The 241,109-nt window shown below is 53.8% G+C and overlaps 4 protein-coding genes, 1 long non-coding RNA gene and 1 other non-coding gene across 8 annotated transcripts; 4 read left to right on the top strand and 2 right to left on the bottom strand.

The window, feature by feature from the left end:
- Positions 1 to 59,937: 59,937 nt before the first annotated feature.
- Positions 59,938 to 132,510, bottom strand: KLF8 (KLF transcription factor 8). 2 transcript variants are annotated; one of them, XM_075007423.1, is made up of 5 exons: positions 132,290 to 132,510; positions 67,545 to 68,094; positions 64,603 to 64,705; positions 64,101 to 64,237; positions 59,938 to 61,101 (listed from the first exon to the last, which is right to left on the bottom strand). In XM_075007423.1, the coding sequence occupies exons 1-5, from the start codon at positions 132,308 to 132,310 to the stop codon at positions 60,920 to 60,922; spliced, it is 993 nt and encodes a 330-aa protein (XP_074863524.1). In that variant the 5' UTR covers positions 132,311 to 132,510; the 3' UTR covers positions 59,938 to 60,919. The 2 variants fall into 2 exon arrangements, with proteins under 2 accessions (XP_074863524.1, XP_074863523.1); XM_075007422.1 differs by lacking the exon at positions 132,290 to 132,510 and adding an exon at positions 80,801 to 81,156.
- On the top strand, positions 106,988 to 124,415 carry LOC142020231 (uncharacterized). The gene is made up of 3 exons (XR_012647315.1): positions 106,988 to 107,022; positions 121,132 to 121,337; positions 122,303 to 124,415. It is a non-coding gene; the product is annotated as an uncharacterized LOC142020231 (long non-coding RNA).
- Positions 132,511 to 157,205: 24,695 nt separating the features above from the next.
- Positions 157,206 to 179,028, top strand: LOC142020141 (uncharacterized). The gene is made up of 7 exons (XM_075007778.1): positions 157,206 to 157,518; positions 171,831 to 171,993; positions 172,961 to 173,104; positions 174,148 to 174,270; positions 176,446 to 176,685; positions 176,938 to 177,063; positions 177,998 to 179,028. The coding sequence occupies exons 1-7, from the start codon at positions 157,385 to 157,387 to the stop codon at positions 178,283 to 178,285; spliced, it is 1,218 nt and encodes a 405-aa protein (XP_074863879.1). The 5' UTR covers positions 157,206 to 157,384; the 3' UTR covers positions 178,286 to 179,028.
- Positions 179,029 to 185,205: 6,177 nt separating this feature from the next.
- Positions 185,206 to 205,990, bottom strand: LOC142020007 (ras-related GTP-binding protein A). Of its 2 annotated transcripts, none has more exons than XM_075007511.1 (10): positions 205,911 to 205,990; positions 204,627 to 204,660; positions 201,843 to 201,942; positions 200,348 to 200,414; positions 199,400 to 199,622; positions 196,071 to 196,166; positions 194,196 to 194,318; positions 189,576 to 189,667; positions 187,853 to 187,968; positions 185,206 to 186,583 (listed from the first exon to the last, which is right to left on the bottom strand). In XM_075007511.1, exons 2-10 carry the CDS (start codon positions 204,651 to 204,653, stop codon positions 186,486 to 186,488), a joined length of 942 nt encoding a protein of 313 aa, XP_074863612.1. In that variant the 5' UTR covers positions 204,654 to 204,660; positions 205,911 to 205,990; the 3' UTR covers positions 185,206 to 186,485. The 2 variants fall into 2 exon arrangements, with proteins under 2 accessions (XP_074863612.1, XP_074863611.1); XM_075007510.1 differs by lacking the exon at positions 205,911 to 205,990 and adding an exon at positions 205,735 to 205,865.
- Positions 205,991 to 208,087: 2,097 nt separating this feature from the next.
- TRNAE-UUC (transfer RNA glutamic acid (anticodon UUC)) lies at positions 208,088 to 208,159 on the top strand. The gene has a single exon. It is a non-coding gene; the product is annotated as a tRNA-Glu (tRNA).
- A 308-nt stretch (positions 208,160 to 208,467) lies between these two features.
- Positions 208,468 to 231,439, top strand: LOC142020008 (regulator of cell cycle RGCC-like). Its single transcript, XM_075007512.1, has 6 exons — positions 208,468 to 208,696; positions 220,919 to 221,161; positions 227,005 to 227,160; positions 227,632 to 227,712; positions 229,155 to 229,217; positions 230,939 to 231,439. The coding sequence occupies exons 2-6, from the start codon at positions 221,134 to 221,136 to the stop codon at positions 230,944 to 230,946; spliced, it is 336 nt and encodes a 111-aa protein (XP_074863613.1). The 5' UTR covers positions 208,468 to 208,696; positions 220,919 to 221,133; the 3' UTR covers positions 230,947 to 231,439.
- Positions 231,440 to 241,109: the final 9,670 nt, after the last annotated feature.

The raw sequence follows: 241,109 nt of genomic DNA, 5'->3' as shown, positions 1-241,109 counted from the left end.
GCTCACTCTGGTTTAACCCATCATCGGCCACAATTCCTCCAAACCAGATGCCCCCCTCTTCCCACAAAGTCCACTGGGGCTTGAGGCAACGTTTTCAAAAGGCCTTAATTGATTATGGCCCAGATCCTGTGAGCTATTTAGGTACCTAACACCCACGGAACTCAAAGGCACCTAAACACCTTTGGGATCCGAACCTAAGACCCTTAGTCCCATTTTTCAAAGTGATATGGGTGTGTAGGAGCCATGGTGAGACTGAAAGATGAAAGCCCACATCAAGTCTGGAGCAGAAACCCCTGTGCTCGAGCAGCGTCAGGGAACTCAGTACAGAGAAGGAATGTGAAGGTGTAAAGAGGGGATGTGATTCACAGCCAGCCAGGGATGGCTACAGAACCCAGGTGCCCTGATCCCTGGGCCCCTGCTCCAACCCCTAGATTGAGCTTCCAAAAAACTCCTTACCCATGAGAGTCAGAAGCACACCTGAGAGCAGAGATCTGGGGCCCTGCCTCCCACACGTGCGCTCTGGCCTCTAGGCAATGACCTTCTCCAGCTAAGCTGACATCCTTACGCGGTCGGGTCAATGCCAGAGGAGTTTGGGTCAGCATCTGAACTCTTCACAAGAGCAACTGGGTACGTGACAGCCAAAAGCAGCAAGTGTGTTCTGGGTGTCTGGGCACGGCAGGAAAAATACAAGGACATGCCTAGGCAAGCATCAATGGGGAGAAACCAGCAGCCAACCAAGAGAATGAGAGAAACCTCTGCGTTGCGCAATAACAGTTCCCCAGCGTGAGAACGGTTAATTCCAAATGTGTGTCATGTCATTGGAATGTGCTGGTTACTTCTTTCACCATTGCCTCCTGCGTGAGGTGTAGCCGCCCAGCTGGTTTCTCATGGAAACAATTCTTTAAAAGCAGTGAAGCTGCAAAACAGCTACATGACATTTCACTCGGCTAGCCAGCCCATTCATCACGGGCAGCCTGAGCTGCCCTGAACCCAGCTGGTCCCAGCCACTCCTGGGCAAGCAAAACCCAAGCCAAAAGTCTCAGCCTCACCACCTTCCCACTTCTCCCTCTTCGCATTCTTCCTGCAGGTCTTCTGCCAGCCCTCCCGCTATCGGCCAGGCTTCTTACCTGTCCTAGCTGTAATCTGTATGTTTTCCATTGTGTCCCACCACACCCCCCTGCTACAGTTGTGTGAAACGGAAAGGGATTAAGCTATAAAAGTATGCCAGTATACCCGGTCGGGTGACTGTAAAACTGTCATCAGACAAGTTTACGTAAAAAACTTCTCACACCCTTATCTCAAATAGTTCTACCAGCACAAAACCTGTCTGTAGGCGAGGCCTGAAGAACTGGACGGTAAGGGCGAGTTTGGGTTTATTTTTTAAATCTAACCTAAAATGTAAATTTAACCTACTATACGGAGGCTGCGTGTGCGTAACCACCAACAGGGAGAGGTCAACCTGGGGTGTCTGGCACTTATGCATGTGCCTCTACAGTTTGAGCTAAAAGCCAGCAGGCTGCTCAGCAAAGGCTGTAGAAGAATCTGATTCTCTCTCCCTGTAAGTGGTCTAATCATCATCAACAACCACCGTGGGTTCAGTGCCTATTGGTGTCCGATGCCTCCCTCACTATTTCCTTCCACCTTTCCCTGTCCAGTGCAGAGGGGCTTAGTTTCTGTAGACTAGCTCTGCACCAATCTACTATATCATTTACCCAGTCTTTGTGGGGGCTGCGTCTCCTGTTCAAACCGTCCATTACACTGAACACCAGGGTCTTGATTTTTCGTTTGTTGTTCATTCTGCAGATAGGCCCGAACAGCTGTAACTTCCGTTTTATAACCTTCCGCAGTAGGTTCTCTTTCGGCTGTATCTTCCTATACAGTTCCTCATTGGTGACCTTCTGCATCCATCCTATTCTCAGAATCTTTCTATAACAACTCCTCTCAAAGGCCAATATCCTTCTCTTCAAATCTTTCGTTACCACCCATGTCTCACATCCGTACAACATGCTGCTGCATATGCATGTTTTGAAGACACTCAGCTTCCTTCCTAAGCAAATCACTTTGCTTTTCCAGAGCTTATCCATTGCCTTCAAACTCGCTCTTGCTTTCACTCTTCTAGCCACTATTTCCTTCCTACAGTCTAGATCCTATGTTATGTTGCTCCCCAGACACATGGACTTCTCTAAGTTCTCTAATTTGATCCTGTCTACACTGATCTTCCTTTCTATTTCCAAATACCATTGTTTTTGTTTCATTGATGTTCGTATCAGTCCGTACCACTTCCCTTCCTCATTTGGCACCTGCACCGTTTTCTCTAACTTCTCCTCATCTTCCTCTATGATAACTATATCCTTCGCGAACCTCAAGTTGTTAATTCTTTTCCCATGCACAGATATCCCTTCTACCTTTTCCTTGACCTTGTCCATCGCTCTTTCTAGATGTGTGCTGAAGATACTCGGAGATATCAGAGCTCCTTGAGAAAGATCTAGATAAGTGGTCAAAGGGTGACTACATAGGCCACCTGCATCTGACAAAGTGGGTCTTTCCCCACGGAAGCTTATGCTCCAAAATATCTGTTAGTCTATAAGGTGCCACAGGACTTCTTGTTGTCTTTGAAGATACAGACTAACACGGCTCCCTCTCTGATACATAGGGCAGTGAGCCACACCCTGTAGGTGTGTGATTACACGTGCGGGTGGCACATGACTCTTGCCATGTGGATTAAAGCTTATTAATCTTGCGGGGAGAGAAGGGGACATTTCCATGAAATTTTTCTTCCCTCCCCTCCAGCCCAGCTTCTCAAAATACCACCTGAATGCCACAATTTGACGAGGCCATGGTTGGAACCCCGATTAAGCAGCAGGAAAATTACGTTTCATTTTTTTCTAGCTCCTGTAATGGATTTCTGCCCTGGCACGCAACAGCGGCAGGTCTGAGGTACAACAGCCTGGTGGCAGACGTCCCCGACTGGCACAACAGTGAGCGTTCTATTACCGGTCAGCCCCTGACATGCATGCGTGGGATCTAGAAAGGGTCTGGAGGGTGCAGATTTTGATTGCATGTCAGGAGTGGGGAGCACAGGCAGAACCACACGGGGGAAGCTTCCTGAGCAACAGTCTGAAATAACAATGGCAAAAGCCGGGCGTATTAGCCACTTGCCTCGGTGAGCGTAATGTTCACCTTTACCCCACCCACAATCAGTCTTCTCCGTGCCCTTCAGACAGACTGAGTGCTTGCAGTTAGCCACGTTCTTGGGCGACGCAGCATGAGTCAGCATCCCGTCGGCAAACTGTAGGTATGAACTGGACCTGTTCACCGGAAACGACTGTACTTGCACCAGCTACAAGTGAGACGGAGCTGTTCACTTCAGTTTAAGCCCCTTGCTTCTTGTCCTATCCTCAGACATTAACAAGAACAAAATTTCAGTCTCCTCCTTCTAACAACCTGATATGCCTTTGAGAACTGTTCTGTCTTCCCTCAGCCCTCTCAAGACTAAGCAAACTCCATTATTTTGAGCTTTCCTGCTAGGATGAGGTCATCCTTTCTAGGTCTTTGAACACCGGCTGTTGCTCTTCTCTGGACTTTCCCCAATTTGTCCACATCTCTTCTCCAATGTGGCATCCCGACTGGATACACTACTCCATTTGAGAGCTAATCGACGCAGAGCAGAAGTCCTCCTTGTGTCCCGCCGACAATACTCCTGCTAATACATCTCAGAATGATATTCCGTTTGTAGGGGGGTACTGTTGAGTCATTAGCTTGGGAGCCGCTAAGATCCCTGTTCTCTTTCCTCCGTTCTCCTAGTTTGTCTAGATCGTTTCGAAGGTTCATCCTATCCTCCAGAGCACACGCAACCCCGCCCAGCTTGCCACCATCTGCAAACTTTATAAGCAGCTATGCCATTATCTAAATAAATTCTGGAGATGATGAAGAGAAGTAGACCCAGGGCCAATGCCTACAGACCATTCTCAATGGGCCTTCCCAGCAAGGAGAGCCACGAGTTAGAAAACCATTCCCAGAGAGTAGTTATTGACTCATCTTGGCTGTATATCCGTAGTTAGTTTATGAGTAAATCATGCAATGTGGCATCAACAGGCTTACTAAAGTCAAGCTAAGCTACATCTACCACTTCCACCCAGCCACAAGGCCAGCCACATCGCGGGCCTGGAGCAAGATGGGAGGGAGCCCAGTTCTCCATCTGGAAGGGGTGGGGCCAGAGGAAGGCGGGGTCAAAGGAGGAAGGGGCGTGGCTTGGAGCAGTCAGCTTTCTCTGCTCCGCTTGTGTAACGGCACGCAGTGCTCTGGGGCATTTCAAAGGGGCCAGAAGTTTTGGCCGCAGCAGTGATTCAAAGGGGCAACCGCCCCCTTTACACCTTCGCTCAGCAGGCCTGCACAAGGCTACTTACCCTGCATTGGTTTGACATGAAGTGTCCTGGACAGATCCATGCTGTCACTTATCGCCTTCGTGCTGTTTGCTAATGGACTGCTTGATTATTTGCTCCATTAACTTTCTGGGGTCTGAAGTTAAGTTGCCCTAGGTTGTCCTAACTCCCCTTTCTACAGACTGGCACCACGTTTGCCATCTTTTGGCCCTCTGGAATCTTCCTTCTTGCAGATCACTGCTAACGGCTCAGATCTCCTCAGTCAGCCGCAGTCTCTGGCCTTGCCGACACTTGGCCAAAACTGCAAAATGGCCATGCTAACGGCCAAATCGGATAATACTAATGAGGCGCTGAGATGAATACTCAGCACCTCGTTAGCATGCTGCCGGCTGCAGCACTCCAACAGTGCCACGTTTTGCTCGCGCTCGGTTCGTCTACACGGGGGTCCTTTCCGAAAGGACCCTGCAGACGTCAAAATCCCTTTATTTCTATCAGCTGATTCCTTCCCCCCCGCCACTCCTTATTTCAGCTGATAGGAATGAGGGGATTTCGACGTCTGCAGGGTCCTTTCGAAAAGGACCCCCGTGTAGACGAACCGAGCGCAAGCAAAACGTGGCACTTTCGAAGTGCCGCGAACAGCCGCATGCTAACGAGGCCCTGAATATTCATTTCAGCGCCTCACTAGTATTCTCCAATTTGGCCATGAGCGTAGCCTCTATGGCGAACTGAATCGGGCTTGGGGCTTGTATGAGGAACTTTTTAACTTGGCCCTTCTCTGTTCTAGCCTCAGATCCTCTCTCCTTGTCACTGGCATTCACTGTGTGACATGGCTGCCTGCTGATAATCATTTTAGTGAAAACAAACAAAGCAATCGTATAGGGACTCTTGATTCCTGACTTGCTACATTATCCTGGGTCTTCCTCTTGCTTCTGCTGCAGTTGCAGAATGATTTCTTGTTATCCTGTACGGTACTAGCTTGTTTTATCCTGTTTCGTGCTTCGACTTTTCTAATGTTGTCCCTACATGCCTGTGTTGTTTTATATATTCATCCGTCCTAATCTGATCTCGTTTGAACTTATTGTAGGACTCTTTTTGAGTTTCCTGTTGTTGACTATCTCCAGGTTAAGCCAGTGGTCTCTTGCCATAATTCTCAGCTTTCCTGTGCGCATGGGCCCTTAAGAATTTCTCTCTGAAAAGCTCCCTGAGTTTGCTGAAGTCTGCCTCCTTGAAATCCTTTATTAGGAGGTGAGCTTTCGCGGGATCTGTCCCACGAAAGTTCACCTAATAAGTTACTTTGTTAGCCTTTGAAGTGCTACTTGTCTGCTTTTTTACTTTATTTTGCTGTTTCCTTCCTGCCGTACCTTGCAGTCAGGAACTCTCTCATTACACAATCACCTTCACCCAAACTGCCTTTCACTTTCAAATTCTACCAGTTCCTATGGAGGAAAAAAAAAAAAAAAAGCAATCCTGTGGCACCTTAAAGACTAAATTTTATTTATTAGGTGATGAGCTTTTCTGGTGCAGACCGCTTTATCAGAGCTCACTGACAAAAGCTCGCTACCTAACAAATAAAATTGTTAGTCTTAAAGGTGCTATAGGGCTGCTTATTTTTTGTTTTGTTTTTTTTTTAAATGAGGCTACTGACTAACATGGCTACTCCTCTCTGAGACCAGGTCCTAGCACCATTTGTCAAAATCCAATCTAGAGCAACAATCCCTGTGTTACTTCCTCTGCCTTCTGAACTTAAAAAAAAAAAAAAAAAGCCTCTGATGCATTCCAAGAACTTGTCGGATAATCTGTCGCTGCTGCATTTATTTTTCCGACAGATGCCAGAGTCATTGAAACCCCGGATCCTGTGTCCCTGTCCCCTGCGCTAACCACTAGGCACTTGTCACGCTAATGCTGGAACCAACGAGACTCCCAGCTCCAGTGCATAGTGAAAGCAGGGCCCTGGCGGCAGAAGGCTGGAGGGGTTGGTTGGCAGCAGTACAGCGACTTGTTACACTGTTTGCTTTCTGTAAGAAAGAAAGCGCAGGCCAGGCAGATTTCTTCCTCAGGACCTCTTGCTCATAAGGAATTCAGGGAGAGATAAGTTAATAAAGGTAAAGGTAATAAAGGTAAAGTGGTGCTGGAACATGTTGCATAGTGGGGGAGTTGCACCCTCCCGTATCCCTGTCCCCACCCTCTAAAGCTGGGGCTGGGAGCAGGGCTGTGCCTCTGGGAAGGGGAGAACACGGATGGGGTAAAGGAGCCAAAACCGGGGCTCATCTGGGGGACAGGCGTGGAGTCCCAGGCGCAGGGCTGACAGCTGGAACCCTGGCTGCGAAGCCAGGAACGGAGCCTAGCGTAAAACCCAGGGGTGCTCCAGCACCCATCTCCCACAGCCGGGGTGGCAGTCCCTCCCGGAGAGGTGCAACGGGGGTGGTCACAAGGAGAGGACAGTTAGGGCTGCACAGCCGTTGTCTATGTAATACTGGCGAGGTTAAAGGGACGTCGGAATTCCTTAATGGACTTTAAGCAACATCTATTATTATTACTCCGATTTATTGCTGAAGTGCCCTCAGCCAGCCCGCAATGGGCCGAGGACGCCAGGTGTCAGACAGCCAGCATCACTAAGAGCTTAAAGTCTAAGCAACCAGGACAGGCACAGGGCGGGGGAGAGGAACCCATCTGTCCATCCCCACACACGCTCCTCTCAGGATAGCCATCTAGCTCTCCCTCTGCACAGAGACATACACGCACATTCTGCCATCTACCCCCACACGCCCCCATCCCTCAGGCCTGGAGTCTGGGACCTGAGGTGCTACTTTTTGGGCTGCACGCACCTTGCAGAGATCTTCACACTTGGCCAGAGGCAGCATGCACTCACCGATCTGGGTAAAAGAGACGGCCAACCGCAGGCGGAAGGAAGCCCAGGAAGAATCAGATGCTATCAACTCTATTTAATGCAGGGGCTTGGGGGCCTGAAGACAACACGGAGCCAGAATCGCTCTCAAGAATTGAAAGGTAGAAATGATAATCTCTGGCTCCCTTCCTCCCTCGCTCTCCAGCCTGCAGGAGGAAAAGCCTAAGTCATTAACAGGCTATTGAAAACGGTGCATTTACGGTGCCGTTGCAGGCCAGAGTTGGTTAAGAGATAGTCGTGTCAAGGGACGAGCCTTCCATCTGGTCCCACGGCAGCTTGGTCTGGTGGACAGAGCACAAGCTCTGGAGCCAGGCATGCTCGACTTCCAAGCTGGCCACAGGTTTCCTAGGTGCTGTCAGCCTGCCCAGGGCCCAGTAGGAAGGGGCTCTCGTGCTAATTACATCAAGGTGCAAAGCCGCTGGGGGAAGGTGATACAGTGTTTTCTGCAGAGGTGGTGGAGCCCTGGTGGTCCCCACACTTAGAGAGATGAAATGAGTGAGGTCATCTCGTCCGTCCGTCCAGCTGGTGGCGGTGAGAGAGACGACTGCGTCAATGCAGTAAACCCTCGATTTTGCGGACCGCCATTTAGCAGGGTTTGGGAACAATGGGCATCCCCACCCTTGCTCCCCAAGTCTGCTGGGGCCTGTAAAATTATGCCCCCTCAAGAAAAGCAAAGAGACTTCATGCTGCCGCAGCCTGGAGGAGCAGCCGCCTCCTGCTCTCCCACTGGGGTGGGGCGCATAACGGGCAGACTGGGACTCACACCCGCACCCCACCCCGGTGGGAGGGGTGCATGGTGGCTCCAGCCGCGGCTCCTTCAGGCCGATCGGTGGCCCCTCCAGCCATGCCGGCTGGGTCGGGGGCCCTCCAGCGTCGGTGGCTCCAGTGAGTGGCAGGGTTTTGGTTTGGTTTCACTTGGGGTGGGGGGCAGTAAACCCACTTTTGGGAACAGCAGAGCCCCTCCCCCCTCTGACTCCATTAAAGTGACTGTCTGTCTGTCACCTAGCATCCTGTCTGTCTGTCTGACACCTAGCATCCTGGGCCCCTTGCAGGCTGGCTGAAGGCACTTCAACAATTAGGTTAGGCAGAACAAAAATGTTAGGCAGAACATTTCCTGTGCTCAGCTTTCAAGAGGCTGATTGAACAGGTTGAGTGCAGCCCAACGTGGAGCTAAAGGGCCCAGCTAGCGCTTCCGGACTTTGCAGATACATCCCGGCATTCCCTTCGGAAATCACTGGGCGTCCCATGGCCCTGCCTCACCCCAGAGCAACTGGAAGGGGTAAATCCCCTGTATACTCCCTGACAAAGTGCTGCAGAATTCCCAGGCTCTGCCCATAACACCCAGTCCCCACCCCGGCCCGCTGCCTTCATCCCAGTTGGAAGTAGGCAAACCACAATTTCTTCTCGGGTAGCTGGAAGTTAATTCCAAACTGGGGAGGGGACGGAATGTGTATTGAGTCGAACAAAGGAGAAAATGTTTCAGCCTATTTAGAGAATTCAAAATTGGTGGCAGGGTCCCTCTATCGTTCAGCCATGCACCAAGTAAATTTTGTTATGTGCACCAAGACACGGGTGAATGTGCACCGCCATTCAAAACCTCGCTGCCGGCTGTGGGTGCTCTTTTAATGAACTGGACAGCATTCGAATCTTTCCTGGGCGGCGGCCTGAGTGCTCAGCTTACAGGGAACCCTGGTAGGGGGAAGAAAATTATTTTAATTTAAGGGGTTTTTTAAACACTAGTTAAAAGTTTAGTTTAGTTAAAAGTTCACTTCAAACCACAGAGGCGTCTCATATCAAAAGAGCAAAATGTTTCCTTTTTTTTTTTTTTTTTACGTTTTTTTTCCCAACCAAAACAATGTGGCAAAGTTACCACAAATTCCTTCCGTGTTTTGGTGAGCCAAGTTTTAGTAGAAAAATTGCACCCCGCTAGTCCCAGGTTCTGCACTGTCCCCTCCCGGGACACGGGCTTTGGGATAAGCCTGTGTGGTAAGGGAGGCCCAGACTGGAGGTCGGGTTAGGTGGTGTTTGTGTGCAAAGGGAGGGCGGGGGTAACTATAGACCCCATTCCTCCCAGCCCCAGGAAATAAACCCTAATTCTCTTCACTCCTGCTTGTTGCATGGCTCCTTGACTTCAACAGGGGAGATCAACATGAGATTAACCCACGAGATCTGTGTGCCCTCCCTGCCCGCTGTCCTTTTACTGTTAACCAGATGTCCAGTGTACACAGCTTCCTTAGCACTGCTGGATTAGATATCCTGCTCTGCATCTCTCCCTGGCACATAGGCCGGCCCATCACAAAAGAAAATCAAAAGGACATGAGCAAAGCACACCTCAGCCACACAGACACACACAGAGTGCCGTCTCCGCTCAGGTTAGAGGAGTTAACTCTGCCACGAGCGAACCGTATCAGCCAAGAGAGTTGCTCACTCCACATCTCAAACTGGCCGGCAGAGAGATATGGGGCTTCCACATGTAAAATATATCATCTGTGCTGCAGCCACAACCGTCCCGTCAGCCACCTGTGGGCTCAAGGGACCCCAAGGCTCAGGGTCAGGGGCTGGCTTTGTCGCCGTTGTCCTGTCATTCTGATTGTCCGCTTTTGTGATTCAGAATCTCCACTTCACTTTGAGCCAGTGACTGGAAGCAACTGGCAGGCTGACCGCCCGACGATGGGTTTTGCGAGCTACAATTTTAAAACCCAACCCAACTTCAGCTTTTAAGCCTTACGCTCTGAGGCCTCATCTACACTACTTCGGGTCGTCCACCTCAATTAGACAACGTCAGCCACGTGAACAACACACGGTCTTGCTGACCATGGCGTCTTCACAGTGATGAGCCGACAGCCAACGCCCTCCCAGCAACGCCGCGTACTCTTCTAGTTTTGGTGGAGTACTGGAGTTGACAGGACAGCACTTGGCAGTCAAATCGCTGCCCGTCACTCTAGCGCAGAGCTCAGCAACCCCTGGCATACGTCCCAAGAGCGGCACAGGAGCCGATTTTCATTGACACACAAAGCGATAACTTTTTGCGGGTTCATGAAAGACCAGCTAACACAACCGACTCAACAGTGAAGCTCTGCATCTTCACCTATGAATGAAGCTGTTGTAAGTAGGACAATTAGTGACTTTAAAAAGTATCACCGGCACTCTGGCAGCATTCAGCACTCCGCCTGGGAAGGGTTGCTGATCCCGACCTCGCCGGCAGTGGAGACGCGCCCTTTGAGTGCGTTTCTAGAGGAGAAATTGACCAGCATAACTACTCCAGAACCTGACATATCACTCTAGCTGCCGCAGAATAACTCGCTGTGCAAAAATGAAAGCAGACTTTCTTCTGCGATAAACTGTTTCTATTCCAGAACTGAGAATCCACGTGGGGGGTGGATATTGCAGAATGCCACGGAATACTTATGCCAGTCAACCTCCCCACCCCCAGGAAGATAAAGCCTAAGAATGAGAAACCAGAATGCCTCTTGCTTTGCATTTCCGGTCGGCCCGTTATCCCGTGGTTGATAAAGTGAGCTGGCTCCAGGGTCTGCCAAGGAATGAGTGTACAATAGATTGTGGTTTCCCCGCCCTCTATTGGTTAGCGTAAAAGGAGCTAAGTCCCTTCCCAAGAACAACTCAAGTAATGACTAACGAACGAAAAGTGCTATAAACAAACAGGTCGCTCACAGAATGACGCACGGGGGCACAGATACTCATGCGTCCGAGTCAGCAAACATCCGCTTAAGAGGATGCCATCTCCTGGGAAGGAAAGCTGTACCAGGTGATCTGAAACCCTGATAATCAGCACCTGAGGGGCCTGTCCTGCCACTCTATTGTATTGTGCTTCAGTTTCCCCACATGCAAAGGGGGGATAGAGGAGTCTTGCATTTTCAAAAGCACCTTAGTGACTTGGGAGGTTAAGAACCAAACCCCACGAATTCTCATTAGCTCACAGATGAATACCTTTAAAACTCTGTCCCTCAGCCCCTTAACGAAAAAAGGCAGTTAGTGAATTAGGAGCCATAAGCACTTTTGAAAATTTGACCCAGGGCTCGTCTGCACGGTTTGTCCATGCGCAGCACAGGCCTGTGAACTGCAGAGCGCTCAAAAAGGTTTGTGTCGTACCGTTCCCAGAGGGACTGCATCGCCACCCATTAGGAACCCGTCAGAGCAAAGTTTCCTAAGCTTTTTGTGACCACGGAACACCAAACAACAATATTTTTCTTTTTTCTTTAAAAAAAACTGTTGTGAGACCAACACAAAACCCAAAAAACCGAAAAACAACAACAACCCCAAAAAACAAAAGACAAAACAAAAAACCAAAAATCAAAGAGCAAAAACAAGTGACGTAATTTAATCAGGTATCCGACCAATGGAGTAGTAACAGTGTATCTGGTTTTAATAACAGAAAATATAGACCAGCAGTGTATTTTTCCAAACACTTGTGGCACACCTGTGAGTTATCCACAGAGCACAGTTTAAGAAACGTTGTTTTGGAGCACCCTGGAGTCAATATGGGACAGGTAGAGTGCAACATTTTAGAGAAACGTACGCTCTTCTAGAACAACGAGAAGTCTTGTGGCACCTTATAGACTAACAGATATTTTGGAGCATAAGCTTTCGTGAGCAAAGACCGGCTTCGTCAGATCCATGAGTGGGGGGGGGGGTGTGACTTCAGAGGGGTATTTAAAGAATGGGGTCCCAGAAAGAGGGAGGGCCAGAGCTGACACAGTCTATTCAGCAAGGCAGTGTCAACAGTACTTATCAAAAGAGGAAAGAACAAGTCAGATCAGACAGGGGGACGTGAGCCTTTGTCAGAGGCTAATGGGGACTCTTCTGACATCCACTGCTGCTCTGAGGAGACAAACCGTCAGTAACACTCCCCTACATCACAGAGAAATAAATTCACTGATGTTAGCAAAGGGCTTTGAGATCATCACCTGGCAAATGCGAAGAGGACGGTATATTGTAACAGCAACAAAGGGTCCTGTGGCATCTTATAGACTAACAGGAAAGTTCTGAGCACGAGCTCTCGTGAGCACAGACTCACTTCATCAGATTCTCTTGGCCACCGTTGAAAAGATCTGACTCTCAGAGGCTGATATGCACAAAACAAACCAGCAGTCAGGTAGTTCTTTAAAGACTAACAAAATGATTTCTTAGGCGATGAGCTTTCGTGGGACAGACCCACTTCTTCAGACCATAGCCACACCAGAACAGACTCAATATGTAAAGCACAGAGGTCCAAAAATCGTTATCAAGGTTGACAAATCAGAAAAATAGTTATCACAGTTGGCAAATCAGAAGAGCAGAGGGCCGGTGGTGGGGGGTGCAGTGGGGGAGTTAAAAGTTGGATAAAAACTCTTTAAAACAGTCTTTATAATGGGTCAAGTAATTGCTGTCCCTGTTCAAACCACGTATTCATGCGTCAAATTTGAATGTGAATGTTAGTTCTGAGCACCCCCTCTGTAGATGGTAGTTAAAAGTCCCTTTTCAGCAGAACACAAAGTCTCAGGTCTTTAACAGAATGGCCCACTCCATTAAAGTGCTGGCTGACAGGTTTGCATATCTGGAGATTTTTCATGTCTGTTCTATGGCCAGCGGGACAAGAGTTAAAAGGTGAGGAGGTTTTCAGCTAAGTCTCAGGAAATCAGGATTCAATTTGCCTATAGCCAGTTCTCCCAAGAGGTCTGTGCTGTACTTCCAGGGACTCCCTTGGAAACATCTTCCACAATGGCACGTTTAAAACACACAAAAAATTTCAGCCACCTCTTGTGCCTCAATAAAACCCTTTCGTTCCACCCTCAGGAAAACATCAGGTTTAGATTCTGCCAGAACCTTTCTTGATCTTTTAAAAAATAAAACCAAAGTGAAGTTCTAAAAGGCCTCGCACCTACAGACAATCCGTCTCTTCTACTGCACCCCTGACTGTACCCCGCAGCATCTCCAATCTGGGCGCTGAATGAGGCCGGGGACCGGTGAGAAGAACAGTATGTAATCGTGGGATTGCAAATCGCTTCCTAATTTGCAAAGGCCTCCCTCACAGCCGACGCACGCGGGACCGCACCAGAGACTTCAGAGCTAAAAGCAGGAACTACTGCAGCTGGGGCTCTAAGACCTCATAGCCTACAGGGCCATGTGCTTGCCAGGCAGGTGTGAATGCAGCTCCTAGCAGTGCTCCCTGCAAGCTGAGCACTCAGGCAGCTGCCCAGGAGGGTTCCAGGAGTCACCAGCTGATTAGCAGAGCACCCGCAGTGCCCAAAGCCAGCAGCATGTGTTTCTATTGGTGGTGCACATTCCCGTATGCCTGGGTGCACACAACTTTGTTCCGCACACAGATGGAAAAGAAGGCGAGAACCCTTGCCTCCTAGTGTAGGAATTCCTTACGAGGCTCAATATTTGCATTTAATTCTCAGACACGGCTGAGCCTTTCTCGCTGATGCTTACCCAACAAAACCAGCCCGAGGCCGGAAAGGGGCAGCAAAGTGATTCAAGTCCAGCAAAGTTCTAGTCTAATAATGGGACATGTCGGGTGACCTTAACAATAGAGGTGCTGATAATTCCACCTGTAATCACTGGTGGGGGCTGGGCTGAACCCACATAGCCTGGAGAAGCTCCATGATTGAGCACCTGTGCCTCATTCCCTTCTCTAGATGGTTGGTTTGTACCCGGATCTCTGCCTTGCACGGTGGGCCGCTGGCACTCGTTATAAGCCACAGGGGCCACAGCTGGCCTGCGAGCTGGCTTTTGGCCCCTGCAGTAGAGCACATGGCTTTAGCCCTCAAAGTGGCCGGTTCAGTCTCTCATACAGAGGGAGAACCCGGGGTCCACCCGGCTTAGAAGAATATTTGTCACCTTTTGAAAAACCTATCCTGGATCAAAGTTGTCTGGCTCCTGCCTCAGTATTCATCACAGCCTCTGGGAAGCGCTGCCCACGCCAATTTCTAGTGCTGAGTAAGAATTACAGGCTCTGTGCACACAGAGCAGCCTAGGTGTCTTTCACTAGGGATGCAAGGAAAACAGCACCCACGAAATAACAAAGCGAACACGTCTTGTAGGAAGGGCCAGAGCAGAGCATGCCAACGGGCAGCCAATCTGATCCAATACCTGGGGCAAAAACCCTTCAAAGGATAACTACGAAGAAGCCTGTCCAGAGAGGCCATTTTTCCCCACCCCAAGCAGCAGATAGTAAATCTAGGTCCTAAAACAGCAGGGCTGTTACCCTGTCTGATTTAATAGCATCCACCATTATCCATTAAAACATCCCCTCTTTGAGGCCTGCTAAGCGCTGATCTGAGAGACAGCCCTTCCCTGGGAGATGACAGTTCATTTGCACCCGTCCACAAGCAGCTGAAATTATTCTCTGCCCGGTGCATCATTCGCACTCATCTGCACGTTTCGCCTGCCCTCACCCCTTCTGCTTTGCACGGGAAGGTCAAACTTGAAGACCCCCAAAAGGGGCAGGCTGAGCATCCAGGCTGGCCTCCCACATGTCACACGACATTTGGAGGCTTGAACTGAGCCCCAGGAACTCAGGTTAGACCGAAGCATCCACAGCTCACAAGACAGTTCTATGCTACAGCAAGAGAACAGAAGGGCCCCGGGTGTGCTGTCTGCAACTCTGAATAGAAGTATAATCCACATTCCCCTGGCCCGGATCCTCTGCTAATCTCTTCCCATGAAAGATTCTCAAACAAACCTGCCTAGGAAGGAGCACTGCAGAAAGGGCCCTAGGGGTCAGAGTGGACCACAAGCTAAATATGAGACGACAGGGTGACGTTGCAAAAAAAAAACACGCCCCTCTAGGATGCCCGAGAGCTGTTAGCAAGACAGGAGAAGTCAGTCTCCCACTCTGCTCCGCCCTGATTAGGCCTCCGCTGGGATACTGGGTCCAGTTCGAGGCCCCATCTTTCAGAGAAGATGTGGAGAAGGCCCAGAGAAGTGCAATTAAACTGACGGAAGGTCTAGAAAACGTGGCCCATGAGAGAAGATGGAAAGAACTGGGCTTATTCAGTTTGGAAAAGAGAAGGCTGAAAGGGGATGTGAGGTTTCAAGTACGTAAAAGGGTGTTATGAGGAGGAGGGGGAAAAGTTATTCTCCTTGGCCTGTGAGGATAGGAGAAGGAAGAATGGAATTAACCTGCAGCAAGGGAGGGTTAGGCTGGACATTAGCAAGAACTCCCTAACTGTCCGGGTGGGTGAACACTGGAATAAATTGCTTAGGGTGGTGGTGGAATCTACGTAACTGGAAACAGGTAAGAGCAGTCAGCAAAACGGCTCTCGATGGTACCAGCGTGGCCCTGCCGGGAAGACAGGGGACTGGACTCTCGAGGTCCCTCCCCGTTCTAGAGTTCTATGATTCTACGACAATGGCCGCTGCCTATACAGAGAAAGTCATAAGGCCACTTACACAGCACCGTGTCCTCCAGCGCTCTAGGACAGCCGCTCAGGCCTCCCAGACGCATGCCAGACCAGCCCTTCCTGCACTGACCAGAGCCCCAAGGAGGTACAGGTGCAGGGCACAGCCCTGCGCCAGGGCCCCAGCTGAACGCTCACCACCTGCTGGCTTTGGGTCCCAGGTGCTTTTAAGCGTCCGTCAGCCTCAGTAGGGCAGAGCGCTGTCTCTCCGCGGGGTCCCTCTGGCGCACTTCTGGGCTCAGGATCTCTGGCTGTTACCCCGTCATGGACAAGGGCCCCACTGCCCAGCTGCACTACCCTGCCCCCCAGCAGTGCAAACACACCCATTTCCACGCACTGACCCCACGGGTGCTCTGGCTTCACACACAGAAGGGGGAGCAAACAGAGGCTCCAGCGTCGCGCCCCAGACATTATTACTCTTTCTTTCAATATATTACAGCTCTAACCCTACACGCCATTCCCTGCCTCAGTTTCCTCACCACACTGGTGCATTCTTTGCACTCAGGGCAAAGTCCTCTAGGACACCCAGGATCCTCCTCCTGCAGCTCAGAGCTTCCCCACCATGTCAGAGAGTCCCTGCTCCCGCCCTGCCTTTTATGGCCTTGGCTGGTCCCACAGTCAAAACCGTCCCCACTGCTACAAAGCTTGCTTTTCTGTTCCTCTCTTGCGTCCTTGGAGTCCCTGGTTATAAGCCCTTCTGCAAACGGCTGGGTCCCTTTGCTCTGCCACTGTGGAAATCACACTGCTCAAAACCCCCTCGCCTCCCTTCAGCAATCCCATTGTTTGGCCCAGTCAAGCACATTTGGGCTGAGAGCCCAGAAGGGCTGTCAGTTGGGCACCACTTCCCCGCTCCTTGGCACGAGGCGCACGAGGCAGCGCACAGCAGATTACAGCCCTAGGGAGGCGGCCAGTGGAAGGAGGTTGTGGGCAGCAGCTGTCCAGGGGTGCAGAATGAGCCGCCCCTGTTTGAGGAGGCAGAGTGAAGGCTAGCAGAAGGGCTCCGGTCAGGCAACACTTGCAAACCTTCCAGTGAGACAATTAGATTACAAACAGTAGGGAGGGAGGTTTTTTATTACATGTCTGCGCAGCGATGTTCCCTCTAATCTTGTCCGTCCATGTGCAGAATAAATTTTCTACCTGCACTGAGGCATGGGAGACTGTGCACCACCAGGAGAAACAAAAAATCCCGGCTCTGGGTGCTCTGCAGCATTTGATTCTCTGCTGACCAGCCGCACAAGCACAAAATGCACTGCACCTCCTAACACGGTGGGGCCCCGATCTCTTCTTGGGGGGCTCTAGGACCCCCTATTTCCAATGTCTCCCCTTCTCGCCCTCCAGCCATGTTTCCACCCCACCTTTCCACGGATTCAGTAAAACACAACCGCACAGGATCTCTGCATCTGCTCAGGCTGTAAGGTCTCGGTCTTGCCAGATACTTCAGTGCCTGGTGCCCACTGAGGTCCTTTGGCCAGGGACCTGGTGTTTGGGACTAGCACGCTGGGGACATGCCGCAGAGTGATAATAATAATGAAGCTGATGAGGCACCTCTCTCTGTAGGCAACGCTTTTCAGCACTGATCTTTATCCACCTGGTATATGGCCTTGCGCCCTTGTATGAGCCGTACATCCGGCACAATCTATTTTGGTTCGTATGCAGTCCCCACCATCCTCCCCTACTCCTCTCCCGGGGGCTCCTGACTTTTGGGGTGCATCAGCTGTACAAAGACGTTGCATTTTCCCCACGTCTGCAAGTCCGTATTGCCTCCTGCAGGCCAGTGGCGTGAAGGCCAGTTGAACCAGCGCACTTAAATACCTATTCCCCTACGAAGACTCGTTGATCTCAAATTTCCCTGTTGCACCTACAAGCTAACAACTGGAACGTGTTTGTTTTCCTAGGGAGAAGCTGCTCCTATTGCATTCCTGGCACTTAGCATTGCTTGTAACCACAGTTCAACTGCAACCTGGTTACCCTCTCCTCCTCCACATAACCCTGTCCTTGCCAGCGAAATGCTGAGATCAGTGGGAACAACAGAGCTGGGAGCCACAGGGCAGGCCTAACCTAACCACAGCCCAGGAGAGGCTTTTGATATGATTGGCTGCCAGGCTGCTGTCCAGTACTCCAGCCCTGCTTGTCTTAGCCATAGGCACTCTCTGATCTCCCGGCACTAAGCTGCACAAGTAGGGGACAAATTGCTTTTTTGGTCCTGTGACCAAACTGAAAAGTCTCCTCTCTCCTCTGGCCAAAATAATCTTTTCAGGCAACCCAAAAGGCAAAGGATTTGGGTTCTTCTCAGCAAAACATAAACCTAAAAACCAAGAAATCGGTTCATATCAAACAAAACAATGCATAAGAACATAAGAATACCTGTACCGGACCAGATCAAAAGTCCATCTAGTCCAGCCTCCTGTCCCCAGACAGTGGCCAGTGACAGGTGTGTCAGAGGGAACAATCAGAAGGTCCGCACAGCAAGCTTATTTTGAAATAACAATCCTAGTTACTACACAACGCAACTGCTATTTCGAAACAGCAGTTGGCTTATTTCGAAATGGGTAAACCTCATTCTATTCCTAAGGGTTCTTTCAAACCCAGGGTTTATTTGCAAAAGAGCCACCTCTACACTTCTTTTTTTCTTTCGAAAGAATCTCTTTTGAAAAGAAATTATGCAGATGAAATGCAAGATATGTAAATCAGCGCTTCATTTGCATTTCCAATCTCCTTCATTTGCATTCCTCTTTCGAAAGGAAGTGCAGATGTAGCCTATGTGTGTAGACGCTGCATTTCGAAATAGCTAAATGCATTTTGGCTGTGGCCACGCTAGCCCCCTCCTTTCAGAGGGGGCGTGGTAATGAGCCACTTTGGCAGATGCTAATGAAGTGATGATATGAATATGCAGCGCCTGATTAGCATAACTGCGTCCACACACATTTCGAAACTGCTGCTTTCAAAATGCATACCGCCTGTGTAGCTGGGAGCCTTTCGAAAGGAGCCCCCTGATTTTGAAAGCCTCTTCTTTCCATTTAGTTTCAGGAAAAAGGGGCTTTCAAAGTCCGGGGGTCCTTTTGAAATACACACAGCTACACAGGCAGCATGCATTTCGAAAGCAGCAGTTTCAAAACGCATGTGGCTGCCATTATGCTAATCAGGTGCTGCATATTCATGTCAGCATCTGCCAAAGTGGCTTATTACCATGCCCCTTCCAAAAGGAGGAGACCAGTGTACCCACGGCCTTAGTGTGTAGCTGTGTTATTACGAAATAAGCTATTTCAGAATAGCTCTTCTGGAACAGACTTTCGAAATAAGGCTGCTGTGCAGACAGATCCCAAAGTGATCCAGTCCGTTCCCAGCTCTTGACAGAGGCCAGGGGGCCTCATTTGACCCAAACAAAACTGCTTTAGTTTTGGGTGGTATTTACACTTTTCTGGGGCAGGGATAGCAAAATTCAGCTAAATTTTGAAATAAAAATATTGTTTCAAAATAAAAAGGCCAGAAGTTTTGAGCTTTTCAGAATTTGCTCCTTACCCCGTCCCCCGCCCCACATTTTTATCCAGCCAAAACTAATCATCAAAGGTGACCCTAATTCAGGAATAGTTTTAGATACCCAGATAATGCATTTTGTGGGCAAAAAAACCCCCCGTCTTTGCTGAAAAACGATCACCCAGCTCTGTGAAACAGCAGCGTGGGTTTGCCGGTACATGGGATAACGTGCAATTGATTTGGGCCCAGAAGGCAGGGTTTGGGAAATGCAGAACCTATTAAAGTTATTCTGGGTCCAGTAAAACCAGGTTTTGGTTTGGCTTCCCCTGCAAAGCTGGTTGCCACCCTAAATCCTCCAGCCCTTTGTTAGATCCAGAAAATGAAACAGACTAGAATCAAATAGGAAACTGATCAGCTTCACGTCAGTGTCTGAAGCCAGCAATAATCCACAAAGAAATGGTGGGAATGGGTTTTTTTTCTTAATCCAGTTCCTCCGTTGACTTCAGCTAATTTTGGCCCAGGCCTGAATGAGTCACGGGCAGTGCAAAGAATGGCATCTGATTTTCAGCAATAGATACCTCTCTTTCTGTCTCCCTGTTGACTCTTTGCAATGGCGGTGCAGGGGAAGCTGCGCACCACAGAATGGGAGGTGTTCTCTGCTCCTGGTGAGTCATTGACTAATATCCCAAACCCCCAGAGCCTTCAGCGGATGCTTTTGAACTGCCTTTGAGCCCCTTAATGAGCCTTTTACAAGCTAATCAATCAGGAAGGCACTTTCCCTTCAGGGCTCTGCTGGAAACTCTGTGGGTTATGATCAAGACTCAAGAGGGAAGGTGTTTACACTGCCCCCAGCCTGTTTACTTTCCCTGGATAATGACACCCAGCTAATTGCACTTGAACCAAGGATCAGCCCAAGTCAAATTCAAAACCTGCCAGAGGGTGACAGGCTTCTGCAAGAAGGAGGTGAAAAGGGCCTTTTTGTTTGCTGTTTGTCATTATGGTAACACCTCTTGCCCTGAGCCTCTGTGTGTTAGGTGCTGTACCCACAGAGAACAAACACAGCTCATGGGACAGCCCTGTGAACCTCTACAATTTCAACTCCAGCCCTTTTGTAAAATCACAGAGTAAATGAAACAGCAACACAGGGTCCTGTGGCACCTTATAGACTAACAGAATGAACTGACATTGCAAAAGGCAAAGTCATTTCCAACTCAAAAGTGAAGCACTTCATTTTGAAAAACGTCAAAATGTCCCATTTGGAGAATTTCGAACCAGGGGCTCCCCAAAACCCAGAACTTTCTGATGCCAAAAATATTCTCAGTGCAGCCAGAGCTCAGTGGATGCTGTCAGGAGATCTCTCTCACAACCGCTGGACATGCACTTCCGAAATATCTCCAAAGCCACCAGCACTGCGTGTTTATTTTAGCTGCGTGCTCTGTGCACCGTCCGGTTATAACAGCCCCATGTTGTAGGGAAACCAGGAGGCTCTGGAGAATGCTCACAGGCCTTTCACTGACTTCCAGAAGAGCTCTGTGCATTGGCTCTGAACCCTTTTGAGAGCCTAGCCCCAAATCACCTGGCTAAGCCCCACCAAATCAGTCATGACCAAAGCTCAAAGGTGGATAGTCTCCAAACCTCCCATGAAAACAATGGTGGTTAGGTGCTGACGAGGATGATTGCTTGGTTGGCCGCCCGGGAGAGATTCAGGTACTGCCCAGCTGATTAGCAGAGCACCCACAGCCGGCAGCCTGTGTTTCTACTGGTGGTGCATGCCTGCACATGCCTTGGGGCACATAACAAAATTTATTCCGCCTATGAATGGAGAAAAGAGAAGGCGCATTGATTGGGCCCAAGACTTCGACAGAAATGGAGCTGCAGAATTCGGTTCAAAGGCCAGGTGTTTGAATCTGCGATTCAGCGGTAGGTCTAATCATCACCGCCCCGCGAGGGAAAGAAACAGCCCCCCCGGCTCTGCACAGTGCCACGAGACGGCAGGCACCACCATCTCAGGGACTGGCACTATGTTCCTACCCCACCAGCAGCCTCCACAGAGAGGCCATGGACCAGAGGGCTCTGCCCCTGAGCTGTTCTTCCCAGTCAGCGCTGAGGCCCACTGGCTGTGGGGCTGGCGTCGGGGTGGGGGAAAGTTGCCTTGCCACTGCTTGTGTTGTAGTTGCTGGACAGCAGGTAGACGTGGGCCTGCGCTATCCTGGGCTGTCATTTCCGCACCTTTCACCAGCCCGGCCTCCACCAGGAGCTCCCACCGACCCAGGCATTTGCTGCACTGTCTGGCTGCATGTTTAACCCGTGTCTTTGTTCTCCTAAGACCTAGGCAGCTCCACCGCCGCTGGTATCGTCACGGAACGAGCTGTGGGTTCACCGGGGTGCGGGGCCAGCTGACCTGCTAACGAAGCAGAGACCTGCTGCAACCCCGGGCCGGGGCAGCCGTGACAGCTGAAATACGAAAGGTCGGCTCAGGGTGCCACCGCCGCAGCCAAGTTAGATACAGCCAAATCCTTGCAAACGTTGTAACGGGCAACTCACACACCCAGGCAATGAGCGGCTACCTCCTACGCCTCTAACTCCTGCACCCAGCCCTGCCACCGCGTGGGGAAGCTGATCCCCGGGGATGCACAGAGCAGCCGGCTTTGCTGCTGCCTCCTCCGCTGGACAGCTGCGCCTTCACCCCAAGCAGCCCTGGGGCTACACAAAGGAAGAGGCGGGGAACACAGCTGCTGAGGTCTCAGCACAGCCCAGGCAGGCAAGCGACCTGCGTGTAGGGAGCCCTTGGGGCAGAGGGGGACAGACTCTTCCCAGGCCATGTGTAGTTTTAAAAATATATAATAACTTACAGGCAGGGAGAGGAGACTTGGAAGCATTCTGGGCACCCCTGGCTCAGGACCCCAGGCTGCAGCCCTTAAGGCCCCTTGCTTAATCTGGCCCTGGCCCCCAGCTCCAATGTTTCAATATACTTCCTTGCTGCCGCCTCGGCCCCCTTCTGGCGATGCCCAGAGCCCCACAGAGAACTCTGCAGAGCACCCCGGTGTCGCCAGAGCTCCCGGTCACCCCCAAGCCATGTTGGCCGCCGCCGTGGATTCCTGGAGGCCAAGGGGGGTGTGGCTGGCTGGGCCTCTCGTCTCTCATGTCACTGGGCAGCTCTCGCCCCCAGAGCCCCCATGAAAACTCAGCTCCTCTGCGGCCTCTCTGGGCGGAGGCCCGCCTGGGATTTGCATTGTTTTATGGGCCTGCCTGGTGAGTGTCATAAACCTTTTACAGCTCCCAGTAGCTCCCTTGCAATAGGCAAATTCCTGGGTGCTGAGGAGCCATTAATCCTGCCCATGGAAAGGTGCCCTGTGGAGCTGCAGCAGGGAGAGGGGGAGGGATTTTAACAGCTCCAGGCCTGCGCTGGCACGAGCGGTTGATGCAATAGGCTGGGAACCGTAGCGAGACCTGAGCTGTGCATCGTAAAATGGAGCCAACTAATCACAGCCATAAACCCTGTGGTCAGGAACACCAACCCCACCGCCTGACTCCCCAAAGGCTCCTAACTCCCATCACCGCCAATAGGAATTGGGTGTCTAAATACCTCTGAGAACCCAGGCCTACCTGCTTTTCCAGGGCACGGCAGCATTCTCAGGAGATCTTGGCTCTGTTCCAGGATTTGGATGATCTTGAGCAAGTCCCCTTGCAGCAGAAATATGCCTCAGTTTCCTTCTTCCGTAACACAGCATAATATCCCTGCCCTGCCTGGTGGGCATCCTTGGACAGAAGGTGGTGACGGACAACAGAGCATTGGGATTACTTTCTGAGAGGGGACAGGTCATTCCCCGACCCCCCCACCTCCCATGCAAGGAAGAGCCATTCGGTGGCTTCTCCTGCAGTGCAGAGAAATGGGACTGGTTATTCACTGCACACACTCCCCCGGCACCACAATCCCCCTCCCCACAGGGTAACCCACCACTGCCAGTTTCCTGGGTGCCAGGCTCAAGCGTTGGGCGTCCTGCTTGGGTTTAACGGGCTATTTAAAGAGCTCTGAAAGCCGCAAAGGCCCTGAGCCCCGGAGCTGGGAAGAGAGGGCTGCACATCAGTTTGCCGGCTGCACCCCGGGGACCAGGTGGAGCAGTGGGGCTCCGCTGGCTGACTTTCCCAGGGGACCCCCAAGCAGAGGCAGGCAGAGCTGGGCAGCACAGCACCGGCTGGCTTTCTGGGGGGGCCACACTTGCTTGCATGCTGTAGCTACCTGAGGGCTGGTCTGAATCCAGGGCCTGATTCAGTCACAAAGGGGGCACTTTTCAGCAATGTTCTCTCTAACTTTTGCCATCAGTGGGCAGAATAAAGTTTGTTGTGTGCACCCAGGCATGTGCGGAGGTGCACCACCCATAGAAACACAGACTGCCCACTGGGGGCGCCCTGCTAATCAGCCGAGTGGCCCCTGAATCTCTCCTGGATGGCCGCCCAAGCGCTGAGCTTACAGGGAACCCTGGTTGTCATCCACAGGCCTCAGAAAACGCCTTAACCCCCTTTTAAAGATGGGCAAGCTGAGGCACAGGGCTGAGAAGATGGACTCAGCCAGGCAGGAGGCCCATGGCAGAGCTGTAAATAGTTCCCAAGTCCTGGCCAGTGGTCTGTGCTCTGGGTCAAAAGGGCTTCAAGCCTCCAGCCAACTGCTCGAGTTTCGGATCCTTCCCCGCAGCGCCACATTTGCACAAAGAGGGGGGACCTGGCAGATTACTGGAGCTGGCCAGAACACCAGCACCAGGGAAGAGAGACGGCTCTGCCTGTAGAAACACGCCACCTATTTCCTCACCGTTACTGGGGTAAATATTTACACCTGGTTGCCAGGCCCTGGTTGCTGGTTCCTCTTGCAGGCCCCAAGCAGGGATGTTGCAAGACAGGGTCACGTGGAAATTGAGCCAGCAGGGCATCCTTCGCTCTGCCCCGGCCGGGCCAGGAGAACAGCTGGAGCAAAGGTCATCCTGGGACAAGAGGGAGAACCACAGAGTCCCCAGAGGGAAGGAAAGTGAGAGGGACAAAAGCTGCAATAAAGGCGGGTGGAAAGAGGGAACAGGAAACAGGAGGAAAGAACCAAATGGTAAAGGACAATAAACTGGGCGGGGGAGGGACTAAGCGGCCCCGCCTGAGCTGGGGTCCTGTCTGGTGTAACTCAGGAATCAAATCCGTGTAGAAGCCCAGCCTGTTTCGTCACTCACCCTGGCCCGGCACGGCACTGCGGAGACAGGCTGGGATCACAAGAGCCCTGGCAGGGGCTACAGCTAGCCAGGACCAAGGTGTGTAAGGAGAGTCTCAAGGCTCTACCTCCCGCCGCCTGGTGCAGAAGTCAGTCAGTAGCTCTGCAACTTCCTATTTGAGTTCTGAACTCTTGGGTGAATGTCACCTGGGCCCAGTGACTCATCACTCTTTAATTTATCCATTTGCTCCAAAGCCGCCTCTAGTGACATCTCAACCTGGGACAGGTCTGGAGATGTGGCACCTAAAAAGAATTGCTCCTTGGCCAGCAAAAACGTGACGTCTTACAACAGCTAGAGGGGAAGGATGTGGGAAGCTTCCCAGAGTTGCTTGTACAGGCTCTTCTTTCTCGGTGGTCACTCTATAACGAGTGGGACGTCTTCATGGCACCCTCGTATTTGTGAGTCCGTTGAGGGCTGTTCAGCCCAACTCTGGAGCCTGAGGTCTTATCACAGAAGGGGAAGGTGTGGGTAGCTGTTGGAGGGGCGAGGGGCAGTTTTTGCTGCTCTTTTCTCTTTCACCATCTCTCTTCATCTGCACTGTGGCAGGACCTCTCAAACTGCGCCACCCCCTCAGGGGTTACCGCTCTCCCCTGGGAACGGTCCTGAGCAAGGTCCTCCCAAGTGTCAACACCGATGCTGCGCTTCTTCATGAGTGCCTTCAGCATGTCCTTATATCGCTTCTGCCGGCCCCCAACGCTCCTCTGTCCTGCCCCCAACTCGGAGAACAGAATCTGTTTTGGGAGGCGCTGGTCAGACATCCCAATGATATAACCAGCCCAACGAAGTTGTCAGTGAATGATAATGGCTTCAGTGCTGGTCGTGTTCAACCCTTCCAGGACGCTAGTGTTCATGTGCCTTTCCTCCGAAGAGATATTAAGGATTCTCCAAAGGCAGCATTGATGATGCTCTTCAAGTGCCTTCAAATGACGCTTGTATGATGGCCAGGTTTAAAACAACAGGTGGGATTAGAAAACTGAAGGGAATGGGAGGTTGTCGGGCCCAACCTCCTGGAGGGTGAAGAACCTTTATACCCCAGATTGAGCCTGGGAGGGTTTGATGACCTCCCCATGGGCTCTGCAGAACAACTTCCCAGATGCCCAGAGCCTCATTAACTGCAAAGGACCTTGAAATTAATGAGAAGAAATTGATTGTTCTTTCCTCTGTAAACAATTTAGAGCCTGGTGCTGATCTTTGGTTTCATAATCATTAACATTAATGTCCCAGGCCCTGGGGAGACACAGGGTGCGTCTATATCCCTGGAGCTGCTGTTAGCAATTACTCCTAATGACGCTTGGTGGATGAGTTCTTCCCAGGCAATCAGACGTCCCACGGCTGGTTGTCCATCCTCCATCTTTATTGTTTTTTTACCGGGCTGAGCAGGCCTCTCAGAGGTCCAGAGAGACGCTGGGCCATTTGAGTTCTGGAGGCCCCTCGCCATAATAGAGCGAGACACAGTCTGAATGTTTTTTCTTAGTCAGCAAACGCTTTTCTAGTCCTTTGCTGAGCAAAGGAGATAATTATTGAAGGATGCTCATGAACACACGTTATGAAACTTGGCAAACTTCAAAAAAAAGTCAACAATCAGCTACATTTGAAGTCCCTTTCAGCTCGAGGCCAAGGGCAAATGGCCTCGGCGTTCAGTGTAAAATAGGTTGTTTATTATAATCTGTATTCTAGTGGTACATAGAGGTGCCAAGGATCCAGCAGCCCAAGAGGACCCCGAAGCAGGCTCCCTGCTTGCCACAGTTCAAAATGGCTGCAGTCTTCCTCCATTAACCGCTCTGCATTGCACACCTCTTGCTGGAGGGTGGAAACTTTTCATGCTGCCCCCGCCCCCAACCCAGGCAGTGCACCTCCCATTGGCCGGTTTCCTGGCCTGGCCTGCCCTCGGGAGACTTCAGTGGGCTCTGCAGTGGTTTGGCACTCCCACCAGCTCATACTGCCCAGAGGTCTACACTGCAATAAAACCCTGCAGCTGGCCTGGGTCAACTGATTCAGGCTCCTGAGGCTCAGGGCTACAATGGTGCAAGACAGACATACAGGCTCAGCTGAAGCCCGGCTCTGGGACCCTTGGAAGAAGGCGGGTCCCAGCCCCCAAGCCCAGACAGAAATCTCAGACTCCCCATCACAGTATGGTATGTCTACACTGCCAAGGATGCTGGGTGTGTTCTAGGGCTGCTAGCCTGGGCCACCACATTGACACTACGCTTGTTACCTGTGCTAGCTATAACCTCACCTGCATCATGGATGTACCCTAAGCAGCTTCTGCTGGGCCAGAGCCCAGCTCCCAGATCCTTCCGAGAAATCGGCTCCGTGATCCTTCCAGCCGTTGGCTCACCACCGTCATCCGTACCCTGTCCCCTTGGTGTCATCCAGTGCTCCAGCCTTCTCTTCCATAAGAGGCCTTTGCCCTGGTTCCTGTGGGAACTGGCAAGATGGGTACCAGCGATGGAGCAAATGTGCCAGGATGGCAGACCTGAGTCAGGAACTAAGGATGACTTAGTGAACATAAGAACAGCTGTTCTGGGTCGGACCAAAGGTCCACCTAGATCAGTATCTGTCTTCCAACGGTGGCCAATTCCAGATGCCCCAGAGGGAGGGAGGAGAGCAGGTAATCAAATGATTCCTCCCCTGTCACCCATTTTCCCCGAGGACCATGACCCAGCGGGAGAGAGATCTGTCTCTGCCCTCCCTGAGGGTGACTCTGCCTTGCCAGCCAGGCCAGGGCAGGATCTGCTGCTGGATCAGCGGTCACCCAGGAGCGGGACCGGCTCTGCCTTCCCAGCAGAGTCTGAGCCTCTCCTCCTCGCGGGCGGCTGCTGCTCTTACAAGTGGGAATTGTATGGGCTTTGCAAAGGTGCAGGGCCTCGCAAGGGAATGAGGGGAGAGGAGGTCGCAAACAAATAGAACCTGAAGGCACAGTCTAAGCACACAGCTTCCAGGGACCACTGGCATAGACCCCCCCTCACGGGCTGTGTCGATCACGCAAACCCTAAAGTGGGCCTGATCCTGGCTTCAGCTAGATTCTCGCTTGCAGGACAGGCAGCAGGATCAGGCCCTTCAGTTTGTAGGTAGAAAAGAGCTGATCAAATAAGTTATAACCTAAGCTGAGGCATGCTCTTAAAAAGCCTGCAAGTTCCAGGGGCTTGGCTCCAGCATTCCCTGCTGCAGAGGTGACGGCTGGATTCAGAGCCCAAGGCTCACAAAACTCTAGTGCTACGGTCAGCAAGCAATGTCGCAAGAAGAACCATTTTTTCAAACTCGGTTAAAAAAAAAATAACAACCAGAATGCAAAAGCCACGGCGCCCAGGAATGCGATACGGGTTTACTGCGGGAGGCTTACAAATGTTTGACGTATTCTATCTCCTCACCCTTTGTGTGTGTGTTTGTACCACTGTCCTTCCCGACTTTGACTCCCAAACCTATCTTAACGATGCCAGCTTTACTTCACATTTAATTTCAGGTTTCTTTCTTTAAAGGCGCGTTGCCCGTCGCAGCAGGAACGCCGCCAGCTTCCTTTTCCTTTTCAAAATCAAGTCTTTATTAGAAACACGCTCTAACCACAGACAGTATCACATCCCACAATGCACTGCACATATTAAAGGGGAAGCTAGCCCACCTTCCGAGATCACGTGAGCTATGAAAGACCAACGAAAAGTCAAGACCCTGGTATTTGGCGTAATGGACGGTTCGAACGGGAGAGGCAGACCCCCAGAGAATGGATTAATGATATGGTTGATTGGGGTGGAGCTGGTCTACAGAAACTCAGCCACTCTGCACTGGATAGGGAAAGATGGAACGAGATAGCGAAGGAGGCATCGGACACCAATGGGGGCTGAGCCCACGGTTGTTGATGGCGCTGTTCATTGTTGGGGTTTGAGAAGTACACGCAGGAGGATTTTTTTATACTTTGCAACGACAGCAGGTGGAGCCGCGAAGAAGCCCTTGCAGAGCTGCTCCAGAGCTGCAGGGGTGCAGACCCCTTGCTCAGCGGTTCAGCTGACCCGCCTGGTCCACAGCTTTGTTGCTAACCCCAAAAAGGGTCCTGCACTGACCTGCACTTTTCTCAGCGGCTGGGCTGAACCAAACCCTGCTGGCCAGAACTGTTTAAGGACCGTGCACTGAACCAGGTTGAATCCTCATCAGCCCCCTGCAAAGTTCTGCAGCTCAGGCAGAATACTTCTCCTCTTGGGGTTAAACCAGCGCAAAGGGAACCGCCCTCCTGACCTCCCTATGGGCGAGCCCAGCCCAGCCTGGCAGAGCTGAAAGGCTTGAGGCTAAACCCTCTGCAGCACAAGACAATGAAGGAAACTTGCCAGGCTCCCGTATTTACTGATTATTACAGATACGGGCATGAGATCACTGCCAGCCAATCCCAGCAGCCCGCTTGGGGCAGAGGGCTGGAGTGGAAATCTGAAACCCGGTGTCCTGAGCGAGACCGGCTAAGCTCCCGGGCCGAGGGCACTGTGAAGGCAGCTTGGGGCGTGCCAACCGCCGGGGCAAAGATCCAACCTGCCCTGCTTTGCCTGCGCTTCCGGCATGCGCCTTGGGCATGACTGCACAGCCCGGCTTGTGAAACACACCAGAGAAGGGGAATAAATCTGCCCCCACCCCCGACCGTAAGACTGAACAGAGGCGCCCCCGCTCACCCAGGCCCCAGCCCCACAACACCTTCCCCCAAGGCCCCATCAGAGGAGGGACATTCTGGAGCCATCTTCTAGAGCAGGAGTGTGCAAAGCTGGTGCGGGGGGTGGTACGTGAAATTTTGTAAGGGGGGTAACTGCACAATCAGCTGCTGGCTCTCAGGCTCATCCACCTCCTTAAAAATGTTGAAATCTGTGACTGGCTCTGTGTCTGTGGTCACATTTCTGTACCCATTACTCAAGCTTTACACGCGCCAGACCTGTTTGCTTACGCGGGCCGAAAGGGGTTGTTTTTCCATATGACCATCAGCAGAATTCCCGTCGGGTTGGATGATGTTAGAGGGGTGGGAGAGACCCCTGCTAATTGCAGGGACAAAAAGTGGGGCCCAGCATAAAAAGTTTGCTCAGCCCTGACTTAGGGCGTTCACCAAATAGCGCAGCCTTAGCCCAAAATAGAGCCTAAACCTTTAAGCAAGAAGTGCCTGGATTGTTATGAAATGGAAGGCCCAGCCATCTTGCTGTATTAACATGCATTTAATTGCCCAACTTGTTTTGTGTCAAATTGCAATCAGAACTTAATTGTTTTGAGAGTATATAGACTAGCACGGCTTTCTCTCTGTTAATTGCCCAAATGTACCATCCTGCTTCACAAATTCAACAGTCTAATGGGGACGCCGCACCCGGGTGAAATCTGCTGGCTGTTATGAGACTTGCAGTAGAGTCGAAGGGGCCTTCTCATTACTGAGGGCGCTAGGTGCTCTACAATCACAGAACAAAGGGAATGTCCCTAGCCCAAGAGACACGCTGAAAATTCGAGAACCAATGGATGGAAGCGGACAGCTGGGGAACACAAGGAACCGGTGTGCCTACCGTCTCCCCAGACAACACTTCTCACCAGCTGCTTGTCACTCTCTGGGCTCCCCTGCGGCCATCAGTCCTGCTCTGTGATTTCAAATGGTTTCCTGTCCCACCTACGTGGGAAGCAAACAAGCAGTGGCTGGGGTTATTGTGATCAGAGCAAAGGGTGCAAGAACAATTAGCCTGATATGGGAGCGGCTTCTTATTGGCCTTGGCTTGTGCAATGAGTAGCATCATCATCATCGATAACCGTGGGCTCAGCGCCTGTTGGTGTCTGATGTCTCTGTCACTATTTCCTTCAACTTTCCCTGTCCAGTCCAGAGGGGCTCAGTTTCTGTAGACTAGCTCCGCACCAATCTACTATATCATCTATCCAGTCTCTGTGGGGTCTGCCTCTCCTATTTGAGCCGTCCATTACGCTGAATACCAGGGTCTTGATTTTTCGTTCGTCGTTCATTCTGCAAATATGTCCAAATCGTTGTAGCTTCCGTTTTATAACCTTCTGCAGCGGGTTCTCTTTCGGCAGTATCTTCCTATAGAATTCCTCATTGGTGACCTTCTGCATCCATCCTATTCTCAGAATCTTTCTATAACAACTCCTTTCGAATGCCAATAGTCTTCTCTTCGAATCGTTTGTTATCACGCATGTCTCACATCCGTACAACATGCTGCTGAATACACACGTTTTCAAGACGCTCAGCTTCGTTCTTAAGCTAATTGTTTTGCTTTCCAGATCTTATCCATCCCCTTCAGACTTGCTCTTGCTTTCGCTATTCTAGTTGCTATTTCCTTCTTCCAGTCTAGATCATACGTTATGTTGCTCCCCAGATATGTGAACTTCTCTACATTTTCTAGTTCAACACCTTCAACGCTGATCTTCCTTCCTATTTCCTTATCTCCAAGCAATGAGTAGCCACTGCTACCAAATGAATGGCCAAGGGATTCTTACCTAGGTGCTAATGATGCGATAGGAGTGAGATCTGCTAAAGACAAACACACTTTTTCATGGATGATTCTATTGTCTAATTACTCCTGGTGAATCTGCCAGGACCTGTCTTTCAGACACACCCAAGGGCACTACAGACATTACCTAATTAAACCTCTCCAGACCCCAGTAAGGGAAATATTACTTACCCCAGTTTACCTATGAGAAAACTGAGGCTTCAGTTATTACAGGACCTTCCCCAAGGGCACAGCAGCCCACAAATGGCAAAATTCGACTAGAACCGAGGAGTCCCAGCGGGTGAGGCCGTGTGGCTCCCCTTAGAGGTACAACACCGAAATCACAGCTCAAGGAGAAGTGCTGGAGATGGGGACTTGCAGCCAGGCTGTGCGCTGCTCCAAGCCTGGGATGTCATTTACAACCCTTGCAGCCTGCCTCAGTTTCCAGACTTCCTGAACTTCCCTGTTGGCTGCAGGACTTCCCAGAATGTTGCCACCATCGCACGTCTGGTCTAACCGCACCCCCGACCAGCACAACCCCTACATCTGGGCTACAGCCCCCTCTCCATGTGGCTCCAGCCCCAGCACAAAGGAGCAGGGGGAGCTGCTTCCCCTGGAGTCCCTGTTTGCTGCTCTAACCAGGTCTGAAATTTTTCCAGGGCATTTTGAAAAAATGGAAATTTTTGTAGGGAAAGAAAGTTTTTGTTGAACACTTTGTTGTTTTTTTTTCTGGTTTGGCTTGGTTTGTTTTTTTTAAAGAAAAGGCAGATTGTTTAGCTTGCAATTGCCACAAACCTGAATATTTTCAAAGACAAAAAATGGACAGCAAACAGAGTTCCCTGTAAGCTGAGCACTTGGGCAGCTGCCCAGGAGAGATTCAGGTGCAACCTGGTGGATTAGTCACGTTCCCGCAGCTGGCAAGCGTGTCGGTCTATAGGTGGTACACATCTGCACATTCCTTGGTGCACATAACAAAATTTCTTCCACCTCTTGTGGGAAAAAGTGGCAGAAACACTGACAACAACAAAACAGTCTCATTTTCCTCTCACCTTTGCATGGGGCAAAAACAATGTCTTCCCTGACCCGCTCTATAAATCTCCTGCTCAAGCCCTGCCCTTGTTAGATGACTGCAGCTGCTATTCTTAGCCCTGGCTGTCACAATGTCAGTGAAGCCACGATGTTATCAAACAGCAACACCTTTCAGGACAAGCAGCAGGTGCCTCAGGGCTGCAGCAATCTGTTTAACTTCCTTATTGGTAAAAAAGCAGCTATGATTTGGGAATTCGGCCATCCAGCGTGTCTAACGCCTGTAGGTTCCTAAAGACCTTAGGCTCTGGAGCAAACATTCCCAACAATTCCAGTTACCTTTCAAGAGGGGAAAATATGTGTCTAGGCCTCATCATTCCTTGTTTCCCTAAGATGTAGATGGGAGGGTTGCCGGTTTTCTTTTGTTTATGCAACAGAGAAGCGCTGGGTCTTGCCCCAGCTGGTTGAGTTGGAGGCCTCTGGAGAGGGCTGTGATCAGGTCAGGACATCACAGGCCCGAGGCACTGAGAGCTGAGCCAGAAAGTGATTGCTGGCACCTGTTTAAAATTCTTTCTCTTTGTTAACACCGATTCCCGACCAACACTTTGGAGAAAATATTTCTCTGTGAAAGATTCAGATACGCCCCCTGACCCACCCCTTCGGCAGAGAGTTGGAAAAAACTCCCAGCCCTGGATGGTCCTTATATTGCTAAGCAGCTAAAAATACACACACAAAACATAACAGTGTCAAGCTGCTTAAGGCATCAGAAGGCAGCAACATCCACCACCCTCAGCCAAAGGCACGCTTGGCTCCCTGGGTAGCTTTCCTGGTGGGGCAGGGTGCGGGCGTATGCAGAGATGTCTGCCGCAGTGACCTCAGCAGGCTATCGCTAGGGCAAAGCGCAGAGGTGACGACAGCAGACTGGGTTCTCAAAAACTTGGGAGAATTGGCTGTGCATGCCGGTCCCCCACGTCGTGTGACTGGGAATTCAGAGTATGAAGGAGACAGCGTCCCACCCCCCAGCAGTGGTGACAGCATGGCCTCAGGGCTCCGGCGCTACACAGCCAGGTTGACTGCGGGGCAGTCCTTGTTCTCTCTGCACATTTGACCCAGCACTCTGCAGCCAAGTTCCCCAGGGAGAGATGGCCGAAGCCTCTCAAGTCACCGGCCCCTGGTGAAGGAGGCAGAGATGCCCCGTCCCAGCAGGAGCCCCCAGAGGGATTCAACCTGGAGAGTGGACCCAGATGTGTGCAGCCAAACACCCTGAGCTTTGGGATCATGAGGCCGAGCCAAACACCACGCACAGGCCCATCTCTGGCTTCCTCGTTGCTTCTTCTCTTCGCTTTCCATACGGCCTGACCTGAGTTCTCGTGTCAGGCTGGCTTTTCCTCTCGGCTGCGGAGGAGAGGCCAGGCATGCAAACCACATCGGAACGGCAGCCAAACATTTGATGCTTGCAAAACATCGGTATTTCCTTGTTCTCGGTCGCTGCTTGGCCAGGCTCCAGATCTATTTTTGAACAGGGCTGCAGAAGAGAGACAGACGCGGGCAGGTGTGACTGAACGGGGGTGCGTTTGCATGGATTTGTGAGTGCCTTCCAGTGAGTGTGTATGTTAGTGCAAGTACAGTTGGGAGTGGGGGGGGCACAGATGCACGCACGCAGTGGGACGGCTTTTAGGGCTGCATGACCCACCACACACCAGGTTTTATTTCTCCAACATCCGTTTGTTCACGAGCAGGTTTAATCTTTGCAAACCGTTTGAGTCACTTGGGGGTGGAATCGTGCTTCCCCAGGCTTTGCGCTGCACGCACTGTGCGACTCACTAACACAATGGGTGGACTCCAGCTTGCACAAGTACAACTTGCTAAATCTGGGTTCATCGAGAAACTCCTGAAAGCTCGCTCCTCCCCCCTCCCCGCCCCACTGCTCGGCTCTTGTTGGCGAATTCGCTCCTGACCGACTTCCCCAGCCTCCTGCCGGCTTTGTGTGAACCGGTGAGTTGCACGCCCACAAGAGCAGATAACGATGGAGGGACCCTGCGTGAGCTTGCTCTGGTAGGCCATGGGCCCCTGCCTGCTGGGGACAGCAAAGAGCTCAGCGGGCTGGACTGCCCGGCTAGCACCTGTCGCCAGCCTCCAACTGGAAGAAAACACTGTTTCGATTTGTAGTTAATTACAATAGATAAATGAGTTACTTAATGTTCTTTGGCCTTTCTCCAGCGCCCACAGATCTCGGAGGACTTTGCAACCACTAATGGTCATCCTGAGAGGCATATCTAGTATCATTACCCCGTTTCCGCAGCTCCTCTACTTAGTCTCCCCAGGGAGATGTTAGTTGCCGTTGCTGTGAACTTGGCTACCCAAGTTTATAAAGTACGAACAAGCTACAGCGACAGCTGTTGATGGGAAGAGGTGCGAAAATGAGACCAAAAGGCTGAACTAATCCAAACAAACGGCTCAGTGATCGCATGTGGGACGCAAGGAAAGCATGGGACTGGAAATCAGCCAACCCAAATCGGTGTGCTGGAAACGAGGCCAAACTAAGGGCTCACTCCCTTTTAGGGTTGTCGTCTTTTACTTTCTGTTTACTAAGTGTCCAGCCCAGCCAGCCAAGTCACAGAATGCTAGAAGTAGAAGGGACCTCGAGAAGCCATCAAGTCCAGTCCCCTGGCCTCAAGGCAGCACCAAACAAGGTCTTCCTGACGGATGTCTGTCTAACCTGCTCTTAAATATCTCCAGTGCTGGAGATTCCACACCCTCCACAGGCAATTTATTCCATTGCTTAACCACCCTGATCGTTAGGTGGCTTTTCCTAATGTCCTATCTAAGCCTCCCTGAGACCACTGCTTCTTGTCCGAGAAGTCCAACGCTTCAGCTGGTTTTTAGCTGTAGCAAATGGTTAAACAGCTGCTTCCGAGGGGGTTTGCCATCGCATTAAGCAGGCTCAGCTTTCTGCATACCACACCCGAAGGCTTGTGTCTGGGTGTTTAATGTTGACCGCAGCAGGGTCATGTTAACACTTTGAGTCTTGGGCCGTTTATTCCATCTACATTAATATAAACAGTCTGTTGCCACTGCAAAGGATTTGATCCGTATTTTGCAATCACAGTCCTCACCTGCCTTTCTCCCAGCCCCTCCATCTCCCAGCCACACCTTAAAAACAAACCAATGTTCTTGGGTTTCCCTGCTGCAAATGCATCCGTATTAAAACCTGTGCTGCAGAGTAATGGACTTCCCAAGCAGTACTTTGATCCAGGGTCTCTGCATAGTTTGTACATACACCATCGAGCCTTCAGAAAGGAACTGGAGCAGCTGGTTTCAATATCTTCCTAACAGAGGCCATTTCGGTGTGACCACGTAGAAAGATCATCTCCAGGGACTCGGAAGGGGTTGTGCTTTCACCGGCCATACTTGCTGTGAGGGGCCTGTATACGTAGAGGAAAGAAGAAAGCCCCGTGTCTCTCCCTCTCTCTCTCTCTCTCTAATTTCATGCTCCAGCACTGAATCCGGTGGGAGGACTGGGCTCACCAGCTCCGTGATGTGCTTGACGGGTGCGCCATTTTCCAGTAACCATGTCCACACTGGAGCTGGGTGATTTTTTTCCCCTCTGCAGTTTTTCTAGGCACCAGAATTACTTGCACACATCTGAAATCAGGTGGAGTCTGGAGAATCGTTTTGCCTAGAGAGAGGTGGGAAAGGAGAGGAACAAAAAACATGCAGATGTGTCAAACCATTTTGTTCTGGTATTTTCTGAGCAGTTGAGGCATTTTTAAAATGACAGTCGGCACTGGCATTCCAAGTCTTTTCTTTGACCCAAATAGTTATTCAGACTTCTGCATTGGTGAGCAAACCCCAAAGCTATTGAATTGGCTTCGGTTCTAAATGGATTCTCTCCCTCCGCACTCCTCTGATTTTTTTGGAGTGAGGCCGTTGAAACCAAGAATTTAATTATTTGCTCCACTCTGCGCTGTAACTGACTCTTGTCCAGTAACTGCTGGGGGTGGGGGTGGGGGTGGTTTGGACGCTGATGGACCTGTTTCAGAATTTGAAAGTCTGACAAAATTTTGTCTTCTAGCAACAACAATAACAAAAACCATGGGGAAAATGTTTGACGTAACAAAAAGGGTTTTCCTCGCCAGTTTCAACCAGTGCTAGTGGTTAGGGCAGGGGTGGGCAACAATTTTTAATGGGGGAGCCACCCTGAGATCTTGGCGAGTGGTCCAGGGCTGTACTTTTCTGTGGTGAGGATGCGGGATATGGGATGGACGCAGGGTGCAGAAGGAAGATCAGAGTAGGCCGCTTTGGTGTACGACGGAGCACAGGGACTCGGAGGGAGTTTGAGTGAAGGAGGAGGGATGTGACGTAGGGCAGGGACTGGGGTCCAGGACCCGGGATGGGATGTGGGTGCAGGAGAGGATTCTGGTCTGGGAGAGAGGTGGAGGAGTGAGGGCAGAGGCTGGGAGGGCGTTGGAGTGTGGTGCAAGCGAGGCCCTCACCTAAGCAGCTCCCGCCAGCAGCAATCTTAGGCAGCCCCCTCTGCCTGCCAGCAGCCCCTGCCCACTGTTCTATATGGTTCTCCATACCATGGGAGGGAGGGCGTCCCAAGCCGCCCCTGCACCCCAGGAAGATCTCTCAGCTCCCGTTGGCTGGTTTCCAGCCAATAGGAGCTGTAAGATTTTGCATGGAGGAGGACCGGCATCCGAGGCTCTCCCACCTCCCTAGCCAGAGGGCCAGCTGCGGACCAGATGAAAAGGGTTGGTTGCCAGATCTCTTGCCCACCTCTGAGTTAAAGCCTTGAGGTTAGGTGATAGATCACTATAACAGAGCAAAACCAAAAGCAGTCAAGTAGCACTTTAAAGACTAGCAAAATAGTTTATTAGGTGAGCTTTCGTGGGACAGACCCACTTCTTCAGATCATAGCCAGACCAGAACAGACTCAAAAATATGTCTCCAAGTCCCATCGTGCATCTATATTTCAAGGGCGCCTTATTTTATATGATATTGGCATACACAAAAATTCCTTTCTAAACCTCACAGCTTGTTCTGCATTATAAACACGCCCCCCCTCAGTTGAGTCCCTCATCTTTAAAAAATACAGAGGGAAGAAGGTTGCAATGTTTAACACTGTCTGGCCAGTTAGCTTCACGGCAACTCATTAGGGGCTTTCAGGCATTTTCACTCGTGTAAATTATCCCCTGCAGCTGAAATATGAATTATGCCAGGCTCATAGCAAAAAAAAATCAGCTAGTGACATAAAATATTTGTTAAGAGCTAGTACAACCATTAAGCTGTAGATTAGATACTAGCAGAACCTGCCCCTGCTTGCACCAGAAGATTAGATACGGAGCCTCAAAACTATTCAGGTTCGTAGCTCACAAAACCCCACAACAGCCCCACTGAAGGCAAAGCACTGCATGGGCCGGGTGTAGTTAGGGATTAGTTTCAAAGCCACCAGGCTGTGTGCTGCCATTATTTCTGTTGGACCACAGGAGCGGCACATGGTCATCTCTGCCATCCCTCTGCTCCACCAGAGCCGGCCACCGCAGATGTGCGCGGAGCAGGGGAGAATTGCTCCTGTGTGGCACTAACACCGCCTCAGCCTCCCCCTCCACCCCCAGGCCGTTAGTCACCCCGTCCCACCCCTTCACACGACAGCACGGAATGTGCATCCCAAGGAGAACTTAAAAACAGGTTCAGCTCAAATGCCCTCTGAGCCCCCTGCTAGGGTCTGCTGCCTGCCAGGCCTGCCCACGTGGTCGGCTGAGTTGATTAATGGCAATTAAATACCAGGCTTTGTGTTGCCTTCTGTTTTGAAAGCAACAGAAATGCCTCTTCAGAGAAAAAGGGACAGGTCTTGCTGGTGTCTGGGCCTGAGCGGACATGCCTACGTTGGGCACTGTATCCTGCAGGGACGCGGTTACCTCCAGTCACAGCTTGTGCGGCCAGACCCGAGCTAGCATTAATCCTGCCTGCTCAGTACCGGCGTGGCCAAGGGACAGGACTACTGGAGGCCCATGCCTCAACCTAGGCCCAGCCTGGCAGCAGAGCTAGCTCAGGTACGTCTCTCCAGCTGCAGTCGGCCCCATGACTGCGGTGCAGACAAACCCTTCAAGGGTCGTCCCTATACTTTATGGGGCCTTGCACAACTTAGCCACCACTGCCCCACCTGCTGTGTGGCTTCTGCTGGAAACCTGAGTCTCCCGCGACCCCTAGACTCCATGCACAGCTTCTCTCTGGGGCTCAGGGTTCCCCTTCCCACATTCCACCCTGCACAGCTTCTGCCAGGGGCCTGGACCTCCAGGCTTTACCCCTGCCCCCAAACAGTTTCTACCTGGGCTTGGGGGCTTCCTGGGGCGAGAGCCCGCTCTAATGGCTGGCCGCCGGCCGAGCTGAGCCTGCGCAGGGCAGAGAGAAGGCTGCCAACCGGAGAGGTAGCAGGGAACGGAACAAGGCAAGCTGCAGCACAGGCCAACAGGGCCCATGCAAGAAGGTGCAGCCATGTAGAGGCACCTGGAAATTTGCTGACCCAGCCTTCCGGTGCCCTATGCAGCCGAGTATTTCACATAGGCCTGGAGACGGCCCTGGAGACCCAGCATCAGTGAACTAGCCCAGCTGGGGAGCTGAGACACAGCCTTCACCTGCTGTCCATCCTGAGCATTCAGCAGACCTAGGGCATCTTTATGGGCAGGGCCCTTACCCGGCCTGTATTGCACCCACTGGCTGGTAACAGCCTCCTACAGTCCCACCATCTTTATTCCCGCAATGACTTGCCCCCTCCACCTCCTGTCGCTCAGGCGGCTAGTTATGTGGACAGTGGGGGTGGGGGTAACCCACCAGCAGTGTTTCCTTTCCCCCACCCCCTTCCACTGATTTGGCGTTAGTAGGCACAGCCTCACCCAGGCAGTGATGGAAAGCTTCTTGCTTCAGACTCCCAGCAGCTGGAGCAACACGCTGGAAAAAGGGCAGGAGGGGACGATGTGGCACTAGCTGAACAGAGCACAGGGCAGGGCTTCACTAACACCCGCCGGGTGGGGGAGAAGCAGTGAGGGTTTGTGCTGGTGTCAGTGAACAGAGATTTGTTGAGCTCTGTGTTTGTCCCAGGACTGGAATGGAGCCCCGGTGTGCTGTGACCACTAAGGGCAAGTGTCTTCTGGCGGTTGTTCCCCCTCCCACCCTGCGACTGTCTTGTCTAGTTAAATGCTAAACGTTCTGGAGCAGGGATTGTCTTATGGGATGGAACGGGGCCTGATCGCACAGGTGGCTTCGTGGGGCGGCAGGAACGCATGCGTTTTGAAATGGTTCCCCACCTTACCCTGGCCTTCCTTCTTCACTTACCACAGCCTTGTTCCGGGTCAGCACACACACTCCAACCAGCGCAGCCCTAGGGACCATCTTTTCCTGGTGCAAAATGAAGAACAGGTCAGGACACCCGTGTTTTTGTGTAGGTCCTACACAAAACACTGAGCACAGGGAAAGAACGGGGGATGTTTTTTCTTGTGATTAAAATATTTCTACTATGCAAGAGGTCGCACAACTGCCTCTTCATAGGAACTTTCATTCCATAGCAAATTGAGGCACTTATGGCTTTGTTTTGAGTAGCGGCAGTATAAAACCGTGACCAAAGATCAGTACCTCTGGCTCAGAACCAAACCCGTGCTAATATAATATTAGCTCTCTCCTTATTTCTTAGCCTTTGCCAAATACGGCGCATTAGGGTTTATGAACCAAAGACAAGGCAGATTTAGCTTGCAACTTGATTGGGAAAAACATCGCTTCTCTTCCAGCAAGGGTCTTTCTATTACACGTGCAGTAGATTGCTGCACAAGCATTTTGGTGCTGTGTTGGTTCCTAAACCATCTATTTTGGGGGCCGTGATGGTGTTTAGGGCAGAGCCTGCTTGCTAAAATGAGCCATCCTCGGGAAGATCAAGCAATAACCTAATTGGGCAAAAGGCTCCCTGGGTGGCGGACCAGGCTGAAGCTTGTTCCTCTGGCAGTAAAGAATAAGGGAGGTGGACAGAGTTGTAGGAGATAGATTTTGAGTGAGAAAAGTGACATGCCAGGGTTGAGGCTCTGTTTGATAACAACACAGCCCCGATCACCGCCGTCAGCATCTGGTACCGGCCCAGTGTAGGTCCCTCCAGAAAACTGCCCCCTTCCCTCCCACAAGAGAGGAAAGTTTCTCCAAAGCTTTGCACCGACTCTCCGCTGGGGTGAATTTCAGGCTGTGCGAGGGACGCAGTCCAAGACCACAAAATGAGGTGCCCCCTCGTGGGATGGCTTTTCAGAGGCACAGAACGCTTCCCGCCACTGACAGCTGTTGCTGGAGTCAGTCTCTGCACCGGTTACACCTGCTTTACCCCGTGCAGGACAGCAAAGGATTTCTACATGGGCGCCGAGGTCTCACCATAACCAGCTGCCTGGGAGCCAGGCCCCTAGACCAAGGGTTCCCAATCTTTTCACTAGTGCAGGCCACCAGTCACTCCCCCAAAGCGTTCCTGGATGCCCATAAAGCCGATTCTAGCAGCTGTGTACACATCATTAAACGAAGAGCAAAGCACAACACAGCTTTTCAGACTGCGATTAATGGCCTTACTGGAAGATACCTAATCTCAAAGTAATGATTGATTGGAAAATTGCAATTTATTTAGAACTTATTTTCTACGATCATCTTTTTTTCTCCCCCCCCCAGACCCACCGTAATACCCTTGCTGGCCCCCAGGGGTCTGCACCCCAGGTTGGGAACCGCTGCCCCAGACCTGCATTGGGAGCCACACCCTTCTCCGCTCCCTTACCCGCTCAGGCAGGCGGTGGGTGATGCTAGAATCCGGTTTTAAAGCTTTGCCTGGGGCTGCGTTCTGGGAACAGGGGCTGTGACCTCAAGATTGGCCAGTCACCATTCCCCCTGGTTTTCCAGCTCCCCCTACAGCTGGGCACAACAGTACCGGTGCTCTGCCTCAGGTCGGGTGGAACTGCTCCTTTCTGCCTTCACACATCCCACACCTGAGACTGTCCTGTCCCCCAGGTGCGCCCCAGTCCTGTACAGTCCCAGGCAAACTGGGGACCCTTTTGCTTGCCAGGTTCAGGGCCTCCTCGGCACACAGGCAGGGCAGGGCTGGAAGATTGCAGTGGGCTGGGATAGAGAGGCCAACAAGCCCCAGGGGAGGGTAAACAGCCCCTCTGCCCCCAAGGCTGTGGGTGAGGCGGGTTTTACAGGCCCTGGGGGCCAGGGAAGGCGAGCGGATTCCTCTGCGGTGGGCCGGCTCGCTGACAGGTGTTCAAACACAAGGGCGTGCCAGGTGTGAATGGAAAAAACCTGACACGACACAGACGAGCCCTGCGGCTGTTCTTGTTCCCGTTTGTGTGTGTGCGCGAGAGGCTGAACTCACCTGCTCGCGAGCGTGCACCGCCTCAGCCCAGGCCTCGTGCGCTCACCTCCGGCGTGCAGAGTGGCTGGAGTGGGACAGCTCCGTCCTGCTCGACGCTGCTCACTGGACTGGCACACCGGGTCAGCAAGCGGCGCCGGGGCAGCCGGCTAATGAACGACACCACACGCCTCTGATGCAGGCCTGAGGTAGCCACGTCAGCCCTGGTCCTAGCCCCCAGCTGTGGGTTAACCCTTTGTGACCCTCAGCCATGACTCAGATCCTTGCTGCCACCCCTTTCGGTAATAAACCCTCCTTTACCGCTCGCACACCACCTCCCTCTGAGCCTTGCCACCACCCCCTTCCTCTGCAGGTTACAGCTCCCTCCTAACCGCACCCCTGCCCCCTGGCCCCCACCCAAGTGTCTGCTCACTCAACACAGGGGGTGCTGCCTTCTGGCCATCCTGGGGATTAGCGTGTGCGTTCCTGCAGCAGCATCCTGCCAGGGTCGTCTCGCCTCATGGCCCCTCTCACTGCAGGAACTGCAGCCTCCTCCCCAAAATCCTTCCACTCACACTGGCTCAGGCCGTCTGTTCCAGCACTGCCCTGAGGGTGCCGCGTCGGCCAGGGCCAGATGGGGGGGGGGGGGGGGCCCAGGCCTGCCCCTGACTCCAGGTTTGAGTCCAGAGACCCTCAACCCAGCTGTTCAGAGCTCTCCCCTCCCAGCCCCCTCTGCTCCTTCCCACAGCTGTTTCCTTCAGCTCCTGGGTCCTCTCCTCGCTGTGAGAGTTACACACACACACACACACACACATATCTCCTAGAGCTGGAAGGGACCTCAGGAGGTTACCTAGTCCAGTCCCCTGCCCTCTTGGCAGGACCAAGTACCATCCCTGACCTCTATTTGCCCCAGTCCCTAAATGGCCTCCTCAAGAATTGAGCTCACACCCCTGGGTTTAGTAGGCCAATGCTCAAACCACTGAGCTATCCCTCCCCTTACAGCTGCCCTCTCTCTGGTGCCAGCTTCCTGGCTTAGATAGACCCCAGAGGTTCTGGCTCAGCTCTCCCTGGCTTCTCCTCCAGATGCAGCAACCTACTGCACCTATCTGATCACCTTAAACCAGGCCAGTGGGGGGGTGTTCACCCCATTCACTGGTCCATTTAGATTGTAAGCCCTTTGAAAAAATACTGTTATCACTTGTACTGCTCCAAGCACAACAGAGTCCATCCTTGGTTAGCACTTAAGCACAAATTACCAAATAAATCATTTTGTTAGCCTTTAAAGTGCTGCATTTCTGCAGCTTTGTTTTGTTGGAGTGCAGACTAACACAGCCACTTCTCTGTTACATCTTGAAGGTGATTAATTGTAAGAGTTTCCTGGCTTTGCCCCATGGGGATGAGGTAATGTTGGCTCTGATTCTGCCAATAAACTAAGCCCCCTGTAAGGATGCACTGCCTCAGTGACCAAGTGATTAAGGTACAAGGCGCAGGGGAAAAATGCATCCGGGATAAAAAAGGAAAAGGTAAATGTTGTGACTAAGCTGATGTGCCTAGTGACTGGAAGATGGATAATCACAGAATTATAGAATCATAGAACACTAGGACTGGAAGGGACCTCGAGAGGCCATCGAGTCCAGCCCCCTGCCCCAATGGCAGGACCAAGTACTGTCTAAACCATCTCTGATAGACATCTATCTAACCTGTTCTTAAATATCTCCAGCGATGGAGATTCCACAACCTCCCTTGGCAATTTATTCCACTGTTTGACCACCCTGACAGTTAGGAACTTTTTCCTAATGTCCACCCTAAACCTCCCTTGCTGCAGTTTAAGCCCATTGCGTCTTGTTCTGTCCTCAGAGGCCAAAAAGAACAAGTTTTCTCCCTTGTCCTTATGACACCCTTTTAGATACCTGAAAACCGCTATCATGTCTCCCTTCAATCTTCTCTTTTCCAAACTAAACAAGCCCAGTTCTTTCAGCCTTCCTTCATAGGTCACATTCTCTAGACCTTTCATCATTCTTGTCGCTCTTTTCTGGACCCTCTCTAATTTCTCCACATCTTTCTTGAACTGCGGTGCCCAGAACTGGACACAATACTCCAGCTGAGGCCTAACCAGCGCAGGATAGAGCGGAAGAATGACTTCTGGTGTCTTGTTCACAACACACCTGTTAATGCATCCCAGAATCATGTTTGCTCTTTTTGCAACAGCATCACACTGTTGACTCATATTTAGCTTGTGGTCCACTATAACCCCCAGATCCCTTTCTGCTGTAGTCATTCCTAGACAGTCTCTCCCCATTCTGTATGTGTGAAACTGATTGTTCCTTTCCAAGTGGAGCACTTTGCATTTGTCCTTATAAAACTTCATCCTGTTTACCGCAGACCTTTCCTCCAATTTATCCAGATCATTTTGAATTATGACCCTACCCTCCAAAGCAGGAGGATGCCTATATATATATATATATATATATATATATATAATGTGACGTCTATATTTACAAAGGGGTCCAGAAGCGATCCTGGCAATTACAGACCAGTAAGTCTACCATCAGCACCGAGCAAATTAGTTTAAACTATAGTAAAGAATAGAATAGTCAGACACATAGATGAACATATGAAATCACGCCTAACTAGAGTTCTTTGAGGGGTCAACAAGCATATGGACAAGGGAAATCCGATGACTATAGTGTACTTAAATCTCCAGAAAGCCTTTGAACTCCTTGCCAGAGGATGTTGTGGAGGTCAGGACTTCAACAGTATTCAAAAAAGAGCGAGGTAAATACATAGAGGTTAGATCCATCAATGACTAGTTAGCCAGGATGTGCAGGGCTGGTGTCCCCAGCCTCATTTTTGTCAGAAGCTGGGAACTGGTTACAAGAGCTGGATCACTTGTTGATTACCTGTACTGTTCACGCCCTGTGGGACCCCTGGTATCAGCCACTGCTGGAAAACAGGATACCGGGCTAGATGGACCTTAGGTCTGACCCAGCAAGGTCATTCTGATGTCACCATTCACCCAGCTGCCCTGCAAGAGAGAAATCTTTGTTTACTGTTGCCTTGGGGCAGCCCATTCTTAAGGTGATGTGCCGGTGTTACAGCCGGAGGCAGGCTGCGGTGAATCTGCCATGAACATTCCCCCATCTAGCAAATCTGATCTACCACCCGCCTCGCAGTACCGTAATCACTTCCCAAGAATTCTAAAATAACCATAGTCCTCTGGCTTGCTTCCCTCCCTGTGGGGGAACCGCCTGCCCAGGACTCCTCTTTGCACATGCATGTGTGCACATACGTACATATGGATTGCATGGGTCTATATACACGTGACTGGGTGTGTGCACTGCACAGCCGGGCGTGTTTGTGCACGTGAATGGGTGTGTTTGTGTCTTTGCACGCACGTGAGAAGCGTTGAGAAGCCACGCCGGAGACATGGGGCCTGTATTTAGTTCTTCACCCGAAGAAGGCCACGATCATTCGTCTTCCTTGTGGTCCTGAGTTCCATTGTTAAACAAAGCCTCCTCGTGGCCTCTCATCACCAGCATGCGCTGAGGGGGGCAGCTCCCTTGCAACCTTCATGTGCAGGCATGACACAGCTGGGGTAGACCCGGTACAGGGTGAGGTAGCTGCACCTATCTCCCTTGAAGACCACGCATACGATTCCCTGGTTTGTCTCCCTAACACTGGTCTACATATCTGGCCTGTAGCTGTGTGATGTACTGTCCCCAGTCCGTCTAATCTCCCCGATCAGCAGGGCAGTGTGGCCTAATGGGCAGAGTCCGTCCCATTCAGAATCGCCTCAAGCTGAAGGGCAGTGCAGCCTAACGACACAGTTGCTAGATGGAGGGGACTGGGCAACAGCCTGGTGGGTGGGCCCAAGCCCACCAGTTCCACCAGGCCCCAACCCAGGTCCCTGTCATTGGTGGACTGGTGCACCACTGACTCAGTGAGGCTTCCCACTAAAACACACTAAGCTCACTGGGGTGGCAGGTGCCACTCTGACCCCACCCCGGTTCACCTGCTGCTGGATCGGGCAGCAGGGCGACCCACAGGATTTCAGGGTCCTCGGGTTCCACGATGCCCGTTTCTCCCCAGCGCTCCAGCAGTTCTCAAGGCTCATCTCGGTTTCCAGCTCCCACCATCTGGCTCTGCCGCTGACCCTTCCTCACCAATGTCCCTCCCAGACTGAGCTGAGCTGCTCCCTTTTATACGAGCCCTGCCGGTGGAGCATGCTCAGTAGGGGGAAGGGGTGTGGCTTTCTCAGCCCGTAGGGCAGGGTTAATTCTCTCATGCCCAGGGCGGGGTGAGGGCACCCTGTCGCAGTAGGCCATAGGAATAGACTGGACACAGGAAACAGGATTTCAAGCCAAGACTGTAGCCTCTAGTCCCAGCTCAGTCAAAGAGCCAGGTGCTTTTCTAATAGAGGTTGTGTTTGGACTGAGGTAGGAAAACTTATCTCCACGCTGGTGGGTTGTTGTGGCTCATTGGATTCCAAGGTCAGCAAAGACCACTGCGATCATCTGTCTGCCCTCCACCAGAATACCCTACCCCCGAAATAACTTCTGTTTGAACTACAGCAGAGGGTTAAACTTCCAGCGGTCACCCTGGAGAAGCCACCATAACCCCCTGTTAATTGTTCAATGAGCCGTTCCCCTTTCTAAAGGTCTACTTAGCCCACTCTCAGCCTGGCTAGCTTCCATTGCCAACCATTAAATCCTGTTATACCTCTGACTGCTCCTCTGAAAGCACAGTAGAAGGCAGGTGCCCTAGTAACAAATGAAGCAGAGGAGGGAAGGAAAAGAACTATACTGGGACGGGAGTGTTACCTAAAAGAAGATTTCCTTCCAAACTTTTTTGGACCCAAGGGAACATTTTCCTGAAAAGTGTCCCGCATTTGGGGTGAACGTTGCTGTATTTTCTCACTAAAGCATTTTAAAACTTTGCAGAAAAGAAACGATTTCAGTGCAAGGAATAAAAACCAGGGTCGCTTTTTAAAAAGGAAACAGGCGCTTCTTTCTCCTGGCGCAGAAGGGGAGACAAGTTAAAAAGCAAAGGAGAGTTGGGACAAAGTCCCTTTGAACGTTTTCGCTGAAAAAGAAAATTTCATACGAAACAAAAAAAAAAATAGTAATTTGTTTTACAAACGTTTCCCCTTTTCTCGACCAGCTCCAGTAGCTGTATTACACTGTGCTCCATACTAACAGAGAGACAGCTGTGCGAGGCTATATAGTAGTAGTAGGCATCCTTCACTCTGCATAGACTATGGATCGCGCCCTTTAAAGTTTCAACGGAGGACTTCATTTACAGCATCTGTTGTGACTATGAAGACCCACACGAGAGTGACAGTCCTGGCTGCATCTCTTGCAGATGTAGTGGGTGTCTGGCAAGTCCTTATTGTGCTTTCTGTGCGCTCGCTTCTCCTCTACTAGCTGTCTGATCTTCAACTCGCCCTTCTGAAGGCCCTTGTGGAACCCCTGCCTCCATCTGCTGCGGTCGTCTGCTAGATCTTCCCAGTTGTCCAGCTCGATGTCTACCTCTCTGAGGTCTCTCTTGCAGACATCTTTGTAGCGCAACTGGGGGCGTCCGGGAGGTCTTTTGCCAGAGGCTAGCTCACCATACAGGATGTCTTTTGGAATCCTTCCATCGTTCATCCTGTGGACGTGGCCAAGCCAGCGGAGTCGACGCTGCTAGGCTATATACTATCAAAACAAAAAAGCAGTCCAGTAGCACTTTAAAGACTAACAAAATAATTTATTAGGTGATGAGCTTCCGTGGGACAGACCCACTTCTTCAGATCATACGGCATCTGCTCTGGTGTGGCTATGGTCTGAAGAAGTAGGTCTGTCCCACGGAAGCTCATCACCTAATAAATTATTTTGTTGGTCTTTAAAGTGCTACTGGACTGCTTTTTGGTTGTGCTGTAAACTGTATAGCTAGGACCACAGGACAGTTAACGAGTGCCACCTGCTGGTACATCGAGAATGACAAGGAATCTTGTGGCACCTTATAGACTAACAGATATTTTGGAGCATCAGCTTTCATGGGCAAAGACCCGCTTCGTCAGATGCATGAGTGGGGAGTGGTTTCAGAGGGCTATTTAAAGAACGGGGTCCCAGTAAAAGGGAGGGTCAGAGCTGACGAGGTCTATTCAGCAAGGTGGAAATGGCCCAGTATCAACGGGGCTTATCAAAAGAGTCAAAAACAAGTCAGATCAGACAGGGGGATGTGAGCCTTTGTCAGAGTCTAATGGGGAGATCTCAACAACGAAGGCAGAGAAGCTGCGTCTGTAATCTCCGAGCCGCTCCCAGGCTCTGTTTAATCCATAGTTAATGGAGTCAAATTTGCAAATAAATTGCAGCTCAGAGATTTCTCTCTCCATTTGATTTCCGAAATTTCTTTGGTTCAGGACTGTCACCCTTAAATCTGCGACTGAGTGTCCAGGGCGACTGAAATGTTCCCCCACAGGCGTCTGTACATTACCGCTCCTGATGCCTGATTTATGTCCATTTATTCCTTTACGGAGAAACTGTCCAGTTTGGCCAATGTGAGTTGCAGAGGGGCATGGCTGGCCCATGCTGGCGTATATTATATTAGTAGATGTGCAGGTAAAGGAGCCCCTGTTGGTATGGTTGATGTTAAGTCCTGTGATGATGTCCCTGGTATAGATACGGGAGCAGAGTTGGCAGCGAGGACCGTTGCAGGGGCTGGTTCCAGGCCTAGAGCCACCGGTTGGCGACTTGTAGCGGCTGGTGAGGATTCGTTTAAGGCGGGCAGGCTGCACAGCGTTCATAAACCTGCAGGCTCGGCAAAGTTGCTCTGCAAAGGCAAATGGGTGTCCCAGTCCCCCAGCTCAGAAGAGATGGCAAAGGGCTTTGAGGGACATGATGGGAAAGCTGGTCCGGAGGGACACCAAGGAGAGAGCCTGGATCGCTGGAAGGCAGTGTGTGTTAGGCCCGGCCTGCTGCCAGCCAGCTGCGCCGCTGACTGCATGGGGTGGGAGTGGCTTTTCGTGTCCGCTAGCCCAGTTCTGTTCCATGCTGTCAACCGGTAGCAATGCTAGACCCACCGAACCTGTTTCCAGGGAAACAGACCCCCAGAGGAGGTCGTGGACGTCTACCCCCAGGAAGAGGAGTCATCTCTGCCTATCAACTGGATCAGCCATCCAGGACCCCACCCGGTATCTCTGAGGAAAGAGTAATTATTATTGTCGCCGACTGGCACTGGTTGCTCCAGCACCTTGGCGCCTGCCCGTACTTGTATTCCACTGCCTGGCATCCATCCGTGACTGTCCTGCCGGCATGCACAGTCAAACCCTCCTCTAGCTAGTTCAGCAGAGCTGGAGGAATTACAGCATGGCCTTAGAACAAGCCAGGAGTCACCACATGGGAACCAATTGGTGGCTATTCAAAGGAAGAGTGGAGAGCATAGTTCCCGCTAATATTTTCCATCCACAGGCAGAATAAATTTTATTACCTGCACCAAGGCATGTGCACCACCCATAGAAACACACGCTGCTCTGCTCACCACCTGGGAGGCACCTCAATCTCTCCTGGGCAGCCGCCCACACGCTCAGCTCACAGGGAACACCAGCAGAATTTTGTACCGGGGTCTGCTCACTCTGGCTCCCAACAGAGCTCTGAACTGTAACATAGCCTGCCTGCGATACATGATGAATTCAAAAGCCGGGAGCAGCACAGCCTGTGGGGCAGAGTTTGTTTACAGACAGAGGCAGCAGGATTAAGATAACAAAAAGCACATCATTAAAGTAAACTATAGAGTATTAGAAAAAAAGCAATCCAGTAGCACTTTAAAGTCTAACGAAATAATTTATTAGGTGATGAGCTTTCGTGGGACAGACCCACTTCTTCAGACCATAGTTGTACCAGAACAGATTCAATATTTAAGGAAAAGAGAACCAAAAATAGTAATCAAGGTTGACAAATCAGAAAAAATATTATCAAAGTGAGCAAATCGTATTTTTCTGATTTGTCAACCTTGAGTACTATTTTTGGTTCTCTGTGCCTTAAGCATTGAGTCTGTTCTGGTATGTCTATGGTCTAAAGAAGTGGGTCTGTCCCACGAAAGCTCATCACCTAATAAATTATTTCGTTAGTCTTTAAAGTGCTACGGGATTGCTTTTTTGTTTTGATCATCTATGGAGTCGCATGGCTTTCTCTCTGTCACTGTAGATTATTAGATGATCCCAAAAGCATTGTCTTGTACTAGTCAAAAGATAGGGACCAAAGGAGAGAAGTAATTAGTGGTGTCCCCCAAGGGTGTGTTCTGGGACCAGGGCTGTTCAACGCATTCGCAACTGATCTGCAAAAAAAAGTGCAAAAGAGTGAACTGGCAACCTTGGCAGCTGACACGGGATTTATTCCAGATGGGTGAATGCAAAGCAGACTGCAAAGAGTCCAGAGAACTTTCACAATGCTGAGTGACTGGGCAGCACAATGGCAGATGAAATCCCGTGAGGATAAATGTCCAGTAATCTACATGGCAAAATAGAATGCCAAATATACATACAAAATGATGGGGTCTAAATCAGCTGAACTCATCAAGAGATGTTGGAGTCATTGTGGATAGTTGTCTGAAAAGATCTGCTCCATGTCTAGGGCAATCAAAAAAATAACACATATGGGAACTCGTTAGGAAAGGGATCAATAATAATCATAGAATCCCAGGGCTGGAAGGGACCTCAGGAGGTCATCAAATCCAGCTCCCTGCCCAAAGCAGGATCAACCCCCGCTAAATCATCCCACCCGGGACTACGTCAAGCCGGGACTTAAAATCTTCTAGGGATGGAGATTCCAGCACCTTTCTCGGCAACACATTCCAGTGCTTCACCGCCCTCCTGGGGAAATAGTTTCTCCTAATATCCAACCTACTCCTCTCCTTCTGTAACTTGAGGCCATTGCTCCTTGTTCTGCCATCTGTCACCGCTGAGAACAGCCTCTCTCCATCCTCTTTAGAGCTCCCCTTCAGGAAGTTGAAGGCTGTTATAAAACAGCCCCTCAGCCTTCTCTTCTGCAAACTAAATGAGCCCAAATCCCTCAGCCTCTCCTCACAGGCCACGTGCTCCAGCCCCTTCATCATTTTCCATTGCCCTCTGCTGAACCTGCTCCAGCACATCCACATCCTTTCTATACTGGGGGGGCCCAGAACCGGACACAGTTCTCCAGATGTGGCCTCACCTTGCTGAGTAGATGGGAATAACAGTAATAATAAAGACAGAGAATATCCTATTGCCTCTGTGTAAATCCCTGGTACACCCGCATATTGAATACTGTGTGTGGATCTGATCACCTCCATCTCAGAAGGCTATATTGGACTTGGAAAAGGTAGAGAAAGTCAGCAGAAATGCTTAGGAGCGCTGAATACATTCCTTAGGAGGAGCGATTGAAAATACTTGGCCTTTCAGTTTGGAAAAGAGATGGCTCAGGGGGAAGATATGCCAGAGGACGGTAAAATCACGAATGACATGGAAAGAATTGAATGAATCAGAAGGTCTTACTTTCTCCTTCACATCACACAAGAACTAGGAGTCTCTCAGTGCGATGAATTGGCAGCAGACTTTAAACAAAAAGAAAATATTTCTTCACTGCCGCCCTGGGGAGCTCTTTGCCGCAGGGTGCTTTGAAGACTGAGATTATAGCAGGGTTTGAAAACAAAACAAATCCCAGCTAAGTTCCTGGAGAATAGGGCTCTCAATGGCTAGTGGCCAGCGCGGGCAGAGATCCGACGCCACGTTCTGAGGATTGCATCGATTGCCCATTGGGTGTGTTTCCCTCTGAGGGCACCTAGCATTGGCCACGGCTGGAAGACGGGACGCTAGGCTAGCCGGACCTTTGATCCGATCTGATCCCGCCATTCTGATGCTCTTCCATAGCACCCAGAGGTATCTGTCCCCTGCTGTAACCCGCTAGATCCCTATTCCCCTGCCAGCACATCAGAGGAAGCGGCTCTCCGCGGCGGCTGCTCACCGCACATCCATCATCCAGCACCATGTTTTGTTGGGAATTCTCTGCTTTGCACTTGTGGGTTGGTGGCCAGCTGGGAGCACTCTGCTCCAGAGCCCAGCCCAACAGACCCATTCCTGCCATGCCTGACAAAGGGCTCTGTTTCCATCGCTTGGTGGCCTGGAATGCTCAAGCTCAGTGCCAGGCAGTTGAGAGCCTGCCCATTTCGTAGGGTATTTATGGCAATAACTTCAGCAACATTCCCACCGTTGGGTTCTTCCTGCGCTGAACCAGAGCCGCGGGAGCAGGAGGGGGGCTGCAGACAATTCTTCTTCCCAAAGCCAGAGCCCATGGGACTGAATTGTTTAGGATCACATAGACTTGCAGGGCAGAAGGGACCATCAGCTCAAACCCTCTGACTTGCATGTTGCAGGCCACAGAACCTCACCCATGCCTGTAACAGACCCCAGACTCCTGGCTGAGTTACTGGCGTCCACAGATCACGGTTCAGAAACTCAACATTACAGAGAATTCACAATTTATTCTAATATAAACCTGCGCGTGACCTGTGCCCCATGTTGTAGGGGAAGGCAACTTCCCCTCCCCCCGACTCTCGGGTCTCTGCCAAACTGAGCCATGGGAAAATTCCTGCCTGACCCCAAATATGGTGATTGGTTAGGTCCTCAGCACATGGGCAAGTTGAACCTCTCTAATCCGGCACTCTCTCATCCAGAAACATCCATGATCTGGCATGAGTTTAATTAGCTGGATGACCAAGTTTCTCACAGTCCCATAAGTTTGTTTACAGCCCCCAGCCCTGGCTCTCGGTGTTCTGTGCTGTTACTTAGCTGCAATTTACCCGTAAATATCTTCTAAGAGCCCAGTGAGCAATGGAAGTGTTGGTAACGTGCTCGATAATATTGACCTCCTGGGGTCCGGCAAATCCTCTGGTTCGGCACCAGACAGGTCCAGAGGGTGCCAGATTAGAGAGGTTCAACCTGCAATTCAGAGCCTGGTCCAGGGGCCCATCACCAGCTGCTGGAGATACGTGATTCAGACACAGACGGTCTATGCGTCAGTGTTGGCCGTCCAGTCCTATCAGCTCCTCCAGGTATCGAGCTCCGTCCTGAAGCCAGTGAGGGATTTTACTGTCCCCTCTTCTCTCCCCCGCACTCCACACGGTTTCACACAAAGCTTTGACGGGGTTGGCCTAACCCTTACTTCCCCACAGAGGGGCTCTTGAATGCCAAGAGGGCGACTTGAAAGAACCCACAGCCTTCGATCCAGGCTTTGGTGGTTAGGTCTGCCTCCACTTCTCAGCTAAGTCTGCCAATCGGGGATTCATCCCCAGGCCACACGGGCTGGGACAAGCTAGAGAGTGGGGATGCCCTGAACTCGGGGCTTGGCCGCAAGGAAGAGAGAACTCTATCTGCCCAGCTTGGCGGTAAATGGCCAGACGTGGCCGTATTGTTTTTGCAAGGCTGCCTATTGCTTCTCTCAAGATCCAGCCTCTCTGACTTGGTTCACAGGAGAGGGGGTTGGAAAAACACTGGCTCCATCTCGGTTGAAGACAATGGTGTCCCCTGCCGCTTTCCATGGCATGGAGAGAGTAATAACCCTGTCCTCACACAACGAACTAGCTGAAGTTCAAGGATGCTTTGGCCTAGCCCCATTCCCCGCTCCTCCTGCCCCCCAAAGTGGACCCTTGCAGCTCAGCACCACTCAGGGCTGGAAGGGTGGAAAGTTCATGAGCCTTCCAGCTGCCACCGTAGCAGCATGGCGTGCCACAGGTGGGAGCACTGCTGAAACTGCCCTACAAGTCGCAAGAGGGCCATGTTCCGGCATCTGGAGCAGGCCCAATGCTCCAGTGTCGGAAGCAGGACCAGTGACACCATGCTGGGACCTGGTATCCAGCCAGAGCTGGCTGTGATCAGTGTTCTTTGGAAGATGAGCCTTTGGGCAGCTGCCCAGGAGAGATTCGGGTGCCGCCCAGCTGATGAACAGAGCGCCCACAGCCGGCAGCGTGTTTTTCTACAGGTGGTGCACGTCCAAACAGGCCTTGGTGCACACAGCAAAATTTATTCCACCCCATGGATGGAGTATTAGCAGGAATCCTGGCTGTAATGCCAACAGACCACTGGCGTCCCCAGTGTCTTGGCCCTGCAAAGAGGAATAAGGTGCGGCTGGAAGGGGATTTTTCTTCCCTAGCAACAGGAATGAAGATGCTGCCAGGGTAGATGCCAAGCCTGCCTCAGGAGCAGCCCTGGACCCAGCAGCATGCCCTGCCTTAGGCCACATGGCCCTGCTCCGGCACAGTCGGCCTTGCCTGCCCGAGGAGAAAACTGGGGTTGTGCAGAAGCCGTGGGAGCATGTGGGAGCCTTACGCTCCAGGGTGGAGGGCCTCCCCACCTGCTGGGTGCTGGAATGTCCCAGCCGGAGCAGGGGAAGGAGGAATCAGGCAGTCAGGTGGGACGTGGAGCAGGCAGGGTGTTACAAGCAGTGCCTAGGTCTAGTGCTTGAGCTTGGCCTAGAATCATCCCCAAAGGGGAAGCCGCCAAATCCCTGCTCAGGCTGCATACTCTTGCGCATCCCAGGGAGCTGCAGGTGGTCAGTCCCAGGGCTGCTCTAATGAGCCGATGTCCATGCACCAGCATCAGTACGTCCGAGCCTTGTCCAGCAGGCAGTGCCCTCAGCTTCCATTGACGCTGCTTGGAAAGGCAGCTGGGTAGAGTACTGGGCGCCGCCGCTGACCTGCTTCCCTGCCCCGTGCCTCAGTTTCCCTTCCTCACCCACCCATCTTGTCTAGTTAGCCTGTAAGCCCTTTGAGACAGGGACTCATCCGCCAGCACCCACCACAATGCTCCTGGAGGTGGGGGTAGGGGAAGCCTCCAGCCACTGTTGTATGATAACAAAGGGGCCTTCGGGACATCTCAGGTTCAAGGCCTGAGGCAAGAACAGCCTTTGGGAATGAAATTCCTGCATCAGCCTGCAGTAGGGGAAGGATTCCACCAGCCCTGGAAACCATCCAAGAGACGGGCAGCTCCCAGGGCCTCTTTCCTGGCATTGCACTGCGCCCATGGCTTGCTAGGACAGGACGTGGGGAGCCGAGTCCCCGCTGGGTGGATGCTCGGCTGCACCCTGAACCACAGAGATCCCAGTACTTCCTTTCCAGCAGATCGCCTCTGCCGGGGGCAGAACGGGGCTACGATCCCCCAGGAAGGAAGCATAAAACCCACGTTCTCAAGTTTAAAATACCATTTTATTAATAAAAAAAGAACAGTACAACAATCAAACTGGGTAAGCTCACTCGATACACAGGGTCACAACCACCGTCCCATCCAAACCATTTCATCTTCTCCAGGCTGCGGCAGGGCAGTGCCAAAGCAGCGGGTCAGACAGCGACAAGGGCTTCGAAAGGCCCTAGAAGCGGTTGGGGGCTGGAGGAGAGAGTAATTGCTTGGCCCTACTGCCTGCCGCCTTTTGCTTTTCAATCAATCGGTCTCTCGGCAGAGCTAGGATCTGCCTCAGAGCCATTTCTGACCTTACCATTTGCAGAGTGGGCTTAGGTTCCATACGACCCATCGCTAAAAGAACGGACCCAGGGAAAGCGAAGGAGCGGCAGACAAGACAGAGATCGGCGAAAAGAAATCCACAGCGAGCAGGGAAAGAACCAGCCATGAACAGAAAACTCGAGTCACAACAACACAGAACTGGCCAAACCGCCGTTCCCAGAATGTTTCACTGGTGTCATTGACTCTCAGATGAGCCATAACTGCACGCGTTAAAGGCTACGTCAGAAGGGCAGGAGAATCTCGCAGGTCGGCTGGGAACAGAACCCAACTGGAGGTCCGGGGAGAGCGGTTTTGGTTTGCGCCAAGAAGAGCAAAACCCAAGAATTTGGGGAGCTGATTTACATGCCCCTCGCACATGCCAACAACTAGAGTAGATGGGTCCTTTGCAGACTTAAACCAACCACCCCTGAGCTGAAAGCAAGCTCAGTGAGGCGCTGCTCTGATGCCAGGGCAGGGCAGGGCTGGGAAATCAGGTCTGAGCTACCAGGGGAAAGCTGGGCCCATGCACAGCTAGAGAGGCGAGGGGTTTGAATGCCATCATACGCCACCCATACAAAGCATCGTCACGGCAGCCTGCACCTCGCCCTGCAGCCCACACAAGCCCACGGCACGCGCGCACTTCGTTATAAGTTATTTAACATTAACAATAAAATAATAATAATACTTTGCACTTCATAGCACCTTTCATCCGAGGATCTCAAAGCACTTCGCAAACGTCGCAGGAAGCCTCACAACACCCCTGTGAGGTAGGTTAAGTATTATTATCCCCATTTGACAGATGGGGAAACTGAGGCACGGAGAAAAAATGACTCACCCAAGGTTGCACAGCAAGTCTGTGGCAGAGCGGGGAATAGACACCAGGAGTCCTGAGCCCTGCACTTCTGCTCTACCCAACAGAGATCAGTGAAAGTCGGAGAAAGGCCCAGATCCTCACAAGTGTTCAGGCGCCTAACACCCCAAATTGCCTCGGTGGATCTGTCCCCGTCCAAGCCAAGCGTCCCACCACATGCAACTCACATTTGGACCCCCATGAAGGGCACGATCCCTAAGACCTCCAGCCTCACCCAGCCTCCGTGGTGAGACAGAGCCTGGATGAAAGCGCTGGGGGCTTTACTCAGCCTGCGTCCACGGTCCCATTGTGGCTGGGCGTTCCTGCAGCTCAGGTAACCAGCAGGGACATGGGTGATGGACATTGCCACCGAAGGAGGCTTCACTTCAGCATTAATGGCCGTTGAGGTGGCCAGGCCGTTCACCCCTCGGCCAGCTCATTCCCCAGTCCCAGGGGCACAGCACTGGAGCAGAAGGTGCAGGGACTCATGGTGCACCATGAGCAAACACCAGACTTGCCTCTTCCTCCTCCTTAGCATTTTCCCTTCCACTCCGTGTGCAGTCGGCCTGATTGGTCAGGCCTGCCAAAGGATGATGCTCTACCCTGCACCCATCTATGCCACCTCAGAGCGGACAGGACAGGTCCCTCCTTGCCCTGGCTATGAACATAACCAAGTTTCAAAACACGGCTGGGAAGCCTGATTTGGACCCAGTGTGTTGAAAACAAGGTGATTTTGGGGGCTGGAGGATCCACTGTCCCTTGATTAGCAGAGTGCCACAGCCGGCCTGTATTTCTACTGGTGGTGCACATCAACTCATCCCTTGGTGCACATAACAAAATTTATTCTGCCCATGGATGAAAAAAGTTAGCAGGAGTGCTGGGAGGGAAGTCTCAATTAAAGACACCTTAAAGGGCCTCAGAAGTGCTCAGAACCCACCCTTTGGAAATCAGGCCCCTTAAAAATGAGTCGGAAGCCGCCCACCTAAACACTGAGACACTCCCAGGGACTTTTCAAAAGTTTGGCTCTGGTATTTTAGTCCCCCCATGGCACAGCAAAACAGTCCCGTTATAATCAGGGTGAGGAACTCTGCGCTAACGCTGCTAAGCTTCTAGATAAGAACCCGGGGCCTTAGCTCTTTCCCCAGTGCCCCAGTGTAACGAGGCAAAACCCAGTCACCCTCCTCAAAGCAAACTCCTTCCCAACAGTTTCAACACACATCAAAAGCCTCCGCTGAAATAATGGACATGGCCGCAGGTAGCTTAGGCTCATGGGGGTTGGGCTGGGCCATAGAATTGTGGTGTAGACCCTTGGACTGAAGGCTGGGCTCTGAGATCCCACCAGACGGGTGAGTTCTTGGCTTAGAGGCCATTGGTTCTTATGGCAGCACAAACAGCCCCTAGGGCCAAATCCTCTGCAAAACTCTCAGTGGTCTATTGCCTTCCAGGAAACTATGAGCATTGACACCAGCTGAGGATTGTCCCCAGAATGTCCCAGGTATTCAGGCGCCTAATGCCCCTTGGTTTTGCCAGGAGCAAATCACCAAAATAGCTACAGGATTGGGGTGTGTAGGGACCAGTTATCTGAGATTCTGAGCACCCACAACTTAAGTGAAGTCAATGGGAGCAGTGGGTGAATTTGGGGGCTTGACAATCAGCCTCCTGCTTATTTCACTTCCCCTAGTGCAAATGAGCCAGTGAGGGTCTGTCCTTGCAGGCTCAGAACCACTGAATCCAGCTGGCAGCAGGTTAGTCGTTTCAGGAGAGGAGGTTTCCAGCCAGGCTAAGAACTGACTCTGATGGTCACACATTAGAGCTGGTCCTTTTTTTTTATTTTTTTGCACTATTCTCCACAATTTTGCCTGTCCAATAACTGTTCTGGAAATTTCGCATGCACATTTTTAACTGAAATGGATCGTTTTGCTACGTTCGAGGTTCTGCTTCTGGGCTTTGGCTCATCCCCTGTCATTTTCAGGAAAAATGAAAAACAAAAACAAAAAACGCAAACCCTCTGAGAGTTTGTTGAAAAAGATCGAGGGGTGGGGGAAAGCAATAATGATGATAAAGGGCTTCGTTTTCAGCTCTGCAAAAAAGAGAACATTTTCAAAGCTTCTGCACAAAACCAGCTCGACTAATAGCACAGCCTTGGCTACTAACACCAGCTGTGACCACGGTCTCCAAGGGCAAATCCAAGCATCCCATTCTGTTTGAACCCACCCCCGCTACGTACCCAGGTGGTCAGTTTCCCTTCTGCTTGTGGTCAGTTTCACTTCTGGGTTCCTAGCTCTGCGTTTTTAACTATTTCCAAATTGTAAATGTACATGCTATTTGCATTAGAACTGTATTGCTAAAACCCCTAAGAAATACGGCTATTGCTCTTAAGTTTTGTAGAAGACTTTATTTTGGGGTGCCTGAAATTAAAAGTTTGGAGCCCAAAAGAGGGTCTGACAACTTCTCCCCTTTAGAGAGATCATGCTGCGAGCCAAGGAGTAGGGATTTGTTTGGTCTGAATTGAAACGACACCCTTTTCCCTCCCATCGACTGAAAGATGGAAAAAAAACCCCGTTTTTTAAAAGCAGGACACACACCAATAAAATGCATCTACTTTCCGTATTATTCCCACGTAGAAAAACGTCAAACAGTTTTGTACAAACATCTCACAGCTCGAGATTTTAAAATTTCATGGTAAAAATCCCAAAGCAAAGCCAGCCCTGCTTAAACAGCGGGGAGCTAAGACTCCATTTGCTGTCTCTTGCCTGCCTCATTTTCTTATTGTGCTCTGTTGTGCATGCATGGACACTCAGGAAACAGCAAATTGAAGAAATTAAAACTGAAACACATGGCCTGCCAGCTTCCCAGATCTCCTCTGAGTATTGCCAACCCCACGTGCATAAAACTCATGAGTCAAACCCTCTTCCCCCCGCCCCAAATTCATCCGACTGATTAAAAATCAGGAGAAATTTTACAAAACCCAATTTTGCAGGGCTTTTTCCTGAGCCTTACCAAGTCGCGCGTTCCAGGTTTGCTCCATAACCAGGAAGGTGGGAAACTTTGCTTTTCAGAGAAAGGTGAGACTGTCAGCTGAGCCCAGGACCGGCAGCTTTAAGGAAACCCCCAAATACAGCAAGAGGTGGCAGCACTGAGTTAAAAAGAGTCTAGGGGAGGGCAGATCTGTGTCCCTGGTAGGTTGAGGATTGAAGCTCAGCTGAAAGAAGTTTGGTTCCCTGTGGAGCTGCCAGCTGCACAACCACAGAGACGGCATTTCAAACTCCAGCCCCCTAGAAAGGGCAGCAGGCCCTGCGGGGCAGAGGGGTGGTGGTCTTTGCCCCCGAAAGCTGATGCTCCAAAAAATCTGTTAGTCTATCAGGTGCCACAGGACTTCTTGTTGTTTTTGAGGATACGGAGTAACAAGGCCGCCCCTCAGATACACGCCTCTTCCAGGATCGACCGACTCCAGCTCCTCCCGAGGTGCAAAAGGTTTGCACTTGCTGGATGGGATCAACACACGGGGGTTGACTTTAGGTTTTGCTGCTGGGTTCCCCTCCCTCTCACAGAAAGAGCAGGCAGGCCTTGGACAGGGAGGGGCCACGGAGGGGCGGGGCCTCAGGGCAACGTGTGGGTGGAGCACCAGGCAGGTGCTGGGGCCCACAAAAGATTAATCAGGACCTAAGCTGCTGCTCCCCCCCTCTTTTTTCACAGGGAGCTGGAGCCCCAGGGCACTCCTGGAGTGGGAGCCTACAGATCAAGAGCCTTACATGAAAGAGACGTGAGAAAGAAAGAGAATCTGCCCGAGGAAACGCAATGGGGGGGAGGCACACGCTCAGCGCTGAGCTGGACTGGGGAGCAAAGGGGAGACGGGGGCATGGGCAGAGTAAGGCCATGCCAAACACCTAAGGAGACCCCCCCATCTCTCAGCACACATATCGTGCCAATAGCAGGAGTGCCAGCCAGCCGACTCTTGGCTTGGATGGGTCACCAGGTCCCTAGCACAACTGGTGGCAGAAATAGGATCCAGTTTGCCTTATCTTGGTGCTCTCCTTCCCGGCTCCACCCACGTTCCCTCTCCCATCCCCCGCTCATTCCAGCCCCTGCCCCCTCCTCCTCTCCATGCCTGGGGCCAGGAGGGCAGCACAGATGCCGTGGGGCAAGGACACTCCATCCCTGCAGTCACCAAACTCAATTCCACCATAGAGAAAGAAGCAGACACAAAAAGGAGCCTCTGGAAAAGCGACGGGTCGGTAGCTCCGCCCTGGAGAAGGGCCGGGGAAAAGCAATACTTTAAAAAGCAAACAACCCTGTGCACAGACGTGTGTCTTTCCAGCCCCACCCCCCACCCCCCCAGATCAAGTCCAAAAATGATCCGGTACAGAGCCCCAGGAGTCCACCCTGGGCGCGGGCTCCGCCAGCCAGGCGAGCAATAGAAAAATACTCCAACAGTGCGTGTCCAGGCTGCTGGGGTTAAACAAGAAATGCCTCTACGGTCCTGTTCCTTGGCCCTGCACCACAGGCGGAATTCGGCATCCCCAACCCACCCCCCTAAAATCCGATAAAATCATCACAGTTCCGTGTTCCGCAAAGTTTTCCCTTTTCTTTGTTCCTCGGGCCTGCCCGCCTCAGGTCACACCATGAACCCCCCTGCTCTTCACATGAGGCCTCTTCACTGGCGGCCAGCTGCCCCCCGGCTTGCGAAAGAGAGAACTCAAGCCCAGGACAGATCGGCTCGCCAATGGTAGCTATGCTGCTGGAGCGCAGGGAGACCTAGGGACTAGCCGTGCCATGAAACCAAAGGTGGCAGTGCCAGCTTCACCAGACCAGTCCTATTGCAGAGGCCTGTTGGTAGCAGACAGCCAGCTGTAGCCGCGAGCCAAACCTCCCATACAATCCCCAGTGCCCGCCCGCGGCCAAGCGTCTAGCCAGGCCGGGATTGTGCTGGGACAAGGTGGGGGTTGCTGACAGCCGTGTCAAACACCCGCTGTGTTTCCGGCCCCCAGCGGAGGTGATGTGCAAAAAAAAAAATAAAATAAAATAAAATAAAATCCAAGCCAGAGGAGGAGCTGGGTGCCACTCAGAGGAATCCAGGGGCTTTCCAGCCCCAGAGGGAAGGGGAGGAGACCAGAAGAGAGGGCGCTGGGCCTCATGTGCCGGGGGGAGAGGTCTGCTTTCTCCGGTGTGGGCAGCCACAGGTGCCAAGCCAGAACCCAGCCTGCCACCAGGCCGGATCAAGCTGGGTCGGGGCCTCCCATCTCGTGGTCCCTCTGCCATGGCCGGTGACGGGGCGTGGTGGGGGCAGGCGATGGAGGAGCCGGAGGGGGCCGCACCCCCCTCACATCATGATGTGCCGCCGGCGGTGGAGGGCAAGGTGGTCCGAGCGCGAGAAGCTGCGGTCGCAGTCCGAGCAGCGGAAGGGCTTGATGCCTGTGTGCTTGCGGAAGTGCCGGGTGAGCTCGTCGGAGCGGGCGAATTTCCAGGTGCAGCCTTCCCAGGTGCACTTGTACGGCTTCTCGCCTGCAGGGAGCAGAAGGGAACAGCTCAGAGCATGGCAAACACCGACCTCTGGGCAGTGCAACGCTCCCTGGGCTCAGTCAAAATCAAGCCACCTCTATTGGGGGCATTACGGTATCACCTCTGGCCCTCAGCTGAGATCAGGCATGCTTGTCCACTGGGGCATTCCACACACCTCCACCGAGATCAGAAACTAAGGCCTGTCGGCTCTTGGTCAGTAATAACACCTGATCTCAGTTATTTATTAGGTGCATCCCAGTAGCATCCACCGGCATTTACTCAGGTCAGGGCTCCACCCTTGCTGGAAGGTCACACAGCAAGGGTGCAAGCCCTGGCTCTCTTTTCCCCCCGAGACACATGCAGAACGCCCGCTTCGCCGGCTCTGCTGGAGGGCGGCAGAGAGGTACAAGCACCCAGAGCACAGGAGGAGGCTGGGAAGCCTTTAACTCAAGCTTCCCTTCCCCAACGTGTTACGCAGGTGTAATACGAATGTACAAAAGCCAACACCACGAAGAGGTGTCGGCCTCCTGGAAGGCCATCACCAGCGGGAGTCTTAAACTGAAGAGGTTTCTGGGATGCCGGGCATGGGGCGGAAAATTTGGCCCAAAGGAGCCACATAGCCCAGCAGAGGGTGGTTATTTCAACTGGCATAAGGGAGGGGAGGAGGCGCGCCTGTGAGACTGGGGGCTAGCCGAGTTGCTAGGATACCAGAGGGGCTGCTAGGCGACTGGCCTAGGTTGCTAGGATACCCGTGTGGGAGGCTAAGAGGCTGGGTTGCTGGGACGCTGCTTAGCAGGGCAGGGATGGAGCAATGGGATGCCAGAGTTAAATGCCTCCCAGCTGCAGGGATGCCGTGCATGCTATACAGCATATCAGGGCCACCCTTCACAACCCCTCTCCCAGGTAGGGAGCAGAGCAGCAGCCTTAGGCACAGAAATGGAGTTTTTCAATCGTTTTACGGGGGGAGTCTCTCTTTTCTCCCTCTCCGGCTAGGCTCAAGCCACTGAGACAAAGCTGCTTTCAGGCAGGGGAACACCAAAAAGAAACGACGCCAAGGAAGGCTTTCAGCTCTCCCCACCAAAGTGAAACCCCACGGCTAGTGAAAACCATCCACAGGTGCAGGAGCACCCGTGGGGCGATGGGTGTTTGGCCAGAGACTTAGAACTGGATCGGTGCACTAGGGAAGACGACGTACAGAGCGGACCAACAGGTTTTCCCTTTGCAGCTGCAACACTGCAAAGCCATGTGCTTGTTAGGGCCAGAGAAATCCGGGACAGAAGAGGCCTGTTGATCAGCCATCCCTGGGCCAGGGCAGGAAGATTCCCCGCTCCCCACAGTGCTGTTTAGACTCCATCCCCTTCCTCTATCCCACAGCTCTCCCTGCTGGTTTTAGGAATACTACAATCACACTCTGCCTGCTCTTGCAACGGTGTGTCCGACTGGCTAGTTCTGGATGCGTGCTGTGAGTCTCATCAGAAGACAGAAAACCTGGCACTAACTGGGAGCTGTGGCCCCCGCAGCGTCAATTCCCTGCTCTGCTACTGACTTCCTGCATGACCGTGGGAAAGTCACTTAGCAGCCCCGTGCCTCAGTTTGCCCAGTCTGTGCAACGGGGACAAGAGCCCTGCCCTTGGGTGCTGTAAAGACAGTGAGCTGGTCAGACGCTGTGGTAATGGGGCTCAGAGAAACATCTGCATCAGAAAGGATCAGGTAGAGCAATCCCGGCCTCAGTCGCCCCGACCGGGCAGCCTGGGCAGCTCCTGCTGGACTTGCACGGAGTAACAGCGCCATCTTGTGGTCAGCTGGGTCACTATACTGAACAACTTCTCATTTTCCCCCTCCGTCAGGCAGCGTGTGGGCTTTCCTGTTTGCCAGGATCAGCTGCTGGACTATGGGGTGTGCTGCCCCGAGATCAGGGTGCAGAGGGGGATCCTTGGGGGGACCCAGGGCAATCCCCCTCTGGGGTGGCAGTCTGTACGGCCCAGCTAGCCTAGCGCAGCAGCTCCGTGGGAAGCCCCTGGCACCCACTCGGCAATCTCCGCTCTGCAGCCCCAGCTTTCACAGCACCTGTGGGCTGTGCCCAGCAGGGAGCTGTCTGCCCACATGCGATTCTTCTGAGCACTACACACCTAGGCCAAATGCAGAGACAAAGTGACTGCGTGGAGGATGGCTGGGAGCAGGCCCTCGCAATCTTACTTCCCCGTAAACCAATAACCCCCCAAACGCAGCACAAGGCTCACAGCTTCCCACACTGCCGGGGCACTGGGGCTTTCCTGGGGGCAGGGGACGGCCCTGCATCCACCGAGCCAGGCTTGGATAGAGGCAGGAAGCCAGGATGGAGATAAGCACTCAGGACTCCGGCCGGAGCACAGGATGGATGGGGGCTGGGACATGCAGGGCCTGATCACTGAGGAGTCTTGGGAACTCCGAATTTGGGCATCTCTGGTTTCAGGGGGGTCTCAGCTGTCCAGTGCCTGAGGCTGGAGGGCAGACACGGGCAGCAGTGGCTGGCCTTTTAACAGAGATGTCCTTTCTCCTACCAGTTCAGTAGCCCTTGGAGTTAAACTGAGGTGAACCAAAATAAGCCAAATCTGGGTTGCATGTTGCCCCCCTGCACTGCACACCCTGGCCTCCCCTGGAGATCCCAGCTCAATGGCGCTACGCAGGAAGGGACACGCCAGACTCCAGTACAACTACCGCCAAGCTAGTGCTCTGGGGAACAGGGAATCTCGAGCCATCAGACGCTGCCACTTGGAGATGCTACCGGAGCCAGGTCAGTGCCGGCACAAGGTCGGCCAGAGATCAGCCCCACCACGAGCCTGGCAGGGGAAGGTTCTGCCCCCGGACCTCTGGTAGCAAGGGGACCTCATGGCCCAGCCGTGCCTTGGGGAGCAGAAAGCCAAAGGGGGCGAAGGACCCATGGGGAGCACCCGGCAGTGTCAAAGTCCCCGAGCGGGGCAGTGGGACAGTTCTGGGGCCCAGCTTGCCCGGCCCGGCCCTACCTGTATGTATCCTCCTGTGTGCTTTGAGATGGGAGCTTTTCGTGTACACCTTGTTGCAGCCCTCGAAGTCACACTGGTGAATCCGCCTCTTTTTCAGGTCGGGGGACTCGGCCCGTGGCACCCGGGCCACCGGCGACCTGGGGCGGGGGAAAGAGCAGCATCACCTGGGGTGGGCTCCTGGGAACTCCCCCACTCCCTCCGGCTTGGCCCGGCCCCTGACTGCAGATCAGCAGCATTCTGCAGCCTCGGTGACAGGCGGGAGGGGAAGTGGCACCCCCTTCTCCGGCTGGGAGGGGCCCAGTACCGCCATGGGCAGAGGAATAAGAGCAGTAATGCTTCCAGGGGGCCCCAGAAATTGCTGCCACAGCATCCTGGCAGAGGAGGGACAGGCCCTATAGACAAGCTCCTTCTGGCCTCCAGCTCCTGGCCAAGCAGGCTGCGATCCCACCTCTGCCACCAAGGAGTGGTGAGGGCCAGCCACAGGCCAGGCAGCTGCACTCACTCTCTCTGCAGGTCCTGGAAGGGCGCTGAGCTGCTCTCTGTGACGCTGTCCTCGCTGTCGCTGTTCATCTCCAGGGGGTACATGGAGCTGGGGTCAATTTTCACTGGGGGAGAAGAGAGAGAGATCCAGATTCACGGCCCCTCGCTCTGTCCAGGCACCAACGGGTAACACTCTCGCCCACCCCAGGACGCGCAGAGCCCTTCACTTCGGCTGCAGGGATTGGTCGCCTCGCCCTGACCGGCGACGTCAGTCACCCTAGCCCCCCTCGGCTCCCCAGCAAACCCGCCTCCCCACACCCCAGCCCAGCCATAGGGCCAGGGCAAAAGGGAGCTGCCCAGCCTGGCAGGCAGGGCAGTGCTGGGAGAGCTCCCCCCCCGGGCTCAGTTCAGCAGCCCCCGCCCCATGCCGGCCGGAGGGAACCAGCCAGGGCCTCCGACAGGAAGTGCTGGGAGTTCCCTGCTCACCGGACGGAGGGGAGGCGGGGGAGCCAGTCTAACTGGAACCAAAGCAGCCCTGGAGCCGGGGGCAGGGGGGCCCGGGAGTGGAGGTCAAGCCAGTGGGGACGGCAGCCTGCCAGCTCCCCACTTCCCCCCCGGCTGGAGGGCAGCCAGAGCCTCCTCCCAGGCTCGATGACGCACAGCCCTTGACCGCGGAGCCGGGCGGCCCCCCGCCCTGCCCTGCCACGCTGGGTGGTGGGGGAAGAGACACAGGCGGGGCCCATGGTGGGTGCAACGTGAGAACCGGAGCGCATGGGGCGGAGGGGGCCAGCCAGTGGGGGGCCTAAACCGCTCCTGCACCTGGGAACCTCCCAGCGCCTCCAGTGCGGAGCAGCCAGCTGGGAACCAAGCCCTCCCCCAGTCACTCAAAGCTGGGGCCCCTCCCAATGCGCCCCCATGATAGGACTGAACCCTGCCCCCCAGGTACCCTGCCCCCCAGGTACCCTGCCCAGCGCCCAGCCAAACCCAGAGCTGGGCAGGGGGGGCGGTGGGGATCCAGTTTAGATTAACAGGGCTTTTACTGGAGCAGGAAGGAGTATCCCAGGGGTGGGGTTGGACCTGATCCCAGCTCTGGCTTTCAGGTGGGAGGGCTGGGGGGGGCGTGTCCCAGCTCTGAGTGTGCTGGCTGGGGAGTGGGGCTGGGCAGGGTCCCAGCTCTGAGTGTGCTGGCTGGGTGGGAGGTGGGGGAGTCCTGGGGGGAACTGGAGGGGTCCCAGCTGTGTGTGTGCTGGGGGAGGGGCTAGGGGGTCCCCAGCTCTGTGCGAGCTGGCTGGGGACGGGGGCTGGATGAGGGACTGGGGGGTCCCAGCTCTGTGTGTGCTGGGGGAGGGGCTAGGGGGTCCCCAGCTCTGTGCGAGCTGGCTGGGGAGGGGGGCTGGATGAGGGACTGGGGGGTCCCAGCTCTGTGTGTGCTGGGGGAGGGGCTAGGGGGTCCCCAGCTCTGTGTGAGCTGGCTGGGGAGGGGGGCTGGATGAGGGACTGGGGGGTCCTGGCTCTGTGTGTGCTGGCTGGGGGGACTGGGGGGTCCCGGCTCTGTGTGTGCTGGCTGGGGATGGGTGAGAGGGTGGGGGGGGGGTTCCCCGCTCTGTACGCTGAGGATGGGGGCTGGGTTCTCCCAACAAGAACTCTACCCTGCCCCGACAGCCTCACCCGCCCCACCCCCAGGTGCTCCTGACTGCGCTGGCCGGCTCCCAGGGCCCAGCTGGAGAGGCTTAGGGCCCTGAGCCAGGCTCCCAAGCACTGAAGTCACCAGAGTTAGGGAGCACCTGTGAGCGTGGCCGCAACCCCCCCTCCCCTGCAGCTGGGGAGCACCCCCCCACCCCCGCCAAGCCCATCACTGTAGGGTCCTGCCTGAAGCTGGGTCACCCTCCCCCCGCAGAGCCGGGGCGCCCCGGGAACAGCAGAGGGCAGCTGCATGGGGCTCACACAGACACCCAGGGCTCTGCCCAGCCGGGACACCCCCCAGCCTCCCTGACGGTCGGGCTGGGCCTCCCCACGCCAGGCTGCATCTCCTGGGCGGTGACGGAGCCCCAAGTTGGCTGACGCGAGCCCAGCCGGGACGTCTCCCGGGGGCCTCCCTCGGCGGGGACCACACTCAGCCCCACTGACGGCTCCTGCGGGTCAGGGCAGTGTCCCCCCCACAGGAGATGCACGGAGACAAGGCATCCGCCCGCTGCAGCGGTGCTGCCAGGCTGGGGCTCTGCCCACGCCCAGACAGATGGGCTCCAGCACGCTCTGGGAGGGGGAAAGCCAGGAGAACTTGAGGCAGCCCTGGTTTAGCTGCTGCCGTGTGGCACCAACCCCGGAGAAAGGAGCCAGAGGGACAGCTCTGCCGCGGCACAGCACCAGGGCCCCCTCCTCCCACCGCCCCGCAGCCGACGGGCCTCCAGCTCCGCCGCGGCACAGCACCAGGGCCCCCTCCTCCCACCGCCCCGCAGCCGACGGGCCTCCAGCTCCGCCGCGGCACAGCACCAGGGCCCCCTCCTCCCACCGCCCCGCAGCCAACAGGCCTCCAGCTCCGCCGTGGCACAGCACCAGGGCCCCCTCCTCCCACCGCCCCGCAGCCAACAGGCCTCCAGCTCTGCCGCGGCACAGCACCAGGGCGCTCTCCTCCCACTGCCCCGCAGCCGACGGGCCTCCAGCTCCGCCGCGGCACAGCACCAGGGCCCCCTCCTCCTCTGTGCCCTGCAGCTGACGGGCCTCCAGCTCTTCCACCTCCACAAGTCCAGTCTCAGTGGCCGGACCAGTTCTGGGTCTCTCCATGGCTCGGCCGATGCCCCTCAAATCCCAGTTTCAACCTGCTAACCCATCCCTGCTTGCCCCAAGCCAGACCCACCCCCCACCCCGGTCCAGGTCTGGGCTCCCCTCCGCACAGATGCCCCTCAACTCTGCCCGGCAGCCCTGGGCTCCCCTCCATCCCAACCCAATGGGCCAGAGCGCCCTTACCGGACCCGGCGTTCTTGCCGTCGCCCCCGATGAGGGGCACGGTGATGGCGGCGGTGACCCCGTCCGTGGGCATGGCGGTGTAGACCACCGGCAGGGACTGCACCACCACTGGGATCGTCTGCAGGTTGCCCATCTTGCTGGGCAGGTTGACTGAGGGGATGGTGTGGATGACGTGAAGGATCTGCTGGCCGCCGCTGCCCTGCGTGGAGGCCAGGATGGAGCCGGGGGAGAGCACGGCAGGGATGGCGGACGAGGAGCCCAGCCCGGTGGGCGACATGGAGACCACAGGCGCCTGGATGGGAGGTGCCACCAGCATGGGGGAGGACCGGACGGAGGAAGGCAGCAGGGCGGAGGACTGCAGCGAGGCCTTGGGCTTGTTGAGTGACAGATCCACCGGCTCAGCCTGGGGCTGGTTGCAGTCGCTGGCCAGCAGCTCTTCGGGGGGCTCGGTCTTGATGTCGCTCAGCAGCACCGGGGGCTCTATGGAGCTGTCCTCCAGCAGCGACGAGCTCATCTTGGGCAGCACCTTACTCTGGACCGAGCCTGCAGCCTGCGGGGAAACAAGGCATCGCCAGTGAGGGCGCTGGGGCACAGCTGGGGCGAGGCCAGCGGAGGGCAGTTCGGGGCGGGGGGAGCTGCCCTGCACAGGGAGGGAGGGACGTACCGCTGGCCTCTACTTTACTGGTGGGGAAACTGAGGCACAGGATCCCCGACTCCACCCAGCAGACCTAGGCACCGAGCGCAAGTCTCCGGATTCCAGGCACGTGCTCTACTCATTGGGCCACACTGCTCAGTGCCGCGCACCAGGGCCAAGGGGCTCTCGGGAAACGTACCCCAGCGCCACAGCAAGGCGCTGCCTGGGCCACCTGGGCGCTGGCTCCTGAGGGAGAAGGGCCAGTGAGGCAGCTGGGGCCGGGTCATTTCGCTGGCAGATCACTAGCGGCTTGGAGGAAGCTGGGCGGCAGCCACCAGGGCCACAGCACAACTGAGCCTCTCGATGCCCAGGTACTGCCACAGCCTGCCTCTCTGCAGCATCAGAGCACCGCCATCTCCAGTCTCTAAGATAGGGAAACTGAGGCACCAAGGAGGGGCGCAGGTTGGGAGGCAGGGGTGGGATTAGAAGGGGGAGCAGACGCCGGGGACGTCCCCCCCGACGTGCTATGTCTCAGCCCTGGATGAGGCATGGGTACAAGAGCCCCGGGGGCTGCATTAATCCTTGCGTTTCCATGGACGATCCTCCCAAAGCACCCCCCAGCTACCTGCCTGGAGTCACCTCAGCCCCTGCAAAGGGCTGGCCGGGTGCATAACCGGGGGGCGGAGCAGGGAGATTTGCATTCATCGCCCCTCTACAGATTTCCTAGGAAAACGATCACGCCCCTGTCCCAAAAGACCATCTGCGTCTGCCACGTTGCTCAGCGGGGCCCTGGGGCGCTCCAGCCCCGTATCAACCGTTAGCCATTGCAGTTCCTGGACCAGACTCCAAAGACACTCAAGCCTAATCCAATAAGGCTGTTCTGAGCAAATAACCAGGTGTGCCACAGCCCCTCCTCACGCACGGCCCCTGCTATACACACGCAGCAAATGCGGCCACTTCTGGGGTTGGCGGCAGTGGCCAAGAAGAACACAGCACAGAGATGGGGAGAGAGAACAGGAGGATGTTACCGAGGACACAGAGGCACCCACAGAGGGGCCAGGGAATTCTGAGCATCCTGAGGAGTGGAGAGGGCCCAGGTGATGAAGTTCTCACTTGAAGGACTTCCACCCAACCCAGCCGATGCCCCTGGGAAGTCCAATTTGGCTGACCCGACTCTGGCTGCTGAATGGAAACTAAGCTCATCAGCCAGCCAGCCAGCCCTCGGCACTGAGCTCGCTGGGTTATGTAATGCAGTGGGGGCACGAGTGGGGAGTTCGTTTAAAGGGCAGCTAGCGTCAGAGCGTCCGTCGCTCCGAGTCAGAGCTGCGTCTGACACAAACGAGTTGCTATTCCTGTGAGTCCTGCAAAACCGAGACAGCGGCCGGCGTTTCAGTCTGCCTCGTGTAACCCCAATGCCACTCAACCTAATCGGAGCGCCTGAAACTGGGTGGACTGTCTGATCCCAGGCTGGGTGGCTAGAAGGTTTGTCTCCTGCCACCTTAAGGTGCTGGGGAGCAGACGCTGAGTAAGAAGAAGCCACGTTTGACTGGTACGTTCGTTGACCTCCGCGTAAGGCCGATTTACAAGACCAGCATGCAAGCTAAGGATCCCACCAGCTCATAACTGCACTGGCCGCCGTGGGCGAGGGCAGCCTAGGAGCTGGTCTCCAGCTACCTTCTTCAATGCGGTGGAGGGGGAGGGATCTTGTGCTAGGGGGCTGAGCCCCACTGACAGGGTATGCGAGCTGCTGCTTCTTGTCCCAGATAGAACACAGGGTGTAAAATCGTACAAAATTGCTGCCAACCAATATTCCCGCTAACATTTTCCATCTATGTGCAGAATCAATTTTTTTCCATGTGCACGGAGGCATGCGCACCACCAGGAGGAACAAAACTCCAAGCTGCGGGCACTCTGCTAATCCACGGGGCGGGATCTGAATCTCTGGGGCAAGTGCCCAGCTTACGGCTTCTGCCAACCCTGCACCTCTGAGCCAAGCCTCTCCAGAGCCATCAACTACTTATGGAAGCAAGAGGTCAGGTACATACGGCTGCAGCCATCAACAGAGCCACAAGAGGGCAGCTACGCAGCTTCCTGCCTGCCCTGATAAGGGGCTGAGCATCCTCAGCTCCCACTGACTTGAATGGCCGCATGATGCACTCAGCACCTACCAGAATCAGGCCACAGAGCCCTAGGGCTCTGGAGCAGTCTGTAACGAACGCAGGAACATGCTAAGAGCATCCAACAATGAGCTGGAATGCCAGGAATGAAGGCTCCAGAGCTCAGCCACCACATCTGCCGAGCTACACTGGTCCCAGCTGGGGGGAAAGGAAGGTGGTGCTCCCTGCGAATTGGGGCAGGTGGCCTTGGGGTCAGGATTTCTGGGTTCTATCCCTGCCCCAGTCGGCTGAGGGAGTCACTCTGTGCCTCAGTTTTCCCCATCTGTAAAATGGGCCCGGTGCCATTGCTCAACTGCCTTGTCCAGAAGCGGAGAGAGGTTTAATTAACATTTGGGAAATGCTCAGACGTCCTTGGCTGGAAATACAGGTGTGTCCGGTTCCCCAGAGCAATCCACTCTCACGAGGCCTTGTGCAGTGACACGGAAAAAACCTGGCCCTGCCATTGGAGGAGAGCACTTGTCATAAACACTCATTGAGCTGCCCCTCGCCACACCCCGGGCAGGTGCTGACATGCCCGTCCACCATGTACGCACAGGGAAACTGAGGCGAGTGACACAGCAACGCCCAGGCCTCAACCCAAACTGCAGACAGCCCAGAAGCCTCGTGCTTTCCGATACACCGCTGGGCCAAGCTCAGCAGCGCGCTGGGGAGGTGGGACGTTCCGCCCAGTGAACCCTCTGCACAGACGGATGCACGCCCTCCCCAAAGCATGCCCACATTCGGGAGAGCAGCGGTAACTGGAGACAGCTCAAGGTGCCTCGCTGCTGCCTGCTGGCTTCCACAGCTGCAGCTGACTCCCAGGCCCTTGGGAGAGGCCGAATTCCCCACTTGGCTGGGAGGCGCCGCAGAACGGGGCTGGGGGCGGGGAAGGAGCCTCCGAGGCTTGGAGGCAGCACTGGGATTTTTTGCCCTGGAGGAAACAGCTGGAACCATTAAAGAACCAGCTCTAACCTGCCTCCCCTGCACAACGCAGGCTATTGGCAGCCTGGGCAGGGTGGAGCAGGCGGGCGTGGCTGGCCTGTCTGGGGCGTTTCCCCAGAACTGCTGCAGTCACTTCTGCAAGGAGCCACCCACAACACCCCCCGGCCAAGTACCGTCTGGAACCAGCTCTGCCCGTAGCCAGGGCACGTATCCACGGCCCGGCCCAGGCGCTGGGAGACTGCCAGGAGAGCTGGGGCACAGGAACTTGCAGCAGGGCCAGGCAGCAGCAGCAGACCAGGGCCTGCTAGCACACCGCCCTACCTAAGGCAGCACGAGGCCAGCCAGGCCTCACAAGTCTCCTGCTCAGGGTATTGCTGAGCCATGAGCCTCGGTCACCCACCGGCAGGCTGGTTCCTGCAACGCCGGGACAGCGACGGGACAGGCAGGCTGGGAGTGCCCCTCCTGCGTCCCGCCCCAGAGAATACTACTGATCACATTAACACAGGCCACGGCCACAGTGGGGGAAACCTGCAGCCACCAGGCTCCGCACCCGCCTCCGCCCGGCCCCCAGCTTGGCTGGTGGGGGTTGCAGGGCCAGGCATCAATCAGCTGGTTCCTGGTGCTCGGGAAGTGCCAGAAGGGAGAGACGGAGCAGGTACCTGCGGGCCAGTGTGGGTGGGTGGACGGAGGGGGCAGGGGTGAGCCACCGCCTTAGCAAGCGAAAAGGCCTAGGGAACCTCAGCCATCGCATCTGCGATTCCAGCCTTTGGCTTCTCCCCCACCGCCCCCTGCTGCCCCCAGCCCCACCCCGCCCTGCTGGGCCCCCCATGCACCAATCCACAGCCCCCTCCTGGGAGTCCTGGGCTCCCCACACACAGCTGGAGCCAGGCGGGCAGCCTGGAACTGCAGGGCCGGGCCTGGCCCCACGCACAGGCCAGCTCCCCCTGCTACCCGGGGCCAGGCCAGCTGTAGCGCAGCTTTGCAGGGACTGCGACAGGGCCCCAGGTGGATTTCCTGCAGGGCTGATCTGAGGGCAGGAAGCCAGGGCAAGGCCCCACCATATCAGCCCCCGCAGCAGACAGCCCCAGCCCCGCTCCTGTGCAGCCCGCCAGGGCACTGGGCTCCGGCAGGCGCGAGGCGCCTGCACTGGGGGAGAAGGCGGGAGCGAAGGGCCCCCAGCGCCCCTCCAGGGCACAGAGCAGCCGCCCGTTGCCATGAGAACCAGAAGGCCGCTGCGCTTCACGCCCGGGGAGCAGCTCACGCGGCCAAACGGCCAGAGGTCACTGGGGCAGATCCCAGCCCAGCGAGCACCCGCGGGCGGTTCCACCGGGGGCTGCTGCTGTGGTGCCCCCCCTCCCCCGCCCAGGTTGCAGGACCCAGGCACTTCCAGCCCTGGCTGCAGGGAGGAGCTAGTGGGGGTTCAGCTGCCCCCAGCAGCAACCAGGGTCCCTGGGAGGAGCAGGCTCTGCTCCCAGACTCCTGCAAACATTCACTTGGCTGCAGCCAGGGGCAGCTGGGGAGAGCCAGCACCGGGTTGGTGTCCAACCCCTGGCCAGGCCGGGCAGGCCCGTGGCCCGCCAGGAGACCCTCTGCATGGGGCCTGCGGGATGTTTGCCCATCACAGGGCTCCCGCGTGGGCCCCCAGCCTGCTCCCAGTGCCCCACAGACACCGGATGAGCAGCACTATCCGCTCCCGGCTCACGAGGGGGTGCCCATACCCCCTTCCCCGCAAGACTGGGGGGGCTCTGGTGTGGGGTGCCAGAGGGCCCCACAGCCTGGCTACGTGCACAGAGGCTGGCGGCGGAGCTGCTACCACTCGCCAGCCCGCTGGGGAACACGAGGGGCCCCCGTCCGGCACAACACGAACAGCCTGCGGGGCGTAGGGCAGCAGGGGCCCGTGGCCAGAGTCGGTTTTACCCCCTGCCCAGCTGAGCACCGGGAAGCGGCAGGGGCTCTGCGGCAGCTGGCACCCAGGAGCGGGGAGGAGCAAAAAACGTGCCAGCCGCCCCCCATGCTGGCAAGGGCCACGTGTGGGGCTGTGGAGGGAGGGAGGCCCGGCTGGGGGAGCCCTCTCCTCAGATCCCGACGGGAAGCGGGGCTGGGACGAGGCAGGTTCTCGCCCCTCGTGCCCCAACTGCAGCTACCGAGAGCCTGGTGCGTAGGGTGGCCTGGCTGGAGAAGCCGCCGTTTCGGATAGGTGCAGGGGCCTGGGCGGCTCCAATGCGCTGCCTGGATTCGGCCCAAGCTGTTGCAGCCGGCCTGGTGACAAAACAACCCTTCCCTTGGCAGGCAAGCCAAGGCGGGCCCAGCCCGCGGCTCACTCGCTCCCTGAGCGGAGCCACCCACACAGAGATCCTGTTGAGAGCCGGCCTGGCTGCCTGCCTCTCCCCTCCCCTCCCCCTCAGCCCCACCGGCCCCTGGCTGCTCCACTTCGGGCGCCAGCCAGGCCAGGGATTAGCTGCGCTCTGCGGGCTCTGCCTCCCGCTAGCAATCACAGACAGGCTAGGGATGGAGCTGGGCTTGGATCCTGGCAGGGTCAGGCGTGCCCGCCGCAGGCTGGCTGATCCGCCCCCCAGAGCCCTTCCCCGCCACAGCCCACTCCACGCCCCTGGAGATTTACAGCCTCATTCAGCCATCCCATCTGCTTCCCACACGAAGGCCCCTCCAGCCAGGCGGAGCGCAGATTTCCCTTTGATCCAAGCCCACCGCCCACCCCAGGCCTTTCATCTCCCGGCCGTCCCCGACTCCCCTGTCAGTCCCACTTGGGGTGGATGCAGGTGTCTCTGACAGAACCAGCCCCAACAGGGCTTTTTCACTTCACACCCCTCTCCAAAACCAGACACACCCCCGTTAACTCCTTCCTGCCTGTGCCCTGCTGCACATCACCGAGCAAGCTGCCCCATCGCACCACAGGCTCAGGGCATCACCGCCACCAACCGCAGAGAACGAGGCTGGGTCCCAATGCGGCGTACCTATAAGCTGAGCACTTGGGTGGGCGGGCGGGCAGGCAGCCAGGAGAGATTCAAGTGCCGCCCCGCGGATTAGAGGAGCACCCACAGCCGGCAGCCTGTGTTTCTAAGGGCGGGGCACATGACTCCGTGCACCTAACAAAATTCATTCTGCACACGGACAGAATAAAAAGTAGGGGGGGGGTTGTCCCAGAGAGGACGCAAGCTGAGGAAGCAGCCCACCAGGCATCACTGTTCTGGGCCACCAGAGACAGCGCACCGTCAATGCAGGGCTGCTTTCAGTGAGGGCAGCAAGGGGCCACCACTGAAAGGATCCACAGGACACCCCCTCCCCTGATGAGATGCTAGTCTGAACCCGTGCCACCACGTGGACCTGCAGACACAAGCTGGACATCTGCCTTGGAGCTGGGAGGGAGCAGCAGCACAGGGCGTGTGTGTGAGGAGTTATGGGGTGACTCTGGGGTGGCGGGGCAGAGGCAGGCTGGTTCTGACCCAGGCAGAATCCAAGCGCACAGAGAAGTTGGCAGGAGCAGAGCTTTTCAAGGCCCGGTGCGTACAGGCTGTTAACGCCAAGGAAGCTTGCAGAACACTAGCAGATGTGGATAGGGCTTGGTAAGTTTCAGTTCTCAGGGTACTTCTTCCCCCTTGAGCAGGGGACGGAATTTAAAAGTTCCCTGGCTGGGATGCCAAATGTCAAAACTCTGGGCTACAGACAGAGGAGAAAGACTGTGGATGGAACATGAAACTGATCCGGCCTGTCCCAAAGAGCCTCATGGATTGAAATTGAGGCCAAGCGACTTTAGCCATTAAAAGGAAATCCACGTTAAAGCTATTTCATTCTAAGCCATCTACCCTGTTGGGAGGGATACTCGCAGCAGAGGTAGTACCCGTCCGGAACGGATCTGAGTCCTTCAGGCCAGGATTCTGTCTCTGACAGCCACCAGCAACAGATGCTACAAAGAAAGGGGCAAGATCCCTGCCAGGAGACAACCATGGGAGAACCTGTCCCTCTGTGATTTTTCCTTTCAGTCCCTGGAGTTATGCTCTGAAGCAGGAGGGCTGAGACCCCACTCTGGAGTTCAGATTTTCTTCCTGGGACAAGAAGCAATGGGCTTACGCTGCCGCAAGGGAGGTTCAGGTTGGACATTAGGAAAAACGTCCTAACTGTCAGGGTGGTTAAACACTGGAACAAATTACCTAGGGAAGTTGTTGAATCTCTATCACTGGAGATATTTCAGAGCAGGTTAGATAAACTTCTACCAGGGATGCTCTAGATGGTGCTTGGCCCTGCCATGAGGGCAGGGGACTGGACTCTATGACCTCCCGAGGTCCCTTCCAGTCCTCGTGTTCTAGGATTCTACGATTCCTTCACTATTTATTTTTCTCACTTCCCTTAAAGAGAGAGAGAGAGGAGGGCCCCACCCGGCTACCAACAGAGTCAATGGGAGCTTGGGCCTGGATGTCAAAGGAAACCAAACAGGGCCGCCGAATGAGCACGTGGTCTAAAGCGAAGGCAGAGCACAGACCCCGTGAGGATTAGGTGGTGTGCGAAAACCAAGGCGTGCTGAATTGGCGTTTCCTTAGTCGCCTGGAAATCCGACCAGAGCGGCTGTGTGGGCACGGCCAGGGAACAGCAGCCTATGCCAGCTAGCTCCGAAATCATCCTCCCATCAGGCTTCGGCCGCAAACTTCATCTCCTTTCCTGTCACCCCTGCCACCTGCAGCTCAGCACAGCTGGAGAGACTAGACAGGAAGTTGCTATAGGCTACAAGGAGCTGTAGCCTTCAACCAGCAAGTGGGACGTGTGTGCCAGAGACCATCCGTCTTTAACCAGTAGGGGACTCCAGAGCAGCTCAGGAATTCTGCAGCCCTTCCTCGGGGCCTCTGAGTTAGGGGCACCATTCCCCGGGACAAGTGGTATCTAGAACTACTTCTGTCATGCAAGGTACCTGGTACAATGAAGTGGCCAGGGCTGTGTTTGTGTGCCACTCCATTAGAACTGCCCAAATGTGTGTCATAATCCCCATACCATTAAAAGCAAAAGGAGATTCCCCCAGAGCTTAACTGGTAGTGGTCCGAGTGAGGCCCTGGGAGGGCAGGGAATCAGACTATGGCTTCACAGACAGCACGCTTCCAACAACAGTCCTACATCTGCCACTGAGCAAGCGGTAACCTGCTGCCCTGGAAACGGAGAGGACGGGCAGGCTCACTTCAGCCCTTGAGCTCCAGGCAGAAACTCAGCAGGCGCCTCTGCAGAAGGTGATCTCAAAGAGCATCTATAAACCTGCCTGAGCCCCCTGGGGGACAGTGTAAATGGGGAGCCCGAGGCCCCTCCAACAAGCAAGACGGGAAGTGGCTTTTAGTGTTCAATCAGGCTTGCAACCCAACAGCAACAGACCCCAGACCCTGATGGTGCCAGGGACTGCAGGGTGGCCATGCAAAGTTGCACCTTGCCGGGAAATCCCTGGGTGGTCTACCCCAGGCTGACCGTCTGTAGTGCCACCTCACTGCAGTGCCATGTGAGACTCTGACTCTATGGGACTGGGCAGCTAAGGCCCAGATGTCCCCTTCGAGAGAGAGAGACACTGTGCAGTGAGCCACACAGCAGCCAGCAACCAGCCTTAGGGCTTGATACAATTAGCAGCCAGGGAGACACAGGTGCCTCTGCTACACTAGGGCTCCGACCATTGCTACTTTTGGGGAAGCTGAACCAGGGGCCAGCAACGGTGTGGAGTTTGGAGCACAGAAGCTTAATGTGGGCAAAGCCAACAGAGCACATTGATAACCAGGGTGAGACATGGAGATCCCGCTGAAATCCTTTCGACGTGCTCCAACAGCAGGTAGCAAACGGGCAGCCCAGTCCAGCCCTCTAACGAGCACCAGCTCCAATGACCTAGCGTGGGCTAACGGTCATGCCTGGTTCCAAGAAGGGCAACGGAGCCTTGTGTCTGGGAGATCCCACCTCCCAGGGTCAAAGGTTATGGGAACCAAGCGATGGGCTGTATTGAGAAGATGCCAGGACACTGCAAGCGCGGCCCTTTATGCTGGAGCCTAGCAGCACTGGGAAGACCAGCAACTTTCAACTAGCATTTCACAGCCGGACACAAACACGCCCACAGCTCCTGAGGCTCAACATGGGGCTTGAAATCCAGGCTGCCTAAGTACCGGAGCTCAGCCCAGGTGAACCTTTCCCAGCTCCTCCTTGCTGTTTCCTCTGGGCTACGGGAAGCAGATCCATGCACAGCAGAGCTAACCCCACCAGACCTGACTCAGAGCCCGACCTGCTGTCCCACAACCATGCACCCCAAAGCCTGGCTCCTTCCCAAAGCAAGAGGGGCACATGGAATGGGATTGCCTATCCAGTCTGCTTTGGTGGATCTCTCCTTTTCTCCCTCCCTCCCACTCAGTGAGCACCAACAACAAGCACAGAGGCTGCATAAACACAGTGGACCCCAAAAGTCCTGAGCCCACGTGGGATTCCCACTGCCTGAAACAGCAGCAGCACTCCCTACATTCCCAGACTCGAGATTCCGCAATCACGCTCACAGCCACAGAAGCTTCCATTTTCTACAGCACTCACCCCAAGGGCCCTTCCACATCCGCACCATGCAGCCACCTCTGCAGCGGAACGTGGCCGCAGTGTAACAGCACCGTCCCACAAGAAGAGAGGGCGGGACGTGCCAGAACAGAGAGCATCAGCAGATCACCCAGTCTGATCCGCCAGATAGCACAAACCACTATCATCATCCAGTACCTGCACATCAACTCCCGGAATTCAACCAAAGGGCTGCAGTCTGTGAGCAGAAAACAGGAAGGACTGATGTGTACCAAGGCCAAAGCCCCAGCCACGGCAGGGAATTATACCCAGATGACGCTAGCAACTGCCCTATGCTCCGACGTCCAACTGAAACTGCGGTGGAAACATTGGAAGGCGCTACATAGCTGTGGTCAGCAAAACCGGAAGAAAAATCCCCGTCTTAGGGGTCGCTGGATGAGATTTGTAACTCTGGGTTTGGACTGACCAAACCAGTATCTCTGCCAAGCTTTCTTCCGATGCTCCGGAATGCCAATTTGCCCTGAAAAAGTAAGGCCTTGACTAGACAGCAATCGGCTTTTAAACTGGTTTAGCCTGACCACTGAAGCCACCGACCGTGGACACCCTGGACATCGGTTCACACATGCTTTGAATCACGCTAGCGCAGGCCTGGTCGACACTAGAAAACCAGAACAGCAAAACTACACTGCTCAGGAGCATGACAATTCCCCCAGCAAGGATAAGCAGAGTTCAGCCGCTCTAAACCCTAGTGTAGACAGCACCAGGCCACCGCCATCGCGAAAATGCCTTCCCTCGACACACGCAGCGTCTACAGTGGTGAACTGGTTTAAGCGTGGACGTGCCCTACACCTGTGAGGAGCCTGAGACACGAGCGCCGAGAGCTGGGAACCGCCCCGTTGCCCCTGATGGCGCTGGAGTGCTGATGGCCCAGGGACGATCATTTCAAGAGCAGCCCTGTTGGCTACAGAGGAAGTGTCTGTCTTCAGCCCCTGCAGTTAGTTGCTAGTTGCTTAGCTAAAGACGCCTGGGGGGCCGTTCCAGGATCAGCTGGAAGGTCCCAGGTCCTTCTGGCTCTCTTTGTCTGGTTTGCCTTGACTCAGCCACCCCCAGGTTTGCAGAGGACACCAAAAGTGGAGGGGGGAGCGCACCCGGTGCAGATCAGGCCTGAACAATGGGAACCTGCAGAGGCTGGAGCAGTGGGGCTTGCCGGCAACACGACCTGAGCAGATTTGGTTACTAATGAATGCAAAGCTCCTGGCCCCCAGAGAAGAGATAAACACAAGGGGTGGGGGGGGGGGTGGAGGAGTGTGGCTCCAAAACAGCTGCACCCACTGCTTTACGGCGAGTTTATTTTCATCCTGTCCTCTTAGCGCTGTCCTGACATTGCCTTTCCCTGTGCGCAGGCGCTGGGCGAGCTCTGGTGGAGAAGCCGGGGGGATGACACTCAGCAATGTACAGAACTCAGGATGACCTGCTGAGGAGCGGGAAAAGGCCGGGGCCGTAGCCTCAGCCTCGAACCCTGTCCGTCTCCACAGCACAGACTTCCCATAGAGCAGCCCAGGCTGATGTCCCCACGGAGAGAGACACCACTACCCCAGGGTTAGCAGAGGCCCGGCCGCACCCACCTAGGCTCCACCATGGCCCACTTCTTGCCAGAGAGCCACCAGCTGGGCCCAGCTCTCTAACCCAGGGCTCACTCTAGAGGGGCCTCGGTCCACAGCTACGGCCATGCTGCTTTTGGGACTCCAGGCAGCTGGGAAGGGCCGCTGGGAGAGCTGAAGCCTCCTTAGGACGGAGTCCAGAATGGGGAGGGGAGGGGAGGCTCTCAAGTCAGGGGAGTTCCCACGTGAATGGTCCAAGCAAATCCCCCTGCCCCACCCCTGGCCCCAGCTTCCTCCTTTACAGACCCAGAAAGTAACAGCCCAGCACTTCTTGTGTGTCCTGGTGGGAAGGCCCTTCCCAAGCCAACCCAGATTGGGCTGTCCCAGCCAGCTAGAAGGGCAGCGCAGAGAAAGGCTTTTGGGGGAGCAGTGAGGGGCATTGCTCAGAGACAACCATTCTTTTCTCTCCTCCTCCTCAAGGCTGCTCAGTGGCAAGGAGGCCCCTAGGTCTACACCAGAGGCAGCTGCAGGCCAGCTCCAGCCCTGGAGACGGGGGGCATTGGGTGCCCTCCTTGCCCCCATGACACACACTCAGGCAGTGCAGAATTGCAGGGTGCGGCAAAGCGGCTGTCTAGTCTTCCAGGCTGCTGAGATCTGCAGAGGGCCTGGCACAAGAGCTCCCCCCTAACCCCCCCGGGGGTGCCGGCTTCAAACCCCGGAGACCCCCCGCTGGCTGGAGGAGAAAAGGGGGCAGGGGGTGTTGCCCTCCAGCGGCCGGGGCTGGGGGCTGCTGCAGGAGAGGACAGAAGGGCCACACCTGGCAAGAGAGGGGAGGGCCGGCAAGAGAGACAAAGGGGAGCGGGGGGCTCCCCGATGCCGAAGGAGACAATGCCCACGCCAGGGCGCGAGTCCCTCGCGAGCTCCAGGCAAAGCGCCCAGCCACCGGTGGAGCCCCCAGGGGGAGGGGGCTGGGCGCACCCCGGACCACACTGGAACCCCGGCGCCAGCCCTGCGCATCCTCCGCCCGGGGGCGCCGGGCTCTTTAACGGGGGGGGCGGCGCGAGGCACACCCCCTCCCCCTTCCTTAAAGGAACAGCGCGCAGGCCCCCCCCCTCCCCATTCCCAGCCCCCTGCCGGAGCACGTTGGCTTGGGCCTCCCGGGGACCGGCTCCGGGGGCGGAGACGCGGGCACGCCCGTCCCCCTCCCTCGCACTCCGCAGGGGACGGAGGCTTCCAGCCCTCCAGAGCGGAGCGGGGCGGGGCGGGGCGGGGCGGAGCTGCCCCACCCCCAGCCCCGCCCCGGGCCCGGGCAGACGAACCCAACCCCCCCTTCCCCAAGGGCTGGACTGACACTGGGGGGCGGCATCCAGGACCCCCCGGCGCCGGGCGCTGACTTACCGGCCAGCCGGCGGGCGGCGGGCTCCTCCGGTAGTGCAGCGCGCTCATGCTGTCTGCGGGGAGGATCATGCTCCCGGGCCGGGCCGGGCCGGGCTCCGGACGGCTGCCCTCTCCCCACGCGCGAGGTCCTGGCGGCGGCCGCGCGGGGGCACTGGGGCTCCCCCGGGCGCTGCCGGCTGGCGCTCAGGTGGGGTCCCGGCAGGTGCCCGGATCCCCAGCCCCGGCGGCGGGGAAGGCGCGATGAACGCCGGTTCCTGCCCGCCGGGCGTGCGCAGCCCCGCACCGCGGCCGGAGAGCGCTGCTCCTCCGCTGGGCTGCGAGCCGCGCTCTGGGGGAAAGCCGGGGCCGCGCGGCGACTCGTCTGACAGCTCCACCCTGGCCTGACCCAGGGTGGAGCCGCGGCGGGGCGGGGCGGGCCGGGGAGCCAAGCCCAGCCCAGCCCAGCCCAGCCCCGCCCCGCCCAGCCTGCGGCTGCCGGCTCCGCCCCAGCCTCCAGCCCGGCCGCCGCGGAGGTCGCGCCCTCCCGCTGCAATACTAAACCCAGGGCCCGCCCTGGCAACGGGGGGCGAGGGATGCCGGCTCCCCAGCTCTCCCTGGGGGGACCCTGCAGCCTCCCGGGGCGGCGCAATGCAGGGCTGCTTCGGAAGCGTCCCGGGGGGGGCCTCGTGTTAAGGGGTGATGCCCTGGCACCCCCCCCCCCCGCCCTTCAGCCGCGCACGAGGCCAGCCCCCCAAAGCAGGACCCCTACAGGCTGCCTGTGGGATGGGGGGGGAACTGCACCTGCCCCCCCCGTCCCTGAAGCCTGGGGGGGCAGTAACAGACAGACCCAACCAGCCCCCTTTGCACCTTCGGAGCTTCTGAGGAGGGCGGCTTCAAATCAACTGGCTGCCTGAGTGGAGCAGAGCGGGGCACCCCCCTGGGCGTGCACCTGCCTCCTGGCCCAGAGCCGGCTCCCCAAGCCGGCTCCCGGGGCCTGCCCGCCCTGCGGGCACAGCAGCGTTTGAGCCGCCAGCTGGCCAGACTCCTCCACCCCGGCCGCCACGCACACAGCTCCAGCGGAGCTGCTTCTGCCTGGCACCCGGGGCTGAGCCATAGGGTGCCGGGAACGGTGAGCCGCTCTCGCACAACACTCCGGCAACGCGCTCCGGGTGCCCAGGCCTGGCCCGGAGGGAGGAGGAGCCAAAAGGCGTTACAGGTTCCAGTAGGGGCCCGGCGCCAAGCTGGGAGCAGCGGGTAAGGGGGAGACGTGGTTCGGAACCAGGACAGCGGGTGAGTGGGGGGACCCAAGTGACATCCGGAGGTGATCACACCGCAGCTACCGCCTCGGAAACTGCTATCCCCAAGCACCCTGGCACACCCCACTGCACCCTGGCACGGGGGCACCCCCCGAGCGCCAGGCTCACCCCCTCCCCTCTTCACCCTCGTGTCACCTCGACCCCCACTGTGCTGACTCCCCCCCCACAACAGCACAGCGCCCCCTCGCACCACCTCGACCCCCACCGCACGGACTCACCCCCTACAGCACAGTGGTGAACCTCCCCAGACACCCTGCACCTCTCTATGACCGCTACGCTGTACTGACACCCCCTAAAGCACAGCAGTGAACCCCCCCACACGAGACGCCCCTGCACCTCTCCATGACCGCTAGGCTGCACTGACACACCCCTATAAGAGCACAAGACTGGACCCCCCCAGACACCCCGTTGCTGCAGGGGGAGGGAGGTGCAACACACCCACTGCAACAGCCCAGCCTTGCACCCCCCGGCTCCCATGACACCCCAAGCTCTGCACTGCACTAACACACCCCCTATAAGAGCCCAACACTGCCCCCCATGTCCCCCCCGCACTAGCACACCCCCACGCAACCCCCCCACACTAGGCTGCGCCTCCATTCTGCAGACCCTCGCTCACCTGCATCTCCCCGCTTCCCCCAGCCCGTCCCCCCATTACACCCACACCCTGCTCCACCCCCACTGGCTCAGGCGCCAGAGCTCCTGCTGCTCCACAGCTTTAACCCCCTTCATGCCACCCTCGCCTGAGTGTCCGCAGGCAGCATCTGCCCCTCGGGCCGGGGTGAGAGATGGGGGGGTTGGGGTAGGCAAGGGTTAACCCCAGCCCAGCCTAGCGCAGTGGCTGAGAGGTGCAGAGCCGCACACTGTGCTGGGGGCCCCGGAGGCTGCTGCTGACGGGGCCATTCCTCCAGCCCAGGCTGGCGCGGGCGGAGCCCTGCCCTGGCTCTGGGGTGGGCGAGGCAGGGGAATAAATGGCCTCCCTGGCTCCACCCTCCCGGCTCCCAAGCTGAACAAACAAAACCCTCCAGAGCTCCAGCTGGGCAGGAGGCAGAGGGTGGGGGACGGCCAGCGAGAGAGGAGCCTCTGTTCCCAGCCACCCACGTCACCAGGCCTGGCACAGCGGCTCTGGCTGGGCGCTGCGGCGTGCCCGCCTCCTGCCGAGCCAGGCGCTGCAGGGCTGGGCCAGGGCCACACCAGGCCCCCTCCCTGCTGGAGAAGGGCACGGAGCTCTCTGAGTGGCAGCCCCTGGCTCTAGGCCTCCCGCAGCCAGTGCCAGGGTGGGGGAGGGCAAAGGGCCGGTGGGGGGCTGGGAAGCAGTGGGTTCAGTTGGGGGCCCATTTCAAGCTGCACGAAGGAGTAAATCCCCAGGGCTAAGTAGCTGCTAACAGGAGAGGGTGGGGTGGTGCTGGGGAAGGGGGTCCGCAATGGAGAAGGCCACACGCACCTCTGCTCCTCTTGGCCAGCAGCCAGGGCGAGCCCGACAGGGAGTAGAAGCTGGTGGGCTCAGGAGGCACTGAGTCGCAAGGGGTAGAATCAAATCCCAGCATGCACTGGGCCCCACCTCCCCTGGACAGGTCGCACTGGTCCCCCGGAGCCTGTTCCCTGCAGAAAACGCCAGGCCCAGCGGCAATGCCTGTTGACCCCCTCCATGGCACCAGCCCGTTGGCGACGCCACTGGAGGAGAAACGTTCTCCAGCAGGCAGACACACCACCGCCACGCAACCAGCACCGCCCCAGGTTACCGGGCAACCAGGGACCTCACCCCAACAATGCCACGAGTGCTGTTGGCCACCGTGCCCACGAGGTACCTCGCCCGGCACAACGGATACATTCTGGCCTCGTGGCTCGTGCGGGGCCATTCCGAGCTCTTGCTGGCAAGGAGAAACCCATTCGGGCAGCAGCCCCGGCTTTTGTACCGGGGCGAGGCTGGGCTAACGGGACCCCACAGCCCCTGCTGGGTGCGGGGAGAGCCCCACTCCAGATTCGACACTGGTGCCCATTCCCCTAGCCCTGATGGCCGAGGCAGCTGAGCAGGTCCACGTGGACCGGGGCTGTCATCAGAATGCCCTGAAGTTCTACTGCTGCCCTGGGGTGAAGCTATGAACAGGAAGGACCCTTAGACCCTACATGGGCATGGCTCCGTTCTGGGGGGCCAGGAGCTGCCTCCATACGCAGGGAAAGCCAATTTGCTCTGGCTTCTGTAGGACCCGGCTACTTAGATAACTTCCCCCAGCTGGCCACAGATAAGCAGCCAGATCCTAGGCCGACAGATACCACCCCGTTTCCTGAAGACAAAAGGGCTTGTCTTGGCTCAGCTGAGCTTTGGTCAGCCCTAGTTACAAGAGATGTCTACGCCCAAGCCCAGCCCATTAGAGTCCCCAGAGAGACACAGGAAGGAATCTGCCTGTGTCCAAGCACAGCCCTTCGGAGCGCCATCGGGAGAGCTCAGAGGAGTCAGCCCCCACCCAGTGCTCCAGCTAAGTTTTTCCATCCCGGTGAGGAATAAATTCTGTTACGTGCACAAACGATGTGCACCACCAACAGAATCACATGGAACTGGTTGTGGGTGGCGTGTGCAGCTGACTCTCTCGGGGTGGCCACCCAAGTGCTCAGCTTACAGGGAACACCCAGCCCCACTCCCTTCCCCAGCAAACAGGCGTGGTCAGTGTCTCCGCTCCCCAGAGCACAAGGCACTCCCATCCGCCCTGGCAGGGGCCCGCTCTGACCCCACCCCCCAAATGGGAGTGGGCAGGTCGAACACTCCAGCACGTCGTCATCAGCCCCCAGGACTGGGTGTATTCCTCTCCCTGCCTTGCCACGCCCTCCTGGGGACAGACACGGGCACATCTCACTCGTGGCCCCTGCGCCAGACCAGATGAGGCTGAGATGGAAAGTCACTGATCCCCAGCAGCTATGGCCTTTGAACAGCCCACATCCAAGGAAGGGCGTGGGCCCGAACCACCGTCCTGCATTACAGGCTGGGCCCAGGAAGTGCTGAGGTGTCTGTGCCCAGCATTCGGCCAGGTCGTAGCTGCCTCTGCCCCAAATCCATCCAAACGGAGCCTAAGGGTACAGAAAGGGATCCCCACAGTAAGCCCTCTGATCCCATTAACCCTAACCCACTGCTGAAGTGGGACCATCCCTGCAAGCTGAGGGCTCAGGCAGCTGCTCAGGAGAGATTCAGCTGCTGCCCAGCGGCCCAGAAAGCAGCCTGTTTCTACTGGTGGGACACATCCATACATGCCCCTGTGCACACGAGAACATCGATTTTGCACACGCACAGGGGGAAAAAAGAGAAGGAACGCTGCCTGCAGCCCCTGCCACCCCAGCACCAAGCCCATCCGCAGCTCTGCCCCACTCCCTGCATCCTCCCGGCCGTCCCAGCTCCGGGGAGCCACAGCTTGACGAATGCACTTTGAATCAGGAGCTGCAATGCATCCCACTGGGCTGGAGCACCTGCTCTGTCTGGCCCCCAGAGCCGTGGCGAGACATGCTTTCAATCAATCAATCAGAGTAAGTAAATACTCCCGCGCAGAGGCTGAAATCGAGTTAATCAATATGACGCGCCACCCCCGCCCCCCGCCCCAGGCGTCTAACAAGCAGCCCATTATGGCATCTTCTCGACGGGCTCCAGATCGCTCTGGGTAAAAAGGCAGAATTACCTATTGTTTAGAGCAGCGGGCTGGGATGTGGGGAGGAAGGGTCAAATCCCAGGCATGCCCCGTGACTCAGTTTTCCCCATCTGTACAATGGGACAGTGGTGCTGACCTTTCCTTGGCAAAGTACTTTGAGACCCTCGCCGGGCAAGGGAACTTATCGGCGTAGTAGCTTCCCCTCTGCCATGGGCTCTCCGACCGGCCTAACTCAACAGTTAGGAAGCCCCCCCAGATCTACAGCTCTCCCAGCGGGAAGCTCTTGCCACCCTGCCAGCTCTCTTGCTGGCAGCGGCCCTAAGGGTACGGACGCCCCTGGCGCTGGGGCGAGCGCCCCGCCAGGATGCTGGCGTGGAGTAGAGTCGTGCGAAGGTTCAAGCATTGGCTCTGCCCAAGCAGCGACCCTCCCACACCCCCGGTGGCAGCAGCTGCCAGCTGGGCACGTTCCAGCTGCTCTCCTGTCCCTCCAGCTAGCGGGGAGGCCGCCACACACACCTTTGCTGGAGGCCAAGGGCCAAGTCCCATCCTGCTCCTGCGGAACTGTGGGCACGCCCACTTCCTGCGCCCAGCCACAGCCCCACTCCTCCTGGGTGCCTGCCCCCCCGGCGGGGGTGGGGAGAGCGCCGAAAGGGATGAAAGCACATTCCTCCGTTGGGGGAGGTTCGTTAGTTTCATGCTGGGCTTACTTTGTGTGCCTGGCTACAGGGACTATATAGAGGGGCCTGGCCACTTAACAAGGGGAACTTATAGCTCGCCATACGTCCCTCTGGCCAGGCAAAGGGCCTTTGTGGGAAATCCTTTCTGAGCCGGGGCTCATTAGCGTAACAGCTTCCACGCCTGCGGGCGGGACCCCCCTGCTCACACAGACCCCGGCTCACCTGCCACCCGCCCTCAAGCCCAAAGGGCATCAAAGTCCAGCAGAGGTTGATGTGAGTTTACATCAGTTCTTTGTGTCAAGGTCCAAAGTTCTTGGTCAAGGTCCAGACTCGGGAGAAAATAATACTGGTCATAAGCAAACAAAACTATTTCAGGGTCTGTTCAGAAGCAACTGACGAACCAGCTTTGGCAGGCGGTCCAGTTACTGGCTACTCCAGGTTTAGATCCGGTTCAGGACCACACCTGATACGGATAATTGGCCCCCATCAGATAGCTAGAGAGGAACCAATGCTGCCTGAGCAGCGTTAAGACTAACAGTGTCACAGGGAGTTAACTCCAACTGTGCGCCAACCCGCCAGGTATATCTAGCCACAGCTTACCTCTTCCCCCGAGAACACCCAGCACCAGGGTTCCCGCGATGCTCCTCCAGCCACGGGTGGAATAAATTTTGTTTTGTGCACCGAGGTGTGTGTGTGTGGATGTGCACCACCATAGAAACACACACTGTCGGCTGTGGGTGCTCGGCTAATCAGCTGGTTGTACGGTGACCATCTGCCCCACTTCGGGTGGGACAGCCTCGTATTTTGGGTGCCATCCCGGTGCCCCGATTTATTGTGCAAAAGGGGCTAATTGCCCCTTATTCTGCATTTTTAGCAGGTGGGAGCCACTGGTTCTGGCTCCCCGTGGCTGGGGTAGCTGGGAGCCAGACCTGCGTGGCTGCACCCGGCTTCCTCCGGCTGGGGGAACTAGACCCACGCGGCTGCTGCCTGGCTTCCCCTGGTTAGGAAAACTGAGAGCCGGACCCGTGTGGCTGCCGCCTGGCTTCCCCCAGCTGGTGGGAGCTGGATCAGCGTGGCTCCTGCCCAGCTTCCCGCCGCTGGCAAAACATGGAAGCTTTGCTAGTGGGGTGGCAGCCCTGTTCCCGGGGCCCCAAGTCATGGGGCAGCCGAGAACTGCAGCTGCCCCCACAAAGCCCCTCCAGCACGGTGGCAGCCCTCACGAGGCAGCCACTGCCTGACTCCCAGGTAGGGTGAGCATCTGTCCCGTTTTGGCAGGGGTACATACGGTCACCCTAGCTGGATGGCACCTGACTCTCTCCTGGGCGGCCAGCCAAGCGCTCAGCTAACAGGGAATGGCTGATCAGCTGCCTTATGCTCCTTTTGTCGCCCCCAGTTTCCATCCCTCCCACTCCCTCCCCCCCAGCACGACTCACCCTCCTGAGCAGTTTTCAGCCAAGGAGGCAGGAACATCACCGCCCGCCCTTCTGACAGCCACTCCCTGCCACCTCAGAGCAGCATCCTGTACCCAACGGAAAAAAAAACTGCCTACAGGAAAAACGCTGCCACCCACACCCTCTGGGATAACCTTGCACAAGGGCACAGGCCCGCACAGGCTGTGTCTGTCCTCAGTGCTGTCAGCTGGGCTGTTATACAACAGGGGTGACCGCTGAGTTAATGCCCCTGGGCCAACCCCACCTGCTTCCGGCTGAGAACCCCAGCAGGAGGGACTGCTTGTCCCCAACAGGCCACAGGGCCGGATCTACTCCCTAGGGAGGCACCTCCGTTGTCTTCGGCAGTTGCCAGCCAGGCAATAGCTGAAGGGATTCAGGATCAATTAAAGGACCGGAAAGAGGGAAAACAGCTCGCAGGCCTATGATCCTGTCTCAGCCAATCAGAATGCCGAGAATGCTAAGGGTGTGACACGATTGGCTACCTGCTTGGCAGATGTTAATCCCAGGTGCCGGAGGTCCCACCACAGGAGAGGCCCCTCGGAATGGGCTGGGATCATGGGCCCCGAGTGCTGGAGGCTGAGCGTGGCTGGGTCATCCCCATGACCTCAGACCTCACCCACTGCCCCCCCCAGCACAGATGCGTCCCACCGGAGAGCGGGGCTCTGCTGTAGGAACGCCACCTCCTGGGAGTGGGGGGTTTAGCGCAGGGCCGGCCTCAGGGCTACCACTGGGACTTTTCATCATCTACTCCCCGACCCTGAGAAGGGAGGCCCAGGGGGTTCTCAGCTCCTTGAGTGAGGACATGCAGCCGCTGCAGTAGTTGCTGCCAGTTTTAATGCCACACTTCCCTCCCTGCTCCGCTGAGTCAAGGGTGCAGTGCGGGGGCTGAGGGCACAGACTCTGGGCTCCAGATGGAGCTCCCCGCTGGGAACCGGGCTGCTGTCTCGGCTCCCAACGCCCCTCAAGGAGTCTGGCAGCTGCCCAGACTCCCAGCTCCAAGCCGGCAGCTGGGCTGGGAGCAGGGAACCCAGGATCTCGCCTGAGGCCACCCCCCACCCCGAGGTGGCAGCCCAAGCCCTGAGCCAGAGCTGTGGAATTGACAATGATGGTCAATGTAAGTAGGGCCGTATCTCCAGACACTGCACACCCCCCACTACACAGACATGAGCCCCACACCCCTCTTGAAGGCACAGCTGTCATAGTCACGTGGCAGGGCACTTACATCCAGCACTGTTCTTGGGGTGGGGGAGGGAAAGCAACCCCTCCTGGGCCACAAGCCCCGCCCCCATTCCACACGCCCCGCCCCCATTCCACACGCCCCGCCCCCTTACTGCCTCCCCAACCAACTGGGCTGGCGATCAGCTGGGGCATTGTTAGGGCCAGCAGCAAGAGGGTCGCCTCCCTGCACTCACCACGCAGCATGAGCGGTGGCCAGCTCTGCCCTGCCGCGCCCTCCTGGCCGGCTCCCCGCTGCCATGCGCTAGGAGCTCAGTGGGGCAGGAGGACCCAGTGTGGCCGAGCGGAGCACGCTGCTGCTGTGTGCTGAGGGACGGTGGCCCTCTGCTGCCGCACCCATGGCACTCCCCTCCATAGGGCGGCTGGAGCGGCTGCTGCAGGGCCCCCAAAGCACAGGGTCGGCGCGGCTACTCCACTCATCCTATGGATGGGGTGGCTCTGCTTGCGTGAGCGGGAGCAGGGCTGTAGCAGCTACGCTGACAAAATTAGGGCCACAGGGCTGCAGGAGTAGCAGATGGGCAGTGTACCACCCCCTCTGGCTGGGGTTTGCACTGCCAATACGTGAACGCTCCCGCTCTTGACGCTGGCACTTGCGAGGGCAAACCTCCAGGTGAGGGTGTTAAAGCCCCTGTGAATGACCAGTGTTTTGTCTCTCAATTGCCAGGAAAGCCACAGTCAGTCTCGTGGCTTGAAAACGCACTCGGCTAGCTCAAAAGCTGGTTGGCAGAATAACTGAGCGGCCGCAGGTCTTTGCTGGCACTGGGGTGTCAGTAGGGTACCTGTTCACATGGCAAAGCAACTACAGCACCGGCCAAACTTGTTGGAGCCTCTTCTGCTTAACCTTCCACAGAACTGGGCTAGAAATCAGCCCCGGCTGCCACGGGACAAAACCCGCCTACCCCACCCCCTGACCAGTCTGGAAACAACAAGGGAAGAGAAACATGTTCAGTTCCTTAGTCACCAAACTCCACACCGCACAGAGCGCCCTTCTGCCTCCTGGAGGGAAGGACGCACAGACAAACAGGTTCCCCCATTGACCAACCTACGACTACACCAGACATCAGGTCCACCTACCCACAGCTCTCAGCGTGCAGAATTTTTCCCGGTCCCGAGTGGCCCGTGCCTCTCAAACCAGCTGAACTGCAGCATTAGCAAGACTGCCATGGCTCCTACTAGCGTACAGAGCCCTGCGTGGGGAAAGCAGGCGGTTAGAATTAACGCTCGTGTGTCAGAGCTGCGAAAGCCTCCCTGATCCTTAGGATGGTGACAAGTACCAGAGAGGGAGCCGTGTTAGTCTGTATCTTCAAGAACAATAAGAGGTCCTGGGGCACCTTATAGACTAACAGATATTCTGGAGCATAAGCTAATCCTAGGGCTGGAAGGGACCTCAGGCGGTCATCTAGTCCAGCCCCCTGCTTCAAACAGGATCAACCCCAACTAAATCATCCCAGCCAGGACCTGGTCAGACCGGGATTTAAAAACCTCTTGGGATGGAGATTGCACCACCTCTCTCGGTAACACATTCCAGTGCTTCACCTCCCTTCGGGTGAAACAGTTTTTCCTTATATCCAACCTACTCCTCTCCCTCTGCAACTTCAGACCATTGTTCCTCGTTAGTTGATAATCAACACCCTTCATCCACATCTGCCCTGGAGAATGAGTCCCTATGTCAGTAAACAAACACCGATCCCTCCATGTGGCAGCACTAATGTAGGGTGGCAATACCAGGAGGAGCCCTAGTGCAGATGAGTTACAGCTGTATGAAAGGTGCCTTACTACCAGCGTGGTTTAGTGCCCAGCCTATATGGGGAAAGCTATACCAGCACAGAGCCCCCTGAAACAGCCCGAGGGCCCCCCGGCCTCAGGGCTCTGTACCCCACCATGAAAGTGATCCAGCTTGTTAAGGTAAGGGCATGTCGGTAGTCGAGTCAGACCTGGCTAATTAGAGCACGCTACCCCTCTGAGACTAGACGGGGCTAGTGACACATCAGCAGGACACACCCCGCTCTCTGTGGACCGGAGAGGCCTTTTTCCAGGTTAGCCGCCCTCGCTTAGGAAGTGGGTTAAGGGAGACCAGCGAAAGGCGTGACCACAGCAGCTCAACCTCACACCCTACCTTACGCTGCTCTGTGACACAGTGCAGCTGAGCCCTAAGGGACGGCCAGGGCTTCGCTCCTGTTTCCCGGGGGCAACTGCAGCCAGGAGTGAAAAGCCCCTGGCCTGTTAAACCAGCCCCGCAGGAAAAGGCCGGGTGACCTCCAGGGGGGCGTGAGCACACGAGCCACAAAGCCGAAGCGTGGGTGCACCACACTGCCAGGGGAGACGTCCCTCGTCATGTGGCAGCCCCTCCTCAACCCCAGCCCTTGCTCCCAGGGGGCCAGGCTGGTCTCCCTCTCCAGCACAGCACAGCTTTCCCCCGTCCTCTGCCTGCCAGCCCTTCCAGCACCTGCCAGCTCCGACCTCCTGCCATCCAGCCGTGCCCAAACACCCTCTAAGTCCCCTCCCCGCGGCAGCAGGGTTTCCAGCTGGGCCCCACCTGGCGGGAGGGGCTGCTGAGGCAGGCGGGAAGGAGCCAGGCAGCAAGGGAACTGAATGGCCCGGGCGGGGGTGGACAAAGGCACAGGCTATTGTCTGGAGATTGGAGAAGGGGTTAACAGCGGGAGGCAGGCGGGGCGGAGGGGACCAGCGGTTTGAGCGGGGCCGGGGTTATGTGCGGAGCAGCCCACTGGTGCAAAGGCCGGATGCTGACTTCCTGGGGCAGGAGTTACAAGGACGTAACTGCCCTGGCAAACAGAGGCGTCAGTCCCGATTTACTCCAGAGGCCCGGGAGCAGAGCCAGGGCAAAGGGGCCGCTCTGGTCCCAGTGCCGAGCCGGAGAGCCACCCCCTCCCGGAGGCACCGAGAGGGTTTTCCCCAGGAACTGGGGACAGGCCTTAGCTCCGCAGCCCACACGCCGGGAGACGCAGCTGTGGGACGTCCCACACCGACGCCACCACCCTCTCGAGGCAGCGTGCCCCCAGGAGAGCCTGCTGCCACTGGGGTGTACGCCAGCCCCTTGCCCCGTCCCTGCCCCTTCCGAACGCTGTCGCACTGGGGCGGCTGGGCAGGCTGTGGGCGCCTTGCTGCTGCATTTCCGGTTGAACTTCCTCTGACTCTGGCTCTCAGGCTCCGGAGCAGCTCTCGTGACCCAGCGGAGAGTGGGGATCGGGTGGGCGCTCGGCGGTTACGGCGACAGCAAACAAAAGAACCCTTTGCTCCGGGTTCAGCGGCAGTCCAGGCCAACCCCTTCCTCCCCCTCTGCGCTGGGCATCCGCGTGGCTCTTTGAGGCTGCCTTGCCATCAGCAGATCCTCCACCCGGAGCCCTTCAGAGGGGAACCTCTCCTGCAGCCAAGCCCTAACCCCAGCCCAGCCCAGCCTGAGTCGCTGCTAATGCAAAGGGCTGTGGAGGCTGGATTCCTGACAGGTCCAGGAGGAGAGATTACGGCTGAGCCATCATGGCTAACCCAGTCTGCGTCCAGTCCCTTCTCTGCAGCTCAGCTCAGCTAGGCCTGCTCAACTCCCCAGACGGCAGTGAGGCACAGCCGGTTCTTTCCCTCCATGCGTCTCCTTGAAGCATCCAGGGGCTACCACCGGCACACAGAGGGCTGTTCCCCTGAGTCAGACCCTCCCCGGCATCGGACACAAGGCTCTGCTTGGTGGCCACTCAGCCCCCACCGCCCAACAGCCTTCAGAGACTCAGGGCAACCCTGGGGGCCAACCTCCAGCATCTTGTGCGGCTTGGTTATGGAGGAGACCTGATCTCAGCCTGCAGTACTGAGCTATCGCATTTCTTACAGGAAAAACAGACCTACCTAAGCGGAAGGCGCCTGCCCCCCCGGTTCCTGGCTGCCTTTGTACACTCTGCAACCCCCAGAGCAAACCCTCCCCTGCACGGGTCCTGGGGTTGTCCTTCTCCCTACCCGAGAGCCACCTGCACGGTCCCAGGGCATCTGGGGGCCACGCTGCAGTTGACCTACTGCTCTGTGCCTGCCCCCTGGGCACCCCCACACAAGGGGGCCGTTCGTCCCTGGCTCCCTGCCTGGGGGCGGCGGGGAAACCTGCCCCCATCTTGTGGGGGCCAGAAACTGCCATGACAAAGGAGAGAGTAGGAAAGTCACTCCCCGGAGAACAAGTAGGCCCCGGCCCTCAGGAAGGGAGCGGAGCCAGCACGTGGGAATGGAGTGGGGCCAGACCTCAGGGTCACCGGGGGCTGGGATGGGGATGAGCAGCTGAGTCACAGGCAGCAAGACGCAGGGGCCAGAGAGGCCAGTGGCAACTCAGGGCAGCCAGATCACAGGGCAGCGCCCCGCCAAGGGGCACCTGGCACCAGCCACTGTAATAGGACCCTCACCTAACAGCAGCCATGGGAGCCAAGCCCAGCTCCAGGGGTGGTCAGGCAGCTGCCCCGGCTGAGAAAGAGGCCTGTTAAGGCTCAGCCCCAGGGCCCTGCCTTAGCCTTCAGGTTAAAGGGACAAATATCAGAGAGGGAGCCGGGTTAGTCTGTACTGTCAAACACAAGAAGTCCTGGGGCACCTTATAGACTGACAGACATTTTGGTGCGTAAAGGGAGGCTCTTAATTTGCTCCAGGCCAAACACCTCCCGTAACTGGCAAAGTCTGACGGGCTGAGAGGGGGGCGCGGGGTAAAAATGTCTGTAAATGGCCAGGAATTAATTGGACACAGTCAAGTAATCGGATTGCTGGGCTGTAACCACCCTGCCTGCTCTGCAGAGCCGCTCCCTGGCTTCCTCCCTCCCCACCCCCGCCCAGCCCCTCCCTGGAGGGGGGGAGGGGGAAACCAGGCAGCCAAGCCGCTGCAAGGCCTGCGGCGAGGGCCCCTCCCGCTTCCCCCCCACGAGTCAAAGGCTCCCTGTGTGGAGGGGAGGGCGCCAGCCGCACGCCATTCCAGCACAGGGGACCCAGGCGTGGGAAAGCAGCCATCTGACTCCCCTCCCTGGCTCCACTGGGGCCTCGCCTCTATTCCCGGGCACAACTGGCAGCTGCAGATATCTGGGCAGCCCTCGCGCATTTCAGGAGAGCCCGGCTGCCTTGTGCAGAGAGGAGACACACCCTGCCTCTTGCGCGTCCACACCCGCGGCAGGAATTTCCTCCCAGCCCAGCCCCTCCCATCCCTCTGCCCCAGCAAAACCCCTCTCCCACACCACCACTGGGGTCAGTGCCAGGGAGGGCAGGAGATGGGGAAAGAGGCCGTCTTGGCACAGCAGCCTGGGCGGTAGCGCAGCTAACGCTCCCCAGCATCTCCCACCGCAGCCTCTGTTGGGCCAAATCCTCAGCGGAGGGAAGGGGCGCTACCCCCTGGAAATCAGCCAGCACCGACTTACAGCAGCTGAGCATCTGGGCCCTGACAACAAGGCAGAGAGACTCACTCCTGGACCCTGCCAGAAAGAGGCCACGTAGCACTAAGGGAAGGCAGAATTTGGGGACTTAATTTATCAAGATCTCTCTTTAGGGTTGACCCCTCACTTCAGAGTGCAGCAAACTAAGGAGTCTACTTTGCAGACCCAAGGATACTACAGAGACAAGGTGGGAGAGGTGGTATCTTCGGCTCTGTCGCCAACAGAAATCGTCCTTTCAAAGACACTGCCTTCTCTCTCTCTTTGCCAGGCCAGGACTGAGACAAGTTTGTATATTTCTTGCACTTTAAGCAGCCTGGACAATGAAAATAAACTGATCAGTTTCACTGGTCAGTTACACCGGCTCAGCTCTGCACCCTGTCCATTTTCATTGCTTTCAATAACTGTCTGGTTGAATTTTTGGAATCTGAGTCCCAGGGATGGACAGTTTTGAAACAACCTGTGCTTACAAGACCTAACTCTGGGCCTGCATTTGGGCTGGCAACAAGGACTGGCTAAACCCTTCTGAATCCTTGTCTGGACTTCGAAGGGCTTGTCCACATGAGGAATTCACCTGAAAGGTTCTTGGGGCATAGTTCCAAAAGAGTCAGTTTATTCCAGAATATGGCTGGCACGCTTCCAGAGCGGAGTAATGATTCTGGATACACTCATTTATTCCAGAACTGAGTCCACACTGAGGTCAGAGATATTCTGTTCAGTTTCCTCCTGTAGATAAAACCCTTAGAAATCACAGGTGTCCAGGGGACTTTCACTCAAAGATCAAGAGCAGAATCTGCTTCCATGCAGTAACCAAACCAGCAAGTAATGCTTGTGCTGATTTCCACCATTAGGTTTCAGAGTGAACACCCCAACTGCAATTACTGGAGGCAGGGGAATTCTCCTTTAGGGGGGGTCACTGCTTCAGGCTGTTTGCAGACTCTGGAAGACATCACTGCCATAGGCTTACACTTGGTTTCACATTTAGAAGCTCCTATTTGTAACCTCAATGTCTAGAAATTTACTTAAAAAAAAAAAAAAGACAACTTCAATTTCTGGAAGCTGAACATGGCCCACGGGCCACATAAATGTACCAAGCAAGACAGGAGGTCACCGCTGCTATAAAGAAATCATCCCATTGCAGAAATGCAGCCACCTCTAGACAGAGGAAACAATGCACCAATTTAACAGCCTACAGAAACTCTGCACAACAGCTCAGAATAGGAAGTGACCAATGTTCTTGCAATGTTGACTGAATACAAGCAAGCCGAGGATATTTCAGCAAAGGGAACACAACTAACCCCTCTGTGAGATGCACCATTCCCCTCTAATTTTTTCCATCCATGGGCAGAATAAATTTTGCTATGTGCACCACCAATATAAATACGTGCTGCCCACTGCAGGTGGCCGTGGGCATCCCCCGATTCTCTCCTGGGCAGCTGCCCAAGCACTCAGCTTACAGAGAACACCGCCACACAGAGGTTACCATCCATGGCTCTGCAGTAACTCAGACGGCTCAAAGCGTAGGGCTCACAGCTGTGCTGCACACAGAATCCAAGCTTCGCCTTGGGCCACTCCTGCCAACGGTGCACACGGCAGGGCCAAGCTGGGGGCTTGCCAGGAGTCTGGGGGAGGTGCCTGATTCGCATGGTCATTTACAGAGTCTTTTAATCGGGGTAGGCAACCTTCAGCACATGGCCCACCAGGGTCAGCTGCTGATGGGCCTGCGAGACCTTTTCGTTATGTTGATGATCCACAAGCACCTGTGCCCCCCACCCCGAGAGCTCCCATTGGCTGGGAACAGCGAATCATGGCCATTGGCCCCGGCAGCAGAGGGAAAACCACTTTGGGGGCTGCAGGAGAAGGGACGAATGTTGCACTCAAACCAGACTCTTCGGTCCTGCCCAGCTGAATGAGAGAGAAAGGAGCGTGGGGTAATGACTAGGACACGGGATGGACATGCAGCACCCTGCAGTGGTACAGTGGGGCCTCTAGGCCCTGGCAGAATAAAATATTCACCATAAAGCATGGTAGTTAGCGAGGTTTAATAACACTCTCCCCCCCACCACTTTGCTGGGGGTGGCCACAACCAGCCATCACCTTTTTCCCGGCCACTTGACCGGTCTGCGCCAAGCCCCTGGTGAGATCACGGCAGTTAAAACACAGGAGAAATCTATTTGAAACCACAACGGTTTTTCCCTGGCCCACGTGTCTGGGCAGGGCACTCAGTCACCACAGAAAGTAAAGCCAGATCTCAGACAAAGGCTGAGGAGGGGGGAGGCCCAGTCCGCTTGGTGGGGAGGAGTTGGCTTCTGTGCCAGCTCTGTCAACCACGGCTCAGCCCTCTGCTGGAGATGGTCTGAAGTGTGTCAATAACGCTCTTCCTCTCACTCCAAGAGTGAATGGTGCCAGGCTCTGGGCAGACTCAGGCAGCTATCGCTGTGTCAATTACACTCAAGTCCTGTTCTGAAGAGTCACTTGGCCAACAGGAGAGCTCGAAAACTTCCTTTGTTTTAAGCCCGTCCAGGTTCTGGCCTCACCGTCTGACAGATCTGGGAATGGGTCTGCAAAGCCTCCGGCTGGCCCCACGCTCTCCCTTCCCGAGGCTCAGATCAGAGCAGCTTTAAGCAGTCAATTACAGCTGAACTTTGGCCTCGGCAACTCTGGATCCAGCTGGCAAATAGGTCTGCGGCCAGTCTGAACAGGAAGGCTTTGTCCTTTTGGACTGTCGATCAAGTGAACCTGGTGCTCGGATAAAACCCTGCAGGGCGCTAGCAAAGCCTGATCCTGGGCACAGAGGGTTAACGGAGGGTGCGGGGAGGCAGGGAACGGAGTGCACCCAGTAAAGAGGAGCTCAACTCCTGGATGGCAAACCCAAGGGAGGAAGAGCGTGCCCCCACCCTGCTATGCCAATGTGCCGTGGTACCACGAGACGGGCCACTGGCAGCCAGGACCAGACCCAGCCCCTCTGCCTCGCGCAGCACGCGCCTCAGGAGAAGACCCAGCTCTGTCAGCCGCAGCACCAACGTTCCCTCTTTCCTTCCAGCCGTGTGGAAAGAAAATTGCTACGTGCATCAAGGCCCGTGCGGATGCGCACCATCAGCAGACGCACGCCGCCGCCTGTGGCTGCTCTGCTAATCAGCTGGGCGGCACCTGAATCTCTCCTGGGTGGCCGCACACGGGTTCGTGGGCTTGTGCCTCCTCATGCCCTTCCCAGCCTCTTCTCCATCTGCTCCAGCCCTACGCCATGCTGCAAACCTCCTCCCAGCGTCCTGCTACCCGGCTCACCCCGCCACCAGGACTCCCCATCTCCGGGCAGCCAGTGCTGCCCCAGCCAGGCCTGCCCCCCAGGCTTTGTTTACACCCACCCCTGCTGAGACAGCACCTCCAGAGGAGGCTGAAATCCCTCACTAGTGAGCACCTTCTCCACCCAGCCTGGGAGCTGGAGCTGGGCCAGGCTCAGGTGCAGGCAGGGAAAGAGGGAGGCGTTTTACTCCCCGGAGTTGGAGGCTGCCCTGGCTCCCCTCCAGCCCCAGGGACAGCAGCATGGGGGTGTGTGGGCCAAGCCCTGGCTAGCCGCAAGAAGACAGAAGTCCTGACTATGCCCTGACCCCCTGGCTTTCCGTGGCACCAACACACCCTGGCAGCCAGGAGAGTTAAAGCCCAAAAGGGGGGAAACCTGCAGGCAACCAAGGCAGACCAGGAAGCAGAGCGTGAAACTGACCAGCCTGGCTTGGGCAGCCCAGAGCCAGCCAGGGCCCTTCCAGCCCCAGCTCTGCACTGAGGGGAGCAGGTCTAACCCTTTCTCCAGCTTTTCTCTCTGCGGCGTCACTTTAAATAGGTTCTTTCTGTAGCTTTTTCCACAGGCAGACGGGAGAGGCAGGGAAGGGTTTAACCCATCTGGTGTAGGCCACCTCACCCACCCACCCACCCGCAGCAGCAGCAGCAGCCGCCGCCTCTCCCATGTGCTGGCAGCAGGGATGGGTCACTTGGCTTGAGAACGCCCATCCTTTTCCCCTGTCATTTGTGGGGCTCGCTAAACCCGACACCTCACCCCTGCTCCTTTCTGGGCAGCCCAGAGCTTCCGCAGCATCATGTAACCAGAGCTTGGGGGCCACCCCGCATCCCAAGAGACAAAGGAGCTGCAGGGGCCAGGCAATGCCTGTTAGGTGGGGGCACCATTTGAATGAAAGCAGGGGAGGCTTTGGGTGCAAGGAACCCTCAACCCCCAAGACACTGTCACACAAGTGCCCCCACTCCCAGGCTTCAAGACCAAGGAAATGATTCACAGGCCAGGTCCCCACGAGCACCCTAGAAGGAGGCACCCACCTCTCAGTGCTGGAAGGGACCTCAAGAGTTCATCAAGTCTAGTCCCCCACCCAGGCCAAGCACCATCCTTTTTTTTTGGCCTCAGATCCCTACATGGCCCCTGTGAGGACTGAACTCACAATCCCAGATTTCGCAGGCCAATGCTCAACCCACTGAGCTGTCCCTCCCACCCCAGCAAAGGGCCGTGTGTGCCTGCAGCTTTCCCTCCCGCCCGCAATCAAATGGCTCTCACGCCACTCCGGGACCCCACTGTGCGCCCTGCTGGGCTGAGCTCGGGGCTTCCTCTCTCAGGGCTGCTCAGCCCAAGCCTAGATCCTCTCTGCCCTGTAACCCAGAGAGTGGACGTGGGTGTGGGGAGGGTTGGTGAGTTGCCTCCCTCAGAATTCACACCTGTTAACGGTTGTGGGCTGCCAGCCAGAGGAAATCTTGGGATTTCAGGTGACTGCCCCAGGGACGGTACCAGGCTGGCCAGGCCTCTGCACACACCCCTTGTAGCACAGGTACTTGCATAAACATTGACCTGTGGGGCCCAGTCAGCACCGAGATGCTGTGTCAGCACACAGCCACCTCGCCAGGACGGTTTCCCGCCCACCCCGGCCTGCCTGCAATAAACACGCGGCCACTCCCAGCCAAGTGCTAACTCAGCATTACCAATCCCTGCACCGCATCACCATCCCGCTTCCACTGAGGCGGGGCGCAGGGACGGTCACGCCGCACAGCCAGGCATTGCACCCAGGCCCATAGACTCTCCACCCTGCCTTGGTCATCCAGAGCACCCGTCTCCTCCCACGGCAGCAGCCAGCGGCTGCCCCGGCCTGGCGCTCGCTCCAGAGGCAGGGTGGAGAACGCAAGCCGGGGCAGATGAGGCTAAATGAGGTGAGATCTCGGCGTGGGGAGCAGAGCCGCCCCACCTTATGGCCACACCCACCTCCCAACCTCTCCATAACCCTGGACACCAGGCTGCCCGCCCTGGAAAAACACACCCAGCTGCTGCTTTCCAACCCAGCCCAGCCGCTCCGGGCTGCAAGCGCCATCCAATGCTGCCTCTGCATGCCAGGCCTTGCAAAGGAGCCGTGCCTGGCACGCGGTGCCCGCGGGGGCACAGCCTTCCAGCTGGTGCTTTCAATCAATAGGGGATGAGGCAGAAAAACAGCAACGGAGTGGGCTAGGAGGAAGACACCACTGAAGCTCAGTGAGAGGCCAGGCCCTTTTCTGCTCCTTTTCGGTGGACGGATGGGTAAGGCACGGCAGAATTCCTACATGAAATTCTGGCTTCGCGTACTCCCAGAGACTCTGGAGTCCAGCGCTTTAGTGAAGCAATGACATCCCAGCAAACTGAGAGGACTGGCTGGTTGGCTGGGCTGGTCAAAACTCTGTGTTGTCTTCAATTTAACTCTAATGCTTAACGAACATTATGGGGAAAGGCAGCCGGTGTTAAAAATCCAACATCTCCGCTCTTGCAAAGGGGCTGGAAATTTAAAACTAAACATTCCCCAGATCCAGCAGTGATATTCCTGATTGTTCTGAAGAGGAAACGAAAGTGAGACAAAAGAAAAGGACGCCGCAACTTTCCAGGCCTTCCTTTGACATGGGGAGGGAGAGAAAAAAAATGGGCCTTTGCATATCTGTCCCCCAAAAGGTTTGCAGGGTTGCTAAGTTTCCTTCCCTCTAAAACAAGGAGCTCCTCAAAGCAAACCCACACCTTACTGTGCTACTCCATCAGGGGCTGGAGGTATCTTGGGAAGGCCCCGGGAAGGAGGGGCACCAAAGCTAGTTTTGTGTTGTACGCCTGATGCCCACAGCTCAGCCAGGGCCCCGCAGCCCTTCCCCTGCCATGTGATGTTCCACCTTTGCAAACGGTCTCTAAATCTCCCCAGCACAACGGTTTCTCTGTCTCCTCCAAACCTATCCCGGATCAGCAAGACACAGGCTGCGCGCCTGCACTACAGACCTCACTGTGGTAAGGTATCCTGTGTCCTCGCTCTGAGTTCTCCTGCCATGCCCCTGGTGAGCGGCCGAGCAGTGCAGAGCCGGCAGGGGGGTGTTTTCATACCCCTGCCCAACAGAAGTTTTACCGCCCCAGACACTTCCGGCTCTGGACGCCAATTTCCCCCAACTCCGAGGGATCGGCAAGAGGTAGCGAAGGGCAGGGCAGCGAGCAGCGAGCCGTGCTGGGAGACAGATGCGGCGTCACACTCCAGTCACCTGCCAGCAGGTCGGGGATGCCTGTAAGACACGAGCTTGGGTGAAGACGCAGCATAACCCCGGCTCAGGAACTGGAGGGGAGGTCTCAGCTGCGGCAGATCCCTGCTGCCTTCTTCCTGCACTGATGTCCCTCCCCTCGCCAGAGGTGCTGGGCACCCCATCTCCCTGGGCTCCGAGCCACCGGTGGCATCCAGCACCTTGACGAGGCACCAGGCTGTGGGGCGCCTCCCCAGGGCTTCATCACGGCAAGTGGCATTCGTCACCCCGGGACTGGGGCGGTGGTCGCACAATCGGCAGCTGTCAGGGCCTGAGCAAGGGTACGGACGGCAGAGTCAGCCTGCGGTCATGCCCGTTTCAGGCCGCCAGCTTCCCCCCGGCTCCCCCACAGCCCAGGCGTGGCTGAGCAGAGCTGTTCAGAGCTCCCAGCCACGCAGAACAGCTGGCGCCGGGCTCCTGTCGGCCCATCCTCTTCGGGCTTCACAAGCAGCTGTCACGCTGGGGCTTCTATGGGATCCAGATAGGGAAACTGAGGCACTAAGGGGGCAATGTCTTCCCCAAGACCACCCAGCTGACCAGCAGCAGAGGTGGGAATAGACGTCATAAGTCCCAATAGCTAGATAACAGACGCCCCCCTGCCACAGAAGAGAACAGATGCCGGGTCCCCCAGGCTCCAACCACTAGGCAACATGGCCTCCCAGAGCCAAAAACAGAGCCCAGAGAGCTGACCCCTAACTCCACCCCGCTAGCTAACATGCTAACACAGGCTGTCCCCACTAGGCTTCACCACCGCTGCTGGGCTTTCACGCTGAAATCCCCCCAGACGGGGGGTGGGGGTGAGGGGGCATCTACCCGCCATTCATGTCATAACTTCCCTCCCCCCCCGAGAGAATACGACTGGACTGAACGTAAGAGCAGGCGGGGAAGAGGGAGGATGATGGGGGAAGGGAAGAGACGGGGCCCCTGAGCGTGAGCCTGCGGGTGCGGGAGCCGAAGGAGAGCCCGAGTCACAGGGCTCAGGCACTGTCACTTTGGGCCAGCGGGAGGTGCAGGCTGGAGACAAGAGTCCCCACAAGCCTGGCCCAAGGACCAGGAGAGGGGTGTGCGGAAGGAACCGTGGAGGCAGCAGTGGGGTTCTGAGAGCACCCCCCACCCCGACACGCCCACTGAGAACTGACCAGCGCCAGGCTGAGACCCTCAGGACCAATGTCCCCACTAGTTCTTCCCTCCGCATGCGGAATAAATTTTGTCGTCTGCACAGAGGCAGGCGTGGCTGTGCACCACCAGTAGAAAAGCGCCTGGTGCTGGCTGTGGACGCACTACTAATCAACTGGGCAGCACCCGACTCTCTCCTGGGCAGCCGCCCATGTGTTCAGCTTCCAGGGAACCCAGCTCAGGACCCCTTCGCTCTGGCACGCCTTGAATGAGCACCCGCTCGGCAGTCTAGGCTGGCCTCCTGCCAGGGCTGGCTTGCTGGAGGCAGCACCCGCCTCCCCGTCGGGCAGGGGCCGAGAATCACAGCATCCAAGGAAGCTATCTGGAGAGGCCATCAAAGCCAGCCCCCTGCATGCACGCCAGGGCCAAGCACCCGAGGCCACCGGGCGGGACCCCGTGACTCACACCCGCTGCTCGGTCACTGCAGCTGCTGCCTCGGATTTTAAAACAGGGCACAGGCAGGGCACTCAACAGGGACTCCCATTCCTGCCCCTGAGTCTGTGGAGGAAAGCAGGGGCTTGAGGGGCTGCAGCTTGGGGTGGATTTCAGCCCAGCCCAGGCTCCTGCCCGCTCCCAGCCCTGGGGCTGCAGGTTCCAGGAGTGCTCCTGGCACATGTGAGCTTCATTTCCGGGGGGCCCCCGACCATTCCAGCAGCCCTTCCCTCTCCGCAGCCTGACATCCGGCCGGCTGCCTGCACCCCAGCCGCTGCGGGGGGACCAGGTACGCGGTCCTGCCTGGGCCAGCTGCCTGGGGCCGGGGTCTCAGGCTTGCTCAGCGAGGCAGGGGAGGGGGAAGGCTCTGCCATGCCTGATTGCAAGCGCGTGGCAGCGGCTGGGCTCCAGGCGCTGCCTGCAGGAAGGATGACGCCAAGGCGGGGCTTGGCCCCTCTGCCTCCCTGGGGCTGCACTCAGATCCCCAAGGGAAATCTCGGCTGCCCGCCAAGGCACCGCAGCAATGGGCTCGGGGGGGGAAGGAGTCAGGCGGCAGCAGATCATCCACTCGCCCCAGGCCGATGCCCCTGGCAGGAGCCTGGTGCCACGTGTCCTTTTGCTCCATCCAGCCACTGCGGCCTCAGCCGGGGAAGGGTTAAGGGAGGACATGGGGGGAAGGAAGCAGACGCACCCCCACCTTGCCCGACGCGGCTCCCTCCTGCCAAGGCCGCCCTGAGCAAGGTTCACAGCTCCCCCATCCGGCCCTCCAGCCACACGCTGGGTGGCTCCCGGCCCAGGGCCGAGCGGGTCAGGCGGTGCACAGCCCAGGGCAGGGGGCAGGGCCCCCAACGTTGGCAACTGGGCCCGGTGAAGCCCCTTAGCCACAAGGCGTCTGCCAGACCCTCTGGGTGGGGAGGCCGGATTCGGACCCTGACCAGAAGAAGCCAGCTCAGGCCAACACCGGTGACCTATGTCCCCACAGCACCCTCCACACGGGGTCCTGGGGGTGGGATACCAGCCCCCTGCTGGGGCTCAGGCCGGGAGCGGCCACGGGGCACTTTGGACAGAAGGACAGAGATCCCTCGAGTCGCTGGAAGGGCCAGGGGAAGAGGTGGGAGAGCACAGAGCCGGGAAAGGTGTTTTCCCCTGTGACCACACCAGAGTTCAGCACCATCCCCCTGGCGCCGCCGCGGGTCTCTGCCCCTCCGCTGTGCAGCTGTAACCCCCAGTGGACAGGCCAAATGACTCCTCCAGCGCAGGTCGTAGCCAGGGACCCCTGCAAGCTGAGCGCCTGGCCGGCCGCCCAGGAGAGAATCAGGTACCGTTCAGCTGATTAGAGTGTCTGCAGCCATCAGCCTGGGGGTGAGGGGGGTGTCTATAGGTGGTGCACATCCGCACGTGCCTTGGCACACATAAAATTTATTCTGCCCATGGATGGAAAATCTTAGCGGGACCCCGGTCACTTTCAAGCAGGGGTACGGCGACCAGGCCCACGACAATGGGTCACTCGGCCCAGCAGCTTAGAGAGAGGTGGGGAGCGTGACGGAGGAATCCAGGGACACCGGCCTCTGGCTCAGAGCAGGGGCTGGGCTGGCAGCCCGCCCAAGGACCCAGCAACACCATCATCTCCCAGTTCAGCCCCGGGACACATCACTGAGCGACAGGGCAGGTGGACATGGGGACTAGGAGCACACCTGAGAACAAGCCCACGCATTAGCCGAGGTACTGTCGGGCCGGGGTCCGAGGGCGAGAGAGACGCACCCACCAGCCCATCTGACTGAGGGGACAGGCAGAAGTTCAAAGCCACCTCCCTCCCCAGGCGCTGGCTCAGCTGCCAGGTCTCAAGGACTCAGGAGATGGTCCCAGCCTGGCTCTGGCAAAAGCCAAGTGCCCTCCAGGTCGAATTTGCCAGCTGGGCTCTAGCCAGAAAGGGACGAGCAACTTCCCCTCCCCACATTCTCCTGCCCCGGCAGCTCTCAGCCCCAGCAGCACAACGGGCCAGGGCCCCAGGTGGAGCCAGCTGCTCCTCATGGCGCACAGAGGAGGGGAGCAGCCGGCCTGCCCAGACATGGGGCTTTCAGGTGTCAGGCGGGTGGGGCCGATGAACCACCCCGCTGCGGCAAACCCGGGGAGGGCCGTCCGCTCCTCCTGCCACATCTTGGGGACTCGCAGCATCTGGCCCTGGCCGGCTGGCCCCGGAGACTGCCTCCCCCAAATGCAGGAACTTTCCTCCCTGGCTCTGCGGCAAAGAAACGTTGTGACCTCCCAGCACCCATCCACGCTGGTCACTGAGGACCAGGGACATTCAGGCCCCTCTCACAGAAGGGGGTGGGAACAGCCTGCTCTCTCTCTCTCTCTCTCTCACACACACTGTCAACACAATCCATTTTGTGTGTAGATGCCCCATGAGCTGTGTCGACGAAACTCTAGTGTGGATGCAGCCACAATGCGTATGGCCTCCCCGAATAGCATAACCCTGGCACAGAAGCCCTGCTAGGACTACAGCTGTTTTCTGCCTCCCATGGAGCACAGGTAGCAGAGCAGGAAATAGAGCAGCCTCGAGGCTGCTCTGACTTATTTGGCCAGCTGTGTAAGCCCCGGCTCAGCCCTGATTGCAGGGCCCGTCCGGCGGGGCCAGGGAGGGCCCAAGATGGCACAGTGGCAGCTGCAGGAGGCTGCCTCGCCTCCAGCCTTCCCCAACTGGCCCCACCACTCCCTGCATAACTCTCAGTCACGGCCTCCTGGGCCACTGACCCCACTTCTCTGTGGGCGGCTGGAGTCCTCCCCTCCCATTCGTGGGATGGGTGGGGCGGCCGCCGCAGGGCCCCTGAAAGCGCAGGGCCTGGGGTGGCTGACCCATCTCGTCCTCTGGACGTGACAGCGCTGGCTGCAGAGACCCGCACCTGCCCGTCGGCTACCCCGGGACAGAAAGCAGGTAGCTGGGATTTGCAGGGCTCTGCTAAATGGTGCTGGGTGAGTTTCTCCACCCGGCTCTGCTGATGCTCCCCCTATTCCAACCCAACCCCCCCCACCAGCGATCCCATCCCTGGGCTTTCCCAGCACCCACAGCTCTCCTGATGTCCCTCGTCAGCCTGGCCTCCAGGCCCTCCACCCTCACTATTCCAGCTCCCGCCGGCCGCGGACGCTTCATTTTCTGCTCGGGCTGGCGCCAGCTGTGCATATTTGATACCAGATGTCACTGCACAACGCAAGGCAAGAAACATCAGCCCTGGTTAAAACTCAACCTGCCCTGCTGCTGGGTGTGGTCCGAGTCCTGCAGGGTGTGCTGCCCACGCGTCTCCGCTCTCAGCCACAGCCTCCTCTGCTCCCGCAGCGACGGGCTCCCCGCAGGGCTCCCCACGCCCCTCAGTCCCGACCCCCAGCTCTCCTTCCCAGACAGGCAGCTGTCAGTGACACCCCCTGGCCTCGCCTGCCAGCCCAGCCGTGGGCTCCCCTCCACCCCTGCTCTGCCGAGGCACCTCTCTCCTGGCCTGCAGCCTCTCCTGCCAGTCTAGCTCTGGTCCATTTCATGCCAGCCAACTATGCCCAACTCTCAGCCTGCCCAAACACGCCCCTCCGGGGCTATGCCAGCCCAGCAGGTTCCCTGCATATAGCATTCCAGCAGCCCTGTCCCCCAGCCAGGGGCCCAGAGCCCATGTGGAGCTGTGCAAATGCCTTACTTCCAGAAAACACTGCCCTGCCTCCCCACACCAGGCCCAGCCTCCACCCCCAGGGGCAGCGGGCCTCAAATCATCCCTACAGCCGCTGTGCCTGCAGGGAAACCGAGGCACCAGGAGGCTAAGGGACGCTGCCAAGGCCAGTGCGCAAGTCAGTGGCAGGAGCCAACCCAGCTCTCCCAACTCAACCTTCTGATCTGAGGTTCTCCTTGGCCCTGCTCCACTGCTGGGAGCCCTCCTTGATGCTCATTAGGAGGGCCACCTGACCGAGGTAGCCTGGAGTTCACCTCCTGGCCACTCCCTCCCTACTGGGCTCCATCAACACACGGCCCCTGCCAGCCATGCCACGAACGACCGCATTGTGTCATGACGGGACTCCGCCAGGCACTGCTGTTTAATGGGGTTTCCCTCTGCCAGGAGCAGGCATGAAGGAATGGTGACAGCACACCGGAAGCGCCTGCGGAAATGACCCCCAGCTCCCTGCAGAGACGAGCCAGCGGAGGAACAGAGCAGCTCGGGAACGCGAGGCCTCACGCCCAGGGTTAGCACAGCCCCGTGGGCACGTATGCCCTACCCCCTGCGAACCTGCTGGGCTGGGGGCGTGGCACCCCACCCTCCCAAAATATGCGAGGCTGAAAGGGATCTGTTGGCTGCAGGGAAGGGGGACAGACAGAGGCCCCGCGTGTGACGTAAGTGAAACAGCAGCGCTTCCAAAGGCTTGGGCTGTGCAGGGTCCCAGGCCTCGGGGAGTGGGGGGCTGCAGGTCAGGACGGAGGGACCCCAGCAGATCTGTGTGTGGGGAGCCCTGGCCTGGAACAGCGGGGGGATGACAGAGCAGGAGCAGCATGGGCCGAGCTCCCTGGCAAAAGGTGAGGGCACCCAGCAGCGTGCGTGCAAGGTTAGTAAGGGCTTGATGGGGCTCCAGGCCGCCTGTGTGTTCTGCAATGACACCGGAGACCAAATATGCAAAAACGCAGCCAAGGCTCCCACGGGGCAGAGGGGAGCTGGCGCTGCTTGTCCCGCCATTCTCCACCGAAAGGCCCGGCGGCCTAAGTGCTCCCGGAGGTCAAAGGCAGCAGCTCTCGGGAGGACAGGGTGGGGCCTCGGTCCTTGCCAAGCAGGGAACTGCCTCCCTCCCTGAAATACAAGCCCCAGACAGCCCGGGATGGGAGGGACTGCAGCTCAGCTCCAGAGACCGGGACTGTTCTGCAGGTCATAAGCCACATCCCCAGTCCTCAGCTGGAGTAAACCAGCACCGCTCCAGCCCCTGCCAACGGAGCGCTGCCGGCTGGCCCTGGGCCATAGGCCTAGAGGCACCGTGGGTGTTCCATTTTAAGGCAGAGGAGGGGAATTTACTCCAACCCCCCCTCCCCAATCCTCACAGGTGAGCAACCCTTCGAATTAACCTAACCCTGCACTCTAGTGTTTGCCCCAATAAGTCCTCACCCCACCTTCCCCAGCCTGGGCACAGAGACAGCACTCAGCTGGGGAAACTGAGGCAGAGAGATCAAGGCCCATGTTTTTGTGCCTACTCAGAGCGTACCTGTCCAGGATCAATTTTCAGGGGCATTCAGCACCTGCCAGGCCCCCCAACCTCAGGTGTTCAGCCGTGGGGGGCACAGGGCAGGGCACCTTCACAACTCTGCTCGGAGTTAGCAGCCACTTTGGAAAGGCTCAACGTAAGTGGTCCGGAGGGAGGTACAGACCCCTGCCTGCTGCAGAGGCCAGCTCCAAGCGAGGAACAGAACCCAGGCATCCTATTTATTAACCCCACTCTCTTGTATCCTGTAGCACTGGCCCCTGGATTCCTGCTGCCCCACTGAGGCGCGCACGCACGCACGCCCCCCCCCCACCCCATTGCCTGCAAGCCTCACTGTACCCATACCCCCAGGGCAGAGGGGGACAAGAGGGTACGGTCTCTGACTTTGCTCAACTGCTGCATGGCCCAGTGGAAGGGGAAGAGAGGGACACATCTGAGTGAGTTCTGCACGGCGCTGGACAGCCCAGTGAATGGAACTGTAGTCCCCGGGGGAAAAACAAGCATTTCCCAGAAGCCGCCCCCTCGCCCCCGACTCAAAGCAGAAACTATGCAACTGAAGTGTGAGCAGAGCATGTTTCCCCAACAGCGACCCACGTCGGGGCGCGGGGGGAAAGGGAAGGGGAGCTGGTGGCTGGAATAGGTGGGGGAGAAGGTCAGGAGTCCCGGCTTCCCCTCTGGACGGCCTTGGCCAAGTCACATCACCCCTCTGTGCCTCAGTTTCCCCCATACAGCAAGGACAAGGAACTGGCCAGGCAGTAGGTAGGAGTCCATCTTTAAGGAGGCAGTGGCAGGCGGAGTGGGCTGCACCGAGGCTGGGCTGGAGAGCGGCCGGGGCCGTGCCCTGATCCCTGTGCCCGTTTGCACACCAGACAACCTTGGTGGCATTGCTTTGTACCCAGCATGCCCAAGACACACGTTCCCCCCATGCCCCGGGTCCTGGCTGGGTCTGGCTACCCAGAGCCCCTCTCTCCCTGCCCTGCCCTGCCCTGCCCTCCCCAGCCCAGCCTGGCCCAGCTTTAGCAGAAGCAGTGCAGAAACACCTACGAGCTGCCAAGTGGCAGAGCTGTGCACCGCCCGGAGATCTGTTTAAAGGGCCAGCAGCAGCTGCCCCCCTTTGCAGGCCGAGCCCCTGGGAGACATCACCCATTGCCACACCTGGCACCTTAACACACACAAACGCGCGCGCACGCGCGCTCATCACGGAGGAGAGAGCCCAGCGCTGCACCGGGCAGGACAGGCTGGCTCAGCTTAGGCAGAAGCCCAGTGACACTGCAGTCAGGATCCCCCCTAGTTCCCCCCTCCATCCACCCAGCTCACAGCTGTGACCTTCCAAGCTGTCACAAAAGCCAGCCTCCTGCAGCAAGGGAAACTAACCCTAATCTTAAAGGCACAGGCCACCCATTACCTTAAACCAGGTGAGCCAGCTGGGCTGGGCAGGCAGGCCAGCCCCAGGCACAGGGTGCTTTCCTGTGCCCAACTCACTAGCAGCAGGAAAATGGGGTTCGCAGAGGGAGGGGGAAGCAGATGGCTCAGAGCTTTGCTGGACAGGTTGGTGATGGCTTCGAAGCCAGCCCAAGCCAAGAACCAGCCAGCTGGGGCGCGCCGAGAGAAAATCTCAGTCCAGTTGTTAGTGGTCAAGGATCTACAGCACAGCCCCAGCTGCCGTGCCCTGCACTGACTGACCTGGGGCTAAACAAGCCCTGGAGACAGCACACCCCCAAGAAGGGCTGATCACCACAATGGGAAGAAGCTGAGCCTGCCTGCCCATGGGTGGGAGTGCCCCAGGCCTGGCTGCTCTCTGGTGACGCATGGCACAGCCCAGAGTGGAGACCAAGCAAGAATCTGTGCAGAGCCAGGGTGAAAGGTAGCAGCCGGCAAGAGTGGTTTCAGGGTTAGCCCAAGGCTGGGGCTGCACATGGCTGCAAGCAGACTGAGCTTTCAAACAGGGAAAGATGGGGTCACTCAGCCTCGCTGGCAGAGGGGACCCTGCCAGATGGCTCCTGGGGAAGTGGGGGAGGAGTAAAATGGACTTTCTCAGCAGTGTTGCAGCAGCTGGTGGGATTCATAAGCAAAGGCACCAGTTTTCAGAGAGCCCTTGGCCCTCAGCTCATGTTTGCCCTGAAGGTTTTCCATACTGTGTGGAATTAATTTTATTGTGTGCACCGAGGCATGTGCAGCTGTGCCCCACCCATAGAAACAGAGGCTGCCAGCTGTGGGGGCTCTGCTAATCAGCTGGGTAGCACCTGAATCGCTCCTGCCCAGCCCCCCAAGCACTCAGCTGGTGGGGAACAATGTCCACAGCCCCACAGGGCAGTAGATGGGCATAGCAAAGGGGGAGTAGGTCCCAAAGTTCCTGGTAAGTTGAGTGCTTGAGGGGCCACCCAGGAGAAATTCAAACACTGCCCCTCTGATTAGCAACACGATCACAGCCAGCACCAAGTATTTCTACTGGTGGTGCACAGCTGCACATATTGGTGTAAATAATTTTTTTTCCCACCTACGGCTGGTAAAAATTAGCGGGAACCCTGGCAGGGATCATTTGGCACTTGGCCACTCTGGGATGGCACAGCTTCTACAGAAGCCCACCTGTGAGATTCAAGGGCCAAGACAGGGAAGGGAACAGAGCTGCTGAGACTGGAGCAGGGACAAGCCCAGCTAACAAGGAACTTGATGGAGAGGAGAGAGGAGCTGGCACAGCTCAGCGATGGCTGAAATATCACCCCACCCTGGCAGGGCACTCCCTCCCGGTGCTAACAAGTGTTTCTGCCCAGGGGTGGGGCACAGAGAGAGTTCTTGGAACTGCCAGGGTTCAGGGCTGTTCCCTCTCCACCCAACTGAGCCAGGAACACCCCTGGCCAGCTTGGCCTCTGCAGAGGAGCAGACGAGCTAGCAAACTCCAGAGCAAAAGCCAGGGCAACTTGCTGTTCGCAGCACGCAGAACAGCAACACCCTCCCCCCACACCAACTTAACGCCTGAGTTCACACGAACGAGGAAAATGGCCCCCCAGAAGAATTGAGCAGATCTCTGCCCCATGAGCCTACCTGGCTGTGCCTCTGACCAGCCCTCATCTGGGACACCTGGCAGGGAGCAATCCAAAAGACAGACAGCCACAGGAGCCAGAACTCCTGGGTTCTAAATTCCAGCCCTGCTACTGACTCATTCCGCCTTGGGTGCATCACTTAATCCCATCACAGCTCAGTTGCCCCATCTGTAAAGCAGGCACAAGCAGCGTTCCCACTATTTTTCCCCCACCTGAGTGAAATGGATTTTGTTATGTGCACCAATATGGAGTGATGTGCAACACGTAAAATTTGTGTGCTGGAATGGGACTAACTGGTTCTGAGTGTGGGAGAGGGCCCCTGGCTGGGCCAAAGGGTTGGAGTGGAGGAGCGTGAGGGATCCAGGAGGCAGGGGCTCCAGGACCAGGCTACTCCACCTGTAGCAGGTTGGAGGGAGGGCTAAGCTGGAGCCTGGGGTAGAGATGGGCAGCCCTCCACCCCTGCTGCTACAGATCCCTGGGCACCAGTGCTGTTAAACAGGCCATGCAGCTTACAAGGAACTTAAGGGGCAACCACCTTTGCTCTCCTCCCAGCAGTGGGGCTGATCAGGGTGACTGGATCCCTGACAGAACAGCTGCCACATACTGCGGCTGCTGGTAGATAAGCAAGATGACAGAGCCCTCCTCTGCCCCACAATAAAACTTGGGGCCCCAACAGTGAGCGGGGGGGTCTTGGTTTTATGAGCCCAGCTGGAGACACTGCAAAGAGGCATTATATATGGAGCTATACCTGTCTCCCAGAGCTGGAAGGGTCCTTGACAGGTCACTGAGTCCAGTCCCTGCCCTCACAGCAGCACCCATCACCATTCCTGACCGATTTTGGTTTTTATAAATTGATTTGCCCCAGGTCCCGAAATGGGCCCCTCGAGGACTGAACCCACAACTCTGGGTTTAGCAGGCCAATGCTCAAACCACCGAGCTCTCCCTTCCCTGGAGTCCCAGAGGGCAGGTGCTCAGCACAGTCTGAAAACCAGCCCCCCCAAAATCATCACCACCCAAGCCAGTCTCAATCTGTCAGCAGCCGGGCCGATGCGGACACCCCAGTACGGAATCCCTGTTGCAGAGGGAACCGCACCAGCCAACCATCCAGCCTAAGCCACCTCTTTGGGCGCCTGATCACCCGGGGGTGGGGGCTGCCGAGACAACGGGGGAGAGGGGCAGAACAAGACAAGGTACAAGAGGAAGGATTAGGATGAGGGGAGCAGCAAGAGCTTCGTGAGCAGAGATCCCCCCAGAATTTCATCGACAGCGGCGGGACAGGCGCTGGCTAGAACAGAAACACGTTAGACAGATGCCAAGATCCCCCCGCCTGTGGGCACAGGGTCAATGACAGATCCTGGTCAACTGTTAACTGTTATTTTGTTAGCAAACCCCTAGGTGAGGCTTGGCCCACGCAGCCCAGTGCACAGGGGAGACATGGACAAGCCACAGTAGCTACATCAACCTGGGGGCCACCACCCACCTCTGCAGGAGAGTCCACGAGCGTCTGGTGCATCGTGCCAGTGAGGCCAGTCCAGGGCTGGCTCTCCCACAAAGGCCAGCCAGACCCACGCTGCCATAAGTTAAGGGAGTACGGACTGGACACATGGACCGCGAGGTGGGTAGAAAGCTGGCTAGATGGACAGACCCAATGGGTAGTGGTCAACGGCTCAGTGTCTGGTGGGTGGTCGGTTTCAAGTGGAGAACCCCACAGATCAGTTCTGGGGCCAATATGGTTCAACATCTTTATTAATGACCTGGGTGGGGGGGTGGATTGCACCCTCAGCCAGTTTGTAGATGACACTCAGCTAGGGGGTCAGGTAGCTACACTGGAGGGTAGGAATAGGATCCAGAGTGACCGAAATAAACCGGAGCATTGGGCCAAAAGTAATCTGATGAAGTCCTGCACTTGGGATGGAAGAATCCCAAACTCTGTTACAGGCTGGGGATGGACTGGTTAAATAGCAGTGCAGCAGAAAAGGATCTCGGGATTATAGTGGATGAGAAGCTGGCTATGAGTCAACAGTGCGCCCTTGTAGCCGAGAAGGCTAATGCCATATTGGGGTGCATTAGGAGGAGCATTTCCAGCAGATCTGGAGAAGTTATTATTCCCTTCTATTCGGCACTGGTGAAACCACATCTAGAGTATTGCGTCCAGTTCTGCCCCACCTCCCCCAGTATAGAAAGGATGTGGACACGTTGGAGAGGGTTCAGCAGAGGGCAACAAAAATGATTAAGGGGATGGAGCACATGCCCTGAGGAGAGGCTGAGGGATTTGGGCTTTAGTTTGCAGAAGAGAAGACTGAGAGGTGATCTGATAGCAGCCTTCAACTTCCTGGAGGAGAGCTGGAAAAAGAGGATGGAGACAGACTGTTCTCAGTGGTGTCAGATGGCAGAACAAGGAGCAATGGTCTGAAGTTATGCAGCGGAAGATGTAGGTTGGATATTAGCAAAAACTTGCCCCAGGAGGGTGGGGAAGCACTGGAACGCATTACCGAGAGAGGTGGTGGAATCTCCATCCCTCGGAGGTTTTTAAGTCCCAGCTTGACATAGTCCTGGCTGGGATGATTCAGTTGGGGTTGATCCTGCGTAAGGCAGGAGGCTGGATTTGATGACCTTCTGAGGTCCCTTCCTGCCCTGGAATTCTAGGATTCTATGCCTTGGTGCAGGGAGATTTCACTGGACACATTATAAAGCTTAAAAGGCTCAAGTGAAAATGGACTGATCTGGACTAAGCCACCAGCGGACGGGTCAGACGCATTGCCAGAGGGAGGACCCCACAATCGATGTTCCCCTCTCATTTTTCCCATGCATGTGCAGAATAAACTTTGTTACACGCGCCAAGGCATGTGCCAATGTGCACCACCCATAGAAACACGCTGCCAGCTGTGAGCGCTCTGCTAATCAGCTGGGCAGCACCTGACTCTCTCCTGGGCAGCCGCCAAAGTGCTCAGCTGACAAGGGACACATCCCACGAACCCGATTTAATCCTCCCTTGGTTTTCAGGCTGGCACCTTCTGCAGCTGTCTAGCCTCCCTGGCCAGCACCCACAATTCACAGCGAGGGCAGCGCTCAGAATAACCGCTGCATCTGACGACAAGAACTGGTCTGAGGTTAGATACAACGGACAACATGTGCCTACAGGCCCCGCTGCACGCATGATAAGGGACTGCTAATCCCAGCTCCTCCCCAGCCTTTTGGGAACAAGGAAGAGAACAAAGGTGGGCATCTCTGTGCCAGTAACCTGGTGCCACGTGGCAATACTGATTGCTCTGATCAATCACAGAGATTTGGTGACAGAAACTACTGGCGGGACACGTTTCCCAACAGAAGGCGTCCGCACCTAATAGAAGCTCTGCCTGTTGATGCCTCTGTCGACAGAGCAGCCAACTGCAAGCTCTGCAAACAGGGCTGCCCTGCGTCGCCAGAAGTCCCCCGGAGCATCTACACTATTTTTGAGGCGCTCTGCCTCGTACGGGAGTGACTCAACTCTCCGGAGAAAACTGCCGAGCGTTTCTTACCAGAACGCGTTTGTAGCGTGGACGCTCCCCGAGTTCTGTTGACAAAACTCACGTGCAGACGTGGCCAGAGGTCCTACATCGCTTCCCAGCTATACACGATGGCAGTGGGGAAAGGCAGCTGCCAGTGGAATAAGAGGTGACCGAGCAGGACGGGGAGGGAAAGTTTGAAGAAAGCCCCAGTGCAAACCTTCTTTGACACAGAAGAGGTGACGGGTTACCAATGGGAAGAGAAGAAAAGCAAAGCCACCACAAACAGATAATGGGAGTCTGCCTGGGGTCCAACAGGTCCAGGCATAGGCCTGAAGGATTTCTGATGGGTCATCCCAGTGGAATGAAGTTTAAATGAGGAGCGTATATCACCATCTACATCATCGCTGACAGGTGTCTGTCTAACCTACTCTTAAATCTCCATTGCCGGAGAGATTTCACAACCTCCCTCAGCAATTTATTCCAGTGTTTAACCACCCTGACAAGAGGTTTGTCCTAACGCTCAACCTAACCCTCCCTTGCTGCGATGAAAGCTCATGGCTTCTTGTCCTGCCACCACAGGCTAAGGGGAATCATTTTTCCTCGCTCCTCGTAAACAACCTTTTAAGTCCCCCTCTCAGTCTTCTCTTTTCCAAACGAAACAAACCTCATTCTTTCAGTCTCCCGTCAGGGCTCTTGCTCGCGAGCCCCTCGCTCATCTTTGCCACTCTTCTCTGGACCTTCTTCAATTGCTCCCCAACCTTCTTGAAATGTGGTGCCCAGAACTGGACACAGCACTCCAGCCGAGGCCCAAACAGAGCAGCGTAGGGCAGAAGAATTACTTCTCGTGTCTTGTCGCCCAGGGACCGAGACAGACTTTGCATGAGAGAGGCTATAAAACAAGAAGTTATATCCGAACAGTCCTGCGCATTGCAACAGCTTTTCGCCAGAAGATCTCAAAGCGCTTTCCAACCAGGGAGGACCTTTAAACAGATGGGAAAACGACTCACCCAAGGTCACACGCATTAAATCGGCCGCAAAGAGGGGATTACTACCCTGCTCGCCTGAGGCCTGCTTTAGCCACTGTGCCACACTGCTTTCCCTGCAGCAGGGAAGTGCAGACGCCAATGTCTCTAATCACCTCCTTTCCGTTATTTACCTTGAAAGGTCATCCATAACCAGCCCAGCTCTGTGACTGGCTACAGCTCTGCGGATCTCCAGCCTCACCGATGCTGGTTCTTTGCAAGGCTCTGGAATTCTGGATTCCCAAGCGCACCAGGGTCCAACTATCTCAGCTCCCAGAACCCACGGGTTCAGATTCAGGGGCGGGGAGGGGGGAACTCTGCCTTTGCCCCTCCCAGGGTAGATGTCCCCCAGGTGCCGAGCTGTTTGCAGGGGGCTGGATGTGGTGAGACTAGGGAGCTCAGTGCTTCTAAGCCAAAGTCCTTCTCAGCCCTACAAGGGCATTAGAGACCCGAGGGCCTTTCCCAGCAGGGTGGATTTGCTCTGGTTTCCTTGACCAAAATATGAGCCAGCCAAAGAGACCTGGGTGAATGTTCTCCTGCTGGTGCAAAAAAGCGTGCCAGGTGCCTCCCACTGAGGCCAGGAAGGCTCTGCAGGGGAGAGGCACGTTACGCACCGGAACGAACAGCTGAGTATGCAGCCTGAAAGCAAGACTGCTGGTCTCTCCCCCCCGCCGAACACGTGAGACACGGCCGTACGAGCCTGCAGACCGCAGGACGCCGTCTCTCGGCCCCAGACCTTCCCCCCCGGTCCGCCACCTCGCACACCCGAGGCAGGATGCATGTGCAGGGACTTCCTCACCCTGCGCAGGAAGTGAAACCTGAACGCACGGCGGAGGCTGGAGAGCAGCAGCCGCAACCACCTCTGGGCCGAGGGATGCAGAGCGAGAGGTGCTGGGATCTCTACGGCCTTAGGACAACTGCTCTGTGGGACCTCAGCATGAGGAGGTGGCACCCAGCCATCCTGGGGAACGGCTCAGCCCAGTGCATGTTGGGTCTGGAGACCCGAACACGCCTCAGCATCACTGTAGTGCGAGACCTGCGACTTGAACACCCAGCCCCCACTGGGACTCAGAGGGGAATCCAGACAGTACCTGATCCAGGTGATGGAAGACCAGCTGTCCCCACTTGTCTGGAGAGGCCAGCGGAGAAACCTCCCAGCTCCCCAGGGAGCAGTTTGCTATGAGGGACAGGGCAGCAGTGGGGCTGAAGTACAAGACCTGAGACATTGACCCTGAGGAGATCAAATCTTGGGCACAGCGGCGTCTGGGTGGGGGAAGTTACCAACTGAGAGAAATCAGAGGAGAAATGCCCGGCAGGGTTGGCACCAGTGTTCCCAGTAAGCTGAGCACTTGGGCGGCCCCTCAGAAGAGATTCGAACGCTGCCCAGCTGGATAGCGGAGGGCCTACAGCTACCTTTCGTATTTCTCCTGAGGGTGCACATTCACACGTCTCGGCGCACATGCTAAAATTTATTCCACGTCGATGGAAGAGATTAGATGGACCCTCGGGAGGCACCAGCATGATTAGAAGGAGGCAGGACCTGGTGCAGTTGACATAGCTGTTCACTTCGTAAGAACGGCGATCTCGGGTCAGAGCAATGGCCAGTCCAGCCCAGGGTCCTTTTTGACAGCAGCCGGTGCTTCCAAGGGAATGGACAGACCAGGCATTCGTCAAGAGATCCACCCTGTCGGCCATCACCAGGCTTTGGTAAACAGAGGCAAGCGCCGTTCAGAGCATGGATTTGCAACCCCGGCCATCCTGGCTAATAACCACTTACGGACCTGTTCTCCAGGCACTTCTTGAGTGTTTTTTTGGAGCCCTGTTCTGCTCTTGGCCTTAGCAACACCCTCCGGCGAGGAGCTCCACAAGTTGTCTGCCTGTTGTGAGAAGAAATGCTTCCTTTTGCTGGTTTTAAACTCGCCTATTCATTTCATTTGGGGACCTCTAGTTTTTATGTTCTGTGAAGGGGTAAATAACACATCCTTATTTACTTGTCCCCAAGCCCTTCCTGATTTTATCAGCTTCTATCAGATCCCCTCTTAGGTCATCTCTCTTCCAAGCAGAAAAGTCCCAGGCTTTGTACTCTCTCCTCATATGGAAGCTGTTTGTTCCTCCTAATCATTTGTGTTGCTCTTCTGAGCCTTCTCCAATCCAATATCTTTCTTGAGACAAGGGGACCGTTTCTGAGTGCACCATGAAGATTATACACACAGGCAAAGATGATATTTTATGTTTTCTTACCTATTGCTTTCCTAACAGTTCACAAAACTGTGACTTGCTTTTGACTGATGCTGCAGACCCAATGGAGGTTTTCAGAGAACTACCCACCAGGACTCCCAAGACCTTGCTCTTGAATTGCAAAAGCTAATTTAAACCCCACCGTTTTGCACGGAGAGTCGGGAGTAGGTTTGCCAATGGACACCGCTTTGCATTTATCAATACTGAATTCAATTCCATCTGCCGTTCTGTTGCTCAGTCACCCAGCTCGTAATGGTCCACTTTGGATTTAACTGTGAGCCGTTTTGCATCCTCTGCCAATTTTGTCACCTCACCATCTGCCCCTTTTTCTAGTTCTTTTATGAATATCTTGAACAGCATTGGGCCCAGTACACATCCCAAGAAGACACCCCTGTCCATGATGAAAAGCAGACCATTTATTGATACCTTGTTTCCTGTCTTTTAGCCAGTTGCTCATCCACGAGAGACACTCTCTCTCTCATCCCGTGGCCTAAAGGCCCCTAATTAAAGCAAGCTGTCCTTTTGGGACCCACTCAAAAGCTCGCTGAAAAGCTCAATATGCTAGATTCCCCTGGATCCCCTTTGGCCATATGCTTGTTGCTCCCCGCAAAGAATTCTAATAGATTGGCGAGGCGTGATTTCCCTTTACAGAAACCCTACTGACTCTTCCCCAACAAAGCACATTCTTCTGCGTCTGATCATTCTGTTCTTTCCTGTTCCTTCAGCCAACCAATCTGTTTAGTGCTGGAGTTAAGCCTGCAATTGCCTGGATCGCACAGAACAAGGATCAAAGGTCTCAAGTTACAGTGGGGGATGTCTAGGCTGGATATTAGGAAAAAGTATTTCACTGGGGCTACGTCTGCAGCAGAAGCATCTGTTGATAGAAGCGACTGTCAGAGGGGATTTCCTGGCAAAACTCTGTTGACAGACTGAGTCTACACATAAAGGTGCCTTGAAAGAACAATCCACTTTGTCAACAGAGAGACGCCAGACTGCCCGGCCCCCTCTCCACAGAACAGCTGACCAGAAGCTCTGCAAACAGGGATGTCGACAAGCGAAGACCCAGAGCATCTACACGGCTGTTTTGTCGACGGAGGGGTTGTACCCGAACGGGGCAAGGTATAATGCTGCCGGCAGCTGTGGTGGGTTTTCTCAACAACATACATTTGGTGTGTAGACACACCATGGTTTTTCCCAAACAGAAGCCCAGTTTTGTCAGGAAACGTAGCTTAGCAGAGCGGTGATGCTCCAGAATGCGCTGCCTAGGGAGATGGTAGAATCTAAGTCCTGGCTTGACAAAGCCCTGGCTGAGATGATTTGGTTGGGATTGGTCCTGCTGTGAGCAGGGGACTGCACTCCTGAGGTCTCTTCCAGCACCAGGATTCTACGGCCACCTCTGAAGCCTCCATTTACAATTGGCATCAGATTAGCCATCCTAAGCGCAAGTCTGGGGTTCAGGCTCCCAGCTGACACCGCCCATGTTTCTGCAGGGGAACGCGGCAGAGTTCCGAAGGACAGGAACAGAAAAGCAGCGTGGGATGCGAGCGGTTTGAGTGGGCGGCGTTCCAGCAGGTGCAGAGCAGCCAGGGAGGACCCTGGGGAGAAACTGTGGAAAGAGGGACACAAGTGTTTTGCTGAGAAGTGGGTTTCCACAGGAGCACGGTTATGAAGTCAACAGCGCGACGTTGTTGCAAAAAGAGAAAAGCAAACCCGATTCTGGGATGCGTGGAGAGGAGTGACGTGGGCAAGGCAAGACACAGCATTCTTTCACTCTACTCTGCACTGATTAGGCCTCACCTGGAGTCCTGGGTCCGGTTCTGGGCACCACATTTCAAGAAAGATGTGGAGAAACTGGAGAAGGTCCAGGGAAGAGCAACAAGAATGATGAAAGGTCTGGAGAACGGGAGCTCTGAGGGAAGACTGAAAGAACTGGGCTTGTTTAGTTCAGAAGAGAGAAGACAGAGGGGACGAGGGTGGCTTTCAAGTACCTCAAAGACGGTTATAAGAAGAAGGGAGAAAAACTGTTCTGCTCGGCCTCTGAGGATAGGAGCAGGAGCGATGGGCTTAAACTGCAGCAAAGGAAGTGTAGGCTGGACATTAGGAAAAACCTCCTCACTATCCGGGTGGTTAAACGCTGGAATCAATTGCCTGGGGGCATTAGGGAACGCCCTGGAGCTATTTAAGAGCTGGTGAGATAGACATTTATCTGGGATGGTCTGGATGGTGCTTGGTCCTGCCATGAGAGCAGGGGACCAGACTTAAAATGACCTTTCAAGATCCCTCCCAGTTCTAGTGTCCAGTGATTCTAGGAAGGCCGGCGACAGCGAGCAGCAAGAGAGGGGGTCCACTCTGGGCTCAGCCCTTGCCGTTCGGCACCAGGATTCCTTTCCAAGGGCAGCTGCGGCTGCACTCGAAGGAGAGAGGGGACGGGCAGGTCACCAGGATCAAAGCGGGCACAGAACGTGGGCTCACAGCGCAAGCATGGAGAAGCAGAAGGGATGGTTACCAGCCCCACAGAGGGAAAAAACCTCAGTCCTTCCCCCGCCAGGAGAGAACCCAAAGGTCACACACTTGGGACTCACAGCCCAATGGGGAGTTACAGCAGCTGCAGCTGACAAGAGGCTACGCACTTCGCAGAGGTTCCACCTTGGCAGCAGCCAGGAAAAGAGCATGATCAGCTGAGCAGAGAAGGCCCCAGGAGTGCTAAAGGGCCTGGATTCAGGGATGAAGGCTGATGTGGGCAGAGGTAAGGGGAGATGGAGGAAGCAGGGAAAAGAACGGGGCCTGATCAGACCACGTGCCCTGCAAAAGGAACAGAGGCAAGGCCAGAAGGGGAACACGCACCAGGAGGGAGCAGCTGGGAAACTGCAAATCAGAAGTAAGATGAGAGGGCAGGTTCCTGAGGTATGGACCATACTAGCATAATCGACCATGTGATCACACACACTCCGGGTTACGGCTCCGCAGCATAGCTTCCAGAAAACAAACAAGCAACACACTGAACCTCTCCTTCCTTAAAATCCCGCTAGACCGACTTAACAAGGTAACGTCACAGCCACAAATCACAGTCCAGATACTCCCTAAGCTACCGCTTGCTCATTGCGTGGCAGAAGTCTCCCGTTCAGACCAGGGCCCCGCTGTATGGATGAGTCCCTGCCCCAAAAAGTTTACAACCTAAGCCGACATGCCAAAGGAAATATCGTCATTTTATAGATGGGTAAACTGAGGCACGTATCTTAACTTGGCCAGGGTCACGCAGGGAATCTGAAATTAGATCTCACATGTGCCAGGCCCGCAATTTAACTATCATATCCCTGATCTTCCTCTCACTTTTGGTTTCTATTAGCACTCTCTTTGCGACCAGCCAGGTCAGTTTAATTCTCAGGTAGTCATGAACCCAGTGCATGGTACCTCTTGTCCAGCACCTGGCAACCCTGGGTCAACATCACCACCCCCATTTTACTTACAGGTAAACTGAGGCACAGAGCAGGGAATGACACACACAGCAAGCTAACCACAAAACCAGAACCCACACTGGCCAATGCCGTGGGCCAGGTCCGAGGCACAGAGAGAGATCAGCAGGACGCTCAGATCCCCAGGAGTGTCAGACGGGCTGGCAATGAGAAAGAGTCTGGTTACAGCTGAGCAGAGCAGATCTGAGCAGGCTTCGTGCAGGTAGGTGGCTTTGTAGAAAGGGCCCACATGCTAAGACTGCTCTGGCCCAGGTGGCTGAGAGGCACTGGCAGTGCCAGGAAAGACCGGTGGTCCCTGTGAAGCAGCACTAGGTACTGCAAGGCCAGGCCACAGGCACAACTTCTCTCTGAGGCCGGGGGGAAAAAAGAGGCAGGAGAATTCAGGCAGAGCGGGAGGGCAGGGGAGTTTGCACAAACTAATCTCTAACCCCGCGGCGGCTACACCTCCTGAACCTGGGGCCCTTGTGCAATGCAGCCGGCGCAGGGCTCGAGCACGGAGGCCCAGCTGGGTGTGGTTAGCAGATTACCACGCCCCCGCCCTGTCGCTGGGCCCCCCCTGCCTCAGCCCTGCCCGGCTAATCCCCAGCAGGGAGGGAAGGCGCTGGGGGCCCCGGCAGGTGCTTGCCTGGGGACGGTTTCTTCGGGCTCCAAAGCCACAGAAAATTTACCGTTTTTTTTTTTTTTTAATTGTTTGTCCAAGAGGTGGATCTACCCCAAAAAGACAGCTGGGGAGGAGGTGGAAGGGAGAAAGCGGCCCAGCTCGGGCCTGACAGCTGTGGCGGGGGTGGGGAGGACCGCCCAGCGGGCACAGACCCAAGGCTGGCAGGCTAGGCAGCAGCTCAGATGGCATCTGCCTGACGGCCCCCAAGGCCTAGCCTAGAGCGCGTAGGAGACCTTGCGTCATCTGCTGGCGCTGCACGCGTCCCCAGGTGAGGTCCTACTCCTCTGCCCCACAAGGGGTTAACCGCCAGGCGTGGGCTGAGGCCACCAAATCCTTCCCCCCTACCTCCAGCCGCGGTGGGGTGGGCTGGGCTGGCCCAGCCTGTCCTCGAAGGAGCCTCTGGCCCTCGTCAAATCCCCTGAGCTTCGCCCCCGGATCCCACAAACCCAGCCGGGACTGTACGTTGGGCCAAGGCCTCACGCCGACGGGGGTGGATTTTTCCACAGAGGCAATGAAACTGCACCATCTCCGGCTGGACTGGTACCCCCAGCGGCACTGGGAGCTCTGGCCTGGCCCACTTCACCCCCTTTCCAGCAGCGCGACATGCCAGCAAGCCCCAGAGCACAGAGCAGCAGCCTCCCCCGTGGGGCTTCCCTTCGCCAAGGACGTCTGCGAGCCTCAGCCGTGCCTGCTCCGAGCTGTGTCACACGGGCTGTACCTGGCTCTGAACGACCCGGGCAGAGGCTGGCAAACACGCCGGAGCAGCCCGCTGCAGACAGGCCCAGAGACCGTCATGGGTCCCGCACACTTTGAAACGAGGCCGGTCTCCGTCCCCGGTACCGAGGCGCCACAGGGCTGGGACGTTAATCGCTGTTGTTTACTCACATCACAGGTGCACCTTAGGAAGCTCCTAGCTAAGCTCAGGGCCCCACTGTGCAGAATCTGCACACGCTGGCAAGCCCAAGAGACAGCCTCACCCCAAAGGGTTGGCAGTCTATACAGACTGGGCATGCGGGGGTGGCGGGGGGCGCCACAGCACAGACAGGCGACATTACTCGCCCGAAGTCACCCAGTGGGTGGAACCAGGACTGGGACCCTCCCCTCCTGAATCTCCACCAGCCTCTGAGCCACTGGCCACCCCGGCGCCTGGATCAAGGGGGCAACTGCTTCGGAAAGCAAATCTTTTAATGCTACTTCCACCCCTTCCTACTCCTAACCAGGCTGCAAGGGCCGCCGCCCTGGGAGCGGGAGCGGGAGCTTCTCCGAGCCCAGCCAGATACCGAGCAGCAGCTCCAACGTCACGTCACAGGACCCTAGCGGGTTTGGAAGTCAGGAGACCGAGTCCTGCCAAGCGCCGAAGAAGATTCTTCCTCTTCTGGTGCCTCAGTTTCCTTCCTCTGCATCGGGGGGGGTGGGCATTTGACACGTGCTGTGTGACCCCACAGTGAAGGGGGGCACAGCCGACTGGCAGCACTGCACGGACATTGTTTTTACTGTCCCCCTAAGGTCTGAGCTGGGGTCAGTGTGGGTGCGAACCAATAAGCAGCTCTCTGGATCCTTCCTTCCCGCTTTCTGGGGCCAGGGAGACCGTTGTCCTGCTCAGCGAGGCGTTGCCTAGGCTGAGCCTTGGTGGAGTTCCGGGGGGCTGCCCGGCAGCACATGGGCCTCACTCGCTGAGACACAGCCAAAGGGCAGGGCAGGGCAGGGCCTCACTGCCCATCGAGCCCAACAGATCCACACCCCGGTCAGGCCAGCAAATCCCCTACGAGCCACATCCTCCCTGCTCCTGCATCCGCCACGCCAGCTGGGGGCGTGGCCCGGGGCCTCCTGCCTGTCCGCTGGGGAGACCCTCCTGCGGTCCCAGGCACTCCCGCCTGCCTCCTCCCTGCTCGGAGGGCAGGGTGCAGCTCAGTTTACAGTCAAGCTCCAGTTTATTCACCAGGTGGGGCATAAGGCCCCTGCACCCCAGGAGAGGGGCCTCCTGCAGGGAGTGGAGCATAAGGGGAAGGTTTAAACTACAATCCACAGGAGAGCCCAGGTTACCTGCACAGCCAAGACATCCCCGAGAGCCCGAGCTGCACCTCTGCTGAAGAGCAGCCCAAGGGGCTGTTTGAAAAGCTCACCCCAGCCTAGTGGAGTGGGAGGGGTGGGCAGAGACCACGTGGCCTCCAGCCACGCAGCTTGGGGACTGAGCAGCAGCGGCAAGGTAGACTACCCAGCACTCCTGGAGCTGGGTCAGACTTCACCCTGGAACACTTCCAAGGGAAGGGGAAGGTTTTCATGGCGTGCAGGAGATTTTCCAGTGCATCAAACCGTTCACGTCGCATGTACGCTTCCCTTGTAAGTTGGGGCTCCCATGGGAAACACCCCCCCCAAGGAGAGGGCCGTTCGGCAGCGACATCACATCCTCAACACCACGGGGCTCTTCAGGACCCTAAGAGCCTCCCTGCACGTCTAAGGAGGCAAGACAGCCTCAGCACGACCCACCAGCACCTTCACCTGATGTGCCTTGAAAATAGTTACGGTCCCTGAACTGAGCATTCTGTGGTGCAGCGTTGGTCCTACCAGGCTGATTTCTTCGGGGGAAGGGACTGTCTTTTGTTCGGTGTCTGTGAAAACCAAAATAATATTAATCTAGTCGACCCAACCGGAGCCAGTGTCTCAGCGTGTTTGGTGTTGTACAAACCTAGCAACAGGCAGTTCCATTCCCAGACTCAGCCAGTCCAGCAACGAGCAGGGTTCCCTACAACCTGAGCACTGAGGCAGCTGGCCAGGAGAGATTCAGGTGCCGCCCAACCGATTAGCAGAACGCCCACAGCCGTCAGCCTGTGTTTCTAGTGGTGGTGCGCATCCCCATGCACCTTGGTGTGCATAAAATTTATTTTGCCCATGGATGGAAAAAAAAATTAGCAGGCGACTGCAGGACAAGAACCTCTATAGAGCAGGCTCAGAGATGACGGGAGAGCCTGGGAGAAAGGGATACAAGCAGAAGGGGACGTGAGGCACAGCATGACTATGAGGTTTACCCGAGATCATACCGGGTCTGTGACTCTACATACCAGGAGGTCTCCAAAACCGAAGACATTTCTTTAGAGGGGGGAGGGACAAATATTCCCACTGCGTTTTTCCATCCAGGTGCGGAATAAAATTTTATGAGCACTGAGGCATGTGTGGATGTGCACCCCCACTGGAAATGCAGGTTGTGGGCGCTCTGCTCATCAGCTGGGCATCATCTGAATCTCTCCCGGGTGGTCGCCCAAGCACTCAGCTTCCAGTGAACACTGGTAGGGTGGCGCCACTTTGGGGGGAGACAGCAAAAAAGCATGTGCTCAAAGAGACATGCAGGACAAGCCATGCAGAGGGATCTGGGTGTGCTGGTGCATTTGACTCCATACAGCAGAGGCAAACGCCAGCTAGGAAACCCGAAAGGGGCAGGGAGGAGGAGAGAGGGCAGTGAGAGAAAAGTCCATCCACAAAATGCCTTTCCTGTTTGCTGATCTCTGGCAAAGCCTAGGTCCTGCCTCAGCTCCAGCCCCAGTCAGCACGCCCTGGGCCTACGGACACACGCTGGTACGTCTCAACAAGAGCCCTTTTGTTGAGGGGCTGAGGCTTATTCCAATCAGCTCCCTTTAAAAAAAGAAAGGCCTGGCTCAAAGCAGGGCAGCAACAGGCTAAGCGCAGGGCTCAGATTTCCCAGGACGGCATGTTCTGTGTCACCCTGCCCGCCAGCAAGGGATCCCAGGGTCAAGACCTCCAGCTCACACCGAGAAAGACACCCAGCCGGGCACTGGAGGCGAGCTGCTCCGGCCACTGAACAGCACTGCCGCAAAGGGCACCAGGGCTGAGGTGGGGAGCCCGATGGGTGGAGCAGAGGGAAGGAGCAACAAGCTTAGAAGAACAGCTGGACACCTCTAGGTCTCCCGCGGAGGCTGCTCTGGCCAATCCCAGCTGGTGTTGGGCTGGCAGGGAGGGTCACGTAGAACAGAGGGACCCACATGCTGCTGTTTGTTCACTCGGGCCATGCCCTGGGACCCAAGCCAGACCATTCCCTCCAGGATGAGGCTGTTTGGAGCTGGGCCTGCCCCGGGCAGTTCGGCACCGGACTGACACCTGCATGAGCCAGCCCACAGCAAGCCCCTGTCTCACCAATGCAGCACTTACGTTGCTATGCTGAGACTCACAGGGCCCCCACCCACCCACAGAGTCAGCAGCTGCGTAAGGCCACTTCCCCCAGAGGTTTGGCCACACAGTCCTCTAGGCCATTTCCCCAAACTGTCACACGATTTCCAGGACGCCCGTCCCCATGGCATCTGGGCCGCAGACTCCACCCCAGAGGCGGGTGCCCTACGGCGAGGTACAGAGCAATCCACCCACAGAACGAGCACAAAGATGCTCTAGAAGGAAGCGGCTGCCTGCTGCAATGCTAAAAGCACAGAGCAAGATCTGCACAGCCAGCAAAGGAGTGCGGCGGAGGAGGGGTTAAGAGAATGCAAGCGCTGGATCTCAGCTCCTCCGGAGGCTGGGCGTGCCCCGGAAGGCATACCTCAGAGGAGGAATTATCGCCCAGATGTTGTGGCCCATCAGCTCCAGCACATGCGGCCGCAGATCCAGATGGCTACAGGGTACCTGCCCTGGGAGGAGCGGCTAGCAGTTCAGCTAAAACAACAAGAAGTCCCGTGGCACCTTACAGACGAACAGATCAGGTGCATCTGACGCAGCGGGTCTTTGCCCATGGAAGCCGATGCTCCAAAATATCTGTTCGTCTATAAGGTGCCACGGGACTTCTTGTTGTTTTTGAAGATACAGACTAAACACGGCTATGTCTCCGATACAGTTCAGCAGGGAGTTCTCATACCAGCTCCCCTCTACAAGAGGGGGTCTAGCCACCCACAGCTCCCCCTTGATAGCGGTCCTATTTGGGAGGTCTCCTACATAAAGACCCGCTCAAGCCAATGAAGACTCCCACGTGCATTTACACCCACCAGGGCCCTGTGCCCAGGAGAGGAGCTATAACCACAGAGTTCTCCAAAATCAAGCGCATGTTGGCTTTCCAGCACAGCACCGAATGGAGCACTGCTTGTTGGAAGGGTCGTCTCCAGGGTTTGCAACTCCATCGAAGAGATTCGGGGAAACTGGGCCTCTCACCGGCGTTCCCGCTGGGGGCGGAGAAGCGGAACCAGCGCCACTGCACGAGCCTGCACAGTGAAAGCCGAGCAACCGAGAGGAAGAGAAGCAGCAACATTTAAATGGGTCGGTTTTTGCTCCCTGGCTAACTCCAATGCCTAACACGCACCTGGAAGAGAAGATTCTGCTTCTCCGAACTCAACACAGACATCTTCAAGCTGCCTAATTTCTCTCTCCCCGGGTGTGAGTCCTCCAAAGAAGCCAACGGAATCTAGCGCTGGTAGTCTCAAGAGCCCAAACAGTCTTTTAAAAAAAAACACACTCCTTGCAGTTGAAGGCAACTGTCCCCTCGGCGTAGTCCCCAAGAACACCCACTCTAGACCCTAGTCCCCATATCACCTCTCATAAGCTGCAAATTCCTCTCTTCAGCCTCCTGGCTGGGACTGTTCCAAGTTGCACCGTTCTCTGCCTACTTTCGGTTATTCCCAGTAAGCCAAACTGCCTACCCAGGCCACTGTCTGTGCTTTGCTTTCTCCTCGGAGGCTACACCACACAGCTCTTTCTAAAGCAAGCACATTTATTCTTAAGGTAAAAGCGTTACACAAACGAGGTATTGGAAAGAGGAAAAGAACCTATGTACATGTTCATCACCCCAAGCCCAGGAAGGGCCTTGGTAGAATCAGTCCTTCACAGCTCACCAGGGTACTTACAAGTTCAGAATGATGGGGGAGCTAAAACCAATATCCCTTTGACACAGCTAGGGCCTTCAAGCGTCAGATTCCAGGGACAGGCTGGCCAGCAGCGGACCCCTCCTAAGGGCATAATGGGGGTTTGCCAAATCAGAGGTGGGAACTCACATCCCCCTTCCCTAGAGACTCGCAGGCAAACCATTTGCTATTGTTTGTCCGAAAGCCCTTTCTTCTCCAGCCAATTAGGGATCTCAAAGCACAGGACTCGTCCCATCCCATCCACTCTGTCCCGAGCTGACATGCAACCCCAGCCCATTCAATGTACCGGACTCCAAACATACTTTCACTTCATTCACTAAGACGTCTTTGAAAGCCTTTACTAATCGGTCCCAGTACCTGCTAGGGCTTCCTCAGAGAGCCATTAAAAAAGGGCTCTCAATTGATCTTTACAGAAAACCTCTGAAAAACCGAGTGAGCTGGAATTGGCTCTACTTCTATCAGCAGAGAGGCTTTCCTTGGCTTCCTGTCACTGGGGAAAGCCTCACCATTTGTATCTGAACAGCACCTAACTGCCACCTTAGGTACTGTGCAGATAGGAAATATGAGCGACCCAAGGTGATGTCACGCGTCAGTGGCAGATTCAGGAACAGAACCCAGGCTGAACAGGAATGTACTGCTCCAACCCTCATACCGTCTCCCAAATGAGTCCTTCCACAGAGAGCAACATTCGCAGAATCATGGAATCCTAGAACTGGAAGGGACCTCGAGAGCTCATCAAGTCCGATCCCCTGCCCTGACTGCAGGACTAGGCGCCATCTAGATCATCGCTGATGGAGGTATTGAAGAGCGGGTTAGATAAACATCTAACGATGGAGAGTCCACCACCTCCCTAGGCAATTTATTCCAGTGCTTAGCCATCCGTACAAATAGGAAGTTTTTCCTGATGTTCAACCTAAACCTCCCTTGGTGCCATTTATACTCATTGCTTCTTGTCCTATCACCCGAGGTCAAGGAGAACCATTTTTCCTCCCTCCTCCCTGCAACACCCTTTCAGGTACTTGAAAATATTGCCAAGGTCAATAAATTGGGCACTCGTTTTAAGAGCAACTTAGCTCTTTCAAACAGTAGCTGAAAAACCTCCGTTCTGCCCTGTTTGCCGGTGTCATTCTGCAGTAAGACTCAAATTCCTATGGAGGAGATTTCATTAAGCAAACCACATGCTCTTGCTTCACGATGCTTAAAAGACTCAGAGTCGCTTACACTGACAGTGAAGGCGAAAAAATTCATCTCCAGAGAGTGGAATTCATGAACGCAGGAGGCCAGCACCAACCAACCAACCAGACTGGGAGACGTGTTCCTCCCAGCAAAACAGCTGGAAGGAGGCTTGGCAATCACATCGGGGGAAAGCAGACGGCATCAGGGATGGAAGGACCAGCACGGAAAAAGAACGGATGACACCTGACCAGATTTGCATAACCAAGGAAGGAAGGTCCTATGGTTACAGGAGAAACTTCCAGAAGATAACGAGACTGGAGGGCAATTCATCAGTGACCACCCTAGGACAACTTCACTTGTAGCAGCAACTGTGAGATGGTAGCAAGGAGGTAAGGGGTCTGTCGCCTCGCGCAGCCTTGAGCAGATTCGTCAAGGATTGGAGAGCGCTGTCACAATGACATTCGCACGTATCAAAGACAAGTAACTGAGTGGCGGAAACCAGCAGAAGGTTTACAACTCTGGTTATTGGTGACTTCCATTAAGGGTCTGTGCCCAATTAACATTATGGAGAAAAAGTTTGTGCGAAAGATTCAATATCCCCTATCTGTTTAAGGAAGGTGGAACAGAGCTGGGAGGTCTCCAAGATGGACAAGTCCTTCGGCAAAGCCAAGGAAGCCAGACATAACTTTTACCCTGCATAAATATCAGGAATGTTAAGTGAGCTCCTTCTAACAAAAAGCAGCGGGGAAAAAAGGCACAATCCCAATATTTTATTGGCGTCATCATTTTTTACGAGTCTTCTGTTAATTAACCAAAGAGATACAAAGGGGTACACCACAAGCCAACTCTGCACAGAAGTGTCTCTTCCAGTCAAACCAGGGGCTCTGAGTCACTGATACCAACTCAGGTAACGCCCCTCCTAAACCTTAACAGCAAGCCCTTCCCTGGGATCCCAGGAAGCTACAGTGCAATATCGTCAGAGGAGGACACGTGAATTACAAAGGGTAGCATGACAGATGCGACTGAGCTGGAAGGACGGATAAAGACAAGGACACACATCCATAACAATTGCAGAAGATGCCCTCAACTGTCCAATTTGCTGGCAAGCAGGCTCGTCGGCCCCGGGTGCAGCGATGTGCTCTCTGGCAATTAAGACTGTCCCGGGTAGAGAATTCTTTGGTTCCAATTACTCTGGTTCTACCTGTCCCTAATTGAAGCTGAAGCCCTGTGAACCCCCAGGAAAGCAGAAGTCAGCATCCCTGTGCGGCTTCCTTTGGCTTACAACCTCTCTGCTCCTGCACCTACTTATACAGCCTACGCTGTGGTGAAGCACAGACACAAATAGGACTCAGTCCCCACTCAACTGTTACCATCAACAGGGATTTGAGACACATGGAGACTAAGTGATTTGCCCAAGGTCACATAGCGAGTCTGTGGCAGAGGTGGGAACAGCCGCGAGATCCCCTGAATCCCAGTACAGGGCTCTAACCACTTGAACCTTCCTCACTGAAATGAACCTTTCTTTCTACAACGCTTTGGGAGACAATCGCTCCGTAAACGCCTCCAGTTTCTCTGCTGAAATGGAGCTTTAGGAAGATGCCTCAGGAGAGCCTAACGCTTCCACACGCACGAGCAGAGGAAACAGCTCCAGCGTCGAGGAGCAGAAGCCTGCGAGACCATAAAGACTCCCACAGGGGTCCAGCCTTCAATTTCAACACCACATCAGAACCTAGACGGAATACCAACGAGCGGTCATCTTCTGATGGCAGGGTCAAGGCTTTCATGCTCTTCTAAGGAGGGATGGAAGGCTTCCCACCTCTGACCCCTTCCAAAGCTTCTACCTACCAATGCCCTCTCCCCACCCACATGATGAAAGACATCAAAGGTGTTAACCCTAAAACTAAAGTTTCAGCACTGTCAAAAATGTGCTTACACAGAACACCCTTGTCAGCTAACACGCTAATTAAATTAAGTTGCCTAATCAGCTTCCTGGCGTGGAGGCAATGATGGGCCCGGTTTTATGGATGGAGAAACTGCTCTACAGAGTGGCGAGGCGACTTGCCCAAATTCCCACAGCGAGTCAGCGGCAGAACCGAAAACAGAACCAGGAGTCCAGCCACTAGGCAATGCTCCTAGCGAAGAAGGCCTGAACTCACGTTGACACCAACTGTAAACTAGGCAACCCTGTCACGTACTGACACCCATATGGTTGTACGGGGTCTCCAGTTTTCGGAACACGCTCCAAGACTTGGAACCAAGGTGAATCCACCAGAGAATAAAATGCGGCTTCCACAAATGACTAGCGATTTTGGGTCCCCAGCTGGAAGGGGAGTGATTTTCACAGGGCAGGTGGCTCAGCATCTCCCAAGAGTGTCAGATCTCAGGTCTCAAGCGGGTCACTCAAAAATCACTTCTTACTTCTGAAAGCCTGGGCCTGAGCTGGTCGGCGTATGGACCAGGCATTTCCTCGCACGCACTGACAGCGCGTAGATGCAAAATACCGTCTACTGAGATGACCCTCGGGAGTTTTCCCTCCAGCGGTTAACCTGCCTAGAGCCCCTCTTTCTTCAGGCACGGAGGTCGCCATTTTTTTTTCCACCTAGCATTCCTCTTCTAACAGAGACCCTTTAACCAGCTGCCCCTGGGCTGCCATCCCGCCGGCTCTTCCAAAGACAGACCCTTGAAGATGCTCCACGCTGCCTCCCATCAACTTGGCTCCATCTCCAAGACCTGGGCACCCTTGGCCAGGGTCAGCGTGCCCCGACTCAGCTTGCAAGCCAACCTTCCAGCACTCATGCAACGGCCAGCTACGCCCAGCGGGCAGAGGGCACCTGCCTGGCACACTTGAAGTTCCGTGCCCCCACCCCACCTCACCCCAGCCAGCCCCCCCTCACACCTCGGGGGCCCAGCCCAGCCCAGCTGTGCGGCACTGCCAAAGCTTCCCCAGAGGTGCCCAGCAGCCAGGCCCGGCTGCACGCTCAGGAAGTAGTGGAACCCCGCCTCGCAGGGTGCACCGCTCCTCGAAGTGCAGCTCTGCGGGTGGCCGGGCAGGGAAGGGGGCGGGTCGCACCCCACTGCCCCCCGTCCCCCCGGAGGCAGACCCCAAGGTCGCCAGGGGAGCGCTGCCTCTGCACCCCGGGGCCCCCACGCCTTTCCGCTGCCCCGGGAAGGACTCTCCCCCAGCGCAGCCGACTTCTGCCTCCACCCCCGCCAGGCGGTGCGCGGCCCCTTTAAGAGGCCAGGCAAAATGGAGCCCTCGCCGGGTCCACCGCACTGCAACGCGAACCCCCTTGGCAGCGCCCCACGCCGCAGGGCAGGGCAGGGCCGGGCCGGGCCGGGCTCGGCTCCCGGGCCCCGCGCAGCCGTCCCCGCCCGCGGCCCCGGGCTGTTGCTTAAGGTGGATCCTCCCCCTCCGCCTGTGACCACACGGGGGGGGGGGGCGCAGACCAAGCGAAGGGGACTTACTTTCTGCTCCTCGGAGTGCATCTCCGCCCGGCCCTGGCGCTGCTGCTGCGGGAGCGAGGGGCGGGGAGGGTGGGGTCGCTGGGTGGGGGCGGCTCCGGGCTCCTTGCAAGGGCACTGCTCGTGGCCAGCCTTCCTGCGCGCCCCTTCCTCGCCGGGGCTTGGCGGGGGGCCGGGGCGGGGCGGGGGCGATGGCTTCCCCCCCCCTTTCTCGCTCTTTTCCTTTTCACCAGCTGCCTGTCCCTGACCCCACCCAGCGGCTCCACCCCATCCACTGCTACATGCCCTGTCAATCACCAGCCCCTTTAAAGCTGCAATGCACAACTTGGGCTCCCCCCGGGGCTGCCTCGGCCGCCCCCCGGGCAATGCCCAGCGCTGCCCGCCTCGGCTGCAGGACCCTCCCGAGCCGGGGGGGATGGAGCCCCCCGCCCCTGCCCGGATCGCCGGGGGGGGGGGGTGACTCCGTGGGGTGGGGGAGCCGCTGCTCCCGCCCTGACTCCACCTACCTCCTGTGCACAAGCCGCCCCAGCAGCTCGAGCTGCGCGCCCGGCCCCTTTCGGTTTCACCGGGCTGGGGAAGGTGGCTCGTGCTGCCTTTGGGGGGACAGCGGCTCCCCGAGGCTACGCCCTCCCCCGCCCATTGCTGCGCCCAGAGACGCCCCCGCCCAGCCTAGGACAATGACCCCGCTCCCACGCCCGTGGGGGGCCCAAGCAGAGGCGTCCCCCCTCCCCCCGATCTGGGGCGTTAGCTCACTTGGCAAGGGGGAGGGGGCGTGTGCGCCGGAGCAGGAGCCAGGGCTGGGCGTGGGAGGAGCGGAGCCGTGCCCGGCTCAGGGGTGGCGCCTGCAAACTCCACCAGGGAGGGGCCGCTGTTTTCCAGCGCCCGGGCTCCAGCTGCTCCTGCCGCGCCTTAGGAGCCCGGCTGCTGGCTCGCACCTTGCTAGCCTGGGCGCCGCTCTCTGCAGCCCCGCCGCGAGCCCCCGGGGCGAAGGGAGGCCACGTGCCACCTCGTGCCCTGGGCTAGCCACACAACTGACCTAGATCAGGTGGCTTTTATCCCGCCCCCAGCCGTGCAAATATTGCTTGGCCTGCACCTGGGCGCTCCTGGGCCCCTAGAGATGCAACTGTTCCTGACCGAGCCAGGCACTCATGGTCTTTTCATGAGTCTTTCCTGGAGCAGCCAGTTCCACGGGCACATCCCTGACAGACTGGAAAGCTGCCACTGTAACCGGGGCTGTTGCAGCTGCATCCATCGCCGGTCTGAAGGAGGTGGGGGGTTACCCCGACGGGGGCTAAAAGCTGAGTTTCTAGTTAAACATGCCCTAGAGCTCCCTAACCAGGGCTTCTCCTGCACCTCTTTGATTTCAGCAGACAGGGTGCGCTGTGGGGGGGTCTGTTTCCTCCCTTTGGGGTGCAACCTGCTGGCTATTTGCACACCAGCCCTGCAGAGAACAGTGTTCCAGGGCAGGAGGCACTTGACTCAAGTGGGTTTAACTGCCTCCACTGGACTCCAGCCAGCTCATGATGGAGGAGCTCAGAATGAATGGCCTGGAGATGGTTAGCAGCCATTGAGGACATCTCAGAAAGGTGGCAGCCCCACCCCATTGGCCCGAGCTTGGTGGGCTGACTTTGACAGGTGGGAGCTGAAGCCCAGGCATGCTTGAGGCATGTAACTTCAGTAGCTGGGCTGATCTAGTGCTGAGGGCCCACAGGGAGTCAATAGCACATCAGGACTAGAACCTACAGCTCCTAGAGCCCCACCTAGGCAGCTGGGCTGGAGACGAGCACATACCATCTCCTCCTCATGGTTAGTAGTTTAGGAAACTGTCCCCTGAGGGGGTTGAGGCCAGGGTAAGTGAGGTGCATGTACCTCCATCCTAGGTGGCTGGTGCAGTCCTTTCTCTGCATGGCCACCACCCTTGCAAGGCCTCCTTCTAGGCCTGGGCTCTCCCCCTCCCTGTGTCACCGGTTCCCAGGGCTGGGCCAGCTGCTCTGCACAGGCAGACAGCTGGGGAGGGCTGGGAGCAGGAGGCTCCCCGCGGGAGAGGGGACCCGTCTTTCTCTTCTGCTCTATGACCCCCCCGTCATGCCGAGGGGAGGAAGCTGCAGAGCCCAGGAATGTCATACTGGTCCGCGGCCTAAGCTTCCTGCCCCCTTCCTCGGGCCCACTGCTGTCTGGATACGAGGGGGAGCGGTCCCCCTCCCCGTTCCTCTGCTGCTGACAGTCTCTGGCTCCAGGGGCTGGGAGGTGAAGCTGGCCCCACCCTGGGAACTGTTCTTTCTCATGGCTGGGAGGGGAGACAGCAGGGGCCCTTAAGCCCCTGGGGGGGATGAGGGGAAGGAAGGGTTCATGTTGCCACGGCAACATTTCTCCAGTCACATTTCATTACAAAAGGGTGTTTCCAGCCCCGAAAACTCCATTAAGAGAAGCCAGGGAGACCCTGGAGAACTGGCCAGGCAAGCAAACCCCCCAGGCATTTGGCCATGGCCTTGAGCACTTGCTTTTCTATTGCGGCGAGGGCTTAAGGGACACTCAAAGCTGGATCTGTGTAGATCTGCCCATGCGGCCAACCACAATGCTCTGTGCAAATCACCCAGAGGCCAGTGCGGGCATGAGGGGCAGCTGCCCACCCTGGCGAGGAATTAGCCCAGTACACCTCACCCTCCTCTCTCCTACCCGCAGTTTACTCTCTATTGGCACTGCTGGGAAGGGGAAGCCACACAGGGCTGTACAGACAGTTTCATTTCCAGTTTCGCCGTTCTGCATACTCAGAACACATTGCAGACCTGTGGGAACTCAGCTCCCACCTTCTCCTGGTGCGCTCAGTGGGGAAACCGAGGCACAGAGCTGGGAAGCAATTCTCCCCAGAGCCTGCTGGTCCCTCAGCTCACTTTTCTGCTCCGAATAGAGATGACTGAGAAGGGGAGATGTGGTAGGGGTCTATTAAATAATGACCGGCATGGAGAAAGGAAATAAGGAAGTGTTATTTACTCTTTATAATGCAAGAACTGAGGGTCATCAAATGACATTAATAGGCAGCTGGTTATAAACCAACAAAAGGAAGTATTTCTTCACACAGCTTGCAGTCAACCTGTGGAACTCCTTGCCATAGGATATTGTGAGGTTCAAGACTATAGCAGGGTTTTTAAAAGACCTAGCTAAATTCTGACTGAGAGCAGGTCCATCAGTGGCTATCAGCCAGGATGGGCAGGGATGGTGTTCCTAGCCTCTGTTTGCCAGAAGCTGGAAACTGCCACCAGGGAATGGATCACTTGATGATTGCTTGTTCTGTTCATTCCCTCTGAATCACCCAGCACTGGCCACTGTTGACGACAGGACACCGGCCTAAATGGGCATTTGGTCTGACCCATTATGGCCGTTCTCATGTGCCCTAACAGGCTATGTTGTCTGGGTTCACGCTACCGCAGCAGAAAAAAGTTTTAACCTTGCAAGTTTCTAATTTTCCACATGGTTTCCTAAAGCTGTGCATTTTAAGGCTGGAAGGAGCCATTCTGATCATCCTCTAGCAAGACCCTCTGCATATAGGATGGCTTAGTGGTTTGAGCATGGATCTGCTAAACCTGGGCTTATGAGTTCAAGCCTCAGGAAGGCTATTTAGGAACAGGGGCAAATAGATGTCAGGGAAGGTGCTTGGCCTTGCCAAGGGGACTGGACTGGAGGATTTCCCAAGCTCCAGCTCTAGGAGATGTGTATCTTCCATTATAATCTAGTAACGTAGAGAAAGCCACGCTAGCTGTGCCTCATGAATTATCTAGTTAGTCTTTGAAGTGCTACTTTACTGCTGTTTTGTTTCAGTTATAATTTAATACCACCGGGCCAGTGAACTGGGCACAGCCATTCCTTTCACAAGCCTTTCAGATAAGGATTTAGAGTCAGTGCCCATGAAAAGTGAGTCAGTCACTGACCATAGCCGGGGGGAACGTTTCAACTGCTGAAGACTGTTTCAGCAGCTGCCCTGGCCAATAGCGAGTGAAGACCTAAAGACACGACCATCTAACAGCAGCTCAGAGTTCATAAGAAATTACCTGGGACGGGGGATCCATAACAAACCCACTGGCACTAAGAGGCTCTCTTGGGACTCCCACAGAGAGGCCAAGGAGCAAAGGAGCCATGGAGATGGGTCAAAAGGAGAAGCGTATTAGGCGAGATTGCCCACCGAAGCACTATCAGGCTGATGCCGCTGCACCAATACTGCATTACAGTATTGTTAAGGGGTTGGATGCTTAATGCAGAATGTTGCCCTTGGACTCCATCGAAGCCCGGTTGCATTTAACATCATAAAGCCCTGCTGCCGACAGGCCCTTCTTTCACCAAGACAGCAGGCCTCCCCTTCGGTGCACAAAGGAATCATTTGACCCAGCACAAACCGCTGAAATATAGCCACTTCTGGGGAGGAACACAGCAGCCCAGCAGTGACACTGATTTTCAGGAGGGGAAGTAAAGTATAAATCCTCCAGGTGAAACCCGAGGGGGAAATCTCTGCTCAACAGAAGTAATAATCGCACAACCCATAAATCCAGGCAGGACAATGGGATTAGTTACTCCACAGGCTAGTGAAAAGGACCTGGGGGTCTATGGAGCTCACAGTCAGGGTGGAGGGGGAGCATGGGTTAGTTGAGTAGGTCCATTTGAAGCACTCCCTGCTGGCTTCCCATGCATCCTCGCTCCCTGGCTGTGGGGGCCTGTACTCGTCTGTTGCCTCCTGCTCTGATGGCTCCTTCCCCCCACTGCAGCTCCAGCTGGCCCGCTCATGCTAGGCCTATCGAGGCCTGCAGAGGACAGAGTAATCAGTTCACCAAAGCAGCGCTGAAGGAGGAAGCTTTTTACTGCTCTTGGGTGGGTCTCCATAAGTTGCACCATGTTCCCAATCCCCCGCTGCAGCCATAACAGGGAGGAGAGTGCACCATATCTGCAGATTGATCAGACTCGTCTGGAGTGAGAGACTCCACTCTCCTTCCAGCCCCTCCAGCCCACGTCCTCCGAGCCCTGCCCAGACCGCAGCTCTCTTCTGTTCTTGGCCTGCTGACCCAGCTAGATTTGTGAAGGCAGCTTCCCAGCTGCAGGAACGGACCGAGACCGACTTGTCCTGGAGATGTCCCATCAGACTCCTGTCTGCGAGCCACCAGAGAACCTCCTGGCACGTAGAAGCTATCCCAGGTGTTACACGGAGCTTGGCGTAGGTGGATAGGGGATTTTGGAGGAGGGTGGGGTGTCCCTGCTGCGAGGACACGGTTGATTAACAAAGCTCCTGACTTGAATCACACATTGGAGGAGTTCCCACAAACACCAGGACACCTTATGGGCAACATCATGCACTGTGAAAGTCCCCACTAACTAGATACCTGCGTGCACAGCATAACTTTGCAGGGGAGCTGCACTTCACTCCGAGTCCCACTATGCGCCAACCACAGGGGCTGGGAGCAAATGTTCCCTCTAAGCTTTGCCAAGTATGTGTGGAATAAATTTTCTCAAGTGCACCGAGGCATGTGCAGACATGCACCACCCATAGAAACACAGGCTGCTGGCTGTGGGACCACAGCTAATCGGCATCTAAATCTCTCCTGGACGGCTGCCCAAGCACACAGCTTCCAGGGAGCAATGGCTGGGGTGTGGTTAGGGAGGATCTGTTCTCAGCCCTGGGGCAGGAGGTAGCACTGAGCGACGCTCCTGGCCCGTTAGGGACTGTCTTGGCATAGTCCCTTCGCTGTCTCCGCAGAAGAGCCGGCGGAGGCCATAAAACAGGGATTCACTCAGGATCAGTGAGGATGTGGAGACCCACCCCCTCCTAGAGGGCAGAATCAGCTCCCTGGACCATGTCCGCGAGCGCAGCGTTCACCTGGGGCACCCCCTGCTGCAGGGCTCATTGATACCAGGAGTTTGGACTAATTCCAAGACGGCCCTGCCCCTCCCAAGAGCAGTATCTGCTTTCAGGGCCAGCTGGGCTCGGAGACCGGCTCCTCATGCTCCAGGACAGGTGCCAAGAGCAGCAGCCTCAGGCGTGGTCAGGGACAGCTTTGCACTCAAGGGCAGCGGGGAGGGGGGCCACATGCACTCCACACTCACCGCCTGTGGACCCGGGAGGGCAGCTTGCGCCCCCACAGCCTGCTCTTGGGTGGAGGAGGAGCACCCCGCACCTGTCTGCAGAGCTGCCTCCTCATCCCTCCAACCCATCCCGGGACTTGTCCGCCCCGAGAACACGTGACAGTCATGAGGCTCTGGGCAGTTGACCGGGGATCCCTGTGAGTGAAGTGCTGGGACGGCCGCCCAGCTGATTAGCAGAGGGGTCCTGGCTGCCGCCTGCGTTTCCACTGGTGGTGCACATCCACACCGGCCATAGTGCACACAACAAAATTATTCCAGCCCACGTGCACCAGCAGGAGCAGCCCAAGCCTAGCTGTGCTGTGGGCATTCTGTGACTCAGCCGGGCGGCCTTCGAATGTTCCCCGGGGCAGCCGCACAAGCACTTGGCACTGCAGCAGGCATAGACCCCAAACCCACGCCTGGGCTGGGGCTCACACAGCCACCGAAAATCCTGGGGGTGCTCAGCCCCTGCAAGGTCGGGTTCACCCTGGCCCTGCCTCCCGACTCATGTTCTGCCCCAAGGCCCAGCCCTGCCCCGGGGCCCCCGCCCAATGCTCTGGCCTGCCCCTGTTCAACTTCTTCCAGCCAAGCCCCACCCATGCTCTGCTACACCCCCTCTTGGTTTCTCCCCACCCCAGTGCCCTGGCTCAGATGCTTCGCCCCAGGGCAGAGGCACACCCACCCACCCCCCAGCAAATACAAAAATCAACACCTGGGTCACCTCGGCTGCCCCAGCTCCTGCCCTATTCCCTCTCCAGGCCACCGGCTGTGCCGCTGGTCTGTAAAGCAAACGCCTCTCCCCATGCCCTTGGCAGCTGCAACAGTGCCATGCCCGGGCCTGCGCCAGCCACTCAGCCTTGGGTCGGGGCGGCTGCTCCCGGACCCAGTGTTATCTACCCAGCTCTCCACACCCCGCGGGAGGGCAAGATTGTGCCATGCTGTGGGGTTGGAGGAAGGGCAGAGGTGGGGCAGGGAGGGGCAAGGCGAGCACCTGGCTTTGCAGCTTGCTATAAATTCTTTTTGCTAGTGATCAGATAGCGCAAGAGAAACCCAAGAGTGTGCAAATACACTGGGGCCCAGCCTGGCAGGAGAGGGTAAAAGGTAAAGGACACAACCCTACTGGAAATCGGACTACATGGGGATGGGGGGAGAGCGCGAGGGTGGGAGCCACCACGCCGTCTTCTCCTGCTGAAGGACAGTGCAACAATTCCTTTGGGAGAAGGGATTCCTGTGCCGGGACTGGGCTCCCAAAGCAGAGTCCTGGGGAGTCCAGAGACAGCTAGTTGTTCCCCAAAAGCACCGCCGCAGGCTGCTGTACCTGGCCCGTGACGTCCCACTCTCAGAGTATCAGGAAGAGGTTGTTACCGAACTTCTTCTGGCTGGGAGTCTTTGCCCCTATCCTACCAGATTGCTGGCCCTGCGATCCCCACCAGAGGAAAGGGAAGGCCCAGGACAAGGGAAAAGCAGCCTTGAGGCCACTGCCCATCACAGAGGAGCCATTTACACCCGCGGGAGTCGCTACTGATTTACACCAGGGCCAGGCAGCACTGAGGCTGTTGAGCTCAGGTGGAAGGCAGAGGGTGGGACAGGAAGGAGGCCACCGGGGAGGAGGGGGAGGCTGTAGTTCAGGCCGGGTGAAGATGTTCCATCTCTTCAGGTGCCTCAGCAGCTGGGGAAGGTCTGATGTGATGCTCCTCATGGTTCTCTACCCCTTGTGGGAGCCCCCCCCATGGTTTGTGACAGGCTGCAGCCGAGCCAGACGGGACCCTCCTGGGGATGAATCTGGGCACCCTACAGTTCCCCAGGGTACTGACCGGTGGTACTGGGAGGCCGGAGGGGAAAGATCTGGTGCCAGTGACCAAGCCTCCATGACCCTGGGGACCCCAGCTGGTGAGCCCCAGCCTCTGCCTGCTGCAGGGAACCCAACCAGCTCAGCAGATGAGGAAGAGAGAGAAGCCACAGGTCATGCTGCCAACCTCCACTCATGGACGGCAGCTGCACCTTGGCTGGTATGAGTCCGGGAAGCTCCAGCAGCCAGACCCAGCTCTCCCTGAAGCCCTGACTCTATGCCACCCACCTGCAGTGCATTATTGCTGCCTTGGGCTGGTCAGAAAATGGGGGGAGGGTTTCCCCAGGGGAAATTGTCAACAGTGTGCTGGAAAAGCCTCATTTCCCAGGCACCTTCTGCCCCAACCGAGCCTTTGCCAGCAACCCCCTTGCCCATCCCCCCCACAGCGTGGCTGCGTAGCTGCATGCAAAGCCTTTGCTTTGTGCATTGTCTCTGCTGCATGCTGGCTCCTGCATTCAGAGACCGCCCAGCTGGGTCCCAGACTTTGGCTCGAGCAGGGCTTCAAGGTGACATCCGCTCCTGACTCCATTTTAAAGGCAATAGTCTCGCTAGGAACATTCAGTTCCGGCCCCGCACTCTGGGCGGCGTGGCTGGGTAGCACAAGCCCGCCCCTGAGCATTCTTCATATCCCTTGGGGAGGCACTGAGGTCCCATTTCTCCACCTGCTGCTAGGGAAACAGACTTTGCATATCACTTGCAGGAACTTCAGGCTCTCTTCCCATCTGCAGCTGTGGGCTCTGCACGGGCGCGGACTACTTTCCTCTTGCAGGACGGTAGCGAGGAAGTACGGCCTAGTGGTTTGGGTGCTGAGCTGGATTCAATTCCTTCCTCTGCCCTGGGGCGAATCCCTTAGTCTCTCTGTTGCCCGTCTCTAAGACGAGGATAATAGCCCAGCTCAGGCGGGATTGTTGTGAGGTTAAGCTCCTTGGCGATTGTGAAGCAGGACTGTAGAGATGGGGACAGATCTGCAGGTTTGCCTACCTGCTGCTCAGCCCTGGAGGTAGCCCCTCCTGAATGTGAGATTAGAATAAAGGCAACCCCCTGAGGCCACACCCTCCCTTGCAGTGTTTGCTGGCTCTGGCATGGGGAAGGGGCCCCTTTGGGGAGGGCAACTATTTTTGCCGATCCATTTCACCCAGCCCAGCACACGTGCTAGGGCTCAGCCCAGGCCCACACTTCAGCAGCCCTAGAAAGCCGAGAGGGGGCGGAGCTGCCCCGTCTGCCCACAGATCATCTGGGTTTCCCTGAGGCTCCAGGGTCTTGGGTGCCCATCGCTGCGCAGAGGCCTGTCCCCCCGGCTCCTGCAGCACCATCTCGGTTCTCGCCTCCCGACACCTCCTCTGCCCTGGGCATCCCAGCTCCGGCCACCCGCCCCGGGCTGCAGACACCCTGGCGGATCAGCACGTGCCACGCAGAAGCCGGGCGCGTTGCGCCAGCTTGGGAAAACCTCCCTCTCGGTGGAGATTCACGCACTGCACATAGGTGACGTCACCGGCAGCCAATCAGAGCGCTCCAATTGTATCCGGCGTTGCCATGGAAATGGCTGGGCCAGTCCAAGTTCAGCGTTGCCGGCTCGCCGCAGGATGCCGGGGGCGGAGGCGGCAAAGGCTGCGGGGCATGTGCCGCGGAAGGGGAGGGGCATTAGGCACCTCGCTAACTTGGAGGGTCTGAGTCCTCCACCCGTCCTCGGTGGGGCCCAGGCGCTGAGCTACTGTCCAAATTCACCCCGCGGCGACTCCCGCTTCCTCCCCTCTGGGGCTCCCCCTTAAGGCCGTCTCTGACCTGCTCTCCTCCCCCTCCCTGGCCGCACCTGCGCCGGTCCGTCCCAGGTGCAGCCCAGAAGCTGCGTTCGCCACCCCGCTGCATCCTGGCACTCCCCTCCCATCCTCCTCCGCCTCCCGCCTGCCCCAGCTCCGCGGCCACCCGGAGCCACGACTCCGCTCTTCCAGGCCTGGCCTGCTGCCCCAGCAACCCTCGCAGGAGGGCGGGGGTTTGGGAGGATGGAGGAAGAGCCTGAGAGCCACCGGTGCCCCTGAGCCAAGCAGCCAGCCATGAAACGTACAACCTGTCGTCCCGCCACACGCACAGCCTGTTTTCATTCAGCAGTGCCATGAATGGGTGCGCTTGGCAGAGGGATGCTCTTCCCTGAACGCGGCACAGCCTTTCAGCACTCGGTGGCAGGACTGCCCGGCCCCCAAATCCCAGCAAGAGGCAGGAACTGTGCCCCTCTTCACCCAGAGCTCCTCGCAGCTTCTACTGCCCTACCAGCCAGCTCCAGGGTTGGAATCATCTACCTCCTCAGCTGGGAAAGGCCCTGCAGACAGCTCCCCTGGATGGCTCTGCAACCCTGCCTCCAGCCCTTTGCCTCCTGGGAACGGCTGAGCAAGGTTATTCCTTCCCTAACCAAACCTTCTCCTGCCGTTGTTAATGCTCCTGGCCACGAGAGAGCAGCACATCTTCAAGAACAGAGCAAGTCTAGCGTGACTTCCCAGCACCCAGGGACTGGCCCAGAGTCAGACCATGTGTCTGGGTCTCTATTCCTCTTTAGAAGTGCATGAAACTAGATCCCAGACAGCAACTCCCAGGGAAGTATATCAGGCCTAGCAGACACCAGGTGCAAGATAATGACACAACATAGCCCAGTCCTCAGCTATGGCCTTACCTCCTTAACTAGCCAGCTGTTCTGGAGCAGGGCAGCCTACTTTCCTGTCTCCAGCCATGGATGCCTCTGAAGCCATGTCAATGCTCTGGTGCACCTGGAACTGGGATCGTGGAGATCCCAGCAGACAAGCCTTGCTGGAGGACGAGTGTCTCATGCTGACTTGGGATCTAGAGGGGGCTTATGAATGCAATTCACCCATCTCCCGCAGCAGCAGCAGGGCATTACACATGGGGTTAAACTCCCCACGGCTCCAACAAAGCCCTCCTGTTCTCAGAGAGGGCACCAGAATCATTCAGAACCTCAGAAAGTCCAGCTCTGGGCTGGGCAGGAGAACCTGCCATCCACCAGGCTGAATAGCACCAGTGAATATTTAAAATTCCCTCTGCACATTAGCATTACCATACAGAGTGCGTCCAGTCGCTGCAACCCTGGCTGTAATAGATAGAGCAATCCTACCGAGGAGCTCACTGAAGCACAGGGCGATTTGCCCAGAAATCACATGGAATGGAACCCAGGAGTCCTGATGGCTGGACACCCAGCTGTCACCACTGGGCAACGCAGCAGCCTCCCAAACAGGACGAGCACCAGAGGTTCATTTTGTGGCAGGAACTCAGAATGACGCCCGCTCTGCTGAGGGGCTGCCTGAGCCGGGGGTGGGCAGATGCCATTTCTTTTCCTGAGGCTAATAATTAAGCAGCGAGCTTGGTGGGGAATCTAGTTCCTGAGACAGGAGGACCCAGAGCAAGCCGTTTCCTAGGTAACGAATACATCAGCTGGAGCAGGAAGAAGGAAAAAAGCAGGTTGGTGGTTCAGGTTGGCAGCAAAGGTGGGGAGCACTGCTTTGGAGAGAGGCGACAGTGCTAGAACACATGGGAAGGGAGAATACAGAAAAGGCGATGCAGCAGCCACACCTCTGCAGGCTCCATCAAACGTGCCAGGGTGCGGAAAGCAGGCTGGTGAGGGAGCCCAGGTCAGAAACTTGGTTACAGTGACACAGAGCCAAATGCCACAGCCCCCGTGCCCAGGTCACCCTGCACGCACACAAGTGGATGCACATAGGCCACCTTGTGGTTCACCCCAGCTGCGACAGGCATTTCCTCTGTTCTGTGAGCTGTGACTTTGATCAGGACGATGGAGAAAGGAGCGAGATTGTCCACCCCTGTGGCAAGCCCAGAGATGGGTGCTAACTGGGGACATTCTCCGGAGCTCAGACAACAGAGATTTCTGGCCGTTAGCAGCCACCACTCAGAATCCAAGATTTCCACACAAAAGAGCTGGTGTTTGAGATGTGGAGTGATGGCCAAGGAGGACTACGTGGACGGATGAATCTAACACACAACACATCTACAGCCCTGCTGGAGTACGCTGGCCAGACAAGGGGCCCCTTTCATCAGATCTGCTCCACAGGGTGTAAATTACACCCAACCCATTGTCACCAGGGAGCAAAGGAGGAGCCGTTTGCTGGCTCTCCTTTCAGGTGCCTGGCTTAAGGGTGAGCTTCCAAGAGCCGTGTAAAAGAGATCTTGGAGGGGCACTATTGTTCCTCCAGCTGTTGTGCATGCATAGGACGGGGTCCTTAGGAGACTGGTGTTTTCAGCATCTGTCCCACGGTAACAAAGTGGGAGTCTTCGTCCCCCTTTAGTGGCTGGATTTCCTGAAGGGGTTGTCTACACAGAGACGTTCAGGATCATTAATCCCAATGAATTCAAGGTGTAAATTTAAGTGGGTTAGCAAACCCACATTAAACGTGTGGACACGCTTTCAGAATTAAAGAGGCCTTTTCCAGCTTAGTTTATTTCAGGAAATACAGCTAAACCCAATCAAGGCCATTTTAATTCTGAGCAAGAGCCAATCCACTTTTAATTAAGCCACTTGCAAATGCGATTCAGATTAAATTTCCTGAGCCCGTGTAGCCAAGCCTCACATCGGCTACCCCCTGAAGCTAGTGGCTCTGGGTTTTCAGTGCAAGAGCTAAGTTGTGCTTTTAGACCCCCGGTCCCGCCTTCCGTCCTTTGCGACAAACTCCCCCCCAGGCTGTCTTCTTTAAAGTGATTACTGCAAGACAAAGCTTGCTTGCTATCTGCTAGTCATGCTGCTCTAATATCAGTAGACATGACACAGGGCCCATCTGCTCTGGGCTATGTGGATTTTACTGGGACACTACCCAGTGGAGAAGCACTGTCACCTTAACAGACTTGTCTGTTGAGTATTGTGGGCATCATTTTATTTCATCTGGGAGCAGGACCTCTGCTGCCTCGGTTTACCTTCTGTCCCCATGACTCGCATTTTTGCTTTCTCTCTCCCCTTTTGGGGTCTGACTTTTTAACATCCCATAGCCATTTACTTCAGAGCTAATTTTCTCACCTTTCTTTTGGTTCAGTAGTCTAAAGTGTGATAGCCAATGGTGGCTCCCTTGACAAAGGAATCAATGCCAGAATCTGCCAGGCCAGCCGGGCACTAGGACATCTGGGAGTGTGAGTGTTGAATCAGCACAATATCCAACAGTCCACTAAACTGAAAGTGTACAAGGCTGGAGTCCTGACCAGTCTCCTGTATGGCTGTGAAACCTGGACCTTGTACAGAAAACATATAAAACTGCTGGAGCGCTTCCACACATGCAGCCTGAGGTCAATACTGCACATTCGATGGCAGGACAGAGTTATGAATCTGGAAGTCCTGGACAGAGCAGGAACCACAAGCATCGAAGCCATGATTCTGAAAGCCCAGCTTTGCCAGACACGGCACGTCATACGAATGAAGGACGTAAGAATCCCTAAGCAGCTCCTCTACGGTGAGCTGTCCCAGGGCAACAGGAATCAAACTAGGCCTTGCAAGAGGTATAAAGACTGCGTGAAGGCCAACATTGCTCATGCTGGTTTAACACCAGAGCAGCTAGAGCAGCATGCAAAAGACCGAAGAGGCTGGCATGCTCTCGTGCGACACACGTATGACAACTTTGAAGAGCAGCACCGCGAACGCCTCATTGATGCTCGTGAGAGGAAGAAAGTAACAGCAGCAGCTGCACCAACAGAGCCAGAACAATTGCCTTGCCCTCACCAGCAACGCCCATGCCGTTCAAAGCTTGGACTCCTCAGACACATGCAAGTCCACAACCGATGAGCCTGTACAAGCTCAAGATGTCATCATCAGATACAACAGACTACCTACAGTACAGCCCTCCTTCCATCCCTTGCGACAAACTCCCCCATAGGCTGTCTTCTTTAAAGTGATTACTGCAAGACAAAGCTTGCTTGCTATCTACTTGTCATGCTGCTTCAATATCAGTAGACATGACACAGGGCCCATCTGCTCTGGGCTATGTGGATTTCACTGGGACATTACCCAGCGGAGAAGCACTGTCTCCTTAACAGACTCGTCTATGGGTATTGTGGGTATCACTGTTTATTTCATCTGGGAGCAGGACCTCTGCTGCCTCAGTTTTCCTTCTGTCCCTATGATCACATTTTTGCTTTATCCCTCCCCTTTTGGAGTCTGGCTTTTTAACATCCCATAGCCATTTAATTCAGAGCTAATGTCCTAGCCTGTCCTTGGGCTCAGTAGTCTAATCAGCCCTTACCAAGCAGTCAGCTGCAGAACACACTCTCTCTGCCACATCACAGCCCTTAGTCAGGTTGCAGGAACACCTCTCAACCTAGCTAAGCTCCAAGCTGGCCTCATATACCATAGCCAGCATGTTCTGTCACTTTGGGTCAATCACCTGGAGACAAGATGAAGCCCAGGTGTGACTCCCTTAAAGGGCTAGGCCACTTCAAGACAGGGATAACCGGTTAACTTCCCTGAACTGTTGCCTACCTCTTTTAGGGCTTGATTTTAATTATTGCTGCATTTCCAAAGTAGGCAGCTCTCTAAAAGGAAACAGGTGGCTGGCTTGCAGGTGGCAGACATGAGCTGAGATTTCCGGGGGAGGGTGCAGGTGGGTGGAGGAATCCAGGGCTTGGAAATGGTAAATGTTCAGCTAGGGGAATTGCATTGGCTTGTTATTTTTTCCCAGCCAGTCACTTCATGTTAACAAGAGGAATGGTCTCCACCCATCCCCCTCTGTTCCCTGGTAATTCGGAGTCCCAAACCAAGGAGCTGGTTAGGGAAGGCTGAAGGGAGAGTGTCAGAAAAGGATCCTCTGTGTGCATTCACTTTTGAAGTGCAGCTGACTCTCCTGATTTTAACATGAGCTCTGGGGTTTTCCTTAAAGCTCCAGCTGCTGGAGTCCTGGGATCATGTGAGAAACTCAGCGTTCTTTACAAATCAGTGTCTGATCCTAGCCCTCCTGGCTGAGGAGAAGAGCTGAAAGCATGTCTTGGATCTAGCTGAGAGGCTTAGAAGCCAGGAGGCAGCAAAGGAGAACCCTCAATGTGTTACTGTTTCCAAACAGCTCAGGAATTTTCAACCAAGTTCATGATTTGGGGCCTGACTCGTCATTTCCAAATGCATGGGATTTGCAAAGCTGGGGTGCGTCTCCCAGCACCAACACTTTCTATCCCTGTTTATCTGCAACCAACGCTGGAGACCATTTAGATGTGGAAACTGTGAATGGCAACATGGCTTGTGGGAGCTAGGAAGTACAGTCCTCTGGGGAAGCTTTGGGCCTCCCGCTCCTAAGCACCTGGGAATCAGCATCTGGTGAGCTGGGTTCCCTCTCATTTTTCTCTAATCCGTGGGCAGAAAAAATTTTGTTACACGCGCGAAGGCATGTAGGGATGTGCACCACCCATAGAAACACATGCTGCCAGCTGTGGGTGCTCTCGTAACCAGCCAGGTAGCACCTGACTTTTGCCTGGGTGGCCGCCCAACCGCTCAGCTTAGAGGGAACACTTCTGCCTGATCACGGCCCGCACCTTCCCAGACCTCCTGCTCTGACCGCTCTAACGCTATTCCTGTCTCATCTGCAAATCCTACCCCAGCATTACTAAAACAGATGAGAAACAGATTCAGGACCATCAAAATAAGCCAATGAGCAGAAGGGGTCCCATGCTAATAATCACCGCTGGACGTGTCCCTACGGGTAGTTTGTATTCAGCAGGAGCCTGGCCTGCCCCAGAACTTGTACTGAGTCCAGCAATCTGTGACCAGCAGCCGACAGAGCTGCACCAGCGAAACCTCCTTTTCTCAACTGACCTCAGGGCTGCGCAGCACTAGGTTCTCTGTGGACACCTAGCAAAACACGGTCCTCTGCTCCAAACAGGCAGAGATGCCACCAGTTCAAATCCCAGTTTTCTTTACGATGGAAAGCCACAGGTATCAGGGATAGCCATTGATTGCTGGTAGTTCCCAATACAAACAAGACCAGAGGCAGGAAGAGAGTCTGCCTTGTTTGGAGGAGGTGATAGAGCCATATCCTCTCTCTAGACTGATTTTTTTAAAGAACACTATAGACATTCGTGTCAAGAACGGGATGACTAATCTTCATGCTTCAGGTGATCTCCTCGTGGATGGAGGTCAGGAAGGAATTTCCAACTCCATTGCTAGTCCCCCAGCACAGCTGCGCACAGCACCCTGGAGGCATAGTTTGAGGTTTTGTGCTAAAGCTATCAGCCAGTGCCAGAGGTGGAATTCCAGACTGGCTGGCCTCCTGGTCTGACCAGATCCCATGAGGCACTGGCAGATCCCAGACCTGATTGGTCCGATGAGGTCTGTCCCTATGATCTCTGTCTAATCTACGCCAATATTTTTCATGCATCTGGAAGAGGCTTTTAAAACAATGCTATTTTTAGAGCCCATGCTGCGGGGATGGACAATCTCTGCGCACAGGGGATTCCCAAGCAGAGATTGAACTGATCTCCCAGAAAGCTAATTCTGTCTCCCAGGGCAATTTAACCCCTGCCACACTGCTGAAGCCTGTTGCACAATTAGGGGTATGTTTAAATCTAGTTATATGGATCCCATCTTACTACAGCTGTGTGGGTCCTCTCATCCTGCCACAGATCCAGCGTGAGTTTGCTCCACAGTCCTGTCGTCAGAGGGACTGGGATTGCTGCATACAATTAGCATAGTGTCTGTAACTGGTCCTATCTGTTTGGGATGTGGTTACAGATGTCAGCATTGTAATGGCTCTCTCCCTGGGGACCGAACCAGCCCGCAGTACCCCCAGAGCACTTTATAGCCATCAGTGGAGTTCAGCCATTCGACAGCTCCATCGGGGAAGAAAGTATTATCCCCATATTACAGATGGGGAAACTGAGGCCACAGTGTGGCTTAACTGACTTGGTCAAGGTCATGCAGAGGCCATGTGGCTGAGATTGGAATAAAATCCAGGTCTCCCGTCCCAAGTCTTGGCTAAGTTTCCTGCCCACCTGGGCTATGCTTCCTTCCCAATAGGTGGGGGTATCCTCTTCAGAATCTCCAACCCTTGAAGAATCCACCTCCGGTTACACTGAGCCTGCCGCTCACTGTGCGGGGATTTGGGGAGCACAGTCCGTATTGCAGGCAGATGTGACCGGGCAAGCTCCTAACAGCTGAGCAGCGTGGCTGGTTAAACACTGCACAATTAGCCAGCGGAATGTCTTGTCCGTTCCAGCCGTGTAAAGGGAACTCGAGGGTTGGCAGAAATGGTTCCCTGAGGATCCCCTGGTGCAGGTTCCTAGCCAGCGCAGAGAGGGCAGGAGGGCTCTGCAGCAGTCCCTGGACTGGTGAGATGTGGGGGATTAGGGATGTGGTCAGGATGCAGCGCATGGTGGCTTTTCTCAGCTCTCCAGGGCTGACAGGGACCGTGAAAAGGAGAGGGTATATTAGTGCAGCCTTGAGGCTGCTCTAATTTGCACCGGGGCCTGTGCAGGCTCCTGCATGTCCCAGACTGTAGGGAACACGCAGGTGGCTTCCCTGCCTCCAGCAAAGGGCGTAATTGAGAATCAGCTCCCCAGAGTGCAGCACCTTGCATGGCCTTTTGGGTCCCAAGAAGAAATAACAGTGTTCTCCTTTAAGAGGCGGGGTGCAAACACCCGGCTAGGAAGCGTTAAACGTGAATGCAAAGTGTCTGGGTTTATATATATCCACACGCACAGAGAAAACAAGGCCGCCTCTCCCAGCCCCATCCACCCTGCCTCCCCCGTGGCATTGCTAGAAGACAGGGGCGGCGGGGGAGGGGGGCGACTTCCCAGCTTAGCGGAACCAGCCACGCTGACCTATTTATAAGCTGTACATGTGTGGGGTGGAAGGGTCAGATGGGAATTGCCTCATTCACCCTGACGCCCCCGCCTCACCTCCAAGGCTCGGAGGGTGCGTGGGCCGTGGAGACCTTCCTCGGCCACCCCCACCACGGACTCCGCAGCTGCACCAGCGTGAAGCGTTCTCTACCAAGAAAAGCCGTCACGGAGCGCAGGGCTCCAGGAAACGGTGCGGGAGCTTCTGCATTCTGGCTGCGCGCTTCCCCCCACCCCACCCGGCGCTCGCTGAGTTGGAAATTCCCAGGCGCGGCTGCTTGTCAGCTGCAAACCCATCGACGTGGACGGGGAGGAAAGGAGAACGAGGTGGCTGGTCTTCGTGGGCACGGCCAGCCTGGAGCAAACAAAGCCAGCAACCACTCCGCCGCCTCGTCAGCGGCCTGGCTGGTCACTGCCCCGGTGGTGCTGGCAGTGGTGATAGTCCACCTGCGCTGGGAGGCCTGACCCAGGCTGGGCTCCCTTGGTACCACGTGCTGCGTAGTCACACGGCCAACGAGCGGCAGTCCTTGTCGTGAAAGAGGACGGTCCAGTGGTCAGGGGACAAAGCTGGGGATTAGACAGACTTGAGTCAGTTCCCTGCTCTAGCACGGGCAAGTGCCTCAGCTCCTCCGTGCCTCGGTTTCCCAACTGTACGATATGGACCTTAGAGCTACAGGGAGCTGTACCTTCCACAGCTGGGGCTGGTAAAGCCTGTGATGCAGCGGGGAAGAAGGGAGTCAGGTATTATGGCCAGGGGGTCAGCTGAACCCTGGACATGAAGAGTCAACAGCTTTACCCAGGAAGAGTGGGAGAAAAGGAGGATTATTAATTAGTGTTTTTCTCACAGCCGCCTGCAGGACTCCACAGCTGTGGGGTGGTGACCTGCCCCTTCCCTATTAAAAAGCTGCTCAGAGTTCCTCTGAGCCCCAGAATCCCTGGGTTGGAACCAGTGTTCCCAGCAGGGTAAAGCTGCCAAACCCCTGATCCAAGGGAGACTGAGGCAGGCCCCTCGCTGGGGTATGGCCACACTGCACTGCAAACCTGGGTCCGTGGGGCTTTTCATAAAGTCATGGAATCCTAGGGCTGGAAGGGACCTCAGGAGGTCATCTAGCCCAGCTCCCTGCTTCGAGCAGGATCAACCCCAACTAAATCATCCCAGCCAGGACCTCGGCAAGCAGGGACTTATAAACCTCTAGGGACGGAGAATCCACCACCTCTCTCTGTTAACGCATTCCAGTGCTTCACCACCCTCCTGGGGAAGGAGTTTTTCCTAATATCTAACCTACACCTCCCCCACTGTCACTTCAGACCATGGCTCCTTGTTCTGCCACCTGTCACCACTGAGAACAGTCTCTCTCCATCCTCTTTAGAGCTCCCCTTTAGGAAGTTGAAGGCTGCTATTTAATCACCCCTCAGTCTTCTCTTCTGTAAGCTAAACAAGCCCAAATCCCTCAGCCTCTCCTCATGGGTCATGTGCTCCAGCCCCTCAGTCATTTTTATTGCCCTCCGCTGAACCTGCTCCAGCACATCCACATCCTTTCTATACTGGGGGGCCCAAAACTGGACACATTACTCCAGATACACCTGTGCCGAACGGAGGGGAACAACCACTTCTCTAGATCTGCTTGAAATGCTCCTCCTAAGGCACCCTCATATGCCATTAGCCTTCTTGGCTCCAAGGGCACACTGGTTACTCATATCCAGCCTTTCATCCACCCTAAGCCATAGGTCTCTTTCACTGTACTGCTGCTTAGCCAGTTGGTCCCCAGCCTGTAACAGTGCTTGGGATTCTTCCGTCCCAAGTGCAGGACTCTACACTTCTCCTAGTTGAACCTCCTCCGATTTCTTTTTGCCCAGTCCTCCAATTTATGCAGGTCACTCTGTATCCTCTCTCTGCCCTCCAATGTACCTACCTCTCTCCCTAGTTTTGTGTCATCCACAAACTTGCTGAGGGTGCAGTCCAGTCCCTCTTCCGGGTCATTAATAAAGCTGTTGAACAACACCAGCCCCAGAACCAAGCCTGGGGGCACTATACTTGAAACTGACCACCATCCAGATATTGAGCCACTGACTGCTACACATTGGGTCCAACTGTCAAGCCAGCTTTCTACCCAGCTTTCTTGCCCCTGTGCACTCAGTGTTCCCAGTCTGGGCTTGAGACCTCCCTGCATTATAAACCTGGGGTTCCAGTTTCTGTACCTGCATCTCACAGTCATGCTAACACATCCACAGTGAACCACGCAGACCTTCACACTCAGGTCTGTGGCCGCACCAGAGGTGCTGGAATGGCATGGGTGCCATGGCCCCATCACTTTTAACCAGCTGTAAGAGGGAGCCACCCATGGCAGGGAGAGGGTGGAGAAGAGTGGGCAGGGAATGGAAGAGGTGGCCTGGGGTTTTCAGGGGGAGGGGGCAGCAAGGAGGGGCACCGATCAGGACCCCAAGGGTTTCCACTGCTGCTGGTGCATGCTGCAGAATGAGGAGGGTTGGAGCCAAGGCACAGCAAGGCTTATGCTTTGCTCCCCCCACCAGCTCAGTCAGCACCAGGGTTCCCTCTAATTTTTTTCCATCCGCGTGTGGAATAAATTTTGTCATGTGCACCAAGGCGTGTGCAGATGTGCACCGCCAACAGAAACACAGGCTGCTGGCCGTGGGCACTCGGCTGATCAGTTGGGCGGCCTCCGAATCTCTCCTAGGCAGCTGCCCAAGCGATTAGCTTACAGGGAACACTGCTCAGGACCCAGGTTCTAAGCTCTGGCTGGCCCGAGTCAGACTGAGCCCAAAGAGGGGTTTGAGCTGGAACCTGAGCCGGAGCCTGGGCTTAACCGCACACCATGCGGAGATGCCCTGAGTATCTGAAGCATCCCAGGTTTCTGTTAAAGGAAGCTGTATTAGCACGGGCTGCTCCTAACAGGGAAGGCTTCTCCCAAGGTTTCAGTGGAGCCATGTCTCTGCAAATGCCATAAGCAGCAGTGAAGAGGTGTGGAGAGGGGGAGGGGTCAAGGGGGTGGGAAGCTGTAGCACAGTCCCCCCACCTATAGTGAATGTAGGGAGAGTGGCCTCCTCTTACCCCTTCTGAGCAGTGCTGGAAAATGCTCACCCTGGTGGTGGGGAGTCCCTCGGGAGGGCCTGAGCCACCACCCCAGATCTGGACACCAATGTTCCCTGTAAGCTGAGGACTCGAGCGGCTGCCCAGGAGAGAGTCAGGTGCTGCCCAGCTGATTAGCAGAGCGCCCGCAGCAGCCGCAGCCGCCAGCGTGTGTTTCTCTGGGTGGTGCACAGCCGTGCGTGCCTTGGTGCACATAAAATTTATTCTGCCCATAGGTGGCAAAAAAAAAAAAAAGAGAGAGAGGCAACACTGCCAGATGCCCCTGGGAGCAGAGAGAATTTGGATCCAGGATCAGCTGCTCAAACCTATCTTTAGATTTTACCAGCATACTTGACAGCTGCCCCTTGAACTGAACCCATGTGGTCTCATGATGGCTCCGTCCACCCAGTGGCCCGTGCTGCGGGGCAGGGACAGGGCTATTTTGATGGTACCAAGCATGGCAGGCCTCGATCACACAGCTTGCCAAGTGTGTGGAGCTACCAAACTTACTGAAAATGCGTCATTTACCGGAGTTTCTTCTCAAACCAAAATCCCGAGCAGCCGCATCACTTGGGGTTGGTACGATTGTCCTTTGCAGCCCCCGAAACCTTTCTGCCTTGTCAATCGACGCTCTCTGGCCACCTACTGCGGCCGCTTCTGCTCTGTGGTTGATTTCACTCTTACCCACACTGAGATCATTATCACAGGGTAGCTGGGCTGTTTCTCCACTTGCACCTCTCTGCACCATCACTGGTTTCAGTTGTTTGCTTGTTACAGTATATGGCAGAGGAATGAGAAAAGCAGAGTCCAGTACAACCCCAGCTGAAATCAATTCAGCCGCTTGGCTTGATTGCTCTTTTTTTGCTAGGCCTCTGATCCCTTACAACAGCGTTTACCAAACCTAAAATACCCTTTCCGGAACTTCGGCCTTGTCAGCGCTCCCCCTCTCAGTGCTGCCCCAGTGCTTATCTCCTGATTTTCAGTAATTTATTTTCTGTCCTGGTACCCCTTGAAATCCTTTCATGTACCACTGCTGGTACCCATATCAGACCGTGGGAAACACAGCCTTCCAAAGCAGAGCACTTCAGCATAAACTGGGTCTCCTCGTAAGACGTGTTCTTCTGTGTCCGGGAGCGGAACTGGGAAAGTAAACCGTTTTTCAGTTCACGGGGCAATTTCAAAATGTCCAAAAGATGTTCAGGTTGGACTGAGAATCGGTGTTTTTAGTTTTAACTGTCAACCAAGCACAAAAGAAATAAAAATAGTTTCAGGTTGAATGAAACATTTCACTTCAACTGCAACCACTTTGCAAGATTTTTGACTTTTAAGAAATTAAAGGAAAGAAGGATTTGAATCTAAGTTTCAAACCGAAAAATGGAAACGTGAAGATTTTCCTCTGGCCCTGTGGCATGAAACCCTTCGCTTATTTCAGAGTTTGGGAACGCGTCTGTTTTCAGAAGTGAACGATTTGGTGGCATCTACAAGAGTTCACGCCAAGTTTTGGTGTTGCCAAATCTGCATTTTTGTTCAGATTGGTGGCAGCTGAATTTTTTGCCCACCTGCCATAGGAAAGGGGATGTCTTGGGTGTCCCTGTCTGGTGTACAAACTCTGAGGGGCCTACCTATGCGCCTGTGTAATGTGTGTAATTAGCTGTGTGCAGGTGTGCTGTGCCATTTGTATCACTGCATGAATTGTGTCTCTCTCTGCACGAGTGTCCTGCATCACTCTTCGAGTATTGTAGGTACTACTTACTATGTGTGAATTAATTGTGTCCCTGTGTGTGAATGTGCCGTGGGTCACTCTTTGGGCGCTGTCGGTACTAGTGTGTGTATGTCTGTTGTGTGTCACTCTCTGGGTGTTGTAAGTACTCCTGTGTGTGCAAATGAATTATGTCTCTGTATGTTCATGTGTGTTGTGTGGCACTCTGGATGTTGGAGGTCTGTGAATTGTGTCACTGTGTGCATGTGTGTAGCGTACCGCTCTTGGGATGTTGTAGGTACTAGAGTGTGTGTATGAATTGCGTTTCTGTGTGTTGTGCCTCACTTGGGGTGCTGTGGATACTACTGTATGTGTGAATGAATTGTGTCTCTCTGTGTGTGTTGCACTACACTCTGGGTGCTGTAGGTATTAGTCTGTGTGTGTGTGTGAATTGTGCTACTCTGTGTATGTGTGTTGTGTGTCACTCTGGGTGTTGTAGGTAATATCATGTGCCAGTGGATTGTGTCTCTATGTTCATGTGTGTTGTGTGGCACTCTGGATGTCGGAGGTATGTGAATTGTGTCACTGTATGTGTGTAGCATATCACTGGGCATTTCGGGTACTAGTGCGTGTATGAACTGTGTCTCTGTGTTTGTGTGTTGTGGGCACCACTGTGTGTGGATGAAGTGTGTGTGTGGGCACTACTGTGTGTGGATGAAGTGTGTGTGCATTGTGGGCACTACTGTGTGTGTGGATGAAGTGTGTGTGTGGGCACCCCTGTGTGTGGATGAAGTGTGTGTGTGTGGGCACTACTGTGTGTGTGGATGAAGTGTGCATACATTGTACACTACTGTGTGTAGATTAAGTGTATGTGTGTTGTGGGCACCACTGTGTGTGGATGAAGTGTGTGTGTGTGGGCACTACTGTGTGTGGATGAAGTGTGTGTGCAGTGTGGGCACAACTATGTGTGTGGATGAAGTGTGTGTGTGTGTGGGCACTACTGTGTGTGGATGAAGTAGTAGTAGTGCGTTGTGCACTACTGTGTGTAGATTAAGTGTGTGTGTGTTGTGGGCACCACTGTGTGTGGATGAAGTGTGTGTGCGTTGTGGACACTACTGTGTGTGGATGAAGTGTGTGCGTGGGCCCTACTGTGTGTGGATGAAGTGTGCGTACGTTGTGGACACAACTGTGTGTGGATGAAGTGTGTGCGTGGGCACTACTGTGTGTGGATGAAGTGTGTGTGCATTGTGGGCACTACTATGTGTGTGGATGAAGTGTGTGTGTGGGCACTACTGTGTGTGGATGAAGTAGTAGTAGTGCGTTGTGCACTACTGTGTGTAGATTAAGTGTGTGTGTGTTGTGGGCACCACTGTGTGTGGATGAAGTGTGTGTGCGTTGTGGACACTACTGTGTGTGGATGAAGTGTGCGTACGTTGTGGACACAACTGTGTGTGGATGAAGTGTGTGCGTGGGCACTACTGTGTGTGGATGAAGTGTGTGTGCATTGTGGGCACCACTGTGTGTGTGGATGAAGTGTGTGTGTGGGGGGGCACCCTGTGTGTGGATGAAGTGTGTGTGTGTGGGCACTACTGTGTGTGGATGAAGTGTGTGTGCATTGTGGGCACCACTGTGTGTGTGGATGAAGTGTGTGTGTGTGGGGGGCACCCTGTGTGTGGATGAAGTGTGTGTGCATGGGCACTACTGTGTGTGGATGAAGTGTGTGTGCATTGTGGGCACCACTGTGTGTGTGGATGAAGTGTGTGTGTGGGGGGGCACCCTGTGTGTGGATGAAGTGTGTGTGTGTGGGCACTACTGTGTGTGGATGAAGTGTGTGTGCATTGTGGGCACCACTGTGTGTGTGGATGAAGTGTGTGTGTGTGGGGGGCACCCTGTGTGTGGATGAAGTGTGTGTGCATGGGCACTACTGTGTGTGGATGAAGTGTGTGTGCATTGTGGGCACCAGTGTGTGTGTGGATGAAGTGTGTGTGTGTTGTGGGCACCACTGTGTGTGTGAATGGTGCCGATCTGCCTCGCGGGCAGGCCCGCACGGTGCGTGTTACGCCTGCCCAGTGCAAGCGCGTCCGCCCCCCGTGGGAGCTGCTGCGGCTGGAAACGTCTGCCCAGGGACCCCGCTCGGGGGCACACACGGCCCCGAGGTGACGCGCTGCCGCCGGGAAATGCGGCCGGGGGCCTGGCGGGACCCGGAAAGGCCCAGGGTGGATGCGGCGCGCAGCCCGCGGGGCCGGCGGGTTTATTTGCAAACTTCCCCCTGTTGCGCCACCGAGCGCGTGGGCCCCCCCGTGCCCTTTGCGCGCGTGGGCGGGATGGAACGCGCCCCCCTCCCATTGAGAAAGTCGCCGGCGGGAGTAAGTGGCCCGCGCGCCCGCCGGCCACTCCGCGCGGCCCCGCTGCGAGTCCCCCGGCCGCAGCCGAGCCCGCGGCGGCGCTTCCCGGCGGCGAGCGCCAGGGGGTGCCGGGCGCGAGGGGCGGCGCAGCGCCAGCACCTGGCCCGGCACTCGGCTTCGGCCCTGCGGCGCGCCGGGCATGGAGACCGGCCCGCTCCTGGCCCTGCCGCGGCAGGACGCGGCCGAGCTGGGGAGAAGGACCCCCGCGCTGGATTTCTGCCTCGGCCAGGGCCCCCGGCTGGCCAGAGCCCAGGACGCGCCGCCTTTCCCCAGGTAGGTCCAGCCGGGCCGGGAGGGGCGTGTGGCGGCCGGGTCTTGGGCCCCATGGGAGCTTGAGCCGGGACGGACAGGTACCAGCTGGGCCCCTTCCCGGCCCCCCGGCTGCTGGGCGGGGAGCTGGGAAGAGGAACAAGCCCCAAGGGTGGAAGTGACTTGGGATTTCTTCCCGGGCCCCTCCTGTTGCAAGCCGGGCCCCTGCCGGCTTCTGCAGCTCCTCCCGTGGGCACCCGCCTTCCCTGTAACCCGCATCCCCAGGTGTGGTTCACTGGCCCGTGTTGCGGCGCCCTGACGAGGGCGCAGAGGAGTAAGTGTCCTCTGCAGCCTCCAGCCTCAAGCTGGAGAGGCACGTGCGCTAAGCTCCAGAGGCCCCAGGTTTGAGCTGCCTGTGGGTAGTTACATCTGCATTTGCACCTGCCCTGTTCTGTGGTACCAGGGCCGGAGAGCCCGACAGCCCCGCTGGGGACAGCGGGAGTTTTGCACTCGGCTGATCACCCTGTGTGCAGGAGAGCCTGGGAAGGGAGGCTGCCAGGTCACACTCACACTCACACTCACACACACACACACACACACACACACACACACACATTGGGGTGCGGGGACAGATGCCAGGAGGCTCTGGCGGTGGGCATAGCTGCGGTGTCAGAGCTGCCTGGGAAGTGGACTGGGCATTCTGGCCTGCGGGAACTAGGAGCCGGTTCTCAGCAGCTTGGTGAACTGGGCGGCTGCTCCCGGGCTGCGCTACCCTCTGACTCCACAAACCCGCCCCAAGAACCCCCGGGGAAACCCATGCTGCTGGGGCCAGGCTGCAGCCTGGCTCTTGGAAGGAACAGCCGGACCTGGGAGTGTAGAGCCTGCATTGGAGCTCTGCTCCCAGCCCCCAGTTTTAAACGGCAGCCCAGCCCAGAGAAGGGACTGACCAGCCGCGGCTCGGAGCACTTCCCTGTTTGTCTCACTAGACTTGGGCTCCAAGAAGTCAAGTGCTGACTTTGTCTGACAGACTCTGGGAATCACCCTGGGCTCTTTCTGAGCTGTGCCTCGGCATAGCCCGTAATGAGGATTCCCGGAGCGAAACTGACTTATGAATAACAGGAGCGACAAGATGAGCCAGATGAGAACCGGGCTCAGCTTCCCAGCACTGGGGGGCTTGGCCGAGAGACGGGAGTTAAACCATTGTCACTGCAGGAAATGCACCTCTCTAGGCCTGTATTACTGTTCACAGCTTTGAGACAGCTCACACAAGAGGCAGTGCGGTGGGATCAGAGGGTGGCTTTTCTGTACCATTGTTTCCCTGCTCAGAACCACCCATCCAACGCTCTTCGACCTAGGGTAGCTTCCTGGCAGGGACAGGTGCTGGCTGGAAGTTGGGACAGTGTTCCAGGGAAGTAAATTATTTGTCATGAACAGCTTCACTCAGAGCAGGATGACCTAGATGGCCAAAGGAATTTAGGTGCCCAGGGACTGGAATGAGGCACCTAAATACCTTTGAGAATCCAGGTCAAAGCCAGTACAGCTGGAATGACAGGGCCTGATTTTTCAAGCACTCATCGTGTTGGGTGACTGCTGCAAATCTGTCTGAAACTAAGAGTCACGTGGTGAGTTTCTCCTGAACTGGTCCTTACTTAGGAGCCAGAGTGGGAACTAGCTGTATCTGGCAGCTCGTTTCGCTGCATTGGAAATAACCAGGGATGTCCCTTATCTAATGCACAGCATATCTCAAAAGTCACATTTTAGTTTTAGTTTACAACAGGCAGCAGCGCCACTCGATCGACTGACCGAGCCAGTGCCCAGTGTGGTATATTGGCATCATTCCAATTACTCCAATGGAGCATCTAAGGACTGGGCTCATCAGGCTGCTTTCTGCTACCTGTGGTGTGTGCTACTGCCATGAAGCTCAAACGAAATTGATCAGCTAAATGCCTCTGGGCAGATTCTGGGTAGAAATAAGCAAGTGATGCGCATAAGCCCTGCAAGAAGCATACAGAGCCAATGATTGATGAATGTGGTCGCCTCCAAGACCCACCAGCATTGTTCTCACCCCAGGCCCTGGGATTCATGCACCACCCCTGGAAAGCTCAGGAGAACAGAAACTCGCCACCCAAGCACATTATTTTATTTCGACTGCAGCAATGCCTGAGGTCAGGGCTCCAGCGGGCCAGAAGGGTGATTTGTCTCAGCGGCGGGTCCGAGACTGGGGAGTTCGCTTCTCCGGGAACTGAGGGTCATCACAAGGGAGCTTCCACTCCAAGGGCCAGGCAAACCACTCCTGCCCTGTCTGACTGAAAGAACGCAGCTGCAAGCGCAACCCAGACAAACCACTCTGCTGCACCCACAGTTCTGCCCCTGGGGAGAGCGTGTGAGAGAGAACGAACCACACACTTAATGCATGACTGGAAAGTCAGAGGAGGGCAGGACAACAGAACTCTGTGTGTGCAGTACCTGACACACTGGGAGCCTCGGCTTCCCTGGGACTCCTTGGTGCCAGTGCGACGCACAGCCCGATTGCACTGGGCAAGCCAATAGCACAGAAACAGCCCTGGCCCTGGTTGTGCACAGCCGGGGCTTAGAGAGAGGGTGGCAGGTGAATGAGCAGACCTGGTGGGAGAATAAGGTTCTACCAGAGGCAGGTGAGTACGTGTAAAGTAATAGTGAGGTCTGAGTAATCAGGAGTGAGCAAGGGCTTACGCAGAAATTTAGAAGAGGCTGAGGTCATGGGCAGGGCTCCCTCTAACTTGTTCCATTCATGGGTGGAATACATTTTGTTACGTGCACCAAGGCATCTGCGGATGCGCACCACCTGTAGAAACAGGCTGCTCTGCTAATTGGCTGGGCGGCACCTGAAGCCTCCCGGGTGGCTGCGCAAGCGCTCAGCTTCCTGAGACCCCTGGTCATGGGAGAAAGAAACAGAAAACATGGGGTGAAATCCTGGCTTCATTGGAATCAGTGGGAGTTTTCCCACGGATTCTGCCCTGGCCAGGACTTGGCCCCCAGCCCCTCCAGCCTGGGAGGCAGCGGGAGTGGCCGGCTTCTCACCCCTGGGCAGTTTCAAGGAGGTCCCTGGACTTGGAAAGCAGCTGGGGCTGGGAGGGAAGGTGGGTTTGTTATTAGGCCAGGGTGGAGAGTGACATCTGTCACGTTCCCAGGTGCCCTGACAGCAGCCAGCCCTGCCTGCCACGTTTTGTTCTGCTCCACTTGTGACATTTTGTGCAAATGCTTTCGCGAGATCCTTGCACCGTGGAAAAGAACTTGAACGCGCGTTTGGGCTGCACGCCCTGCGGGAGCAGCCTCAGGGCAGGGGCTCGAGGACGTGTGTGTGCAGTGGTGGGGGAGCTGGCAGCAGAGGTAGGAGGGGAGGAGGAGGTGAGCTGCCCCGATGCCTGGTTGCCGTGCAGCCTCTGCAGCCCTGCTTGTGTTGATTGTTACTGCTTGTGTGGCAGTCGTGGCTGACTGCCCCACCCCTTTGAACCAGGCGCTGTGCAAACATATAACAAAATCCAGCCCTGGCCTGACAGAACTGGCAAACCCGACAGCAAACACATCGTAAAATCCTCGTGGGAGTCGGTGGATCTCAGGGGACACCCAGGCGGCGAGCACAGTCAGCTGCTATTTGTGGTATCCATGGGCAGAATAAATTTTGTTATGTGCACCAAGGCATGTGCAGATGTGCACCACACATGCGGCTGTGGGGGACTCTGCTAACCAGCTGGGGCAGCCCCCCCAGGTGAGATTCTGTCTACACTTAAAAACGCTAACTAGTGTGGTAGTGTAAGCCCCTCCCACTCACTCTGGTGCTGTGTCCACCACTAGTGGTGGCTCTGTCCAGCTCTGACTTGCCCAGCAAGGCCCTTTTGCTCAGGCTAATGGAGGCCCGTGGGTGTACAGTCAGTGAGTCTAGGTTCTTTCCTTGGTGCCAACAGCCTATTCATTTGCAAAGCCGCTGCGGCCAGGCCCTTGGAGAGCAACAGGGGAATTCCGCCTTCACAGGCACTTTGATCTTTACCCGTGCTCCTAGGAGTATTTATAGGACATACATATGGTGGATATGTGGGAAGGTCCATGCTAATAGCAGCAAGACCTCCCCACCTCCCAACTCCCCAGATCTAGGCCTCTCCTGTGGCTGTGCATAATTACAGGGCTCACTAGACACACCCTCACTGATCTGCTCCACACACGTGGACATTTCTTAGCTTCCAGATTTTTGCCAGGCTCTGTGGGCCTGGGAGTTACTGCCTCAGCCTCCTGCCCAGAGCAGGGACCAACCCTCGGGACCCCAGGGACCAGCCCGATCCGAACTTGGTGGGGAGATTTAGCACATGGGTCCTCGCTCTCCCATTGGAGTGGTTAAAATCTGGGCAGTTAGGTCACACATAACCCACCAGGGTGCTATTCTAGTCGGAGCTGTAGGACATGCTGCATCCATGCAGGACATGCTGGGGAGCCGGCAAACTGGAGCGTCACAGGAAATATGCGAAAAACCGTCAAGCAGCACTTTAAAGACTAGCTAGTCTTTAAAGTTCAACTTGACTGTTTTTTGTTCTGATAGTATATAGGCTAGCCCGGCTCCCTCTCTGTTACTAGCAAATATGCGGAATAACTAATACACACCATGAGATCATTTCAATTCAAGCTCTGGTGCCTGTTACGGGGATTTCCCAGCTCTGGTTTCCAAGGTTATTTGCTCATGAATAACAACAGAGATTCATCCGCCCAGTTGCAACCTTACCTGCAACCAGCAATTATTTCGTGCTTTCCAGTCACAGGTTCCAAGGCTGGTACTGGAAGGACTTGACTGCTCTTGAAATCGTGGGTAATAAAGACACCGCTCAGCCCAGACCCCGTGCTTTACTGCACGACTTCAAAGCGCCAAGGTGACTCTGATCCTAGCAGATCACAAGATGACTGATACTAAAATCACATCATTCTGATTAGCGTCCTGTTTCACTTACACATACCCCCATCAAGTCAGGTCTTGCGGGCTCTCAGGCATATGAGTTGGTGTTATTTTAGTGAATGTCAGAATGGCCACGCTGGGTCGGACCAAAGGTCCCAGCAGACCCAGTCTCCAGTCTTCTGACAGTGGCCAAAGCCAGGTACACCAGAGGGACGACCACAAGAGGGAACCATCAAGTGATCTACCGGCAGCCTGTTTGTGTAAGTGAAAGTAACTCACAAGCGTGAGGGTGTGCCGGGCTGTGGCCACCGCGCTATGGAGCTGGTATTTAAGGGTGATGCCGTTTGCCAGCAGAGACCCCAGGATGCTCGTAGAGCACCCACCGAATGAAGCCCAGATTTTAAAAAGCAGAGCCTGTGATTTTGCGTGCTCAGCTCGAGACACCGTGGCCTGAGCCAAACAAGTGCTGACCTCCCGTAACTCTGTCTGAAGTCAGTGGGGCCCCAGGCACTTTGCACCCTTGAACGTGAAGCCCAAGGTGTCTCCAGCGTCAAGCCTTAAGCAACATCCAGTGTAAATGCACTTTATCGCAGGCTGGCGGTGTTGTGTGGGCGGGACTAGCCCCATATGGATACCACTCAGGAATCCGAAACCCTCCCCTGAGTTGAAGCCTGCTGCCTCTAAAATACATAACAACCCCCTCACAAGGACCATCCTCTGAGATCCTCCCTGCCAATAACCCGAGCTTCTACCACTTGCAGTAAATAATGGGCCAGATTCTGCTACTGGGCCTGTATAGTTGTAACAGGAACAGGTCAGCGGTTAGAACCCAGGCCTTGTCAACCAGCGATTGTGAGTTTGATGCTTGAGAAGGCCTCAACTGCGCTTCATTGTAAGGGTCTTCGAGTACCTGGGGGTGAATTAAACATCTCTAGGGGATGATGGTTTTTCAAGGGAGGTTTAGGTTGGACATTAGGAAAAAATTCCTAACTGTCAGGGTGGTCAAACAGTGGAATAAATTGCCAAGGGAGGTTGTGGAATCTCCATGGCTGGAGATATGTAAGAACAGGTTAGAGAGATGTCTATCAGGGATGGTTTAGACAGTACTTGGTCCTGCCATGGGGGCAGGGGGCTGGACTCAGTGGCCTCTCGAGGTCCCTTCCAGTCGCAGTGTTCTACGATTTAAAGGAATAACTGCATTAGTTAGTAGCAGTAGTCGGCCACTACCCTCTAGTCCAGAGTTTCCCAGCATGGCACACGTCAGTGAAACAAATAATTCCACGGCACGTGACGCTTTTTCAGCTGCCTGGATTGCACACAAGCGGCCCATTTACTTACATTTACTGTGGTTGTGGTCTGACTCGAGAGGTCTGCAACACAGCAGTGCACACAATGAACTAAACAAGGATCAAACCCGCCACAGAACACACCGTCTGAGTGAACACAGACACATTTTCAAAATCTGCTCCCTGCCGTGCCAGGGATGTTGAGCAAAGACGTAACCCCAGAAAGCAGCTCCCATCCCCACCAGCCCATTGGAGCCGGGGGGCAGAATTCAAACCATGTCCCGGCTCCAACAGGCTACCGCCCGCCCTCCCTCTCCTTTGCCACAGCAGGGCGTGGGGGTGAGCTCCCTGCCAGCTCGGGCCAGGAAGGAGCATTTCAGCTGCCTCCCAGCGCAAACGGCGGCAGCCTGTGGTATCTGCATTTCCCTTCGTGCTGGCTCTGCAAAGAGCCACTGGGGGGAACTGACAAACCCAGCACTAGCTGGGACTCAGGCAGCGAGGGAAAACTGACAGAATTTCCTGGCACACTTGGACAGTTCTCCCGGCACACCACCACTGGTTGAAAAACCACGGCTCTGTTCAGCCAGCCGCTAGAAGGGGCCATACAGTTCGGTCAGACGGCGTGGTAGTGCTAAGCCACACGCCCCTTATGTCCTCTGGGCAGCTCATCTCAGCCTGCGGCTGGCGACTCTCTGGGCGTAATGCATTGGCCAAATTGTCAGGAGCGGGGCGGGGAGCAGCGGGGACACAGCTGCATCCTGATTCTATTATGCTCCTAAGCTGGGGCATGTTTAGATCTGGCTTTTGCTGGAGCCCATGTCCATTTACAAGTCCCCTCGATCACAGCAGAGTTTAGATGCAAGGGCTAAAATAGTGCAGATGGAGCCTAAGAACTTGATTTCTGAAGGGGTTCAGGAGCCTGCAGGTGTGGCACTTAGCTCCCATTAACAATCGCTAACTCACTAGGCGCCTGTCTGCCTCTCCGCTCAGATCCAGCATGCAGCTCACGATAGCCTTCCATGGCTGCTCGCATGCAGCTCCAGGAAAGGGAGATAGTCACATATGGTTATAACCGTCTGATGCTGGCTCCTAGCCACCGATGGGCTTAATTTGCCAGCCCTCTAAACATCTGAACTAAGGTGACCAGAACACCAACGCCCAAGCGACATCAGCCTTGAGTGGAAACAAACTGTGCGGCCTTCTTTGTACTAGAAAAGTCAGTTACGTAGGACTGAGAACTCAGTCTGGACAAACCAGGGCAGCCCCCTAATGTAGGCGCGTAATTCAGTTTCACTCCTGCACCAGCAAATTACCGAATTAAGGTAAAAATCGGTATCGGCAAGGGTCTGTTTGTGCGGGAGAGTTCGCTCCCGCTGAAGTGGCTTGGATTTTAAATAGATTTAACAAAGTTTGCAGATGATCCCAAGCTGGGAGAGCTTGCAAGTGCTTTGGAGCACAGGGTCAGAATTCAGAATGAGCTGGGCAACCTGGAGAAATGGTCTGGGGCAAACAGGATGAAGCTCAATAAGGAGAAATGCAAAGTAGTGAACTGTGGGAGGGAGCAATCGGTTTCACACGTACAAAATGGGAAGCGACTCCCTGGGTAGGTGGAGAACTGCAGAAAGGGATCTAGGGGGAGGGCAGAGGAGTGGCCATGGTGACCTCTGAGGTCCCTTCCAGCTCTAGTATTTGATGATGCTATGATTTTTCTAAATGAGGACACAGCTTCGTTGTATCTGGAGGGAGTCAGCCAGTGAGGAAGTGCCATTCCCCGGTCAGTCAGGTTTGGCACTAGGATCGCCACGCTCCGGCTGAATCTGTATATTCTGTAGCATACCGGCTGGTGCAGGGAGGCGTCCTACTAACAGTGAGCTGGCAGCAGGCTGACTGAGCACAAGAGAGCTCTAACTGGTGCTGGAGATCAATGTAGCTGCCGTTTGAAGCTCCCTCACCTTACAGGCTTTAGCTAGCACAGCACAGCACAGCCAGATGCCCAAAGGGTTGGCATTTAAACCTGGAGGCTGCCCTGTGCGGACTACTAGAGATGGGGGAGCTGGGGTAGATGACATGAAAAGTAGCCTGGAGCCTTTCTGTTTTGCAAAAAAGCTGGAAATGGGGCTTGGATTTCACCCTCCAGGTATGCAAACACCAAGCGTCTTTCCCATTGTGAGCAGGCCCCTTCCTCTGTCTCTGGAGGACCTGGGCTGGCCTGCCTTGCTGTATTCCCCCATGCACCCCTCACTTTCTGCTTCAGTGCAGCTCACGCTGCGTAAGTGGTAAGGGAAGGACCGGGTTCAACCACTGGGAGTGAGGACTCGGAGATACCAACGCCCAACTGCCAGGGCTCTGCCTGCTGCACCTGCTGTGACCCCAGCCACTCCTGGTTTCTTATTGCATGGCTTGGAAACGCGCCTATGAGACCGTACCAGCTGCTGACAGCCCGTGTCCTTCATGGGACTCATCCCGTCAGCAAGCGGGTGACAAAACAGCACCCAGCAGCTCCGAAACAGAGGAAAGCACAGCTCAGCTCCTCTGCCTCCTGGAACGTCCTCCCTGTAAGCACACATCCCTGCCTGAGCAATGACACTGCCTGTACTCCAGCAGGCAGCACATGGAGCTGGGCATCTCCCCGACTCCCTGCCCGAGCGGGACCCTGCCACTCTGTTTCCCACTGGGATCACGATACCAACCTCCTCTGTGAAGCCCTTTGAGATTCCCCGGCTGGAAGATCCCTGATTGCAACTCCCCCCATGCAGGATTCCACGTGGGCCACAAGCTGACCTGGCAAGTTGCCCAAGGCCGGAGGCTGCCCTCTGTTTGCAGCCCCATGCCGCTGGCAGCAATCGGGCTGCTTTTTCTAACAGCGCTCAGCTTTCAGCATCGTCACCAATATTTTTCCCGTCCACGAGTGGAATAAATGTTCTCATGCGCACCAAGGCTGTGTGCCACCAGTGGAAACATGCTGCGGCTGCGGGCTGCTAATCAGCGGGGCGGCACCTGAGTCTGCGCTGGGTGGCTGCCCGAGCACTCAGCGGACAGCGAACGCTGATTGTCACCTCAGGTGACGGCGCGTCAGGGCACAGGCAGCAGGTGGGAAGCCTGTTATGCAAGTGAGCAGGGGTCTGCAGGGAGAGGAGGGATCTCGTCTTCTGGTACAAGGTTAGCTTAGACGTCAAAGGGGAAAGGCAGCCTGGGCTAGCCAGGTAACTACCAAACTGGGCCAATCAAGGGCTTGGCCCTGACCTAGGCACCTTTCCAGCCCAGTGGCTATTTCCTGCCCATGTACTGGGCTTATTGGCAAGATTTGCAATGAGTGCATCTGACTGGAAACGTGTGTGTGTATGTGGAGGGGTGGGGGGGGGGCTCTGCCTGACCAGGGGAACCCCATTATTACTCAAGCAGCTGGAAGCAGGGTGGGTTTTTCAAGCTCTATCTGTCCCGTGTCAGTTTCCTGTCACCAGGGCTCACGCATCCTGTCTCAGCATCACCACTTCCTGCCGCTATGGGACTGGCCTGGCGGAGAAGTTGCTGTCTCAGAAACAGACTCTTGGGCAGCGGAAGTTGCGTCACCCCTAATGTAGCCGTCCTGGAGATTTAGGGGTGGCTAGAGGCGCGGGGCTTGCCGGGGAGCCTGGGGGGTATTCGAGCACCTGCTTGCAGAGGGCTTGCTGATTTTGGGAACTGGGGGGGGAATCCGTTCCAGAGCTACCCTCAACACACCTGCAGGAGCCCAGTTCCCACACCCTGCTCCCCATTTGCCTGGTAGATCTGGCTCTAGCTCTGTCTCTAGGTAGAGAGAGAAAAATAAATATGTAATACCTGGCTCAGTGCCCCACTTCCCCAGAGCCAGGCACCGCCAGCTCCCCGCTCTAACCCAATTTCTCACTCCTTCCCCCCGCTTTAACTCAATGCCCTCCCTCTCCCTGAGAACCAGGCACACCCAGCTTCTCCTCTCTAACTCAATGCCAGCAACTCCACTGCTGCAACCCTGCACGTCTCCCACCAAGTGCTGGGGTGTGTGCGCAGAGCAGCAGACGACACTCCCAGTGCATGGCTGTGAGGAGGAGCTGCATTTAATGGCTCAAAGAGCCGCCTGTGGCTCAGGAAGTGCAGGTTGGCCACCCCTGCAAGTCTAAGGACTGACTGGATTCTGGCTTTAAGGAGCGTCCTGGAAAGAAGCAAAAGGCTTCGCTGATTTCTAAGGGCTGCCAAAGGCGTCGGACCAGCCCTGCTCGTGCTGTGCAACTCCGACGGAAAGGACAGAACCGGGAACGCTTCCGAGACAGCTGGTGGCAACATAGCCCCAGGTCGAACCCAATAAAGGACCCAGGAGGAAACCCTGGCTGAAGTACTGAGCGGTGAGACTTCAGACGAGAGATCCAACATGAAGCTCCTGCTAATGATCCTGGAACCGAGCCGGGATTCCTGGGCTTGGGTATGGCACAAAAGACAGCCTGGACCGAGCAGCCAAGCGGCCTTGTAGTGAATGCCAAAAAATCAGTGGTGTCTGATCTGGCATCCGATACCCGAGCGCAGCCGATATGTGGAGGGGCAGGGACTTTGTGGGCCTGATTTCTTCCAGTGGAGATACCTGGCTATGACCAGCTTGAAGGGTAGTTGGGAATGGAACAAAACCATTTCAAAGACATTCCCTCCCCGGGCCACGAAGGGAGAGTCACAGCCTGTGTCGCGTATCGGAGAGGGGCCGTGTTAGTCTGTCTCTTTGAGAACAACAAGAAGTCCTGTGGCACCTTATAGACTAACAGATATTTTGGAGCACGAGCTTTCATGGGCAAAGACCCCGCTTCATCAGATGCAACAGAGAAACCTGTGTCACATGCGTGGTCTGCGTGGCATGGGGCCTAGGCCAAGGAAGCAATGTCATTTTACTGGACTGGAAGCCAGGGAGGGAGAAAGCCACCCAGATACATTAGGCGAGCCAGTGGCCCATTCAACCATGGGCTCTTGTCCCTGGCAAGCCCACAAGCCACCTCCAGTGCTTGGGCTGACACAGCTCATACCTGGGAAACGCGAGAGCTGGCTTTGCTCCCGGAGGAGAGACACGAGGCTGGCAATGCCCCACGATTGCAGTTATCCGCCGCTCCATTTGCCCCCAAGGGACGACACAGTGTCCTGGATATTTCATTTGAGAGAGAATCCGTCCTTGCTGCCATCAGGTCGCTGCGCTGAAAGGAAACCCTTGCAATTCAAGGCCGCCTTCCATCCACACCTGAATGAAACCCAGTCATTCAGAGTCCCAGGATACTAGCACTTGAAGAGCATGCTGGCGTAAGGGGGCCAGCAACAGCAATGGGCAACCACAAATGGTGAGCGGGCTGCACGAGCGGCCCTCCTTCGCCGCGGTAGGCCACAGTAACCCACAGACCACTGGGGCTTCACCTGCAGCCCTTTTGAGGGGAGGGACAGCTCCGTGGTTTGAGCATTGGCCTGCTAAACCCAGGGTTGCGAGTTGGGAGTCCTTGAGGGGGGCCGTTTAGGAATCTGGGGCAAATAGATATAATAAAAAAAAAAAAAAAAAAAAAGCTCGGTCAGGGATGGTGATGATAGGTCCGGCTGAGAGGGCAGGGGGCCGGACTCGGTGACCTCTGAAGGCCCCTTCTAGTTCTATGAGACAGGAATAGCTCCGTAGATTGGCCCCCCCATGTATTCCCATTCCCCACATGCTTCTTGTACCTTGGGGCCCCAGAGCCTCACGCTTATCTGCTCCTCCCCCCTCCCTCCCAGCGCTGATGGGGCTTGTCAATGGGCTGATTCCCGTGCCATCCCCGCCCTTCCTCCCTCATGAATCAGCTGTTCACGCCATTCCAACTCTGTGAGGGAGGGGCAGGAGCAGGGACAGAGCGTGCATCAGGTCATTGGGGCGCTCCAGAAGTGCTGTGCGGGAGGGGGACTGGGATGCTTTTGTGTGCCAGAGGCCCATGGGGGAGGGAGGCAGCTGGGGGGATTTGTGGGCCGCACGTGGAGCCCTGGTGGGCTGCCGGTTGCCCACCGCTGGGCTAGAATTTGCTGTATTGGACCAGCTGGTGGAAGGGCCAAGTGAAGGTTGCAAGGTTCCCACGCTACATAAGCCAGGCCTGGGGCGGAAAAACTGGTGAATCTGCCCAGCAAGCTGCTGGGAATTCCAGCTCCTGCTGTGCAAAGCCCTCGTGCCCGGAGCTGGCCGGCCAAGGGATGGCAGCCAGTAAAATTCTGCTGGTTCTCATCAGGCTTTCGTGTGACCATCTCCAGCCCTGGCCCATTACTGAAATCCACCTCTCAGTGTTTTTGCAAAATGCAAATCTATGTTAATATTTGGACGTCTGTTCCAATTTCCCCTTCCAGTGAACTGTGAGGGGCTGTCGGAGTCCCACAAGGCAGCGTCTGCGGCTGCTTTGAGCAGTTTCAGTTGTTAAGGGGAGCTGAAATAGCACAATGGAGTGGAAAAAAAGAGCTCACCCTGTGATTTCCACCATACTATTTTCTCCCCTTGCTCAGCTCATGGTGAGGACTCCAGGGTGCTGCCTGGCTGACGCTCAGAAGGGACTTGACTTAGAGTCACAACTTTGTGATGGTTCCCCTCCCCCACTCGGAGGTAAACGTGCAGACGGATCATCTCTTAGTTCTGCTTTAGGCAGCACGTGGGGGAAAGAGACAGCTGTTCTGGAGGTGTTGGCCTTGGAGCCTTTAAGATTTGCGCTCAGGGCCAGAAAGCTTTAAAAACCTTTGTTAGACAGGACAACCCCTGTTGGCCGGAACAACTTACTCATAAGCAGATGGGTTCTTTTTCGGAAAGTTACAAGTAAAACTCTTAAGGAACCAATGACTCCTTTGAAATCTTACGGCTGGGACCCCAGTTTCTGTGTTCGTGTCTGGGGGGGGGGCGTGAATTTCTGACCTGCTGGGCTTTGCTTTAACACCGTCAATCAGCTAGCTGGAGTTGTGAGCCCTAGCTCTAGGGTGAGTAACACTAACTGACTGATGTTCCCTCATCTTTTTCATCCAGGTGTGGATATTTTCTGTTCCTGTGTGGAACAAATTTTTATGTGCACCAAGATATGTGCACCACCCATAGAGATAAAAACCAAACTGTGGGTGCTCTGCTAATCCACCAGGCACATCTGAATTTCTCCTGAGTGGCCGCACAAAGATGGTGCCCCTCTGTACCCCCAGATGTAGCCAGGCAAATAAACATGGGTAACTTAATTTAATTGCACTTTACTCTAGCCACGGTCCTTTACCGTGCCCCGTAGCACAACAGCAAAGGCTGTCTCCATTACAACAGTCCCAGAGGGAGGAGACCTCAGTCCGGGGCTGCAAGGGGGAGGGAGGCTTGCTGGACTGGCTGGGCTTGCAGGGTAACGCACTGAGAATCCCCGGACAGAAGGATAGTGGATGCTCATAGGGGTGGCCTGTGGGATTCCACTTGTGACCCTTCCAGGGGACCGCTGCTGGTGACACATTGCCCAGCATCACATGTCAGGCCGGCCCTGGGAGCACGCAGCAGCTTGCAGAATGAGGCTGCAGGAACTAACCCGGGCTCAGGCCCTCTCAGTCTTACACACGCTTCTTTCTAGCCGAATTCCCCTCCAAAACCCCTTTCAATGAAGTTGTTTATGCAAATCTAAGGTATGCAAATGCCACTTACCAAGAACTTCCCCAATTTCTGTGTGAGACTGGCGGGGTGCTTCATGCTCCCAGCCGGCCTCAGTCAGTGACTGTGCTCTGAGCAGGCAGGGAGCTTGTTCTCTGCCTCAGGCTGGGAGGGGCCTGCCTGCTGGGTCACAGTCCCTTATGTTGACAGCTGGGTAAGGGGAGAGCTTTCTGTGCAGAGCGCCAGCCTTGCTGGGTTGCTTGGCTGCTGTCGGGGTAGGGGAAGGGTAGGTGCCGCTGGGGCCCTCGTGTTACCCTCTGGTGAGGACACTGTTGTGAGCTTTAGGAGGGAGATGTCTGCACAGGCTCTGGGTGGGAAGGAGCAACCTGGGGCGAGGCCCCAGAGTGGGGGTGGGGGGTGCCGCTGCCAGGCCCATGTGCAGAGCTTGATCCTGGAGCCAGGCTCCCCCACGGAGAACGAGAACCGTGCCCGGTTCCTTCCCGCCCTTGCTGACTTTCCTCCTCTCTCGTGGCCCGGGCAGGGAGGGCGCTCCGGCAGTGCTCAGCGAGCCCGGCGCCTCCAGCCGGCATGACTCGGAGGAGATAGTCACCTACATCTCGGAGAGCATGACGGTGACCTCGGCCGACGAGGAGAAGCTGATGCTGCTCAACAAGAACACAGAGCTGCGGCGCATCAACAAGGAGGTGAGCGAAGCACGTCACCACCTCACCCCCCCCACCCCGTCCTTGTCACCCCCTGCCCTGCAAGATACGATCCAAGTCCGGGAGCCAGCAGGCCCCTTGCACTCCAATGGCCAGCTCCCCATTAGCTCCTGGGCTAGCAGGAGGGGGCAGGGTAGCTCCTGCACACATCTGTCTTCTGCACAAAGAGCCCTTCCAGAGCCGTACTCTGCTCCCTTCTCCATAGCACCAGGGGGACTGGCTGAGCTCTGTTCTCCAAGGCATTCCCCAGCCATACCCCAGAGGTGGGCGCAGTTACATCCCCACCAAAGCCACGGCTGTCAGTCTCTTCCCTCCCTTGGGTCAGAGCCAGGTGACAATGCAGCCCCTTGCTGGATTGAGGGTGGGGAGTTCACGGCAGCACTGGTAGAGGGTGAGTTTGGAAAGGGCTCCCCACGGTATCTAATCAGGCCGGGATCCTGCTGGATCTTGTCTGCCAGCTGGGTCGGAGGGAGCTTAACCCCAAGCCCTAGAATCAACTGTAAGCACAGCTTGCCCTGATCCACGCTGGGTCCCACTGCGTTCGCTACCTCCATTCCCCCCAAGTTCTGTGTTAACAGGAGCCAAAGCTCAACTGCAGACCTGCCCCTGGCTCAGTTCTGCCGCTGGGAAAGGTGCTTGGGCTGGGCTCTTCCGTTGTTACGTGCCTATGAAGTGCCCGGTGCCAGGATCTATAATAATTAAGTAGCCCACAGACACAGCAGAGCTTTTAAGTTAAGCAGGTCCCATCCCAAATCCCCTCTGCGCCCCCCCCCCACCTCCCCTGATGCTCGAACAGGAGATGCTGTTTCTCACGATGGTTGAGGGACACTGCGCTGTGACGGTCTAATGCCCAGGCTCGTAACCGGGTGTGGGGCAGCCTGGTGCAGAGAACTCTCCCTCCCTGTGTGGCCACAAGGGCTGTCTAACTCACCCATGGCTTTTCTGCCAGCTCATGAAGCTAAATCAGGAGTGGGACCAGATTTATCACAACACGACCCTGGGGCTGAAGCAGAATATGGGGACCCTGCAACAGGAGGTGGCCATCCTCAAGCAGCAGACAGAGAGGCTCTCCATGAAGCTTGAGCACGAACAGGTGAGCAAAGGAGCTTCTGCTACGTTCTCGGCCTGCAGGGGCCAGCCGTGGTCCCCCTAATTTTTTCCCATCCAGGTGCAGAATAAATTTTGTTATGCGCACCACCCCTAGAAACATGCTGCCTGTCGTGGGCACGCCCCAAGCAGCTGGGCAGTGCCTGAATCTCTCCTGGGTGGCCCCCCAAAAGCTCAGCTTCCAGGGGACACTGCAGCCAGCCTAGGGCTAGACTTGTCTGGAGAGCACAGGGGAGGCAGCAAGGTTCAGGGCAGTTCTCCATCTCAGCCACTCCCCTCCTCTCGAGTCTCAGCTGGCACCTTAGTTTTCCAGTTGCATAGCTGTATTCTCTGGCGTCCCGCAGGACCCCCAAGCACAGCGTGGCCAGGCTACACTCCTCTGTAGATGCTGCATGCCGTAGCCTCCCTTGCAGTTGGAGTGACAGTGGTTGGTGAGACCCTGGGCTGCTGCACTTCTGGCACCTGGGAGAGCCCATGTTCAGCTCTGTCTTGCAGCATGAGAGAAGCTGATGGGCCTTTGCTGGGGGCAGGAGGAAAGGATATGTAATACCCAGCTCATCTGCCAAACCTGCTGGCCTCAGCCTTGGTACGCCAGTTGTGGGAGTTGCACCCTCTGTGGGTGACACTGCAGCCATTATCGATTTAGCACTTTACAAAAGAGGCCAGTGTCATGAGCTCCTTGGTAGGGAAACTGAGGCACTAAAGTAGAGCCGCTTTGCCCAAGGTCATGGCTGGCTGCCGTTAGAGCCACAAATAGCCCCCAGTTCTCCAGTGTCTGATGGCCCCTGCCATGCTGCTGATACTACTGCTTTACCCAGCTGGGTGTGTGGGGCGGGAGGTGACAAAGGACACGACTTTGCTGCTTGTGAAAGACACTGCTCCTCCCTTCTTAGCCGGGCTTTCCAAGAAGCGGTGCAGCAGGGAGAGGGGATGCTGATCACTGACCTGGGCCATGCAAGAGGCATCCAGGCTCTGCCGGCTTCCTTTGAAGGTTAGGGGCTGTTCTGACTGCGTTCCTGCCTGTTACAGAACAAGAGGGAGTACTACGAGCAAACCCTCATCCAGGAGCTGAAGAAGAACCAGCATTTGCAGGAGTACGTGAGGCAGCTGGAAGGCAGACAGAACCAGGGCCGGGAGAAGAGGGCCTCAGCTGTAAGTGCACTGGGTCCCTTCCTCCTCCCATCCAGGAGTGCTAGCGCAGCAGCTGTAGCAAAGCTGCGGGGTTACAAACAGAGGACGTTGTCACATTCCTTGGCGTACAGAGTTCAGCCCCTTGCCTCTATCTTCACTCAGAGCCGGTGAGGAACTCCACCCCCGTTAGACCTGCTCCTAGCTGTCAACTCCAAGGCCACCGTGCTTGGCATTTCCCAGAGGACTAGAGGGGAAGACACCTGGTCAAGGCTCCGCGATATTGTAGGAGCCCTGGCTAGGCAAATTACTGCAGCGTATAGTCGACTCTGGTAATAGCAAAGCACGAGGCTTGACTCAGCCGAGATTTGGGCTGAAGTTTAGGGTGCAAAAATCAGACTGGAAGTGTATGTTCTCCCCAGCACAAAGAGGCCAGCTCTCACCCCAGTCCTGTCCTCTAACAACTGGGCATGGCCTCTCAGAGGGGCAGCCCTCTCCCTACAGGCCCGTGCTCAGGGTGGGTTTAGAGGACACGGAAATCAGAACATCCAGGATTGTCTGGGTGCCGAGAGACTTACTGATGAGGTATGTGTCTCCTCGTGTGACCCCGGCAGCCAGTCAGCACCTGCCATTTCTCTTTCTGAAGGACTCATGTTCCATCTAAACTGGCTGTGATGTACCTTTAACACCCCTCCTGGTACAACAGCACCCGGCTGTGCCCTGGAGTACGGCTGGCCAGCACGGAGGGAGATCTGTGTTCAGACTACAGTGCTGACACCTGGTTAGGAATCTAGGCTAGACCAGGACTCTGCTGCAGCTTAGCCTCATCCACACTGGCCCATCAAGCTGTACGAGGTTATTTCCGCTCCAGCTGCGGTGAACCTTTGAAACTAACACTGCTCAAGAGCCAGCACGTCTCACTTCATTATTTGGATCAGAATGGCTGTGGGGCCCAGGGGAGATGTAGGCCCTGTCCTGCTAAGCCCTGGCCACGTGCAAAAGAGTTTACATTTTAAGGCGATAGAGGTGGGAGGGGGAAACTGAGGCACAGAGCCAGGAAGTGACTTGCCCATGGCTGCACGGCAGGTTGGTAGCAGAACAGACTACAGACCACATCTCCCGACTAGCAGGCCTTGTGTCACGCACTTGCCTAATTTTGCTAAGCCCATTGGCTCAGACGGCCCTTAGTGGAGGTGCTGGTAGCAGGGACATGTGGTCTTGAGCAGTTCAGTTGTCCTCCTGGTGGGGTGGTTCCTGTTCCAAAACTGTACTGAAAAACTGCAGAGAAGAGTCCAGCCTCGCTGAAGCGGCTGGCAGGAAACACAGGGCCTGAGCCAGCCTCGCTGGTAGCACCACACCCCTGCTTAGGCTGGGCATCAGGACACTTCAGCTTCCCTTCACGCTTTTCTTACCTGCTGCCTCAAGCGGGCTGCCATCTCCTACCCTGATTCAGGGCTTCTCAGTTGCTTCCGTATCTGATGACCCATGTAGAAGAGCCAGCAGCTTTTGTGGGCCCCCAGGCGAGGTGGGGGGGCACCCCCTGCGCAGGAAGAGGCAGGGCCTCAGCAGAATGGGGGGCTGGGGCAGCCAGCTCTCAGTGCCGCCTGAACCATGGCGCTGACCCTTCTCAGCAGCCCTCCAGCGGTGACAAGTATCAGAGGGGGAGCCGAGTTCGTCTGTATCTTCAAAAACAACCAGAAGTCCTGTGACACCTTATAGACTAACAGATATGTTGGAGAAGCTTCGTGGACAGAGACCCGCTTCACCAGATGCATGGGGGGGGCGGGGGGGGGGGGTTCAAGAGGGAGTCTCAGGCAAGGGAAAGGCCAGAGTTGACAAGGTCTGTTCAGGGCCTAGGACTCCATCTGCCACCAGCACAGTGCAGGAGTCCTTGAATCACCGGCCTTGGGGTAGTTGCCTCCTTTATCCCCTCTTGCACGCCCTCGGCTGGCTCCTGCTGTGGTGCCCCAGGAGCAGGATGGCGGGGGATCTGTTAGGGTGACTTCCCTACAAGTAACAGCCTGACCCAGTCCCTCCCCACTGTCACAGACCAAATTCCTGTCCCTCACCCCCCTGTACGGGGACTGGGACAAGAATGCATCAGTCAGGACCCAACGTACTTGGGGCCATTTAGCAGTTCTAGGTAACCAGTGAACTGGATGATCCTGACGGCTGAGCTGTAAGCCTTTCCTTCCCTAGGGTGCTGAGGGACTGGCCTCCCTGCCCTGGGAGGACGCCGCAGATGCCCGCCTCTCGCTTCCCAGGAAGAGCTCGAAGGAGAACCACCTCAAAAAGCATGAAGACGCCACTCAGAGAGCGCCAGGGAGCGAGGCCCACAAGGCCAGGAAGTGTCAGCATTTGGCCCAGAGGAGTAACAGCGTGGATGCTGTGAAAGAGGTGACTGACCTGAAGGACCAGCTGGAGGCTTTGAAATGCCAGGTAAGGTAACGTCAGTCACTGCAGGACACAAGCTCTCAGGGAAAGGGGCTGCTGGGGGGAGACCTTCCCTGAGATGTTCACTCAAGCAGATCGGACAGGGGGCTCTTCTCAGGCTAGCATCCAAGGACAAACTAATTATGCTCCAACTCCAAGACTGTGTCGTCATCCCACCCTCTAGAGTGCTGGCTGGTTACGTGGCTATGGTAGGGCTTCCCAGTCCCTGCCACCAGGTGTCTTTTCTTGCTTCTACAGACAGAGATCTACGAGGCAGATTTCAGGACAGAACACAAAGACCGGGAGAGAATTGAAGCGGAGAACGAGAAGCTACGGAAGAAGGAGGAGGAGATGAGGCAGCAGATGGTACTTCTGCAAGAGCAGGTGAGTCCTCACGGGCCGCGGCCAGCCTGTAAGTGCAACTCAGCTGCAGGGAAGAAGCAGCAACAGCCAGAAACTAGGCACTGTTGAGGGTTTCCCAATGGAGGCCGAATACATTTAGGACGTGGGGCTTCCCTACACTGAGGCAGACCACTAGTCTCGCTGATTTAGCCTCCTACCTCTGGCATTGAACAACCACTCCATAACATACCTGGCGAGATTTTCTGCCTCCATTTAAGATACAATTCCCCTTCCTTCATTACTTTTTTCTCTGCCTTTTTCCATTTCCAATACATTGTTTGCAATGGGGGTCACCCAGAACTGCACCTAGTGTTCCAGGGATAGGTGAACCATGGATTTAAATCAAGACCACATGGTACTTGCTGGTTTATTAGCTAGCCCTTTCCTAATGCTGCTTAGCATTGTTAGCTTGTTTGTCTGTTGCTGCACATTGTGAACAGTTTTCTGGAAACATCCACTCCATGATTGTAAGATCTCTTTTTGGAGCTAATTTAGACCCCATCATTTGGAATGTATAGTTTGGACTATGTGCATTACTTCACATTTATCGATATGTGCAACAAAATGGCCTATACATTTTCAGAGGCCCAGTTTTGTGGGTCACCATAGTGACAAGGAGAACGGGGTGAGGTCAAGCATGGTATGTACAAAGCAATCACCAAGCGCTAGGTCGCTGACTAGCTGGATGTGTTATTCTGATCTTTGGAAAGTACCGGCCCCGTGGGAACAGCTGATCAGAAAATAGGAGATGGGAATTAACTCCTGTTTGAATCAGCATGAACAGTGTTCCAAACGGGGTTCAGAATGGGCTCCTGGGTTCCACTGCACCAGAGCTGCTAGTGCCTCCGTTGTACGGAGCTGACCAGAGCCATGTGCCTCTCTGCTCATTTTAACTTTTCCTTTGCCTTCCCTGCAGCTTAAGATCTTTGAGGATGACTTCAGGAAGGAGCGGTCAGACAAGCAGTTGCTTCAGCGCCTCCTGAAGAGCAAGACCAGCACCAAGGAGCCCATTCTTGTTCATCGCTGCAACACCCACGAAAGGCCGGCAGCACCCGCCTCACCTGCAAACTCCACTTCCTCCACACCCAAGCGAGGCAACTGCAGCAAACACTGCGAGAAGCACGGCCACAAGCTGGGGGAATGTGCCAAGCACCACTCGCGGGATTCTGAGGCACACGCATCCTCATCCAGCAGAGACTATTAGGGAGGAGAGAGAAGGCTCTTCCTGGCAGCACTTTTTAAGCTAACACACACGGGGCTGTTGGCAATCACTTGCTGCTGGGTGCTTATCGCCAGCCACAGGAAAGACCACAAGGCTGGCAGGAGATGCTTTCAGCAGCTGTGCCTTCCACTGGTTATGGCCCAGACCAATCAGGGCTTGAGGGTCTGGCAGCTTCAGCTTGGGGGGCGGGGCCAGAGTTAATTTACTTGCTTTCTCCCTAATTTTCTCCAAGCTCCTGAAATAAGAATGGAAGGTTTGTGCCTGGAGTGGAGCTCATCTCTTAGATTCACTCAAGCAGCTTCGCCTTGCTCCTGGGGCATTGCCTGCTTAAGTCTAGCCTGCAAGTAATTCTAGGGTGAGGAATGCTTAACAAGCAGCATGTGCTGTGCCTCCCACATCAAAAAAAGTGACAAGAACAAAAGGCCCTTGGACACACCAGGGGCTGATGCTAAGATATGGAAAAGGCTCACCCCATCTGTACTCACTGGAGATCTTGAGCCCTGAGCCGTAAGTCATCCTATAGCCTACCAGTGCACGGGTAGGGAGCAGCTGCTCCAGCAAAGGGCACCTCTGTGCTTCATTCAAATTCTCAAGGGATTTCAGCAGCTCCTTACTCCAGCCAGCGAGGACCAGGGCCAGCAGTTACTCTTATTTATTTTAACTAATCTCCTGGATCCTACAGAGCTGGTATTTTAGTCAAGTGATTAAAATTAAACAAACACAAATGCTCGGTTTTTTTTTTGTTTTTATTTTCCATGTGCTTGTAGGACACAAGCAAAGAGGAGTTCTTTCCCTCATTAAAAAGATAAGAGCTATGGCCTGAGAAACCAGCTCAACAGCACTGGGGAAGAAAGAAGTAGAAGCAAAGCAGTCAGCACAAGGGCAAGCTTCCCCGACCCTGACCTCAACCGTCCCTTGCTTGGGGAAAATAGATGGGGCTCAGTCTTGCTGTCAGGGCAGGACCTGGACTTGATGACTTTGAGGTCCCTTCCAATGCTAGCGTTCTAGGATCCTAATTTTGTCTTTGTGGCCTCTGCCACTTAAAGAAGTGGTCAGTCAGCTGATTGTGGCAATGCTAGACTGTTGCCCATTAGGATCTGGACTGAGAACTAGTCACAGACTGGGGCTGGCTATGCCCAGACCACTAACCTACAACCAAAAGCCTCAAAAAAATCTACGAAGGGATTTAAAACCCAGGTTGAGGCAGATCAGGCCTTGGTGTTCCTATTAACCTTGAAGGACACCCAGGGTGCATCTCCACATGCATTCCTCATTTGAAAGAGGTAAATGAAATGCAAATAGGGTATAAATTTGTGTATTTGTCACCTCATTTGCAGATTCTAATTTTGAAAGAAGAAAGCCGGGTAGATGCTGCTTTCAAAAGTAAACCCCATCTTTGAAAGAATCCTCCTTCCCATTAAATAAAGGGAAGAAGATTCTTTCGAAGCTGGGGCTTACTTTCGAAAGTAGTGTCTACACTGGCTTTCTTCTTTCGAAAGAAGCTCTTTTGAAATATGCAAATAGTGACATATGCAAATTTATACCTCATTAGCATACCTTTTTCAAAAGAGGAATGCAAGTGTAGACACACCCCCAACGACCAGGCCAGGCCAACTGCTTTCCAAAGCAACAGCAGGAAGATGTTATGCTATGTTATCTGTGACATATGCAATATGCATGTTCTCATGGGATGAACGGACCTCTCTGCTCAGACACCAGTGATGAAAAGCGGTATAGCTGCTTAAGAGCGCACACGACCAGGCCAGAGCCATCTTATCAGGGTGACAAAAACTTCAGGACATCCAGCATGACATGCAACAAGAAGTTTGTGTGCGGGAAAACATCCCAATAGGGATTAATGTATCATTCTGGTTCAGCAAACCAGGAACATGACTGAAAACTCTCTCAATGGACCAAGAGGGAGTAGGGGAGGTCCCATGGTCAAACCTTCAGACCCCTGTGGAAAGTCTCCAAATAAAGCATCATTGACCTTGGTGTCAAGCTCAACCCTTAATTAGCATCATAGCTAAGCAGTTTTTGTTACTGCTTGGCAAGATCAGCTTTCCTTCATGTCATCTTCCTTCACTAGCCAGCAACGTAACAGCCATGTTAAGCCCAGCATCCTGTCTGACTGTGGAGAGAGCCAGGAGCCCTAGAGAGGATGGTCACCTGCTCTGTTCATTAAGTGATCCACCCCCAACTTCTAGCAACAGAGGCCAGGGACACTGCCCAGTGTGCTTTTTCCTCCCTGCCCATTTGGGCTAACAGCCATTGATGACTAGCAACGCTAGGCAACGGGGTTGGGGCTTGATTTTCATTTTGTCCCACAGTGGAGCCATCCAAGAGATGTGTCACTGGGCAGTGATACCTCATCACTCCACTCTGCCCATCTGCCTTGGGAATAAACAGGTGGTGATGGCTTGGCGGCTGCTTCAAAGTGATGGCTTTTCCTCTAAACTGTATCATAGCAATTGTTTATGAGCATGACAGGTATCTCAGTATTGCCTAATTAGCAGGAAAGCTTTATTAAATAGAAGAGCATGTCTCTTCCTTCCCTGCCCCCCCCCACCCGACACACTACCTGTAGGCTGTAGAAGGACTTATTTTCCCAGGTGTCTTCAAACAAACACCACACATGCCAGCAACACAAGCCCAAAAGAAAGAATCAGAAAGTTACAGCTGCACCATTCCTTAAACTGCAGTCTTAACTCACGTCCCTCACTTCATTTTGTGCCAAATCAGCAACGTTTTGCAACGCTCCTGTGGAAGGACTCAGATGGGCAGAGTGCTTCACAGTACTGCTGGGAGACAGCTGCTCTCACCTAATGTTACAGATGGGGAAACTGAGGCATAGTGACACAGACCTGGCCAAGGTCACATGGTAAGGCAGTGTTGGTGCTGGAAGTGGAACTTGGGCCTCAACTCCTAGACCAAACGTCAAACCTTGACGAGCATGCTGAACTCAACAGCAGCGCCTGACCTCTCAGACCTGACTGCACACACCGCACAGTTACAAGGGAGGAACACTGGAAGACATTACAAAGCCCAGGATGAAAAGACCACAATTCAGAGGTTTAAGGCCAAATGGCACCACTAGGACCATCTGTAGTACACAGGTTGGAGAAGCTCCCCTATGATTTGCTGTAGGAAATTACTTCTCTTTGCTGTGTGACTACATTTCAGACTACACCTGCCAGAGGCCTCTACTGAGACACAGATGTTTAGACCAACTAGGACCACACCACCCTCACTGATCCAATCGCCCCAGTCCTCCTCCTTGGAGCCTCACGTGCACTAGTCACATCATCAGTTTCAACACCAACCACAGATTTGATCACTGACCACATAACAAAGGAACCGAAGCTGGCGCACCGTATCCCACCAGTAGACCATTCCTCTCCTCACATATGGGAGATCTGCCTCAATCACCAGACACACTAGAATGGCCAGGAGGAATTGGGGGGGGGTGAGGTGGGGGAAGAGGTGGGGGAAGAGGGGCACATTAGCCATAAGTCACTTTTTTTAAACCCGTCACCTTTCATCCTTTGAATATCAGGGTATGGTACAGCCATCAGCCCCTCCAAACGGGAGCGATCTGCAGGCCACAGACCCATCAAGCCCAGACAAATGCAACATGTTGCTGAAAAAACTTGTGCTGAGCTTGTGTGCAGGTTATAACATTTGCACAAAGACAGCATCCAAATTGGAGATAGCACCCCATTATCTGCATACACCCCCCCACCCCGAGGTACAAAAGTCACTAACATACTTGTGCCAGGAGTTCCCACTTCCTATCCCACTGTACTGAAAAAGCCTCTTGCTTTGCTGTGGGGTTATTCCCAACACGAAAATGCTGATGTGACAGAGACCGTACATTTCCTCTTTACATTAATTACACAAGATCAAATACAATTCACAAGTTTCACACACTGAACTGCAGCCCCTGCTGGGGCAGAGCGCAGTAACCCATCAACACACCACGCACTGTACAATAGAGGAAGACGGGAGGAATTTGGGGCAAGGACACCAAACCAAACCTCCGCAGAGCAACGTGGAATAGATGAGTCCTCAGTTAAAGTCACAAACAGCGTACAGCATGCAATGCTAGGCCGGACAAAGGGCTGAGACGACACAGCTGGCAGGAGGTTGAGGCTGTTCTTTACATAAGCAGTACATGCAGGTGCTTTGAGTCCTACAACTTTTTACATCAAATTTCTAATAATTCCTTTGCCCTCCCGCAGCACCACTGAATAGCAGACTGCTTTTCTGTACCTGCAGTAGACTATGGATGTAATACCTTGAAGCTAGAGGTCTAGCCAGCTACTAGTGTAGGCCCAAGAGTTGCTGATGAAAGTTTGAATACAGCTTACAGCTATGGTAGTAACCATCTGATAGTTAGCAGAGCGTGTCCTGGGCTAGTAAGTTTATGAATGGCCCACTGCCCCCTCAAAACCACTCTTAGCAAATTTCATGCCCCTTCTATCGGCAGAGTAAGAGCCAACTTACACAGGACTTGCTAGTTTCCAAGCGTACTCAGTGGAGAAGAGGACAAGATGTCAAGTCTTTGGTAAGGCTGTGGCAAGGGTGGCTTTTATCAGGAAGCAAGGCACCATCACCCAGCCAGAGGTGTTGATTTGTACTTCTGATCATCACAGGAGGCAGGGAACAAGGGTTGTTAAGCACCCAACCTGCGACTGGGGGGTGGGGGAAGGCATGTTGCAAATGTTGTTCACCTGATTACAAGGACAAACGGCCAAGATCCGACATCCATGAAATGCTGAGAGCCTCACTGCCATTCAGGAACAACGGCCAGCAGGAGAAGCTTTATACATTACAGGGAGTTCCGAGACCCATACCCCACAGACAATTTTGTGATCACAAGATCACTTGATCTTGCAAAATTCTTTTAGGAAGTGAAGATTCATTTTATAAGCCTCACTTGAAGAAGGGTGAGGGAACTAACTTGGATAAGTCTTTTCCTCTCTGCTGCAGCCTAATTCAGGCAGAGGACAGGAAGTAGTTACAGAACAAGCACAGAGGGACAGCACTCAGACTTGTACCAAAAGACTGTGATAACCTGTCCTTTTCCATTTAAAAGGAAAAACCGTTGAACCTACATCATCTGTCCCAGCTCAGCCTTTAGCAAATCTGTCTTTCATCTCCATGCTCCTTTGCAACTTGTCTAGATTAACGTGGGAAGGGGAGAGGTAGTTTAGAAAGAGAGTTGTTTGCTACCTAGGTACATTGGAGATTTACATGGAGATTAAGAGTCTTCAGATAGCCGGTGTCTGAGCGGTTAACCTAACGTAGTAGTATATTCCTCTTAAACGTATTCCCTGAGCAGGCAGACATCAGAACAACATTAAACCCTGCATATACCTGAGCCACAAAGAGAGCCCTGTAAAATGTGGTTTCCTGCAACATGAGTTACATTTACATCTTTCACCAAGTCACAAGGTGGAGGCAAGCTAGCCACAAACATACTAAAATAGCCATTTAAATGCCATCAGAAAACTTCCAAGGGGGGAGGGGGGGAAGAGATGACCTTGCTCTGTGAAAACACTACTTCCGTAGCAGCTGCAGTTTTGGAATTTTGGCCACCGTGCAGCAGTGCATCAGTTCCAAAGCTAAGCACTGCCCTCTTCTGGCAGCACTTCTAGCTCAATTCATGCAAGGTTATAGCAGCTTTTATACGAATGGTTGCTATTGGAAATACATACAGCAACAGAGACCATTCAATATGTTGACAGATCAGTAGAGTAATCCAGCAGCGATTCGGCCTTTGCAGCAGCTAGGGCATAGCACCATTCAGAAAAGTAAGGGAAAACCACCGCAGTTTCCTTTTCCTTCCTCAGAGTTCAGTGTGCAAATTGCACCTGTTAAACTGACACAAGAGCCCTTCCAAGCTGAGTGGATCTGCCAGCAGGCCGGCAGCCAGACAGCAGCCTGTTAAGGCCCCTTACTAAGCACACATGCACATCAAAAGACTAAGAGTGCCCCAGATAACATCATTATGGGTCTCTTATAACACCACCTACCTTGAGTAGTTTATAGTGTGCAAAGCTGAGAAATGGGCTTCATTTCAGGCTCACGCCAGTCTGTACAATAAACACAGGTACGTGGAATGAGAAAGAACTTGTATCACAGGACCATTTCCAGGCAGATAACATTTTTCAATATTGTTCTGCTTTTAGTTGCTAGCTACAGACATAGTAAGTTTTCTTGCAAGGGAACCAGAGTTTTCAAACTCAGAGCTACTTTTCCATCAATCGTGGGAAAGTAACAATGCCATTTTCTAGTCCCCCAGCCTTCTCCCAACCTGTCACACTTGGAGGTCCAGCATTCAAACCTTTTCCCAAAAGAGCCTCCAACCTGCTCTGACCAGGAGGAAGTACTGTTTAGCTGTGTCTGAGGGCAGATTATATTTAAGTCACAGGGACAGATGTCCCCCTCCTTCAGAGGTGAATGTTCAGAATTTGTCGCCATGGGCCATTTGCTATTTCCTTCGCAAAGTCTGAAGTACAGTATCAGAATCCTTCTTGGAACTGTTTGGAAGTTTCACTACTTGAAGTTCCATTAATTTAGCCCATGTGTGAGCATAGCAGACGAGCACTGTGTCCACCTGCTTTGTCAGAGCACCACTGAGGGGAGTTCTTGGGTAAAAAGGCAAGAACACCACCAGTGACTGAATTTAGAACAGGTATCATTCAGTAAGAGGGAGGGAGACACAGCAATTTCATTGCTTCCTGCTAGAAGCGGGGGTAGATTGAACTATAGGCTGCACAAACGTGTCACATACCACCCAGTCATAAGACTCGCAGGCGTTCAAATGTCTGACTCTTCCATATGCATACAAATAGGGAAAAAAAAGAACTCCACTCTTGCCGGGATGCTGGCTTGACAGATCGTGTTTGAAGATGACCCTAATCATACAGAATCAGTACATCAACATGGTTGTTTAAATAGGCTATTTGGGGCACTAGTATTAAATCATACAAACACGTAGAGATGACAAAAATTTGGAGGCATCATATTAGCTTGTCTTATGCCAGATACACACAAGTGATTACTGATTATGTAAGACAAGTGCCACACCTCATTTAGATTCAATAGGTCATTTTTTCTAGAGTAATCTGTCTATGCAGAAGTAATTGCTCAAAAGGAACATCAGCCAATTCAATAACTCTTAGAAGTTAGATTTTCCTGACAGTGCTTTTGTTTTCTGCTGTTTAAAATGGAGAAGCAAGCATAAGTCCAATGAAACAAATCAGACCATAACAGAGACACCCTGGTGTCTAATATTGTCAGACTGCCTTTTTGAGATCAGGTGATTTGGAGTGCAACATTTTAGGGGGATCACCGAGACCTGTTCTCTCTTCTGATTTCCACACATGCTTTATTTGCCCTTCTCAGCATCTCCCTGCTCAACAGGAAGAAGATCTGACTGCAAGAACTACTATCCTAAGGGAGTATTACTTTCAGCACCTTCTGTATAACAAAGATGATCTTCATTCTGGCGAACCTAAAACCATAGCCAAAAAAAAAAAATTAAAGCTGGTCACTTGGACAATGACTTCTGAATTAAATAAGTTTGACACAATATAAGCTCTCCCTCAAATGAAGATCTAGTTAAAAAGGCTCAGGTAATATGAAAAGGAGAATCACAACTCTGTATAATGCAAAGCTTCACAACTTTTTTTTTTTTTTTTTTTAAAAAGTCACTTCCAGTGCTCTGGGAATCAAAGTCCCTGGTAGCAAAAATTTATTTTCATGACTGAAGACAAGGAGAAATTTATAAATGTATCCTAGCAACTTGCTGATAAAATAGTTCTATTCCATCCTTGTGATTTACAGCATCATCTGGAATACAGCAAAACATCCACAAAGGCTTCAATGTGCGTGACTACAGCAACCAGGCTCATCAGACCAAGTGCAAATCACCTGCCCTTGCATCTTCCCCAACCCCTAGTGTGCCAGGAAGTCTCTCCCGAAGGTCCACTGTGTAACGAGACATCATCCAAGTGACTAGTGTCCAATGTTAAAAGGAGAAAAAAATAAAGAAGATTGCGGTGGTAAGCAGCACACATTTCAAAGCCCACAAAGACACCCACATTGTTAGATTCTCCTAAGAAAACTGCAGTTCCAACTTTTGTCCCCCAAAGACCATGTGGTCGGCCAGCGTTCAGCGCATGAGCAGACTGTGTTTTGGTCCATCCACTCTCTCCAGCTTCTCAAAGTGTTTCCTAGCGTTGCGGATGTTGATCAGTGTAGCTGCAGAAGCTAGTGAGAAGAAGGGGCAAGGGAGGAAAGGATGTAAGTAACTAGATCAGCGGGAGTTAAAAGCTGCCTGGGAAAGTTAGCTAGGAAGGGTCTCTGTAGCGTAAAATGCAGGAGTTTTGGTTCACAGCACTAAAACTGAAGCCACAAAGTTCTGTGATTTTGATTCAAGTTTCCTAGAAAGCTCCATAGCTATAGGTTTCACCAGCAGTGCAAAAACAAACAAGGTAAGTTACCGCCTTGTTTAGTGCTGAAGAGGGAATACTCTACAGTGACCGGTGTCAGATTTCACAGAGCCAACTCTTGAGAGGAAAACTGGGCTCTGGAAAAGGGACCTCTCTTCCTAGAGGGTCTGGTGCTTATGAAAAAAATACCACTGCTCTAAATAGAGAGCTCTACCAGGCCCGTTCTGCTGCTCCAAGGCCATTGAGGATATAATGTGGGGGGAGGGGGGAAGCCCAGCAGGCCGGTTTAACTTGCTCTGCTGGATGATCCTAGGGTGGCGTGGCCTGAAACCCAAAAGGAGCACCTGGTGAAGGTATACTGTACTGATGCAAGGTCCATAGACTTACAAAAGGATAATTCCACTGCTGGTAGCAAGCTCCCTGTTTGGTAGGATTAAATGCCTGGGGGCTAACCATATAAAGAGGTATTTTCTGCTCTCAGGGAATCACAGCGCTACGTACCTGAGCCAAATGGCTGCCTCAAATAGTACAATACAAAAAGCAGTGTCAAATCGAGCAATATGAAAACACATTACTAAAGTATATACAAGGGTCTACATGCTCTGGCTGCAAACAATGGTAATTTTATCCTTCAAGATGCATCCATAATTGCAACACTAACGAAGCAAAGCATTTCACCTAGGAAATGTTCACATTTAAGTTCAGGCCCCAAACTCCCAGCTCAGTCGCCAGATTAGATCTGGCAAACAATATTTACTGTTTGCCGTTTTACTGGAACAGACTTGTTATCTGACATCAGCTGAATAAGCTCCCATTTGTATTGATCACTACATGGAGAAACAGCAGAGAAGAACTTGATATGCATTGTGAACTGCATGATCGAGCCTTCTTTTAAGCCATGTTCCCAAGCCATGGTGCAGAACAGTTAACGTGTCGGTCCTATTCACCATTCCAGAACTAAACTGTTCTGGGTGTTCAGCTGATTGTATCATGTAGACAGGTGCTCATTTGTGGTATCAAGTGCCGAATGCTAAGTAGCTCTTGATCCCTGTAAAAGTGACAGATGCTGAAGCACTATGAAACTTACGTATGGAAGGATCAGACATGACCACCATCACATATGTATTTGATGTGAAGATGTCAATGAAAGCAGCAAAATTAGAGTTCCTGACTTCCATGCTCTGGAAAGAAGCAGCCAGCTTACTGTGAAGAGGAAAGAAAAGTGAATTAACTTCTATGAGACCATTTCAAAACCAAGTCCTTGATTTACGTAGCAGCTCATGTCCAAGGACCAGGTTAGTCACACCGTAACCGCACAGACAAAACAAAAAAGCAGTCAAGTAGCACTTTAAAGACTAGCAAAATAATTTATTAGGTGAGCTTTCGTGGGACAGACTTCTTCAGACCATAGTCATATGGAGTGCAGTGCAAGCACTTTACCCGCTGTAGCGAGTGTAAAATGAAAGAACACGAACCTGCTGTGGCCAGTCAGTACCGAATAGAGGCCTTGCTTAACTTGTAGCCACAGAGTAAATCACAGAATCTGTGGCTATGCTTTTTCTGGGTCAAAAACAAACCTAGCGTCACCTGCTGGCTGAGTTCTTATTTTACAAGCAAAGCTGTGCATGGCTATGGTCTGAAGAAGTGGGTCTGTCCCACGAAAGCTCACCTAATAAATTTTGCTAGTCTTTAAAGAGCTATTTGACTGCTTTTTGCTTTGATAGTATACAGAATAGCACAGCTCCCTCTCTGTTACTACATAACTGCACAGCTTTGCTTGTAAAATAAGAACCCAGCCAACAGGCGACACTAGGGTTGTTTTGACCCAAAAAAGCATACCACAGATTCTGTGATTTACTCTACGGCTACAAATCTTGAATACAAGTTAAGCAAGGCCTCTTTTCAGTACTGACTGGCCACAGCAGGTTCGGGCTCTTTCATTTTACACTCACTACAACAGGCAAAGTGCTTGCACCACACAATGGCAGACACCTGTTTGCTTGCGTTTGCCACACCCCAACAGTCAGCGTCCTCTGATCATCGCATGCTGGGCAATATTCAGCACAGGCAGAAAGCTGACAATTGCAGATTGTTGCTGGTCTCCAGAGTCGAGAGAGGGTAGTAAACCAAAGGCTCTGGAAAAAGCCTAGTAAAACAAGCACGTTGCTTTTCAGCTGCTCCTACCCTATTAGCATTTTAAGTCTTTTCAAATATTAGGAGTGCAAGGGCAGAAATGGATCAGTTTGGGGGGGGGGGGGGACATCCTGTTTCAAAGTTTAACTTTGCCGTAAGTCTTCTGCTTTCCTTCTGTGACTGTTGCTAAATTGTGTGGCCAAGCGCTTCCTCTCTCAAACCAGCTTTTTGGTTCTCGTGCCCATAACTAAACACTAATCTTAGATTTACAGTACCACAAAGTGTTGTCAATAACTGCCACTCAGTCGCAAGCTCAGTACTGTAACTTCTCAGCAGAGGCCAGAGAGAGTGGATGGGAGCAGAGCTGTTCAGAACAAACCTTTTTCAATGAGCACCAGAAGAAAAGTGACAAACAACTGCATTGTGATTAAACAGGATACATTCCGACAACTCTCAGTAAGAGAGCTTTTCTGGGCACCTATTATTCATAGAACTGTTCCTCACTCCAAGGCCAAGATATGCTTCACAGAAGTTACAAGGCAACTGTGTCCAGACATATCATGTATGTCTAGCCAATGCAGATGACCATCAACACCGTAAAACAGGAGTTATGGCACTCACCCACAATCTGAAGATTTCCATTTCATAGGAACATGTACACACATAATTCCTCTCACCTGCAGCTCAGCTTGAACTGTTTAATAATATTGCTGATTTTCTCAAATCTGTGGATATCGCGCTGTTCTTTGCACTGATAATGGGAAATAACCTGAAAGAAAAATCATGACAGTTCAGCAACCAGACCAAAGTTCTCCCACACAAGCACATTTCCTAGTAAGCCCTGAGGTACTCTTCTTCCTCAGCACGCTTTAACATGCCCCTACAGCCTAGGGCAAGGCTAGACAGAATGACACGTAGAAAGCTGTCAATATTGCAATCTAGATTTTTTTAAAAAGGAAATTATGCTGTTTGATTGCAGATGTAACATTACAGCCCAAATTCATCAGTGATATTATGACATAGTTATGTTGTCTTTTGTGCAAGATTAAGTCATCTGAGAGGTCACCAGAAAGGTCAGGATAATCACATTCGGCAAATCTTATTTATATCTAGGTACAATTTTTGCATCTGAAGTTATGACTATTGACTGTATTTCACATGTAGCTAGTCCTGGACAACACCCACTAGCCAACATGCTCTCAATCTAGATGGCTGACTGGGGAAGGTTAATGAACCAGTAGGAAAAAACAACAGGCCTTAGGAGAAACTGGAGAGCTTCCAGAGAAAGCTACAGACTGCTTCAGAGGAACGGCTGCTGTGACACTACAGAGATATGTGACCACCTCACCTGGTGCTGGACCCCATCTTGGGCTACCAAGATTTTTCTACTGATTGGCACAGGAACCAAGTTTGAAACAAAGTGTTCTTGTCAGGCAAAGTCTAGGCAAGGCAGGGGAGCGATGTTAGTTCTGCACTCACGCCCCTCACTAGACTACTCATGCAAACACCTAGAGAACATAGACTGAACTAGGGAAGTGTTGAACCCAAGCTAAAAGAGGTTTTAAGCTTGTGAATGAAACACCTGTGGATTCCAAGCTGTTATCAAGTGCAGCTTGCTTGTATCATCACTTTGGCTCTGTATAGAAGATTCTCACCCTGTTAATTCACCTTTCGTAGTTAATAAAATTTCTTTTTTCTTGATCTAAAAATCAGTGTGTGGGAATCTTAAGTTGGGAGAGAAAGCTCTTACATATACCTCTCCACAATGGGGGAGGTGGTGAATTTTATGAGCTTATTCTATAGGACTCCCTGTGAGCCGTATAGTTTTGGGTTTATAGCCCAGAGCCTCAGAGCTGGAAGGAATGGACAAAGCGTCCGCAGGTACTGCAGCTGAGAGTCTCTGCCTTTATGCCGGTGAACAATGAGGCTCAAACATGAAGGCGCAGCAGCTTGTCACAGCAGTACAGTGTAAAAGGGAGCCCAGAATGGGGGGGGGGGGCGTGTCGGAGGCTCAGTGGTACCCCAGTTCCAGGTAGCACCATGGGGAGAAACCATCACAGCACGTTCAAACAAATGTGTATGTATCTGGACCCCTGAAAATCCTAAGGAGGTTTTTGGACACACATTTCAATTTTTTCCCCTCAAGGAGGACTAAGTCCACAGGGAAATTATGAAGATATGAGAGTACAGAAAGGACTCAAAAACCAGACGACATTTTTATTTTTGTAAAAAAGGCACTTTTAAGCAGAGCGAGCATGAGATGCTTCTGCACCAAAAATACCTACTTTCAAGAATCATGTGAAAATAGGGGTTTATTAAAATATCAATCATTAGCACCATACTAATTTACAAAAAAGCCCAGAAAGGAGCAGAGCATCTTGGAAGATGGCAAGTATTTACTAAGAAATATTTCAAGAGAAAAGATGTGGTTCCCTATATTTTCATTCAAAAAAAAACAAAAAAACAAAAAAAAAACAAAAAAACAAACCACCCCCCAAGAATTGTTTTTGCCAAAAAGTGAAAAGTTTCAAACATAACATTTCCACAAAAGTTTTCATGAAGAAAAGTAGGACATTGTGTTGAGGAGAAAGTTTTAAGGAAAGTTTTTAGCCACCTCTAGGGATTAGGTTTCTATTGGACCAGGTACTCAGAAACAATAGGACCCTGAATGGGTGTATCACCTTGTGTGGCATCCTTCAGTCTCCATAGACTATGGATCGCGCCCTTAAAAGTTTCAATTGAAGACTTCATTTACAGCATCTATTGTGACTATAAAGACCCACACGAGAGTGACAGTCCTTGCTGCATCTCTTGCAGATGTAGTGGGTGTCTGGCAAGTCCTTATTGTGCTTTCTGTGCGCTCGCTTCTCCTCTGCTAGCTGTCTGATCTTCAACTCGCCCTTCTGAAGGCCCTTGTGTAACCCCTGCCTCCATCTGCTGCGGTCATCTGCTAGTTCTTCCCAGTTGTCCAGCTCGATGTCTACCTCTCTGAGGTCTCTCTTGCAGACATCTTTGTAATGCAACTGGGGGCGTCCGGGGGGTCTTTTGCCAGAGGCTAGCTCACTATACAGGATGTCTTTTGGAATCCTTCCACCGTTCATCCTGTGGACGTGGCCAAGCCAGCGGAGCCGACGCTGCCCGAGGAGGGTGTGCATGGTTGGGATTCCAGCTTGCTCGAGGATGGCTGTGTTGGTCACTCTGTCCTTCCATGATATTCCAAGGATGCGCCTGAGGCAGCGCAAGTGGAAGACGTTCAGCCTCTTTTCCTGGCGGGCATACAGGGTCCAAGTCTCACTGCCATAAACGAGGGTGCTGAGGATGCAGGCTCTGTAGACTTGCATTTTGGTGTGAGTGTACAGCTTGTTGTTATTCCACACTCTCTTGCCGAGTCTGGACAGAGTTGTGGCCGCTTTTCCGATCCTCTTATTTAGCTCCGTGTCCAACGACAGGGTGTCAGTGATGGTGGACCCGAGGTAAACGAACTCGTGGACAACCTCTAACGTATTGTTGTCAATGCTGATTGATGGGGATTCAGCAACATCCTGACCAAGTACGTTCGTCTTCTTTAGGCTGATGGTAAGCCCAAAGTCCTTGCACGCTTTGGAGAACCGATCCAGCAGTTTTTGAAGCTGGTCTTCTGTGAGAGACACTACAGCAGCATTGTCTGCGAACAGCATGTCTCTGATGAGGACTTCTCACACCTTAGTCTTAGCTTTCAGCCTTGCAAGGTTAAACAGTTTCCCATCAGATCTTGTGTGCAGCAAGATGCCCTCTGTTGAAGATCCAAAGGCTGCTTCAGGAGGAGTGTGAAGAAGATCCCAAACAATGTCGGAGCAAGCACGCATCCTTGTTTGACGCCGCTCCTGATTCTGAAAGCATCCGATAATGCGCCGTCATATTGGATGGTTCCTCTCATCTCTTTGTGGAACGACTGGATCATCTTGAGTAACCGTGGAGGACAGCCTATCTTGTGGAGCAGCTTGAACAGACCATCCCTGCTGACCAAGTCAAAAGCCTTGGTCAGGTCGATGAAGGCTATGTAGAGTGGCTCTCTCTGCTCCCTGCACTTCTCCTGCAGCTGCCTTAGAGAGAAGACCATGTCAACGGTAGACCTCTCTGCACGGAATCCACACTGCGATTCAGGGTACACCCTCTCAGCAATCTTCTGGAGTCTGCCAAGGATGACACGAGCAAACAGTTTACCAGTGACGCTTAGGAGGGAGATTCCACGGTAGTTGTTGCAGTCGCTTCTGTCTCCTTTGTTCTTATACAATGTTAGCGTCACGCATATCCTGTGGAACCTCACCCTCTTTCCAGCACAGGCACAGTAGCTCATGCAGGGGTTCCAGGAGTGTGTCTGCGGCACACTTGATTACCTCTGGTGGTATACCATCCTGGCCAGGGGCCTTGCCTGCTGCAATGCTGTCGATGGCTCTCTTCAGTTCATCCACAGTCGGTTCTTGATCCAGTTCATCCATTACTGGTAGGAGCTCGACGGCATCGAGGGCTGCGTCAACCACAACATTCTCGCGTGAGTACAGCTCGGAGTAGTACTCAACCCAGCGCTTCCTCTGTTTGGCTTTGTCAGCGATGACTTCACGAGATTTGGATTTCAGAGGTGCCATCTTGTTCTGGGTGGGTCCTAATGCCTTCTTCATACCCTCGTACATTCCTCCGAGATTACCAAAGTCGGCACGGGGGGGGGTGTATCACCTGGGGGAAGTGAAAACCTGCAGATTTTTCAAGTCAGAACAAGGCTTTACCTTGTGTAGAATAGAAGTGGATTTTCTAAAGGTGAATCAGGCATTTAATATTGCTCACAGCCTAACTGCTGTGAGTGGGAGTTTTAGGGATTTCAACAGAGTACCTGATTCATACCAAAAGCAAGAGAATGAGGCCTTGTCCAATGGGAAAATAGTCCTGAATAATTCAGCTATTCTGCAATAGCTCTCCATGTGGACACATTTATCTTACACTGACTGCCTTTGTCTAATTTAACTTAACCCACATAAATCATTGTGGTTTAAATTCACTTCCAACTTCATTTCACAAAAGCTTCCCCATGTAGGCAAGCTGTGACTTCTCTTGTCATAAGGCACTGAATGAAAAGCTCTGCAGCCTGTAACTTCCACCTATCTTGTATTATGGTCATCAATACCACATGAATCCTTTGTACTCTACAGGGCTTGTTTCTTACAAGGAATCCTTCCCATGATTCTAAAATGCAATCTGCTCTTTTAAAGGACAGGGTGTTGGAGCAAATGGACACAGCACAGAGCAAGGATGACAGTTCTCACCAAGAAAGTGGCTCTCTCAAACAGAAGAACTTCATCTGCCTCTATAATCTGAGCAAAGTTCCTCAGGTTCATTTCTAGCTGCTGGACATTAGGAATCAGCTGATAGACTATACTGGACCAAGCCTGTCACAAGATAAAAAAAAAAAAAAAAAAATGTACTGTGAGTGTTATGAAAAATTTCCCAAGTGCATCCACATCCTCTCTCTTGTTATGCAAAGTGCTCCTAACAGACAGCAAATTCAGGCTACAATTAACAGTAGCTGAAACATGAATTATGCAAGCTTCTCCCATTTCTCTGACCACATGCTTCAAATTACAGTTGTGGCCCCCACTGGTGTTACATTCCCACACTTCTTGGCCAATCTACCAACCATGTCAAATTGTGACACAGGGAAAAATCTTGCTGGGACTTGTCCGATACCATCAAGTGATGTCTGGGCTGAAAATGAATTCATGTTTCCAGGGGAGAAACATTTGTTTACTGCTTACACCTAAAGCCTTAATTTTTTTAGTTTTCTGCTTATTTACAAGATCTATCCTGTATTCCCATAGTAGAAGTAACAGCAGAAAATACTGAAACAATCCATTAACCCTAGGACTGACTGCAAGAGGTGGTGAGCATTCAACTACAGCTGGCTCCAGCAGGAGTTACACGTGTTCAGCACACTTCAGGGTCAAATCTCTCAACCTGCGGGGGGGCTTCACCTCACTGCCTATGTCACGCATAGCATGTGGTGATCTGCTTGTGTTAGAATTCTAATTTGCAAGCAAACTAAGCAAAACCAAACATTGTATATATTTAATAGGCATTTCTATGGTGTTCAAGGGAACAGATGAGATTTTACACTGCCTAAAAAGCAGAAGATCCAAAATATTAACTTTCAATACAGAGCTCTTATGGGCCTGGACCTAAAAAGTCAGTGTTCTGCCTCAAGGCACTCCAATATAAGTAAGGACATTCACTGTGACTGATCCATTTAAGAAGAAAGGCTGGCCAAAAGGTTAGCCCTTACGTGGTTCTAAAAAGAGAAAGTTGAGAGCTGTCTACAGCATGGGCCCAACAAACACAACGAAGACACAAAAAGCTAGTTTCAGGAGTGCGTAGCCTGGCTCAGTTTCATTCAGCCATACCACATACTGTAGGCGAGAGCATTCTCTGTCCTCCTCGTTAGATTTTAAAAGGTGCTCAACTCTGACTCCCACTGAAATCAAGGGGGTTGCCAGAAGATCAGTCTAGCAAGAAACTCTTGCTGACTTTGCCCACTGAGATGGTTGTGACACATGCGACATTTGGAGAACTAAAATTTGCTCTCAGTCTGATCCATTTAACATCCATCACCCCAGTACCTGGAGGGAGATCTTAACATAACTGGGAAGGATGAAGGTAAGGAAAGTTTAGCCTACATGTCAAGACAAGCTTCCAGACAGTGAAGCAGTCTCCCAGGCAGCTGTCAAAGCCCAATCACTTGGATCACCAAATATCTGACAAGTGTCCTAGAAAATATAACATGGGAATAATTCTGCATTGGCAGAATATATTATTGTGTTAAGTGGAGATAAAGGTCCCTTTTAAATCAATTGGGCAAGGAGGATGTTGACAATGTTAATTGGGAGATACAGGACGATAAATCATAATACCGACAAGAGAAGGGAAAGGTGGCCAGAGAGGCATTTGCAGCAATTCAACTGCCATCACACCATGAAAGTCCACAGTGGAACCACCTGTTCCCAAAAGCATTTCAAAGTTAAAGAGCTAGGAGAGTCCAGCCAAGCTATAGGATTCTTTAGTGACTGATGAGGCATCCTACACAGCCAGAGAGCTGGAGAAAGATGAAAGGAAATACTACAGATGACGAGAAGCATTCAGATTCAAACCTTATAAAGTGTTTCATCCCAGATGGACGTTCTAAAGCATGCACACTCCAAGGGGCGGGACAGACGTCTCAGGTCTTCCTCCCTCTCTTTAAAAATCTGGAAGATGGAAGTTTGATATTTTTAGATGAACGTGCATTCCTGGTTTTGGTGAATGCTTCTGCTGTGGTCATTTTACTGCATTTATTATAAGAACTCTGCATTTTAAAACAGAATACAAGGGCGCACGTTTTCCAACACCACAGCAGCGGAGGATGCTGCAGATCAGAATTGACGTTCGCTAGTGGAGCTGTCCGAGGGACCCATGACGACATGAACAGGGGCTGCAGGTTAACACTGAGTTGTATCAGCAGAGCTGGTTGGGCCCTCAGGACTGGAAAACTGTGGATACTGCAGGTTAGGAAATAGGTGAATTGACAGACCTTCACAGAGAAGTGTGCACAATTGCTGTTTGTACATGTCTGACTCTGGCAATAAGCATTAGTCATGTTCTATACCATGAGTTCCAAATCCAGTCATAGGCAGGGCTCTGCTCTATTGTGAAAAACATCTTATAGACCATGAAATCCGACCTCCTGCATGAAATCTGCTTTTTGTAAACTTTTCCCTATAGTATATAGGATTTCAGGGGGAAAACCAGCATTTCTCAAACTGATGGTCCTACTCAAAAGGTGGTCTCTAGCCTATTGTAGGAGGGACACAATATTGCCTTCTTTGCTTCTGCACTGCCCTCAGAGCTGGGCAGCTGCTGGCTGGGCACACAGCTCTGAGCTCTACTTCCCTTTAAAGCCGAGTGCCCAGCTAGCAGATGTGTCTCTCTGGCCACCTAGCTTTGAAGGCAGCACAGAAATAAGGGTGGGATACCACAACCTCCCTATAATAGCTTTGTGACCCTCTTTTGGGTCAGGGCACCCAGTTAAAGAAATGCTGACTTACCAGCCTTACATGTTTACCTTTAACCACTTTAAAATGCATATTCATGCTTTGTTCCCAACACTGAAATTCAAGATTTAAATATCTGAAACCGTAATATTCAAGGCTTCTAAAATGCTACGGCTATGAAATTTTGTGCAAATGGACTGTGAATTTGGTTGGGCATAATCAGTCTTACAAATGTGAATGAGGACTTAATAAGCATTCACATTAAAAAACGATGGTGGGAAAATCCTGCAGTGAAATATGATGCATTAACTAAGCTGATATGGGTCAAGTTATCACTGCATACCCACGCTGCTCCACTCCTTACTGTGCTCTTATTCAGTTATGGTTTAAAGATAGCAAAGATCGACCAAAATAAGACTAAGACAACAGAACTTAAGAAACCATTACAAAAGGTAAACAGCTAGCAGGGAATATTCCCTCCTCCGCCCTTGGCCAACACCCCCTGCCGCCCCCCTCCAGTGTGGAAAGAGTAGATTACGCATAGTAAATTCACCAGCAAAATCCAAATTCTCTGTTCCACCCACATCTATCAGGCAAGGAAGGCTCAGAAATGGACATTACGAACGAACTGACATAGGAAAGATCATTTCTGTCTCAGCCCACTGTGTTGACAACATTCTGAAGATCAAGCGTATTTTGATTTCTTTGAGGTTTCACCTTGTTTGCTGCTATTCCAATCCACAAGAGAGCCCAAATGTAAGAGAATATTTAAGATTCTTGTACTTAAAAAGAGTCCCATCATAAAAGCTAATCCACTGACACAAGGCTGTCACAGGGCTTATCTTCCTGATTTCCAAAAAGTTATTTTTAAATCTTTTATCAGGAGCATGAAAACAGAAAACATCCATAAGCCTCCCGATTGACTGTGTAACTCAATACACACAAGGCACCCAAGTCCACAACACAATTTGAGTTTGCTACTACAGTTAAGCTCAAGCAAGCAGAGAGATCCCTGACTCAAAGGAGACCAGCAGGTACCTCAAAGCAGTTCATATTAGAGGGAATGGAATGTTTACAAGCTGCATCACAGCATGGATTGCTCCCTCCACGCCTCTCCTTGTTCCAGGGAATGGTTAAAATTCACACCAACCAACTCAACATGACGTTGATGTTAATAGTTAATGGAGAGCAAACTGAAATATCAAGAATCACAGTCAGAAAGAACGTGTTTTTACTTAACATAGGCAGAATCCAGGACATTCCTGATCCATTCTTGGGGGAGGGTGGGAAATGAAAGCTGACACTAAAGCTTTTCCTTCAGGAACTTGTTTGAAATTCCAGCCAGACCAAGGTAGAGTGACAAAATGAGGCTCAGAACACTAGACAGTATCTGCTGAGTTATGAGCCAATGTGTTTAATTGAAGTTTGTCCACCCAAGGAAGAAGAGCAGCCTGTGGTTTCACACATGGGGCCACCTCGCTCTTTTCTGAGCTTTTACTGCACATCTGGACAGGGATGTATGAGCTGGAAGAAGCGACAAGAAACAGTTCTGCATGTTCATACTTGAATCAGAGTACATGAGACCAAGTTCTAGATCTGAAACAGGCCAATAACCAACTGCAGAGCTAGGGGTGTGCACGTGTCAGAGAAACACAGCTAACCCACAAAGTGAAATTCTCAGCTAACACCAGGAGCTGGACATAACTTTCCAGCTAAGAGATTACTATGGCCCCGATTTAAGAGCAAACTCAGCGTTCAATAGCTCCCATTGAGAATAAGGAATACCACTCCTGTCCTCGCAGCAACAAGAGCTGCTGCGCACTTTGGAACTCTGTCCCTAAGAGTCTCCACAGACTAAGCGCCGTAAACAGTTGGCTGGGCTGAGTCAGTAGGTCAGACTCAATGCCAATTCGTGGTTCTTGACCCCTTTGCTTATAACAGTTGGTCTTTGCACTGGCTAGCACCAAATTTGATGTAGCTATGTGTGCGCTAAGAGTGACACTTCCCCAATTTACAACACAACTAACACGATAACCATTTTTATGCAGTACACAACTGAGCTGGATTTGAACCAGCAGCATAGTAGTGATAAGATTATCACCTAAACCTTTGAAGTGCAACACGTCTCTTGGGTTCTTCTTTGCCCCCATAATCCAAAATTGTTAAAGATGCTAAATCTGATATCATAAAGGAGAAGACTGCAGCTAATTTGGTATGGAGGCTATTCTCTATGTGGCTCATTAGACAGACATTATACAGAATGGGCCAGGAGTAGCAGGAGGACTACAGATTTGGAGGTTGAGAACAACTCAGTTTTTCCAAGGTTTCCTCCATACGCAAACCTGTAAAAAGCTTTCTGGAGAAAGTGCTTACAGTGAAAGATGGTGGCAACGTTATGGATGGTTTCTGTTACAGAGCCCACCCTGATAAGGCAATGCTCAGCTGCTTACCAGGTCACGCTGGTCTTCCTGTACTAGATCCATCTTGTGTACTAGGCAGAAGATTTTGGCATCAGGGGAGTTCTGCAGAATAGCCTCCAGACATGACTGGTAGTAGTGCATGTCCTTCTCCAGCTCACGACTCTCCACATCGAAGACATAGATCAGGACTTCCACGTTACGGAAGATATTGTCCCGCTGGCTAGTAAAGTAGTTCTCCATGAAGGTGTCTTGCCTGAAAAAGGGCATTGCAACATGGCAAACAGAACCCAGTTAGGATCAGTTAGACCTCTTTGGTTTAGCCACATACCTGTGCCGTCAAGAAAGTCTATCTGGTAGGAAGAACGAGCTTTTAAGACAGCAGTGGTAGAGACTGAGATCCTCTTCTTAGCCACAGAACAGGTACAGTATGGAGTGGTGGCTTTTACAGGAAACCAAGTCCATTCACCAGAAGGCTGTTCAACCTTTATGCCTGAGCATCACCACGAGGCCTTTTTTATGGACAGCTACCCACCAGAACCAAAGCGCCATCTCCCCATTCATTTAACAAAAGCCAGTGGGCCAACACTACCAATCTGGTCCAAGCTGAAGCAATGCCCCAAAGTGAAAGGTTCTATAATCTTGTTTCTAATGGTCATTTCTCCAGCCCTAAAGGTAACTCACCCAAGTTGCAAGGTTTGAGGCATTATCTCAATAGGAGAAAGAGGGAGTCTGCTCCTGCTGTCCCATGGATAAATTTCTTCACCCTATCCCATATCTGAGTTTATGACAGTTTATTAATTATATGGTACCATCTACAGTTTGAAGTACCATGATCAACAGTTCACTTGATAAACCAAAAGCTTTCCTACCCCACCAGTAGTTAATTAAAGATACACCCTCCAAATGCACTGCACAACCATCCTAGCTGCCACAGCTACCTCCACAGGTTCCACAAGCAAAAGAACAGGAAGCACCTACCCTCCACAGTCCCACAGGTTCAGCACCAGGTTTCCCAGAAATCGAACATGGGAGTGCTCCACATCAACTGCAAAGAGACGAGAGAAGTCTAGTCACTGTACCATGTACGCATAAAATACAGGTCAACTGAAAAGGGGGACTACTGGAAAGTTACAATGCAACAACTCAACATGCAATTCATGGTGACTCATTGAAATCCAGAACTGTAAGGGTAGAATTCCAGCTGTTCATTTTGACTAGGTCCATTTTGCCACAGATGAATATAGAATCATAGAAATGTGGGCTGGAAGGGGACCTAAAGATGTTATTAAGTCTTGCCCCCAAGTTGTAGCAGGACTAAGCAAACTTTGACCATCCGTGACAGGTGTTGTCCAAACCTTATTAAAAACTTTCAGTTATGGGACCTCCTGGGAACACAAGTTATTCCCCATTTTGTAGGTGGGCACTTGATTTTTTCCCATCCAAAGCAAAGCTCGCCTTTTTATATTCAGACCAATCCTCCAAATGGAGGAGGTTTGGTTCTGAATCCTAAGACTTTCTTCCAAAGTGTTTGCAGCCTCTCATATCTGGGGGGTCATCTGCATATAAGCACTGACCTCTCCGTTACCCAAAGTCATTGATAAAAATATCCAATACCACCAAATCGTGGACTGATTTTTGTAGCACCCCTATAGATAACACTCTCCCAGTTTGACAGCAAACCAATAGGCCCAACAACTCTTTGCTTTATAAATAACTGGCAAAACACTCATCTGTCTGAAGCCACTTTTAAGCACCTCACTCTTTGATACATTTGTTATCTGCAGACATTTGAACCAGGGAGGTCTTCTAGGCGCAGGGAGATTTTAAGAAGTTGAGGTCACAACTCTTTTTTTGGAACCTCCTTTGCAACAGAATAGGAAACCTCACCAGACACGTAATCCCCTGTAACATGAGGATTTCATATTTCTTGGGAAGTAGAGTTTGACAGATGGATGGGCTTCAGCCATGTGAAACTGAAGGTTGCAGTTACAGCTCCTCCTTCAAAATCAACAGATTTGCAGTAAGCAAAACAAATACGCTAACTGGGGCTAATGAATCCATCTGCAAGACACAGTTCTTCCGGCTAAGACCACTGAGCTCTACTTTTTAGCAAGTAGTTTATTACTGCTCAGAATCATCATGCAGACATGGAAAAGTCATCAGCCATTCTGAATACTTCTCTGTGGGCAGGCAGTGTCAGTGGAAAAGCGTTAGCTTGCAAACTATCTGCATCAACATTTACAGTCACCTTTTGGTGCACAGCTTAAAGGGGAAAGACCATTCCACTTCACCCACGTCTAAGGTATTTTGGTTCCAGTTTTTAGACAGAAGCAGACATAGGAGACACCCTAATATTCCATCCACAAAGGAAAGGAAAGTGTCTCAGGGGGTAACTGCCTTACATATTTGTGCAGCTGGTCTTAAATATTAACCCAAGGTCAAGAGCTGAGGCAATAAGAAAGCAAGATCTTACTTGTGGCACCAAGGCGCCGTGTGTCTCTGGCAATGTAGTTTGCAAAGATAATGGATCGCATGCTGGTCTTTCCAGACCCACTTTTACCCATCAACAGCACCTGGGAAGGAAAGGCAAGAGAAACTTCTGTGAACGTTGGCTTCCGCATGGCTCTTTATGGACAAGTACAAACTGTTTAACGACAAAAGGCTTCAGCAGCACATGCATGGAGGACTTGCCTTGTGCATGTTGCAGTTTGGCCACCTCAGAAAACATTAGCAAATGAAAGCCTTAACCTTGAACGATTGGAAGGCATGTGTTCTTAACTCCCTGATATTTGTGGTCAAGCAAACAGCATTTTAAAGTTCTGTAAAGTGACAGTAAGATACATGCATCCATTCACTCGACACTCAAATGGATCACCCTACTGCTCTTTGGCTTTTGCCTTCTTCTTTCCCCACAGTCAAATCACTTTCTGGGAGCTGCATACCCTTCTCAAGGACTGATTGTATAGTTGCTTAAGATACAGAAGAAAAATAACTCCTCTACTTGAAGCTTATCTTTACTCCCCTGCTAATAGAAACCAATCTCTAAGCATGAATGTATCACAGAGCAAGTCAACCCGAGTGCATTTCTGCTACCTAAATTGAGAAGACACTCTACAGAGCTCACAGCTGGATTTCAGACATTCATGGAAGAGTTATGCTTATTTTTGAAGTAATTGTTAATCTTTCACTTCCTCAGCCTCCACACATGTTCGCCAAACGCACTGGCACTCAAGATGAAAGCACGCTGATCCGGATTCATCATAGTACAAGGGTTTGCTGAGCCAAAAACATTTAATCACTAACATTTAAAAAAAAAATACTTGACCCAACTTGAGTGCTTGATGGTTACATCCTGTCCTACCCTCACCACTTTATGTTCTGTAAAGTCCACCTCACAAAACAAGAATCAGATTCTCCTCTGTGACTGTGAAATGATGTCTAAAAGCAGGATTTGGATTTCATCATGCTGGGAAGCAGAAAAGTTTAAAAGGAGATCGGCTTGCATAGTTTGACTATCCACTACTGCTGCACAGGAAGCACAATGCAATCCCATTCTTGCTTTTCAAGTCAGCAGGCCATGGAAAAGACATGAGACATTATGATCAGTTTCTGATGGAGGAACAGGGGTGGGGATCGCTGGGATGGCTCAAGAGCAATCTTAAATGATTTTACAGTAGCAGGGACTGGCTTACATTATTGAAAGAATTAATGGACAAGTTCCAGTCCCAAAACAAAGTTCTGCCTTTGGCAACACCTCTGACACTCTATTGTAAACAAAAGGTCTTAAATAAAAAAAGATGTAAATCTTGAACGAAGATGCCCTACAGAAGCTTTAGGACTGGCAATGGAGTGTGACTCAGAAAACACTCACTTGACTCTCAGATCCCAGAGTTAGAGCTCAGAACCTGGTTGACAACTAAACAACAAAACTCAGACTTAACCGACTGACACGGAATCCACTTTCCCATTTTTAGTCATTTTTCGAGAAAAGTCAGAAGTGGTAGACTAACAAATTCCATTCCAAAGGAAGCTCACCACACGGCTGAGGCACAAACTAGTTGAAAAGGAAAAATATAAAAAGTGATCCCACTGCTTAACAGTTTCTGGACAACAGGTTTTGGTGGATTTTGCCGCAGAAGCATGGAAACACAGCTTGCTTCAAAGAAGCAGACAGGCTCTGTAATGTCTCTCAGACTCTTTGAAGCTAACTTTCTAGTAAAACATTCTCTTCTGGCTACATATAAGAGCCCAATGGAAGAGAGATCTCTGATCTTGTTTCAGAACAACAGTGGTAAAGAAATGCCTGTCTGAGCATCAGCCTGTTGTAATGGCTAGACATAGCAATGCTATTCAACTTAAAACCTGTTCTATATTCACATGTGCTAATTCCATCACCCGCCTCTCTGGTGGCTTTTCAAGGAGACAAGACCCCAATATGTGGCGGGGGGTGGAGGGGGAGACAAATCTGATCCAAGTATAATATACAAGAATAGTCACATTCTATAGATAGCAAATTTACGCATTTCTGATACAGATATTAAAGTTATACCTAAACTCCTAATTCTGAGCAGAGGAGATATTTTCATCATTCAATCCTAACCAGTAGCCAAGGCACCCAAACTTCTCTCTACATGCAAGTTATCACTTGAACCCCTCGATGCAATTATAATTTCCCAAAACAAGAGTTCAGAAGTTCATCATTATACTTATATAGACTGGAGTATAACATATTTTGTCCCCTTACTCAGGCTTAAAAAAAAGTGTTATTTGCCAACATTGCCAGGCATATTCAATGGCTACTGTGGAAGGTTCTACCTCGCAGAAGCCCAGCTGCTCTGGTTACCAAAGTATCTGGAAAAAAAAAATACTCATTTTCTCATCAGACCATGAAAAGTGAAGGACACAGCAACCATCAGTCTCATAGGACGCAAAGTGGGTATTTAGGTATGAATGGTCTGCCTCTCTGTGCCTATACTCCACAGTACTGTTCCTTCCATGTATCACCCACTTTCTAAGCCCCCATAGTAAGCTGTGCCCTCCAAACAAACCAACCCCGGTAGCGCTTCCCTACTTAACAATCATGAATATCCTATCATGAGACTGCCGAAAGCACTTGTGCCGCATGGGCTTCCAAACCATAAAATGTCTGATCAGCAATTTGGGACCTCAAGAGATATTTTGGTAAGATCAAGGGGAACTTGATCAGCATTCGCCAATTAAGGCAGCGGAGGTAGTGGGTGTGTAATCTAGTTCTTACCTTTTTCTTCATGGCTGTGGTTGGCATCACCCACCTACAGAATCAAGACAAAAAACACAAAGAACCTGGTTATATGGCTGTATTTCCTGTGCTTCAGTTAACCACTTCATCCCAATGCAGATAACAGGGCCAGCTACAGAAGGCTTTTTTTATTATTTTATTTTATCCCAGGCAAAGGAGCTGAAGGCATCTTTTACAAAAGGCATCCTACCATAAAAAGAGCCTTAAAACGCCCATGCTTGTATGTTCCTTAGTTAAAATAGACCTAAGCAAGATGAATTCAAGGCGTGATGGCAAGTAACTCCAATAAACTGCTTGACACCCTGCATAAATAAGCACGTCAAATTCCTAATACACATACACACTCTCCCTCCATTCCCCTTTAGCACCCACCAATTAGCAGCACTTCTGTTCCCAGCGATCCATTACCCCCACACAGTAATCACAAAACCAAAAGCAGTCAGGTAGCACTTTAAAAGGCTAATGAAAGCTCACTGCCTAATATATTATTTTATTGGTCTTTAAAGTGCTACACGACTGCTTTTTTTGTTTTGTGAAGACAGAGACTAACATGGCTGCCTCTCTGTGCCTCTCCTCCACAATACTGTTCCTTCCACATATCACCCACTTTCTAAACCCCCCTAGTAAGCTGTTCCCTCCAAACCAACCAACCCCGGTGGCGCTTCCCTTTTACACCAAACCCCTCCTTACTGGGCACTCAGGTATACGCGAGCTGCTCGCTCGCTCCCTGCACCTGCTCCCACATCCCACCTCAGCCACAACCGCCCGACCAACTGGCCTTGCACCCTGAGCAAATCCATCCTTAGCCCTCTGCAACCCTCCCGCGCGCCCTCGCCTCCCTAAACACAGGCGCTCCCTCCACCCCAGGCTGTTACATGCCCATTCATACACCGAGCCTGGGCTGTGCGAATTCCCCTTTCCCGGCAGGGACCCTGCTGTACCCCCAGGTCTTCTAAGCCCAACGCTTGGTACCCCCACGGAGATCCCCTTACCCCGAACCGCAGCGGCCCCCCTCAGTCACTCCAGCCCCACGCCCCACTTCCCTACCCCCACCACAGCTCCCCCCACGCCCCGGCTCCCGCCTCACCTCTGGCTCCAAACGCGGCGGGCGGGGTGGGGGGGGTCCCTGCTCGGTGCCCCGGGCCGGCTCCCTGCCGAGCGGGGGTCTCGCCCCGGCCCGCGCCCAGAGGGGTGTGGGGGGCGGGGCTCGGCGCGCAGACGGAGCCAACCCCCCCCCGCTAGGCCCCGAGGCCTCGGCCTTGCCTGAGCCCGCCGCCCGGCGGGGTCTCTCCTCCCTCGGGTACGGCTCCCCGGACACCCCCGGCTCACGAGACTGGGGACTAAACCGCCTCAACCAGTCACGTGAACAGCCGCCCGGCCTTCTCCTCCCCCCCTCCCGTCAGGTGACCGAAGGCGGAAGAAGGGCGAGCACTGCCGCAGGGCAGCGAAGGGTGCGTGACGCCAAGGCGGCCATCTTGCCTGGGGGCAACTTGCCCGAACGTGCGGCCAGGCTGCAGTTCGACAGCCCGGCTCGATCCCAAGAGGAGTGGGGCTCAGGGCAGGGGAGGTGGGGGTAGGAGGAGGGGCTGAGGCCAGGGGATGGGGGGTAGGAGGAGGGTCTCGGGGGTACAAGGGCTTAACTCTCACCTCTGTTATAGACGTGTCCTGTCTGCGTGACTGGGTCACACCTGCACTCAGGTGGCACTTCCAAGACTAACAACACAATTGATTAGCCGATGAGCTTTTGGTCTTTCAAGTGCCGCATGACTGCTGGTTTGTTTTGTTAAAATGCGGACTAACAGGCTGTGATGGGGTTCAGGGGTCCCCAGGCTCTGCACCCCGGCCGCAGGCAGGAGGGACTCTCGCTCAGCAGAACTGCGGGTTTATTAGCCAACAGGGCACAGCTCAGTCCAGAAGAGTCAGTGCAGCCGGCAGAGACAGGCCGTCCAATCCATGGCGGGGAGAGGAGGCCCCGCGGGGCCCCCAGAGCCGCGGCCTTGCCCCCTCCTTTGTTTCTCTCTCTCTCCCAGCCCAGACTCTCTGCTTCCCAACTCCCAGTTCCAATTCAGACCCCTCAGGGTCCACCTCCTCCTTTGTCTACAGTCCCGAGGTGTCACCTGGTCACCTCGGTTACCCTCAGCACGAGCCCCACACCCTCTGTGAGCCACTCACATATCCCCCACTCCATCACACACGGCTACCTCTCCGTCGCTCTGGGTCACACCTGCGATGTGTGAGGTGTGGGTTGGATCCCATCTATTTGATTGGGGCATATCTAGGGTGTCATATATGCTGTGCAGATTGTGTCCTGTGTGTATGATTGTTGTGAGGCACAGTATCATGTATTGATTGGTATGTCTGGGGTTGCAGCTAAGGAGGTCCAGGATTGTGGCCTGTGGGTTAGATTGAACATGCATTTATCAGCATATGGAGCCCAAGCCCTGCGTGTATAATGGGTGCATGTTCCGGGTGCTGTATCAGTTCCCAGAGTTTGATTGCTGCAAATATGTTGGCATAGTGATGAGTGATGCAGGCTCCAGTTCCATGTTTATGACTGACTCCTAGTTAGGGCATGGAAGCGGGCTTAGCGTGTATGAGAGGCACGTGCAGAATTAGGCTCAGACTAATGTAGGATTTACACACACACGGGACATCAGGCCTCAAGTGGAGGATCATTGTGGGGAGGGGACAGGTCCCAAGTATACATATGAGAGATGGGCCTTCACTGCAAAGTTTGTATCCAAATTTCCCCAAGATTTTGTCTAGATAATGGATTTGCGTCTGCACATTAAACAGACATTTCCAAACATCACCACTATTTGTGGGGGGGGGGGGAGGGAGTTCCACGATTTTGAATCTGCCAACGATACGGATCAGACCACTTGCAAAATCTGAATCCAAGGTTATGGGCGTCTGGATCCAGCACTTTAGTTCCATCCAGGGAGCATAGTGAGTATTTATACACTCCCACAGATGATACAGTGTAACCTGATGACTGAGGTGCTTGGGGGCCTATGTAAAATCCTGCATGGGCATGTCTGGATGGGGCATGTTCATTAGGGCATATCGAGATGGTTGAGCTACGCTTTCCTCATAAACGCTCCAGTCAGGTTTGCATTTGCTGTGGGTGTTTTACACAAGGTTTTCCAAATGTCACAGCTGACTGCAGCATCACTAAAGACTCAGCACAGCATTGTTCAAGAGGTGTCTGTTTTTAACCCCCATTGATCACTTTTTCAAACGCAGAGGACAGTTTTGCTTGGACTGATACGATTGGTTCGCGTGCTCATTGCCGTCATGTACATAAAGTGTTGTACAGTGTTTGATGAAAGTCCTAGAGCCAAAGGCGAACACAAAGGGATCTAGTCCCCGAAGGAAAGCCCGGCGCAGTGGGCAGGGGAAGCTATGAGGACGGCACATAAAGCTTCTCTCTCAGCGCCTCCCATATGGTCTAGCGGTTAGGATTCCTGGTTTTCACCCAGGCGGCCCGGGTTCGACTCCCGGTATGGGAAGTTTCACTTTTCTCTCCATGGTTTCTAAAACTGTATTTAGCTGCCTACGCGGCTCCCCTCTTTCGCCTTTGCGCACCCCTCGCTCACCCGCAAGACGCCGCTTTTCAAGGACGAGCCACGCTGCGTTAGGGGGGTAAAGCCGCGCAACGTGGGCGCGGGAGCAAGGCGCAGGGAGGAAAAGTGGCCACTAGATGGCGCCGACGCGTCGGTCCCCCGCCACGGGGGAGCGGGGCGCTCGGGGGGCAGGTGGGCACCTCTTCCCGCTGCGGCTCCTGGCCTGCAATGGGCAGGGGGGCCCCCCCGCGCTCGGGCTTTGCGCACCGGCCGCCTGCGCTGCTTTCCTCCCGGGACAAACTGCGTGCGCTGGGCGACTTGGGGTGCTCGCGCCCGTCCTGGTGGGGCTCCCCTTGAGGCGGCGCTGGGAACTCTGCTGCCTTTTTCTCAGGAAGTGTAAAGGCCGTTGCTGTGTGCGCCTCCCTTCTTTTCCCACCAGGTGAGAGGAGGAGCCATTGCTGGGGGCTCTGCAAGTTTGCACAGGTGAGTGTAAGTACCCCCCCCACACACACACACTTCCCCCGGCCACACAGTAAATACCCCCTCATGGGAGTGGTGATCCTTTTAAAAGGTTCTCCTGATATTTTGTCCTGCTTATCCAGCCACAGGGCTGGTTTGGGAGCAGCAAATATCTTCCCCCGGCAGGGGGCTGTACCCTCCCCTTCTCCTACAATCTGAGTTAATTCGAAAGCCCCTCATAAGTGTTTCCCCTGCTTGATTTGAAAGCAGTTGAACGCTGGCCATGCATTGCTTTCACCTTTGCACTTTTGTTCCATAGGATAATTCAAGGCAGAGCCCAGTGAGCTGTCAGCTCTTTTATCTTTTTCTCGAGTTTATTTTGTAGTCCTGGATTCTGCAGAAGGGTCTTCTCAGGCTGGTTACCGATACAAGGGGGCACCAGCCTGGAGCCCAGGAGAGATCTCTGAGGTCATTAATATGTGGGGTGAGGAGCCCATAAGGTCAAAGCTGCATGGCGGATGTAGGAACAGGGATGCATATTTACTGATTGTACACACCCTAGGAGACGGACGTTACAATAGAGATTCAGAGCAGCCCAGGCCTAAGATAAAAGAGCTTTGTCACTTCTACTACAGGGCTACTGCAGCAAACAGCACTGGGGCTGCCCCATCATCTGCAAGTCCCATGAACAGCAATATGGGGATGGCCCCCTTAGGCACCTGTCTGTCCTCAAACCACAGTCCGAATGAGGAGGGGCTGCAGGAATATGAGGAGGAGCCTTGCATCTAAGAATCTCCCGGTTTCCAGCTCCTCCCAAAGTCAGGAGTTCAGCTCCCAGGAAGAGGGTAGCTCCCAGCAGTCTAGCCTGGAGCTGACTGGAGAAATACTGACCCAGAGCACACAGGAGGACCCTCTCACAGTTCAGGATTGTTGAAGCGTTGCTGGGGAAGGGGGCTACCCTAAGGGGGGTGTTGATGCTGAGAGGTTCTTGTGGAAGCTTGCTCTGGTTGAGTTTAGTGACCTATCTAGGCTCCCAGAAGGGCATCCGCGTATTGCCGCATTTCCATCTGATCATGCTCTGAGAGGTTTCCAAAGGTTCTTCTGGGGTACCTTTGAATCTTCTCTTTAAGACTCTGGGTGAATGCAAGGGTCTGCCCTCCCCTGTGGTAAGTTACTGAGCCAATCCACTCCTGCAGCTGCCAGGGTGGGACTAGAGCAGTCAGAGTTTCCATAGTGTGTTGCCTGTAATTTTAAACTTGCTGGTCTCCAGGAGATGCTGCCTTGTTTTCTTGTGAACTTTCAGCACAGAGATATCCCCCAGTGATATGGCAGCCTGTGGCCAAGTGAGTGGGGGTGATGTTAATGCTTTCCAAGTCATGGAGTAGCCAATGACACCACTCAAATCCCCACCATGCTCCCTTTACCTCCAACTTGCCCAGCCCTAACCACTATTTCCTCCTGTTTCCCCACAGCCTCCCCTTCCCTCCCCAAAAGCAGGGCTAAGTTCTCCCCATGTTAAGTTGTGTGAGGGGTCTGTGAGCTGGTTCTCCATCTAACAGCCTCCTCTTGGAATATGGAATGTGTGAGTGATAAAACTTTAACCTAGACAGTTTTATGTAGGGGGGTTTCAATCCCTATGGAGCACACGGGCACGGTTGTGCTAATTATTTTTTAATTTCAGACAGACCATCTGCTGCTCATCCAATATCTTGGCAGTTGACAGGCCAATTTAGGAACAGGTCCAGAGAGAGGAGTTCCTCAGGGACCTTGTGAACAAAACTAGCCAAAGGGTGAAAGAGTTGTGGATAGAAGATAGACTGGCCCCAAAGGAGTCCACCACCCATCTTTTGCGTGCTCTAGATGTGCAGAAAACATCTCGCAGACTCTGGTTGCTCAGCACAATGGGTGCCTTCACTTATTAAGGGTTTCCTGCATTCAGCAGCACCATTCTGCTCCCATCTGCTTTCCCCCAGTGCCCTACTTCAAGCCGTACACTGTGTTCCGTACTTCACCCTAGCTATGAACAGGGGATAGCCAGACGCTGACACAGCTGTGTATATTCTATTTGTGTGTATGTATCTTTCTTGTATGGAAAGTTAGAAATATGAAGTGTAACTCTGCTAATTAAGGAACTTAGCAGCCCTGGTGCTCAAGGCAACAATCTACAAATGTTTTGTTTTTTAACCAGAACTGAGAAGTAGGATGAGAAATGTGGTTGGTAACAATTTTTCTTGGGGTGTGTCTACGCTAGGAATTAACTTGGAAGTAGGCAGCAGAGAGTCTACACATGTTTTCCCTAACTTTGAGATCCTTACTCCGTTCCCGGGAATGGAATAGTGCCCTGCTTTGAAGGAGGGTGTGTGTAGACACTCAACATCGAAGTCTGTTGCTTCGAAGTAAGCAACTTCGAAGTTATTTTTGTAGCACAGACATGGCCTTAGTGTACTAAGCTTAGCTGCGTGTTTTGTTTGTGTTGTAGCCTAGTAACTTGCTGTGGTCTCTCTGTTTTCACTTGCAGTCCCTTAAATCCGACTTAGCTGTGCCTAATAAAAACTCTTTTCTTTATGGTCAAACCCAGGGGATATGTTGCCGAGGGGGAGCAAATACTGTGCATATCTCTTCACTCTCCTTATCAATGAAAGAAAGAGCTTCCTCTGGGTAGAACTTTTCTGCAGAAGAAGACAGATTTATCTGGGGTTTAGGTCTTATTTGGGGCTGTGCTCCTGGGTGCTTGCATGTCCCTGTGAATGAAACCTCTCAGAGCTTTTGTTAGTGTCTGTTACTCTGCTGGGGGAGTGTTACCCCAACTCTGTGGCACAGCTGGGGGAGACCGGAGCTGCTGGGCACAGCAGGACATTGTGGGGCTCCCCAGAAAGTAAGTATGGTGGACTCAGTGGGATGATCAGCACAGTGGGTGACAGTTTTGGGGTGGGGAGACCTCAGTGATCCAACTTCTCTGTGACTTTTCTTCCGAAGTAGTTAATTATTATAAGCTGAGGAGCAGGTCTCCCTTAGGAGAACTTTGCCTGCAGACTTGCTGCTCTGCTGCACCAGCAGTGTGGACACAACTTGTACCAGCAAACTTGCACTTTGGCAGCCTAACTTATTCTAGCTCCCTCCAGTTAAATAAACGAGACCCGTTTTACTAGCATAACTGCCTCCTCCCTGCGGTGTACTACCAGAAGCCCAATGTCAGGTCAGGCCCGCTGCCAGGGCCGGTAAAGGCAGTTGCCACCAGGCTTGGCATTTCAAAGGAGTCCAGAGCTCTGTCTGCTGCTGCTGCAGAAGTAGCAGTGGCCGGTGCTGCAAGCCCCTTTGAAAAGTATCGTGCTGTTACGCTGCGGGTGGCTCTGAGAGAGAGAGCAGGAGGCCAGAGCTGACTGCCCTTAGCCCTGCCCCTTCTGCCCCTGACCCCACCATTGCTGGGGCAGAGCCAGGCTCCCAGTCCCGCTGTAGTGGTCAGCGTGGCTGTGTCTGGCAGAAGTCCCACCTCTGACAGAGCTACACCAGAAAAACTAGTCATGGAGGCCTGGCTCATAAGAACATAAGAATGGCCATACTGGGTCAGACCAAAGGTCCATCCAGCCCAGTATCCCGTCTGCCGACAGTGGCCAATGCCAGGTGCCCCAGAGAAGGAGAACAGAAGACAATGATCAAGTGATTTATCTCCTGCCATCCATCTCCTGCCCTTGTTCTGAAGGCTAGGGGCACCATACTTTACCCCTGGCTAATAGCCATTTATGAACCTAACCTTCAAAAATTTATCGAGCTCTTTTTTAAACCCTGATAGAGTCCTGGCCTTCACAGCCTCCTCCAGCAAGGAGTTCCACAGGTTGACTGTGCACTGTGTGAAGAAAAATTTCCTTTCATTAGTTTTGAACCTACTACCCATCAATTTCATTTGGTGTCCCCTAGTTCTTGTATTATGGGAGAAGGTAAATAATTTTTCTATATTCACTTTCTCCACACCATTCATGATTTTATATACCTCTATCATATCACCCCTCAATCGCCTCTTTTCCAGACTGAAAAGTCCCAGTCTCTCTAGCCTCTCCCCATATGGGACCCGTTCCAAGCCCCTAATCATCTTAGTCGCCCTTTTCTGAACCTTTTCTAATGCCAATATATCTTTTTTGAGGTGAGGAGACCACATCTGCACACAGTACTCAAGATGTGGGCGTACCATAGTTTTATATAGGGGAAGTATGATATCTTTTGTCTTATTATCTATCCCTTTATTAATAATTCCTAACATCCTATTTGCTTTACTAACTGCCGCTGCACGCTGCGTGGATGTCTTCAGAGAACTATCCACTGTAACTCCAAGATCCCTTTCCTGATCTGTCGTAGCTAAATTTGACCCCATTATGTTGTACGTGTAATTTGGGTTATTTTTTCCAATGTGCATTACCTTACACTTACCCACATTAAATTTCATTTGCCAGGCTCTAGTGTGGCTCCTGCTATAAAGGCGCCTAACCCAAATGTACAGTATGGGGAAAAAGCTAAACTAGCACTAGCATTGTTACACTGGTGTAAATGTCTACACTACATGGCTGTACCACTACGTATACTGGTACCATTTTTGAGTGCAGCTATAGACCCTTCCCCAGAACCACTGCCTGGGTTACTGAAGTCCTCAAATTATGATGTCAAGACTTTGGGTTATAGAGACCCCCTCCCCCATTTACACTAGTTTAAACCTTCTGCCTTCCTTCAACAAAACTTTTCAGACCTGTGCGTAAATGGAATCTAGCTGAATGTTCATATCCTGGAATCCAGTCATTGTGCTAAGACTGAGGCTGTGTCTACACTAGCTCCCAGCTTCGAAGGGAACATGTAAGTAGGGTGTCGGGAGATTACTAATGAAGTGCTGTGGTACATATGCAGCACTTCATTAAGCTAATTCTCCCCGGTGGCAGCTTGGAAGTGCTGGCTTGTGCGTAAGCACCGCTCACCTGTGGGTACTTCCAAGTGCCCCAGCTACTTCGATGTCCCTTTACTCCTCAAAATTTCGTCCACTCTCTTTGCCTAAACCCCAGATCAATCTGTCTTATTCTGTGTAAAAGTTTTACCCAGAGAAAGCTTTTTCTTTCATTGATAAAGAGAGTTCAAAGTTGTTGCTTAGACACAGCTAAGGGTTTGATTGGGGGAGAGAGATGGAAAAGTTTACTCCTGAGCATGTTAAGTTGCTGCCTGGTACAGCTGGACGCATAGACCCTGGGGCAGTCCAGTAAGAATGGAACCACCCTGAGGAGAGCTTGTGTGTTGTGCTAAGCTCTGGAAGGCACAAGAGATGTTCCTTCCTATACCAATTATGTATTAAAGAACATTATAGACCACATCAAACATGATCAATGATCTCTGTGAAATTATCTAATCCCTCCCAATTCGTCCTATGCCAGCATGCATTGAGTCTGGTCTAAATCCAGGCTGGATTCTTCCTCCTTTGCATCCTGGTCTGCAGCGGGGCAGGGAGAGCCATGTGATTCTTTCAATTCCCTGAGACGGGTGTAAGTGCTCTCCTGGTCCTGGTGTATGCAACCCTCCCAGAGGGGCCTATGCTTTGCACTGCCCACAGACAGCTGAGCCGAAAGCGGGTTAAGGGCATGTGTTATGAGCACCTAGAACTGATTCCCCGCCTGCCTCTGAGCCTGTGCTAATCCTGGTTCATAATGGGAGTTCTTTGTTCAGCTCTTATAATAGGTTTTGCATTTCCTCCCTATGGTTTCCTAAAAACTCTTCATCCAGTAAAGAGCCACATGCTGAGGGCCGCAATCATTGGTCGGGCAAACATGGTCACCCGCCCCATGCTCAGCCACCACTCCCACCTGAATCTTTCTTAGAGAGACAGACTGAGCCCAAGACACCAGGGTTAACTGCTGCTCTTGTCTCAGAGCCAGGGGGACTTTAGTTGACGCAGGCTAGTGCTGCACTATAAAGGATCTTGGTGCAATGTCTGGTCTGAGAGATGGTACCTTTATAAAGCCCATCACACGTACTCTTAGCAGTGATGAATTAACTCCTTTTTTTGTCCCCAAGGGACAAGACTAAAAATATCCCCCATCCACCCCAGCCCACACCCAGCTACGTGAAAATCAAACAGAATGGACACCCTTTTCTTTCTCTCTTTCCCCTCATTTCCATCTGGCTCTAGCTCTGGCCCTTCCAGACCAGAGTTAAATACATTGATCCAGCTGAAAATTTTTGGGTTTTGGAGTGGAATGAACAACTCGCTCCTAACACAGGGGGCCAAGTTCTCTGCCAGTGTAACTGAGCTAAACTCCGTTGGGATCAATGGAGCTGCCTACATCGAGGACAACCGAATTTAGCCCAGTGGCTTTGCCGTGGAGCAAAGCTGGAGGAGACAGGAGTTGGGTTAGTGACCCTGCATGTTGAATGGGAAACTTGGGGGGAAGGTGAACGTCACCTGTTCTATTTTTGTCAGCCATAGGCTGCTGGGGAGCCCCCAAGAAAACTCCAGTTCAAAGAGGACAAGAAGTCTTGTGGCACCTTATAGACTAACAGATATTTTGGAGCATAAGCTTTCGTGGGCAAAGACCGGCTTCGTCAGATGCATGAGTGGGAGGGTGGTTTCAGAGGGGTATTTAAAGAGTGGGGTCCCAGTAAGAGGGAGGGCCAGAGCTGACAAGGTCTATACAGCAAGGAGGAAATGGCCCAGTATCAACAGTACTTACCGAAAGAGACAAAAACAAGTCAGATCAGACAGGGGGATGTGAGCCTTTGTCAGAGTCTAACGGGGAGATATTAGCACCCAGGGCAGAGAAACTGCCGTTGTAAGCTGCAAGCTACTCCCAAGTCTCTGTTTAATCCATGGTTAATGGAGTCAAATTTGCAAATCAATTGCAGCTCAGAGATTTCTGTCTCCGTTTGATTTCCGAAATTTTTTTGTTTCAGAACCGTCACCCTTAAATCTGCCACTGAGTGTGCAGGGAGACTGAAGTGTTCCCCCACAGGCTTCTGTACATTACCGCTCCTGATGTCTGATTTAGACCTTGTCATCTCTGGCCCTCCCTCTTACTGGGACCCCACTCTTTAAATATGCCTCTGAACCCCCGCCCCCACACTCACGCATCTGATGAAGCGGGTCTTTGCCCACGAAAGCTTCTGCTCCAAAATATCTGTTAGTCTATAAGGTGCCACAAGACTTCTTGTTGTTCTCGAAGCTACAGACTAACACGGCTCCCTCTCTGACACTTCAAAGAGGAGCCATTCACTCCACAGGCCACAGGGTGTCAGAGCTGAGCAGGGAGTGGGCTGGGCAGCTCAGGAGAGAGGGGTAGAGTTTTGGTCATGTGCTCCTCTTGCGAGTGCTGTGATGCTGTCAGGTCGTGCTACATATAGGGGATTTTCCACAACCCAAACCACATTCAGGAGCCGAGGGGCAGCCATGTTGCTCTGTAGCTTCACAAACAACAAGCAGTCCTGTTGCGCCTTGGAGGCTAACCAATGTATTTATTAGGTAATGAGTGTCCGGGGTAAGACCAACTTCATTCAGGACACGACAGCAGTCCTGTAGCACTTTAAAGACCAACAAAATGATTTGTTAAGTGATGAGCTTTCATGGGACAGACCCCGGTTACTATTCATTCAGGATGGTTTGTGTTTGCGTCTGGTGCAGGAGAGCGCAGCAACCATCTGCAGCATCCAGTACTACGCCGGATGGGAGGGAGCCAAAGGGTTTAGTGAAGCTATCTGTGTGCGTAGGCCTTGCTTCGGAGCGTGATACTTTTGTGGCTAGCTTGCCCGGCCTTGAAGGAAAGGCTGTTTCCCTCTGCAATAACAGCTGTGCCGCGGGTATGCCCTGAAACAGACAAACAAGGGAGAGCTCCCATCTGTTTTTCAGGTGAGGTATAAAACCAAGGCTCTGGCTTTGCGATCGTTATACAGCCCGCATCCCATTTAATGGGACAAAGGGAATTAATCCCAACTCTGTTATGGGGAACTACATGGTGTGCGGGACCCCACCACCACCATGCCGTGTCAGTCAGAGATGGAATTCTTCACTTCCCCTCCTGACAACTGGTGCACAGTGCTGCTGGCACAGACCGGCTGCTGCGCTTCACCTCTGAAGCTGCTGCAGGTGAGAGCTGAGTGAGTGATCCCTGCAGATCCAGCATGCACATCGCTTTGGCAGCTTCCAAATGAAAGGTGCTCTCCAAATATTACACCTACCAGGCTTGCGAAGGGTTCACACTCTTCCTTCCCATGTCTTCATACCACAGCCAGGATTCCATGCTCCAAGTGTCCAGTGGGGGGAGGACATCCATTAGAGAATGACGGAGCGGGTTGTGGGTGACAATGGGAGTCGCTGATCCTTGTTTAAAGCACATGCAGAGCTGGGCTGGGGACTGTAATGGGTCACGAGATAAGAGCCCGAGAGCAGAAGGCTTTGCATGTGCCTTCTGTTCCACTCGCTGTCCTGCTTGGAACCCTCCTGCCAAAACCGTGGCTGGCTGGGTTGCCCTCGCTCCATTTTTGTTTAATGCATTCTTCATAACAGGAAAGTTAAGTATGGGGAGCAGTCACCACTCGTGCCACTCAGCTGGCCCCAGACCTCTGCGCCAATCGCCACTTGTGCCAGTTACCCCCCTGGATCTCTGCTCTATGTCACATCCTGGGCGCCGCAGTTCAAGAAAGATGTGGAGAAATTAGAGAGGGTCCAGAAAAGAGCAACAAGAATGATTAAAGGGCTAGAGAATGTGACCTATGAAGAAAGGCTGAAAGAATTGGGCTTGTTTAATTTGGAAAAGAGAAGATTAAGGGGCAACATGATAGCGGTTTTTAGGTATCGAAAAGGGTGTCATAAGGAGGAGGGAGAAAACTTGTTCTTTTTGGCCTCTGAGGGTAGAACAAGAGGCAATGGACTTAAACTGCAGCCAGGGAGGTTTAGGTTGGACATTAGGAAAAAGTTCCTAACTGTCAGGGTGGTCAAACAGTGGAATAAATTGCCTAGGGAGGTTGTGGCATCTCCATCGCTGGAGATATTTAAGAACAGGTTAGATAAGTGTCTATCAGGGATGGTTTAGACAGTACTTGGTCCTGCCATGAGGGCAGGGGGCTGAATATGATGGCCTCTTGAGGTCCCTTCCAGTCCTAATATTCTATGATCTTAAGCCCACTTCTTTGTCGGCTCATTTGTCTCTTCCCACTGGAAGGCTTGTGGGCAGAGTCTCAGCCCAGGGCCTTGCACATGAGAGATGCTGCTGAAGTTTTAACACTCAACATGTCAGAAAACAGAGGAGCTTCCCCCCACCCATGCACCCCAGCAGCAATGTGGAGGCAGGTGGGTCCTGTAGGTCTGAGATAAGAGTTCCGATTCCATGGCCTGATCTGGCCCTGGCCACTCTGCTGAAGCTGCCAGTCGAGGGCACGTTTCATTGTTAATGTCCCACAATCCACAAGGTCCTGCACTCAGTCTGGAGCGAATTGAATTGCTGCAGCTGCTCTTCTGACTGAGCCTAGGAATAGCTCCAGCTCCTCTTTTCCCTCCTGGGTGAGGGCAGCATGGGCTGGGCTCTCCACGTGGGAGCCAAGTTGCTGGGCAAAGGCAGCCTGAAGGCAGCACAGCAAAACTGCAGACAGTCAGGAACAGCAACAGCCCCAAGCCAGCCCCAAGTGTTCGCTCATTCATTCACCTGCATTGCATATACTTTGCATACTTGGCAGCAGCCGGAGTAACCAGCCTGCACAGAAAAGAGCATATATGGAACAGCTGCATGTTGGGCGTTTGCATTTTGCAGCTCTTGGCATTGCCTTGCTGTTCTCCATCACAAGACTAAAAAAATCTAAACTGTGGGGTGGTTTCTTTTTCCTTTGCCTTCTGAGTCTTTAGATGCATTTGGGTTGTGTTTTCAGGCTTTTTTTTTCCTCCACAATAAGGGCCTTTGAATGGCAGCTGAGATTCTCTTGCCATGTTGTGACTCCAGTGGCAGGAGTCCGGTATCGTGAGATTTGACATCAAATCCTCACAGTTGGCAACAATGCCAGCAGCACTGCATTGAAAATAATAACAATAACGGGATTACGCTGTCACAAAACTGAAGCAATGAAGAATCGGTTGCCTTCATTGAACGCCATTGTTCCTCTGCTGGCTTGATTTATTAGGTTTTGATTTCTTTAAAGAAGAAAAATATGGCACTCCCAATTTTGTGGCTTATACAGACTCCTGTCTCTGTTGCTCTTCAGCTCCTGGAGCTAAAAACGCCTCTGGTTTTATCAGAAGAACTTATAAATTCTTTAGAGCTCTACTTGACTTAGGGAGTTTACAGGCTTTCTCTGCTTCGCCCAGCGAGTTTTTAATATTCTTTGAACCAGCTGGTGTGTTCTTAGAAGGACTCAGGCCTGTACAATGATGGAGCCTGGATATATGGATGTCACTCGCTCAGCACACGTGTTGAGACCTTGATCCTGAATTCAGATCCTTGTGCAAACAATTGCTACATGCACAGAACTCTGCGTGGGCATCATGTGTAACTGACTGAGGACCGGAGGTGATTTAAAGACATGTCCCCCCGATTTATGCATTAGACGGGAAATAGCCTGGACTAGCTAGTGTGGAAAAGTTACTGCTCTTTAAGTTCACACCCTTGCTTATTTCACAGCAGCTTCAGCACGTGGACAAGTCCATTGGGTGTGGGTTTCAGTCTTTATCGCCTTTGCTGCTGAGTTTTGGGTGTCCAATTGCAGAGCCTTTAAATAACCTGATTTTCAGACAGTGCTGGGCACTCATCTTCTGAAAATCACACTTGTTTATGGTGCTGAGATGGGCACCTTAAAATCAAGGCACCCCAAGCAGGAGTCACTTTAAAATGCAGGCTCCTTTTCTCCAGACCTGCCAGACCCTTAGTCCTCAGTGGCATGCAAGATAGGTTGCCAATTAGAAACTGGGAAACTTACCCAAGCCTTGCCCAGAATTTTTGAGTTTGATGTTGTTAGAGGAAATATAAAGTACCCAACTAGCAGTAGCCACAGCTCATGTAATCAGATTATGAATTTATCCTAAATACTCTGATCTGAGTCTTAATTGTAGATTAACGCCCTCAGCCAACGGACATGGAAAGAAGCCAGTGTTCTCAAACAAACCAGCTTGGGATTTACTGGTAGAAATAAGAGCTACGGGAAACATGATGCCTAACAAAGAGTGTTAAATTGAGATCTGCAGCAGGGAGTTTTGTTTATTGGTTTGGTTTCTATATTGTTTAGTGGAGTCTTGAGACTGAAGGAGGCACTAGAAAAGGGTGATTTTATTGACTAGCGGAATCCCCGCTCATGCCTTCTCTGATGAGAGCTCAGTCATTTCTGCCCCAGAATACGTTTTGTCCTGTGTACAAGGGCTCTCAACAGCTACCAGGATGTACTCTTTTGAGGCTGTCTGTAAATTCTCCAACACACTTCGGTGCTTTTCAAGAGCCATCTGCTCTGCATAATGCTGAAAAGGGCTCACGGTCTCAGTTCCTACCCTCAGGTACCATTAAGGCAGGGATGGGGAACCTGTGGTCCATGGTCCCCATCTGGCCTCCTGCTTAATTTGATCCAGCATGGCAAGTTTTCACACTGTGGGCCAGAAGTCCCATGCCTCAGCTACCCCTGTGAGGCTGGAGCGTGAACTCTGGCTAGGCAGAACGGAGCAAGCCCTGGCTCCCAGAGTTGAGTGTGAAGTGTTTTGTTTTGTTTTTATTCCCTTTTGGGAGCAGGTGCGTGAATGGGTTGTTTTGTTTTTGCTTTTTACCTGGGTGTGGCAAGTAACTGACTTTTCTGTGGGTCAGTGCGCTCTGACTGACACAGGGTTCCCCACACCCACATTATGAGCCTTCATTCTCTCTCTGTGCACGTGCATGACGTTTTATTCTCCCGTTCCCCCTCAAACAGTCCTGGACAATTCTCTTTCCGCCTCTCCCCTCACCTTAAAGCTTCAGCTCCTCTCTGCTGGCTGAATACCCTGCGGATCACCGCCAACGAAAGCTCGGTCTGCCTTTCCTGCAAACCTTCCAAGCCACACCCTGCCTCACCAAGGCGTTATTATACCCAGCCACACACCCCCCCTGGGACACGGGTCCTCTGTGCAAACAGCACCATAGGCTCTGCTATCCCCCCACCCCCTTGTGCCCTGCACTGGCCCAGTCCGCAGGCTCCCCAGCGATCCATCGGTACTGAATGAGCGTAGCGTTTTTCAGCCCGACACACAGCATTCTTTCCGGTACAAACGTTCCGTTCCATTCACAGAAACACCCCCCTTTCAGCCGCCGCGTCTTGACAGGCTGCTAGGGCGGGCCCCCTTGTGCGGCCTTCTGACTGGCTGAGAGCGACAGAGGGGGCGTAACCGAAAGCACAAAACTTGCCGCGCCGGTGGAAATAGCCCTTAGAACCGACTTAGTCAGTTTCATATCGCGATCTGCTGTCCTGCTCTCCAGAAGAGACGAGCCTTTCCCCAGCTGACCATGGCTACGGAGAACGCAAACAATGCAGGTAGGTGTTGCCTCCTTTCTGCATTAACTTCCTACCCTTCTACTGTTAGTACAATGCTATTTGATCACAGGCATGCACATGGTTTTTTATTCATTAATATATTTGAAAAAAACTTATGGGCCTCTTCTGGCTGTCTTGATTAAAACCCCATAGCACTTTATGCTTTTTGTTTCCATAGCACTTTTGAGTGTTTAACCTTGCCTGTCATTCTTAGGAGTCCTAGCTTTTTATAATATGAATTAACTGGATTACTACTTCTGATCCTCCTAATGGGGAGAAAAAATTATTCAGCCTGTCTGTATTTTAAAGGACTCTCCCACACGCCCTCGTTTAAAAACCTTCTCTCTATTCAATATAGTTTATCATAGGTTTTTTTTTAAAAAAAAAAAAAATCACAATAACACATCATCTTAAATGGTGTCAAGCAGCAGAAAAGTGGGTTTCAAGAAAATGGTTCATAGCATAAGTTATTTCTATAGTGTCTTTCTAAAAATCCAAAATGCAGTGTTTATTTTTGATGACTTGCCCTTTGCCTAAAACCCGATCAGAGGAAAATCTGGAGACTTGCTGATTTCTTTACCAATTATAGTGAGTTTGTCAACTTTTCATTCATATTTAAGAGGGAAAGATGCTTATCTTAGAAATGCAAGTTGCGTGTGTATTTATTTTCAGTTCATGTGCAGTCAGTAAAAGAGGAGTGAGTGCCTACCCTTTGCCTTAAGTAATCTTTGAGATATTTCAAAAATAAAGTTACACAAATAGACTCTCCTCTATAATTAACATAAATCATCATGCAGCAACTAAAACCATACCTCTGATCTTTATGATCCGGAATGAGTGACCTCCCAGAGCCTTGCAGCCCCAGAAAACAAACGAGCTTGTACTGCAGATGAAATCGTGAAAGAAAAGAAATAGACAAGTTCCCAAAGGTCCTACTCACAGGTTTCTGTCAGGAAGATACATTCCTTTTCTTGCACTGAGATAGTAAAGCTATGAGCCAATAAAACAAAAGCAAACACTCCCCCACCACCCAACCCCAACTTCATCAGTACAAAAAATCTGCCTGTTATTCAAAAATCAATCTGGAACCAGCCGTTCCAAAATGTCAAGAGTCATCTGCTGTGTTTTTTTTTTTTTTTTCTAAAAAAGATAGCTGCAACTGTTAACAATTATTGATCTTAAATTATTGTTTCTTTTTGTGGATTTGCAACACATAAATAAAACTGACAACCCTAAAGCCCAGAGAGCTCTGCTCCCCTATTGCCAACCCATTATGCTGTTCAATGAAGATAGTGTAAATTGTTTTCTGGAGTCCAACTCACTGTAGCTTAACGCTTCTTAGGGGCCAACTTCTATGCGGAATTCTTTTTACCACTGGGATAGAATTTTGGGGCCCGATCCTCAGCCCTTTAGGGTAAGGGTTCCAGGGTTGGCTTGCGTTCTATATTTCTTGCTGTGAATGTTAAAGGATGGACAGTCCTAGCTCTATAGATTCGAGTCCAGGCCTGCAGGGAGCAGCATCCATATACAGCCATATTCCAATAACCTCTCAGCCCCACCCCACTTTTTTAACTTGATTGTGTACTGTAAGGAGCTGACCATTTTCAAGACCTATAGTGTATCGAGAAACAGCTGCAGCACTGAACCTCAAACCTGTCCCACCTCCTCTTGTGAGCTGGCAAGTCACCCACCTCCAGTGTTAATCCCAATTCCCTGCAAGGCCGTGGGAGGAAAAAGCCTCTTGCATGGCTGCATTCCATACAAAACCTGATCCTGACAAGCTGTTCCTTGCTCAAGTTGGCTTGTGTCACGACAGAAGTGGGTCTGTCTCACGAAAGCTCATTGCCTAATAAATTTATTTTGTTGGTCCTGCTGTGAGTGAGGTTAAAGACTTATTGCTATCCCTCACAGAATTTTTTAATCTAATCTGCACCAGAGCCTTAAAAGGCCCCTCCAAGGATCAAACGCCCAACCGTGGGTTTACAAGGCTTATGCTGCAACTACTGACAAGTCGTTAATTATACCAAGAAGCAGCTTCTCTTCAGCCATTTTTCTCCCCACGAAGCCTGTCAGCATAGCACTTCTGCCCACAAGATTAAATCACAGATTGTTCAGTGGAAGGGAAAAATGTAGACCACCTCACTGAAGATGAGGGAAATGTTCTAAGGTTTCCCCTAGCTCTAAGCTCTGGTAAGAGGCACAAAAGAATTTATTTATTAGGGGCTTTCAGACAGCCAAGATCCTTCGCTCAGCACAATTCTACCTCCGCTTGCCATGCTCTTTAACTCAAAACAGTTGCTGCCTACCGAAGTCGCACTGTGTATGTTTCCTGCCATCTGCAGATAACCTGTGTACCGTTATCCTCGTTGAAACGCCACAGAGACCAGTAACCATTATCTGTCATTCATTTGCACACACCCACACAGACCTCTAGTTTTGTTACTTTCCTAATTATCTTGTCTGTGCTTGTGTTGGCACGTGGCCCTAATCTGACATCGTAAATGCACCGGGAGAGAAGAATTTTCAGATATTTTCCTGACAGCTTTTACTTGTAGGTGGCTGAGGAGATTCAGAGGTATTCTAAATCAGCACCACGAATCTACAAAGACAGGGCTGGATCCTTGCTAAGCTAAATCCAGAGTAACTTGGTGGAATTAAATCTAATTGATGTTGGCACAGGTGAAATCAGAACTCCTTGTGGCTTCCATTTCAGTGGAGTGTCGTTTATCGTACAGTTCAGAAAGGTTATTTTTATGGGGTTTTTTTATAGAGTCTACTGTCACGAAAACCTCAGAGGAAATGAGCACACAAACAATAGTCTCTAATCGGACGGTGAGGATGTGATTATTGAACTTGGAGCCAGGAGGTTGACTGACGAAAGCCATTTTGCTCTCTTTAGCTTGAACTTGCCCTGATCTTTGTAAATATCACAGGGGGTCTTCCATGTGCACACGAGAGGCCAGTCCATACAAAATCTGATCACCATACACTCTTCCACGCTCAAGTCAGCTTGCGTCACAACCTTCAGGCCCTGTAAACACATTCTATTGTGTGCTGAGGAGGGAACGGGGGGGGGGGGGGGGGTAAAGAGAGGAAGCTTTCAATAGTCTTTTGGAGATCACAGAGCAAATGTTTATGTTGGAAACTCTTTGAAGTGAAGATGTCATTTTTAGCTGTGTCTGCAAAGTGTCTGGAGTGCTGTTGGTGTCATCCAAATAACATTACGCTCGTTCTAGATAGGATTAGCCTCTTCTGGAGGAAAAGGGTGGGACAAGGTGGCTTTCAGCAAGGTGCAGAACTGGGATTTTGGAGATTTCAGTTCTGTTCCTGATTCTTCCACAAGCTTCCTGGGGACCTCTGAGAGGTCATTTGGGCTCTCGGTGCCTTAGTTCCCCTTCTGTAAAATGGTAACAGAGAGGGAGCTGTGCTAGTCTATATACTATCAAAACAAAAAGCAGGGTGTGTCAGGGCCATCATGTGGATGTTGAGGACAAATCCTTTGGGCTATTAGCTACACAGGTTTCCAGCAGCTGAGGGCCAGCTACTATGGCAAGGGCCCCGTCTTCATGTCTAGACTGCTAAAGAGATGCAGCTGACAGGACTGTGTTTGCTCATACACCAGTTTCCCAGGGATGGTGGTCCTGACCTACCTCGTTCTCCAGGAGAGCAGAATCTGGCCTAGGTAGTGTAGAATGATCATTCATAAATGCACTGGGGAGTGGCCTTGTCTGCATTCCTGGGGGACAACCCCCCCAGATCTTTTTTCTGCAAGTCTGTGAAGCTGCTTCTTTACTCTCGAATTAATTGTGCGAGTGTCTCAAGCTGCATGGGAGGAAATGGCAGTGGGCTAGATTTCTCCCTGCTGTAAGTTTCCTGAAGGCAATGGCATCACGCTAGGGAGGGCCTAGCTTAGGGGTCAGCACTCTGAGGCGCGTGAGCCAATTTTCATCGGCACTGAGGTGGGAACTCAGTCCTGCCCCTCCTCCCCTATGCAGCCGGGAACTTGCTCAAAGCCAGGCCTGTGGGTTAAAAAAAGAGCAGCGAATGCCACCAACCACGCCCTAAATGGTAAAGCGCTGCATCTTCATTTGTTAATGAAGCTGTTGTAAGTAGGACTGTTAGTGACTTAAAGTATCACTGGCACTTGGGCTGTACGTAGTGGTCAAAAGGTCAAATGTCAGCACTCATAAGGCCATAAGAATGGCCATTAATGGGTCAGACCAGAGGTCCATCTAGCCCAGCATCCTCCCAGTGCCGGGTGGACCGAAGGCAAGGATCAAGCTGAACGCTGGTCTAGAGGGATGCGATTAGTTTTGTCAAGTTCAATTTGTCAAGGCGCAAAGACCTGATGCCCCAGCTAATGGGATGTCCATTGAAGTCGACGGAAGTAGCACGTCTTTGCTCCTGGCTGCATTTGGCCCATTCTTTTTGCTGGAGCTGCAGAAGTAACATGCTCACCCCTCAAGGGAGAAGAAGTACCTTGTGCCATCCGCCAGCAGCCAGTTAAGGAGCTGCACTGTGGCTCTGCCCCAGCCAGTGTGGATGGCAAGGCTGAAGAAGTTCTGAGCCGGGTGGGGAAGTTGGTTGTCCCATTTCTGAAGCTGGTGGCCTGGGGCTGCCTCAGACATATCCTGGAGTACATCTACTGCTCTGCCCCAGGCTGGGGCGACCTCACTGCCTTCCCAGCACTCTCTGCTGCGTTTCAGATATTTGTTCCTCCTACAAAACTGCCTGAACTTACAGCCCCAGCTCATGGCGTTGCAAGGAACGCAAATTATAGAGGAGACTCTGCCAATTGTAATTGGACTGTGTGATTTGGATGTTGCTTGAGGATTGGTCCTGGCAACACACTCCACTCCCAGGGAGTAAATACAGGGCTCTTTGTTAGAATTGTAAAGGTTCCCTATAAATTTGTCCCTTGGTTTTCTTCCGTCCCTCTCCCATGCCCATTAAAAACCCCTCAGAGGAATCTAGTGAACTGGTGGGATCTGATTCTCACCTGGTGCTGTGAACTGGGGGTCAATATTGAAACTGACGGTGTTACATGAGGCTAAAGCAGTAAGCGAGCCCAGAATCGGGCCCAGTGTCTCTGACTCAGACCCTCTGTGTCGCACCACTGCAGCCACCCTGTTGCTGGCAGTTTGCAGCATTCTGTAGGCAGAGCCCTGATGTCCTCAGGGCACACTGGTGCAAGATTGGCTGCTGTCACTGCCTGAGTAGGGCCACGTCGGCCGGTGAGCTACAGGGGTAAATGAGAGCAAAGGGTCCGTGTTCATAGGTGACCCACGGGCCTGTGATGATGAGAACATAACTGGGCTTGGCTGCTGGGGTAGATAAAAGCACTGCCAGGCAGCAGCTCCTCCCATATTCTGTTACGGACATGCAGCTAAGAGTGGCCATCCTTGGGGACTGCTCTTCTCCCCTGGTCGCTTCAAAGTTGCTTTTCTAGTCCCACCCCATTCCTCAGACCCAGGACCCAATGCTGATCTCTCTCCCATGGGCTCTGCACTGGGGTAATGGGACTGACCTTAGGCTCCTCATCCGTTTGCTCCCTTTGGTGCACTGAATTTCCAGTCCTTCCCCCAGATCTGGCAGCTGTAGGCGCAAGAGCTTTCTCCCACGCAACTTCCACTGCCCAGGACAGCTTCTCAGCCTCTTCTCCCCAGGTCCTCTGCTTCTCCAGGCTCCCTTCACCCCACAGTTTCCCTCTGCTGTGGACATTGAGCTCCAACTTCCTGCCCCACCCAGAAGCACACCAGGGTTGAGAGAGAGAGAGTGTGTGTGTGTGACACATTTTGTGTTGCCTCTGCATGACTCACTGGGCTGATCTCTTGACTCTTCAGGGCTGATGGATGACCTCAACGACCTCCTGCGGGAGTTTGATGAGGTGATTGAAGACTTTGACAAGGGTGAGGTCTGTCAGTATGAGCAGCACCTGGAGGAGCTGAAGAGAAGGACCCTCCCCAGTGTGTATGACAGCGGCATCGATGAGATAGAAAGTGAGTTTTTGTGGCTGGTGGTGCAGAATAAAATGAGCCCTGGTGCTCTGTGGGGGAGCAGGTGTTGCTTCTTGGGGGAAACCTACTGGAAGGGATGAACAGAACTTGTCTGCCTCTGGTCTTAGGCCAAAACCCACCTCTGATCTTTCTGTGCCCCTGTGTGCCAGTGATAATCCCACTGACGTTCCAGATGACTGCATTCGACTGCCACAGCCAGAATGCAGACAATCCCATTAGGATGAATTTGGCCTCTGCCGGGCAGGTTGGAAGTGTTTGTTGTTCCCGTTTTGCAGCTGGGCTGTCTAGCAAGAGTGATGCAGCTCAGCCGGCAGAAAGTATGACCCAGCTGCTCAGTTTGGGAATTCTGTTAGATGTACCATGTGGGCCTCTGCAGGTGTATTTATAACACACCTGTGGCCCTTGAAGGTAGTTGGTGCCTTAATGCAGTGACCGATCGTGGTCTGTCTGCAGGTACCAGCACATCTCCCAGGAGCAGCTTAAACTCCAGTGAGGAAGATCTCAATACATCAACCAGCGTTGCTAATTCCAAAGGTAAGACTGGGACAGATCTTCCACTGGAAGAGGGCTTTTTGGTGAATCCTATTTAAAGAGCCCTCAGGAGAGAGATCCCAAAGCTGAGCCCATTCCCTCAGTGGTGGCCCTAGAGAGGTGGAACGTGTTACAGGTAAGGTGCATTTGGTCCAGTAACTGCCACATGTCCATGTTTTTCTGCGGGAATCCTGTGGAGAGGGGACTGTTTTGTAGTCTGTGGTGAATGGAGAGCAGTTGTCTCCTCCTCTTGGACTTCAGCACATGCGTGATGGTACAAGCTATGTTTCTGATCCAGGCTGGATGGGTCACTTCTGAGCTCATGAATCCAGCCTGGAACCTTGTTACTGATCCCCTGCCCTGGCACTGACAGGGCTCAGCAGAGGGGGAACTCACGGGCCGTTCCTGGCGTGGCACAGGAACAAGAGCAACGCTGTCGCCCTGATTGCTCTTCCCCATCAGATTTGTGTCTAACGGGGATAAAGGCTGATGGCTGCATGTGGACCTCCATGGAGGCTTGTTCTGGGGTGACCATCTGGGTCCCCTGCACAAATGAGACTGGGATCTGGACGAGGAGTCAGATTAGGGAGAGGCCATACGCACACATTCGCTCCACCGTGACAGGGCTGTGGCTTAGGTGTCTGATACTGTCCTGGGAACAGCACCATCAGTTCTCAGGCTCTCGCCCCCCTAGCCAGGCCTTGGGGACCACCAGGAAAACACCCTTCCAGATTTTGGCCGGAGAGCAGAGTGCCCAGTGCAGGACTGGGAGAGATGAGCAAGTGCCTGTGACTGCTGGGACACGGTTGAGGGGATCAGTAAAGACTCTCCTGGCTCTTGTGGCTCAGTGCTTTGGTTAAGGCGCTCCCAAGAACTAACCCCCCAGAGCAATCACTGCTGGTGGCCAGCCTGTGGAACACCATTGTCCCACATTCCCTGGCTATGCCTGAGCCGGGCTCCATTTCATATTAAGGCTCTGGCTACGTGACAAGCTGGAGGTGTGAGTCTCTGGCTCCTGGACACACACTTGTGCTCGCTCCAGGAGAGCGAGCGTGAGCGTAAATAGCCACATAGCTGTGGCAGCACAAATCCCGACAGGAGGCCTCCTGAGCTTGGCTGAATGCAAACCTGCCTTTAACCAGCAGGTATATATCTGGTGTGGCTCAGCGCCTTTGGGATACCACCCCTACCCTGTTGCTACTGCCCAAAGGCAGCGCCCATAGGCACCTACAAGCAAGGGCGGCACAGCCTTCACTTGCAGCATAAGCCGAGCCTCAGGCCAGCCTGTAAATGACATCCCTGATGTTCCACACTCTTGTGACAAGCTCCGCCGCTGGCGTGGAAGCAGTGATCGGCTACCTGGCCTGGGCAGAAGAAACCAAGGGGAATCCCTTTTGGGATGGGTGTGGCTGGGTAAGCCTCTGACTGTGGGTCTCTCTCTGTAGCTAAGCTCGGGGACACGCAGGAGCTGGAGGAGTTCATTGCGGACCTGGATAGAGCACTAGAGGGTACGTATGGAGCCGTGATCTCAGCTGCCTTTCAGGGCCCACTGCGTGCTAGACTCTCCGCTGGTGTCCGTATGCACAGCTCCCCTGAAGTCAATGGAACTACAACAGCTACTTGTCCTTAGGCAGAACCGGAAAAGATCACGCCTCTCCCCTGTCTCCTCCTCTCCTGTGCTGGCTGACAGCATGGGAAAGGGCAGGTGTGAATGCTGACTGCTGTGCTGAAGGCCGTTGAGCCCCAGGGCTGGAAGGGGGCACAAGACAGCCCTGGATGGGAACACCAGCTAGCATTTAAGAATGGGATTTTCAACGGGATTTCAATTTTAGGGGCCTGAATCCCATCGAGCACCACTCGGCTCCTATGGAGTCAGACCTGGGCATCTAACTCCCCTTGTCTTGTTGGAAGCGCCAGCACTGGTGGAATATGGAGATCTGTGGTGAAATCCTGGCCCCCCTGGAATCGGTGGCAAAATTCCCCCAGCGTCAATGGGGCAGGATCCCTCCCGGGGTTCTATTATGGTTTGTTCCACCAGGCTGCCGGGTGACCTTGGGGGAGTGTGTCCCCTCCCCTTTCTGCACCGCTTGTTCCCATCTAGCACGTGGGGGTGATGATACCGCCCTCCCCAGAGGGAGGCGGGTCGGGGGGCCTGACAGATCTGAGCGACTAATTCTGCAGCCTCCGTCATTCAGGGTCACGTCGGCCCAGCAGCTGCCCGAGCTGTGCACCCCCGCTGCATCCTGGCAGCTCCCCTCCAGTCACCAAGGACGGGTGGAAGTGACAGCACTTCCTGATTACATTTCTCTCGCCCTTCACGGGGCTGGGTTTCCCCAGAGAGGTTGCCCCGGGCTGGATTTCCCCTCACTCAAGCAAGCTGCTGCACTGGAAAGCCAAGCCAGTGAGAGTCCAGCATGCAGGGATGACTGACAGCAGCAACTCAGAAACCCCGCCAGGGCTGGGCTGCTGCTGGCCAAACCCTGACTTCCCGGCCTGGAACACCAGACCCTCACAGCACTCGGGAAGAGCCACAGTTCCCTCTAGGGGCTACATTGCTTCCAGCTAATGCAACCTGGAAGGTGGGAGGCAACGGGGTTACATAGGCACGTGGGAGAAAGTTTCAATCTTCAGTTTCATCCAGGGGAAATTCTTGCCCTTTCCTGCCCTCTGTATGTGGAAATATTGGCCACAGCCTTGGACTCACTTTCTCTAGAATGAGTAAAAAGCTGCAGCATGAATCCTCCCCCATTCATAACAGGAGGTGAGAGAGGGAGAGATATAAGACAAGGAGGCCCTCTCCTGCACCGGCCACTCAAACATCTCACCCACTTTGCAAAGAGTCTCTAATAAAAGTCTCTCAGTATTTCTTGGAAGAGTGGCTGGGCTCTTTCTTTCTCCCGTGGGGGAAACCTGGGCGCAATTAAAGTTCAAACTTTCCAAAGTGTTTTCTCAGTGCCCAGCTTCAGGTAGTTTGACCTGATGTGTTGAGCAGTTTCCTGCTGTTTCTTTGTAACTCCGCACCCCTGGGTGTTCCCCCCCACAGAAGTCACAAGCTGACCATCATTAACTGGTTGGCTGTTACCCTAAGCAGAGCCAGGAACCAGATCCAGGGAGAGCAGATTCCCAGTCTCGGGCTTTAAAGCAGAACCTGCCAAAAGAGGGACTGAGCTTTCTTTCTGTCTTTCTATTGTACACTGGCCTAACAATACCTTGCTTCTTTGCCTTGCAGAGATGTGAGATCCTGGCTCTGGGCTGGAGTTCTGCAGAGAAGTCATGGCAGATCTGAGATGTCTCTCATAGTTCCGCTCCCATCCTTTCACATTCTACTGTTCGGAAGAATGGGGTTTAAAATTCAGATCCAGTGGGGCAAAGAGAAGACCTGCACTTCCCTGCTATGAACTGTTCTGCTACGGACTTGCAAACCCATTGTGCCTGGCAATCCTGGCTGGTTTCCTCCTGTCTTATTTGATTGCCCCTTCTCATTTGAGACCTGAGGTTTACTTCCGTACTGGCCTCTGCAGGTTTCCTCCTGCATTTGGTGATCTCTTAACCACAAAAAGACACAACTTCTCCTGCTGGTCCCCAGCTGGTGGGTTGGGGTTTTGAGGAGACCTCTTTTCTAAGCAACACAGAGATAGCCATGTTAGTCTATATTCTATCAAAACAAAAAGGCAGTCCAGTAGCACTTAAGGCTGATAAAATAATTCACGAGGTGGTGAGTGTTTGTGGGACAGACCCACTTCTTCAGGCCAACTGAAGACAACTGGTCTGAAGAAGTGGGTCTGTCCCACAAATGCTCACCACCTCATAAATTATTTTGTTAGTCTTTAAAGTGCTACTGGACTGCCTTTTTGCTCTTTTCTAAGCAGAATGCCAAATAATTATAAGTCAAAGTAGGCTACAACGGGACTCCGGAGTCCCATCTGCAATGAGTAGGAAAGTAGAGTGAAGCCACCTCATTTCACAGGTCCATCAAGGTCTTGTCTTCTCAGAAATTGTACAGTGTTTCCTTGCCCTGGGGACAGCGGTTTTGTTCTAAGTGAAGTGCCTGAGCTCTGCAGGGCTTTCTCTGGTCTCAGTGGATATCTTGGCTGGAAAATACCATGTACAGCAATTATAACTGGCATGGGGATCTCCATTTTCAACTAGGCTAAGTGTCTGCTCATGTCCTAGACACCTTCTGTAAAGGTTTAAGCTGGGCTAGGCTAGCAAGTGATGGCTATTTACTGTCATCCTAGAGTGGCGTGAGACCCATTCCAGCCTCCTAGAACTCCATTAGAAGGTAAATAGAATTGTGCAAATCACCAGAGCTGATCTGGGTCACAGCTGTGCAGTTGACAATGCCTAATTTTGCGTTCCTCAATGCTGACCAAAGGAGGCCATTGAATACAAATAAATGACCTTAACAATGATGCCATGCCTGACCTTCAGCTGCTATAAACTGACTTATTTCCATTAACTTCCATGGAGCAATGCCAGAGTACCTGCAGCTGAGGATCTGTGCAATGAGGTGTCTCTTTTCAGGGTCAGGAAGATAGCAATTGCCTAAATTAACATGTTTTCAACATGGAATCCAGGGAGCTCAGTTTCAATGGACTACTACAAAGATTTACAGAGGGTCCCATGGCTCTATTTGACATTTTAGGGGGTCTGCAAATGTGGGGGGGGGGAGGCGGGATTTAAAAACCACTAGCTCACATGAACAGACAATGGTTCATTCTTTTCGTAAGTCCCCAGCTTGTTCACTGGGGGTCTTCAGACCCGTCCTTAAGTGCTTCTGCCTTGGCTGCTTGTATTCGGTTGTAAATATTGTAAAATAAGGATGATGCTGAAATTTTGTACAGACCTGTGTGTATTTTCTGAATAAAAGGATTTTGCGGAGCCTTGACTCAGTGTGGATTGGCTGTGTGATTGCTGCTTCCGGGGCTTGCCCACTCCTGGAGTTGCAGAGCTGTGCGGTCATGTGTAACCTGTAACTACAGGAGTACTTAATACCATGAGCAAAGGCTCTGTGATGGGAGCTGGAGTGAAGTGATTCTCTTACAGGGGGTACAAATTTCTGTGGAGGCACCAGGAGGAATAAAGCATTCAGACTGAGGAAGCCAAGCAGAAAGGAAGCCTGAAAAGGCCTTCAGCGTGCGTGGTTTAGAGGCACAGCCTGTGTCCTCCGACAGCTGGATTCCTTACCGCAGGGGTGAGGACTCTGCAATAATTCTGGCCCATCTGGTTTTGCTTTTCTACAGGCTCCAAAACCTATGCACTGGAGTCAGACTGATAAACATCTCAGGGACCTTGGGAGGTCACTGAGCCCAGTCCCCTGCCTCTTAGCAGGACCAAGCACCCTCCCCCTTAATTTTTTAGAATCTATTTGCCCCAGATCTCTAAATGTCACCCTCAAGGATTGAGTCCACATCCTCAGTTTAGCAAGCCAATGCTCAAACCACTGAGGTATCCCTCTGTTGAGACTGGGTATGTTGGTGAACCAAATATGGAGGGGTATTTTCCCATGGGTTTCCTCAGAGACAGCCCCCTTAAATGACATCCCACATTAGGCCTATTATACAACATACGCGCCTGGAATGGGTGGTTCAGACCGTATCCTGGCTCCTCCCCAAAGCGATGTCACCTGTTGGCGATTGTGCCTGGCTAGCTGCTGGCAAACCACTGCTTCTTTGAGAAAGCATTGCTTGGTGTCTGTCTTCATGTGCACACAGCAGGACAGGATGTGTTTGCTAGGAATCAGACTGGGAGGCAGGGTCAGAGCACAAGGGACGCAGGGAGGCGTGTGGGTTGTACACCGATGAGTATCTGGGGGTGTAGCGTTGAGTCAGTGTGTCTCAGAGGGGGTGTGGTTGGGGGAAGGTGTGAATCCCGCATCCCAGGGGTTGGCCAGCTCATGTCAGGCCTCCCACAGCTGGTGCCTCAGGGTGGGCGGCTCTGACCTCACAGCTGAGCTGGGGGAAACTCTGCAGCAGTGTCACAGACCCACAGAACCAGAGGGGCTTATCCTGGAGCGGGCTGGCCCTGTGTGTGTTTTAAGGGCGATTGAGTGGAATGCTGGGTTTAGAACTATATGCTGACCCGGTCTGCGGAGCTTGCTCAGGGAAGGGCAGACAGTGCAGGCACTGGTTTATAGGGAACTGAACTGGTGTTATGCATCAACTAGTAGGAACAGGGGGATGCAGGAAGGAGCTGGGCTAGGGTCAGAGGTGGCAAAAGTACCCAAAAGTTACGTGAGTAACTGTAGCTACTCTCACTTCTGGATATTTGAGTACAATCAAGATGGTGTGTGTGTGTGTGTGCGCGTGCGTGCGTGCGCCTGTACTTTTACTCAAATAGTTTTCTATAGAGCCACTGGCTTGTACTTAAATATACCCCCCAGCAGCTGTACTTTTACCCAAGTAACTTTTGGGGTACTTTTCCCACTTCTGGCTTGGGTTTGACATAGAAGAAATGTGGTTGAATGATGGTGCTGCGGGTAGGTGGGAAAAGCAAAGGGAGCGGAGAGGGGGCAACAGAATTTGTTGTGAGGGGCTGGGGTTGGGATCTGGCCACTTGTTACTTACTTCAGTTCTCTGGTTTAGTCTTTTTCTAGCTATTCTCCTTTTTAGCCCTTACTCAGGGGGGCGGGGGGAAGTTGAGTCACCTTCCTTTGCCTCTTGCCAACTTTGTTTGAAAGGACAATAAGCCCAAACCAAAACCCCAGCCACTGAGCTGCTGTAATGGTGTCAATTGGCAGCACTTATTCCCCTGGCTTCAGTGGAGCATTGGTGGTTTACATCAGCTGGCGTGCTGGAGCTGGAGCTGGGTGGGAGATAGACTCTGGATCCCAGCATTGTCTTCATTGGCTCACAGAATAGAGTCTCCCTTCTGGCAGATCATGCCCTACCGTAGCCTATGGAAGCCCCAGACCCAGACCAGGCCCCATGGTGCAAGGCGCTGTACAAACACCACATCAAGAGGGGCTCTGCTGTAAAGAGCTGATTACCTGAGGGTTTGTCTGAACTCCCTGACAAAACACCATTGGCAGGCAGGCTTGGGGCCTGACTCCTGGGCTGATAGGGTTAGATGGGACCATCCACATGGCTAATGAGGGAACTCAGGTGCTGAGACCCAGCTTCCTTGCTGGCTTTCAGAGCTCAGGCTACAGCCGAAACAGGAATGGCTACACTCCCACTGTTGGCCCTGTAGCACCTGCCCTGTGAGTTAGAGTTAATTGGCTTGGAGTCTGCCACCCCCTGCCATGGGTGTCTCTGGGCAGCATGGATCTGTTGTCCCTCCTGGGCAAAGGTGCACCCGCCTCACCTCTGCAAGTGCCATGAGGGACACGTGGCTGGGGCACCTCCAGACAGGTGGCAAGCTGCTGGCATGGCTTAGCAAGGCTCCCTGGGGTTGGGGGCACTGTGCTAGGGAGGGGAGATGTGGGGCTTTCCCCCTGGGATGCTCCCTGGGAGGAGGAAGAGACAGAAGCAGGCTCAGCTAGGTCTCCAAGACATTCCATCGGTCCCTGAGGGCACAGGTGGCCTTCTAGTCACCTGAGGGCTTCTCAGTGAGGGTGGGTGGGCGCCTGCAGGCCATTGAGAGCTGCCTGATAGGGTCAATAGTCAATTACTGGCTCTGGATAAACACGTTCACATTGAACTCCTGCTCCTCTTCATTTCATTGCACGGCACTGGAAGCAAAAGGGGCGAGCCCTGCTTTACAATGGCCTGTGCTGGGAATCCCTGGGTCTGATTCTCCTTCCAGGGCTGCCAGCTTTACCCTGGTGTAAGCCACTGATTTAAACTGTGGCCGGGGGATAAATCAGAGAGGAATCAGACCCCCTGCCCTTGGCCGTAGTACGACCAAGCTTGGAAACCCAGGTGCATGAGTTGGAAAGCATCCCAGATTGCTTTTGTCTGAATGAATCCCACATAGTTGCTTGTGCTTAAGACCAGACCTGGAATTTCCCTCCTTTCCGCCTAGCACATGCAGCCTGATTAGCCAGAAGCTCCCAGGACTTGCTGCCTGTGTGTTCCTACAGCAAGCATTGTGGTTTTGATTACACCTGTGCACCAGCCCGCTGATGGGGGCAGGGAGAGGGGGTGCAAAAGGGACCATTGCCCTGGGGCCTGGAGGGTCTAGTGACTGAGGGCTCCAGGCCAGTGTTCCCTCTAATTTTTGACACCCATGAGCAGAATAAATTTTGTTACTTGCACCAAAGCATGTGTGGATGTTCACCAACCACAGAACCATATGCTCCTGGTTGTGGGCGCTCTGCTACTCAGCTGGGCAGCACCTGAATTTCTCCTGGGAGGCCGCCCACGTGCTCAGCTTACAGGGAACCTTCCTCTTGGCTCCCACCACAGCTGCTGTGGCACATGGAGCCTCGGGCCTTTTAAATCACAGCTGGAGCATCACCCCTGGGATCTGCAGAGCTCCAAATGGCACTGGGAAGGGGGAGGTCTGGGTGGGGCTGAGGGCTGGTTGCTTTGGCCCCTGCCACCTCTTCCTAAGGCCCTGTTCCGTCCGGGGCATGGAGCCACGCCTCCCGCCCCATGCCCATTGTGCCCAGCAGCATGGCAAGTTTGTTGGCTCTCCTGCCTATGCAAGCTCACCGCCTGCTAATTATAACCTCGGGCCAGCAGGGCAGCTCCCTGGCCCTCAGCGTGTTGGCACATGAGCAGCTGACGGGCTTTACGAGGGGAATTCAATCAATCAGCCCGCTGGGGCTGTACGGCAGAGCTCAGGGCTCTGCTGGGTCCTGCAGAGCGGGACGGCTTCTTGAGACTTTACAGGGATCAACGCTATTAACACTGAGCCTCCGGGAGGAGTCGGGAGGTCGGGCCCAGAATGCACCCAGCCGGGCTGATCACCCCAGAGCAAGACTGTGGTCTGGGCACCGCTCGAGCGGCCTTTTGAGGCTTTCTGCTGTGGTTCAGCGATGCCTACGCTGGTGGTGCTCTCTGCCCGGAGCTGGGCGGCACCGTGGGAGCGGAGCGGATGAGTAATCTGGCTGGCACAGTCAGTTGTCACGGTGTAACCGCAGAGTACAGCTAAGTGTCTCCCTTGAGAACAAATATCAGCATCACTTTCCCCTCAGGCTATTTCTATCCCCTTCTAATAATTCTGTGTCACAAGGCCTGGACTGTTCCTGTTGCTTTCCTGCTGAGACAGTGAAATGCTAGAACATAAGAACGGCCTAATGGGGACTAATGTACAGTAATGTCAGAATGTCACCGTGCACCCCATGAAACATACCTCCTTCTGTTTGTTTTAAACCTGGCATCTATTAATTTCATTTGGTGACCCCTAGGTCTTGTGCTGTGGGAAGAAGTAAGTAACTTTTCCTTAATTCACTTTCTCCACGTCAGTCCTGATTTTATAGACCTCCTCTTCTCTAAGCTAAGTCCCAGTTTTTTTAATCTCTCTTCATACGGCAGCTGTTCCAAAGCCGTAATCGTTTTTGTTGGCCTTTTCTGAACCTTTTCCGAGGCCAAGCTAACTTTTTTTGAGATGAGGTGACCACACGTATACACAACATTCAGGAGGTGGGAGTATCATGGATTTATACAGATAGTCTCTGTCTTATTCTCTATCCCTTTTAAAATGATTCCTAATATTCTGTTTGCTGTATTCACTGCTGCAGCATGTGGAGGGGATGTTTTCAGAGAACTGTCCACAATGACTCCAAGAACTCTCTCTCTTTCATGGGGTAATAGCCAGATTAGTCCCCATCATTTTGTGTGTATAGTTGGGATTATTTTTTCCCATGCACCGCACCGTTACGGTGGATGCGATGCCAGCAGAGCAGAAGAGCAAGGACAGCTTTAGAGTGCGTTTCCCACCAGCAGTTCACTGATAACATTAATATTTTCTAGTAGTAGGCATCCCTCAGTCTGCATAGACTATGGATCGCGCCCTTTAAAGTTTCAATTGAGGACTTCATTTACAGCGTCTATTGTGACTATGAAGACCCACACGAGAGTGACAGTCCTTGCTGCATCTCTTGCAGATGTAGTGGGTGTCTGGCAAGTCCTTATTGTGCTTTCTGTGCGCTCGCTTCTCCTCTGCTAGCTGTCTGATCTTCAACTCGCCCTTCTGAAGGCCCTTGTGTAACCCCTGCCTCCATCTGCTGCGGTCGTCTGCTAGTTCTTCCCAGTTGTCCAGCTCGATGTCTACCTCTCTGAGGTCTCTCTTGCAGACATCTTTGTAACGCAACTGGGGGCGTCCGGGGGGTCTTTTGCCAGAGGCTAGCTCACCATACAGGATGTCTTTTGGAATCCTTCCATCATTCATCCTGTGGACGTGGCCAAGCCAGCGGAGCCGATGCTGCCTGATGAGGGTGTGCATGGTTGGGATTCCAGCTTGCTCGAGGATGGCTGTGTTGGTCACTCTGTCCTTCCATGATATTCCAAGGATGCGCCTGAGGCAGCGCAAGTGGAAGACGTTCAGCCTCTTTTCCTGGCGGGCATACAGGGTCCAAGTCTCACTGCCATAAAGGAGGGTGCTGAGGATGCAGGCTCTGTAGACTTGCATTTTGGTGTGAGTGTACAGCTTGTTGTTATTCCACACTCTCTTGCCGAGTCTGGACAGAGTTGTGGCCGCTTTTCCGATCCTCCTATTTAGCTCAGTGTCCAACGACAGGGTGTCAGTGATGGTGGACCCGACGTAAACGAACTCGTGGACAACCTCTAACGTATAGTTGTCAATGCTGATTGATGGGGATTCAGCAACATCCTGACCGAGTACGTTCGTCTTCTTTAGGCTGATGGTAAGCCCAAAGTCCTTGCACGTTTTGGAGAACTGATCCAGCAGTTTTTGAAGCTGGTCTTCTGTGAGAGACACTACAGCAGCATCGTCTGCGAACAGCATGTCTCTGATGAGGACTTCTCGCACCTTAGACTTAGCTTTCAGCCTTGCAAGGTTAAACAGTTTCCCATCAGATCTTGTGTGCAGCAAGATGCCCTCTGTTGAAGATCCAAAGGCATGCTTCAGGAGGAGTGCGAAGAAGATCCCAAACAATGTCGGAGCAAGCACGCATCCTTGTTTGATGCCGCTCCTGATTCTGAAAGCATCCGATAATGCGCCATCATATTGGATGGTTCCTCTCATCTCTTCGTAGAACGACTGGATCATCTTGAGTAACCGTGGAGGACAGCCTATCTTGTGGAGCAGCTTGAACAGACCATCCCTGCTGACCAAGTCAAGGCTATGTAGAGTGGCTTTCTCTGCTCCCTGCACTTCTCCTGCAGCTGCCTTAGAGAGAAGACCATGTCAACGGTAGACCTCTCTGCGCGGAATGCGCACTGCGATTCGGGGTACACCCTCTCAGCAATCTTCTGGAGTCTGCCAAGGATGACGCGAGAGAACAGTTTACCAGTGACGCTTAGGAGGGAGATTCCACGGTAGTTGTTGCAGTCGCTTCTGTGTCCTTTGTTCTTATACAAGGTTACAATGTTGACGTCGCGCATATCCTGTGGAACCTCACCCTCTTTCCAGCACAGGCACAGTTGCTCATGCAGGGGTTCTGGGAGTGTGTCCGTGGCACACTTGATTACCTCTGGTGGTATACCATCCTGGCCAGGGGCCTTGCCTGCTGCAATGCTGTTGATGGCTGTCTTCAGTTCATCCACAGTCGGCTCTTGGTCCAGTTCGTCCATTACTGGTAGGAGCTCGACGGCATCGAGGGCTGCGTCAACCACAACATTCTCGCATGAGTACAGCTCAGAGCAGTGCTCAAGCCCGCGCTCCATCTGTTTGGCTTTGTCAGCGATGACTTCACCAGATTTGGATTTCAGAGGTGCCATCTTGTTCTGGGTGGGTCCTAATGCCTTCTTCATACCCTCGTACATTCCTCCGAGATTACCAAAGTCGGCACAGGTGTGGATGCTGCTGCATAGCTGGAGCCAGTGGATGTTGGCACAGCGCCTGGCTGTCTGCTGTACTGTTCTTCTGGCCTCTCTAAGCGCTTGCTGGGTACTCCGGCTCGGTGAGCGTTTGTGCTCCAGGAGTGCAGTATTGCGCTTCTTTTCAATGACTGGAATCATCTCATCGGAGTTAGCTTCGAACCAGTCGTTCGTGTTTCTAGCTCTTCTTCCAAACACCGACAAGGCCGTGTTGTAAACTGTATCCCTCAGATGTTGCCATTTGGATGTCGCATCGGCGCCCCCAGGGCCGCTGCGCAGATTTTCCTGGAGGGTCTCTCTGAACTTTTCAGCTTTCTCCGAGTTTGCCGTCCTTCTGGCGTCAATGCATGGCCTTCAGCAGGTTTAGAGCAGTACAGCTTCTTGGGTCTCAGCTTGAGCTTGGAGCAAACTAGCGAGTGATCTGTATCACAGTCAGCACTATGATAGCTGCGTGTCAGAAGGACGTTTTTGAGGTTATTACGCCTAGTGATGACCACATCTAGTTGATGCCAGTGCTTCGAGCGTGGGTGTCTCCCTGACACTCTGTGCTGTGGCTTCGTTTGGAAGCTTGCTTGCTGGAATGTGCGGACCATGCTGACCGGCTTGACTGAAGATCTTCAGGCCATCAGTGACACCCGTAAGACCGCTGTCATCAAGGAGGAACTGAAGAGGCTCAGAGTTGATATCGCTGCACTGCAAGAGACGCGACTCGCAGATTCGGGATCTCTAAAGGAAAAGGACTACACCTTTTTCTGGCAGGGTAAAGCCCAAGAAGAACCCAGAGGGCATGGTGTTGGCTTTGCTGTCAGAAACACCCTTCTACAAATGGTGGATTTAGTGATGGGCGGATCAGAAAGACTTCTTCGGATCACGCTTCAAACTTGCACCAGTCTTGTCCACCTGATCAGCGCTTATGCTCCAACCCTGTACGCCACGCCAGAAGTAAAATACAAGTTCTACGACGTGCTTAGTGCTGTTGTAGTGCAAATACCTGCTCGTGAACAACTGTACATCTTGGGTGACTTCAATGGAAGAGCTGGAGCTGATTGGGCCTCATGGCCTTCCTGCTTAGGACACTTCGGTGTGGGAAAAATGAATGACAATGGACAGTGTTTCCTTGAACTGTGCATGTATCACAATCTGTGCATCACAAATATTCTCTAAAGCCTCTAATTAAGATATTTGTCACATGATCTGACACAGCCCTTTCCGTCCCCAAAAATGACAAAATAAGAACCTTACGGCTGCAAAGTCCAGCACTCAGAAGTTAGGAAATCCCCAGGTTAGGTTTTCAGAGGGGCAGCCGTATTACTCTGTATCTGCAAAAACAATGAGGAGTCCCTTGGCATCTTAAAGAACGGTGCCCCAGGATTCCTCACTGTTTTCACAGGTGAAGGTTATCTGTCCAATCTTAACTCATCCCTCCTGGCCATATGGATTATGATACAGTCTTTAATTATGACGCTGTTCCTTCTAACCTTTGCCATCCATGCGCAGATTCTTTTTTATCTG

Source organism: Carettochelys insculpta, chromosome 13, assembly GCF_033958435.1.
Source record: "Carettochelys insculpta isolate YL-2023 chromosome 13, ASM3395843v1, whole genome shotgun sequence".
Classification (NCBI taxonomy): domain Eukaryota; kingdom Metazoa; phylum Chordata; order Testudines; family Carettochelyidae; genus Carettochelys; species Carettochelys insculpta.
This window is presented reverse-complemented; position numbering and strand designations above follow the sequence as displayed.

Coding starts and splice junctions, on each gene's coding strand:
- KLF8 (XM_075007422.1), bottom strand. CDS start 80,869: ATGATCCTCCCCGCAGACAGCATGAGCGCGCTGCACTACCGGAGGAGC. Junction 68,095..80,800: donor CGCCGCCCGCCGGCTGGCCG/GTAAGTCAGCGC, acceptor GTTTCCCCGCAG/GCTGCAGGCTCGGTCCAGAG. Junction 64,238..64,602: donor TTCCAGGACCTGCAGAGAGA/GTGAGTGCAGCT, acceptor CCCCCGCCCCAG/GTCGCCGGTGGCCCGGGTGC.
- LOC142020141 (XM_075007778.1), top strand. CDS start 157,385: ATGGAGACCGGCCCGCTCCTGGCCCTGCCGCGGCAGGACGCGGCCGAG. Junction 174,271..176,445: donor GGGAGAAGAGGGCCTCAGCT/GTAAGTGCACTG, acceptor TTCCTTCCCTAG/GGTGCTGAGGGACTGGCCTC. Junction 177,064..177,997: donor TGGTACTTCTGCAAGAGCAG/GTGAGTCCTCAC, acceptor CCTTCCCTGCAG/CTTAAGATCTTTGAGGATGA.
- LOC142020007 (XM_075007511.1), bottom strand. CDS start 204,653: ATGCCAACCACAGCCATGAAGAAAAAG. Junction 201,943..204,626: donor CCACAGCCATGAAGAAAAAG/GTAAGAACTAGA, acceptor TTTCCTTCCCAG/GTGCTGTTGATGGGTAAAAG. Junction 187,969..189,575: donor CAGTTCAAGCTGAGCTGCAG/GTGAGAGGAATT, acceptor TCCTCTTCACAG/TAAGCTGGCTGCTTCTTTCC.
- LOC142020008 (XM_075007512.1), top strand. CDS start 221,134: ATGGCTACGGAGAACGCAAACAATGCAG. Junction 227,161..227,631: donor CGGCATCGATGAGATAGAAA/GTGAGTTTTTGT, acceptor GTCTGTCTGCAG/GTACCAGCACATCTCCCAGG. Junction 227,713..229,154: donor CAGCGTTGCTAATTCCAAAG/GTAAGACTGGGA, acceptor CTCTCTCTGTAG/CTAAGCTCGGGGACACGCAG.